Source organism: Tinamus guttatus, unplaced genomic scaffold, assembly GCF_059628265.1.
Source record: "Tinamus guttatus ecotype Peru unplaced genomic scaffold, ASM5962826v1 Tinamus_guttatus_pri_ptg000473l, whole genome shotgun sequence".
In the NCBI taxonomy this organism is placed as follows: domain Eukaryota; kingdom Metazoa; phylum Chordata; class Aves; order Tinamiformes; family Tinamidae; genus Tinamus; species Tinamus guttatus.
This window is the reverse complement of record NW_028289007.1, coordinates 2,295,151-2,543,461: the sequence shown is the minus strand read 5'-3', so window position 1 is coordinate 2,543,461 and position 248,311 is coordinate 2,295,151. Positions and strand designations below refer to the sequence as shown.

At 40.9% G+C, this 248,311-nt stretch overlaps 7 protein-coding genes and 1 pseudogene across 8 annotated transcripts; 4 read left to right on the top strand and 4 right to left on the bottom strand.

Annotated features, from left to right (window-relative positions):
- The first annotated feature begins 3,621 nt into the window (after window positions 1-3,621).
- MAS1 (MAS1 proto-oncogene, G protein-coupled receptor) lies at window positions 3,622-4,687 on the top strand. Its single transcript, XM_010225738.2, is given in 8 exon segments — window positions 3,622-3,712; window positions 3,715-3,884; window positions 3,886-3,976; window positions 3,979-4,115; window positions 4,117-4,156; window positions 4,159-4,425; window positions 4,428-4,582; window positions 4,584-4,687. Coding segments are annotated over 8 exon segments (978 nt in total). The 3' UTR covers window positions 4,611-4,687.
- Window positions 4,688-18,967: 14,280 nt separating this feature from the next.
- IGF2R (insulin like growth factor 2 receptor) lies at window positions 18,968-70,831 on the top strand. The gene is made up of 48 exons (XM_088533001.1): window positions 18,968-19,107; window positions 25,153-25,286; window positions 28,806-28,930; window positions 30,634-30,732; window positions 31,154-31,283; window positions 32,332-32,452; window positions 33,761-33,875; window positions 35,426-35,588; window positions 36,122-36,302; window positions 37,157-37,260; window positions 37,662-37,823; window positions 38,138-38,278; window positions 38,613-38,759; window positions 39,603-39,734; window positions 40,150-40,297; window positions 41,495-41,672; window positions 42,239-42,354; window positions 42,798-42,960; window positions 44,416-44,595; window positions 45,528-45,629; window positions 46,322-46,423; window positions 47,187-47,361; window positions 48,418-48,585; window positions 49,188-49,331; window positions 49,918-50,096; window positions 50,435-50,522; window positions 51,916-52,122; window positions 52,340-52,470; window positions 53,155-53,252; window positions 54,002-54,138; window positions 54,315-54,505; window positions 55,092-55,218; window positions 55,596-55,718; window positions 56,899-57,158; window positions 57,802-58,014; window positions 58,975-59,124; window positions 59,297-59,458; window positions 59,952-60,165; window positions 60,592-60,738; window positions 61,159-61,393; window positions 62,322-62,458; window positions 63,205-63,319; window positions 64,914-65,060; window positions 66,336-66,520; window positions 67,063-67,249; window positions 68,330-68,494; window positions 69,293-69,362; window positions 69,790-70,831. The coding sequence occupies exons 1-48, from the start codon at window positions 18,968-18,970 to the stop codon at window positions 70,168-70,170; spliced, it is 7,419 nt and encodes a 2,472-aa protein (XP_088389127.1). The 3' UTR covers window positions 70,171-70,831.
- Window positions 70,832-72,797: 1,966 nt separating this feature from the next.
- Window positions 72,798-85,502, top strand: LOC104572307 (solute carrier family 22 member 2). The gene is made up of 12 exons (XM_088532997.1): window positions 72,798-72,969; window positions 73,956-74,456; window positions 76,367-76,470; window positions 77,449-77,603; window positions 79,850-80,018; window positions 80,639-80,753; window positions 81,057-81,160; window positions 81,930-82,144; window positions 82,445-82,553; window positions 83,374-83,486; window positions 84,570-84,669; window positions 85,351-85,502. Exons 2-12 carry the CDS (start codon window positions 74,037-74,039, stop codon window positions 85,415-85,417), a joined length of 1,671 nt encoding a protein of 556 aa, XP_088389123.1. The 5' UTR covers window positions 72,798-72,969; window positions 73,956-74,036; the 3' UTR covers window positions 85,418-85,502.
- Window positions 85,503-123,687: 38,185 nt separating this feature from the next.
- Window positions 123,688-148,830, top strand: SLC22A3 (solute carrier family 22 member 3). Its single transcript, XM_010220589.2, has 11 exons — window positions 123,688-124,109; window positions 134,264-134,367; window positions 135,349-135,503; window positions 138,358-138,523; window positions 139,048-139,165; window positions 142,637-142,734; window positions 142,872-143,086; window positions 146,379-146,487; window positions 146,744-146,856; window positions 147,795-147,894; window positions 148,596-148,830. Exons 1-11 carry the CDS (start codon window positions 123,696-123,698, stop codon window positions 148,651-148,653), a joined length of 1,650 nt encoding a protein of 549 aa, XP_010218891.2. The 5' UTR covers window positions 123,688-123,695; the 3' UTR covers window positions 148,654-148,830.
- A 4,155-nt stretch (window positions 148,831-152,985) lies between these two features.
- LOC104573400 (plasminogen) lies at window positions 152,986-175,547 on the bottom strand. The gene is made up of 19 exons (XM_088532995.1): window positions 175,484-175,547; window positions 172,198-172,333; window positions 170,491-170,597; window positions 166,274-166,388; window positions 165,344-165,483; window positions 164,636-164,756; window positions 164,395-164,513; window positions 163,504-163,666; window positions 162,773-162,903; window positions 161,812-161,977; window positions 160,908-161,074; window positions 159,919-160,067; window positions 158,037-158,130; window positions 156,924-157,044; window positions 156,446-156,520; window positions 155,938-156,078; window positions 155,248-155,354; window positions 154,436-154,581; window positions 152,986-153,295 (listed from the first exon to the last, which is right to left on the bottom strand). The coding sequence occupies exons 1-19, from the start codon at window positions 175,530-175,532 to the stop codon at window positions 153,134-153,136; spliced, it is 2,409 nt and encodes an 802-aa protein (XP_088389121.1). The 5' UTR covers window positions 175,533-175,547; the 3' UTR covers window positions 152,986-153,133.
- A 9,402-nt stretch (window positions 175,548-184,949) lies between these two features.
- Window positions 184,950-206,853, bottom strand: LOC104573397 (plasminogen). The gene is made up of 19 exons (XM_088532996.1): window positions 206,799-206,853; window positions 204,446-204,575; window positions 203,334-203,440; window positions 202,404-202,518; window positions 201,431-201,594; window positions 200,815-200,935; window positions 200,574-200,692; window positions 199,217-199,379; window positions 198,178-198,324; window positions 197,388-197,531; window positions 195,649-195,839; window positions 194,561-194,709; window positions 193,745-193,838; window positions 191,759-191,876; window positions 190,618-190,692; window positions 189,987-190,127; window positions 187,583-187,689; window positions 185,912-186,057; window positions 184,950-185,149 (listed from the first exon to the last, which is right to left on the bottom strand). The coding sequence occupies exons 1-19, from the start codon at window positions 206,851-206,853 to the stop codon at window positions 184,988-184,990; spliced, it is 2,448 nt and encodes an 815-aa protein (XP_088389122.1). The 3' UTR covers window positions 184,950-184,987.
- Window positions 206,854-213,604: 6,751 nt separating this feature from the next.
- LOC148592978 (plasminogen-like) lies at window positions 213,605-215,999 on the bottom strand. The gene is made up of 4 exons (XM_088533000.1): window positions 215,929-215,999; window positions 214,914-215,054; window positions 214,369-214,475; window positions 213,605-213,786 (listed from the first exon to the last, which is right to left on the bottom strand). The coding sequence occupies exons 1-4, from the start codon at window positions 215,994-215,996 to the stop codon at window positions 213,605-213,607; spliced, it is 498 nt and encodes a 165-aa protein (XP_088389126.1). The 5' UTR covers window positions 215,997-215,999.
- A 3,451-nt stretch (window positions 216,000-219,450) lies between these two features.
- Window positions 219,451-224,390, bottom strand: LOC148592977 (plasminogen-like; annotated as a pseudogene). Its single transcript, XR_015913842.1, has 5 exons — window positions 224,300-224,390; window positions 223,872-224,034; window positions 222,167-222,297; window positions 221,225-221,390; window positions 219,451-219,725 (listed from the first exon to the last, which is right to left on the bottom strand). The product of XR_015913842.1 is annotated as a plasminogen-like (transcript).
- Window positions 224,391-248,311: the final 23,921 nt, after the last annotated feature.

Here is a 248,311-nt window from a genome sequence, read left to right as displayed (position 1 = left end):
AGTAGCTTTCCCGTTTGGGGATTTGGTAGTTTTAGTGAACATCTAAAGATTGGAGAAGACCAAGAAAACTCTCCTTTTTTGGCTAAGAATGTTTGTTCTGCTTATATCTGAGTATAAAAACAACTTAATACTTGGGCAAGAGCAGGGGGACATACTCAGGGGACTTTTCAAGGAGTTTATCTGCTTCTGGACCTGCTTGAACTTTACTGGGAAAACTGGTTAAATTTCAAGAATGACTTTTCTTTTGAATTTGTGATTTTTCTGTGGTAGAATTATTTCAATATACATTTTTACCATGAGAAATATATATATGAGGCTATAACTCAAAGGATGTGTCAATTTTTAAATTGCGGGCATTTACTTGTTTCCTTCCTTTCTTTCCTTTCTCTTTCTTTCCTTCTTTCCTTCTTTCTTCCTCTTCTTTCTTTCTTTCTTTCTTTCTTTCTTTCTTTCTTTCTTTCTTTCTTTCTTTCTTTCTTTCTTTCTTTCTTTCTTTCTTTCTTTCTTTCTTTCTTTCTTTCTTTCCTTTCTTTCTCTCTTTCTCTCTTTCTCTCTTTCTCTCTTCTCCTCTTTCTCTCTTTCTCTCTTTCTCTCTCTCTCTTTCTCTCTCTCTTTCTCTCTTTCTCTCTTTCTCTCTCTCTCTCTTTCTCTCTTTCTCTCTCTCTTTCTCTCTTTCTCTCTTTTCTCTCTTTCTCTCTCTCTTTCTCTCTTTCTCTCTCTCTTTCTCTCTTTCTCTCTCTCTTTCTCTCTCTCTTCTCTCTCTCTCTCTTTCTTTCTCTCTTTCTTTCTCTCTTTCTCTCTGTCTCTCTCTTTCTCTCTCTCTCTCTTTCTCTCTCTCTTTCTCTCTTTCTCTCTTTCTTCTCTCTCTTTCTTTCTCTCTTTCTCTCTTTCTCTCTGTCTCTCTCTTTCTCTCTCTCTTTCTCTCTCTCTCTCTTCTCTCTCTCTTCTCTCTTTCTCTTTCTCTCTCTCTCTCTTTCTCTCTCTCTTTCTCTCTTTCTCTCTTTCTCTTCTTTCTCTCTCTCTTTCTCTCTCTCTTTCTTTCTTTCTTTCTTTCTTTCTTTCTTCTTTCTCTCTCTCTCTCTCCTCTTTCTTTCTTTCTTTCTCTTCTCTTTCTTCTTTCTTTCTTTCTTCTTTCTTTCTTTCTTTCTTTCTTTCTTTCTTTCTTTCTTTCTCTTCTTCTTTCTTTCTTTCTTTCTTTCTTTCTTTCTTTCTTTCTCTTTCTTTCTTTCTTCCTTCCCTTCTTCCTTCCCTTCCTTCCTTCCTTCCTTCCTTCCTTCCTTCCTTCCTCCTTCCTTCCTTCCTTCCTTCCTTCCTTCCCTTCCTTCCTTCCTTCCTTCCTTCCTTCCCTTCCTTCCTTCCTCCTTCCTTCCTTCCTTCCTTCCTTCCTTCTCTCTCTCTCTCTCTCTCTCTTTCTCTCTTTCATAGGCGTATTGAATAGCGTAAAACAGACAAACCAACTTGTGTAATTATAGATGGCATTTGGTGGCATAGTTCTAAACTGAGATTTCTTCTTCAGATTTTTCATCCTCAAATAGATTTCCTACTCACACTGTGTTTGTTTTTTTAAACCATGTCTCTTGGTATTGTAGTGGCTTGGACAACTTTCCATTCAGTTCACACAATAGTTAACTCCAGGCTTTGAGCTACATGACTTGCCAGTTACTGAGCGATGCCATTGAAAGCACAGCCTCAGATGATGCACCCAGGGCTATTGCTTGGCAAGCCTCAGACATTCTGAGCAATGGGAGAACTGCACACTCATTTTGAGGGAGTCATTGTCAGTCATTATTTGCTCCCCACTATTATCAAAGGCTAATGGTTGGAGAGATAACCCTCAGCTTCTTCAAGGAAATACTTCAACAGCTTCGGGAAAATCTGAAACAGATCATGGACATATATGGAAGGAGAGGATCCTTTTCACACTCATCTCTGAATGCTCTCACTTGCGAATGACCTTAGTAAGTCCAACTTATTCCTCTTCATTTTACTGTCCAGAGAAAAATACTCCATTTATGCAGAGATATGAACCAAGCACTAACTGCAATCTTTGTAGTCTTCTTTTTTTTTCTTTTCCTGTTTGTTTTAACTCATGAAGGAAATAGATTGTCCTTTTCTCCTGTCAAGTTTTACTGTGCTTCCAGCAACATTGTGTCCGAGCACCCATCCTGCGTAGTTATTTCAGACCACTGCTTTTGGAGACCTGCTACTTCAGTTACTACTTCTTGCTGCATTAACACTAACCTCTCTGCTACATTTCCAGCTATTCTGTTTGTTCCTTATGATTGAGTCTCAGATGGTCAAGATTCTGGTGCGATCACCATTAACATTTTTCTGCAGGTTTAAATGCCAGCAAGACTGGAAGCTTCCCAGGTTGTTTACTGAGTGACCTTTGTTAGACTGTGATATCTGTCTTAGAAGTTGTTTTGAACCCCGGGAAACCAGGGCTCATGACAGAAAATTTATGATTGGGGTGAGTGGCTCTGTTTAACTAATCATTACACAAGTTAGCCGCAGTAAAACTTCTTCCTCTTGGATTGATGTTCTTGACTGCTTGCCTGTATAAATTCACATTACAGCATGTTAATGGACAGCCTGGTTTTAAGGATGAACCAAGTCACTTGGGCAAGCTTATTGACAACAGCCAGTCTGCATTAACAGGAACAGTGAGCAGTTAGGAAGTTAACAGGAAAGGGGTGTAAAATACTCTTACATGCTCACAAAAACCAGCTGCAATCAATGCTGCTAATTCTCTTTATGAGATAGAAGAAGATAAACAGTGGGGAGAACTTGTTCCAGAGCTGTTATAACTGTTGTAATGATGGCACAGAATATGAGCAATTACTTTTCCTAGTGATGTGTTGCCTTTGTAGTCTTAGCAGGTTGCCAGTTTTGCTAAGTAACCACTTAGCACTTAGTGTTGAACGGTACTTACACATGATTAAACTATGTTTAACTCTGATAAATGACACTCAGAGATGGTCAAAAATTGCTATCTCAAAATAATGCTGTTTTGCCTGCTTTCCACCTTTGTGTCTGAAGGGAATATAGTGCTGAGCAACTACCTATTGTACTACATATTATTTTTATTTAACTTTAATTAGAGTACTTTCTGGAAAAGGGACTTAGATATCTTATATATATACAAAAACGTAAAAGTCAAATTCACTCAAAATATATATAACTTAAAATATCTTCATTAGCTTCAAGGGAACTGAATAGACCTGAGAACAATCTAGATCTCTAACAAGAACCACCAATTGTATCATGGAACATTGCAATATGACAGGAAGTTTGTTCTTCCATAGTATCCTCCAAGGCATCTCCTTAGCTGCCATTTAGCACCCATCTATTGAACCGTATAGAGAAGAAAGCTCAGATTTCTGCTAGTCCCATAGGCTTAGCAATCTTGAACACTTGTCAAGGGTAATTCCAGCTGGGTTTCACCTAGCATTAATATATCAAATTTGTTTTTCCTTTGGCTATGACTTTCAGATATGACAAAAATATGGGGTCCATAAAATAGAAAGAAAAAGGGGAGGGGAGGAGCACACCATGTTCACAGTGTATTTTTATACATATTTACAGAGGAAGAGCTGTGTTATCCAAACTTGAGCTTTCCCCATGGATGAGTCAAACATAACGTTTCATCCCAGCGAAGGCCCAGAGAACATCTCAATGCACAGAAACATTTCTGCACAGGAAATGGTCTGGGAGTATTGACCCCACTTTGGGTAATTGTGATCATCTCCTTCCTGGGTTTTTGTGAAAATGGAATTGTCCTCTGGTGCCTCTGCTTCCAGGTCAAAAGAAATCCCTTCACTGTGTACATCACACACCTGTCCATTGCTGATATATCCTTACTGCTTTGTACATTTATTCTGTCCCGTTGAGTACATTGCTGGTTTTGAATCCTCATATGGTGTTTACTATTATATAACCACCACACTATCTATTGTCTTCCTTCTTGGATATAATACTGTCTCTATCTCCTGACAGCCATCAGTATTGAGAGGTGTCTGTCTATTGTTTACCCCATCTGGTACCGTTGCCACCGGTCACAGCACCAATCAGCAATTGTATGTGCAGTTCTGTGGACTCTGTCTTTTCTGATGACAGGTAGCTGAACACTTAACATGCAAAGATGATTTAACAAATGAACATTTGACAATGCCAACCATTGCCAAGCAGTGCTCGTCTTCACATGGATCTTGACTTTCATGATCTTCATTCCCCTAATGATTCTATCCAGCCTGATCTTGATTATTAGGATTCATCGTAACTCCCTGAGACCTCATTCGTCAAAGCTCTACATCATCATTGTGGCCACAATCATTGTCTTCCTCATTTTTGCCATGCCTATGAGGCTGTTGTATCTTCTGAATTATCACCACCGGTCGTCTTTGCTCAGCCAGCAGAACCATGTCACCGTGTTCTCTCCACTGTTAACAGCAGCATCAACCCCCTTGTTTACTTCTTTGTAGGAAGCAGCAAGAACAAGCGGTTCAAGGAGAGTCTCAAAGTGGTTCTTAGTAGAGCACTTGCTGATGGGTTGCGGCCAAGAAGCCAGGAAGCTGGCACCAGCCTTGGATATAGCTGAAACAATTTTTTAAAGCTTAAGGACAAAACTCTAGGGGCAAATAATTGGACCTGCAAGATTTAATAAACTGCTGCAAAACTGAAAAAAAAACCCCAAAAAACAAAAAACTTCCATATAATGTAAAAGGCAGTGGTGAAATGGTACTGTTACCTTTGGTGGTTCAGCAATGGAAAAATATGGACTAGAATAAAGATAACTTTTATTTGCATTTTCTTAATTATTCAAACACATGCTACATTGTGATGTGGTTCTGTCAGCCAAGGACACCGCAGTGGAAAAGAGACAGGCCAACAGAGAATATAAAAAAAAAGGACACAGAAATATGTTATAAATAGCATGACCTTTATATGGGCTCTGAGCACCCATAAATGCTATTGAAGTCATCAGGGCCTGTGTGTATTCACATTTTTAAACGTCAAACCCACTAAACACAAGATTCACGTTAGATATGGGGATTTAGTTTCCGTTATTTCCAACTTGTTTAAGTGCACGAAAGAGCTGCTCCCCAGAGGGAAGAGAAGGAGAAATTCACATGTGAGATTAAGTCCACATACTTACCCACAAGCATTCAGTGTAGCTTTGGTCTAAAAAGATATTTAAATATACGCTAAACAATCAAGTTCCTCTGTGGCTTGGGAGCCACTTTAAAGTCAATTTTCCAAATATATGTTGCATAATTTCCAGCGAAATCAACATTTCTTTGATTCCTCCTTCAAGGTTCCCTGGATAATTTGGCACCTGACACACAGGAGTAGCAACATAGGAGTGTTGGCGGCTCACAGCAGGATTTTTGCCCTAATTGTGAAGGGTGGGGCTGGCGTATCTCCAAATGTGAGTGTTCTTGTAGGTTTAGTCACTCAGGAAGTCTATGAGAAACTTGGTCCTAATGTTTGCTATCCTGGCCATGTATTCAGAATTTAGTTGCCCTCTGGAGAATATATACTGCCTTTGTGCTCTGTTTTAAAATAGTTTTATAACAATAGGGAAAAAGGTACCTCTGGTGATACACGACAGGCACTACACCTCAGGGACATCATTCCAGCTGACTGCCTCATTCTGTATACCAGGGTACTGGGGCTGGTATTTTGTGGAGTTTAATACCTACAGCCACTTGCCCAACTATAGATAAGTTGCAAAGAAGAAGACAGCAAGTAAGAAATGAGTCTAGATCAAGTTTATCATACAGACACAGAGCACCAGGTTCTGACTGCCACCTCTAGCAGTCAGAGGGCTGTCACTTTTTAAAACAGACATGTCCGAGATGATACACGCCTTCTAGTCCCCACTGAGCTCCATATTCAGCGGGAACTGAGAGCTCCTGCCATAGGCAGAGGCAACATCTTCAGCTTCCCGCCAAGTTTCCATTGGCACACTCAACAGCTAATTGGGGAAAGAAAAATACAACCTAACCCTCCTTTGCTGAAAGACTGCCAGCCCTGGAATAAGGAAGATGCTAGGTTAAGACTTAGGATTGGATGGGAATTCATGCAGAAAAGAGGTGGCAGGGGGACAAGTACTCCTTCTACACATGCACTCTTCTCTCGTTACATGTAAGTAAGTGTTGCAGTGCTTCATTTTAGAGAAGACTGAGGAAGAGATTAGTTCAGTATCTTCCCACTTCCCCTACTCAGCGAAAACCCACCCCTATGATAACCCCTCGTCTGTCCTAGTTTTTCACTTTGAAACTTCCCAGGCTACCCACCTCCACTGATCTATGTGGTAGCTGAGTACAGTAATCTTCTGCCTCTCCCTTTGGGTATTAATCTACTATATTACTGGAATGACATATCAGTAGAGCAGCTTCGCTCTACAGACGGACCATGCAGGATAAGGCTGGCAGCTTTGTCAGCTCACCCTAGGGGAGACAACGGGAATGAGTGTGTGGGGTGTGCATGGATGTGCTGGAGGCTGGGGAGGCAGTTAGGGCATTTATCAAAACTGAAAAGAAAGCTATCAGCTAGAACATTAGATCTAGCCCAGAAACGAAACAAAACAAAACAAAACAAAACAAACAAACAAAAAATATTATTCTCTAAAGCCATGCAGTGCGCAATATTGTCCAATTCCTGACATTTACCTCAAGACTCTTTGCAATAACTATATGGAAAATCAGAATAAGGAGCAAAGGTAGAGATGGGGGTGTTGGTTGACAGCCGTCTGAATGTGAGCCAGCAGTGTGCTCAGGGGGGCAAGAAGGACAAGGGCCTTCTGGCTTCTATCAGGAACAGTGTAGCCAGCAGGACCTGGGAAGTGATCGTCCCCCTGTACTCAGTGCCGGTGAGGCCGCACCTCTAATACCCTGTTCAGTTTTGGGCCCTTTGCTGCAAGAAAGACACTGAGGTGTCCACACTGGAGTGTGTCCAAAGGGCAACGAAGCTGATGAAGGGGCTGCAGCACAGACTTAATGAGGAGTGGCTGAGGGAGCTGGGGTTAGTCTGGAGGAGACTCAAGGGAGACCTTACTGCTCTCTACAACTACCTGACAGGAGGTTGTAGTGAGGCGGGCGTCGATCTCTTCAGAATAACTACAGATAGGACAAGAGGAAACGGCCTCAACTGGCGCCAGAGGCGGTTCAGGTTAGACATGAGGAAGACTTTCTGCATGGAAAGAGTGATGAAGCACTGGAACAGGCTGCCCAGGGAAGTGGTGGAGCCACTGTCCCTGGCAGTGTTCAAGAAACATGTAGATGAGGAGGCACTTAGGGACACGGTTTAACAGGCATGATGTTAAGGGCTTTAGGTTGGATTCAATTAAAGGTATTTTCCAACCATAATGATTCTGTGATTCTATTTTATGAAATTTGCAGGAAGCATATTCAGAACTTACTTCCATTGTAATCACACAGGTAACCAGCTCACCTGGATGATTCAGGTGAGATAAGGAGATAGTGCTTAAATGGACCCCAATTATTAAAACAGGATCACTATGCACTCAGCTGGGGCAATATTTCCAAAGAGGCAATAACATACAACAGAGTGGTTTGCATATCTGCGAGTTGCACAAAGTGCTCTAAAACTTAATGTCTTACCCCACTTCATCTGTGGCTGTGCATATCCTCAAAGTTAGCTGAGTTTGTATCCACTGTCTACAAGTGAGTATACAGAGCAAAGATTAACATTCATTAGGAAAGAAACATCTAGAGGCATAAATGGACAACAAGCGGATGGAAAATGATTAATGTTTCCCAGCAGATAAAAAGAGTATCTTAGGGAAGTGCTTTCTTTTCTTGTGCAGTGCATGGATGAGTCTTCTCTTTGCAGACTGGCTGTAATGCAAGGGGAACAGATAAGTACTTTATTCCACTGTTAAAATATCCAGGGAAAACATGACATTTCATTTATTGCACAACAAGAATGTGATCCTCCACAAGTTTGCACTTTTAAATGATTTAAATCGGTTGGAGAAGGTAAAATAACCCTGGGCTGATCAGGTGATGTTAATACGTACTTTGCAGTAGTGTAGAACAGGAAGGATGGCCTTGTAGGGAAAGTACAGGCTATGGAGTCGAGAGATGTTGGTTCTGGTTTTATGCACTTTTGGCATTTAATCTTTTCCATACCTCACTCTCCTGTTGTAAAATTAGGATTATATTGTTTTCTCTCCTGTGTTGTGTCTCCAGTGTTCACACTGTAAACAGTTTGGAACAGAAGGCATCTTTTGATTTGTAAATTTGTAGTGCCCAGAGTAATATGGTGTGTACTCAATGCAAGGATTTGTTCAGGGACAAAATGTCTGCTACAGAATTTTATTAATAGCTCCTTCAGCATACACCTATCATATTTGCTACTAATGAGTGCTGTGTGATATAGAAGTATGGTCAGAAATGCAGGGATGGTAGTGAACTCCCTTGGCACCACAGAGAGCTTTTTTTCTGTAATAGGTACAACCCTCAGGACAGAATGACATGGGGCAGACCACAGCACAAGAAAGACAAAATGGATTTATGCAACAGCTTTCCTCTGTAAGTCATTGATTCTGTGAGTGATCCTTGAGGCATCAAGGGCAGAGGGGTGAGGGAGAACATACTGCTCATTTTACGTCTGGCCCGGAAATCCTCTAGGGGAAGCTGTAATGCTTCAGTTCCACTGGTTGCTGTAACATAAATCTCACCTTGCACCTTTCCCTAGCATTGAAGTAATCAACATGTTGACGGCTCTTCTTAGTATAATGCCCCAGATAACTTTCTGGGGAGAGGATATGAGGGACAGCTCATTTACAGGGCCATACAAAATGTCCTAGATAGATCTTCAGTAAGGTCCTGGCCAATTTTGTCCTCCAGATGCCAGTGGTGCTTGGCCCTGTAGTCACGCAGGAGACGTTCCCTCCTGTCTGTTCAGCCTCTGCATGAGGGTGATCCCATAAACACAACGCTGTGAGCAGAGATGTTTAGCACAGGGCATCCTGTATCCTGGAATTCCCTGTATGAAAGATACATGATCAGACTATGCCCAGTGAGATTGTTCAAATCATTAGCTGACGTTATTATTCATTTTGCATTTTTTCCTTGCGCTACTTTCTTGACCTACAAATATTCAAAGCCTTAGTCAGTTATGCTACACCTAGACTGTGTGCGCTGATCCTTGAGATGGGATATGCAGCCCTTTGGTATCCCCACTGTGATGACTGTGGACGAGTCAGGATGAAGCCCAGCCACCTACCCTGGGTCTCATCCTGACCCTTCTGCACCAGTGCTGCTGGTTTCTGACAGAAAGGATTTTTCAGTCACTCCTTTAGTTCAAGCACTGGCATCCATGGCTGGTTGATCTTTGTGGTGAGGAAACTGGTCGACAGAGGGTATTCTCAGAGAGTAATTAGGTCAAGGGAAAACAACAGTTTGCTTGGTATGGACTGGCATGTGTGTGCAGCTGCCATAACGAGCTGCCTGTCATGACGAGTGTGCTTTGCTGCTTTCCTCTCTTTCTGAAGGTAGAAATCATTTCTTAAAATCTACTCTCCAGAGCTTTTAGCTACATAAATGAGATAGGTCTAAGCAGGTTTTCATTTGGTTGCTAGTCCACCTGAGCGCTTATGTGATAACGATGTGGAATTATTTTTGCTTTCCAATTGACTCTTATAAACCTTACAACCTTTCTAATCCACATTAAAAGAAAAGAATTGCAAAATCCTATGATTCAGAGCTGAAATACTGAGATGTGGTAGCCTGGGCAATTCTAATGGTTTCTCTTTGCATAGAATGATGCAATTGTTTATTATATATATATATATTTAAATTATTTTTCAAACTGGAGTCTTGCCTTATTAAGCACACAGACCAAACCTGCTCTTGGTATAGGAAATGTTTTCAGAATCCTTGCTTCGTTTGATTCAGGAATACAGAGGGTAGCAAAAGAGCAGGAATGGATACAGCAATGGGCATCTTGTCCCAAAACCTGTCTCCAGCAGTGGTCAGAAGCAGATGTGTACAGGGCAGAAAGAACCAGGCAAGTATATAACACATCTCCTCTCACCCTTTCTAAGTCTCTAGCAATTTTCAGCTCAGAAACTTCCAGGTCTGGAAGTCTTTCTCTTCAGTAACTGCCAATGAATTTTTCTCCCTCACATACATCCAATCTCCATTAGAGACCGTATAAACTTTTGGTATTTGACATTGTGTTTTATAACTTAATTAAATGTTTTGTGAAAAATGTCTTCTTCTTGGACCTTTCTAGCTCTTTTTATTACCGCTAATTCTTGTATTGGAAAAATAAATAAGTAAATAATATGAAAGAACAATCTATCCCACTCAGCTTCTTCGATTTTACGTATCTCTGTTGATGTAGTTTCATCAGCCATCTCCCCTTCAACTTCCCTAAAAAAAAAAATCCCTATTTTTATGGATTCCTGTTTTTGACATTGACTGCAGTTATCCAGAATGTTGTTACTCCTGCAAGAATATTAAGTTCATTATAGTAGCTAGTACATAGCAAGATTTAGACAGTAGCATATTGAACTAGGTCCTATATGCTGAATCATGAAAATATATATTTTCTTATTACAACTGCAAATTTAGTTGTACATTTAAATCATACATTAAAAATCTATATTAATACATTTGTTAATGTGATTATATCCTTAGCTTTCTTCAAATTACTACAATATTTCACCACTAACTTTCTGTTTCTCTTTCCTTTGTAGTTTGTACCTTACTATTACAGGGTCACACTGCAGGATTGTCCTCAGGGACAGGAAAACTAATTTCTGTTTGAATTCTATCATTCTATTGCTACTAAGTTAAAAGTAATGCTAAACAAATGATTTAGATTTTTTTTTAGAGCTTGTCGCAATCTGTAAATCTTCTTAGCTGAACTCCCAATTGAAGCCCTTAGTTTGGGTGCACATGGCTGCAACAAATATCACTAAGAGTTGTGTTGAATGTATAAATTGCTGCATACTGTTAAATACTCCAATGAAGAGGTCCCTTGTATCTGAAATTCTGAACTTAATTGCTCTGACTCCACTTTCTGTAGATCTGAAGTAATAGTACCTCCCCCTAAGGCAGGACAGAGCAGTTTTTCTTGTTTTGCAGACTGTAGAGTGCTTGAGCTTCACTGCAAAGCTTCACAGAAAGGACTGATTTTGTCTTCATAACTAAGCGTGAACAGTGTCCAATAAGTAAGTCTTGAAGCCACCCCTTGAGCAACAGTAGAAAACAAACAAATGTGCTGACCGTGCTCTTTCATATGCACTGAAGGAAATAGGGTCCTTAGGGAAGACAGGAAGGAAAGGGAGATTGTATCTTGAAAAAACATTATTATGTATTAAGTCTAGGATGTTCTAACTTTTGAAGGTAATACCTTGTGACTTTAATAATGTTCTCCTAATCCAGTACTTGTGTGCAAGAGTAAAAGCACATGCAAAACATTTTTCAATACTAAGCAAATGCTGGTGAGACTGCTGCCTGCATGGTGTGAGTATGAGGTACGAGGGGGAAGGCAGTGAAACGGGAGAGGTTCACAGACTCCAAGAACTCCTAGGGCTGTTGAGCACCATGAAACAAGCTGATAGCACATAGCCTCCTTGTTGCTTTAATGTCTACCACAAGGAGCTGAAAGGAACGTACCAAGAAAAACTTGGAAATACAATGGTGATAAGGGAAACTGGCTTCTGTAAGGGTGGTTGGTTGACCTGCTGCACTAGGGCTCAGAGAACCTGATTCTTGTTCCGCTTGTGTCAGTGATTTTCTGTGTGTCTTTAAGTCTTCTAAAAATCATACTGCCTCAGCTTGCCAATTTGCAATAGGTAAACGGTAGCACAAATCCTTTAATAGAGAATGCTTAGGAACTGGTAAAAAGTTTTTCATATCCTCTTTTTTAAATTATTTTCCTTTATTTTCCCATTTATTTATTTCTTAGAATCAATGGGCTATTGCTGTTATCACAGTCCCAATACAAATCTGGTGCATTTATCTGAGAAATATATATCTTTACTGGCCTCAAAAAGTGTTGTGGAAGGAGAGATGAGAGTGTTAGGTTTTTTTTGTTTTTTTTTTGTTTGTTTGTTTTGTTTTGTGGAATAGGGCTTATTTTAAATCAAATTTACTTTATCCCAACAATGGATCCTGACAATTGAACATTACAGCAATTAAATGTTAATTGTAATGATAAAAGGTAATAGATTGAAAAATAGATGACATGGAAACAAAGAAAAATATAATCAAAATATTTATAGAAGCAAGAATTTCTAGAAACAAGGATAAAGTGTCTAGTAAAGATATGTAAAACTTCAACAGCTATGTGCAGAAGATGGCATGAATACCCTACAGTACACTACTCTCACTCCAGGAGAGGAAAATATTTGCTTAAGTGGATCAAAGAAAGATGTTATTTTCCATTCTGTCTCTGCTCTCTTTACTTTGTGGATGAAAGAGTGATATATGTATTTCAGATAAAACTTAACTTGTTATATATAAGAAAAGAGATCTATTATAAGTGAAACTTTTTAGATAAATATATATGCTAAGCTTGGTGAAGTCATCCTGAGTTGCTCAGCAAAAGGCAATGCTATCAGTGAAAATAAATATGAACAACTGACAATTTTTATTTTGGCTAATTCTGATCATTTCTTCTATAAAACATATGGAGAAATGCACTGCTATTAAAGACATGCATTGTTATTGATCTTCTAAAGGAGTTTTTCTGTTACTTTATTTTTGTTCTTCTGCTTCAGATACCTTAAAATATTTTAAAGACAGATGTAATGGAAATAAAATACTAATCTGTAAGACATTTAATATTGGCATGGGCATATTTATGAATGTAGCTATGAAAATAAATGCATGTATATAGACAGAATATATGAAAATATCTTAGCAAGATAGGCTTATAGAAGAATCACCTGAATAAATTGTACCACATATTCTACTCCTCCACAAATAGTACACTATGAAAGAAATGTTTGCATAGCTTCTTTCTCCTTAGAAGGAGATGAGAAAAGAAAATGTAGGTTGAGCCCCAAGGCTTTAGATAAAAATGATTTGGTTATTTCTTTGCCTTGTATGAAGCCTGTTAGTTCTTGAATGTTATGCTGGAAACGGCCTTTTCATTTTAGTGTCCTCCAGTTACAAGGGAAACAAGTCACATTACACTGAGCCAGGAAAAATGAAACAGCTGATGGAAATTCATTAGCTGCCTCGTGACAATCAGGACGGAACAGATGACAGTGTCACACTGCCTGCCACATTCGGGACTCCCCTGCAGGACATACGCAGTGCTAAGGAATCAGGTGAAACAACTCTTGAATTAGGAAAAGTTGATTATTATCCATTCCATTGCCTCAGGCTCAAGGAAGTACCACATCATAAGCTACTCTGTCCTCCAGATGCAAGAAGTTTCATTTATTCACTTCAGGTCCACAACAGACAGCTGCAGGTTGTCAGCACAGCAAGTGGTCTCTACAAATCTCGTACTATTTTGCACTTGTCACAGCACAGGGACTGTTTCCAGGTTTTTCGGAAGTAATTCCTAGCAACCATAGGGGAGGAACAGTAGGTCACCTTTCCCCATTATCACATCCTTCTATGCTGAGCTGTGGTATACCCTGAGATAATCAGATAGGAGAGGAGGTCCCACATGCAGAAAGGAGCACTTCTTTCCCAGAAATTAAAAAATGATTGGACAAATCAAGTTTATTGTGGAGCAAAAAAAGATCGATTATCGTACTCGAAAAGAGATGGTGGTACTCTTAGAGTTAATGACAACAGAAAAGAGGAGGGATACCCCAAGAAATTGCTGAGAAGTGTAATAAGTAGAGGGATAGAGGGAAGTGTCAGAAGCTAATTCTGAAATAACAAAAGATACCTTCGGGAATATTTTCCCTCAACATCTGCCTGCAAGAGAGGGATTTCCAACATCACACACCTGCTCATCTGACGAAATGCTCTCTGTGAACATAGCTAGATCACCTAGCAGGTTAGCATTGGATGCCTCTCTGATGCTGGCACAGGTTACAGAAACCAAATGTGGTGGCTACCTCAGAAACAACTGTCAACAGGAGAGCTCATAGACAGAAGCTAACGGGAGAAGAGTAGTCCGAGCTGAGCCCACTGAAGCCAAAGCTACATGAGATTAAATCATGGGACTGGGAAACAGTGTTTAAAACGCTGAGCAATCTTTTAACTCCTACCTCTATTGCCTCTGTAAAGTGCTTTGGGGTTAAATAATTTGTATTAAATTCTGTAGGCACTTTAAACAAAACAGGATTAGCTGAGAAATCAAATCATATTTATCTGATATCAAAGACTTGTGTTAGGGAAATTCCACAGAGTACCAATGAAAGTAGCATTGGTTTACTCTGCTGAAGTGATTTGCATTGTACCACTGAGTAACCCAGACCCAACTGGTGTATCACACTCTTCATCATTACAAAACATCAAGTTCTGATCCAAGCATAAAAATATTCATTGAAAGTTAAGCCACAGATTTGAAAAGAGATGGAAGAAGAGTAAGAAAAACTGCTACAGACCTGCTTAGGGCAATGGCTCAAGAATGGCCTAGACTATGGCTGTCTTGTCAGCCACAGTATGAAATGGTGCCCTTGTCAGGGCATGCATTGAGCAAACTATGCTCAGAGTATAGTTTGTAAAAACCATCCCAGAAAAATGGAGACTTCAAATAAAGTCAATGTGTTTACAATACAACTGATGTTCTTAAACAGTTTCATTGCATGAGATCAGCTAGATTAGAAAATGTAATTATTTACCACTGTAACTGCACTAGAAAGTCTAAACCTAAGTCTGCACAACAAGGTCATCAAACACACTTACTTAAAAATTACTATAAAGCAGATAGACAAAAATAAGGATAGGGCTCATCAAAAAGAACTCAGCATAAACAAGTAGGGATACAGCTCTTATCAAGTATTTGCCTTGAAAAATGCTAACATCAGGATGAGAAGAAAAAACAGGGAACACTCTCAGTGGAACAGAAATGGAAAGAAAAGGAGTGTAAAGAATTAGAGAGACAGTGAAAAACTGCAGGAAAAAAATTGTCGAGAAATAATGACGATGGACATAAAATCACAAGTCTAAGATTTAGATATTGAGAGAGAGGGAAAGAAGGGAGAACAAGCCAGTGAGCCGTGTCTCTGTGCCTTCTCAAGAACAGCATCGCTCCAAGGAAGAACCTTACGAAGAGTTTTGTTTTTCACAAGGTATACAGATAAACATTTTATTGTAGTGGATTTCACAGACCACTGGAAATCAGTTGTCCAAATCTCCCCGGAGAAGGAACTTCCTGGGATCAAATGTAAGAACAGTTCTAGAATCTGATTTTTTTGTTCTTGTTGAAAGCCAGAGATCAGATATGAGTGTTACAAGGCACTGAGACATTGACAGAAGATACAAGCTGTCTCTGAGACAGCCTATACCTCCCAGCTTGATACTAGCCCTATGAAACACGAGTATGAATCAGAAGATGAAATCATTGTAACATTTGAGACCAGCCAAGATGCAAGGAAGGACCTCAGAGGACCTGTTTGTTCATCATCTATTGATGACACCCTGTCTACTGAAAACCATTTAAAACTAGGAAGCTTCATCATGAGTTCAGATCGTTGGACCATATTACCACAAAATGTAAGCAGCTGTGTCATCATGTTGTGCCTCTTCTGAGGAAAAGGAAAAGGTAAGATAATGAGACGATATTCCAGAATATTTTAACACTGCCCACATTACGTGGTTAGCTGAGATGCTGATATCATTAAACATGGGACATAAATATTTAAATTATTATTTATAAAAATATTTAGAATGAAACATTCCTGCCTGTGTTTACAAAACATAGTTTGGGATAGACAAGTGACTTGCACATACCTCCCACAACTTTTTAGGCATGTACTTATGTAGAGGGATCAGAAGAGAACCACCACATGCCTCAGGAGATAAAAATTAAGGAGAATATACAGGAAATGGAAATATTTACAGGACTAGAATGTAGATACTAGATTTTTCTTCCTTGAACTAACTTTTATTTTTTATAGTGATTCTAAAGATATTTGTATCTGCAATGCCCATTTCATATTTATGCAGTTATAAATACGGTATATATAAACATCTATAGCTATCCCTGCTGTGTTGCAACTCTGATTCATTGGTACACTGATGAGCGCTTACGTATTAGTACTGCAGATTAGTTCATTATTTTCTTTTCTAACTAGGATTTTTTTTCTGTCTCTTCCCTTTCTTTTCTCCTTGACAGCCAGCTCTTCACATACTCTTCTGTGTGCAGGAGCTGCTCTTAACACCTCTGAGCTTTGTACAAATGCAGGGGCCTACAGATGCAAAGCAGTATGCAGAACAAAGAAACTAGCTAGTATAAACTTCTTCAATCTTTTATCATTACGCAACTTTGAGTTAGCTCTTATCAGATTAACTGAAATTAACTGTTTATGCATTGCCAGGCCCTGACACTGCAGATCTTTATACGCACTCCTAATGCCAGCAAGGTGAGTAGTGATGTTATCTTCACTGGAGCTACTCACGCTCACACATCCACACTGTTACTGTGGGAAGGAAGCTCTAGCTGGCAGTAAGTTATTGAGCTCACCAGCAGCTACAGTGTCCCTGCCTGCCCTCATGGCTGCAGCCAATCTCCTGGATAATACATTTTTAATTCAGTTTGGTTAACTGAGATAGAATCTGCTGGCAAGTCTAATCTATTTGCACTGCTTTGTCTAGAGGGAGAGATGCTGGAATAGCCAGCAGAACAACAAGGTGTAAGACACACAATCATAAAAATAATAGGGTTTGCCTTTTTTTTTCCCCTTCTCCTATTTGAGCCTATGTGAGTTCATGTCATCAAGCCCTTCTTAAAAGTATGTGGGCTGCAGTCCCTATTAAGAACAGACAATTGGGATTCTCCAGGTTCAGATTTGAAGCTTTAAGGAAAATGCTGAAAGCTTAAACAAAACAGCAAGAGTTAGTAACACCCCATTCTACAGTAACAGAAAGCTCCAAGGAAGATGACAGCATTTATTATGTCCTTTTAATTAGATTTCCCATAGATCCTGACCAAAGACAGATTGATTCATGTCACAACTATCTTTCTAGCAGAAAGTTTGAAAGGTGTCTTCATCAGTTGAGGGTGCTGCTATTTGGTCAGGCTGTGAACATTTTAAAGGCAGAGTAGTCACTACAGCTGGACAGTACCTCCTCCTGCTTAGCTCTTCCCTCGCTCATACTCATACCATCATTCAACTCACACCAGCATTCAACACACTGCTGAGCCTGCTGCAAATTGCTGAGCCAAGAGAAAATAATTCTCTTTTTCCAGCAGGTTATTTTTCTGTTGGACCAGTAAGTGGAACGGAGCTGAACACCTTCGTGTCAGTGTTGGCATATCTTGTGTCAGCAACAGGAGGAAGGGACATGGGGCTGAGGCCATGCTGGGATGTGTCTTCTGGCACCTCTCCGCTTGGCAGTGGGTGAACCATTTAGCCAGACTCCAGCTGCAACTTCCACTTGCTCCAGAAGAAAGATGCTTCTCAGTTGTTAAAGCTGATCTAACTTCCTCACTGCCAGTGCCAGCTGTGCCTTCCTGGCCCCTTTCCTACCAGGAAAAAAACAAACAAACAAACAAACACCACCAGCACCAAAATCAATGGGCACTTTTGCTGTTGGGCAGACCAGCAACCAGCATCCTCAGTTTCCCTGATGCAAAAGAACTAATGTCAGTGCAAAGGAAACAGAGAGAATATGGGAAAATAAAGGAGGAAGAGATTCGCTCCTGGCACCTTGGAATCAGATTAAATAGCCGTGGAGAGAGAAGTTTAATGTTGTCCTATTCCTTTGGAAATCAAGGAACCAGATGGGGAAAAATATCAACAATTTCAGTAACAGGTTTTTGTCATTTCTGGGAGGGGAAAAAAATGGAAAACACTCATAAACTGAAAAAGATTTATCTGCACAAGTAAGACAACTGTCTCTAAAGAGTATTTTTCTTCCCTCCCCACCTTCTTGCCTCTTGCTACCCTCAAAGGTGCTCTTCATCTTAAGCGTTTGTCCATAAAAGTTTAAAGAAGCCCCTCTTTTGAACATTTAACACTCCAGCTAAAATTTCCTAATACCTGGAAATAAGGCATTTGTATAAGCTCTGGGCTGGCAGGTCTCCTGACGCAGGTGGCAGTATTGGTGGGACAGGGTCTCCTCCATTTCCCCGGAAGATGCTGCCACCTTGTGCAAGCCTCCCCTCGCACCCACCATCAGAAGCAGCAGGCAATTTCCACACTCACTCACTTTCCTGCTGTACCAATGATTCTTGCGACTTCATAACCAAACACACTGCTAGCAAGCATCTCCTGCTCAGTATGATCTTAATTTTCCCATCTCTCACAAAACTAGAAGACTTTGCAGCGTATATTGAGTAACGTATTAAAAATCCTGTTTAACGGTCTCAAATAACGCCCCTATAACTTTCTCAAATAATGTCCCTACGGTTAGTCACCGTGGCGTTCCCGGGAGCCTTCACAGTCAGCACGCGCGGCAGCCGCAGGGCTCCTCTCTGCCCCGGGGCTCAGACGCAGGGCGAGGCTGGCGGCCAGGACCTGAGTGAGGCCCCGCACCGCGGCGCTCAGCGCGCATGGCCGCGCGCATGGCCGCGCGCATGGCCCCGCGCATGGCCGCCTCTCCCGGCTCTGCAGCGCGGGGAGGCGGTTGCGGCCGTTACCCGTCCTGCCCGAAGGGCGCGTAACGGCCGCCCTGTAACGGCCGCTTGCTGGAGAGGAGGGGGGGGAAGAGGACGACGCTCCGTCACGTGAGCGCCGCGCCCCCACATGGCGGCGGTCACGTGAGCGGCGGTGGGCGGGCGGAGGTCACATGACCCGCGGCCGCCGCCGCCGCCGCCTCCCGCTGCGCGGCCCCGCTCCGCGCCCCGCGCCATGGCGGCCGCCGCCGCCGCCCCCCGGCGCGCCCCGCTGCTGCTGCTCGCGCTCCTCGCGCTGTCCCCGCCGCCGCGGGCGGGCGGCAGCGGGGCCCGCGCCGCCCCGGCCCCGAGCGACGCCTACCGGGAGCTGTGCAGGTGCGGGGGGTGCGGGGCTGTCCGCGCTGGGGAGCGGGGCGGTGCGCGGGTCTCCGCAGCCTCCTCCTCGCGCGGGCGGTCACCGGGGGCCGCCCGGTGCCGCCAGGTGAGGGGAGCCGGAGCCGCCGCGGGGCCCGGCCGCAGCTCTTCGCGTCTCGCCCGGTTCCTGCGCGGAGTCCCTCGGCGCTCGCGGGACGGACGGGCCCTCCCGAGCTGCGAGGCGCCGGGCCGGCAGCCTGGCCCTCGGCGTGGGGGCGGCGGGGGCTGCGGCGGGGCCCCCTGCGAAAGAGCGGGGGAGAGGCCTGATTGCAAGGCGAGGGTGGGGGGGAAAAAAAAAAACTGCTTTTAAGGTGACCTTGTTAATTGTGAAATCGAGACATAAACGAGAACCTTCCTCTTCTAGAGGGAATTCAACTCCTTCCACTGTTTTTTTTTTTTAAGCTACCCAAAGTGACTTAATCCTCAGGCAGTTTTTATTTTGAAAATAGTGTTTAGTACTGTCAATGTATTTTCCAGATTTCTTTGCATGATTCTTTGTTAGAGAAATATTTGGAAATGCCTCTCAGATACACAGTTTTGCTTTGAGTGTGAAGTACTTAAACTTTTTTTCCCTCTATTACTGACAAATGGAAAGTAAGTTGTGGAGTAGATGGGGTGATCTGTGGTTTTCCTTGCAAGCTGGGCCTACGTCAAAAAGCTGCACTTGCTGTTGTGCCTTGGTGGAAAAACTGCTCTGCGGAGCTGTTGCCTGGTAATCTATAATGCAGAAAGAGAAAGATCAAGAACTTGTGGTTGGGCAGGTTTTGAAGACTCGTGGAGATCTGCGGTGCAGAAAAGCTACCGAGTGGGGAATGACACCGCTGGGTAACATGGATGTTTGCACCACTGACTGATGACTTATCCAGAAACTACAATGTGGGTCCTCGGGACAAATACCTGCCCAGTTTGTATTTGGATTATTTTACCACAAGACTTTTGCCTTGTCTGACTGGACAAAGCCATGGCTCTTGTGTGGTGTAATGGGGAGCTGCCTCTTCATGCCTCGTGCAAGTGTCGTAGGCTGGAAGAGGAGAGAAAAGGCTGGTGGTTAGAAGAGGTGCTGGCTGCCTTTAAAGAGGAGTGGGGTCATCCCAGAGGTTTCGTTTCCTGTTGCTGCCAAAACTTGCAATGACTGGTTTTGTTTTGTCATGCTTTTCACTTGGCCACTTTTAACGCTGGCTGTGCTGTCAGGTAGCTCATAATTATTTTATCTCCTATGCAAAGTTTCTAATTTCTAGGATTGCTGCAATATGAATGCCAGGGAAATAATGCAGGGGATTTATTTGGGTATATGAAGTTACTAGTCAGTTCAGTCTTTCCCCATTCTTTGTCTTCCTCTGTCATCTTTCACATGACAACACAGGTGAACCAAGCTCATACTTATCTTTATGAAGAATAAATTGGGCCCAAAATTAGTCTGCGAATTCTTCTTTAAATCAAGTATTTAAAAAAAAAAAGGACAAAACAAAACACTGACTGTGTTAAACTTGAATGTGTAGTAGGGAAGCACCTATAAAACTCTTCCTGTATTTTTTTAGAGAGGAAAAATGTTTCAAGTGTTACAGCAGAGCAGCAAATACAAAACACTGCCTTGCCCTAGATGAAATGTTACTTGATTTCAGGTAATGCTTTTTTGCCTCCTGTCCGAGAGTAGGGATCAGTGCATATAACTGTAGTTTTCTATAATTTTGATTTTCTGAATGAAAGGCGAAGTCATTAGAACTGCTATACATTACAGGATTGCTGCTGTGCTGAATTTCTGTCAAATCATTTGACTAGTCTAATGTGTCATTTTTAACAGATTCAGTCCTTAGTTGACTGTACATATGGTTCTTTCTAACACTTTTTTTTTTTTTTTTTTTTAATGAGTTTGCCATGGAACTAATTTCTTGCCTCTTGTCTATCTTGGTTTGCCAGAGCCTTGGGGTTAGTGCCCAGCTCAGCCTGGGTGCAGGGAAGTGACCTTTAGCTGAACTTACTTAGCCCAGTAAAGTGATTTGACATCTTTTAAATGGGAGTGTCGTATGTAACACGTTATTGGGTTTATTTGCATGTGCACGTGGTTGCTTCACATGCCTTTGAAACAGCCAGTATGAGAGTTTAGAAATTCCTCCTCTGTGCATGAGCTTCCTGTAGCTCTTACATACACGAGCTTCAAATTGCAATCCCTTTTCTTAAGCGTTAGTTGCGTGCTGTGGTGGATGCAGGTTACAGCGTTTATTGTGGAAGACAAAGTGCCTCCAAGGAGGAAGTTAAGCAGCTCGGGGCAGAGTTGCAGGGCTATCGCACATGATACATCGGCAAGAAAACTCGCCCGAAGGCAAGCTGCCACGGGCAGAAAAAGTGACAAGGAAACTGGAGCAGAGCAAAGCACGAGTAGGGCTGTGTTAACAAGGCTGTTTCCTTCAGCTCTTCGAGCACGGCTATGGCTTTGTATTTTCTGTTGTTCAGTCTCGTTTCCTCTGAGAGCTTGCTTTGTTACGGAAGCAAATTTATTTGTTATGTGTGTTTGTGGTAGGTTCATCTAATAGCTTTAGGAAAAAGTGGCTTCTAGTTTCATATTTGAAATGGTCATTGTGGAAACTGTTCCCAGGCTCATCCCTGATCATGCTGCTTGCAGCTGCTTATGAAGAGCTTCAGATATTAGTCTTATCTCTCCAATACAGCTGCAAAACAGCTGAGTTGTTGCTGAGCACGAAGTTGAGCGCAAGGACTCTGTATGGATGCATAAATCAGCTTTCCCATCCCCTGGTTTTGCGTTGCCCTTGTCCTGTGCTGAGCAGTCAGCATAAAAGCCGTCCCCTTTGAACAAAACCATTCTGTCCCATGCGTTCCCTGGAGAGCAAGCGCACGTTGGTGTGCGAGCATTCCCTCAGCTTGGGAATGGCGTCAGGCTTTGCTCCTCTTCCCGGCAGTCACCTGCAGGGCGCGAGGCCGGGAGCTGCGCGGGGCCCTCGAGGCGTCGCTGCCGTCATCGCGCGGGTGCCTCGGAGTGGCTCGTGGCCCTCGCGAGAGGGGCCGTGTGCTTGACAGCCTCTGCCCTTCCACACGTCGTCTGAGCTCAGGGCCCGAGCTGAAAACTACCTTGCTTCAGAAGGTAATTTTGGCTCTTTATCTCTTTTTCACCTTACTACATGTTTTTTAGTGCTGTAGTTTGTGCTGGAAGACCTGACCCACAAGTCAGCTTATTCCGAAACTTGCTTGTTTGGATCTTGCTTTTTGTGGCCGCTTTCAGCCGTGGCCTGGGTTGCTGCTGCCTTAAACAGGGAATCGTTTAAACAGGAGCATTGTGGCCGCTCACTGTGAGCTAACCAGGGAATTGCCCCCACTCAGGCCCCCTCTACATGTGCGCACAGACATCTGTTTGCTGAGTTGTTTTTGAGCCATTGCAGTTCTGGGATCCAGCTTGTTTCACAAGCAGGGCAGGGGAGAGCATGTGTCCCGAAGCAGTGTCTCAGATTTGGACCTCTGTCTGTGGGTTTGGTTTTAGCTATGCTTAGCCATGATAGTCATGTTACCAATTACATTATGGTTCAGCCGTTTTAGCTATAGTTACTTTTAGCTAGAAACAGGGGTCACTGTTACTTCAACAAAACCAGTTGTTTGCCTCTGAAAAATCAAGACAGGGTGCTCCTAGAGCTAGGATCAAGCATGGCTTAGAACTGTACCAAAAGTAGCTATTTGAATGGTGCAAGCCATGAGGAGGTATTTTATTGCCTCCTTTGGGCAGAGGGTGCATTAGCACCTCCTGAGTGCAGCTCGCACCTGGGGTGGCCTGGGAATAGACCTGCTCTGGCACCTGAGCCCCTGCAGACTTAGGAGAGTGTCTGGCTTATGCAGCCACTTCCAGTGGTGGCCTGGTCTTGTGTGGCCTGGGGGAGCTGGGCACTTCGTGGGGTAGTTTTGAGCTTTTCCTCTCCTCCGTGGAGTACAAGCCTAGCCCATGTCCTGTTAGCAGGCTGCATTTTGGATGTGGCTGCTGGGAGTGCTGTTCTCGGGTTGCACTTGCCTGTTTTGTTCTCGCTGCAGTCCAGAGCAGGCAGGGGAGTTCATTGTTCCCCAGGCCGCCTGAGCTATCGCTCTTTGAATCTGGTTGTACAACAGCTCCCCAAACTAACGTGATTGGAACGAATGCGGGTTAGCTTAAGCACTTTAAATACAGGTGTTTGCTGCCTGGGTGACTTTGGCTGGCCTAGGTAAAAGCATGATTTTGTGAAGAACGACCCGTGGTACCAGGCGGTGCTGAGCAGGTGGAGGAGGCTGGTTGAAGTGGCTGAGCTGTGCCTGGGAGATGTGATTGCAAACAGGCTGTTCCGATTACTGGAGACTGTGGAGAGATGGGTTCCTGCTCTATTGGAAAGTAGAGCACATGCCACAGGGCTGCAACTGGAAGCTATTCCCGGGTACTGATTTATTGCTGGCAGCCTTGTTTGTGAAAGAAATAAATCTTGCTTTCACTGAGAAAGTGCGTTTTGCATCTCTTGGCTTAGAGCAACTGCTCAGGCTGCATCCAGGCTACTGTCATGCTCCGGTGTGTTTTGTCAGTGCTATGAATAAATCCTTTCCCTGCACTTCCCTGCCCATTAAAATTAATTATTTCATTGAACTACTTCTTTGAAAGTAGTGTTACTCTGAAAGCACTAGTGATGTGAGATTTTTCATTGTGGAGGTCTAATCTCCTTTTTTCATTGAAGGTGAAATTTGGCATGTGAGTAGATACTGGAGGTTCTTACTTCCTGCCCCTGGGTTGTGTTGGGAAAAATTCCTTGCACTGTTACATGTGGAAGGGGGCAAAGGGAAAGACTTGTTGTAGGGACTGTTATGTTTCTTTACACTTGTGTTCTCGTCTTGCTTCTCTGTTGCTTCTGGCATGTGGATAAACTGACTTAAGAATGCTAGATTTCCTCTTGTTTCCCGATAACATTGAATGGGGAAAGCAAGACGTAATTCTGTTGTACTTAAATTCTCATTCCATTCACAGACAAACGTTACTTTTCAAATTCTCTGAAAGAATTCTCTGAAGCGCTCTAGCTCCAGCAGAAGGTTTAGTGCCTCTGAGCCAAGCTGGCTGAGCGCGTGTAGCGAGGTGCACCTTTAGCAGAGCTGGATCCAGGGCATGGCTCCCGTGAGCCGAAGGGGTTGACCTGAGGTTGCCGGCTGGTGCCCTGTCACGTTACCAGGTTCATCTGTGCGCTGCACAGCCTGCCCTTGCTGTGAGGGGAAGCTGCTTCAGAGGTTGCATAAGGACTGCACTTTTGATCTTGTTTTTTAGTTTTTTGTTCTGTTACTGTGATTTCCTCCTCCATTGTACTTAAGCAGAGCTTTGTTTCTTTATCGAGGTTTGCCAGTTGACTTAGGTGGTGCTGTAGTTAACCAGTAATACCTTTTTTTATTGAGTCTCTCCTTAATCTCTCTACTTGCTTATTTTCCAGCTTCCAACGTAACTCTTCAGAACTTGTTCTTTCAGTATCAATGTTAGTAAGTGCTTAAAGGTGTAGCTGTGGCCTAATGAGCATTGCTTTCATATTTCTGTCTAAATGCTTCAAGAACCTCAAATTTGATGCTTTTTTTTAATGTGAAATTAATGGGTCTACTACACTTAGGCATATGATTTTTTTAGGCTATTACTAGCTGTTGCAAAAATGCATTACTGTGCAGCTTACAAAAGATCTTTGAAAAGTGTACTAGGTTCTCAAAGGCTCAGGCCCTGTAATGTATCAATTCAGAGTGCCTTCCCAAGAGATTTGAGAGGGATGGACTGATGAGCCTTTAAAATAAAGGGGAAAATGGACCAATATGTGCTTTTGCTTAAGTGATTAAGTTTTTGTTCTTGGCCTGCACTCAATACCAGCTCGTTGTGGTGTTTACTGATTTAGAGCACACTTAGGAAGCTCAACTTAGTGGCTGTTTGCTTTAACTCAGTTATTTTGGGGATGGGTCTTTAGGAGATTGTAGTACAACCAGTGTAAATATTATTTGACAGGCTTTTTTTTTTTTTCTTTTCAGTTACACATGGGAAGCAATTGATGCAGACAACAATGTATTTTATAAAATAAACCTCTGTTATGGCATACAAGAGTGTGGAGAATCAAGTGCAGTCTGTGCATATGACATCAATAAGAAGACTTATATGTCAGTAGGTAAGTAAATAATTGACTTTCCTGTTTAGAACTGCAGAGTCGTTTGAATGGGTAGTGTCTCTTAGCAAAGAAATTCAGAAAGGAGTTGTATTAGCAAAGCATTTTTTTTCTGCCCAAAACAGCTTAAAACTATTCTGTTCTACATTTGGGAAAGAGTGATGTGAATTCACATCACTTAATAGGACAGAGAAATCCTTCTTCAGAACTAGTTGATAGTAATCTATTGTGAAACTAGACAGGACATCCCAAATAAAAGCAGAGGTGGCAGGATGCACACTCTGTGTAGGGTTGTTTGAAAACTTATACTAAACATAGGATAAAGGTTAGATTATGCCTCTAAAATATACCCCAGTCTAGCCCACCATTGCATTGATCTTTCCTCATGTTACTTGCTCTGAAGTGATCTTGGAGCATTGCTATGCTTCTGGGATGTTTTTGTTAGCTGTTACAGAAAGGGTGCTTATATGCAGTCCTGTGTTTAGTTATATTCTTCAAATCTGGTGACAACTTCAGTAGTTCTAAGATGTTACTGGTGTCTTGAAAGTAGTATCCCATCTCCCTACATCACTCCCTTAATTATAAAGACATTTTGGTTTCAGGTTCTCCTCAGTTGGTACTTTCCAAAACAAACTATTAAAAATGCTGCAATACAGACTTAAAGTAACTGGGTGCATGGAAAAAGTGCATCTTGGTTCATGGCTGTTTGTCTTTATAATGCAGTATGTATTTTGCATGCAGATCTGATTATTGTATTGGCATATTTCTAGGCACATATTCACATTTGGTTTCATCAGTCAGCAGCAGCTCTCTGCTGCTTGTTTCTCAGCCCTACTTGTGTACTTAATTGCATGATTTATTGCTCCTTTCAAGGTTACCTCATACATCAGCTGGTGAAACAATAGTATGTAAGTACTGATATCGGTCAAATATCAGAAAAATCTTTTTAGCTGCAACTTCTGACAGAATAAATGGAGAGTTTTCTGAAGGTTGGTATTTTTTTGGACTGTCTCTCAGTGCCTGCAGATCTGAAGTCTGAATTTGACTGTCTTTGCCAATCCACTTTCCATTGGCAGACAGCTCTTATGAGAGTTTATGTCTTCAAAAAAAGCTTTTGAGCTTGAGGTACTGGAAGATGGTGAGGAGGAAAAGATGAGATTCTCAGCTGTATGCAGATAAATAGCAGTTAGCCCCCCTTCTCCCCACCTTTCTCTTTTAGATACAGATACTTGGTTTTGGACTGTGGACTACTACTCAAAATGCTGTAACATAGACTTAAAATCACTGGATGCACACGGGAAAAAGGTGCATATTTGCGGCTGCCTGTGTAATGCAGTATATCTAAAGTCTAGAGTTTTCTTGAATGATAGATTAAATGTATCTAAATTCAAATTGCAGTGGCAAACAGCAGCATCTTCTGTTGTGAGCAGCATGACGTCTTACTAGGCCACTTGACACTTAATGAAATTAATTCCTAAAACATCAATAGTTCTGTTTCCCACTAGTGTGAATCTTAATTCCTGTGAAGTTGAAGCTTTGGTTGTATGCAGATCACAAAACAAAGCAGCATCTGAATAGCTGTTTTACTGTGCTTTGTGTGGTGGAACTGAACTGTGGCCAATTGAATACTTGAGAAAGCCTGTCCTCTCCAGGGAAGCCTGAAACCTGGAGGCTTGTGTGGGTTGAGTTCCTCATTTCTTGTGGAAAGAAGAATGGAGATCAAAGCCAGGTTGTGATCATACTATCAAATATTCTGCTATGTGCAAACCTTAGCATGCCTTGCTGCCTAGCCACTGTTGGGTAGAACAGGACTAGGCAACAATCAAACTGCTTGGTCTTGTAGAGGGTCTTCTTATATGGACTTAATCAGATATCTTTAGCCTTTCAGAAGAGTTTTCAGTGCAAATCATAGGTTTGAGTATTAACTATGCAAGAGATAACAGCTATAGTATTGGTTCTATTTATTGTTCCCAGCTTTGGGAAGAAGAGCATGTGTTCGGTGACTATAATCAGACTGTATCTGAGGAAAGCCAAAGGGTTAATGTATGTCAGTGTGACTTACCAATGCTTAATGTTGGTGTTGACATAGAGTCAAAAAGACATTTCCTGGAGAAAGCTCTTCTGCTTTGTTGCTTGACCTTAGAAACTTGCAAAATGTAGGCAGAACGCTTAGTTTAAGAACTTCAGAGAGCTGGGTAAAGGCCTCATACTTAGTTTATTGTGACACTTAGTTACTAGTGTGTTTTTTTTTTTTTTTTTTTTTTCCCTCTCCCCTGCTTGGACTGATGCTAAGATTAAAAGCTGAAATATTGCTATAAACTATTACCTGGAGTGGTAAAACATATGTTTTGTCCAGCCACAACAGAAGGACTGGGTGTGAAGAGGGACCATTGCCATCTAAACACTCCCTTATTTTGGAAACTGATGGGATGTGTTATGTGATTGCCTCTCCTCTTCCAAACAGTTGAAAAGATGAAAGTCCAAATGCGTAGATAGGTGTTGTAGACAGTGCCTTTCAATAGTACCTTAGTACAACTGCTTCAAACAAAGTATCTGAAGCTAACTTGTCTGAGCTATACTATTGAATTTGCAGTGTCTTCCTACATGGAAGAAATGCATCTCTCTAAAGTCATGAAGAAACTTGACTGCCCTTTGGAGAGGGAGTCGGATGTTCTGAATCTTGTTGCAGAACTAGCCTGACAAAATAGTTTGTGGCACTTCTTACTGTGGGCAACGATGGGAAGAGCAATGTGCTGCTAAAATAACCTTGCTAAAATTTCTTAGCAAGCACCTATATCAGTTTTAAGGATACAGGGAGGAGGCGAGTGTGCACATTAGCCTGGAATAACCCAAATTTACTAGCTCTTATTTTTCTTGAATGTCACTTCTAGTATATTGGAGTTGGCTCACAAAGCTTTTAGAAGTGTTTTTTTTTTTTCCTTTAAAGAAAGGAGTTGAGAGGAAACCAGTATCGGGTCTTCTGACTTAAGTCCTCAGATGGTGCTGTCACAAGCTCCCTGCTAAGCTGAGGCTTAAAATTTTATGCCCTTAAAAACGGAGAGGGTTTTTTAATCATGCGTGCATATTGTTATATCCTGGTGTGGTGGCTGTGTTGCTGTCTCGTCTTGAAGGGGGGTTAAGAACTGCTGGCCTGTGTGCTGTCTGTGCACTGAGCAGCTCATCGGAGCTGCGGGGAGGCGGGAGTGACTCGTGGTGCTTGTTCCTAGGGCAGTGACTTGCTCATGGATGTGCCTAATGTCCGACTTCCTGAGTGTTTCCTTAAAAGCTTTGAGAAAGTAGGAACAGAAGTTTGATTAGAGATATCAAACTGTATTGTAACTTGGATCTGAGCTTCCAGATTCAAACTGCAAGGACAATTTTCAGTCTTGTTCTGTTCACAAACTATTTCGTACTAGACTGGAATGTCTTGTGCTGTTCATACTTGAATTTCATGTCTCCAAATGTTTAGCATCTCTGAAAGTCCTGTATTATGACATCTTTTTATTTTTTATTAAACTCTAGGTGACTTAAGCTTGCAAAAAGCTTCTAAAAATCTTCTGGAATTCAACACTCAACATAACTGCTTGCAGCAAGGGAGTCAGCACCAAATTCAAAGCAACATTAACTTCCTGTGTGGGAAGACACTGGTAAGACTAAATCACTTGTTCTTATCATCAGTGAAAACAGCATACACTTTTTAGAGCGGCTTTCTGTCCTAAAGGATGTACTAATTGCAAAGCTTTATAACTGAAGGAAGAGGCAGTTGTGCTTTAGTACCAAGTTTGGTACCAAAAATCACTCAATATTGGCTTTCAAAATACAGCCAAGCTAGGAGAAAGTTACAAACCTGCAATTTACAGGTTACAAACCTGCAACCTGGAGTTCTGGTCAGACATTCTTGTGGTGGTGTGTGTGTGTGTTTTTTTTTTTTTTTTTTAAACAGAAGTAGTACTGATATTTTAAGTATAATACAGAACCAAGTCATTTCTCTGTACTAGGAGTATTTTAACAATGAAAACTCGTGTTAGATGCTGGCTGGTACCAAACTGTGGACCTACAATGTTTGCTTAATAAAAGTGTTGAACATGACTACCTCTGTTAGTAAGCTTTAGATTTTTGTTGTTGAATAGTCAAACCAGAATAATCACTTGTGGGTATCTTCCTAAAATATGAACTGAAGCTCCTGTAAAGTTCCTAGGGTGTATGTAGTTTATTTGTGCCTCCATAGGCTTTGGAAATTGTACCTCCCAAACATTTAACAGATGCACAAAATTAGTAAACTGTTTCCTGTCTGTACAGAATATTGAACTGTTGTATCAAAGTGGTAAATATTCAATTAGTGCTGCTGTTGGCACTGATAACATTATTATATGCCCTCTCCTGAAAATCCAATTTAAACACACAGTAATGGTTCAGGAGAGATGCAAATGCTTCAGATGCTGTTTCAACAGATCACTTGCTAGAATTAAATTAATACTTCTTGCTCAATTGTGGCTGTAACACAAGGTCATAACAACTTTTAAAACTTTTTTTAGTTAGCATAGTTTCTAAACGCCTATCCGTGTGACTTAGGAAAGGGATTTTGTAATAGTGTCTGGATTTTGTAATAGTGTCTGGAACAGGTTGCTTACAACCCTTGCTTTTGGGGCAGGGCTGAATGGGGAGGGAGTAGGTTTGAGTAGGCTAATGTACTTCTAGCTAAGGTGGTGGTGGGGAAAAAAATCTGGTTGCTTTTCTATAAGCAGAGACATTTAGCTGAGCACCCAGCCCTAAGCCATGGTAGAACACCTGTCTTGAAGTAGATGCATGCTAGTTTAATGTTAGTGTTTCTTGCCTGTAAAAATAAGTATATTAGAGAGGGCCTTTCTGCATAACAGAAGTGATTGCTAGCTAGAAAATAAGTAATGCCTCCCTTGTAGGATAAAAGATAAGGAATTGGAAATCATGCATTGGCTTGTTCATCTGTTTATATGCTTTTGTATTGGTGCTTTCCGTCCCAGTGACTAGATGTGACTGTACTCCTGCCACTATCAGTTGGAACAGTGAGTGCTTCTAAAGGATGTAGTAAAATTACTGCATATTAAGATTGGAGCTTGTTAATTTGAGAGCTTGCATAGGCAGAATCAGAAGGATTTGACAGCCTCCATATTCATGAGTTTATCAACAGAGTTGTTAGAATATAACAAACTGACTGTTAATAACAGGGACTGTTAAGAAGCTGTCTGCCCTTTCTCTGTGACGTTCCGAATGGTCTGTCTTAGTCTTGTAAGTGAACTTCTTGCTGTCTATAAATGCAAAGTAAAACTGAGTGTGTTCTTCAAATACTGATTTGTTTCCCCCCTTTAAATAGGGTACTCCTGAATTTGTGACATCAACAGAGTGTGTGCACTATTTTGAATGGAGGACCTTTGTAGCTTGTAAGAGAGACTTGTTTAAGCCTGTGAAAGAGGTAATCTATATACTATATATATAAAGTTACATTTTGCACATGTAGCAATTTTACTCTAAACCCCTTCAACCCCAAACAAATCTCAACAACTGATCTAGGCCTGTCTGCTTGATAATCGTGTATGAACTTGCTGAGAATTTTAAGTAACTCTTTAAAGCCCTTTCATGGTCTGTATGGTTATTTATTGTAAGAGTCCTGTAAAAAAAAAAAAAAAAAAAAAAAAAACTAAAGCAGAACATGTTAACTTTGAGTGGCTCACTCTGGCCAGCATATTTAGCTTTTTTCCTTTAAGTTTGTTGCAAGTACTTTAGCTTGCAGAAGTGAAAACCTTTTACAATATTAGTCTGTTTTTATATATGCCTCCTTGTATCTTCTCTCTACTTGCATAGCATGGATTGTGTGTAACTCTTCTATCTTTTAGGTGCCTTGCTATGTGTTTGATGAAGATATGAAGAAACATGACTTGAATCCTCTGATCAAAATTTCAGGAAGTTATTTGGTGGATGATTCTGATGATGATTCCTTGTTTATAAACCTCTGCAGGGACTTAGGTGTGAACACCTGCTTGTATTGTCTGATAGAGTGTAAATTTGTAGTAGAATGGCTGTGTCCTTGTGCCTTACTTGAGGTTGTCAGAGCTAAACTTGTGTTTTAGGACTTGTGCTGTTTAAAGCCACATCTGTTTTAAAACCTGCTTTCTGTGGAGCCAAGGCCTTCTCCAACTACTGAGCTGTTTAGATATACTCCTCTTCTAGATGGATAAGGTCTGTAAGGGAAGTTGTTTTAAACAGAAACGAGAGGAAGAGCTTTGCTTGTCTTGCTGCTGCTTGTTGGCTTGCAGCCTAAGACAGCGTTCTTAGCGTGTCTTGTGCTTTGAGGTTCTTGCTTAAGGTTCTAGTCCAGGTTGTTTTAGTTGCATGTCTTGAGACGTATCTAAAAGTATTTAGGTACTTGGGTGAGTAACAGTGCATAACTAGCACTTTCCAGTCATTTGAGAGTTGTCTAAGGAACTGTCACTTAGTGAAATCGCTAAAGTAAAACCTACTGGAAAGGCTAATTTCACTGTATACTTGCACTGTTTTTTTCTACTGGGCAGTTAAATGTGTATTTTTCATTCTGCTTAGCAGTTGAACAGTCCTGGTTTTAGTAGCAGGTCTACTAAGTAGGATTCTTAAATTTCATTAGTATGAAAATTGTCACTGACGTCTTTAAACTTTATACGAACTTTTGAATTTTATAAACCATTATGAGGAACCATTTCAGTGTTGTGAGCGGGGGGGGAGGGAAAAACCTTAGAACACTTCCAGAAGGTACTGGAGCCTTACACATCCAAATATTATTCTACCAAATGGAAACTAGTGTCAGTTACGAAAGGATGAACTTGCAACCTAAAGCAGGACAAAAGTAACAAGTACTTCCTCTTTTAGATAACAAATACTTCAGTAGTTTTCTTGTCAGCTTCACACTGTAGTGTAACTTGGTTTAAAGATATTTTTAGGAAAGGGTAAATCAATGGATGGAAAGTGAGTCTACAGTTAAAACAGCAAATTACTTCATGCAGGGCTTAGAAACTCAGCATTGTTTTCTATTCTGTAACAGGACGTTCAAGTGAAGAGACAAGCAGCTGTCCTGCTGGCAGTGCTGCTTGCTTGTTACATGAAGGTCGTGCTTATGATGTTGGTCGTCCTCAGGAACAACTGAAACTTCATAACAAAGACAGGTACTTACTATCTGATGATGCTTCTATGCGCACTTCTCAATTGTCTGGGCCAGATAAAGTATTTAACTTGTAGATGACTCGTCGTTACCATCAATGTATTTTCAATATTGTAGAGTTGGCCAGAAAGTTTCATCGAACACTAGCAGAGAGGAAGATTTGGGTGGTCTTCCATAACAGATCAAGCTTTCTTCATTGTGGGAGATTCCTGTTTCTAGAATTGCAGAAAATCTCAAAAGCTGGGGCTGATTGCTGTTCTCTGCCTTTGAGCAGAAATAAGTTCTGACTCCATCTGCCTACCACCTGAGGGCCTGAAGGAAAAATTCCCTTGTCTGTCTGGGTTTACTCACTGCCTTTGGCTCAGTCTGCCACACAGACTTAAGGCAACCTTAAGTTGAGAATAGGTCCAGATGTTGCCCTTCTCTGTAGTCTTCGCATTGATGACTCCTTAATTTAACAAGTATAAGTAATGCAAGGTTGGCTGTTCTTGGGGGTGTGGAACTGGAACTAGCATAAACTTTTTTGATGCTGCTTCTTGTGCTGAAAGTGTACCATGAAAGTAAGGCATCCCATATGTAATCTGGGGGACTTGTATGTAATGAACCGCTTAGAGCTGTCTGGGGAGCGAGTGAAATGTTTGTGTTGGCATTCTGCAGTATGGAGAGGCCAGCAGGTGAGGTGTGACTGACCTGAGGCAAGGCTGACACCCTTCTGCAAGTTGCAGTCTTGTTTGTTAGATTCTGGTTTGTTAGAACAGTAATACTTGGAAATTGCACTATGATCGTCTTGTTTTGTCATCCAAGTCAACTTGCCACATCATCCTGGTGTGCAGTTGTCTTGTTTCATGCATCCCGTTTTGGTTAATGATGTCAGTCATTTGCTTGCAGTCATTTCTGCGAGCCGGATGGAAAGATGATAAATGTGCAGGGGTAAACCTTAGGAATGTGGTAAAACATCAGTGCTTTCAGAAAGTGGCAAGGCTATCATATCTGCTCTCTAGCAGTCTGAGAGTAAAGCTAGAATGTTTTCATAACGATCAGGCAGGCTCCCACTGTCTGAGTTAAAGCATTGAGTATTGTCTTAGATGGGAAGCAAGAGCCTACTGTAGTAAGTCATTTTGCTGGGATTTTTGTAACCTTTTAGTTAATTGTAGGAATAAGGACATCCTTAAAAGTAACTTTCAGGATGGAGGTTACTTTAGCATATTCTGCCTGGGTATCTAATAAAAGGCAGATGTTGCTCTAAAACATCTCCTTCTCTACCATGTGTTGTGTCTTAATATGTTTCTGGTTTGTTACTTTCTGTTGCTAGACTGGTGCTCAGTTATGAGAAAATATACAGTGATGAAGAGAGACCAGACTTCTGCCTTGGCCATAACCCAGCAGTGACCATCACTTTTGTTTGCCCATCAAAGAGGGGAGAAGAGGTAACTTTGCTGTTTTAATTTGTGTTAAATGGTTGGTCTCTAACTTCTCTGTACATTTTGTTTGTTTGTTTTGTTTTCAGAGGTGAAGGGAACAGGCAAATTCTGTTTTGCAGATTGTGAAGAATGTGGGATTCTGAATATAAAGTACTCTTCAGAAACAAATTTAGAAATTAAAATTTTAGAAGAAGCTTAGGAATTAAGAACTTGACTAAAATGTTCTTCTGAGATATTATTCTCTTGTTTTGGTAAATTTGGTTATCCTTTTGCAGACTGAAGGTTTTTCTCTGAGAGCAGGACAGGATTTAGGACAGAGTTCATCTTCAGAATTGGTCTTAGCTTGCTGCTAAGCACTTTTCTAACACCAGTAAGACTGGGCATGCTTAAGATGTTGCCTGCAAGTTGCTTTTTATAAATCTAGTCTTCCTTGGGGAAAAGGCTAGTAAAGTGTAATTGCTTGGCTAATATCTGTTGCTTATAAGCAGGCTAATGAACTTCTTTTACCTTAAAGTGATATCTGTCATGTTAAGCCACAGATCAGCCTCTGCCTGCCATTGATATAGCTGAGCCTCCATGCTGCTCAGTGTCTGCTTTGAGTGACATGATGCCAGGTAGTCTGGGGTATGTGGCACTCCACATGCATCTGGAGTGAGTAGGCCTAATGCTGTGCCATTTGATGTTCTGATGGTTTTGCTTGCAGGCTCGTGAAGGAGGAGCTCGTCTGCTAGTTTTGGTCTAATGTTTGTCCCTCACCTGACCCACATAACTATCCATGCTTTCTTTCTGCAGAAATAGGCCATAGGCCTTTGCCTACTGTTACTTTTTAATACTTCATTATAGCCACACATGTATGATGTGTGCTATGAGCAGTAATGTTAATGTTACTTGTGTCTAAACTCAATATCTCCCTGTCCGTCTGCCTGCTGTTTTAGTTGATGGTGGAAATACAGGCTTATGAAACAGAATGAGTGCCTAATTTTTTTTTTTTTTTTTTTTGCTTGGAAGTCAGGAAAAAATAGCCAGTTTTTCTTTTTTAAGGAGATTCAAAAATATTGCACTACAGAAGACATCTGGCAAGTGTTGACTAAGGAAATTTGAAGCATGTGCCTCAGTCCTGATTTAGACTGAGGGAATCCAAGCTGCTGAAACGGGCAGTGTGTGAGCAGCTTGCTTGCCTTTAGAGAATACTTGGTCTCTGTTCCTTTGTTTGGACTCATCTGAAAGGCAATGCTATGCTCAGCAATTTGGGCTTCACTGTTTCTGCCTTAGCTCACACATTAAGGAAAAGCACTTAGTTCTGGTAGTCTTCTGGTAATGCTTGTTGTTCTACCTCTGTGTAACTTGCTGGTTGTTTGCCCCATTGCACCTCTTGGTGCTTATTCTCTTCTCAACCTAGTTCTGAGAAGCCAGAGACCATATTTGCAGCTCCTAAGCAATTTACAGGCAATCATTATTGACCCTAACTGAATGTGACTGTATTGCTCTAAAGACTATTTTAAATAGAAACTGCCATACTTATCTGTGATTTTTAATTCTGTTCGCTTCCATATCAGAGTGCAGGTCCCAAACTCACAGCAAAAACAAACTGCCGGTATGAAATAGAGTGGGTTACTGAGTATGCCTGTCACAGGGATTATCTGGAGAGTAAGAACTGTCTTCTCACTAATGAGCAGCACGATATCTCCATAGACTTGAGACCACTTACTCTACCTTCAGGTAAACTCCCAATTTTTTTCTTTGAATGGGGTGTTGTTACTAGCAAGATTCTCTCCTCCATGTTTGAAGACTGGAGAAATACACACAAGAGTCACAGTCCTCTCCTGTCTATGCTAATGTAAATTCAAAGCAATTCAAATGCTGACTTTATTAGAATTTATCATGATCAGCATTGGTATGAGAGAGGAATTAGTTCTGCCTGTCTTCTGTTAAACTGAAGGAGCTTTAGCTGTGAACAGAAGAGGCAATTTAATCTCCATGTGAGGAAGAACTTCTTTCCTGTGAGAGTTGCTCATAGAGCTTGTGGAGTCTCCTTCTTTGGAGATCTTCAAAACCCGCCTGAATGTGACCCTGTGCCACATGCTCTAGGTGTCCCTGCTGGAGCGGGGTGGGGTTGGACTAGGTGATCTCTAGAGGTCCCTTCCAAGCTTAACCATTCTGGGATTCTGGGGGATTCTGAGAAATAGTCTGCGCAGTAGCTTTTTAAATATGTTTTGTTGTGTTTTAGAACACTTATTTGTTTCCTTCTTCAGGATATGTAACACCATATTCAGCCAAAGATGATGACAAGGAGTATTATTATTACTTGAATGTATGTGGGAAAACTGCCGCGGGTAACTGCAAGGACAGCACAGGTTTTATTTCTTCTTGCCAAGTAAAATCTTCAACTAACCAGCATAAAGTAGCAGGAAGATTTGAGAATCAAACCCTAAGGTATGTGAAGAATTCTTTCCAGTCTCTTTGACCATACTTAGTTATTTGAATGGCTGTCTCTATTTCTTAGCTAGGTGCCCTTATCTAAACAACATATGATACAAAATAGAAGTTTTTGCTCTGTATTTATTTGCAAAAAATTAACAGTGTGTCAGGGTAGCACTAGCAAATGAAGGAGCAAAGTGGGGTTGGTGGTAGCCGCTTAGGGCAAAAATTTTCAGTCATTTCACTGTCAGAGTTGCAGACTGGGTAGTGCTGTCGCTTGGGTGCGTTGAGATAAGGCAACGGGGCACCAGGTTGGATATTTCAGAGGTTCTGCCCTCAGCAAGAGGAGGACACTTGCACTGCCTTTGCAAGAGCATGTAGTAATTATATCCAAGATTTAAGAGATCCAGGACTTTTTGGTTTTAAGAACTGGAAGATTCTAAGTGGTATTTTGGGGCCACTAGTTTGTGTGAGATTTCAAAGCAGAGATTCACACAAACATGATCTTTTATTCTGTCTGCAAGCGTGATATAGACCTGTGGGAACTATCTTCCAGGGAGTATGAGTTTTTCCAGCTCCCAAAATAGCAATGTGATAAGCTCTAAGGAAGAGGTGCTCCACCACCACGACTGAGAGCGCTATGGAACACTGAAAGTGTATACAAATTCATGAAAAATAGCCAGAAAAAAATCAGTGGATTTCTTTTGCAGGAAAAATGTCAGTATTAATGCTGAAAAATGAGTTTCTTTTTTTCCTTGAGAGTGAATAAAATATTTAGTAGTCAAGGATGTGGCTTCTTTTAAATGGAGAACGTTGCATGATTGTGTTTAATCCCATTTTTTTCTATCTAAAACTGGCTTTTTACTCAGATATTCTGATGGGGATCTCACTTTAATTTATCCAAATGGGGATGCATGTAGTTCTGGCTTTCAGAGGATGACTGTCATAAACTTTGAGTGCAATGAAACAGCAGGTGAGTGTAATAAGCTGCTGATTGTGCTCAGAGTTTGATTTATGTGCTTACTGCTATTAAACTAATAGACCTTATGTTCAAAGGAATGCATGCTCTGAGCCACAGTTATAGAATGCATGCTTTGAGCCACAAGAAATACTTTTTTTAGAGTAAGCACTAATTTTGATAGCTGCTAGGGCTGTTTGCTTCTGTGTAGTAATGCTGCTATTCTGAAAACTAATTCTGAACTCTGAAAGAACCTGCTTTCTTAGACTACAGTAAAGATAAAGGATTTGGTTTGCTGTCTTCCTCACTTATCGTGTATTATTTTTATTATATTCTCTCTTCTTTCCCCCTCCCTGCCCCAGTAGAACTTCCTGCACTGGAAACTTAATACCTAAGTGTCTATTTTTCATGTTAAGGTAATGATGGTAAAGGGTCTCCAGTATTTGCTGGTGAAGTGGACTGCACCTATTTTTTCACTTGGGATACAAAATATGCATGTAAAGAGAAAGAAGAACTCCTCTGCAGAGTTGCTGATAGGAGAAAACATTATGACTTATCACCTCTGATACGCAGTTCAGGTATGGCAGTATGAACTCAATTTGTTACTTCTGCCCTGAATTTGCATGCATCTGCATTGCCCATTACAGTGCCCTTAATTGATCACTAGTCTGCTTTGCTTCTCCTTGGTTTCCCATTCAGTTCCCTTTTCTCAGAAGTGACTGCCCCTTGAAAGCAGCAGTGTCCATGACTATCTTGGTTCCTGTCATCTTTAGCTATTTTAGATTGGAGGGTAATGTTGTAGTTTTTCATGTGATAAAAGGTGTTTTGGAGTGGAGAGGCTGGGCTGATTAAGCAAGAGACACCTTGTTCTTAATGACTGCGTCTGTTTCAGAGTTGGCCCAGAACTGGGAAGCTGTGGACAGTAGCCTTTCGGAGGTGGGAAGGAATCGTTATTACATCAATGTCTGCCATAAACTGCTGAAGAAAGGAGGAGCTTCCAGCTGCCCAGATGATGCTGCTGTTTGTGTTGTAGGTGAGTCTCATACTTGATTTTTTTGCTCTGCCTCTGGCACTGCCCCTGTAAATGAAATGTTACTGCACTTGAATAACTGAAGGCACTTAGGGAACAGTAGTTAATGAGTATGCTTCCCTCATGCTCACAGAGCCCAGAAGAAATGATTTAAGTGGCCCTTTCTAACTAAAGAATGTTAGCGTGCTCTGCTTCTGACTCTGTAGCAGTTTGAGGGGTTCAAAACCAACTTGGAAGGATGTGCTATTTTTCTGTCTTTCAGTTGACTAGATAATCTTTCTCTGGAAAAAAGTAAAATTTATAATAACAAAAGTGGTATGTTTTAAACTTTTTGCAGATAAACAAAACAGGAGCAGGAATCTTGGAACATATGTTTCTTCTCCTAAAAAGGTTGGAGAAAATATTCAACTTACCTATTCAAATGGTGACTCCTGTGGCGAGAACAAAAAAATCAAAACTGTCATCACGCTTGTGTGCAGACCGGGTGAGAATTTCCACATCTTGCTCTCTGAGTCAGTTAAAGCTGGATAGGTAGCATGCCCAGGCATGATACTAGGTGCCTTCATCTTTTATTTCTTCGTACTGCTTACTAGGGTAATAGTAATGTCATTGCAGGTATTTACCTCTGTTTTACCTTTTTATATGACAATCGTGAGTATCTCAAACTCTGATTCTCCTAAACAAGGTAAAGATACGTCTAACTGTTTAAAGCTCCATAAATACTTGGAAGTTATAAGGGTTTTGCAAATCATAAAAATAGCCTTTACAGAGCAGATTAGTTCTGAACTGAGATCAAATACTTTGACCTTCTTATCCGATAAGTATATCTTGCCTCTAAAACACAGTTAAAAAAACTATAAAAATTGTTTATGTTACTCTTCTATATAATAGCCCACAAGTTTATCTCCAAGAGAAATAGTTCTCTCTGAGTTCTTCTACCTGCCCCTGAGGGAGCACAGTCCTGACCATACTAGCTGGTAGGATCAGGTTGTCCACGACTTACTGATAAAGCTGTTCCTTTGTAGCAAAACACCAGGTTTCAGTAACAAAGCTAACACTTGTTTGAGTGTTATAGTACTTGCTCTTTGAGTGCTGGGGAGGGACTGAGCAATTAATCCCTGAATAAACTTCTCTTATCCTGGGGAGATGAGGTGTGCTTTTAAGTGTCAAGAAATTTTTTAATATTTGTGAAGATGCTTTTTAATGGTTAATTTTGACACCTGATGCTGGGGGCAGGTAGGGTTCAGTGCTCTGGGCTTATTTTGTCATTCTTGCTGGTGGGTTGGCTATGCTGTTTATAATTCAACACATTGCTCTTATTTACCAGGTGATCTAGAAAGTGCTCCTATCTTAATTTCTGAGGGTGAATGTTCCTATGCCTTTGACTGGTATACTGCTGCTGCGTGTGTCCTGTCCAAAACCGAAGGAGAAAATTGTCAAGTCTCTGATTCTCAGGCAGGTGTGTATTTGCGTTGGTTAAGCTGAAAGATATTTTGAGGGGCAGAGCTTGTGCCATAGCACTGAGCCATTCTGAGGTACTAGAATAAAGCAAGTTTGTTATAAGTCTGAATCTGCTGTGTCTATACGTAGGTGCTTATCCACACACGTATATGAAAGATCAGAATACCATGAGCTTAATGTACCCTGCGTGTAGGGGGAATGGATCTAGCTCATTCCGGACTGTAGTAAATCTTTCTGTAAGAACGTGTGTGTTCTCGTTATCTCCAAAGTTTAGTATTTCTGGAAAATATATTTGCATAAAGGGGATCTTGCTCAAAATCTGTGTGACTGGTAAACAAAGAACTGTGAGATGGTGAGGAGAAGGTGAATCTGATGAACTTGTGCTGAATAAAACTTTGTTCCTTACTGATTAGGCTTCTCCTTTGACTTATCACCTCTGTCCAAGAATAGTGGATACTATGTGGTTAATACTGAAGAATACTTGTTCTATATAAACATCTGTGGCAGTGTGCCAGAAGATCTGTGTCACACAAAATCAGCAGCATGCCAAGTAACGCGGAGGTGAGTAAGAGCTCTGTTGTCTGTGACAGAACTCTTGTTGCACAAAGTGTTGTCTGTGTACAACCAAGCAATCTGGGTATAAAACACTATGCTACCTCCAATAGAATCAGGTAATTTGCATGTAAAGTAATTATGTGGTGGTATAGTAATTGTGTTGTCAGCTGTTTCAAGCTAAGTATACACTTGTGTGATTTAGCTTACAACTAGCTCTTGGGCTTTAACAAAAGTGTCCATTGCTACCCCTTGTGTTAGCCACAGATGCCTTAAGCTATGAATTAACTTCTGCAGCTATATCAAGCCAACCTGCAGCTCTAATTCAAGGTCAATTGGATTTCCCAGGCAATATATTGGCTTAGAGAAGCACTACTGCCCAGGCTAGCCTAGAAAAGGTAGAAGAAACAATCCTAGGTCTTAGAGCTTGTGTGTTGAACCATGTTTCTGTTTTTAGAAATGTTGTGCGGGCACAGTCTTGCTTTGCAGTGCTACGTCAGCTGGTAGGAGATTCAGCAGTGCTACTGTTTGTGATGGTATTTGTAGAACATGACAGGCTGACCTGAAAACCTGTTGCCAGAGGTGTGGCACAATGCAAACATGTGCAGTTGCTGCTTCAGTTTGCTCAGAATTAACCTTTTCTAGCTAGGAAAAGGTCACTGCAGACCTTAAAAATGCTGCTGGTTCAGTGGTTAGATTGGATGTGACAGAACCAGCCCTAAATCAGAGTGAAGAACCTCTTCCAGACTGCGCCTGGATATGTGTAGAACTAATAGCATGTGAAAACAGTTTTCTTGAATGAGAAGGCTTATATAGAGCTTCCATCTTTTCCTGTGTTTGGATCACAATAGTTTGAGCTCAGCAATGAGATGCCTGTGGTTTGAATTCTGCTGTAGAGAACTGCAATGTGGTGTTTCTGTCCTTGCTTTGGAGTATGGAGTTAATGTTTTGAATATCCGAGCAAGAAACACCTTCCTTTCCTTTATCCTTTCCTTCAAAGGACACCTGAATGTCTTAAGCTTTCTTCTGGCAGCACTTTATTGTAGTTGCTTATGTCTGAGTAACTCTACTTAATCCTCTTGTGTAATTACAGTATTTCTGTGTAGCTATATATGCATCTATTAGCAGGTAAGGTGTATGAAGAGAACTTAATTTGAGTTCTGTTCAGTCTGAGCCCACTCTTTTTTTTCTCTCTTCTCCCTCTAGTAACGATCAGTCTTGGAGTCTGGGGCTGCCTAGTTCCAAACTGTCCTATTATGATGGGCTGATTCAGCTGACCTATAGAAATGGTACAGCATACAACGATGAGAATAAAACACAGCGAGCTACCCTTATAACTTTCCTGTGTGACCATGAGGCTGGAAAAGGTCAACCTGAGTATCAGGTAAGCGGTTCCATGAAGTAGGAGAGGCTCTCTGTGCAGGAGAGAGGTTCTCTGCGCCTAATTCGGTGCAGCAGAGATTCATGGATGAAGAAAACCCAGTATCTGTAGAGCAAACTGCTAATAAAAATGCATCCACTTGTCGTGATTGTAATTGCTTCTTGTTGCAGCTATAAAGCTTATCTTGCTCACTGATCAGTAAGCTGTTGACCTGGATCCAAGCTCCCACTTCACTATTTTTAACCTCAGGGTTGCAAAACTACTATTACTTTTGAGCCTCTGTATTTCTGGCTGTTTGGGGGGGTGAAATGCTTTCTGGCTGCAAGGGTACAAGCAGTAGCGCTCTCCTGTAATGTGGCAGACAGCACTTACATTGCTCTGCTCCTGCTTTCAGGAGACTTGGTCACACAGCAGGGAAATATCTATTAGTAATAAGACAGAGCTACACAAATTAGTCTGAGAAAGTGTACCCCAAAACAAAGGGAAAACAATAAGCTTAATACAAAGAGTAGTCTTGGTTTGCAACATAATTTTTACAAGCCACACTGAACTCTTGTGGTGTTTTTTAGGTAGAAGATAACTATACTTACAACTTCAGATGGTACACTGAATATGCCTGTCCTGAAATACCTCTGGAATGTGTTGTGACTGATCCCAACACCATGGACCAATATGATCTGTCAAGGTATCAAAGCACTATATGACTCTGGTTTTTAAGGTGAATTGGCTCTTCTAGCTATGGTCTCAGTGATGACTGGGTGGCCAGCTGCTTAGTACTTACTGAGGTCTCCTAACAATGCTAGAAACATCATATTTGGTAACATCTAAACTGCTACTGTACTGCAATTGAAAGAATATTTCTCTAACAAACTGAATTGTTTTGTAAAATATTGGCTGACATGTTTGGGTTGGCTTTCTTATTATAATGTTTTTTACATATATGTTTTTTTAAACTCCCCTCTTTACTTCTTGGCGGGGGCTGTTAACTGCAACACTTAAATGGGGAGGGGGAAAAGTTATATCTTTCTGAAGTGTCTAGTAGTTGCTGCCTTTTAAGCCTTAATGAAGAAAACCAGAGCGAGTGCATGGAGTATGTGTATTCTTAGTATAGAACTTCCTCCCACTCAGCTTAGCCAAATCGGAAAAGAGAGGTGAGAACTGGTATGCTGTGGATAACTCGAGACCCGGCGAGCGCAAGAAGTACTACATAAACGTGTGCCGGCCGCTGGTCCCTGTGCCCGGCTGCGACCGGCGGGCGTCCGTCTGCCAGGTGGAATATCAGCACGATCACGTGAGTAGCCTTCGCATCCCAGCTCCGAGCTCGTTAGCTGCCTGCGTCGGATTAAGGCTGTGTAAGGAATTCTGTTCCCTTGGTACAAGAGAGTAATATCCTAACGATTGACATAGTCACTGCAGAATGATAGGTATCCTAGTACTGTCCTTCTCAAAAACCCAAAGTTTAATTTTTACAAGTGCACAAATGTGGTGTCTTATATATTTGCTTCTCTTGCCTTAGTTTGTGAGGCAGACAAACTGTGTCTGTGTATCTTACAGCTACAGAAACACTTTACAAATTTGTTATTAGTTACTAAATGCAGTACTGCAGACACCTGCGTCAGTGGTTGGCTCGCACTTGTGCAAGCAGAGAAGGCTGCAATGTCCAGGACTGTCACCATTACTTTAGGAACATGCTGCTTTTGGATGCTGTGTCTTACTTCAGGCCAGGGTTACATTAAGCTGTAGAAAGTGCTTAAAGATTACTTGCTATCCAATTTTGAGCTCTTATCTGCTTTGAGGGGTTGATTAGGCAGAAGTTGTGCAGGCGGGTATGTGACCGTTTGCTTCCACTTTCATATCTCTCTGCAGCGTAACAAATCTTTATGCAGCCCTATTCAAGTTTGATGGGCAAGTTTTACCAAAGCATCATCAATAACTTTTTTTTAATGGAAAAAATACTTTTTATAGTGTTGGAGAGAACATCAGAGTGACTAATGTGGTGCATCACCATTCCGATGCTTGAGCTCAATATTAGTTCCCCTAGTTCCTTGTCTGGGCTTGCCTTAGTCCTCATTCTGCGAAGCCACTTATTTTACACATAGATGGACTCTAGTAGAATTTCATTGCTGAAGACATCGGAGTAAATAAGCATTGTGGGACAAGTTAAATGCAGAGCTCTAACCAAAGCTGAAGACTTTGGTGTGATCAGAACTCTTCTGGATGTGTATTCTTTCTTAAATAGGAAACACCTGCTATCCTCCAGAAGTGAAGATTTATTTGTACCTATGTAGTTTCAGCTACTGCTGTCGGTGCTAGTGTTTACAGCTGTTTTTGCTAAGGGATTTCAGACCTTAAGCATGTTGCATCCCTAAGGTCAGTTCCAAGCCTTTCATCTGCTGTGTTTTAAGAGCTATATGAATTACGTAGTACCTACTGAACATGAGGTTTATGCTTTACCAACTTTCCACTTTTATGCTGCATTGCTATGAGTCGAAGCTGCTCTGAGACACTACAGGCACTTCGTTATGAAACAAGATTATCTATGGTGCTTGCCCATTAAACTTGAAAAATTGAGTGAGAGAAATGGATGGAGACCTCTTGAGCTCCTGCTTGCTTTCAGATTGCTTAAGCTTCTGTATGCTTCTTCTGTAAGCAGTGTTATTGTGGTACATAGCTTCTGCTTTGGTTATATCCATAACTACTGGTACATGAATTTAAGAATTGCTGACATACTTTTCTTTATTTCTAGGATTCTTTCTCTGAAGTCACCTCTATTAGTAACCTTGGTGTTGCCAGCAAAGAACTAGTAGTTGAAAGACCTGGTCACATTTCTCTAACTTATACAAGTGGCTCTGTATGCATCGATGCTAATAGAAATAAGACTACTTATAATACCACCATCCACTTCACCTGTTCCAGGGGCACTCTTGTAAGGATAAAAAAACTTTAAATTTTTGCTTTGTTTTTGAAGATTTTTGTCATATAACGTGAAGTTTCTTGAAAGCTTTTTGAGTAGATGCTTTTTCATGGGAGATACTAAAAATGAAGATGAAATGCAAAACTGACTTGGATGCTATATCTGGGCATCTTTCATGATAAATTTAACGTAGTGACTGCAGTCATTAAACTTGTTAGTTTTTAACTAATTGGCAGTGATACTTCAGGCTGGTCTAAGTAGCATGAAAAACAGACCACCTTAAGAGGAAGAATACTGTAAAGTGTATCTGCAGGCTTTGATTCTGCATCTCTGTAGTCTGCAGATTCTGGGTGAGTTCTTAGGTGAAGCAGAATCAGCTAAAGCATTGCGCACTGAAGTTGAGCTTGAGGGGGACTATTAGATTGAAGCTTGCCAAACCTACTGTTTTGTTGATTTATGGAGTTGGAAGTAATCTTCTTAGTAAAGAACGATGACTTGCAGCAGTTACAAACTGTGCAGCATTGCTTTTGTCTGGAAATGCTGAAAGATGTGTATAATTTTCCTGTTAAGGGAGCTAAGATGCTGTTGTCACTTCCTTGACTTTTTCCCCCCAACTCCTCTTTCTGCAATGGAAACTCTCCAGTCCTGAAACTGTCTCCAAGTCTTAGACTGAATCAGGGTCTGGTTATACATGTCTAAAGTCAGTATATTTCTTAAAACTTAATGACATGCTAAGTGTTTAGCTAGACAAAGTGTTCAGTTGTGACTTGCCAGAGAAGGGTGAGGGGGATTGAGATTAAAAATGTGCGTCTAAATCAAATATACGTTTGCAGTGAAGTTTTTTAGAAAAAAGATGTGACTCCTTATAAAGGAGAATCTCAAAGATGAGAATGTGTTTGTTCTTGGTTCTCATTAATTTTGATTCTAGTTTATTCTGTTTCTAGAGTAGCAGCCCACGCTTTATAGCTATTCAGGAATGTGTGGCCACCTTCTTATGGGAAACTGAAGCTGCTTGTCCAATCAAGAAGACGAAAGATGATTCTCAGGTGAGAAAAGAGGAGACAACTGTGAGTCTCTACATGCAGTTTTCTTTAGCGCTCCTGCTTACATCATTTAAATAACTCTTGGGAAAAACAGACTACAGCAAAGTGAAGCAGATCATGATGCTTGGCTTTGTAGTTCCTTCATGCTTTCGTTATGAAGCATCCTTGAAATACATAACGCCTGACCAAAGCATTTCTCAAATGCCCTCTCAAGAGAAAGCAAGTTCCATGACATGGAATACCTCATTCCGTTATAAGGCCACTAGTACAACTGAGAGGTTATGTAAGAACTGTTTGTGTGCCAGTCTGCAGAATGAACCCGACACATTTTTATGCAGAGCTACTCACTTGCTTCTACTTAACAGCTCTCATAAACATTAGTGTGGAAATAGTCCTCCTTTGAAGTTTCCTTGTTCTTTGCTAGCCTGGTAAATGAAGCCTGTTAAATAGCACTTTCATATACTTTGGTATCTTGACATGCTATGAACAACAGCGCTAAAGGATTGAATAAGGAGTTTCTACTGCTGGAACTATAGTCTGAATGGCATAATCAAGTTGTTGCTTTGCATGCAGGATAGCAATATGCATAAATCAATTCTCTGGTTCTTTCTATAAGTGAGATCATGTAGAACTTAACAAAAAAGAGAAGGGGGAAAAATAATATATATATATATATTTTTTTTTTTTTCTTGCAGTCTTGTTCTGTGCGAGATCCAAACAGTGGCTTTTTGTTCAATCTGCAGCCATTAGCTACTGAAAAAGGATATATGGCTAGTGGCATTGGGAAGAACTTCATGGTAAGGATTCTATGCCTATATAGCTGTGCTTTATAGAGGCTGTGGCATTTTTTTCCAGTCTTAGCTAATGAAATGAAGCTTTGATTAAATACTCTTAAGAAATTTTGAATAGGCAAAGTTCTGTGCTTGTGGGCTAGAATTGAAGCGTGATGTGTGTCTGTCCCTCCCACACCACATTTCCGCCCCCCCTCCTCAAAATTAAAAACAATCAAACAAAAAAAAAAACAAAAAAAACCTCTTCAAACCCTCTACCTTCTGGCTCTTGGGAAAGATAAAGTAGCCACACTTTATCTCTAGGCTACAAACAGCTTTCCAATTATAGACTGTTGCATCATGCCAGTCTATCTGCTGAAGCTAAATGAAATGGTGTAAGCCTAGAAAGGGAGTTAGTTTATCTTTATCAGTCATCTTAATCTGACCTGCATGTCTGATTATTCCTAGGCTGTCCACAGTTGCTGTCATAGGGCTTTTTAGTCTAAAAATAAACTTGGTAAACTATATCTGAACATATGGGGGACAGCATGTGGACCCTGTAAGTTGAAGGCTGAGAATATTGCTATTTTTTTATAGCTGGTTGTCTTGCAGTCTAGAATGAGAGGTGAGAGGTGTTTCATACTATTTGGAGTTGTTCTTGAGTGAGTTGTTGATATAGAAATGATTATTCAGGTCTAATCTGTTTAAAAGAATTAATATTAATCTCTTTAAAACAATTAATATAAACACAAATAATTGTTTATGCCCGTGTATCTGTCAAAACTTCTAGCTTAACATTTGTGGGCCCATGCCAGACTGTGGCAAAATCAATGAAGAAACAGTTGCTGGATGTGAAGCTGAAAACATGACATCAGTGAGGATGGTGGAATTGGACAAAACCCTGTATCTGTCTGCTGAAGGGTTTCTAACTCTTACCTACCGAGGGCCTCTGAACGTGCAATCAGGTGAGCTCAGGAAGTATGCACTGGAGTCTCACACTGGCACTGTGCTAGCTTTCTGTAAACTGCCGTTGTAATTCATGTGATAAAATTTACCATGTTTGCCACTAAACTGGTCAGATTTCTCTAATACATCTGCATTTCAAAACTTTTGGAGACATACCAAATGCAACATAAGATACTTTTCATCTACTTAATGAAAAAAAAGTCCTCTTTGCATGGAGAAATTGATAGTTGGATTGGGAAAACAAGCAAAATGACCTGTCTCTTTTCAAAGTGAAGTTGCTGCTTTGAGTTTGTTTCATGAATAACTCTCTAAACTCGTCTAATTGAAAAATCATTTTTCAAATGCAGAACAGTTTAGTATCTCATGTACATTTCTCGAATTCAAGTCTTTAAGTCTGATTTGTCAAAAAAATGTGCATTTAGCTTTTAGATTCTTAGGCTGTCCAATTATACTGAAACTGAGCAGCCATATGTCTGCATATTAAAGCTTAAAGAAGGGTTTTAGGAAAAATAGATTTAAGATGCAGGAGCTTTAGGTGCTTCTGGATGTTGGTCTTCTATACAGATTGCTTTGATGTTTGTTGCTGTTTGTTCAGGTGTGATATTTTAGCACCAATTTTACAGCATAAAACAGGTGATGGTGTTGTCATGTACCTTGTTTTGAAAGTTTCTACAGCTTTGACTACTATGGGATATGTCAGGAACAATGCCAAATTTCCATATGTTGTTTGAATAGCATCTTTTTGTGAGTATTCTTGGTGGTCACTTATATTGGATCAAAGGCAGTTTAGAGATTATAATTATGACGCTGAAATGTGTCAACACATTCTTCTGTCCCATAGAAACTTAGTTGGGGCAGCTAGAAAGAAATCTAATTCATACAATTTAAAAACAAACAAAAACCAAAACAAAACAAAAAAAGGACTTTCAAACAGTGAGATAGAGTTTTCCATGAAGCATTTTTTCACAAAAGCTGCTACAAAACTTTAAAGTTAACAAATTTCTATTCAAATATCTCTGAATGAACCAGTGCTAGATAAGTGTTTTGTTTTACAGGAACATCAGACACATTCACCATTACTTTCATTTGTAATGATTCATATCCTGGGGAACTTAAGTTTGTGCGTGAAGAGATAAACAGTGCACTGAACATCCATGATACTTTCTTTGAGTTTCACACAGCTCTGGCCTGTGCTCCTGCTCCTGTAGATTGCCAGGTTACAGGTAAGTACCTGGAATTCAGATGGGTTCCAAGTAACAAATCTTGGAGGGATAAACTGAATGATAGAGATTGAGCATCTCTTCTGGAGACACTTGGACATCTTCATAGAAATTGTGGAGAGGGAGATGAGCTAATAGTTTGGGAGCAGATTTAACTTGAGAAAATAAGTGGGTGGGGTGTTTTCTTTTTTTTTTTTTCTTTTTTTTTTTTTTTTTTAAAGCTACTGTTGAACATATAGATGTGCATGAGAGGGAGAATACTTACTTTTAAGAAACCCTAATGCTTATTGTGATGCAGTGCTTCTTTAGTCCAATCTTGATGAACAAAATGTGTTAAACTAGTACTTGATGCATACGAAAATGTACTTGTAAACTGTGGATTACCTTGTATCTGTATAAATTGCTTGTTATGGAGGGAATGCTACTGTTCTCTTCTGTAGTGTGACATGTTCTCTAGAAACAGTACTTTCCACTGGATGTCTAATGATACTGTGTAAAATAGACTTTGTGTATTCATCAATGAAACTTTACCATTTCAAACCCACTGTTGCTACAATTATCTAATGATGGTATTTCAACTTGCTGCATGCACTGCTTGTCTTTAGATGCTGCTGGCAATGAGTATGACTTAAGTGACTTGAGCAAAGAAGGGGAGCCATGGATTGCTATAGACACTTCAAAGGATGCAAGGAAGCGAACTTTCTTCTTGAATGTTTGCAAGCCTTTGCCTTATGTGCCTGGATGCCCTGGTAAGCCAAGTGGGAAGTGTTTGGGACTCTTGGTGCAATGCCTTCTAGGTATTGAATGGCATTTCTTGTATCTTGCTGGCTCAGTTGCTGAGCTTGCCATTCATTATACAGTCTATGTAAGGCTCAAATAAAGCACTACAAAATCATATGGAGAGCAGTCCTAATATTAATTGGGACTCCTATGTATTGAGAATGTAGGGACACGTTTGGGGAAAATACAGTGAAGGCAGTACTTGCAAGTATCCTAACCTGTCTGGAAAGAGGGGTGGGGGAGAGAGAGCAAATTAAATGCTGAAGCTTCCTAGCTCAGAAATGGAGCTTCAGTGAAAAATTTGCATGTTCTAATGCAGCTCTGGCTTTAGTTTGTCTGCTGTTCTCTAACTTGCATACTACCTGCATATAACCTGCATAGTGTGTGGGAGCTGGTAAATTAAAGTATAGTTCTAATAAGCACAGTGATTTGGGGGTGGTGACTTATTTTTCCTCAAAGGCTTTAGGCCCGTAATGACTCAAGCTATGCTTCAAGCTCTTCTGTGTTTGCTTGAAGTGTTTGAGCCAGTCTGGTTTTGTTCTCTTGTTCCTGTAGGTGGTGCTATAGGATCCTGTGTGAAATACGCTGATACAAGCAAGAACCTCGGTGTCATTCAGATAAATCCCCAGGCTGCCACTGATGGGTCATTAAGCATTATTTACTTGAATGGAGACACGTGCAAAGATAATCAGCGTTATTCTACACGTATAATCTTCCAATGTGATCAAACGATGGTAACTTTCAGTGCCAATAGCTATTCTTAAGGACTTAAGAGTGTGGACTTACTGTATCATAGTTTTATTTTTCCCTGGAATTGAGGGTTGTTTTAGCAACCAGTATCTTATTCGTAGGCTTTCTTTCGTCTTTTCTTGCAACCACTTTCCTGAGCACTTCAAACACACCGTTAACTTTATATAGTGGGATTCTACTATCCACCAAAAGCAGTGCTATATTCAAAATGAGTACTGAAACTTGCTGATAAGATTTTAAATTGCACAAATACTTAAAAAGACTCATCTCTCTTTAAACTTGCTGTGTAATTGCTAGTAAGCTTTATGTTGCCTCTCTGTAGGGATCCCCAGTGTTTGAGCAAGAAGACGACTGTGAGTATGTATTTGTCTGGAGAACCTTAGCAGCTTGTCCTGTTCACAAAGCAGAAGGTGAGTGTATTTTGCTTTAAAATATAAAGCAAATCTGTACAATAAATACTTAATGAAACTAGGTTTTCTTGCTCTGCAAATCCTTCTGAAAAGATGCTGGCTTCTGAAGGATTTTCTTTTCTGGATCTTTGTAAATTGGAACTGCACATCTAACTTTCAAATACATTTAGGAGGCTAAGGCAAATAAATTTTCCTGTCTGTGAAAGACGAAAGCATTAGTGCTGTCTCACCAAAACACAGTGCTGCTTTGGGAAACGACAGGCAAACTTTAGTGGCTTGTAAATCTTGCCAAGCATTAAGTTTTATGAAGATGAGCTTAAACCTATACCTCTTGGTCACCTCCCTATTTGCTTCTGGAGGGGTTGTAGTGTCAACTTAATCCTTATTAGATGATAGAGATAAAAGGGGAAAGTGTCAACTGGAATTTATCGCTGACCCTAGGACATGCAAGAGGGAATCAGTTGGCTCTTACCTGCACATTTAACATCCCATCTGTCTTCTGCCTTTGCAAGCTTTGTTTTGGTTTGCAATTCTTAGTTTATACCGTATTTCAAACTATCAAGACTTCCTGTGAGGTATCTGTGTCAGAAGTCCCGTCAGTGTTCTTAAGTGGCATAGGAGAAATACTTGCAAACTACTGCTCTGCAGCATGTGCTTACTGTGCAGGTTGAATGTAGAGTTGAGATTTTGAGGAAACGGAGTCCGGACTCTTACTTGCTACTCTCTTATTAGGTAATCTGAGCGAAGCGTAGTAACTCTGTGATACAGTCTGGTGGTTTTAAGAGCTTCAAAATACTGAACCAAGGGTCACTTTAAAACTGAAGGCTAGATAGGTAGCAAATTACTGCCGTATATCAGACTGACCCTTGAAATTAGAACTTCCCCAAAGCTTTTTCTGTACACATCTTATGCTCTTAAGTTGTAGCTGACAATTCATATGATCAATTATTTGTTAACTCAGCAGACTTTGTAACAGTTAAAGGAGGATACAAGACTTGCATCAAGCACAAATTTTGCTTCTGTCCTGTGACCTCACTGTTCTTTCCAGATGATTAAGTAAGTGCTGATCTTGGCCTCTCTGAAGGAAGAACCTATGAGGCCAGCTTGAGACAATTTTTGAACTACAGTGTAACTTTTTGCCTCTTATTTTAGTGGCAATTATAAAAGAAATGCTTCATTTGTAGCTTAAGTCTCATTATTCTAGATCTTAATTACTTCCTCAATCTACTTAGCTGGACTAAATGAGTTCTCCAGTGTCATGCCTCTGAAGTGCTGACTAATGTTTCCTTTTTTTGTGGTCTTAGTCATGTTAGGAAGCCTTTGTTTTCCAAGCATACACAGCATGGCTTGTTAGATACTAAATTATTATCCTTAAATTCCTTTTCTTTTAAAGGAGATAATTGCCAGGTGAAAGATCCAAGGTATGGCCATGTTTATAATCTGAAGCCACTTTCCAATAAGGACATAAAAGTGAGTACAGGCGAGTATGACTACTACTTCAGAGTCTGTGGGGAGATAACAGAACCGTGCAGCCCAGGCATTCCTGCGGTATCATCGTGCCAAGTAAAGAAGATGGACAGTACGTTCAGAAAAGTCGCAGGTACGGCACGTGAATTTGAGAAGGAATTTGAAGACAGGGAGGATGGGCCTCATATAATACAGTACCTTCAGCTACACCCTTGTTCATCTCGCATATATTGCGTGTAATAAGTGTTATGGCAGTCCTTGTAACCCTGCTGCCAGATGCGTTGTTATGTGCATAGACTGGATTAGCGATTTACCTTGTGGTGTGTGTATGTTTTCCTTTTTACTTTTAGGATTGCATACAGATAAGCTGACTTTCAAAAATGGTTTAATAATGATAAATTATACTAGTGGAGAGAAATGTCATAAGATATACGAACGCTCAACGGCCATATTATTCTACTGTGACAAGACTACATCGGAGGTTAGTTTCAGACATGCTTATCTGTATGTACTGTCTTAGTGTTGCCCTTTCTTTAACGTGTGGGAGCGTGAGGTGAAGAACTTGAATTTGCTTCCTCCAGGGACTGCCTAATCATTTATTAATTTGGCTGTAGATGGAAAGTTCATGTGAGATAATGGAATCATCAGCAAATGGTAGTTTGAATTGCCTGTTTGAATTACTTTCCTCATTCCCTGGGAATGCTGTGGCATGCCCTTCCTTTAAGGGATGACTAGAATTAGCAAAACTCTCTTTAAATGTTATGAAAGGGATGTTCTCACAGGAATAAGAGCAGTCCCTTTGCAAAAACTACAAGGTAGGGGGATGAATCTGCAAGAAAATAGGTATTGCATGGCCAGAACAAAATCAGACAGTTACTCATCTCTTTTAATAGCTTTTTCTGTTCATGTGCTTTCCTTCCTGTTTTTAATGATGTGGAGGGTTACCCTTGCTCTTGCATACACTCCCCTGGGTTACCCTGCCTGAACCACGGAGGAGGCAGTGACTCCTAATGGTTGCTCTGTTACTTGAAGCATGCATAGGACTCAACCCAGGTTTGGAAGAAGCTGCATGCTTGGTTGGTCAGGCATAGTACATCTCTAAGTAAATACAAATTCTTGATAGCTTCTATATGTCTGAGAAATTTCTTTCTAATTTTTATTTCAGCCAGTCTTCTTGAAGGAAACTCCAGACTGCACGTACATGTTTGAATGGCACACACAATATGCCTGCCCACCTGTCAAATCTACTGAATGTTCTTACAAGTAAGTCCAGCTTCTGCCAATAAAATGGGGACTATATGGTGACAAAAATGTCTTACTGCAATTCAGTGCAAAGCTGTCACTTTGGCTTTTGTTTTAATGTAACTGATTGCCAACTCACCTAGTATTTCAATGCTAATATATTTTAAATGTCTTTTTATAATGCAAATCTAACTTCACCAAACACATGCTCTGGTCTCTAGAAGATAATCAAAGATGAAGTGAGCATGGGTTTATTTGTGGTTGAACTTTGAATGTTTGTTGCAGATGTCTAGTTACTATTTAACTATTTCAAACAAGAATACTATTGGTGTTTGCCTGGAACTTTCATCCAACAAAGTTATGCTGGAGAGAAGGCTATTTGCTGTTGTCAAGACCAAGTATTAGCTCATTAAGGTTTAAGTAGGCAGGGTCAAATGCAACTAACAACTGTCTAGATATGGTGAATAAGCTTCTACCCTGTAGTAAAACAATTTACTATAACTGTATTTGTGCTTGGTGTGCACTAAAAGACTGCATGCCTCAGTGACAAGTTGAAATTCCTCTCACATTGCACATGGACATGTCACTAGCATGGCTGATGTGCAGTGATTTATCTTTACACTGAGTTTGAGGTTTGTGGCCGCTTCTCCATGGTACTTTGCTTGTAGGGTTACTGTGTTTAGCTATTGGGAGTTACAATGCTTAAGCTACTAGATTTTAGAGACTTTTAAATGCTTTCTTGTTTAAATTGTTTACTGTCCTCCTTACAGGGACGATGAAGGAAACTTCTATGATCTTTCATCTCTGACACGGCATAGAGAGAATTGGGAAGCTACCACTCTAGCTTCTTCTACGCATAAATACTACATTAATGTCTGCACACCCTTAGTGCCATATGATGCTACACGTAAGAGCAAACTAAAAATATATTCTAGCTGTGGTTAGAGGAGTGAGTAGTAGTACACAAGCACTGAAGGTATGGTTTAGAGGGTTGCTTGAAGATAGTCATGATAACCGAAATAATTTCATTCTTGGCAAGAAAGCTGTAACACCTGGAGTTGATTTATTTGTTTATCTGCATAGGTTCCTGTCCTTCTGATGCTGCTGCCTCTATTATGGATGGTGCAAAATGTATAAGTCTTGGGGAAGTGGCTGATGGTCCCCAGTGGGAAAATGGCATTTCTGTTCTGAAATACATTAACGGAGAGCAGTGCCCGGATAAAATTCGCAAGAAAACAACAATATTGCGCCTCAAGTGTGATGAAGACAGAATTGTAAGTGAGGTCCTGCTGGCAGGATTTTTGTCTTTTCATGAGTTGTGTATATGGGCAGAATGCTGGACAGAAATTGTATGCATTTCCAAACCACATTTCCTGTAAGTGGAAGGGAGAGAGACTTATGAGTGGGGTTTGGGGTAGAGGTTATGAACTTTAGCAGCTGAGCAGTTTTTAAGAGATCATGTGGATAAGATCTGTAACAGCTGACTGCATACTTGAAAAAGCTTCCAATCTGTCAATCTGTTTCAAAAGTGAATGTATTGCAGGCTAGGGAGTGTTTAGAAAAAATAAATAATGCTTTTGCCCATGTAGTTTTTAAACTCTTGGCTACACATCTGTGTCTTGACATTATATAACCTGTTCGGCAGCATGTCTTGCCCTCGCCTGTGGGGGTCTTCTGTTGTCCAAGTATACTGTCTTTAACTCTTTCATAGTTCCTGATGATAGTTCTGTGCTGCCCTGTATGTATGAAACTGCCTGCTGTTTGAACTGAAGTAAGCTAAAAGCTCAGATAACCCCCTGTGACATGAAGTCTTACAGTATTACTGTATGGAGATGTAACTCTCCATTGTTTCATATTTAGGAATCAAAACCAGAGCTCATAACGGCCATTGAGGATTGTGAATATACCTTCCTATGGTTCACGGCTGCTGCGTGTCCTCTTAAAAGCAACGTGCAGAATGACTGCCGGGTAACCAATCCTGCAACAGGTAAGGGGAAGGCACAGGAATCTTATGCGCAGAGGAAGCTGCGGAGAGCAGCGCGGCTGCCTTTTGCTCTCTTGAGGGGCCTAGAGAAAGGCAATGTGGCAGTCTTCTGTGGACAGTGACTAACAAGCTGGTGGGCAGAAACATCCTGTAAGGTACTGCTGTGGTGCCCTTAAATGAATGGTCTGCACAAAGTTTGCTATAGAGCTGTTCTGAATCTAGTCTTTGCCCCAGTAGAAGGCTAAACAGTTAAGAACTCTTACATTAGCAGACAAGAAAGGTTGGTTGACTTTCCTACTAAGTGAAGTTTTTTTTAAAAACAAAGAAATCTTGACTTTGAATATGCAAGAAGATTGAGTTATTGCCTAATCTGCCTACAGGCCACCTCTTTGATTTGATGTCACTGAAGCGAGAGTCTGGCTACACAATTTATGATTCACACAACAGAAGAATCGAGCTGAATGTGTGCGCTGAAACTAATAGTTTGTGTGCTAATGGAGCTGGTAAGCATCTCGCCCTCTCTGGTTCTGTAGTCACAGGCTATCTGGGGAGCTATTTACGCTGAAGTAAAATGTAAGGGAGGCAAGTTTTACTGAAAACACGGAAAGTGAAGAAAACAGTTGTGTGGCTGAATCAACTGAGAAATCTTAAACTGTATAAGGAGTGGAGTAATTAATACTTTATTACATGCTTAAGTGGGCCCTCTTCCTGGCCAGTTTCTGTGATCTGGAGGAGTGTTCATATGGACCACGGAGACAAGAATGCAAACCCTTCTGTTATATCTTTCTGGCTGCTATCACAAGGGGAGTAGGCTTGAGGGGGCTGAGGGCAAAAACATTAATGCATGGCAATCTATTGCTGTAATGCATCTATGTTCTGGCTTGTCTTCATGGTTTAACCCCCCTGCAAACTCTTACAGGTTAATATTTTGTTTTGGTCATTTTCTGAAACTTCACTAGAGCTAACTTGTATTTTATTTTTTTTTGCGGGTCATGGCAGATTAGAGGGTCCTTAAGCATCTTTAAGTGCCAAGATAAGACTATGCCATGAATTTGCAAGATTATATTCTGCATATTAACAAGAAAATACTGTATTCTTGGAAGGCAACTTAATAAAACTATAAAACTAATAATCTTGATTGAAGATTAGCATTAATCCCCTAGCTTTCAGAGATGTGGTAACATGAAGTTATGCTTTGTTGTTGCCTCAATGTGTATAGCTTATAGAATGTATAGCATGTACTTCCCTGGTTAAGAATGTGTTGAAGATGGTGTTTGGACTGTGTTTTAATGCAGCTCACCTTGATAGTTATACCGGACTGTGTGAACCATCATTTAGGAAAGTGAATGGAGATCAAATCTTAACTTTGCTTCCTTTTGGAAGTGGAGGGGTTTCTTAGGAGGAAGATAGGGAAGACATTCCTACAATTCACACAGGTCACTTTATCTGTACTATGTAAAGAAATATTATAGAAAAAATTGGTCACTTGTCATAGAGCTATTTACAGTTTATTACTGTGCTAAGTTAGAGGAGAAAATGCAAAGAAGTATTCTATTTGGAAAAACTTGGTTTTGTCCTTCAGACATCTTGTTTCATGCAAAGATCATGCTGGAGAGTAGCTGTTTAGTGTAATCTGGAAGGGTAGGTTGATCTGCTTTGTCTCTTGTTTTGTTTGCACTTCAGGTGTCTGCATCACTGCTGGTTCTAAAGCAATTAATGCAGGAAAACTAAGTAAAACTTTAGCTTATGAAGATCAAGTGTTAAAGCTTGTTTATGAAGATGGAGATCCTTGCCCTGCAGACCCTCAATTGAAGTATAAAAGCTATTTCAGCTTTGTTTGCAAGTCTGATGCAGAAGATAGCTCACCTGTTTTTCTCTCCTTTGACGAGCAGACATGCACTAATTTCTTCTCGTGGCATACTTCCTTGGCTTGTGAAGAAGAGGTAAGAATTACCTCTAGGAGACGTTGATTGTGGGATTGTTTCCAGTGGTTTAAGCATAGTTGCAGTGTGTGTTTTAAAGTCATTGAGAGACAAGCCACTTTCTGTAGCAGCGGAGCCAAATGAATAGAAAGTTCTCCATTCTTTTCTTTACTGGGACTTCTACAGCAGAGATGAACAATATTTATCAAACTTCTTGCGAACATGGTGAGCAAATCAAAGCATTAACCCTTGAATCAACACTTCTGCGCAATAGCTTCTCAGAAACTGCAGTACTCAAGCCAGCAGCTTGCAATGCAGTAACTTTACAGTGTTATAACCACAAGCTTGGTTATTGGAGATGGTCCCCTGATGTGCTGGCGGGTAGAAGAGAAATGGAAAGCAACTGTCAACTGTATGCTGGAGGCTGCCTGCTAAAGCTTTTACTCTTGGTGTTGTTTTGATATGAACTCTATTCCATAAGTATGTTTTTAAGAGCTAGACTCTCATATGCAGCTTGTGGGTGCTTGGTATCTGTAGCCAAAGCAAAATTGCAAATGCTACTTTGCTTGAGTCAAATTTGAGACTTAAATGCAACCACACTTTTCCCTCCATGAAGGAGAACATGTTTGTCTCTAAAGTGCAATGAAACCTGCATTTTTTGTAGGTGAAGTGCTCAGTGTTGAATGGGAGTTCTGTTATTGACCTGTCTCCTCTGATCCATCGCACTGGATATTATGAGGCATTTGTGGATGAAGCTGCAATGGATGCTTCTCCAGACTTCTACATCAATATTTGTGAGCCTCTCAATCCTATCAAAGATGTTGATTGCCCACCTGGAGCAGCCGTTTGTATGGTTCCTGTTAGTGGACCACCAATAGTAAGTATTATGCCTGGAAACGTTCAAACATAAACTTATCTGCTAGTTTAAAACAATTTCCTTGCCCAGCAACCTCATCTGATCTGGAGGCTTAGCAACAGGAGAAATAAATGAGGAGAAATAAATTAAAACTTACTTTGTAGAATTCCCTTTCATCATTTTTTCTCTAATAAGAAGTATTTATGTACCCTGAAACTCTGTGATTTTTTTGGGGGGGAGATGGAAGATTTAATGGTATTGCAGATATGTGTTTAATGCATACAATGACAAATATTAAAAAAAAAAAAAGCCTCTAAAAAAAACTATAGAAAATTTTCACTTAAGGATTTATGCCAAGGAAGCAAAAAGCCTCTTAATTTGCCATTCTTAGGTGCAGAAGTTATATGGTCAATTCCATGATAGCTTGTCAGACCTATGAAGGAGGGAAAGCCCTAGCATGCTCTGAAGTGCATTTAGTACTTTCACGTAAAGTCTCAGCTGCATGAATAACAAACCTCTGATAGAGTATTGGGCTGTGTGTTTGTTTTACCTTGGGAGATGCTATAGACTTGTACCTTTTGAAGTCTTTGGAGGTGTTAGATGTGCACAAAAAATGGATTGGGTTTTCTATGTACTTCTACATTGAGCTATAGAACTTTCTCTGTTACTTAATACCACATTATATTCAAGTAGTAGTTAGCTGTTTTGATCCATTGTTTTTAAAAAATACCATCAGTAAGAGACAGAATGTCCCTGGCTTATGTCAAGCTTAAGGGTTGTTTTGACCTGTTCAGTATCTGGTTTGATAGAACTGAAATATAGCTCTTCTTTGGATATAGAGGATGTAGCTTCCAAAGGTGCATTGTATCCATGCTCCTGTGCATGCTGAACAGGCACATCTCTGGATTGATCGGAAGCTTTGGGTTGCCTTGGAATCTAGTAGTTCATCTGTTTTTAATGCATATTTTTGCTTGTGTGTAGGATATTGGTCGTGTAACTGAAGCTCCCAAGATAAAGGAGGCAGTGAATGAAGTTTATATCACTTACAACAGTACCACTCCTTGCCAGTTAAATGACAAATTGAACTATACTTCTCTCATTGTGTTTCACTGCCGCCAAGGAACTAATCTGGTAAGATAGATACCTATGAAAAGTACTTGTTGTACTAGTTGTGATACTGAGTTGGCAAATTAACTGTCTCATTAGTGAAATCTAATCTCAGCAATAAATGAGGTTAATTTTTTAAAATAAAGATATCCACACAATAAAACCTAATGACTCTTGCTATGATACTTGGTAACAGGGCAAGCCAAAGATGATAAGGAAACTTGACTGCAATTTTGTGTTTGAATGGGAAACTCCAGTTGTGTGTCCTGACCAAGTGAAAACTTCTGGCTGCTCTGTGACTGATGAGCAATTACACTACACTTTCAACTTAACCAGCCTTTCTGGGAGATCGTATAAGGTAATGCATTCTGGTGGAATGAGTGTACTGTTCATCACTATTGACATTGTGAAGCTGAAGCAGAGGGCTCGACATCTTCTCTGGGGCGTGGAAGGAGGCTCAGGAAGATAACTGCAGCTGCAGTTGGTATTCATATTTGTTTGCCCTCTAGTGGAGGAAAAGCTGTGGAGGAGGCTAGCTTTTTTTAGTTTTGAGGTGATTTGATCTCTTGATGGGGGAGGAGAGTGGAATTCTTTGTGAGGCAGAATCTTGGCCTTAAGTGTGGCAAAGTTCTGCTGTGAGCAGGTTATACCCTTGGCCCTACAGGTATACTTAGTCTGTAGCTTTATCGTATTAATGAAAGTAAACCTTGCAAAATTACTCCTGATTTTTCTGCCTGCAATTCTCAAATATTGTATGAGGTTTAGTTCATTAAGCTCTTAGGTAATACTTTATGGAGCCCTGTAAAAGGCTGTCTTGTTCATAAAGGCTGTCTTGTTCATGATGCTTCTAGGTGCCTGCACAGGTGCTTCCCGGATTCAGCAGCTACCACATTGGTGTGTGCAGCAAGGCTGCGGACACGGGGAAGTGCAAAGATGGGGCTGTCTGCCTGGTCTCGGGAAATGGCGTGTCATCCTTTGGAAGTGTGAAAGAAATGAAAATGGACTACAACCATCAGGATGAAACAGTCATCTTGCAGTATGTAGGCGGTGACACGTGCCCTCCAGGTGAGATCCAGCAGATCCACTACTTACAGTAAAGACTTGTTAGCTTTCTTATCCTTGAATCTGCTTCTCTCCTATTGTTGCAAATCTCTATTGGTTTTGCACACCTAAATAAAAATGTGTAGTCCTGCTAAATCAGATGCATTGTTTTAATCTGCATCTCAACAAGTCTATGCTAAAAGGAAATACAGCTTTTCTGTGGGGTGATCATAACTGTGTTACTACATCCTAACATAAAATTCCATGTTTTGGTGTTTCTGTTACTACATCCTAACATAAAATTCCATGTTTTGGTGTTTCTGTTCTCTGCCTGTGCCTCATGACTCTTCTTAAATAGTATAAAAGTGAATGCTTCAGATGCGGTCATGATTCTGGACATGTCTGGTTTTCCACTACATACTACTAAGTGATGTACCCCTTTTTCCTCAGTGACTGAAAAAGGAGAGCTTTGTGTCTTCCCCTTCAAGTACAAAGGGAAGAATTATGAGGAATGTATTACAGAAGAGAAGACTAGACCGTGGTGCTCTACAACTGAGAACTACCTGGGAGATGAAAAGTGGGGATTTTGTGGCAGTGGTAAGAGCTAATGATCCAAGTTAATACTGCATTAGCTGTTAGCTGTTGGGGCAAAAGACCCCCAGTATAATGTGACAGCAGGAAGGGTGAGGGTGGGCAAGGCAAGGGGATGTTTGGGGCAAATTTGTCTTTACCCAGGTAGATGAACAATGTAAAAGGAAGCCTTTAGAAATTGATGTTTTAAATAAGTGGCAAATACTCTGCGTCAATGGAGGTATTCATCTTGGAAGGAAAAGTTGCACAACTTTCTAAAAGGTTATAAATTTAACCTATGGGAGACAACTGCTGTGTCTACCCATTTAGGTCTCACCTATATAAAACAATACCCAATTAAAACTTAGGCTTATATCTTAGTTTTACAACACTAAAATCTGTGTATGCCTGAAAACCTCTTATTTTTTTTTTCCACCTCTCCTGTAGCTACTGGAAAAAGGGAATCTACCATTATCTTCAGGTGTGATGAGAGTGCTGGCATTGGGAGTCCTCGCCTTATGAGCGAGACACTTGGCTGTGCTGTGACATTTGAATGGAGGACACAGGCTGTCTGTCCTCCTAAGAAGATGGAGTGCAAGTTTGTCCATAAACACAGAACTTATGACTTGAGAATGCTCTCTTCCCTGACAGGATCTTGGATCTTTTTCCACAATGGAAACTCGTGAGTAACTCCCAGTTTGCTAATCAATATAACTGATGGCACAGTGCTTCTGTTGGGTCCCTATTCAGGGCCTTAAACCTTTCAGTTGAAGTTGCTGTCAGAGTGTGGAAATTGTCAATGTTTAATATTGTAAGTAGCTATACAGAAAATAAAGGAACTGCTTTATTTGAAGAGTGGACGTTTATGGTCTTGATCAAGCTTTACAAGCTTCTTGAAGGCTTTCTGTTTAAACTGCTCTCTTACTGAAGTAATTTCACAGTATAAATGCATTTTTTTTTTTTATTTGTAACCAGGCTGAACATAAATCTGGACTCCCTTTTGAGGTTGACTCATACTTTAAATAAAAATCTTACACCTTTAATTAGGTCTTGTTTCTTCTGCTGTGAAAGACTAAAAAACCACATTTTTGGCAGGAAAAAAAGCATGCCAGTATCAAATTGGAGAAAAACATAAAGGGCAGGCAGTCACCTTCTCCCCCACTAAAGGAGCAGAAACAAACTGGCAAGGATGATATGGTAGCTAATATCATAATCTTGGTAAACTGTGGGATGACAAGGCTTGTTCACAGCCTCACTTGCAGTTTTACCTCTTGTAAAAACTAAGCGAAGGACACGCATGCAAGTGCTGCAGGCTTTATAGCTGAACAAAACTTTTGGGTGTCTTTAAACTCAGTTCCAACTTCCAGCTGCCCTAGATCAGAACTAACTAGTGAATTAATCCAGTGTATTATCTTTTTTATTTTAAAATGATAATGAAAATATTTTTTCTGAACCTTAGCATGTGTGTTGTTTGTTCAGCAACTTGATTTAATTTTCTTTAAATCTAACAAGCTTCCAGTTAGGAAGGTATATAGTTTATATTTCATCTTGTCAGTTTAGCCTAAACTGATTAAAAAGATGTTTTCTCCATCATGTTTCCCTTTCTATAGGTACTACATAAATCTTTGTCAGAGGGTGCATGAAGGACCCCCAGGCTGCCCTGAAAGAGCCAGTATTTGTAGGAAAAGCAGCAGTGGAGATGTTAAAGTGCTTGGGCTTGTTCATACACAGAAACTGAATGTGACAGGTATAGTTACTTATGCCTATATAAAGATGTGAAATGGCCAAATATGATAGCCTAGTTATAGTGATTATCATTATATAAAAACTTTACAGAAATTCTGAAATATTTCTTCAAGTAAAACTATTACACATAATGAAAAGAAAAAAAACACTGTTATTTATAAATCAGGTGAACACATTAAGCAAGAATTATGGTTAAGCAGGTGAATAGTGGGAGTGAGAATTATTTTTGTTCAACCTATTTTGAAAGACCTGTTGTGTCTCCTGAGCTTTTCTACTAAAAAGCAATATGTGGGGGAGGTGATTAATCAACTTCATCCTTCAGAAAAGGAGCAAACCCCTTCAAGTTTTTTAAGACTCTTTTAACAATTGCTATTAAAATTGCAAAAATAAGTAGTTTTGTTCTTAGAAAACAATGGAATGTAGTGAATGTGTTTATTACCTAACTTTTTTATAAATATAACTTATTCATTCTTAATATTTCAAAATAACTTCATAAATTTAATTTTGGCTATGCCCATACTGGTGACATGAACATGGTGCTATGTGAATGCAAAGGATCTGGTTGAGGAGAAGTTTTCACATGGTCATCAGTAAAAACCTCAAACTTATCAAAGTGCTCTAACTGATGCATGGTTTATGAAAAAGTATCAGAAGTTAATATTAAGTAATGAGATCTGAAGAATGAACAAATGGGTTTTGTGACAGCTGTTTACAAAATCCTTGAGTGTCACCATATGTCTTTTCTAGATGATGCGGTGTATATCAGTTATTCTAGTGGGCAGGAATGCTGGAAAAATAAGAAAGTAATGACAGTCATAAAACTGAAGTGTGCAAAAACAGTTGGTATGCCAACGCTACAGAGGTGAGTATCTAATTAGTTTACCTGATCTTTGTAATTTATTTAATTGTACCTCTTTATTAAACTGTAAGTTTCCGTGATGGTGACTGTCTGTTCTGTTGGGCAGCCCCAGAACTGTGAGGTTCTGATTGGTGACTTAAATGCTGCAGTAATGCAGAGGGTCAGGGAGGGTGTGTGGGTTTTTGGGGTTGTGTGTGTGTGTGTGTGTTTTTTTTTTTTTTTCTCTCCCTGTACCCCTTCTGTAAAGAATATGGAAAGGTTGTCAAGATTATCCTGAATAAGCAGATAAATGGATTAGCTTGAAGTGCTTTGAGTTAACGTCTGTAATGAGAAGGAAATGTGCGACTCCTCACTTTCTCCCTACCATAAAATCCTGACTTTATTGAATGACAGTGAACAAGGTGCCTGAAAAGGTCCTGTGTGCCAAGGTTCAAAAGCCGAGTGGAAAAATGGATATACCCTTTCGATCGTTTTGAAACTGGGATGCAGCACATGTACCCAAGGAGTCTGCTGGATAGCACTGTGTCCTCCTCTGCTGTGCTGTTTGTGTTTCTGCTTTAATGCTGGTGTAATGTGTTGTACCAGAGCAAAGGCAACAATGGTGTGGCCCCTATAGGTATCCCATGAAAGTAGTAATATTAGCTTGTCTCTGAAGTGGTGTACAAAGGGCCAAATATTCAGTTGCAGTTTAGACTTAAATTCAGATAGGTCTCTGCCTGAGTTGCGTCTCTTGCCATATTGGAAGTTTTTAGTAAACAATCTGGATGCTGCTTTCTAGTTTATTCTCCATTGCTTCCCATATTCTTCCCAACAAGCAATGTTTCTGAAAGCAGCCTTAGACATGTAGGCATCTGAGCATTGCTTTTCAGAACTTGTCTTTGGTCTATATTTGTAAAACATGCAATATTTAGTTTTTTCACCTGACACTCTCATAAACAGTTTTATTCCATATCTTTTTAGATGGCCTGGAGGGAGGAGGATGGGAAAAGGTTCCACTTCCAAGTTAAAATTGGTAGTGGCTTGGATCTTGTTTTTTTGATATCAGTTACAGTAAACCACTCGTAACACCTTTGTGTAAACTTGCTATCCATAAGCAGTTCAACTAATGCAGCAAAACCCTGCTTCCTTCCTAAACCATTCCAAGCTGTTGGCTTTTCTTTAGTTTTGCTTTGGTGAACTGCATATTGCTTGCAGAATTGGTGAAACTGCACGCAAGGCTCTGCAAATGTCAAAGAACAGTGCTGCAGACTTTAACTAGGTCATGTTTCTCATCCTGGCTATGTAAAAGTACAAAGCATTAATCTGTCAAGAACAGCCTGCTAGGTTGTTAGCTAAAACATTTAGATATTTAAATATTTAGATAAAATCCTCTGGACTGACTTCTGGAAGTCTAAGTGAGGAGCTTGTTCCTGGCTTGTGTTCAAGATTGTTGGGCCAAGTTGGTTTAAGGTGTTAGACTTGTAGAAAAGATCAGTGCAGCTCTTCTGTCAGCAGCCTCTTTTAGTGTGTTAACTACTCAGCTTGCTCACTGAAAATGCTTAAACAGGAGACTGTTACCATTTCCCAGACCAATGTGCTATGTCTGTTTGCTTGGCAGGATTGATGAAGAAAACTGCGTTTACTACATCACTTGGGACACACGTGCTGCTTGTGCTGTTACGCCGCAGGAGGTGGAGGTAGTGAATGGAACAGTTATTCATCCTGTAACCGGGAAGAACTTTTCTTTGGGGGATGTTTATTACAAGTAAGTAAAATAAATGAAAACCTTAGAATAGAATTCTACTGTGGGAAAAGAATCCTTGGTGTGACTGCTTTAAGTTGCCTTAACCACCCCTTGTTGTCCTGTGGAAATCCCACTGAATTTCCTGTCAGACTTGTACCTATGTTGGGCTTAAGGGCTTGGTGAAGGTTGTACAGCTTGCTGCTGGAATTGAAAGCCCTGGGCCTGTCAGGGGTACGTGAGTCAGTCCAAACCTGCGAGCACGCTGTCTTGATGGCAGAACTCTCAGTGGTGGAGGCTGAGTGGGTCACTGCTCTCTTCAGAGTGCATAGAGATCAGTTCAGTACCAAAGACCCTCATTTGCACCTACACTGCTCATTGGCCTTTTGTGTAGCTTCTTCCTTCCTGCCCAGCAGATCCATGTGGAGGCTCCAAAAAAGCCTCAAAAGAGAGGAAGGATAGCTCGGAAGAAATGTTTAAGTGTGCATGACTGCAGGGGCGCGGAAGGACCAACAGTTAACACTCTGCATAACATGTTGCACACAATTCTGTTGCAGAGAATTTTGCTCTATTTAAAACTAATATTTTACGGAGGGAAAATCTCCCGCGCCCCATTGCTATGGGAGGAATGAATGTGGGATCGGTTAAGTAAGCAGAAATGTTGTGAGTAGACTTGCTGTGGAAACATGTTTTGCCTTTAATGCTATAAACATGGAGAGGAACCAAGCAGGTTTGGATGGCGGAGATGAGATCAGGACAAAATGAGAAACTGGGTGTAATGTTTGATGGAAAAACAAACTATATTTGAGCGAGCTCAGCCTTTGAGTAGGAGGTTAGAACAAATAGCTCCTAATCTCTAGGAAACCCTTGTGGTAGACCTTGTCCTATTAGAGAAACTGCTTGTTAGCAGTCAGCAAAAACTATGCTGTGATATTTATCACAGCTCGGCAGTGATTTTTATGGTCCATATGTGAGGTATGTGAAAGCTGCTGAACTGTGCTTGTGTTCCTAGTTGTTTTAATCCTCTGCATGTGGTTAAGCATGCACCTACCGAGGGCAGTATAGCTAGAAATGCTTGCTTTCTGTGCAGTTTAGGAAAATTTAATGCTAGATAATTCTCACCTGTAAGTATTCAGAGTGGAAGTCTCTGTCTTGCTGCTCTTTCGGATCTTGAATCATTTGCTGACTTGTCTGGAATCAGCTAGCAGTAACTGTTACCTTTGTTGCCAGCTTTACCTCTTGGGAATAACCTAACTCTGAGTTAAAACTTCAGGATGGGCCTGCCCCTTGTCCCCACAGGTTGTACACGGCTTCTGGTGACATAAGAACAAATGGTGACAAATATGTATATGAAATTCAACTTTCTGGTATAAGCAATTCAAGCTTCCTGGAGTGCGCTGGAGCAAACATCTGCCAAGTTAAAACTAACGAACGTCGCTTTCGGAAAATTGGTTCTTCCAGGAAAGCTAAATATTATGTTGAAGGTAAGTACTGACTGGTTTTGTTCGATTCTCCAGATGCATGGTGTCATGATTTTTATTATTATTTTTTTTAATACCTACAGTAATCAATTTCTGCAAAAGTACGTAGAATCTGTGTTTCAGGATTTAGGTTTTCTTGTTATACAAGTTCAGTTGCAGAAGTGTCTCTAGAAGCAGATTTGGGTTAATACTTATTAATTCTCTGATAGGAATAAAGAGGAGACCAAGTTGCCTTGCTCTCCAGTTTTTCCTCTGTGCTTGTGCTCGTGTTCCATAAGCAGCACTCTTTTACCTCTTTAGTTTTTCTGCTAAAGAGCATAGTCTATTGTTCTATAGTAACTAATGGGGACCAGTCACATACCTCTATGTAGCATGGTACCATACAGGTAGGGTCATCTACAGAAACTTTAGACATTACTAAGTTGCTATTGCACAACAAATACATGCAAGAATGCAGAGAATAGTAGTTAATTTTCTTTCCACTCTAATGTTGATGAACTGTCCTCAAGGAAGTACTTAACTGCAACATCTTCTTCTCTTTGTAGATGATGATTTGGATGTCATATTTTCTTCAGACTCTAGATGTGGTAAAGATAAGTCAAAGTTTGTTTCTTCAACTATTTTCTTCCACTGCACTCCACGAGCAAAAGAAGGCATCCCTGAATTCCTTCATGAGACAGCAGATTGTCAGTATTTATTTACCTGGTACACATCTGCTGTGTGTCCATTAATGTGAGTAATTAACCTTTTTCTGATAGTGACTTTTGTCAGTATTTGTCAACTAAAGGGCAGCTTTTATTCTTTCACAACCATTGTGATAAATAGAGGAAAAGGCAAACAGAATTTAGCAAAAGGAGCAGATGAATGGGTAGATTAAACATTATGTGCATGGACACCAATTTAATACTTGGCATTCATTTATTAGCAGTCAAACTGATCTGGGCCTGAAATTTTGTTTGCACTGGAAATTATGGAGAGAGATGATAGAGTTTAATATTTGTCTGTCTAATCAGTAAAACCTACTGTGACTGAGAAAACAGCCAATATTCAGGCAAATATTTTTGTTCTCTCTGCCTATATTGTTGTTCACTCTGTTGTTTACTTTTTTGAGTGAACAACAATATAGATTTTTACAGAAATACTCATCATTTCTGCAATTAATTGATTATTCTATTCCACAGGTCAGAAAAGGTGTAGAGACTGTGGTTTAAAAATCCCCCCAAAAACACTGTACCTGGGTCCTTAACTGGAGTCTTTAACTGCATTCGGGACATGGGCAGCCTCTCTGCAAAGAGTTGCCCGTGTGTAGGAATGGTTAATCCTAGGGCTGTTCACTGTCTTGTTGCTAGCCAACCTCAAAACCCAGGAAGGATATGTTCATTTTTGGTTAAACAGGGGATTAGATATTGAAGGAGTTTGATCTGTGTGCTGCTTGCAGTCTGTTGAAAGGTAAGTAATTACTGTAGCTTCCACAACTTGTTCTGGTGCAGATTTTGTTCTAAAACAGCTTTGTATGGAAAGCTGCTGCTATGCAAGTTGTAGTGTCTGATCATAACTCTAGTCTTGGCTGGAATCTGTGTGTGCTGTTTGAGAGCACGCCAGAATGCAGCACAAAACATATCTAATTTCTCTTTGAGCCATCTTACTGAGAACAAAAAAATCCTACTGAATTCTATTCTTTACAGCTACTGAATAGGACTGACAGGATGGTCTGGCATGTTAGTTCCTTTGAAGCCACTGTTTCCAGTCATATCTAATGCAATTGGTCCACAGATCTTATTTTTCCTCTTTTTTCATAATTTGTGTCATTAGATCAACAAATATTCCAGGAAGCCATGAGGGCCAATCTGATCAGGAAGCCCAAATACATAAAGGCCTTTCAAGGAGAAGTCAAGCTGTTGGTGCTGTGCTTAGTGTCCTTCTGGTTGTTCTCACTGCCTGCTTAATAATCTTGCTGTTCTACAAAAAGGAGAGGAGGTAAGTAGTAATTGGGAGGCTTTTATTAAAGATTTTTGTAGGACTTGTTTTCCTTATCAAAAGAGAATTAGTGAACTTTAGAGACAGAAGTTTTTGTTTTACAGCTGACAGCATTAAGGGTCAAATAGCTACTGCTTTGTTCTCAAACTTTTCCTTTGCTATCTGAAGGGTCATGCAAAGTCCAGTTGACTTGGACTGATCTCTGCTGTAGACTACTAGCTAAAGGGTGGTAATTATAATGTGGTGATTAATATTTAATGCCTAGAGGAGAACTTTGCTGTGAGGGTGACAGAGCCCTGGAACAGGCTGCCCAGAGAGGCTGTGGAGTCTCCTTCTCTGGAGATCTTCAAAACCCGCCTGGATGCCGCCCTGTGCCACGTGCTCCAGGTGTCCCTGCTGGAGCAGGGAGGTTGGACTAGATGATCTCTAGAGGTCCCTTCCAACCTCAACCACTCTGTAAGTTTGGGTCAAGCTGCAATCATACAACAGCGACACAGAACACATGCAAACAACACTTCTCTGCTTTCCAGACAAGGTTGCTTTTTTCCAAAGGCTTTAAGTATCAGAAGAGTCAGGCTGAAGCTGTAGTAAGCAAGATGATATGCACTATTATGGACCATCTTTTGCTTATTAGTGTGGTTCTGAATCAAACATGATAGCATGCAGCTTGCTTGGTAAAATGCTTTGATGACAAAACTCCAGTGATAAAAGATAAGGGCTACAAAGCTGGATACAATCTTTCTAATGCTGTGTTTCTCCCCTGCCCCCCCCCCCCCCTTTTTTTTTTCCTGTTTTCAGGGAAACTGTAATAAACAAGATAACCAATTGTTGCAGAAGAACTTCAGGTGTTTCCTACAAATACACAAAGGTAATATAGTGATGAAATTGAAGGCTTGTGCTTCATGAGAGGTTGCCAAACCTTAAAAACTTCCCAGTTCCTTCAGTACCTGGATATTAAACTGTGTGGCTTCAGGAGAGCTGCATGGCTGGTTGAGATGTCTAAAACTACATAATGAAAAGGCAGAAGAAGATATAAGAAGAAATGCTGGAAATTGGCCCATGAGTTGCCTAATAAGGTGTATAAAGGTTTTCAGGAGAAGGCAGATGATGTTCAGACGGCACAGAATAGCTGTAATAGTAATAATAATATACCGCAAGAGTATGCTGTTACTGTCCCATGATCGAATACATCCATACAGACCTTGTGTGAGATGGGTTTGCTAACTGGAAAGATCCATAATAGGCAGCCTACAGCACTGTATGCAGTCTACTCTTGCATTTTTTTTTTCTTTCAGATAAACAGTGAAGAAGAAGCTAATGAGCATGAAACAGAGTGGCTTATGGAGGAAATCACAGCGCCGAATCAAAGAACAGCAAAAGGAGGGCAGGAAAATGGTCACATTACTACTAAGTCTGTTACGTCCGAAGCCTTTACATCTCTCCGTGTTGATGACCTGGACAGTGAGGATGAAGTGTTAACAATTCCAGATGTAAAGATTCAGCCAGGAAGAGGACTGGACAGGAGCAAGCATCCACGAAAGAAGATGCCAAGCCTTGACTTACTGAATGGGGGAAAGGATAGGAAAGCAAATGCCAAGCCAGGCCAACAGGCACAGAACTCTACAAACACAGTATCATTTCACGATGATAGTGATGAGGACTTGTTGAATGTTTAATACCCCCGTCTTGTGCCTAAACAAATATAGAGAGATTATATAATGGGACAACACTTCCAACCAAATACAAGGACTTCAGCCTGAATTTTTTTTTTTTTTTTTTTTTTTTTGAATTTTTGCCTTTAACAAGAAACCATTGAAAAGGGATGAAGAAAGATGTCTTGGTGGTTTACAATGATCTGTTCAATAATGACTGGATTTTTAACATCCAGTTGGCTGAGTTATGTTGACTCTGTAGCCAGGACAGGGTTTTTTTTTTTTTTTTTTTTTTAAGCCTTAGCATAGACATTGAATGCTCGTTTAAAAGAAGAACCTTTCAAAGAACAGGATTAAATCCAAATGAAGCCCATGGCTCCTGAGATTCAAATTATCTGACTACTAGCATTTTAACTCCTTGTATTTATTGATCCTCACTACTCAGGTTTATTCTTCCTGCCGGCAGGGTATTATTCTATGGGTTCACCCATTGTGTGACAAGAAAAAATATAACTTTTGTGAGTTGGGATGATTTGATGTAAATTTTAGAACTGGTCTAACTTATCCTGTAAATTTGAATATCCATTCTAATTTAAACAGATCATTGTTTCAAAGGTATTGACTGAAAGGTACAACTCTGTATAGCTTTAGCCTGAAATGATTGCTGTTCTTTGCATGATATTTTTGGTACTGGTTATATGACTGACTTCTCAGTATTTGCCTAAGCAGCTGATAAGCACCCAAAGATTTTTTTCACTAAATTATGGCTGGACTAGACTTTATGCACAGAGACCTAGAGTTTCAAGACCAGAGAGGCAGAATTCCTGGCAAGCAGCCTACACTGCCCAGTTTGTCATCACCAAGAAAAGCCCAACAACTAGAGGAGCCTTAATTTACACAACATCTATCCAGTACAAATTGCGAGAAAAAATTTTGGTCCCATGTTTTTTGATAACATAACTTATATTGCATATGCTGAAGCCCTGGCCACAGTCATTGGCTGGAAAAGTTACTGGTGATGAATGGAGGTTAGTTTTCCTCTGGCAGTCTTGCTTCTCTCCAGGTCTTTCTGGAATCACCTTACAGACAATGATATGGTTTCAAAGAATTGTACAAGTACATATGCTGGTCAGAATTTTTTGAAACTCTTCATTGTTCCTTTTGGTTGGCTTATTCAATTTCAACAATGGTTTCTTTTTATAAAAACTCCATTTTGAATCAAAATAGTGTAATATAAAGTATTCAGCAATTTCAATAAAAGACGAAGTGGGTATTCCAAACCCCACATCTCAAGTCTGGAATCTTTCTTTTACTAGTATTTAGAACTGTTCATCAACTTGGTAATTTCCTCTGCTGCCACCATAGCCAATATCCTCATTGCAGTGCTCAAAATGAGAACTGTTTGATCACAGAGATCCAGTAGTGCCTTTGCACTGTTAAAAGTGAAACCTTAAAACTGTTTGGCCAAAGCTGCATCTTAAAATCGCATTTAAATTGACTGCCTTTTCACAGTTTGCATTAGGTTAATTTGGGGGAATGAAAGGCCTGACAGTAGGTTTTTAATTACCATCAATTTTGTTTAAACATCTTTCAAAATGGGTACTGAAGAACATTGCTTATGCTCCAGGTCTTGCAAGACTTGCATCTTGAAGTGGTTTATGGATCAGGCATGAAATGACATGCTGTATACCAAGATTTAATACCAAATGATAAGTTCATTGTGACTGTGTAGTGAGGCTTAGATAAACATTCCAGGTAGCATAGACTTGTTCTATCTGAGGAATATCAAGGACATGTTTCTAATAGGCAGGTGACAACAGTAACGTAAATGTCTAGTTTTGGAACTGCTGTCCACTTTTCATCGAAGCAGGTGTAGATATGTTGACTAAAGCATGTCTTGTGCAGAGCTGAGTGCCTAAATTGCTTCAGGAAACTTTTTTCCAGTGCAATACTTGTAACATTTTCTCCTCCCTGTATTTAACCAAGGATAATGGGGACTGGGGACCAATACATACAAATTAAAGGAACCCATGACAGCAAGGGAAGACTTCAGTGGCTTCTTGATGGATTCTGGGCTGGGTGCCAAGACTGCCAGCTGGCCAGTCAGCTCCTTAAGAGGTGGAAGGCTGCAAGACACTAGCATGGGGCAGTGCTCAGCACTGGTCCTGGGGAAATGAAGTGTTATCTTTCTCCTGTCTGGTAGAGAGTAGTGGGAACTTGGGGAAAATACCAGTCTAACCTTTTAATTTGAACTTGTGCACACAATTGAAAACAGATTAAGCAAAACTGCTTAGAGGGGGGAAAAAAAGTTGGTGCAAAACTTTTTTTTTTCTTTCTTTTTTGTTCCTTTAAACAGTCTAATGGCTTTAAATATTTGCTTTCCATGCAGGCTCTGACTTATTTTTCATCTTTCCTGGCTTTAGCTGCTTGCAAACATGCCTCCTGCCTGGGGCAGAAGCAGGGGTGGGCAATGCATGTGGCTGGTGCTGTGCTGGCCCTGCTGCTCTGCGTGGACCTCCTGTGGCCCAGGAGGGCAAGAGTCCAGGGCATCACAGTGGTGGTTCCAGGGAGGTTATGAGCTTAGTGCAGGGTAATGCAACTTTAAATAGTTGCATAAGCAACTGTTGTTCTTGCTACTCTGCTTTACTAGTGTTTTGGAGAGGGGTGGTTTGTTTGAGGAGGTGGTAGGTCTGTCCAATGCGAAGAATGCTCATGGAGTGCTGGTCTCGAAGCAGTTTTTACAGCTGGCTGGTAGGTCATAATTACACTGCAGTTGAACAGAGTTTTCGGTGACATATTAAACTGGGTGAAGAACTGGCTCTGGTTTGTATTTTTGCTTCAAAACTGTTTTGTAAACTTGTTTGGTTTTTAGAGTGCATGGGAGTAGTACTTTAATCTGTGTGTAGTTGCTTAATCTGGGCACATTACTTTCTAAACCGTTTTTTGTTCTCTTCTATCTCTAAAAGGTTATCTTCATTCATGCCTTTCCTTCTTAGGAAAGCTGCTGTTGTCAGCAAAGGTGTTGGAATAGCTGATATCCATCCATAGACAGTATGAGACACTAATGAAACCTGATGCAATTCTTGATTCTTAATTTTTGAGCACCGGGAGAAAAAAGTTTGCCTGAAGTCTTCCAGGTCTGCAGTAAGCAATAGTTGTCTCTGTCTTAATTATTGTATATCTTGGCTTCCTAAAGCTATTTCCAGTGCGTAATCTTACTATTTTTAATGTTTTTTATCACTTTTTTTTAACAAAAGTATGGTCAGATAAAATATGCTCCCTGCTGTAGTTGGAGGAGGAGAGTTTCTTTGGAAATGGGGATGTGTGGAGAGTGAAGGGGTAAGAGGGTCAGCACATGAGTTTGCAGGACAGATGTTTCTCCCCTGTACTAAGGTTCAGTGTAGGAAAACCTCTACTTTCCAGTGTATTTGAGAATCCTTTTTTTTTTTTTTTTTAAAAAAAAAAAAAAAAAAGTTAATATGTTATATCCATGTATGGACAAGATTTGCCCAGAAATTGCTATGCTAAACTTTTCACTCATTGACAGAATTTTCTGTCTACACTTGTCCAAATGCTTCTTGTGCCCAAAGAGTGTATTTCGCTAATAAGAAACAGTATTTTGGCTGTTAGCTGCTCTTTTGGAGAAAAGAAAGAGAGGCTTCCGGATGAGGGGTTAAATGCAAATTCTCCTTGGGTCAATTAAGGTTTGCTTTCAAATGAAACCTAAAAAATAAAGCTTGCAACATGTAGCTTAATAATTTATGGAGCTAGTCTTGACTTTTGGTCAAATGTCTTTGTTACTTAAATAGCTTTGCTGCCAACTAAATATACCAGTGCTTGGAGAGGACCTAGGTAAGTTTTTATTTTTTTGGAAAGGGTGCGATGCAAAAATGCCGACCCTGGATGATATCCTGGAAAGCGTTGGCGAGTTCGACAGGTTCCAAAAGCAGACCTTCCTCGTGCTGTGCTTGCTCTCGGCCGCCTTCACGCCGGTGTACGTGGGCATCGTGTTCCTGGGCTTCATCCCCGAGCACCGCTGCTTCAGCCCCGGCGTGGCCGAGCTGAGCCGCAGCTGCGGCTGGAGCCGCGACGAGGAGCTGCGCTACACGGTGCCCGAGTGGGGCCAGCGCGGCGGCGCCTCCTTCGCCAGCCGCTGCCGCCGCTACGACGTCGACTGGAACGCCACGGGCCTGGCCTGCACCGACCCGCTGGGCGCCCTCGCGGCGCCCCACAACGCCAGCGCGCTGCCCCTCGCCGGCTGCCGCCACGGCTGGGTCTACGACACGCAGGGCTCCTCGCTCGTCACTGAGGTAAGCGCCCTCCTCCTGCCGCCCTCGCGGCGTGAGGAGCTCGCGGGTCGGGAGGCACCTGGAAGAGCACGCGTCTGCTCGGGTACTCTTACATGCAATACATAAAGATATATTACTGCCATATGTATCCAAAATATACAATAGACACCTGCATGCTCACCTGGAGGTGGGGGATTGCCTCTTGCTGCCACATCCACCTAAAACATCTCCACTGGCGTCCTGCCTTGTTCAGCACGCACGCAGCTCCCACCTTCAGCTATGGAGCCAAAAGCATTTCAGCAAATAAATTGCTACGTAGATAAAGCCCAGGTCTGAATAAAGCTCTAGTCCCTATTGGTGGAGGTGTGTAAACATTCCCCCCGTGCTAGACATCAACTCACCAAACAAACCCGGCCAACTTGGGGGCAGGCTGGCTCCTAAAGATAACCTTCCTGCAGTTAAGCAGCTTGTACTGGGAATAAATTGCAGAAAAGCCAAGGACTGTTGTTTGCTTGTTTTACTTTTTTTTCTTTATTTGGATGTGTTTTTAGAGTAACTAAAATAGTTCATAATTTGAAATGTCTCAGGATTTTAAGTACTTTTAGATTATGAATGATTTCATCATGAACTTAGTGAGAAGAAAAACTGATTTCTGGCACCTCTGGAAATTTAATAGAACTTGATAAAACAAATGTAAGAGCTGTTGAATTCAAGAGTCTGGTGATTGCAGGACCTCATTTTTTAAGTTTGAGACTTAATAAAAAGTTATAAAAGGACATGAGGAAAAAAAGTCAATGGAAGCAGGTGGGTACTGTATGTGCATTTCTTCCCATAAAATATGGACTATGTGACATTGAGGTGAAGAAATAAACAACCCAGTTTTCAGGCAATCTTTAATGAATGCCTTCCCTGTACTGGCCACCTTTCCCTGCACAAACTTGAGCAAATGCCGTGGTCCAGGAGGCTTGACTGGGGCTCTCTTGAGGTGTCTGCAATAGCCACAACTGTGCACACAAGCTTTTCCCAGGGTCTTGTGAAGGGCTGTGGCTGTTTTTGCAGGGGCCGTCACACTCCTGTGTGTTGTCCCTTGCTCTGACAAGGGAGCAGGGCAAAGGAGAGCACAGAGCAAACTTTGCTCAAAGGAAAAATTTACACATGAAATAGTATCCTTACAGGATGGATGTTGTTTTTACATGGATCAAAGATGCATAGTTTTGAATAAACCCAGCTTACCAGTGGGACAGAAAGGGATTCTTGCCCCCTTGAGGATGTTTTTTCAAACTTTCACTTATTTTCTCAAGCAAGACATGAGGACTAAGGGCAGATGGCAAATATCTTTGGTAAAGTTTGGCCACGGCTGCGAGATGCCTCATCTCTGGACAAGTCAGACTATAGGATACTTTTCCCTGCTTCCAAAACCCTCTCCGTGACTCATTCTCTACTCCCTCAGTGAGGCACTACTGGTGCTTCACGGAGAGCACGGCAAATGGGGCATAGCTGGAACGCCTCCAGGAATACGGCACACTCAATCCAGAGCACTCTTCAGGTGCTGCCACGGCATACGAGGAGACGGGGCAGCTAGAACTATTTACAAACATTAACTACCAGTAAAAGCACACACGCAAAAAGAGGAAAGTTTAGAAAGCCCAATCTGATTAACAGAAATTGAACAACGAATAAAGTGCAGTGCAAATCTTGGCAAGCGCTGACTTTGTTATGTTGTTTCCAGTAGTAAAGATGGGATATGAGAGAACTGCTCAAAGGCTTGATCTTATTTTTAATGTTGGACAATTCTATCAATGGCATTCCTAGATATTAATAAAATGGGTGTCAACGCAGGAACATGTTTAAACTGAAGCTAGGGAGACTTTGCAAGTGTGAACTAGTTCCCAATTTCACTGTTTTGCTTTTATCTGTGGTTGCTCCTTCAGTTTAACCTGGTGTGTGAGGATTCCTGGAAGTTGGATATCTTTCAGTCGTGTGTGAACGCTGGGTTTTTTATCGGCTCTGTAAACATTGGCTACATAGCAGACAGGTACGTGTAGCATGATGGTAAAACCACCTGACCTCCTTTATCAGTGTTCAGCAGCTAAAGCTTCAGTAAAGGCAGAGAAAAGTTGTGCAACTGCTATCTCTGCTCTCTGCAAAATAAGGAAAATCACCTAGGTATTAACTCATGGTATTAGAAATGACTGCTCTACCTCTCGTTCTTGAGTGAACAAGTCATACCCGATAGTTTATGTAAACTGCCAATCTTTCCTGCTCTGCAAGTCGCATTTTCTGCAAGGTGTGTTAGGACTGTATGTGCAGCAGATGAAGTCTTCCCTTGGAGGATTCGCGAGCTATTCTGCTGGCTTGCCACACAGCAAGCACGTGGTCTGTGAGAAAACACTCAAACTTGGCCAGGCAGTTTATTTCAAAAATAAATAAATGCTAATATTAGAAGACCCCTTTTTTCTCTTGTTTCTCTCCTATCTAAAGACTGTTAGTATTATAGGTCCCGTTCTTTAGTTGTGAAGTCCAGCCCACTCAAGGCTGGATCCATGCATAAAATATTTTTCAGGATCAAGTTTCTTGTATATAAATCTGTCATCCCTGGTCCACACAGGTATATCACCACCATAATATTAATCTCTACTCTTTTTTTTTTTTTTTTTTTTTTGCTGCCGTGTACTAAATAACAAAAGAATAACATGCCTACTCTGGCATTTGGAGATAAAGCTACAAATATGTGTAAATATTGGCCTATTCAATTGCCAAGGAAATTTTTGCTTCCTTCAAACAACCTTGAAAGCCCTTCTGGAACTGCAGGCTGTTGCCATAGTAATTTTTCAAGGATCTCAAGTGAGTGTGAAATGGGCTAGCAATAAGAGTTGGCATATGTCTATGCCTTGCATTGCAAAGTGGGTTGTTTCCCCCACCCCCACAAGAGAGCACAGCTGTCTTGATCACTTAACACATCTGTATCTTCCTTATTGGCACTTTGGCTTCTGTGTGTTATCTCCCGATCCAGGTTTGGCCGTAAATTTTGCATCTTAACTACCGTATTCGCAAATACTATTTGTGGCCTTCTCCTGGTCTTTGTGCCCACCTACCTGTGGATATTGATCTTCCGTTTCCTGCAAGGACTGGTCAGCAAGGGCTGCTGGACTGCGGGCTACATCGTGGGTGAGTTCAGGCCTTTTCCCTGTATTGCCTAGAGAAGACAAGGAACAAAAAACTGAATAAAAACAGCGAAATGAATAACCCTTACAGTTTTTTAAAATCATATAGACAAGCTGATCTTGAGGAATAGTTTTCTTTGACTCACCTTTTTTTTTTAAACACTCGTTTTTCCCAAAGTACAGTGGCCTTCAAAGTTGAGACAAGCAATGGGAAATTGAGGCTGCTGCCTGAGGGCTGGCTGTTCCCCATGCTCTGCCCTTGCCAGAGCTGAGCCCCTCTCCCAGCTGTTGGGTGATAGCTGGGAAGGAGGCAGCCCCTGGTGAAGCCTGCAGCTGCCCAGTGCTGACTTGCCAAACGAGTCACAGCTGAGAAGATGGCAAAGGAGGCCCTTAGAGAAACAGGTGGAGAATGGGGGAAAACGAAGGCATTTTGGTGCTTTAAAGAGCAATAAAAAGCAAACCGAGGCTTTACAGGCTAAAAATAACTGCAGAATAGTATGTTCTTGTTGAGGCAAAGACGAACTGTTTGAGCATACTGGTGTTGTGCGCTCCGTTGAAAGCCCCGGCTTGGCCTTCACTCAAAGCAGCGGGTAGAGCCTGGCTGTCACGGTGCTTCTCCCTGCACTGTGCTGCTCACAGCTGGCCTCAGAGCTCAGCTATGAGCCAGGCACAGGCAGAAATGCCCACGCTGGTCACCACCACTGCCAGCTGAGCTGTCCTGCCACTGCCATGCACCCGTCCCAAGGGACCATCGCACCAGTACAGCCGCATGCTAGGATTTGTTTTGTAGCTGATGAGCAGTGCTCTGCTGTGCCAGGGCAGAGTTGGGGGCCAGCTTAGTGCTTGTTCCCAAGTTCCAGGGTTTGGCAGAGCCACCAGGGACTTCTGTCTTGCAAAACTCAAGCTTTTAGCAATAAATGAACAAGTCATCAACAGAGCAGCAAATAAAGAATTTCAAATAATGCATTTCAAATTCAGGGTTAGCTGGGTTAAAGGGTAGGTGGCCCTACCAAATAGCACTGAGCAAGTGGCCTACAACATCCCATTCAGTTAATTGTGGTAGTGGTAGAAACCTGAATAGGAGCACTTTAAACTATTGTTAATTCCATTAGCACCAACATCTTGCTAATGCAATGATCCAGATGTTTGTGATAAAACCTAATAAAAACATCAAGCCCACAACTAGGCCATTCTCTGCTAAGATGGGGTGGTTCCTTCCTGTGACTGCTCCAGGTACTTATTTAGCTTCTTAAATCTCTTTCTGGCACTGATGAAACTTTCATCACCACTTCTGGAGAACTTCACACCATTTTTATAGCATAAAACTCATTTCAGGATAATGATTTGTCCTACCATTTCTTCTTCAAATGCACTTTGTTACTTCGGGATTCTCCTTGAAATCAGCTCATGAGAGGTCACATTGAATTGGACCCAAAGCCAATTTAAAATTGTATCCAATTGTAGCTGGATCCTCCAGCTAGTCAATACTAAATGCCTGGGAAAGGATATAAGGACTGAGCCAACTCTAACCATGTTCTCTTAGACACTTACCTGTCTCTCAGCTGTTTTTAGCTCAGAATCTTTCTGAGCCAAAGATGTCAATTGTTTCTACTCAATATTTACCCAAACAACATGAACTAATCTGTGATTCTAAAACAAAGCAGCTCCCTGAATTGCTAAATAATTGCATTTTGTTCTTTTCTACTGTTGCCCTTCTTGAAGTGAGACACAGCCAAATACAGAATTTCACATGTGGCTATGCTTGCATGACAAAATAATTACTATTTCTTAGTTCTGCACCAATAACACTTAATCTTCAAGGCCTAGCCTATGATGTGATGTTTGCAAACAGCCAATTTGTCATGAAATCATCCTGCTTGGGAAGCTCTAAGTCCCATTTTTCAATACAAATATTTTCTGTATACTGGGAGTGAGATGAAGGATGAAAGGGCGCACCTAAAAATCTGCTTTGTTTTCAGGTTGGATGTGTTATGTACGGTAGCACGTTAGATCTGTGTCTTGAGGGAGTATTTAACTTATTCAATGGCAGATGAATTTAATGCCTTAGATCCACCTACAACCAAAATGCTCTTTTTGCTTCCTTCTCTTCTGAGATTTTATGCCAAGCCTGGAATTTATAAGAAGCTTTTTTTCAGGGCATTAATGTAACATTCATTTTCCATAGGCCCTGCAGAGAAACTCCTGCACAGAGCTGTCATCACTGAAGTATCTGTTTCTATACATTTTTAGTCACAGAAGTTGTTGGGCCGAGATACAGGAGAACAGTGGGGATTCTCTATCAGGCGGCCTTCTCGGTTGGACTCCTTGTGTTTGATGTTGTTGCTTATGCAATTCCTCACTGGAGATGGCTGCAGCTCACGGTTACTCTGCCATGCTTCTTCTTCCTGCTCTACTACTGGTAAACATGTTTTCATTGTGTCTTCATGCAAGACCAAAAAAAACCTTTTTGGTCCCTGGAGTTTGAGAAATTTTGCACTACCTTTTAGATGCTTATGCCAGTTAATGCAAAGAGTAATGCTAGAGTGGTGTCTATGTGGAAAAGACGGCTACTGAAACACTGTTGAAAAGTGGCATAGCTGTGAGTTATTTACACATTCTTTCAAGAAAAGCCTTCAGGTCTCTGATCCAACAAAAAGGAGGTGCATGAATTTACCTTTATTTTAGGTTCTTGCTTATCTTTATCATCAATATTTTTCAGCTTTTGAATGCTTTGGATACAAGATTTTTTAGCTGGATCAAGAGGATAGAAATAACTGAAATCAGTTTCTGTGAATAGTTTTTCTTGGTCTGTGATATTGTATCTAAAACTGGTTCCCTAAGAGGAGTTAGTTTTTCTGATGAGCTGCCTGAACAAATTATGACATTGTTGTCACTCAAAGACCTTTCAGATATATCTTTAATGAGCTCATCTTCTCATGAGCTCAAAACTGTCTATGCTGTCCTTAGAGCTTCCGTACATAGGAATACTCCATGAGCATTAACTTTTGGTATAACAGCATCCCCCTGTTTGCATTGTAGGTGCCTCCCGGAGTCTCCCAGGTGGCTGATATCTCAAGGGAAAAATGACAAAGCTATGAAAATTATTAGTGACATGGCCAAAAAAAATCGGAAGAAGATGCCTTCCTATCTTGAGGTGAGCTTGGAATTTGCTTACAGATGTAAGCAAGCCTCAGAGTTACTCCTCCTTTCAATTTGCTCCAACAGAAACTTACTGTTTCTTCCCTTTAGTCAGCAAGGTAGTAATCCCTGTCATAGTGACAAGGATGTTAAGAAAGAACAATTGTGTTAAAACTGGCTAAGCAAAAATAAATAAATAAAAATAATTAAAAAATTCCCCTACATAAGTTAGGAAATCCTTCTTTTTTTTTTTTTTTTTTTAAATATGGAACAGTACAAGTCTTACACCCCAATGAATGTTGTTCTGGCTTTTCTGCAGGATATTAAATTTGAGGAAGATGGTGGAAAACAGACCCCTTCCCTCTTTGACCTTGTTAGGACACCACAGATGAGGAAAAATACTTTCATTTTGATGTACAACTGGTAAAAATATAACCTTCAGTATTTTTTTTTTTAGTTTAAATTTCTAGCCTTGTTTTCAATTTTGTTTTGGGTTCTGAATAAACAGAAGGCCTCTGGTAGAAGAGGGATTTGATCTTGTCTCAAGGAACTGCTGACCCATTACCCTGGGGTGTGCATCCTTCTGGTTGGCATTATTTCTATAGCTTTTTCTATTCTATAAAAGCTATATTCTATAGTTTTTATTGAAATGTGTGAAACTGAGACATCTGTTCTGCATGCCCTCTTCCTCAACCCCCCCCCCCCCCCCGGAAAAAAAAGTTTAATTGGGGATAAAAAAAAAAAAATTATAATTTCTTTTTTTCTTCCTTGGAGGCTTTCCATATTTCGGATAAATCAGAGTTGGGCACTGCAGGAACACTGATCAATGAACTTTTTTTTTTTTTTTTTTTTTTTTAAGTGCTGTCTCTCAACAAGCTAGCAGGGGGCACTCCAGAAGCACAGAAATCTTTTGGTGCTGTAAGACATGCCAGTCTCTACTCCAGGCATAAACGCTGTGGGCTCTAGCCTAGCTCGCGCTAGTGCAGGCTCAGTTATACCAGTCTTCACCTGCAGCAGTGTGATTCTAAGTGCAGGTCTTGACACCACAGGCTCATGGGTTTCCATGCAAATGTTATGGCTGAAGTTGGTTCCTCTGGTGCCTTTTGTTTGCTCTCGTTATGAACTCTCCAGCAGGAAGCAGAGCTCAGCCCTCTAACTGCATAACGAAGCGGTAACGCTCTCCTCTGCCTAGGTTCACCAGCTCAATCCTCTACCAGGGCCTCATCATGCACATGGGACTAGCTGGTGGGAACATGTATCTGGATTTTCTCTATTCCGCTCTTGTTGAGTTCCCAGCTGCGTTCATGATTATCGCCACCATTGACCGCATCGGGCGACGCTACCCATGGGCTGCATCAAATCTGGTGGCTGGAGCCGCCTGCCTTGCTACTGCCCTGATCCCAGAGGGTGAGTCACCGGAGGCCGATGTAGTTTCCCCACCTAATGTTGCCTCTCAGCAGCAAGGCTAGTCTATCTTCCCATATAGCCAAAGTGAAATGAGGTCAATTTGTAGTTTAAAAAAAAAAAAATCCAAAAGCATCTGGGTCCTTCATGCTGCTTTGAGAACTTCCCGAAACTGCAACTCACATGATGCCAACTCTTTGCATTTCCTGCAGAAGAGTCAAGAATTATGGCATTAGTTCATTAGCTGATTCCCTTTAAATCACTGAGAAATATGTAGATGTTTTGTATGTGCCTTGCTTGCAGACCTGCACTGGCTAAAAGTGATCACCGCTTGCATTGGGCGAATGGGAATCACGATGGCTTTTGAAATGGTTTGCTTTGTGAACACCGAGCTGTATCCAACATATATCAGGTAGGTACACCTTCTCCCAGCCAGCCCCTTGGCCTGGAAATGAATTCAAGGGAAAAATGGAGGCAACCCAAGCGGATAAGGAATCTTAGTTCCTGTATATTTGCATTTGGGCCTCTTTTGTACCAAAAAAACCTTTAGTTGGATCTATCCAGAGTCAGTGCTGTTGTGGTGAATCTGCAGTATTGACACCCAAGTCTGTGATCTTAGGTTGGGTTTTCTCCACTCCCTGTATGTTGACTGCAGAGCAACCTGCTCAGGAGTAGGTGTGAGAGATGTAGATATCTAAAGCTTTAGAGATGGCAACTCTTCAAAATTTCCTACTTTTTACCAGTGATCACAGTGAGAGATAACTATGTCATATGCTGTTGTCTGAAGGGTAGGTGTTTGTGTTCATGAGATCAGTCTCACACCTCCTTTCTTCTCTAGAAAGGAACTGATTATATATGAAGTTGCACTACATATGAAGTTACAAAGCTCTTCCTTTCATTTCCTTATCCAAGATGAATACAGGACAAGACAGTTTGGATATTCTACTTAGTATCTCTGGGGTGGAATCTTTCTTTAATCTTGGGAATTTTCTCATACTTTTTCATGTGAAAATACAGGTAAACTCTATTGTTCTTCTTTGCTAAGACTTTTATTCTTGTGCTACATAGGTCTGAATTTCTGAATTAGCCCACCAGCTAGGAAAATTAGGGCTTTTCTAACTACTTTGATGTTTTATGCGTTCTGCAGAGCAACTCCGTATGAGGTCAGAGCTGGTTCCTCTCCACCTGCAGTAGGCATTCCCACTAACACAATCCCTTTGTTGTTGAACCAGGAACCTTGGCGTAATGGTCTGCTCTGCCTTGTGTGACATTGGCGGGGTTGTCGCCCCCTTCATCGTCTACAGACTGGTGGAGGTGTGGCAGGAGCTGCCGCTGATCGTCTTCAGTAAGTGCCACCTTGCCTCCTCGCAGGCTGCTACTCGAGGGCAGCAATGGGGCCCAAATTGTGAAGGCAGGAAATGTGCTGAGAAGTCATAACTTCCAGTTGATAGTAACTTGGAACTTATTTATGCATTTGTGTCTTTTTTGCTGTTAATATTGCTCCTTGAGTTTTTAAAGAGAGCTAGAGATGAACATGGATTTGACAAACACCAAAGATCTGAGAAACATTCCTACGTTTTGGTCAGACTAATATTTGTGACTGATTTAAGTCTGAATTACTGCTCTTCTGTGAGTTAGATTGTCTCAGTCCTGGAACAACAACAAAAAAAAACCAAGCAAACAAAAAACCTAGTTTGACATAATTCTTATTTAATGATACACTAAACCACAAGTGTGGCTGCAATACTTCAGCTTTTCCCACAGTCCATGTATTAATGGGCTATTCTCTGTGTGTTTGGAAGGAGCCTGGTAAATAAATGCAAGATGAGTGTTTCTCTTGCTGCCTGAACTTTTAGAACATCAAGGTCTGCAAAACTTCTCTAAATCTTCAAATAAGAACACAGTACAATACTTACAGAAAAATGTCTTGAATGACAATATGCAATTTTTAACTGAGGGCACGTTTATGAAGGTACATACTAGAATTAAGATTTATAGAAACCAGAAAAGTATGTGCTAAATGGGTATCAGAAATTGTCCGTGGAGAGTTAGTTACATTGATAGGAGTTAACATACTGTGAATATATCTTCTAGATCTTGTCACATAACAGAAAATTCAAATCAATTTTCTGGCATACATTCTGGTAAAAATGGATTCTTTTTACTCCTATCTTGCTAGTCTGAGGGACCCTTGTTCTGTGTGTAACCAACAAATTGTACTTTGCTATCTCTACGTGACTGCCAGACCTTTTCCAGAAGGTGACAGTCTTGCATATAAAGTCTTGATTTGCAGAAGACTTTTTCTTGTTGTCTGAAGAACAAGATAAAACTCCACTTATGGGTCCATTTTGCAAGTCATCAGAAAGAAGTTGTATATGCTGCAGAGTAGTGTATGCTAACAAAGTCTTTGCATCTGTTTGATTTGAAGCTGTTCTTGGTTTAATTGCGGGTGGATTGGTTTTGCTTCTGCCCGAAACTAAAGGAAGAGTTCTGCCTGAGACGGTTGAAGATGTTGAAAACTTGCACAGGTGAGTCAGAGTGATGAGTTTTCACTCATCGCTTATATTATGCCATACAGAAAAGATGAAAAAGGAGGATAACCCAACCAAGCAACTGCTCCAAGTGATTACTTTTAAATTTCCCCTGCACTTTTTGATGGTTCTGTCAGTCTACTTTTCAGGCATTCAAAGTGAAATGACTTGTGACTAAGCCATGCTATAAGTGGTAGGATAAAATGATGGCCTTTTGCCTTTGCATATCAGTTCTAACAAATATTCAGGCTATAGCTAAGTCAAATAATTGATAATTTAAGTGCATCTATTTCTTATTTCAGCTGCTTTTCCTTCATAATACTTAAAGGGGATCAGAGGTGGTCATTTATCTCCGTATTCTGAGATGCCTTGTCACCCCTCACCTCTGGCTGCCTGCTCCTTCCCCACACTAACTGCACTAGCATCTCAAACCTGCTGCAACCCTCTTACAATTCGTGCTTTTAAACGAACAGAAAAAGAGCAGTCTTGATACTGGTTACTCTTAAAATGATGTAAATCACCAGTAACTACTGAAGAGCCAGAGCAAGCCTCAGGGCATTAAGGATCAACTGCTCATTTTCTTTGGAGAAGAGACCAAGACAAGTCATGGATTTGCAATTAGGTGCTCATAGGTGCATCCATTCCTGATTTACTGCTCATGTCATATTGTTCTTGCAGGCAAGGAGCTCCAAAGGAGAAGCAAATCTATCTCCATGTCCGAACATCAGAAGCAGCACATGACTGAAGAATGCAGACCTCTTGCTGGGTAGTATGCTTTAGAGCAGTAGTACTGAAAAACAAATTTAAATAAATATTCTCTCTTCTTCCTTTTTTGCCAACTATCCTTTATTTACAATGCTTGGAGTTTTCTGATGAGGTTGTCCCTGTTACTACTTATTTTAGTTTTTGTCTGCACGTTATAATATAAATATAGTCTAGAACTGGAAAACTCTTTTATACCAGCCATATGAGCCTGAACACACAGGGGCTTCTCTTTACTTTGGGATAGTGGGATCTGTCCCACCAGAACTTTTTAAGCCTCCATGAAGTCCTTTTTTGTTCAATTTTATGCAAGAGTAGCATAACATTTACCTCTCTTGTGGAATGGAGGTCACTACAACCCACCCACATGTTTGTTACAGCATGCAACACCTTCTCACAGACTTTTTACTTGCACTCAAGTGTCATGGAGTTCACATATCTTCTTATGCCTCTGGAAGAGCTCACACGGGGCATTCAGCTGGCTCACAGGGATGAGCATGTGGAAACCAAGGGCATGAAAAGGAATGTGTTGGAGAAAGATGCACGGTTCTTCATAAGACCATAATAACCATAAATGACCATTCATTTGCTAGAGTGTAGCCACTTGCTATTCTTGTTTTCTTTGAGCTACCTTCATGGTAGAGCACCTACACTCTCACTGTGCATGCTGCTGTTTGCTTAAATTTCCCTAGTTTTATAGCCTTGTGCATATACAGAAGCACACAGAATTTGATAGGAATCTAAAACTATTCTAGCAACTAAAATATATGGGAGGTGTCAGGGTTTATAGGTGGGTAGGGAGCTGACCAGATCTTGTTTTGCTAGAGGGCTAGGATAAGGCTGGTGCAGGGCAGAGCACTATTTCAGTGTGTGTTTGTGGCTTGGGCACAGGGCAGGAGGAGGGAAACTGTGGTCTCTGCTCATCTGGGCTGCACATTGAGCTGCCTAACATCCTGCCTTAGATGAAAATTGTGTTTTCCCAGCTGCCCTTCTCAGCAGCAGCCCAAGTTCATCTCCTGGGACTGAAACGGTAACACTGGGGCATGACCAGCCCAGTGCTGTGGCAGCCCCTGCTGCTGGCAGCCCCAGTGCTGTGGGGCAGGGACAGCTCTGGGCAAGCCGGGGAACACCTGAGCAGCGCTATGTCCAGCTTAATGAATAGCAGACTGTCTTTCTATGAAGACTCATCCTTTTAATAAGACCTTGCCTCTAGTCCAGCCATTATAATCTCAGCATACGGATTGTGTTTTAAAGGAATATGAAGCTCTCTCTATGATTCCAGGGTACCTTCTAGCTTCTAGTAACTGGGTTGTGGAAAACATGGCTCTTTGCTTTGTAATTGTGAGATGCAAAGGTCCATGTTTTCTGCCCAGTTGCAGATGTGGTCCAGCTGTGGCAACAATTTCTAAGTGCTGTTTCTGTCCATGGTGGTTGTTGTCAGCACCAACATCCAGGCACAACTGCCAGCATAGTTATTGTTTGTGGCTCTGCTACTAATTTTATTCCATTAAACACAACCATAGGCTTTACAAAATATCAGAGACTCATTGAAGTTGAGTGTCTGCAAAGTATGTCAATGTGTTTTTGTGTGTATGCGCCCATGGCAGGACATTGGCAGAAAATAGCATCTTACAAAGCTTCTGTGGCTTCCAACTCCCCTTTTGCTCTGTGATCAAAATGTTTAAGATTCTACATGCAGCTTGGTCCAGTCCTATTTGTACTGCATGGCACTGCATCACCCTACATTCGGTATATATATTTTTTTATATAAATAAATCAAATCTTTTCCCAGAACTGGGCCTGGTCAAGAGACCTACTCAAAGCCCCAGATAGTATTGTGTATGCAAAGCTGCCAGGGGTTATGGAGAGGACCCTTCAAGCAGCCGAAGCCCTACAGCAGTGATTTTCCAGCATGCCATTGATGGAAAACTGCTTAGAAAGCCAGATCCTTCGTGGCTAATCTTCCCCTTCAGTCCTTACCCTTTACAGCTATTTTGGAGTTTCGCTGTACAAAAGGCCAAAAACACAGCATTAGGAAAACAATTGAGCACAAACACAAGCATGAATTTTCTTTGGTGAAAAGGGTAGTGTCCTGTTATTGTTCATGCTTCCTTCCATCTGGGATGTGTGATGGCACGTTCCCTTCCCAGTACTGATCCCTACCTCTCTTCTAGCAGCATGCAGCCCCCTGAGGGTTTGGGGTTCCGCTGCCTTCAACTCTTCTTTGCCTTCCTTTCCATTTTGCCGCTCTTCTAATATTCACATGTTTACTTACAGTGAAATTACAGGATGTCAAAGCTGAAGAGCCAGCCTAGTCTTGGAAGTTTTTTTTTTTTTTTTTTTTTTTTTTTGTGCTTAGTTCTCTACAAGAGAAATAAATAAATTAGGAGAAATAGAGGGGCTTCAGCGGTGCTTGCTGCTTGAAGACACCTGCTCTGTGCAACCCCAGGGGTCCACAGACCAACTGGCAATGCAGGGGTGGGGGCAAAGATTTTAAAGGGAGTAAAGTCAATGGTGACAGAAAACTGGTGCCACCTACATGCTTGCTTATATACAAAATCATGTGTAATGTGGAGGGAGTGCCTTGGGAATCCGTGTGCCCTCCTGCTCACTACAGAAAAGTGAGCGAGCAGCTCACAGAGATTTTCAGTCTCATAACAAGATGAAGAAAGTGTTTCTCTGTGAAATTAGTGCTCTTGGGGCACCAGAAGTATGAATGTGCTCAAAAGAAAATAGAAAGATTCACGGAAGCACAGCAAAAGAAGTAAACTGGATAATATTTTGGCTTTCTTGCAGTTGTATCCCCATCTGAAAATCATACCATGCTTTCCTAATGCAAAAACCTGTCATGATAGGTGACTTCTGAATCAACACCTGGGCATGTATTCGCATGTATGGGCTCCTGAACTTTTCCTAGACATGAACTATGTTCAGGCCTGCATGACGTTAGCTTGCCTTCTGACCAGACCCAGTCCTGCAGAGCCTCAGACTGTACAGGAGCAGAGGAATGATGGGGCTCGGGGCTCTGTGGACCCCTGCTACCCCTGGAGGGGATTTAGTGTCCCCACTGCCCCTTTGGACTTACAGGGACTTCTTTTAACTGGTCCATTTCCAGTTTGTTCTCCTCCCATTCCTGCTCCATCTTTTTCTCCTAATCCTGTCATCTCCATCTTGTTCTGCTCCCCTCCCTGCTTTTAGTCTTTTAATCTAATAGCTTTTTTTTCTCCTACTTTTGAATTACCGACTGCCACCTTCTTAGTTGGGTGGCTCTCCCACCTGACTTCCAGTTTCTTTTTCAGGGGCCTTCAAGCATCTCCTGCCCCTGTGCCTTTGGTTCCCCCCCAGCAGCAGGAGCAAAATGCCCTGCAGGGTCAGCACCAGGGACCTCCTGGCTGTGACGGGCTGCCTGTCTGCCTGTGGAGGCAGTGCTGGGACCAATCACTCGCCCTGCTCTCCTGGGGAGACTTGGTTACGCACTTCTCTCCATTCTCCTTCCCCCGACATGCTCCTTGCTCTCACATTCCCAGGGTGCCTTCCACATTTTTTCCTCCAAATACCATTCCTTGATCTTAGCACAACCTTCCTTCTTGCTATCTTCTGGTGGCCTTCAGTTCTATGTTCACTGCCTCAAGATGTTTCTCCTACTCAAAATCAGCTATTGATATCTCTTAATGGATCATCTTTCCCCAATATCAGCCCACGTTTTCAGGGTATTGATTTTTTTTTTTTAATGGGAGCAGTCACATCACTAGTACAACTGTTACAGAAAGTCGTAGCCCTGTCCAAAGCATGGGAGAGCAGAGTGCCAGCAAGAAGCAGCTGGTATCACCCCCAGAGCAAAGGTAGGGCTAGACTGTGCTACCAGCTACCTGTGCAGTGTTTCAGGGATGAGGTGGAAAATGAGCTAGTCACGGGGGTAGCTTCAGAGGGATCAAATTGGCTGCCTGTTTTCTTATTTTTTTTCTCCTCCTTCTCTTTTGCCCAACTCTTTTTTTCCCTGCACTCAAGTTTTTACTAGGCCAAACGTCTTTTGACTATGTATCAGCTCCTATAAATGGGAGCAGATCCCTTGGTGCCCATGAAGTTATACCCTTACTGTGGGAACTGCTTCAGAGAATGTAAATTGCGTCAAAAAGAGGAAGTGCTGAAACCACAGGCCACTTTTCTACAATGTTCTTTTCCAAAATTTAAAAATGTACCTTAGCCAACTTTGTCCCTGTTGGATATAAGTGTCTCTGAATGTATCAGTGGTCCTTCTGCTTGCACAGATGAGTAAGGGGCAGGAGGATCAGCCTGTAAACGCCGCAAAGGTGCGTAACTCCCTTCCAACCTTAACCGTTTTGTGACTCTGTAACTCAGCTGGCAACTGTTCACAGCTAGGCTGGGCCAGGGAAGTTTTAGGTAGGAAGGCATGACTGACTAGTCTGGTCCTCAGCTTTACTTTGCAGTTGTGATAGCCAGCTCAGGAGGGGCAGAAGGGCAGCAGCGGTGCCTGTGCCCAACTATACGCCTTGCAGATCTGGACCCTGCTCTTGGCTTGCTGAAATGATGAAATGCCTTAAGCTCAACAACTCTCAAGCAGTTGAGTTCAAAGCCTGGTAAAGCTACCCAAGAATGATTCAATAACCAGAAATTTTCTATATTTATAAAAAAACCCAACAGGTTCTAACAGATATATGTCTTTTCTTAATAGATTTTGCTGATGTAAAAAGGGAAGGTCTAATCAGTGAGAAGATACTTAATGCCATACCTGTGCGTATTTTCAGCATCTTCAGTGGTCTCAGCAGTTTTTTCCTTAGTCTCAGGTGGGAACAAAACCAGGCACCATCAGTTAAACCAGTCACAGTTTTGATCAAGGAAACAACAGAGATCGTAAAGAAAATATAATGGTCATGCCAGAGTTTAATTTTAATCTGCCAACTGTACCTGACATCCAGGTGTCTCAGGATATGAATGAATGAGGATACCTCAAATTCATGTGGTTCTTTTTTATTTTTCCTTTTTTATTTTTTTTTTAATAATTATAATCATTTTAAGGTGCATTTCATTCCTGAAAATACTTCCCATAGGTGGTGTGACTGCCTTTCACTATACCCACCATACTAAGGAAACAGATTCTGGTTCTAGCTGTCCAGCAGGTTTATCACCATCCCTCATGGGGTGATCCTGGCTAGGTACTATCTCTATTTTTGGTTTGGTTGGGAGATGCAAGGAAGGTTGCTACCAGCTCACTGAGCCAATTTTGCCTTCGAGTCATTAGCTGCTGTGATCAGTCCCAGGGCAGATGATTGCAAGTGACTGAGTCTGAAAGGGACATGCGAGCACATTAGCCCGAATGCATGCAGCAGTGCAGTAGTCTCAAGCCATTTTTTTAGGCTGAAAACTCTAACATGAGGGCTGACATGTTGTTCCTGCTATGCTAAACTGCCACGGGCTCCTGGAAGGATTAAGCCTCTGAGGTGCATGTGAGAACAGCCTTTGCTATTCTGTTCAGCACACTGCAGATTAAGCCCCTCCAAGCCCCGTGAAAGAAAATTAAAAGCTACTTGGGGCACTTTTATGTCACACTAGTTGTTAAAACTGCAATTTCAACACAATATTCTGTATTTTATCCTATGCTGTTCTGTCTCCCAAGAAATGACAATATTTTCTCAAGAAAATCATCACGCATGAGTGATGACAGGGTAATGTCAATCCAGCTGCATGTGCCCATGGACTTTTTTTGCTGACTCCTCATGTGCAAGTGTGGGGGCAGAGGTATGAGGCTCATGTGAATGCACACTGCCTCCTGCAGCAGGCAGCTTTTTGGCATTCTGTGCATTCTGTGGCCCACTTGCTCCATTCAAACTGCCTGTAACTGCTCTTGGAGGAGCTGATTCTTCTCTTGTTCCTCCTTTAGCTGTCCCGCGAGAATCTTACATGCGCACAGCAGAGCACCTCCCATCCAAGCAGCATGTTCCAGTCGGATCGAGTCCTTAGTACGGTCAGTCTCCCCAAACTGGCTCCAATACTGTAACACCGCCATGGGGTCCTTCTGGGTGCAGGTTCTGGAAATACCCGGGTGCAGGATGTAAGGATCGAGTCCTTAGTACGGTCAGTCTCCCCAAAAAGGCATAATGGCATCTGTGGTGTACTGGCTGAAGAAGCAAGAAAAGTGGGATGGGAGATATATATTGAGCCCCATCTCAGAGACAGTACCACCGAGCTCTTCAAGCCAGATTTGATTTTAGTTAAAGGATCCTGTGCCAAGGAGGTCGTGGATGTTACGTTCCGCTATGAACGTGGGATAACAACCTTGAGTGATGCCGCGGCAGAAAAGGCCAGAAAATATCAGCATCTGGTGGGGGAGGTGCGAGCGTTGACATCTGTTGTGGAAATTGAGTTCCTGGGATTCCCGCTTGGTGCTAGAGGGAAGTGGTATGTCGGTAATGATTGACTCCTTTCCGACATTGGGCTCTCTACCAGCCGTTGTAAGCGGATAGCAAGAGTCCCCTCACAGAGGGCTCTCCTGTCCTCTGTGGACATTATACATATATTCGTGTCGCATGGTAGGCAGATTCAATCGTCTGATACATAGAGGGTTTGGCATTGCCTGCTCCCAACGGACATGGGTCATCTATTGTCTGCCTACCTGCACCTCTCTAGAGACTCATAACATCTAGTCTGACCTCAAGAGCAAAATTCTTCGCACAGACGACCAAGCGTGCTCAGTCTTCTAGTACCTGTTGAATTTTGCCCTTGCTCACCTTTGGTTGTTTGTCTGGGTGTGGGATTGTTCCATCTCGTCCCAAATGTCGCGTCCAATTTCCGCCGATTATGACATAGCGGACAGCCTGCTTACAAGCTGGAAAAGGTGCCTTGTGAAATCGCAAGGTTCATTAAATAGCACATATTTACAAGTTGTTCTAGAACACACGCATCCTTTCCCTACACAAACTAATGTGATTTTACTACTACTCTGTGCATTGATCCCATAATGGCATCCGCCCTCTTTGGTATCAAAAGGAAACATTGCTCACCTTAAGGGATTCATCTTCGGGGGCGCGGAGGTGGGTAGAGCACAGATAGACATCCTCGACGGTGACATCCGCCAGGGTCAGTGCATAGGTGATAACTGCACTGAGGACCTGGTCGTGGGCAAAGTTCGCAGGCCTCCATCACGCTCAAAGCTGTCGCTCTTTCTGTGTGGGTGCGTCCCACACGATTTTTTCAGATCTCGGTGGGGAGGACTCCATTGTCTCCATGTGCAGGGGGGACTAGATGACCTCTAGAGGTCCCTTCCAAGCTTAAGCATTCTATGATTCTATGATCTCTCAATATACCTGCAACGATACTCTGCACCCACGTCTGAGTCTGGGTGCAACTAAGAACAAAGGACACATTATTTTGTTCAATTCCCAGTGCTTGCAGCACACCTAATGATCTCTACATGGGGTCACTGGCCCTTCCGTGCCCCTCATACTGGCCCTTCCGTGCTTTTTTGGGTTCCCGTGCACTACGGTGACTTCTGCTCCTGTGTCTACCAAAGCACGAACCGTTTGTCTATTTTGTTCTGACCGATGAATAGTACATGTGACAAACGGTTGTTTGTCTCGGCGAGCGATGTCACATTGGAACCCTCCAGACACTGGAGCTTGGCAACCCCCCTATTCTTGTTTTGTACATTCTGGCTCCTCCTAGGGGGGAGAAACTGTCTCCAGCTTCTTCTTCGGTCTGAATCTTAACACTGTCTGCTCTAAATCCTCCCACGGGTGCAACGCCTGTGATCTATCAGCCTTGGACATTATTCCTGAGCATTGCTTGGCAGCCTGGACTGCACAGACATTATATCGGTGTGCTAGTTGGCGTAATACTTCTGTTGGTTTCCCATCAATTTCCTGTCTATCAACGCCCTTCTGTAAAAGCAGACAGAAGATCCGAGCTCGCTCCCCAGATCCCGACCCCGCTTTCCCACTCAGCCCTCTTTTCTCACTGCCGCCTTTTCCATCCACCTCTAACGCCAATCCCGGAAGGTCCCCTATCTGTTGCAACTTTTCAATTACGTTCTCAATAGGGTTTCCTTGTTCTGACATCAGAACTGGAATTAGATAGGGGCTCCACACTCCTGGGCAACCCTCCAACAGCTTATTTCGCATCCCGGGTAACAACGGCCATTGTAGATAGAGCTCTGGACTTTCCAATTCTATAGCAATCTTCATGGCCTCTGCCTTAAGCATCTGGCATGCTTGTCTTATAGTTACCCAGGAGGAGCTGGATGGGGGCCAATCGCCATCATTAGTGTGGTGATAAGCGAGACCCTCGGCTACCACAGCAATAAGACTCTTGCTGCTTCCGTCCACTCTTTGCAGGGCGGACTGTACATACATATCATTAGTTAACCCCCAAAACCTCGAGGCATTGACATTGTCAATTATCACCCAATCTGCCCCTTCCTCCATTAATCTTACCATCCAGAACTGTGGTTTTTCCCCCGGTTGTTGTTTACATTTCACTAGCAGATTCTTAATATCTTTGGGGATAAAATCGGTTAGTTCATCCTGTCGCTCCATCTGTCCCTGCCCTGTCAGCACAGCCTTCCTTCGTATAACCAGCATGGTTCGCCTTTTTGGTTCATCCTCCGATGGACCCTTCTCCTCTGGTAGGGGGACTTCCTCATCTGATTCCCCAATATCCCCATCCCAAGTTTTGGGGTCTCCATCAGAGTTGATGACAATGGTCCGCGCCTGGCTCCCCTTCTGCCCTGGTTTTCTCCCTCACCTGTTCTTTACCACTCGTAATGTGTACTCTGTCGCCAGTTTAGCACATTTCTCCTCCAGGAGTTCCCTCTGATCATTCATCTCCAGCAGAGCCTGCCTCTGCACCACCTGGGTGGCCCAAACTGCCTGTAACTGCTCTTGGAGGAGCTGATTCTTCTCCTGTTCCTCCTTTAGCTGCCCCGCTAGAATCTTACATGCACACAGCAGAGCACCTCCCATCCAAGCAGCATGTTCCAGTCGGATCGAGTCCTTAGTACGGTCAGTCTCCCCAAACTGACTCCAATACTGTAACACCGCCATGGGGTCCTTCTGGGTCCATGGTTCTAGAAATACCCGGGTGCAGGTCTCCCATCGGTTCCATAGAGCATTCCATGGTTCCGGCCCCCATTCAGGGCATTCCCTTGGAGGCGCAACCTCCCTACAGTCGCCAGTGCTGCCTGCAGCTCTCCCGAAAAAGAACCACTGCATGTCGCACACACAATAAAGACCACAAGCACAAACACAATTACTATCAAGTGGCATGACCCCACCTAGCTGTGCACTCCACTAGTGAGTTCCACTGTTTAATTGCCGAATCCCATCCTCGTCACCAATTGTGTTCCGGATGGACTCGGGATTCGGCAATAAATGAAGGTGACTACTTTGAACATTTATTCAGGTGAAAGCACATAAAAGCAGCAAAGTATGGATAACTACTCACGAGGTGATACCTGCCGATCTGGACCCGAAGATCCTCTCGAGCTGGCAGATCAGAGAGAGTTGCTGGCCGGCTCCTGCGGAGACAGCGTAGGCCTCAGAGTCAGGAGTTTCTCCTTCCCGCCCCCGCTCTCTCCACACTCTCCTCTCTATATCCGGTGCATCCTGGCACATAGGGTCAGTCCGACCCAGGAGGCAGGCCGGGGGGGAGACAAACTCCACCTCTAGTTGCACAACTCTCCCCCCTGGATGCACAGGCGCGCACACCAGTCGGGGGTCCCAGCCCTCAATTCGAGGCTCCTGCCTTCCTCCTCTTCTTCCTCATTTCCGGGTGTTTGACCTCCAAAGCTAGTTCGGAGAACGTCTGCGGTTAAGCTGGCTACAAGCCCGGCCGAGCGGCCGGCTTCAACAGGTTTCCAGGGGGGCTGCCTGTGAACTGGGCTGAGCAGCTGCATCCCTGCTCCTTATCGCTAGTTGTTAGAAAAAGAGATGCTGCCACTAATTGTTTTTTTTTTTTGAGAAAGGCAAAGCAGCAACGTTCCTGAACGGCATGACAAGAGTCCAGAAAGAAGTGTGCAGTCAGAGTTGAAGTTTCAAGGATTATTCTCTCTCTCCAAAGTTTATCAAAAAAATGGTTTGAATATAATTATAAAATAATTCAACATCTGTTCATTCACTCATCTCCATTCATTTGAAAGGAAAGTGGAAGGGGGCAGAAATTTCATTTAGGGGTACTGAGGAGCTGATTATGAACATCTGCCAACATTCCATGACTTTGTCAGCTAACTGTATTCCTGGAAAGAATACGTGTTTTAGCCTAACTATCCATACACCTCGGCCAGGCCTGGAGAAGGTTCTGTCAGCGTTTGCTCGAATGAAAATGGCAAGAGTGGGGTCTTGCACTGTTCACAGTGAAACAAGAGCATTCAGATTTTCTTTTTTCTCATGTTTACAAGATTGTCATTAATAAAACAGTTGTCAGATTTTGTGAAACCTCAGCTTTTCATGGGCTCATTGCTTGATCTTTTTAATGTCTATCTGACAATTCTCTCCCCACTAGCTCAAGGACTGCTTTGAAGTATTATGAGAGCTCTTGAGCACACTGGTCTGTGTTTTGGTCTGAGTTCATTAGGGATGAAAGAAATCCACAGAACAGGAGAAAAGCAGATGGTAGCTTCCACCACCCTGCTTTCTGGCTCTTGGGAATCAAGCAGAGAATGTGAACTGTAATCCAGTTAACTACCCCCTTGAGGCAAAAACTAGGGAAGAAGAAGCAACTACAAGTAGGGCCCAGCAGGATAGGGAACCAAAAAAAAAGAATTTCAATTGGCACAGCACCATACAAAACAGCAGAAGGCAAAACCACCACCATTTGTTAACTCTGCTTAGTCTACGCTCACCTTGGGGAAGAGCACACACATACACACAAGAAGTAAAAAAGGAGTAACGAAGGAATTAGGACTTACCTTTTGTCTGTAACCTCCAATGAAGAACCTGTCTGCAAAAGTTCAGCTAGTGCAGCATGTGCAATAGTAGGTGAATGTTTATACCCTTGTGCGAGTCGATTGAATGGGTATTGTATACCATCCCCCATGAAAGCAAATTTCTCCCTGTCCTTCTCTTGTAAAGGGAACCATGAAAAACATGTCCTTTACATCTAGTGTTGCCATCCAAGGGTGTGAAGCTGCTTGCAAGGTAGCCGTTAAGTTTGCAATATTTGGAACAGCAGCTGTTAAAGGGGCAGTATTAGCATTCAGGCGCCTATAGTCAATTGTCAATCGCCACCTCCCATCTGGTTTCTGAACCGGCCAGACAGGTGAGTTATACGGGGAATGGGTTCTAGAGATAATCTGTCGCTTCTCCAAGTCAGCTATGGCTTCAGAGATGCCATTCCATGCCGCAGCAGAGATTGGGTATTGCGGTACGTTAGTAATTTTTGAATCAGGGAGTGCAGGGGCTGTGCGAAGTACACGCACTGTAGCCTCCCAATTTCTACCCAGGTTGGGGTAGATGTTTGATCCAAATGACCATACACTGCCATCTGGCAAATGCCAGGTTCGTCCACTTAAAACATCAAAGCCTAAAATATTTTCATAATGATCTTTAACTGCAAAGCGAGTAGCCAACACATGCCTCTCACCTGGGAGCCAGAGATTAACCTTGGCAGTTTGACACACAACACTTGCTCCCAAAATACTGCATACATATGAAACTCCTCTTCTGGGGCAGTGCATGAGCCACGGGATCCTACCTCTCATCCATTGCCTTGAGTCGCCCTCTCATGGTCTCTGTCTTTTGCTCTCTTGCCATACCAGTGCTGATGCCTTTCCAGGGCCTCCATCCTCAGATTGCCCTGTTTCTGCTTGTGTGACTGTGCCCTGCTCTGCCCCCATCTAGAAACCACCCAGAGCAAGGCTGGTTGTGCTCACCTTGTGTGAGAGCTGTCTCTCTACCTGCTAATCAGTCTCAACCTATGTTTCTGCTGTTTGACAAGTGATCTTCTTCTATTGTAGGCATTTCTGAGATGCAAACGGAGGCTCTGCTGTGTATGATAGCCTCAAATGAATAGAAACACCCAGAACTTTTGGCTAAAAGCTTTATTAGGAGAAGATGGTGCACTTACATTAATAATGTTGGATATAGCTCATGTTTTAGAGGGCAAACACATGGTAATTCCCATCCTGTCCAAGTCAGCTGCAATTATTTTTAGCTGCAATAAGGAGCTGGAAAGACATTGTGCCCATTAGGGCTGGAATACAAATCTTTTTGACACAATGCTCTTGACTTTTAACAATAAGCTCTGACATAAAACAGCATTAAAGATTAAATTAAAGAATAATTTTGCTGTCGGGTGCAATTGTGGGGACAGCACATCAGTGTGCTCTTGTTTCACCGGATAAAGGATTTATAATTGTTTCGTGATTCAAGCAAGTAATAAAGACTTGAGACTTTGCTAGGTTCCTGTCATTGAAAGGAGAAGATGAGTTAAAGTAATTATTGCTTGGGACAGTTCAAGGCATTAACCAAAAGCTTATGCAGAATATCATTCCTGCTTGCAATAAAAGTAAACAGGAGGCAGCTGTTTTGTTTGGTAATTGAAAGACGGCTTTTTTTTTTTTTTTTTTTTGCAAGATACTCTGTACTTTTGCACAGAAACCACGCCTACAGCATGGAAGAAGTTTCCCTTCTTTCTCACACTTGCAGACTCAGGTGACTTTGCAAATAAATGAGCATCTCAGTATGGAGCTTACAGTCAGTCTCCCCGAAAACTTTGGGGATGTTAATCCCAAATCCACAGTGACTTCAGCTATTTCAGCTACTAGTGTACACAGAGCCCTGGGTTTCTCCCACATTTAGCTAACACGGGGTGCGTCAGGCCCTGATGGTGCCTTGCTGACTGATGGCTGATGTTCACCGCTGGGCAGGCATCTGTGGTGCCAGATACTCACTCTATTGCTGTCCTTCCTGTGCCCCCATGCATGTGGCACCATGGCTGGGTGCAGGACCCCAGAGCTCTGGATTCCTACCTGAGTGCTTCCCTCCAAAGCACAACAGGCCTTTCTATAACCTCTGCCATGCCCGTGAACTCTATTCCTTTCTTTGCCTGTGGCATTTGTCCTTATATTTTGTGGCTCTGTCCTTGTCCCCTCCACAAACTGCTAGCTGTTTGACTTTGTTATTTCTGTGGTTTCAGTTTAATTGTATTCCATAAAGGAAAAGGTTGGGAAACATGTTTTATCCATTGGTCCTAAGGAGCACATTTCTTGGAGACCATGGCCATGGAGAACATACTCAGCTTAATAAAAACCGACTGTCTGCTGCTGTAGTTGCCAAATTACTCATATTAAGGCATCAGCACTAATGATGTGTGCGTGCAGAAAGCACTTACTACACCCAAATGGTGTTTAAGTGTGTCTCCATATTTCTTTTTTATTTTTATAATTAGAAAACATTTTTTTGGATGCACAACACGTGTATTCAAATCCAAATTCTAGGCCAAATCCAAATTATATTGCAGACTTATCATGGCCTGCCTTGTGATGTAGCACCCACTGCTTGCCGTCTGATATGATGCCAACCCACCTTTCTCAGACACCTCTTATTAGGTGATATAAATGATAGTGATGGTGGGTCAGTTCATTCTCCAGGAGATCTGACTGGCCTGGGGATAATGTTGTAGCAAAGCAAACACCTCCTTCCCTTTCATCCACCACAGCCACAGGCAGTGACAGCCAGTGTGACCTGCTTTAATATGAGGATGAAGGCAGATGGGAACTCAACAAGAGCAGAATATAAGAGATCTGGATAAATGTTCCCAACAGCATTTCCTATACGTCTGATGAGCTGCTGGTGCAAGACAGAGCTGTCGACCTAGGCAAAGAACAGAGTGCAAACTAAGCCAAACTTTTTTGGGGAGAGAGTTTCTGCAAAGAACAGAAGTTTGCAGCTTGTCAGGAGCAAACTAGGCTTAAATCAATGATGACAATTTAGGGCACTGAATGAAAAACCTTTTGTTTGGGTTGCAGTAACCTTCCCTTACTAAGTATACATCAAAATGAACATGTATTTTCTTACCTGAGATGTCCCTAAAAATGAAGGTCTGAGCTTTCCTCTTCTTTTCCTTTCAAAGTTCAGACTATAAGAACAAAAGCAATGGAGCGACAGGGGATTACAGTGGGTAAGGGACAGAGTGGTGAGCTCTGCAGTGAATACTTTCCTATTAGTTAATGGAGGAATCAGTTTTTCATTTGCTAGTTAAGAAACTGATGAGAAAATAACTTTTCCAAAGTGTTTTCAGAAGAAGAAACATAAGCACATATTTAGATAGTCGTTATATCTGTGCAAACATGTGTACGAGGCTGTTCTATGACATGAAGCAACATCTTAACATACAATAAATAAAGATGCTGTGGAATTTCAGTGATGAGATTTGATGGGTTTACTGATACTCCTTAAAGGAAGAATCTATCCTATCATCTGCTGGATAGTTCTGCAAGCTTTTTCTCCCCAGCATAGTCTGTTAGGGTCCCAAGCAGCTGAAGAGAAAAAAAAAATGCCTTTGCTATATAGGATTGCAATGTTTTTGGTCACCAGGCTGCCCCATACTCAGCTTGCTCACCAAAAGCTCTGCAATCCTATAAAGTATGTGCTGTTGCATATAGTAGTCTCTTGTTCTTAGGCCATTCAGTCTAAAACCCTGGGCAGTGGGAATGGAACAACAGAAAAAAAAAAGATTTGCTCAGATATCATCTTTGAAATCCTAAACATAGCACTAAGAAGTCCAATCTTTGTAAAGTAGCTTCCACATTTAATTACAGTCTCCTGACTTTATCTGTTGGGCTTTGCTCTGCTGGGATCTGTAACCCAGGCATGCCTACCAGAAGGAGCAGGAAGAAGAAATTGGGCAGAGTGACAGCAAATTAAAGCCACCTGCAGTGCGGCACAAGCCCCGGCAATGAGGATGAGGAATAACTGGTAAACTAAAGGAGAGCCACTAAGTGATTCCTTTGGTCCTCTGATAACTCTAGCCAATGAACTGAAACAAGGTCGAGGCTTGTGCCAGGGGCTTAGCCTGGCTCTTGCTGCCTGGAGTACACGAGGGAATTTGTGCTGTGAAGCAGGACATGGCTGAAGCATGGACTGTCCACTTGCTGTGGGATCACTTGATGTTGGTGTAATGTGCCTGCCTGCACTGCATTTCTAGGAAATGCAGTTTGCTCTGCTTGGATCAGAATCAAGGGCAATGCAATCATGGTCATCTGGCAGGGCTGACCTGAGGGGCTGTTGATGTAACTTGTTGTGTTGCAAATAACGGGAAAATCCTGACTCTTCGTCCTCCAGATGTCCGCTGAGGACTTTGTCCGGGAATCACTCATCAACACAGGGCAAATATTGCTTTCTTCCTCTCACGCCTGCTAGCGAAGAACTGAATAGGAAAATAGACATGGGCACTTTACCTCCATCACCCTCCTCCTGTAAGGTTTGAGAATAGAACTTGCCTCCTCCCATGACATTAAATAAAACAGCAAAAATCACTTTGACACAAAGACTCTGAAACACAAGTGTTATCTTTTACAGTTACCTTTCCTGGAAAAGTTTTATGTACTTTTGCAGCGTTTTCAGTTAATTCTTGTCTCTGGACTTTCTCCTTCACATTAACATGTGACCCTTCAGTAATGAAGGCTCCCTAGTTTTCAGAGCTGCCTCTTAGTTGTTCCTGTTATGTGTCTGAGGTGATAAGAGCACTCAGAGAACAAGATTTTAGACTTTGTGCCAAAGTCTGTAGGCCTGTACCACCTCAGACATACAGTGCAGAAAAGAAAACACAGTCTGGGACCCAAACATCAGCTCTAACCATAAAGGTGCAGCCTGGCAATCACAGCCTGCTCTTGCTGCACACAGTTTCTTAAAGATCGGCTGGGACCAGCTGGGCTCAGCCCACTTCTGTCCAGAAAATTGCAAGCCACCTTGTAATTGCCACTCCCTGCAATTTCCAGCTCAATGCAGGCCCAGGAGACTCTCTTGCTGTGTGTTTTCAGATCATCATTCACTTTTGGTCATTAAGTTAGCTAATGAGTTGAAGAAACATTGTAGTGTTGCTCTTCAACCCATGTTTCAAAGCCACGATAGCTTTTTATTTGGATTGTGTTCAGTAACTGTCATTTTACCTATTTACTCAGCAACATTTTCTGATTATGGAGCTCTCCTCAAAGTGGGTCTTGTGCATCCCTGTTATTTGCCATTCCCTGCATTACTATGACTTACCGATGAAAATAAAATGTTTCCAAAAGAAATATGCTTACTGGAATGCTGGAAAGACATTAGTTTTTTAGCTGACAGAAATATGAATTCATTTAGTAGTATGATTGTTAATAACCATTAAATGAGTCAATATTCACTAACAAAGACAGCGTGTTAACAAACACTACATGGAAAGAGTAGTCAAGCATTGGAACCAGCTGCCCAGGGAAATGGTGGAGCGACCGTGTTCAAGAAACATGTAGATGACACATGGTTTAGCAGGCATGGTGTTGAAAGGTTTGCAGTTGGCCTCAATGATCTTAAAGGTCTTTTCCAACCACAATGATTCTATGATTCTTTGAAATTCCACTGCTAGGTCAGATTATTGTTTAATCCTGCTAAAAGATAATATGAAGAGTGGCTACTCTGATGCCTATGGGGTCTGCTTGCTGCTGTTTCATATCCTATCCTGTCTTGGAAAGCAGCTGCTGCATATGCCCTCCTTTCCTCTCACAAGCTGGATATCATTATCCCAGTTCTGGGAAAAGGGATGGAACACATTCAAATTCACTGGAAGACTGGACAGAGGACAAGAATTCTCTTTTAAAAGAAAGTGTAGATGGGTGGTTGATGTATGTTTCTAACACCAAAAGAAATCAAGGTATTTCAAATGTATATGAAGAAAAGCTAAACATTGCTAGACTGTGTTAATCGTTTTCCTTCAAATTAGTGCCGAGGCTGGAGATTGGGTGTTGGACATCTACAGCTTTGGCTATTGCCATTCGGACTCATCTTGTCATGCTCATCTTTTACTTGTCAGAGTTTTCTGCCAAAAGCTTAGCTGAATCCAGTAAGTGAACAGAAAGCCTTTTTTTGAGAAATCAGTATCTTCTGATAAAAAATACATTTAAGTAAGAAGTGTCCAACATGTTTTGACTCACTGCCAGTGAATCAATTATCCCAGTTCTGGGAAAGGAGGATAGGAAAGTGATCCATCCGATCTATGTATAGATGAATTTCTCCATGAAGCAGAGATGTCCATGTCAACAGACTGGACAAATCTAGCCAAGACTGTGGTAGTCACTTTCTCCACAAAGGTGTCATGCACGACCTAACCGACTATGTGTTTGCACTAAACAAAATGTGGAAACAGGGAAGAGTAGGACAATTTCCTATCCTTAATTGTGTGATGCTTCGCAGACACAAAATGGGAAGGGGCTGTCCTCCTCCCCTTAAGAGTTTCCTCCTTTGCTTGGAGGGGAAAAGGAAACAAAGAGAACCCATAGCATTAGTGCTCTCATGGATATAAGTGAAAAAAAAATCATTTTATTCAATGAAATTTGGTAAACATGCTTGGCAAGGTCATTTGCAAAGCATAGAATTTGTGTAGAGTGTAAGTAAAAATGTGGGGGCAAATATACAGCACAGTGACATATGTTATTGGAAAAAAAATGCCCAAGGACAATAAAATCTAGTCCTGACTATATGTAGAGCCAGCTGAGAAAAAAAAAAAAAGGAGACCAGAGACAATTTAGGAAAAAACAACTTCTTCTATTTCTGTATGTAAGAAAAACACTCCTACTTGGAAAGAGATTTATGGCTATCTGAATAGCATTAAAATTAATATGCACAAAAATTTATCCCAAAGGCAATTTCCTCTTTCAATCATGAATGTTATTCAATTATGACAAATTATCACCAATAACCAGAGGAAATAGCTCAACTCTCAGGTATCTGCATGCTACATAACTGTCTGTTATGTAGCCAGTGCTCATGAAGCCAAAGAAAACTCCAGCATTTTCATACAACTGAGAGAGATCCATCTTTGAGGACTCCTTGCATACCAGGTTAAACTACAATGGCAACTACAGTTAGAAGAACAAAAGCATTCAACACAAACTATGGCATTTCAAGGAATGAAACCAATGAAAAAGCAATTAGATAACCGAGTCTGAAAAATAAAACAGATGATCCCTTAAAACCAGCATCTGCAATACCTCTTACCTGTATTTTCTCAAGCTTTGCAGACGGAAAATGACTGAACAATGACACACCAAGGAGAGTGAGAAAAAAAATCTATGAATGCGTAAACAGAAACACTCAGAAAAATCTCACCCTCTCCTCCCACATCTGTTGGAAATTTGGAGAATGCTTGGGATGTTCCTTCATTGCCAGCACCAAGACTCACTTCCTATCACCTGTTATTGATCTGTGTGCCAAAGAGCAGGGCTGTCTGAGGTGGGGTAGCCAGGAACCTGACGGATGGTGGCCTCTGGGTGCGTTGTCTGTGAGCAGAGCAGGTTTCCATCCACACTGCGTGAGCATGCAGAACCATGACTTTGCCCTAGCAACTGTCCTGTGCTCCTGGTCACGGACCTGCTGCTTACACCTCTTTTGGTTGATGTGTTGGTTGATGTATGTGGTGGCAGTGGCTGTTGGCAGCCAGGCAGTTCGTCAGATACAGTTATAGCCAGCAGCAGGAGTCCTCAATAAATCAATTTAGGCTAGACGGTGTTAACCTCATTTTGATGACTGATACATTGATCAAGGGATTAACTGTTGTCTGATGACAAACTTGCAGTATGCTCCTGTCAGGAAAAAAGAAAATCATTTTGCTGTTTTTATCCATATAAATCTTTGTTGCAACTCCTTAGTTGGTGGTAGGTTTGACTGTATTAGAAGTCAGGCTCAGGTTGCAAACTGAAAGGAAATCTTTACCAACCCGGCAGCTTTCAGCTTCAAGAGGAGAAGGCAATAGTGATTTTGTACTAGTTTAGCACTTCTGAGGGGAGTCACAGAGTCCATTTGTCTCTGAGGAGCACTTAGTGACCTCTGAGTTTTATGAAGCATGAAACTAAATGATGAGCTTTGGAGAAAAGCAGAGGTGATAGTCAATGTGATATTTCAAAGGGCTATTGATCACAAGTCTTGCTGTGTTACGACTCTCATACCAAGGCGCTGTCATGAATCAGAAATGGGTCTGCTATTTTGCAATAAACATTTTTTTACAACAAGGAAGAGATCAGACCTTTATGCATTTAAAATTAAACTGTCTACCTATTTATCTTCAAGTCTGTTTTATATCAGAAGCAGAATGGAAAGATTCACTGCACTAGCAGCCCTTACACCCTTACACCTACCCCGCACACATATTACCACAGTGCTCATACTCGGTGCACTTGTTCTCAGCTAAAGCATGTGTCAGCCAAACCAAATTACAGGGAACAATAAGCACATAAACCTTGCAGGTAGTGCACTTCTTTTTCTATTTCTGCCTCAGAGAGGTCTCAAGAAGAATGATATACGTATGTTCATATGCCAGCTATGCTGGCAGAAGGTTGTATCTCAGTTTCTAAAGGCAGATAGATGTTCCTTTTCTTGGCAACCCTCCAGGATCACTTGGATATGCTTTTGTATGGAAAATACTTTAGTCCAGAGGTGTGAGGGAGTGAACACCGAATAGCTTCACACATTGAATGATATTCAGATATTTCGCTGACAGCTGTCCTAAAACACTATGACAAAAATACTTCTTGCGCACAACAACACTCATCTTAGGAAAATTAGGAATTTTCCAGAAGTGGACTTTGTGTTAATTCTCTCATATTCCTGTTCCTCAACAACTTTCCCAAGAAGTTTCTGGAAGAGTGGTCCTTCGTACTGTCTCTGTTTCCTGATATAGGGCATGGCTCAGCCTGGTAGTCTCCAGTAAAGGGTCTTCTGATAGAAGAACCATATTGTCCTGTGGCAGCAAGCTAATGAAAAAATGTGTCAGTTATGGCCTATCTACTGTGCATAATCAGTAAAGTATTCAGTTTATAGTAATAAAGGATTGTCTTGTGTACTTTAAAACATGTCAGTGTTTCAAGAGTTGTTACATGCTCCTATACTCTGGACCCTCCTGAGCTTAAATACACGCTTGCAAGGTTGGGTGAACTGTGATTGAAATGACAACTACAGTGCTGCTCTAAAAATTACAGATAAAGATGCAGTATAGATCTAATCCTTTAATAAGAATAGTATGTACCACTGGAAACCTCAAAAAAAGTGAGTTATGCTCCCGCTGGGATTATCTGCCTGTGCATTTAGGGTACACGTTGTGAAACAGTCAGCCAGTCCAACTTTTTGGTGCAAAGGTCCCATTATCCATTCCCTTTGCTGAGGACATTTCTGGCACTTGTTGGTCCCATGCTTTGTGTATAGACTCAACTCACTAAGCAGGCATAAGTTGAATGTAGCAAATTCCTGAATATCCTGCAGGATTGCACAGGGTCGGGCAGGGCCACAGGAACTGCAGAGTCAGCACAAGGGAAGGACCACATGCTGGAAGCTGCTGGGAAATGGAAGCTGGAGAGCATGGCATAGCAGTGGGATATCTTCCCTGCGCTGGTGGGGAGCCTGGCTGCCCTGTGCGACTGCAGCTTTTAGCAGTGCTTCATCTTTGCTTACTTTAGGCGTGTAATAGCTGAGCATCTAGTAAGAGTTATTTGTCCAGCTTTGCTCAGCAGTCAATAGTAAAGGATAGGTGTCTCCAAATAACACACAGGTACAGAGTATGATCCTATAATTGTGGCTGAAAGCAGATATATGTGTCTCAGGGGTGGGATAGGGTATTAACTCTGGGTTTATTGCAAGCAAATTTATCGAAGATGGCTATACAGTATAATCATAGCAAAGGAATCTTACTGTATGCCTTGGTTTCTTACCTCTCCAATGGTTTCTTATTAGAGTTTCTCTTGACTCCCAAAGAGTAGCCTGGAGAGGCATTCCCAGCTCAAGGGGAGATTATCTGCTCTGCATCCTGCTGCTGTGCAGGAGAGCTCAATCGGCTTTAGTCTGTAGCGCTATTTATGACTCATGGTCACAAAATATTTGGTGTGGAGATATACCTTTTTTTCTGTGTGTTTTTGCTGTGTGTTGTGCTCCACCACAGCATGCGCAGATCTGTTAGTGGGAGCACCCAGTAGCACACATTCCATGTGGATCAGGTGTTGACGCAGGAGGCCTTTTCTGATAAATTAGCTAGGGTATAAGGCGTTGAGCTCATGGTGAGACGATGAGGTGATCTGGTGCAGATTCTGGTGAAAGGAAAGTGCGTGTCCAAAAGTGTATAAGTAAATCTAAACTAACAAAACGAGTCTGCTTGGTGCTTTGCATCATGGGATCAGAGCTTTACAAGTCTATCACTGAGATTGGGGTAGCTCAAAGCTAGGAGCTGACTATAGAGAGAGCCTAAACACCTTGTTTTTAGCTTGCTTAACTCAGTTGAAAGAACACATGCTTGAACTTGGTATTTATTTACACCACAGGAATGTATTTTATAGCAGGGAAACAAAGTTTATCTTGTTGGCTCACGCATTTCTAACAAATTTTTCTTAGTCGATAATCACACTGTATGTGGCAAAAAGGCTCTAGTTTGGGGTCATTTGCTTCTAGATCCAGAAGCTGCTGCTTAAGCTGCTGCACTTTCTCATTAAACATTAATTACCACTTAGTATTGTGCAACTTAGGAGCAGCTCCCTCGGTGTCAGACGGCTCAGTGCGCAGTCCTCACTCTCTGGTTTTTGCCTTGGCACAGACTGCGATGTGTCCCTGGAATTCGCCCCCAAGTGTGTGTGTCCTGCAGTCGCACAGCTTTTGCAAGGGACTGGAGCTGCAGAGGGGCAATGATCCCACTGCCATGGGGAAAGTAAAGAGGCTGCGTGGAGAGCAAGGAGTCCTGGAATGGTGCTGTGGCCACTTGGCTCGCTGCTAGCCTTTGTCATGGTCCCCTGTGCCCTCCTCCTTTGTGCTGGCTCACCAAGGAGACACCAAGGTCGCCTGGTAGCACACCTGGGGTTTGCACAGCCGCTCTTATCATGGGGCGGGGGGGTGGTGACAGCAAATTGCCAAGGGGAGCAAAGGTGCTCACATGGCGCTGTTACTGCTGCCGCGTACCCTGTGGCGGGGTGAGCTTGGCACTTCAGGGAAAACACGCCGGGGGGTGAATTTTTTTCTCCAGCCCAGGTCTGCCCACGCATCCATGCGGTTCAAAAACACCTTGTAGAGCTGTCTGGAGGTGAGTATGCCCAGCCCTTGAGCTGAGGCTGGACCTAGACACATAGGGCCTTCCCAGCCCCAGGGTGGTACAGCATGGAACATGCACTGATATTCTTGTATTTCAGTCTATCCAGCAGTCCCGTTCTGCAATGTGACCAGGGAGCACATGGGTTGCAGTGCTTCAGCTTGAGTGTGAATACTGATTTATGGCTAACAAGACAAGTGCCACCCCAAAGGACTTGCAGTCTAAATCTGAGGTTTGATGTTTCTTTTGTGTAGGTGAACTGCTGATACCTGCTTGCAGGACAGGAGGACCTGACATGAGACAAGCAGTTCAAAAAGAACAAGTAGTTACAAAACTAGATCCTGCATGGGGGATTTGATATACAAGGGAGGATGGAGTGAGCCTGGGGATGGAGGCTGTGGTATATGTTTTTAGTGGCGGTGAAGGTAGTTTGTGTCAGCTGTGCCATCAAAGACAACCTAATGAAGAGCTTAGTTACACAACAAGGGATGAGATTGTGTGTATTTCAGAGCTTTTAGTCTGGGCATTGTTACTCCGGGGCAATTTAAACATTTTGATTCTCTCTCTCCTGTGGTCTTGTACTCCTTTTGACCGGGAAGCCCTGCAAGACAGGTAGACGTGGAGGAGGGCAGGTAGAGAGTCTGCTGTTGTTCTTCAGGACTCACTGATGCTTCTCAGGGATCCCCAAGCTGATGTCTCTGCTTCAACCTCCACTGAGACCCCACCTGCACTTCTTGTCCTTGGTGTGATACTGCTGAAATCCTATTAGAGCCATCAGCAAAATACACTGTTGCCTAGAGTGCTGGGTTGGCTCAAGCCAGTCTTAGTCAGATAAAATGTGATGTAACTTTCTGAGACCTGATTTTTTGTATTTATGAAATCCTGCTTCTTGAGTATCACAATGCAATTGTTAATATTGTTACTATGAATGCAGGCTAACGAGAGAAAGAATCCTCCACCTGCATCATACCAGAAGACTTGAACTTAAATGTCATTATGTGAATTATTCTTACATTTTCTGTAAGATCTTCAATTAAAGCATCATTTATCATTTTAGCAAAAAGAGAACACACACTCATCTAATCTGACATTGTTATAAATCATAAATCAGCAGAATGCAATTAGCTTAGAATCAGATGCACCGTCCTTACTACAAAAAGAACAATGAAGCAGTTAAAATTGGCCTAGATAAATGATATCTGGAGATCAATCAGTGTAACAGACTTAGTGAAACACATTTTGTCTCTGAGTTTCAGTAGAGCTTTTCTGGATGCAATGTAAGTTCAAGCATATTCTCCTATCTTGAATCCTTGGGGAAGTAAGTATCACAGTTTTTCAATGTTTGTTTACAAACACAATTGTTACTAGCACAAATATAATTATATTTGTTCTTCTAAAAGGTTTTTCTGCTCTACCTGTTGTGGTAGGTGCTCTTAATTCTTTCTGGAGAAACTGAGAACCTCCTGGTCTTTCATTTCATTTCCATATCAGCCTGTCATATAAAGTTTTGGCTTTTGAGATCTTGTAATTTGGTTTCATGGATATTTGAACATCTGCCTGCACTTCTGGAAATAATAAACTGCACAACTGCAAACAGAATGAGGTAATGGGGATGCAAAGGCCTACATGGCTAAAGAAAGATGCCATGGAGTAGTAGTAAGAAGGAATAAGTAACTTAACTCTGAATAGGTCATATAAGCTTCGCATTTGTGGATGAGCTGGTGGGCTTTGGCAGAGAATCTCCCTTTATCTTTTAAGCATTGATAAATTGGGGCTGGATGCTACACATTCGTGGTGAACGGAGGCAGTCCTGCTTCAGTTTCTCCCTGAGACTTCTGTGGTTTCAGTAGGACTAACTAGACCAAAGTCAGAGACTAATGTCCAGATCCAAGGGCAAGGAAACATGCTATCAAGCAGCACTGAAACCAAACATGTCTTGTATGGAATAAGACTCAGGAAACAGGGACCCATGTTTTCTTACTGAACATTCCCACACAGTGAGCAACTGTTCTGCCACACTGCCCAGCAGGCTTAGGTGCTCACTTGCCTGCTCTAATAGGTGCCTTTATGACTGCCTTTAGCATAAGAGGCTGATGGTGGATAATGTCAGTGGGACAAGCAATGAAACATCAACAGTCATACTGTAAGGAGCAATTCAGGATGAGAAGTTGCATGAGCATTTGAGTAGGAACATACTGTCACTGTTGAACATCTGTAGGGCTGGTCACCCCTTTGAACTAGCAGCTTTTGAAGTACATGAACTTTTGAAGTGAAATACTCGTAGGAAAGCCTGGGCGTTTTATATCTAGAAAAAAAAAAGGCAGAATGAAACCATCTGGACTTTGTACTTTGTGCTGATGAGACATAAATCAAGAGCAGGGGCGCTGTAGGTCTTCTTGAGTGAAGAGGAACCGGATATCTGAAGCCTGTGGAAGAACAGTTCACAGTGGACTGAAACTAAGCCACTGAGTTAATTAAATGACTGTGAAAGTTACCTTCTAAATCAAATAAAGATAAAAAGAAAGACAAAGTACAGAAACCATTCACAAAAGAAGCCACAAATTCAAGTATGGAAAAAGTTGTGGGTCCCTCTGAGAGTGTGTGGGAGCAGTGTGTGTGTAGGTTGGATCTTGTGTTTCTGATGAACTTGATGAACAAACATTTGCCCTGTAACCTGCTTGACCAGCTGTCATAGTGGTGCCAACACCATGTTCCTTTGAACCCGCTATGGTTACCTGCGACTGGAGCTGCAGAGTCGGCAGCAGAGATAACATTATAGCGCAGAGTGTTCTGTAGTGAAGTATTTTGGACTGAGTGACCCTATAAAATGTGTGCTTTGATTCTTCTGTTGAGCAAGCCATTCACTCAGTACAAGAGGATCCCAATGACTTCTGAATTATTGGTCTGCTACCATGGAGATTAAATACCAGAATACATGGACTATGACTATACCAGAAAATCCTAGGCCTAAATCATCATTAAATATATCTCCATGAGTATCTGGGAGGAGGAAATGATTGGCATGGCAGTGAGTTATACAACGGAGACCATTAAGGCAACTGATTACTCATTGCCATATGTGTGATAAAACATGCATTACTACATGATTTGTCAGGCCAGGATGAGAAATGTAGATACCTCACAGCTATGTTAATATTTAACTGCATATCCTGTGTTTAACTGTATACCTTACAGCATGAAATGCAGTAATATATACATACATATTTCACATGGTTTCAGGATATGTCTCTGCTGAGATCTACAGCAGAGTTGAGCTTAACCGTCCCACATCCATTAACAGCAGTGCTGGTACCCAGGTCACATAGCACACAGGGCTGACCTGGATCATGTGGGGTAAACACATTTCTGTTGAATTAGTGCACATGACATAGCGTGTATGCCAACTTTATGTTTTTACATTGGTTTCAAGGCCAGCCACAGGATGACAACTGATACCCAAGCCAGTAGACAGCGAGGGACCTCAGACTGCATAGATACTGCCAGACAGTCTCTTCAATACTTTCTGGAAAACAAAAGCAAGTACATCCGAACAAATTTATGCCAGCTTAGCATTCTGCATAATTTTTGTCTAGTACTATGAGCCTCTCTGTCAATCATTGCTACTAGTAAGTCATAGATATTCCCATGCATCAGAAATAGCTGGTGTCTGAGCTGTGTCTCACCACAATAAACCACTGTTTTTTGAACCTGTAGTTTTTCTTCTTTCAACCTCTTCAACTGGCTCACCACCTTTGTTTTATTTTAGTGTATTTTTACATTTTGAACATACAAGCTTTGTTATAACTGACTTTTTAAAAAAGTTTCTTTAATTTTTCCATAAAGGCTTCATTTTAAGCTTACTTTCAAGAATCATTGTTTTCTTGAACTCCACAGGCACAAGGGAAATAGCAGATAGCAAAACATCTGGGAAGCATGATATCAAGTGGAAAAAACACAACTGCTGTGATGATTTTTGATGATTTTAGATGCAGCTGGATATGTGAATTTCACCAGAGACCCCTTTCCATGCTTTTGTCTGAGTGAACATACTCCACAGTGGTTCATCCTCAGCTGTTCTGTCCAGCTAAGCAATAGTTGGGACAAACCAATTTGTGCACAATTTGAAACAAATCTGGCTATTACAAAGCAGAGGAAAAATACACTGCAGAACCTCAAACTCCGATCTTTTCAAGGACGTCATGTAACATTGGTGTCTGTTCCCAGCTAAATACAGGTGGTAGCTGTTAGGAGAAAAACTGAGTCAGATGACAGCACACAAGAACTTTGTTTGAACTTCTATCCCTGCTCTGATATCTTGTGGTTTCCAGACACAGTGAACTCTTGGATCTTAAAGGTAGTTTAATCTTAAAGGCTCAAAATAGCAACCTCTAGATCTGCCATATAAAGCTGCCAGGTAGTAAGTGGAAGGTTGAAAAATATCTGAGAAGTCTGTACATGACCGTAGATTTCAGACATGTCAACACAATGAGCCAAAGTTTCATAAGCTGGCACCAGGAGCGATCGGTGTCCTAAATGACAGCAGCAAGCACAGAACCACAGAGCCCAAGCGCATGTCCTCTCCTTGGATGGTACTGGCCAGCTGCTAAGATCGAGGTGGGCAGCACGCTTTACCTCAGCTCCTGGAAATGGCCCAAGTAGCATGGACTGAATGAGAGAGTTTGGGAAAACCTCATCCCTGAGAACATCTGAGGAGGTGACAGTATGAGTTCTGCATGGGGAGATGATGATGCTGACTCACAGCATGTTACATGATGTGCTCTCCCTCATGTATCCTTTCCCCCTTCTTTTTCCCCTCCCAAGTTCTTTCCCTGTCCATTCCTCATCCCCTCTCAGACAGACCGTCCCATTTACTTTTAACCAACTGCCTCCAGTTTTGCTGGTTTTGCACTGTTGTTTGGTATCTGTGCTATGTCCCAGTAATTTCTGCCTTGGTCAGCAATACCTTAGAGCTACTAGCCCTGTTTCATCATGCACGTGTGCTTCTCTGTGCTGCCATTTCTCTTGCTGTACAGGTCGGGGTTGGCCTTTCCTCCACATACTTCAGCACAGCAGCCAAGCTGAAAGCGTGGGGGTGAGCCTGGGTTTGTCTATCCCAGTATTAACACATCCAGTGTGTGAGGGAGACCAGATGTCTGGTGAACAAAACTAGCTTGGGACCACTTAGCTGGACCCCAACAACACAGAGCTAGCAGGAATAATTTTGTTTCTCACAATTGTACTTTTTTTGCCTCATGCTTGCCATAATGATGAGCATCTTTCTCCCTGTTTTGAAACTAGAAGCAAAAGAATTCAAATATTATGTTCTGAAGGCAAATAATGCATCTGGAAGGCTGTCCTGTTTCATTTTTTCCTTAATGACCAAATAGCCATGTGACTGGGGAAGAGTTGGGATGGGTAATCCCAGTTATCAGCTACTATGGGGCAGCACAGAGGCAGCTGACAGATTGGCCTTGGGAAATGAAGTGGGGCCCTTGTGGGAAACCTGGTGCAGCTCACACACACAAACACAAACACATATAATTCACCGTACACATGCTCTTCCTTATTTCTCTAAAACCTTCTCTCTGAATCTTGGTTCAACAACGTTTTGTTACCTGTTCTTTTCACTACTAAGGACAAGGCTCTTTGATGGTCAGTGACGGCTAAATTCTATCACTTCCTTTGTGTTATGAATGGAAAGACCACAACAGTTTTTCAGTTGAACAGACAGACAAAAATAGCATTACTTGCATGTGTGAAGAAGGTTTATCAAAGCATCTTCCAGTTTTTAAATAACTCTGCCAGCTGGCCCTTGCAAAAGTCATTGGACCAAGAGAGCTCAGGTTCAAAATCTGCCTGGATCTCTGTAGAAGAAGTAAGAGTGCCACAGAAACACTGGCTTTCCCACTTCCCTGATCCACACATTAGTGGCTCTTGAGAGCAATAGGTACTTGCTTACCAATAGATAGACTGAGATTTACCAAGATGTTTTCAGATGTTGAAGGCTGCTTGTTAGCTGCAGTCTGTAGGCAAAAGATGACAAGGCTTTAGCTGCACAATGTAACCTCTTTAAGATTAATCTTAAGAGTGACCTTGCCTTTTGTAAAATCTTAGAGATAACTTGGGTGAATAATTTGGCTCACCTGAGAGCACTTAAACCCTGTGAATAGAAAAACAGCATTACTGTGGTCTTAACTGAATTTCAGGAAATGGGCATAACATACTTTGACTAGATTTAAAAATTGGTTCCCTGGCTGCTCTTGGATGATAACCCTTGCTAGGGGGTAACATGGAGTATGGCTGTCAAGAGCAATAAAATAGACAGGGTTTGTGGGGGGAAAAAAAGGTGGAGGAAAGGTGCAGAGGCTTTAAAATGTGTGGGTGGGTGTGCAGGAGTACCTGGGGAAGAGAGATATGCTGCTAATGCAGGCTTTACAGGACATTACAACCACTGTAGCTAATTTCCACCCCAGAACCGCATTTCTCATAGTCTTGTAGTAGCCAGAGGAGTAAAGAGATCTCTAGGTGCATAGAAGGAGAAATAAGAAATAAATAAATAAATAAAAGGAAGTGACTGTTCTTTGGCATTCTCACCTGGTATTGCTGACACTGCTTCCAGGGCACAGTGACCTGTTGGGCAGTCCAGCTGTGGCAATGATGGAGGCAGCAAAAAGTATCAGTACGATCTAGGAGCTCAAAAACAGCTTTATGCAATGAGAGTGAAGAAGTCCAGTTTATGTGACTTGTTAACTTGACTCAATCACTACACAGTTGTACAGGAAAAATACCAGAGAGTGGAAGCATTGCAAGCTCTCTAGTAAAGGTCTGAAAAAGCAGAGCTGAAGTCAGACAGATTCAGGCTTTGTTTTCAAGCAGTGAGAGAAGTGTCTTAGCACAGATATGGTGAGCTGCTGTTACTTGCAGTTTATAGAGAAAAGGAAACATACTTCTTAATAATACGCTTTAATCCCCTCCTGGGAGAAATTCTACAGTCTGTCTATGAAAGAAGGTTGGACGGAGACTCAATGCATCTGTAAATAATCTTGGCACAGTATAAGGTAACGGGAGTCACATCTGTGTCTGTGGTTGCAATGTCCTAGACCTTATGTAGGCTGCAAGGCCAACATTTCCCCTTGGACTGATAGCCTTATGGAACTGGATAGTAACAGGAAGAGGAATTTCTCATGCTGTACACAGTGTTTTTCAAGTTTAGTGCTTTGTTCAGAAGAAGACTGGACTTGCGTGAAGTGGCCATCTTTAGTGGAGGGACAATTATAATGGAGCAGGGTAAAATGAGAATACAGCAAAATGTGGTAGGAAAATCGTCACAGACATCTGTAAATATATTTTAAAAAATCAAAGGATTAGCGGGGAAGATTATAGACTTTCAGAAGATTAACAAGTGGCTTCCATGTTGACAGCTGACATATTGTTTAATGAGTGCCACTCTCTGTGCAAAAGCCTGTTACTGAGAAAAAGGGTGATGAAGAATTCCAGATGCTTTAGAATAAATTGCCAATTGCCTAAAGGAAGGAAGAGAGAGAGGTTCTTTTTCCCATGCTAGTTGTGCTGGGGGTACTTCTACCCTTGCCTTTCTGGGTCAAATTTTGGAAAACTGTTGTGAAGAAAACCTAGGCTGGTGAGGAAGACTTTAATCTCTAAACCAGCTGGGACGATGGTTGATATGGGTGACAGTCAGGGACACAGGAGTGTGTGACAAAAAGGCTTCCCTTGGGATTGGTGCTGAAGATGGGTAGGACACAAGGCCGGCACTCGTGCCTGCTCCCCATGTGGTAACACAAATAACATAGATAGAGCCTCGGCTCTCTGGCCCTGCCGCAGTTGAGTGTCGTGCACACTGCTGGAGTAGGGATTTATCTGAGGGGTCAGGATGCTGCCAGCAGCAGTGCTGATGCTTATAAGGAAATGATATTGTAAAGCTGCTGTTTTAATTTATTAAACAGCCTGAAGTAAATGCCTTTTGATTTTCTTCAGCTCTCATTTTGCTAAAAATAATGTGAACTAATCCATCCTTTTAATAACAATCATCTCTGGTTTACTCTCCTAAATTGGAGTTTCAAGGAGCTGGCAGTTATTCCAGTAAGTGTATGTTCACAGAAACAGCCTCATTCCCCATCTCTCCATCTCTGTGCAGAGCAGCAGATAGGTGGAACCTGAACTACCAGTATTCCCCTATGACTGGCCACTGTGGGGTTGGAGCAGACCTGTGGTCCCATCGCTTGTCGTCCCCTTTAACATAACATTGGCCCAAGCTCTTGGCTAACACACGGCTGTATGAAGGCAGTCAAGGCTCGTACAGCTCTTGCCAAGACTGGCTTCCCAGGGGAGCAACATCGTGGTAGGGACAACGATGCTCTCCAGGTCCCAGTGTGCCACCAGCATGTTTTCCACCAGATGCTCACTTTGCACTGCAATGAAAGCACCACGGAGTCGCCAGGTTCACCTCCCCAAGCTTCCTGTCACTGTGCTCCCCTTGCACTGGGTCCTTTCTCAGGGTAGAAATTTGACGTGTAAAGCCTGAATACTGAAAGCTCTGCCTAGACATAGAGCATTCACCTAGTTCACTACCTCTGCCAACTATTTTGTTTGGTCCAGTTGCCCAAGATGCAGGTGTTAGACTTTCCATACAGTCACTGCAGGATTGCTTCACAGAATAATGGATATAAATTTTCCGAAATGCTCTGCTTGAGTTGGCCTTTGCTCCAGCTCATCTACTTGCCCATGTTTCATAATCTCAGAACAATGTAAGCAATTGCTTTTCTGCCTTGATTTTCTAATGTTTGCCAAATCATTAGCGCTTTGTGTCTCCACACTGGATATTTATGTCTTAGTTTTTTTTTTTTTTTAATATCCTCATGCACATTTTTCAGGAGGCAAAAGGTGTAACAAATTCTGTATAATGAATAGCATTAAAACAACCAAAAGTGCTGAGCTTTCTGAAAAATAACCTGTGATAGGTCCAGCCTGCTCATTTTGAGAGATATCATATGCTAGATCATGAAAAGCTAGAATGTATGTCTATGGCCTGATGGAAGTTACCACACCCATTGTCATATCAATAAAGCATGCTAATCAAGCAAGGGATGAAAGTTGAGCTGTAAAGAATTCCTTTGGTTTGGTATTGTGCAGTTAGGACAGAGGACACAATGTTATAGCAAAGAAAGACTAGAAAAACAGAGTCAACTATAAATAGATTGTTACCACTAAGAGCATCCAAAAAAAACTACATGATGATTAGAGAAAGGCATTGAAGAATAACTAGTTCCCATCCATCCTTCCAAGATGATTTAACTTTTGCTGATGTGTTTAGAGTGCCCTGGGTTTTTGCTGCTGATCTTAAGTTACCCTGCTCCATCAATTTTTTGTATTTTCTGCAGAGATGTATCTTTGCTCATTATCAGTGCTGTTTTATTATTATTTTATATTAGCTTGGAAAGTCAGAAACACAAATTTACTGAAACTAAGTTATCACATAGATATGACATGTATATTAGTATTCTCATATAAAATTAGATTAGCTAGATGATCAGGTTCATGGACTTTTTGAACCTGAATTTTCTTCTGTATTCAGTCATGCTTCTTCTACTTGAAGTTGTCCATAGAATGTGCAATGATGATCTAAGAGACTTGCCCTATTACTTTGATATGATGTGTGTGAAAAACCTATTTTTTTTTTGTTGCACTGACCAGCTTAGTGATCTTCAAACATCTCAGAGATCTCAGAAATAGACATTATGCAATAGAAAGCTTGTGGAGAAGACCTGTTGGGAATATTGCATAAAACAATGAGCTGAGAAATGGTATGGAATAAAAAGGCATAATTTTAGAAACTGCAAAATTTTCCTCTCCTCTCCTCTCCTCTCCTCTCCTCTCCTCTCCTCTCCTCTCCTCTCCTCTCCTCTCCTCTCCTCTCCTCTCCTCTCCTCTCCTCTCCTCTCCTCTCCTCTCCTCTCCTCTCCTCTCCTCTCCTCTCCTCTCCTCTCCTCTCCTCTCCTCTCCTCTCCTCTCCTCTCCTCTCCCCTCCCCTCCCCTCCCCTCCCCTCCCCTCCCCTCCCTCCCTCCCTCCCTCCCTCCCTCTCTTCCTCCCTTCCTTCCTCCCTTCCTCCCTTCCTCCCTTCCTCCCTTCCTTTTCTTTCCTTCTTTCCTTCTCTCTTTCTTTCCTTCTTTCTTTCTCTCTCTCTTTCTCTCATTCATTCATCCATCTTCCATCTCAGAAATAGCTGGGGATTCAAGTAGCTAGTGAGCAGCACTCTCAGAACCCATCAGTACACCACCAGTATCCTTGGTATGGTTTAAATGATTCATGTTTACTCTCACAAAATTGAGCTGGAACTTTCAGACATAGCCTTTTCACAGTATTTTGAAATGTTTGCTTCCAGCTTGATATAAAGTGAGTCATAAGAGAGGGATATGCATCAGCGAAGAATTACAAATAAATGCTATTTTCATTTTACCCATCTTCCAGGCAGAATGTGGGCAGGTGCAGGTGGAAGAAAATAAATTTGTGATTCACAGTTGTCTGATAATAATGTGCTGGAATGTTTTTGTTTAAATCAGACCTTTACAACCATCTCTGGAAATATTCTTGTTCATTCCATTGTGTAAAATAGCTTTTGGTGAATTTGGGCTGTCTTATGAGCAAAATACCAGATACTCCGAGTCATTAGCAATGGTCCTCATAAAATAACTCTGGGTTTATGGTGTTATGTGAACATGAAGGCAGAGTCCTGTACAGTCTCTCCACTGGTCTCCAAAGTGACCAGGTGAAGAGGAAAAACATAATGGAAGCTACATACTGACTCTGAAAATGTGGGTGAGGAACACATTTTCTTCTGATTGCCCTTCATGCAGATGTGCATAGAGAAGACAATGAGCTCTTTTGGTTCCCCTTCCTGTCTCAGTTACTGACCTGACAAACAGGTGGTTCCCAGAGATGCTTGAATAGCCATAAGTTTACACTGTTTTCCATGAATGGTATTAAAATCAGTGGGGAGAAGACACACATTACCCACTGGCACCCAAATGTGCAATGTCTGATCTTCTCTAGAAGGCATAGAACACAAAGAGCATGCAGCCACCAACTTACTGTGTCAGAATGAGCTTGGGTAAGAGACCACTGCCAAAAGGGTCCCATTTGCCTTGTGGCAGGAGACACTTCCCATTCAGAATGAGTCCATGCAAGGGGACCTGCAAGCTGTGCAACAGTGTGTGCTGTGGTAGGATACCTCAGTGGTCATCTAAATGTCATGGTCCTCTCACCCTGCATGCAGAGTGACCTAGGGGTAGAGATACAGGAGTGAGAATGAGCACTGGCTGTGGAGCAGAAGATGGCTTCTCCTCTGCTTTTAGCTTTTCACCCGCACATTCTCTGTTTTGTCTCTACCATGCTCTAATATGGGCTCTTATATGGGTTGTGTCAAGTATGGTTTCTCCTGGTCTGCTTTTTTCTTTTCTTGTCTGACTCTCTGCTCCTCTTTTGCTTTTTCCTTCACTCTCTGTTTTCTTTCTGTTTTCCTTGTCCTGACTTTCCCTTTTCTCCCCATGTCCACGTATTCCTCTGCTGTTTCAGTTGCTGTCCTAGTGATGAGTACACACCCCCATGATGGCTGTACTCTACGCTTCCTAGAACTCACATTTATTTATATTTGTTCTTGGAACCAAGATGGCCTAAAGATAGCCCAAAGGACATGCAAGTAATGAAGGAGGGGAGCATAATGCATTGTGCATTGCTTTCATGGGTTGCCAAAAGCTGGAAACCCCGTTGATTGGAATTGACATTTCCCATGTCTCAAAGTTAGCCTCACTAAGCTGACTTGGAGGCCTGGGAAAAGATCTCCATTGAGCAGAGATGACACCTTTTGGAAAGAAAAAGAGGAAATCTGGAGTTAAAGAAGGAGGAAGAGATAGAAAAAGATGAAAGTGGGGGCTGAGAGGAAGAAGAAGATTAATAAATCGAAAACAAAGCCATAAATTCAAAAACTGTCAGAGAAAAAGCTGCATCTAATTTAGTGTCCTGACTTGGAATGTGATTGTACCATGTGTTTACGAGAGTATAAACATGTCTAATAACCAGCAGCGGGGAAAACATGTGCCACAAAGAGGTCTCACTGATCTCAGATAATCCACTGTTTGCTTAATACCTGAAGCTGATGTTCCTATATCCTTTCCAATCTTTTCTTAAAGGGGTTTATTGTAACAAGGTGCTTCCATGAGCTATATAAATACACATATTTCTAGGACATGAAAGACTAATGATTTTTGTGTGGAAGACTCAAACCTGCAAGATTAGCTTCTAGAGAGGGTCCAGCATAGAACCACAAAGATGATTAAGGGACTGGAGCATCTATCTTATGAGGACAGACTAAATGAGCTGGGCCTGTTCAGTCTGGAGAAGAGAAGGCTGAGAGGAGATTTGATCAACATGTTCAAGTACCTGAGGGGTGATTATAGGGAGGAAGGGGGCAGGCTCTTCTCCATGGTGGCCGGTGACAGGATGAGAGGTAATGGGTGTAAGTTGAAGCATAGGAAGTTTAATCTCCATATGAGGAAGAACTTCTTTCCTGTGAGGGTGTCAGAGCACTGGAACAGGCTACCCAGAGAGGTTGTGGAGTCTCCTTCTTTGGAGATCTTCAAAACCTGCCTGAATGCGAACCCATGCCATGTGCTCTAGGTGTCCAGGCATATGCAGGGGGGTTGGACTACATGATCTCTAGAGGTCCCTTCCAACCTCAACCATTCTGTGATTCTGTGTGATTCTGTGAAGATGTAGCTGGTATTTACAGAGAGGGGTAAAGAAAGAAAAAGGACTGAGTTGTCTTCAACTTTGAACTAAGCTTTGGCATGAAGATCTATGCAAAGTACTGTGGTACAGCCTAGTTTTTGCAGCAGTCCCCATTCTGGGGCCACTGTTTGGCAGAGGTAAGCATAACTCCCAAATGCAGGGCCGCAGACGTCCCTTTCCCCTCTTCTGCCCAGATCTAAAGAGTAGTGTGGGCTGGTTCCTGGCCCTAGAATGATATAACACCGGTTGGTTTGCATCCTTGTTGCTCTTGTCTAGAGCAGAGTTGTCTGGAAGATAAATGTTTGGTATAAAGTGAAGAGGTAAGCAGTGAGATAGCAAGGCAGGGTGGATGATCCCTGCCCACACTGCTTCCAAAGTGCTCTTTTAAAACAGAGATGTGTCTGTTGGGGAGTAAAATCTAGATCGTGCTTTTCTGCAAAACCTTATCAGGTATCTGGAAATTGATTGGTGTCTCTGCCCCACTGCCTGTTTTTCCCCAGAGAAGTCTGTGGTTTTACTGGCAAAGGTTGTCCAGGGTGTTGTAGTAAGGTTTGAACTGTTTAGGATTCCAAATAACTCATGGTCTCACCCAGCCATGTATAAGGACTGGTCTAGTGACCAAACAGTGCATTTGCCATTTCCCTCAGACTGCATAGATTTCATTCTGTTTCCTAAATAGCTATGACATTTGGGCTTCTAAATAGAGCTCCAAAAGAAGATGTTCATGTTTTTAATGTAGTTGTACTTCTATATCTCTTTCTTCTCTGCTTCCCTTTCATCACTGTTTCTGCCTCTGCTCTTTCCCTGGCTTACTGCCTTCCCATTCCCCCTCCTCCCTCCTTCTCTTCTCTTGTGTGTATATATTTTACTGCTTCACTCTTTTTCATCAGCAACAGTTTCCATGGCTCTTTTTTCTGTTGCTTCTGTCCCAGTATCAAAGAGCATAATTTTTTACTGTATGCATGATTAGATGCTTAAAAGACTGGTTTGACCTACAATTCTGTCCTCAGAGAAGATTTAAAGCCATTCTTTCAAGGGGTTACAAATGCAGGCTGTGTATTCAAGCCCATGAACTCCGACTTCATAGATGTATTCAGCTCTCGCAGCATGCAGGGCTGAAGTTCCAGGAACAACTGGGAATTGCTCACTGCAGAATAATACTAATGCACACTTTCGTGTATCCGTCACTAGGATGTTTCAGATTTCTCTGACACAGAGGATTCTTACAACATACTGATATGGTGGTGAATATTGATAAGCCATTTTTCTTAGGACAAATTAGAACATAGTTTGATGTTAAGGATCTATGGTCGTTTTGACATCATCTGCACTACACAATGGAACTGACTTTATTAAATGAGTCCTTGAGCGTGTCACCAGCAAGTATCGCTGGGGGTGTTAAGAGCACTCCCAGTTTCTGCTGCAATGACACAAGCACTGATCTCTCTCAAACACTAGGTTTCCCGGCCTCCTGTCTGGCCGAGAGCAATGCACACGTGCTACATGACATGAGCATAATGGATGAGATGCATGAAATTTTGATAACCCACTACTACAGCATGCTTTCTTTTAAGAATTTTGCTATGTAGTTCCAGAAACGACATTGAAATAACAAACTGAATTCTCACACAACCAAATTTGGCCTAGCTCCACTGATAACTAAGAGGTGGCAATTGAAATATTTAAGTGGTAAACAAATTTTTATCTGGTATGGAAAAGGACTATGGAAATTGCAGTAACAGGATATCACAGAACTCAAGGCTTCAGCAAGACTCCTGAAGATACTGACAAAATACCTGGAAGAACCATAATGAATGGGAGACACAATGTATACCCCTTACCCAACCATTCTATTAAAAATGATCCACATGGTAGCCACATTTACTAAATTTCTAACACAGAGACTCATAATTGCTCTAATGGGTTTCTGAAATAGATAAACATTGAACACCAATAGATTCTGTTACACAGCTTACAGGGGAATGAACCTCATGATTCAGAATTAAACTAATAATAAGGGATGAAAACAACACATCTTACTGGCGCAAGGCTTGTGAAGAGTGAAGATCTCAATGAGGTTTTTCAGTACCCACAGGCAAAGTTGTAACAGAGTCAGCACAGACTGACCTCTGTGCTGTGCCCGCTCCTGTGTATCAACCCTCGTGGCGTTCTCTGCCCTTCTCTTCCTCAGTTGCCATGAGCAGTCGGGACAAGATGTCTCTCCTCTGACATCTCAGTGTGATGGGCCTTCCAAATACTTCCTCAATTCTGAATGAGGTGCAAAATACACATCATTGCTTCAAATTTGTTTCAGGCTCACCCTTCATTGCTTCCCTTCTTCGCCTAACTCAGACAAATGGCAGAAAAGTGAAGTGATTTATTTTCATTCATTTTGGAGAAAGAGACAGAGAAGCTAGTCATATGTCTTTTAAATATTTAGAAAGCGTTGTGAAATTGGAATGATCAAGGTCACCCTAATCATTTTTGAACAGGTAAATCCAGTAGTATTTTTTTTTTTTTAAATCCTGGATTTTGGTCTGTCACATTTATGACTCCCACTTTAACTACACTCTCGAAAGGAAAGACTCTTTCCAATCAGATCTGTACAGAAGGTGAAGCTGCACTTTTGGAAAGTGAATAAACCTTTATTCATTTCACCTCTGCAGCATTCACTTCTGCTTGCTGAAGGAGATGCTCTATAGCTCTGTTTGAAACAACTTTCTGTTCCAGCCATCCCACAGGGTGACTGCATTGCTCACTTCTGCCTTTGGCAACAGCTTCCACGCTGCTTCTTACTTAACTTTCCGCTTTATCCTGGCACCCTGGCACGATGCAGCTCCGCCTCTGTGGCCGCCCTTAAGGAGTTAACCGGTTTTATTGCATAATCTGTTTAACATTCTGGATGGATAGCAAACTACGCCGCCCCCCCCCAGCCTCGTGCAATATGTTCATGCACTTTAAATCGCCGTCCTGCGCTGCCCCGAGGACCCCCCCGCTGCTCGTCACGCCGTGACTCGCCGTGGGCGCGCACTCCTGCAACCTGCCCCGCTGCCGCGGCCGCCTGCGCGCGCATGGGGGAAGAGAGGCGAGCGGGACAGCCCGCGCGCTTACAGCTATACGAAGCACTGGCAGCAGCTGCCAAGCGTGAAAGCAAACTCTGCCGCCTCTGGGAGTGCTCCGTGCACACAGAGCACCTCACATAATGCCCTCATTCGATGAGGTTTTAAAAGAAGCTGGGGAATTTGGAAGATTCCAAAAGAGGGTCTTTTTCCTCCTTAGCCAGACAGGTGTAACTTTTTCCTTCCTATTTACCAGCGTGGTTTTCCTTGGGCAGGCACCGCAGAGTTACTGGTGCAGGATCCCCGGGGCAGCAGAACTGAGCGCAAGATGCGGCTGGACGCTGGAGGAGGAACGCAACCTTACGCTGCTGCCCCTGCGGCTCGCGAACGAGTCGTCGAGCCAGGAGTGCGAGCGGCTGGACACGGTGTGGGACACCTCGGAGAGCTGTGCCAACCCGCTCGCCCGCCACGGCGCCCGCGGCGCCGGCAGCCTGCCGCACACTGCCTGCCGCGGCGACTGGGTCTACGAGCAGCCCCACGCGTCCATCGTCAGCGAGGTAAGGAACGTGCCCACCGCCACCCGGGGCGCGGCGGCGACGGTGGACACGAGGAAGGGGCTCTGCTTTTGTAACTCTTTGCCATATTCATTGCTTCGTCCTGGCAAAGTGTGAAAATGAATGTGAGTGTCAGTGTCAAACTTGCAGGAAAGGTGAGCCAGTCTGAGGCATCCGTTTACAACACCTCTTCCCCGCCAAACATGCGAAGCAGAGATAGCTCTTTTGCTAGAGGAATGTCAGAATAAAATAGAGAATTGTGTCCTTGTGATTGTTGCTTCTGATGAGCAGTCAGGATGAGCAGCTTTGGGGGCGTAGATCGGCTGACTGCCCCATCTGCTACTGGCCGGCACCACTTGATGATCTAGGTCGCCGTATATACATTAGATATTCTTACTATTTCCAGTAGAAACCATTTAGACCTGCATCCTGATTTGACTTGACTGCTATCCTGACTTTTAAGAGGAAACAGTAGGGATGACAGTGATATCGTATTTAGCAGTAGAGAAAAAAACCCACACATTTTTGCCCAAAGCTGCCATTCATCTGTCCCTGAAATGTCATAGTTAGAGAACTAATTGCAGGCTGGCTGTTAATGCTAGTGACAAGTACTGGTAAATGTAGTGGCTTTTTATTAGACTTCTAAAGGCCATTTAAGATGCTTTCCTAGGAGATCCTCTGTGTAATCTGTAATCATGCAGTGGATGTGCTGTGGTCTAGCTCCAACACACAGTCTGCACTCTACAAGAATGTATTTTAAGGTCATCCTGACAATAACTGTCATCAAGGCGGTGCTGAAAAATATGCAGTGCATTTAGAGAGAAGAGGTAGCAAATAATCAAGGTGCACTGCAGAGTGAGCTTCCCTCTGTGAAGGGGAAGATTTGACTTGAGGTGCTTGAGGTGCTTGCTTGAGCTGGAGCAGTGCCCTCCCTTTGAATCGCAGACCAAGGCATAGCATGCAAAGTCCTGGGCAAATGCCGGACAGAAAGCAGCGCCTGTCCTGACCTTTCGGATCTCTCTCCTGCCCCATCCAGCCTGGATCTGCTCGCAGGCTTCAGGAGCTTTGGAGCAGAAGCTTTGTGTCCTGAGCAGTGCACCCATTCTGAGCAGCTTTCACCATTTACTTATCACCACTTATTTATCTTGCAAAAACTGACTGGTCCTAGAGCAGAGCTTTGGAAGTGGCTTTTGTGCAAAATCACTGCAACAGAGGCTGATCTGATGGCTGTGAGCAATACACAGGGAGACAGTGTCAAACTTTGGTCCCTGGGAGTGACATGTCTCTATCTTGGCTGTCTGTTGCAGCAGGGGCTGGATGGGCTGGGAAGATGAATGCTGCTCAGGAGCCGCAGCTGGGAGCCACAGGAACAGACAGTGGCAGGAAGATTACACTGCTGTTCTGGTGCAGAGAGTTCAGAAGATTTCGCTCACAGAGTTTTCCATCCCTGGTATATCTGTGCCAGCCATTCTCCTCACAGATTAAAAAGGAAAAAAAAAAAGGAAATTCCATTCCTTTTCTTGTTCCATTTGTTGTTTTTAGCAACAAGCTATTTCATGAAATTGTGCTTACAGTCCATTTATGGCAGCAGCTTGGGTATCTAGAGAAGCCACCATGATTTCCTGGAAGCACAGAGCCACACAGTACAGTTCACAGAAATTGAAACCAATGTTTGCTTTATGGCAATAAAAGGAGATGAAAGGTTGAATGTTTCTGGGAAACACCTTGTCAAGCTGCAGCTCCTTCCCCACATGCCCTGAGAAAAGCCTCCAGGGCCATGAAGGAGAGGAAGGACCAAGAAATGCTTGGGGAATCATCTGTGGTCCCAAAGGAGCACTTTGCCAAAGCCCAAAAGTAATGGCCTTTGAGGAGCAGCATCTTTCCTCTGCGCTAAGCAGCAGGTCCCATCCTTAGAGTCGCCACTGTATCTAGCAGGGCCTTTGCTGGTGGGGGCAAGAGTTGCCCCCCTGCCAGGGTGCTGGGCTGTGACCGGTGGCCTTCTATCCTCCCATTTTGCACCCTGCTTGCCAGATAGCCCACATCATCCCTGAAGGGAAGGGTCCCCATGAGAAAAGGAATCACTGGGCATGCCCATCTTTGCTCAGTTTCTTTAAGATCAACTATTAAAAGGAGCTCCGTATGCATTAACACATTGCAAACCCTGTAAAGACAATTTAAATCCCAGATTTAAATCGCAGATTTAATCTAATCTCTTCTAATTCACCTGAGGTTCTAACAAATCCTGACTCAGTTAAAACAGGTCACCACACTTGTCTCATGTGTCTACTTGTAAATGCTTCATTTTGTATGTGTATGTGAAGAAATGTGCTTTGTTTAACTTCTGACACTTTTTTGTGTCTGTCTGAATCGATATTGGTGTCCCATGAGCTCTGAGAGTAGGACTCCAGTTCTGCACCTACACATCTAATGGTCTCTGTGCTCTGCTGCTTTGGACCAGGCTTATCCCTGAGGCACTCCACAGAGAAGAAGTTGTCCCCTGAAACTGTATGAGCAGTCAAACCCTGTGGTGCTTGGATTAACCTTGAACAAAAAGGAGCTGGGATGACTTAAAGATTTCAAGATATCAGCAAAGGCCTCTGCTATGTGTAAGACTTGGCAGTCACTTCACTGATGCAATGGTATCATAGGTGGTGAATTTGAGCAAAGGGCACAAGTCCAATGCAAATAGTCAGTTTAATTTAATGTCTTGTGTAGCTCCCTCTGAAACTGGAAGAGGGAGCTACATACGTCATCAGTGGGATGGGAGTCAAGTGGCTTCTCAGATTTTTCTTGGAGAAAGAGGCTGGGGAGATAGTTACTGAGCTAAGTTCATTCCTTATTCGTGCCAGCTGACATCATCTGAAGCGATGCTGGATATAGCAGGTGGCTTCTCTAGAAGGAAGGCTGGCCAAGAGTAGAGTAGCACCTCTCACAGCATGCACAGGGCAGGAAAGGGTGACGTTTCTGGTCTGCAGATGAAGCAGGTGGAAAATCAGGGGTGCCCAGCGCTCTGGCATGGCTGCTTTGTGCCTGCCAATCTAGAAAGTGAACCCAAGTACCATGACCTCGAAAACCTGCTTCCTGCCGTCTCCTCCTGGGTGATCTTTGGCGCAACATTAGTAAGGTTCACAATACTTGTAGAAACTAAGCTTTTTGTGAATATACTGCACCTTTTGTTAATCATTTTAAGGATTATAGTAGAGACACACATATATCCACCACACGTGAAAGCCAATAAACCTATTTTCCTCATGAACCTGTGATGAAGACTGGGTCTTTAACCTTTAATACTGCTGGGCTTTGGCACTGCATGCTTCAGTCCCAGTGGAGAAAATCTAGCACTCTGCAAAGGGGCAGTTGCTAATAGCTCTCAAAGTGATTTTATTCAAACATTTTTGGCAATGATGACTGCTAGAGGAATGTGAATGAATTACAATCACATTGTCAGATTGAATAGTGTGTCATGGATGAAAGGGATAGATAAAAGTCTATGGATTCATCAGCTGTCACAGCACAGCTGGCATATTTTGAGCTTATTAGCAGCTTTTATTGGCAGGAGTTTAGCAGAAGGGTCCGATTCCAGTATGTCCTGTCAGCAACGTGTCTTTACGGTATAGATGGTGTCATTTTAAGACTTGGAAACAATTTATTACCAAAATGTGAGGTCTGAGGTGGTCAAAGTCATCTGAACACATTATCCTATTGCATCTGCTACCAATAAGTCTTGTTCCTCTTCTTGACAGCTGTCTCAGAAAATAACAGCGAGTCAACATTTGCAGAGGGCCCCGGAACTGAGGCAATGATGTTTCTCTTGCAGTTTTTACAGTGATGTAGAGCAGACAAGAATTCAGCAGTCAAGCTTGGACTGGAAAAAAAAAAAAAAAAAAAAAAAAAAACAGCTGCTCCTTTTCCTCTCCTTCTCCAAGACAGAAAGCAGTGCAGTTCTCCCTCACAATACTGAGGTGTCTGATGTTGGCCATCGGCTTTGGAGCACCCTGCCTTATTCCCACCATCATGATCATGTAAGCAGTGCAGGGAACGGCAAAGAAAAGGGTGGACAGAAGGGCAGAATGCAGCAATCACTAAGTTTCTTATGAAATGCCAAGTTTTCCCTGTATGAGACAATCTGGAGCATCTCCCTGCCTGAGTTTTATCACTGGGAGTATGTTTCTCTCACTGGAGTTTTGCTAACTGGTCTTGATGGGGCTTTAGGACTGTGATTTTTACTACTGCTCTTTCAACTGCTGCTCTTTTCTCCCCTTTAGGAGATGGTGAGTTTCTGCACCCCCCTGTATACTCTGGCCATGGGTAGAGGTGAGAAAAGAGAAGGATAGAAAAGGTTTCCTTCCCTAGAACGCTTGATGAGTCTGTGTGTTTCAGGTGGCACCAAGGGTGCCAGTGGGGCCTTGGAGCTGGTGCAGGACATGACAGAAACACGATGACAATTTCTAAACCAAAGCTATTACCGAGGTCCATATGTCAAAGTGCCCTGGGGACAAAGTAAAGACCTGCTAAGGTATCTTGGGGCATGCTCTGTGCAGAGCTACTGTAATTCTGAACATTTTAGTGCTCAAGTTTCTAGCAGATGGGAAGACAATCATCACAAAGAAGTCCTTCTAAGCAGGCGTTTCTGGCTGCCTGCACTGCTTGGGTAAAAGGGACTGATTTTCCCTGTTCTTGCTTTTCTCAGGGTATCATGGAGGGGGGTATCTTGAAAGAGCTGGTTTCTGCTGTCTTTGTCCTCAGTTTGAAGCACCTGTTTTTTGCCTAAGATGGCAGGTGATTGCCAAAGCTGAGAAATGAATGCAGATGTGAAATGTTTATCGGTTTGAGCTACACAACTATTTTTAGTCATCGCCCTAAATGGAAGGAGAAAATAGTTCGGGCACATGGTGCTTTTCGTCTTGCTTTGGGCAGAAGCTGTGCAGGCGAACACAGCAGTGAACGCCCAGAGAAGCTGCAGTGGTGTGTGGTGTGCACTTACTTGGGTAGAGAGGGTCTGACTGAGAGTACGGCAAAGTGGAGAAAGGGAACATGGCTTTAGTTAGAGCTGGCAAGTCTGGATTTCCTCACCACACTCTGATTGCAATGAGGAGCCAGTTAGCTGGGCTTTAACTATCACTAGATATAGACAGGACTATAAAGTTCAATGAATGGGTGGGAATGGAGGTGTAAAAAACTTAAGGCTTACCCTTCCTTTTCCCCACAATGACAAATGTTTCAGTAATTAAGTTTCAACTCTACGAAGGAACACAGACTGAATATGGTGATGTTCCCTTTCTGCCCTGTTGCCCTGACTGAACTTGCATCAAACCAGGCAATGCAAGTGAAATTGGAAGGGTTTTGTTCCCAGTGCAGCCATGCACAGTGAGGATGCTGTGGACAACCACAGCCACAAATGCACAGGGAGGACTGAAAGATAAATCCTGTTGGCTCCAGTGTCTCCCATATGTTTCTCCAAAATGTGTCCCAGATTTTGCGAGCAGTGTATGTATGCTGAGGCAGTAACAGAGGTGAGATAGACCCTGGCTTGCCTGGGATTACATAATGATGAGAAATGACATATCAGTCCCACATTTCTAGTGCAGTTTATTTTTAGTGGAGGTGGCTATAGCTCTTCTCCCATGGACCTACCAAAATGAGCAGTTTAGAAAGAAAAAAAAAAAAAAAGAAAAACAAAAAGAGGTAGGTGGTCTAAGCAGAGAGGACCCTAGATTTTTTGATTCTCAATGTTGCTGATTTTGGAAACGGAGCAGGATGACAAGAGGGTGGTCTGACATTTAAAGACCACATGTTGTGAATTTTTTTGGTGCATTATGAGAAGAACATGCACTTTCAGGGAATGGGATTTCCTATTACTTGCTGGGGGAAATTGCTGCTGACAGGGATAACTCTCCTTCTGTTTGATGTTACTGGAAACATCAGTGGCAGTGCTCCTGATCAGCAAGTCCCTCACAGTTTGGACCTCCTCTGCCGGTGTATGGATAGTCTATGTGTCAGCAGGACAAACCTCAGCTGAGGCCCAGATGCGGAGGTCTTTTCAGAAGCTGAGATGAGGTGACATCCTTTCCCTTTTTGTGGAGGCTGCTAACAGAGCTTGGGAGGTGCTTTGGTGGAGTATCATAGAGGAGGACTAATTACTAACTTGGAACAGATTGAAATCCTACAGAAAACAAGTGCAAATGCTTTTCCTCCAAGTTAAAGAGATGGGGAAAACTATCCTCAGGCACAACCAAACCAGGTCATATTTGAATGAGTGATGTGGATCTGATAGGTCACTAAGATCCGCACTACCCTCCTCCCCCCGCAAAAAAAAAAAAAAAAAAAAAAAATCTGTGCTGTCAGCAATTCTGCAAATGTTGCATTCTTTTTTAAAGGTTATACTTGTAAATGAAAAGCAAGATGCTAACAGGGTAGTCATTTAAATGCTAGATGCTACTTAAAGCAAACCGAAAAGGTTCAAAAGCGCTTATCTGTATCAGAAGTCATTTAAATACATAGAAAGGATCAAAGTGCAAGGCTAATATCAGAGTGAAAAGGTTAGCATAACTAAGCTCTTCAGAACAAGCTCTTGGTTTCTTAGAAGTTATCTGTGTTTTCCTATTTCCCAGAACATTTGAGATATTTGACTATATCATTAATGACAATGTAGTTTCAGCTGTTGCTTAGATCTTCTGCAGTGGATGTTAAGATGACAGAATGTTTTCCAGAAAACATATTTTTTCCTCTTTGTTTTTGGCACACATTCTCTTGCCCTCCTTCATGACAGCATATTCACTGCCTGTTTATAGTGAAGAGGAACCAAATTATGTAAAAAATAAATATATACTTTGAAAAAGGATCAGAAGTTTTAAATTTCCAGCAGCTGCTGCTCTGTGCTGGCTGGCTGCTTTCCAGGGCACAGCTCAGCTGAGGCCTGGTGCAGACCCCAAAGGCCCCAGGGACCCCTGAGCTTGCAGGGCTGGGACATGGCTTCTGCTCTTCCACAAACACAGTGGGGCTCCACTGCTTGTCTGAGTTACAGTATTGATAACTGGGGAGTCAGTGACTTTCCTACAAGGGTGTGTTGGGAGTAGATTATTCTGGTGCAAAGGTTCATATGAAGTAGTGCTCAGCACAGGAACACACAGGCAGGTTGAAGGCGGCCTCTGCCAGACTCCATAGCTGTGAATGGTTTTTGTAAAAGAGGTGATACCTGGAGCAGGGAAAATACCCTCGGCCTGGTGAGAGAAGAGGGCAGCGAAAAGCCTTGTCAGAGACCCTGGCTACTCAGCAATGCCCAGGGGTGTTGTGGAGCACCCACCTGGTGACAGAGTCAAAGCCAGGTGGTCCACAGAGAGTGGGCCAGGCCCAGGGCAAACAGTCCCGCTGTGAATTTGGACCTCAGCTAGTCCTTCTCTGGGAGGGGCTTTAAACTAGAGGTCTCCAGAGATCCCTTTCCACCTAAATTAATGTATTATAGGGGAGGTAGGGGCAGCAGCAGAAGGAGGCTCTCAGGCTGTGTTTGCCCCCATCCTGGGTCTCCCGTAGGAAAATGCAGTGGTATTTTTGTAGTGCAGAACGGCAGGTAGTCAGCAGGGTCCTCCTAGGAGACCCGGGAAAGGGAGTGAGAAAAGCCGGCTTGCTGTTTGAGCGCAGCCCTGCTAGCTCTGAAGCGATGAGTGGGAGACAGTGTGAAATAGCGGAGCATTTTGTGGAAGAGCCCAGAGCTGTCACACACTGGGTAGTGTGTGGGGTCTCCCCCTCGCCCTGAGCTAACCCAAAGCCCCCAAAGATATATGTGAGAGGATGGATAGGGGCGAAGGGAGAGCTGTGCTTTGTTTCGGGCTCGGGCAAAGCGGTTGTGCAAAGCTCGCTTGGGCAGCTCGTGTGTTCAGTGTGGGCCCTGGCTGGGGCCGTGCGGCCTGCGACATCTCTGACTCAGCGCAGCACCGGCCAAGGCAGAGAGATCTCCTGGGGCTGGTGTTAAACTCCACTTACTATTTGTCCTCACTGCCTCTGTGCCTCTGTCTTCATGTAACTATTTCCTTTTCTGCTGCATTTCAGCAGCGCACCTATGAAGCCAATATTTTCTCAAAGCTAGCTTTTCACCCTCTGGCAAGCTGTATTTCCCTGTGCAGTTGGCTTCAGATGCTCCTCTGAGGGCCCTGAGATCCAGTGTCCCACATAACCTCATTGACTTCAAAACTTTTCTTTTAGTAGTCATGTTCATGAAAAAAACTCTGCTTTCGAAAGCTGCAAGTTTTGATACTATTTCACAGGGCTGTCATAGTTTCAGAGAGCAAGAGGTATAAGCAGTTTTGCAAGACTAAAAGTACTGTTCCTTGTTCAGGCTGGTCTGAGAGAGCATTGCAGTTGCCACTGTGTATGTCAATGGGAACAGGCTTTGTTCCTGGCAGAAGAAGATGGAGTTTCTGCAGATGCCAGACAAGATTTTCAGAAGCAAAGACTAGATGTAATGGCCTCACCTGCTCCAAGGTGGCCAGACTCCATTGAATAGTGGGGATGACACCAAAACTTGGACATTTTTAAAGAAAGTGAGGGACCATCATGCTGAACATCCATCATGCTGGGGACTTACGGGATTGCTAGGCAAGATTTTCTTCAGGATTGTGAGAGCTGTTCTCAGTCACAAAATTCCCAGACCAGTGGCTTCAGGAAAAAAAGAGAAAATAAATCCAAACCCAAATACCAGCCTTCCAATAAAACCAGCACAAGTAACAACAGTGATTCCTGCTGTAGTTGCTGCAAGTGATTCTGATAGTTCCAATACTGTATTTGACATCAGAAAAAGAAGAGAGTTCATTTTTAAACAGAAAGAATAGCTCAAAGAAATGGATATGAATGGCAGCTATGTGGAATTTCAAACATTAAACTATCAAGTTTCACATTCAGGTATGTAAATATAAATTTAAGAATGTAACTTTAGATTCTTGGGTCCAGATTTAGGCTCAGTTAAATCTTAAGTCTGGATGCCTGGTGCAACTGTTCCGTCAACACCTCTGTTCACTGGGCATTAAAGCAGACAAATGGATGAAGACAAAATTTAGGCTCACAGTACTATTTTTTAAAATCTGGAGAAATATGAATGGCAGAAGCATTTTTAATCTCTCTAAATAGCCATGAAACCACCCCTTCCAAGTGCAGGACAGCTTTACTGATAAGTACCCTGGTGACAAATACATGTGTGCCTCAGGAACCAGCACCCTGACAAAGTAATTTCTTACAGTTCACAGAGGAAAGTAAAAAGGTGTTTTTAGATTAAATGATAGAAACTGTTGTTAACTGTAATTTCCCTTTCTCCAATCAAGATTACTCCTAAAATTTTTCTAGGTACGTATTAAAACATGATAGCTTTGGAAGGCCTGCAGCAGTTGGTATTAATCTGTTCTCAAAGAACCTCTAAAGTAGTTTCCAACAACATACTGCCTGGATAACAAATTTATTTTTAGTTTCATTCTGGTTTTTTTTTGTTCTGTTTTGGTTTGGTTTTTTTTTAGTCTCTCTCTCTTCCTCCCTCTTCCTCACTATCTCTATCCCTCCAATCCTGCCTGTTCCAGTCTCTAGCCCTGTTAATGAAATCTTCTGGCATGCGCTGATGTATTATTTTGTTAGGCAATTATAGCTACAGCAGTGTAAGGAATAGAAAAGTCTGGGAAAGCTGTTGCAAGAAAATATGTATTTAGTGTGCTGGAATTTGATCTGAGATGTCTTTTTTTTTTTTTTTCCTCAAAGGGGATATGTTTTTGCTTTTATCCAGGAGACAAACAAACAAATCAAAATAACCCTCCACATTTCTACATATCTATAAGCTGAAGTTTTAATTGGCTATAGCTGTGTGCCTTTATTCTGCACTAAACAAAGCCATGGCTTTGCCTTGGTAACAGATTGGACACTGTTGTGTCTCGTTCACAAAACAGCAATTCGTTGTCCACATCTGGACAACCGATGTACAAAACACAGCTTCCCTTCAGTAAAGAGAAGCTCTTCTGCAATCTTAGCTATAGCTTGAAGAGCACTGGAACTCTCTAGGGCTGTGTTTCCCCAGTCCTTCCCTTTTCCCTTTTTCCCCCTTCCATATCCCCATCCTTTGCAGTTTTGAGAACAGTTTGCTTTAAGGGTCTGGGGGTGTTTATACCTCTTTGTTGTTCCCACAGTATGACCTTGTGTGCGGCAATGCCTGGATGCTAGATCTAACGCAGGCTATCCTCAATCTGGGGTTCCTGGCTGGTGCATTCACTCTAGGATACGCTGCGGACAGGTAAAGTATAAGCACTACTGTCCTTCAACTCTTGTGGAGACTTAATCATTTGTTGTGTGACTTGCAATGAGCACACATGAGCACTTTGAAGGTTTAACTCACTCAGGATATACATCCCTTGTTGGTGAAACCCAGCTAATGTAATCTTTACTTCCTTTTGGGCTGGAAACTACATGTAATGATACTTCCTGATTCTGTTTGGACTTTAAAAAGTTGTGAAAAGAGCCTTTCTTGTGCTGTCCAGTATTTTCTGTGAACATCTAGACCTAGGAAAGGCAGACGGACAAAGAATTAAAAGGAGGCATTCAGAGGAGTTTTATGGATTGGTGTTTACCGGAGGATCTTTAATAGGGGCCATTGATGAAGAAAGCAGCCACTTGGGGAAAGAAGGAAGGAGCTCAGTATGGTCACCCTCTCTGCTCACACACTGGGCTCGGGTGCTGACCACCAAGGTCATAGCACCAGTCAGTCTTTTATTTTGGTAGAGTAGGATGAATACCAGTCATAAAAGTGTGAGTGATACTCAGCCGTGAGCTGAGGACAAGCCCCAGGGCAGGGAACGCCCGTGAGGTCCACCTTGCCCTTAGAATAACAGAGAGAGCCAGGTTTGCTCTTTGTGTTGATCATTAACGGCAGGGAACCTGTGCGCTGCCAGAGAGCAGGCAACGTGCGCACGGACAGCTTCAGTGCGTAGAGCATATTACTTCAGTCTATAAAATGTGTTCCTTTTGCCTGTTCTGTTTTTCTCGGGTATATGTAATGGTGATAATAACATCTTAAAGCATGATTTCTTTGGCAAAAGAAAGTTTCAGGCTCACAAAGTTTCAGGCAGCCTCCCTTTGGAGTAAGGCAGATCTCAAAAAGGCACTTTTGAATCTAGCATTGAAATGAGATGCCACGAAAAAGTCTTTTTTTTTTGGTGTGTGTGTGGGTGGCCTTTAGTAATTTTCACTTTCTTCACTTTCTTTCCCTTTTCAACAGATACGGCAGAATCCTCATTTATCTTCTTTCCTGCCTTGGTGTTGGGATATGTGGTGTTATAGTTGCATTCGCACCAAACTTTGCTGTATTTTCAATCTTCCGCTTTCTCCAAGGTGTGTTTGCCAAGGGAAGCTGGATGACATGCTATGTGATCGGTGAGAGATGTTGTTTTCTTTCTTTTCTAGTTAGAAAAAGTAAGATATGATGAACAAAATATCTAGTTATGTCCATTATTGAAAATATTTTTAAATAATTCTTTTCTTGTAAGACTCTGAGATTGGCAGGCAGAGGATAACCCAAGCCTGTCCTATTTAATGCCTTTATTCTTCAAGACAATGTGGGTGCATGAAAATTGCCACTTGACATGATCCCTGGGCAGGACTAATGCTGGAGCCAAATGTTTGGAGAAACACTTTTTGGCTTGGCGTTTTTTACTAATTTACTAGTGATGAAGTGGTCTTTCAGCATGGCAGCAAATGCAAACTTTCCACTACTGCTACAAAATGGAAGTGGCCAGCAGTGTATAGGCCTGCCTGCTTTTTTGTATCCCATGGAGAAGAGTGAGGACTGAGGAAGGATTAAAAAGAATGAACTGTCTTTCAGAGCTAATTTAAATTCTCCCCTGATTCCTCCCTTTGCGGTGCGTAGCTGGCCATAGGCAGAAGAACAACTTTCCTGTGAGGGTGACAGAGCCCTGGAACAGGCTGCCCAGAGAGGCTGTGGAGTCTCCTTCTCTGGAGATCCTCAAACCCGCCTGGATGCCACCCTGTGCCCCATGCTCTAGGTGTCCCTGCTGGAGCAGGGGGGTTGGACTAGATGATCTCTAGAGGCCCCTTCCAACCTCAGCCATTCTGGGAGTCTGTGTGATTCTGTGAGTGCAGTAAAAATGCGACATTTTCTGTTGATGCTGAATTAAGTCTATTATGGCTGTCTAATCTATAGACTTGGATGGGGAGGGAGGGGCACTGACATAAAAAAATTACAAGTAATTCACTAGGTGAAGGAGCAGCATGTGTGTATATAAAGATTTCCTTATTATATAGAGATTACCACATAGGCCAAAATCTACTGAGCAAGCCAAGAATCAAACAGGATATCCTAAAAGGGACATTGTTTATTTTGGCAGAATCTGAACAACTTCCACAGGTCCTCACAGGAGTAAACTGCATTTCTGCATGAGAACAGATGCTTGGATGATTGTGCTTCAATCTTTAGCAGGGAGGCTTTGCTTAATGGCAGACTGGACATATTGCACACCAGGATCCATACTGGGATTACTGTTTTCTGAAAAGAGAAAGGGTGTTTTTTTATATAGTGTCAAATCAGCAGAGTTCCAGACTCTTTGGTAGGTGATTTAGTCACAGCCCAGTGATAGCAAACCCTTTCTAACAAGCTGACTTTTCAGGAGAAAAGTATTTTGCTATGATATCTTGAATGACTGCCAGGTTCAGAAAGGGAAACTTTCCAATTGGTTTCTGGAACATGAAGTGGCATGATGTTAAGGAGGACATCTTCCTAAAGAAGACCTATTAGATTTACTTAAAAAGAAGATCAGTCCTTCAATAATCTGTAACAATCCAAAATACAATGATAACATTATTTAGTGAAGAAACCTGGCTCATCCCTGTAGTCTGTGAGAGCTGTAATGCTTTTAGATTGCTGGATAAAGTAGGTGAGTGAGAGCGCTACTGAAAACAGACACAAGCAGTTACAATGAAATTTAGGAATACTGTAATGACCAGATCTTATCCTAACACCATTATGGCAAGTGCCATAATTACCAGACTATTTTATGACAGACCAATTGCTTCCTTAAAATAGCTGAATTTTGAAAGAAAGGAAGACTTCTTCCTTCATTTTTGTAGTATGCAGATTACCTAACTTTAGGAAAAGATTGAGATAAGGCCCGAGGAAAAGCGTGATTCTGCAGCCCTAAGCAAGATATCTAAAATCTTGGAGAGGGCAAGGCCACACAGCTCTGCACACAGTCCTGCTTTGTGGTCACAATCTTCTAAGTCTTGTGTCTGAATTATTTCAAAGACCTACTCCTGTGTCCTTGAACACTGGGTATCCAAACATCTTTTAAGAGGAACATACTGATCACTGCTTTGGCTGCACAGAAGGATGTCTACTAATACACCTCCCCAGCTATCAGTATGGACTTCAACACGATCTGTCACCCCCAGAAACCCTCTGGCATTTACGTTCAGCCCAGATCTTCCCAGGCCAACATTGAGGCAGCTGCCGTTAGGCAATAAGGTCACCAGGTGCAGTGCAGACGTGATGAGCAATCAATGAAAACAGTAGCACTGTCAACTGAGGCAAACCGCTGTTGCTGGTGAAACTGTGTTTCCTCTATTAAAAAAAAAATTAAAATGGTTTCTGTGTATCAGAAGCCAAGGTTAAACCATTTACTTGACAGTGATTTGACATTGCTAGGTTAGGTAGCAGTGATAGCAGTGACAGGTTTGAGACAAACCAAAGGAGGCACTTCTTCATGTACTTCAACTATGGATCTCGTGGCCATGGGATATTGCTTGGAATATGGATTTACATGAGTTCCAGAAGAAATTAGACGCATTCACAAATTTAAAAAACACAACAAGGGATTAAAAATGGCTGTGTTTTCACTAGTAAACAAAACAGGTTGGGAACCATTCCTTGGCCCTCAAGGAAACCAGCATGGTTATGGTTAAACACTCTTTCCTACAGAAGCCTTGTCCAAATTCCCTGTTGGGAGCAGCCCTGCCCTGGGTGATTCTCTGGTCTGAAGCATAGTCCCAAACTGTGCAAGGGAGAGTGATAACAATTTAGCAACACTCTAGTTCAGGAAGTATCTGTGTAAAGAGGTGAGTAAATGGGGAAGTACCACCCTTGCTTGCCCTGATGAAATGCTCCTGCTGCTGCAAGCGGGACAATGGGCTAGACGGACTTGTGACTATAGCTAGTATTTCTCATTTCAGTAAGTTTTATTTCTGTATTGTTTATTCTGGCTTTCTGTCTCTTCAGTGACAGAGATTGTTGGGTCTGACCAGCGGATCATTGGGATCGTGATACAGATATTCTTCACACTGGGAGTTATGCTTCTCCCTGGAATTGCATACTGGATTCCCAACTGGCAGGGTATCCAGCTGGCCATTTCTCTGCCCAACTTCCTTTTCATGCTCTACTACTGGTAACATTGCAGTCATTGCTCTTATTATTATTTACTGACAGGGCTATTGTAGTGCTTTGAGACCCCAGCTGTGGACCCAAGTATCTCCTGTTGAAAATAATGAAGATTAGCAAGAAGATGTTCTTATCTTAGCAGCAAGACCTTATGATCTTGTTGATTTTGCCATTTGTGACTGTTTTAAGTGAATCACAGACACACGTTACTTCTATTTTTCCACTGAGCACCTGCCCTTCACAACATCCAGGGTTCACATTTTACCAGCCCTACTGTGCTCCTGGTCAGTCTAGAGCAGAGTGTTGATCTTTGTGATTTTTTCCAAAGTTTTTCTACATCAGGGTTTTTCTGTGCGGGGTTGCCCCACAAGTCCTAATAGAGAGTGACTAGAAAAGGCAGTCCACAAAAGAGTTTCTATATCTCCTCCAAATGGTGCCCTGGGTATAAAAACAGGCAAAATGCAAGGGACTGTGATGAACTGATTATATTAAAGGACCAATCCCCTATTAATGTGTTCTGTGCTCTTCCAGGGCAGTTCCTGAATCTCCACGCTGGCTCCTGACACGCAAAAAGGGAGAGAAGGCGTTAAAAATCATGCGTGACATTGCAAAACACAATGGGAAATATCTCTCACCACATTACTCAGAGGTACTGTCATTGGTCTAAGCTATTTTTTTCTTTTGAACTCTCTTAAACTTTTGAACATTCAGTTCTGTGCATTCTCTTTGCCTGGCAGGTAACGCTATTGAAGGGCGAATTGTTTGCTCCTTAGCAACTTTGTAATTGCAAATGACTACAAGTGAATGGACTGACTGGAAAGGTGTGGGCTGAAAAACAGATTTAAAAAAAAGCTGAAAAGCAGATTTAAAAAATCAAGTTTTTCTTGCAGTGCATTCTTTAAAGACACAGGAATCTGACTAGTGTGAGGGTCAGCAGCTGCAGTTAGAATGGACAGGGCATGTGGAGGCAGGAGGACCCGCTTCCTGCAGCTCTTATTAGAACTTCTTCTACATCCCAAAACAAAGACCTAGTGGAAAATCTGAATTTAAATATAAATTTTCTGCCACCCTAATATGGGGATAATTATGCCCCAAAATTCAAAGCAGGTGTCTCACTGTCTGAGATCACCATTTACAAAATAGAAGAATGTATGTTAGAACTGCAGCCTTTTGCCAAGTGGTCTTGGCAGCACTGAAAGGACAGAGCATTTCAAACAACACTGTCATGTAATTATAGTATTTAACGTGGTCTTACTCTGTGTCTGGTAGCACTGCCTGCCTTTACACTCTGTTTGGTCACTGGTCAAATGATAAGAGCAGATGTGAGTGGGAAAACATTGAGAGAGAAACTCGATGAAAAGACAGACTGAAGAGGAGGACAGGATAAACCTGTTCATGCTTCTTGCCTGGGACATGTTCACTAGTGGGAGTCCTCTGCACTGTGCAGCTTTAGCTGGTGCTCCATGTGGCTTGGGACATGTAAGGGAATCACTATGTTGCTGCAGTTCTCCCTTCGCATTTTGATTTCTTCACTAAACATCTGCATTTGTAAAGCCTCATGTTCGAGGGGACACTTGTGTTTTTCCCTAATTCTTTTCTTTTAGGTCACATTTATTTTTTTCAGAAATGTCCCTGCTCTTAACCGTAAGCCATTCACAGCTGCAGCTGATTAACCTCCATGCATCCAGATCCATGCTGGAGCTATTCCTGGGATGTTTTCAGTATACAAAGCCTGTCATCTTTGGTGCTCTGCCCAGAGCAGAGAGAACATCTCCAAGAAATGTTAGTAGGGGATCAAGTGCATTTCTCACATTAACTGACGTCAGAATTCGTTTTTACATAACTATCTCCAGAATTACAAACAAATTGGTGCACGTGTAGAGAGGGAGGGAAAGCAAGAGACCGTACATCAGTGCAATTGGCTAGGGCTTTCAAACGTACCTGTCAAGTCCCTTATGTAGCTCTGTACGTAACAGTTTTACATTTTTATTGGCACACAGTTACCACAGATGACTTTTTATGAAAGCAGATAAGCTTTTGCTTCTTTTGCTTTATGACATGGGGTACAGTCCAGCTCTGTCCAGACCCATTAAATGCATTGTAAATTGTAATACTCTCTATTTTTTTTCCCAGTTACTCGTAATTATTCTGGCATGTATTTCTCAAGCATTTTTTTCATTCTTAGGTTCTGTCCAAAAGGGGAATGGACTGTGGCCAGCAGAGTAAGAACTACTAGAAAGGATCATGAAGCAAAATAAAACCTCTCTTCATACATATATACTCATAGTATATATATGAACTTATATACATGTATATTACATTCATGGATATACTTCCCTGGGAAATTAGGCATGTGCAAAATTCTCTGTGCTATGAGAAATCTTTAAAAAATATTGCAGAAAAAAAGTGAGGCATAGTTTGGTGGGGATAAAAAAAAATCAGGGAAGTTAGTAAAAAAGGATTTATCCAGAGTAAGTAAATTTTGCAGTTAATATATCTTTGGTAACATAGATTCTTGATTGAATTTCTGACTCTATTGATAGTGATACTGAATAACAAAGCTCTCTTTAACTTCAAGTAACAAAAAGAGGATATTTTTTCCCACAAAGAGTTGACTTTCCACAGTAATTTTGTTTCTTCATACATTATTATGACTTTATTTAAACATAAAAGTATAATATTAGGAAGAATGCTGAATTTATCTTTGCTTTATGAGAACTTAAACTAAAGCACAAGCTTACAACTGGTGGCTGGCAGCCTGCTTTTATAAACAAAATAATGGCAGCTTTATAACCGTATAATGAATGAATTCAAGAGCAGTGTAAAAATCCAGCAACCTCAGCCAGCCCCACAAATTGCTCTAGCACACAACAGATGGGGCAGCATTTTGAGGAAAACTTCTGTCTCTGGTTACAGAAGAAAAGCAACAGGGAGTAGAAAGGAAGTTCAAACAAATGTGGAGTTTCTCTGCTGACTTACAAAGTCTTGTGACACTCAGTTATGGAAACTGTCATGCTTAAATACATCCAGCCCAATATTACTACGAAACATCTGTGCTATCTTATGATGTGAAAAACAAGTACAGAATGAACGTGGTGGACATATCCTGAAGCTGAGGAGACCCTATGGCAGTGCCTTTGGCTCTATCCCTTGTCTCACTGCTGATCTGCACGTTTCCACATGCTTCTCTCCTTTCACCCTTGTGAAATCTTCACCTCCTCTCAGTCCAGGAGCATTTTTTGGGCTCCTCACGTAGGTGTAGGAGGTCCCTTCCATGGGCAGCAGATATTGCGGTCACAGAGGAGGATTTCCTCCTCTCAGGAGTCCTCCTTCCTCTGAGGACTCTCAGCTCTGTGGGAGTCAAAAGAATCTGCATGAAATCCTCCTCAAAACAGCATAGAGGATTTAACTGCATCTTTTCTACAATGTCTTTGAGAAAGATGGAAATCTCATCCATCACTGTTGCTTCAGGGTAAAAGCCATTTTCAGCATAATGCTTCTGTTTTAAGTCCATCTTACTTTCACTAGTAAAGAGTTCTATGAAGCCCAGTCCCATTCCCATTCATAGATATGTTTTTCCTAGCACTTTTTTTCTCCCTGCTGCCCAGCTGTCTCAGCAGTAAACACTCCCAAGCCCGTTGCTTTTTGCTCATCCCCTCTCACATTGCCTCCCACATCCCCATTGCTTTGCCTTTCCTGTGAAAGTCTCCTTCTGTTTGCCAGGCTTTGGTCAAAGGCAGCTCTGCTCTGACTGACTGTACCAGGACAAAGTGCATTTGTCATCTTTCAAGAAATTCCTGGTCAACTTCTCTTCATTCGCAATGAAGAAATAATTTTTCTATTTGCAAAAGGACACAGAAGTGAAGCTTTAGGATTTAGGATCATTAGTATTTCCATTCTATCATTAGTCATTTATCATTATCATTTTATCATTAGTATAAAATTCCATCAGCTGTATTTAATTATTATTTCCCATAATTGCATACCATTAAGCCAAGCAGCAAACTGGGTCATAAACTCCTTTTCTCACTTGACTGCAATATAGCTGAGCACTGTGTTTGCTTAGAAACAGTGTTCCAGTGCCTATCTAGCTGATTCTGTTGCTTTCTTTTCTCCTCAGATAACTGTTAGTAATGAAGAGGTCAGCAATCCCTCATTTCTTGATCTGGTTAGAACTCCCCAGATGAGAAGAAACACACTGATCCTGATGTATGCCTGGTGAGTACACACATCAGTGTGATTTATTGGAATGGTGCAGTGTTTTGAAGAGTAATTCCCGTATGACTTTTGGGTTCTTTCCAGCTGCTTACAGTCATTTGTTTGCCTCTCAATGTGTTTTTCCCTTTGATGTTTAGGTTCACAACTGCCATTATCTACCAAGGGCTTGTCATGCGCCTAGGAATCGTTGGAGGAAATCTCTACCTAGACTTCTTCATCTCAGGAGCCGTAGAACTTCCTGCAGCTCTCCTAATTTTAGTGACAATTGATCGCATTGGTCGGCGCCCTCCCTTCGCAATAAGCAATATTGTGGCAGGAATCGCATGCCTCATTACTGCCTTCTTGCCAGAAGGTAATTCCCTTTCTGTTCACTTCCCAACACTAGGCTCTTTAGGTCAATGACTTCTGTGAAGCACTCCTTGAGTAAGAGGCCACACAGAGATGTAGATAAAGTAAAATGTGTCTTGTCATGCAAGTAACACCACAGTTATGGGACAATATATCTTATTTGCTCATGGACTGCCCTGGAACATATAATGGCTATATTTCTGATGGATGTAGTTTTGAGGGAGATATTCTCCCCTGTTTTTGAAAGCAGAAGCAGGGGAAGGAGGGAAGGGGACACAAATATAAGAGAAAAACATATCCCCTACTTGGAAGATATTAATGATATAAGAAATCCATGATTTAGGTGTGACAGAATGGTGGTCTTCTCATCTCCAGGTAAATCAGTGTGTGGAAAAATACACAGCCTAACCTCTAAAGACCTTCATCCAGATTCATGGCTCTCCTGGCATTATCAGGCTCTTTCAGCAGCAGTAACGTGCTCTGCCCACTTTTCAGTTTGACTCCCCATTTCCTCCAAGTCCACAACCACAGTATGGTGTGCCTTCACACTCCCAGGAATTTGGGAGATAAAACGAAAGTGTAGCTTTAAATTAAATCATTGTTATCTGGCTTCAGAAAGCTCCTTTGCTTCAACAGAAGCAGAAACGATGTGGCAGAGAAATGAGATGGGGAGGTCCAAGGTCTGGTCCTGGTGCTGGTGACTTTGTCCTGGTATGTCGTAGTCATGTGTTTGACAGCTGAACATCACAGAGATTTGTCCTGCTGTCCTGAAATATTCTCCTTGTGACCTCCTAGGCCTCTGGTCTTTGGGCATCACCAAAGAGCCGCAGTGCACCGTGAGGAGGTATCAGCAGCACAGTGCTGCTGGTGGTACCTCCCCACTTGGTGAGGCCCTAGGGTCGTTTCTCTCTAGAAATAGAGCATTTCTGGCACAGATGGTCCAGTTAGGCACCCAAGATTTCTCCCTTGCCATCTGTTGACTTTGCCAGCATCATTTTCAAACAGTGAAAGCAATACAAAGGATGCACTGGGACAAAGAGGACTGAGGACTGTTGACTGTGAGCACAAAGAATGACCCTGGGGAATTAGTCCTTCAGGCTGTTTGCCTGAAGAAGCTACATTTTAGAGCAGGAGCATCCTGCGGTGCTGGTATGGCATGAGGGAGAGACCAAAGGGGTCACCTATGGCCAGCTGGGTGCTACTATCCGTGTGCCCCCAGTAGTGACAGCGCAGTGCTGATGGGAGCCTGGTCCTAGTAATATTAATCAGGCTGAAAAGAGGACAGCCTGGGGCTTAGGATACTTGCATATGGGACACCTGGGCCCAGATTCTTTCCTGTCAAGAAATGCTTGTTTATACAGATGGGAAGAACAGCAGCTTGCCAGAGCTCAATAACATTGCAGTGCTCACACTGCTCTGGTCCTCCTGGCAGAGGTAGGAGTACGTCACCCTCACCTCAGGACCTTATTGACTGAAGGGGTACCATGGTGACAAGCTGGATGTATTTTGTTCTTTCTAGTCTTTGAGTTTTTTTATAAGTGTTTGAAAAACACCTTTTCAGGGTAAGGGCAATGTCTCACAACACGGGATAATATTTGCTGAGTTATTTGTTTGATTGTTTTGGAAGGGAAAACTACCCCAAGCATCCCCTATTCTTGTTTCAGAGCAAACTGAAATGCTTTTTTGTTCTTCCTGTTTAAGTAAAAACACAATCACTGCCAGAGACCTCTGCTTGCTGATGGCAAACCATGCCCTCCCTTCACACCGTGTTCAGCCTTGCGGTTTTGCTAAACTCCCAGTCTGCCTTGCTAGACAACTCTTGACCACCTTGAAAAATCTTCCTTGTTAGACTTCATGGGAGACCATCTTCTCCCAAGAGCACCGAAGTACTTCCTATTTTCCTTGCGCCTCTTCTGCAGAGGCCACGAGCTCTCCAGAGAGGTCTATAGACTGCTGAAGGGTTGACCTCAGAGACACGGAATAGTTCTGCCTCACAGGGCAGATATGACCTTGCACCTTATTTACCACTGTCGAGAGAGACACAGCCCTCAGACACGCTGTGTCAGGTATGACGTCAGGATCGGAGAGGGAAGGGGAGGACAGCCAAAAGCAACATCATTAGGAACATGTCTAATGCACAGTGGCTAAAAAATTACACAGTGCAGGTGGCCTGGTCTAAGGAGTTTCCTGTAGCTGCGGATATATCTTTAAAAGTGGCTTCTTTGTAGTCAGATGCTTTGGACATAACTCAACTGCATTTCTTGGAGTGTGCAATATCCCTGTATAAATAGATCCTCCTTTCTGGGGAACAATTTGGACATGGCCAGGGAAACATATGGCATTCATTCTCCCACTCATGGCATTATGCCCTGACACTGTTTTGAATCAATGAGTTGGACATCATTTTTGCTTCTCCAAAACAATAGATTCTAGTATAGACAATTATCTAGAGCAGTAGCTCTTCAATCTGAATTGACCAATGCAGAATTTCTGTGATAGAGCTTTTGCTGACCTGGAACATACTCTCATAGAAGCAGATAAATAGAAATTGTGTGGCTGAGTGAAACCTGAAGTCCATCTAGTCCATCTAGCTCTGTAACCACTGTCAAAAGACAAGGAGGCTATATAATCATTCACATAGGCTGGTGGAGACACTGGGCGCTCATTCCTTCTCCCACCTTTTCCCCTAAACACATTGAGGGATTGCTGCTAAAAAGCTACAGACCAGTTTAAGCGAAGGGCTTGGAGAGACCTTTTGTTAGTCATTAGCCGTGTGCTTAGCTCTCCAGTCTCTTCTGAGTTAGTGAGCTCCTGCTGTCAGTGATTTCTTGTGGCAGTAATTCTTCTGCTTGTGAAGAAGAATGAAAAGCAGTTCTGCTCCCTAGTTTTAAATTTAATGAACCTAGAATCAACCATTATAGCCAGAGATTGCTCCATAAATCCTAGGAGATCAAACACCTCTGGAAAATCTCTGGAGTCCACTGGTGCTGAAGCAACAGTTTAGCTGAGCCAAAGCAATGGGCGTCTGGTGCTCACACTGTTACTTTAGTATCTCTTTCCTTTTCAAATATAGCAGCATCTTTTTCTAATTTTCTTATCATCATTTATGTTTTACTGTGTTCTGGCACTTCATGAATAACCAGGAAGAGTTATTTCCTTGTGCCTATGTATTAGAAAAACTCTGCTGCAGCCTGTGGAGCTATCAGTATGAAGTCCATGTAAGTGAGAACCAGGTCTGAAGCGTGTGGCTAGTACAGGAAATCACACTTCACCAGGGTTTCTTTTTGAATGAACAGATCTCCCATGGTTCAAAACCACAGTAGCCACACTGGGAAGACTGGCCATCACCATGGCTTTTGAAATCGTGTATCTTGTGAACATTGAATTGTACCCTACGACGCTGAGGTAAGTCAAGTTGGGTCTCAGGGGAAATCTATCGGCTGAAGCTCCTGGGAATCCTTTTAACTTTTTCCTTTGTTTTCCTGCCTATTCCACTGCTTTTCAGTAAAACTATTTTCCCCAGTGTTTCCTAACCAAACAGCCACAGTTCATTATGAATGGCACATACTGATGAGATAACTTTGGAGCTGATGTGGAGCTGGAGCTGTTTTGTCTGTTAGTCAGTGTTTCTGAAATAAATGGCACTATTTGTCTTTTGCAGGAACTTTGGTGTTTCCCTGTGCTCAAGTCTGTGCGACCTAGGGGGAATCATAGCCCCGTTCCTGCTCTTCCGATTAGCAACCATTTGGTTGGAGCTACCTCTAATTATTTTTAGTAAGAAATGATTTAAGTTGTATTGTTTGTTAACAGAACCTTCTCCTAACAGAGATTTTCTTTTATGGAGGAAGTTTAGTATGTGGCTTCATCTCCCCCTCACAACCCTCCCCATCCTTTCCCAATCTTCATACCTGGTGTAAGACATTGAAGTGGCATATGGGTCATGTATGCCACATCTGTCCAAGTCTGCCTGCAATTAAACCAGGCTTTCAGGAATATATATGACAGGAAAAAAAGCCAAAGTGATAAGATACTATAAGAGGGGACACTTGTGGATAAAGGCCACCAATACTTGAAAAGTTTGAAGCTTGAAAACACAAATGAAAAGAGAAGACATTTTTAAAAAATCATAATTACACCATGAATAGACGTGTATAGAAGTACTGTGTTCATATTATCTAATTCCAAAATTCTGCTGCTGCTAAAGGACATCCAGCCATCTTGAGTAAATAGACACTAAGTTAGGGAGGATCCCTGTGGAATGATTTTATTGCTAAGTAAACAAACAAAACTCCAGGCACAAACAAACAAAACCCCAGGTGCAACACAATCAGAGGACATTTTACTTTTTGCTCAAGTCCTACTACTCCTTACTTCCCAAAGATGAAGTTTTATTTTGAACATGTAATAAGTTAATACAATATTTCAGGAAAATCTCAATGCAGCCCCTTGAATGGAGGCACATCTGTCCTAGGTGAAACTGTCATTCCAGTTCCAGTGCAGTTTGTGTGCACTTACCCATATACACCTGAGTGAGGTTTTTGACCTCTAAGATCTAAGGGCAATTCAGACTTCAGGACAAAAATGTTCTATAAAAGTAGGAGTACTCATTTTAGCCTTAATCCAAACAAGATTTTTTTTCAGTGGATAAATCCTGAAATAAGGAACATAGTGAATTTCTTACTGCTTTTTCTTTTCTTTAACATCTACTGTAGGCTTTCTTGCAGTTGTCTGTGGGCTCCTAGTACTGCTTTTACCAGAGACAAAGGGAATCTCCTTACCAGAGACAGTGGATGATGTTGAACAGCTTTCAAGGTATGATATGTACTTCCTTACGCAGAGTGTTCTCAATGAACCTTGGCAGCTTTTATAAATTATAAATCAAAAAGAGACTGATGGTCTTAGAGTGTGAAAGTAAATTCCCTAGCCAGCCTAATGTTGTGCACAGGTGACATTTTCCTTGATAGGAATGTGGATTTTTCAATACCACAAAGACTGTCATTTTTGCATGGAAATAGAATTTGTATTTTTTTCATAAAGAGCTTGTGCACGTCTGGGAGCAGAAAGTGATACTGTAGAAGAGACTGCAAATATGGTCTGCAGCTCTCTGATCAAGACAGCTATCCACTGCCTCGGTGAAAAACTCTCTGAGGAAATGCTCTTGATAGTGGGAGCATCTCCACACATTGCAAAGTCACTCACAAGATGAATTTATCAGCTACAAGCACTTCCCATTCCTAGAGCATGACAAGACAGGCTCTTCATTGTGGTGCAGGCAGGAATGGGACGCTTTGGCCTGCATGGCAGTAATTTCCCTGAGGATTAATGCCCTCCGTTACTGTTTCAAACAGTGGTTTTGGTTCTTATGCCAGAAACTTTTGCCCATTTCAGCGCACAAACAAGCGAAAGAGGAAATTATCTATAGAGAAAGTAAAAAAGCTCAGTACTGTAGCTTGAATTACAACTCTCTTTTCTCTTTTCTTCCTTCTTTCCCCTCTCCCCTCATTTTTCTTCAGTCATTACAGTAAATGCAGCAAGAAAAGGAAACATCGGGACACCAACTCTTATATTTGATCTTTGAAGGACAGCACTGAGCAATGAACCTTGTTCCCATACTGGGATTTTTTTTTTTTACCACAGACTACGACTTTAAAGTTCACTGCAGAGTGCAGATCCATGTTCTTCTGAGCAAAAGAGCATTCAAAATAAATGGTGTATTTTTCTATAAATATGAAATAAATACATTTTTTTTCTGAGTATGATGTTTGCAGGAAGGGAATGCTCTGTGGTTCTTGGTAGGAGCTTTAAGAAGATGCACTTTCCAACTCAGTGATCAATTATTTATTATATTTTCAACTTCTTTGTTTATTAGTATATAATTTTAGAATCTACCTCTGGTCAGGAGAGTTAGAAAGGGTGTTGATTGTTTAAGATTTTAATGATTTGGAAGGGAGTGGATAAGTATTTGAGCCCTTTTCTTTTGCCCTTAAAAAACCTGGACAAACAGAAGAACTGATGGATCAGGAAGAAGGATGCTGATCACAGAGATACTGAGGTGGTATTTCTCTGGTTGGGAAGGATGGGAATTCTCAGTGCCCTGAGATACGCTCCCATCAGAATTCTCCATTCGCATTAATCCCTCCCCTCCTTTCTGGGATTTGCGTATGTTCCCAAACTGCTCTCCTCAAACTGGGGTCCATGGGTCTTTCAAAGGGGAGGAGCTTTTCTCTGCTCTTCCCTGTTGGATGCCCTTTTCTAACCATCAAGAGAGACATGCTAATTTTTCCCCTCTAAAATATTCTCTCTGTTCATCCTTATAAACTAGTTCCTCTACCAGAGTCACTCCCCAGATTATCTCTTCTCCCTGATCTTATTTCTGTTCTTATGACTGGTTAAGTTTTCTTGGAAGGAAGAGCAGAGCTGAGAGCTTTACTTATGCATGGACCCAGTTGTTTGACGGCTGAATGGCAGCAGAAGTGTTTGGATCTGTGCCTCTGCGATCGGAGAGCAGCACCACACAGGCTTCCCTTTCAGCTATACTAATTTCTTCACCAAGAGCTGGATCCTAGCCACAGAAAGAAAATCCACTCTGTGAAATGAGGGGACCAAGAAGATGTGGTATTCAGATGCTGTCCTGTGCCATTGGATAATCAAAAGAAAAAAAAGAAAAGAAAAAAAGAGAAAGAAAAGAAAAAAGGTCATTGACAGGTCATTGAGTTGTTGTAAAGGGATTTGTAAGTGCAGAAAATAACAAATCTGCTATAGGACTGAGTTTTGAAATTCATACCACAAATGAATCATACTACATTGTGATCTGTGCAGCTGAATGACCACCATCCAGTCGAACCACCTGAAAAGTGCAGTTTCCTGCACAAGGGGATTTCCTACAGTGTCCAGCGTAGCGTGGTGAGGAGTGTGCTATGCCCCGCAACAGCTCCCAGCCCTCCCTGCTTTCTCGCATACCATCAGCCCACTTAGAGGAAAATAGGACCTTTGCTTGCCATGTAATGCTTTCATACTTTGAACAGCTGGAAATACAGAGCTGTCTTTCAAGACTGTTTTTAATTTACTCAGAGGATAGGATGCTTAAAATAGGGTAGTTAGGATGGGGGAGGATATTAGCAAAAGTCACTGAATACTGCAGGAAAGGAAACTAAATGAGCATCTCAAAATATGTCTGGCTAATTGGCGATATCTAGAATATGATCTGAATATGGAGCTACCACTGGATGAAGAAAACAACTTGGTCTTCTGCAGCCCACTGCAGTGAGTGCCTTCTGGGCAAGCTTGTGGAAAGCCAGCTCTGAAGCGGGAGTCGTGGTGTTGCATGAGCCTTGCACTGGCCTGAGCAAACCCAGCCAGACGGGTGGGAGCTTGACCTTGTGGGGCAGGTACAGCCTTCAGAGAGGCTCTCAGTTCCTTTTCACGCTTCTCCTTGTGAGCTTTCATTTTGAAAATGAAGCAATCTTAGAAGGGCTATGAAAATCATTGAAGGCTCTGGCCTGACAAAGCAATGTCAATACTGTTTGCCAGCTGTTTGTGTTTGCTGGTGACTGAATTGTGCTTGAGAAGCCAGAAATGTGAGGCTTGCTTTTGACCTTCTGACTGTGATTTCTTTGGAATAGTATTGTGTGCTGTACAGAGAATAAGTATTTTACATAAGCAATGTATTTTAGTATGTAAAATGACTAGGAAAATTGTCAGAAATTTAAATGTATTTTTATTTTGAAAATGTGTTATGTAAAGGATATCAGGAGAAAGCATTTGGATATGTTCTGACTTTTAACATCACAGTGCTTTAATTAGGTGTAACTTCAGGTGAATTTGTATGTGCAGCTGTGCTAACTCTTACCTCACGAATAGATGGATTTTGGTTGCCTCGCTGGCAGTGAATTGGGTAGTAACCAGTTAGCATGACCCAGGGTTTGGTGAGGAGGGAGTTACCCTGTTGTGGGGAAGAGGACAAATGAGGAGGTGGAAGCAGATGCATAACATACATGAGGGAGCAAGAGTTTACACATGAACAGCTTTCAAAGTCAAAAGACAAAGCTGCAACATAGAGTTTCTGTTGTCAGGGTACCATTTTGATTTCTCAACTGACTTAGTGATCAAAATAATAGATAAATATATATATAGATATATATATAGGAGGGTGTTTGTGCTCACTGAATCCCTTGTGGTTGCAGAAGTAAGTTGGGGAATGCTTTACTGGAACTGGAACTTTACCTTGACATCACTACTTATCCCCAAATCAGACTCCAGGCATAGCAGCTGTAGAAATCATTCTGTTACCTATTTCTTCTTTATGACTCTCAGATTGCCATTACAGTCTATAGGAGGAAAAAAAAATCAGATGCAACCCATCTATGTATGTACATTAAAAAAGGAAAAGAAAAAGAAATGAAAAGAACCTGGGAGTTTGGCATGTGTAGGAGTGGACCTATGCACTGCAAAACTGGACAGAATGATCCCATCTTCACTGAGGAAGGTTTTACCATCACAAAGTAGATGATGAGACGCTAAGAAGAATCCTAAGGAGACGGGGGAGGGGCAGGCAGGTCATTCTTTGGCTGTATTGACTTTCTGAAGACATAAATGCAGTATTTTTTTCTTAAATGGGAAGCAAATTTCCCTCATTTGACTCCATCTTTGCACAATGAGAGAGTATTGCATAAAACTCCCCATCAAGAACTAGAAGGGACCCTGCATGAAGGTTAGCAGTGAAGAATGGTTTTCTGAATCTAGCTCAGCTGATAACTGTGAAGACCACATGGCAATTATTCATGGGGATAGTGGCAAAAATGTGTGAGTACATTTTTAGGTGACTAATAGGATTGTCATGTTAACAGCAGTGCCTTATTGGATAATCAAAAATCAATCCCATTTACAGCATGCTTTGGGAGGTAAATGTGCTGGACAACAAGAAATAACGGATGGAATAAAGAATGAATAGCAAAAGTAAAATGAAATAGAATCCCCATGAAGGAAGTAGAAGTAACATTAGGAAATGTTAGATGGTTCAGAAATTCAACATCGTTTGACGTGGAGAACAAGAGGTTTTTTGTTGTGTTTATTGCTTTTTTTTCTCCTTAAAGTAAATAATGGACCACACATATATATTCAGGAGCAAAGCCCTGAGTTTTGGGGGTGACAGACTTTTTTGGTCTTTTCCTTCAAACGGCATGAAATCTGCCAATATAAAATTCTTCTTCTATGTTGTTCTAAGTGTTGCTCTATGAGCATAATATAACCACAGATATGTGAAAATCTTTTTTCTTTTAGAGGAGAAAAAATATAAAAGTAGAGGTTATAGGGAGATAAGACTGGTGCTGTTGATGATAATTTTATAATATAATATATGCATTGTCAACACCTCATGCAGTGACTGACCAGTTATTTCTCTGCTTTCACTGTGGACTAATGTTAGGGTAATACTATTTTCTATTCACTGTTTTATAATGCTGGAACAAAGCTTGCACTTTTGCTGAGGCACAGATTTAATGTCAATAAAAATATGTAAATACAAATGAAAGGCATTTGCTTCCTTTTTTCAATCTCATGTATTTGATATCATAGCAGATGCATTTAATAAAACTTGGCATCAACAATGCGATTCTTCTAAGTTAAGTTGGTAAGGAGGTCGGACAACTCGCAGGAAGTGAGCCTACCCCTTATTCATTTGTTGGAAGCCCATCATGTTGGCAAATTCAGCCTCAGAAGAAGAAGTCATTCTAGAGTCTAATATAAGATTGAAATACAAATGGCCTGTTACAAATGGTATCGGGATTTTTGACAAGTGTTTTAGATGTTGGTAGGTTTATTGCCAAATACAGAAAAACTTAAAACATACCGGGAGAGGAAAAAATAAAAAGGGGAGGGGAGAGGGGTAACAAACCACAAGCCGAGTTTCTTGGCAATGACTATTAAATGGTTGATCACATTTATTTTACTTTGTTAGGAATGATTGCAACTTTAATATTGCACTTGGAATCTTCTATTTCTATATGTGCACACTGCTTTCCAGGAGAGGGCAGTCCATATCCAAGACCTAGGATCAGTTTCTTTCCATTATATCATTCATCCAAGAAATATAATTAGAAACTCGGACATAAACACCAGGTTTCATGGGTTGGGCACATCCAAGACCCCAAGAAGTGACTCCATGTTGGACAAATCTATCTTGGTCAAGACAGACTAGAGGTCCTCCGCTGTCCCCCTAAACAGAGTAAGAAAAAACAGAATAACTCTCAGTGACAGTTCAACATGCAAAGAGTGGAATTGTCACAGGAGGCACAGAAATAGAAATACCTCTTACACGTGAGGCCTACACATGTCATAAAAACACGCCTGACCTTTAGCCAGAGAAGACTGTGGTGAACACTTTGCGACTTCATCTCTTCTTCTTACTCAAGAATAACATTTATTTTGGAAGTAAGGGGATTTGGTCAGAGGGAATCTGACTGCCCTTAGCAATTCTTAAACTTCCTCCTTCAGTCTTTTCTCTGGTGTTTATGGCTTCCTGTTTTTACTAGGTGATCCAAGACAAACCGCGTGCACATGTTCAAACCATATTCCTAAGACATGAATGCGCATCGCTCCATGGCCTGCTTGCCCATCACAGATCTTGCATACAGGGAATCTGTGCTGCTGAGGCAGGTCAGCACTTGTTTTCAGACTTCTTTACAGAGTCATTTCTAGCTTTTCAGTGAGGAAAGTTTCCAGCTTGATTAATTTAAGAGCGTTTCTAAGACCTTTTATATACTTAAAGAAACTGAAGAATCTGTATTTCTGAAGAAAGCCTTCATACCCTGCTTGCTGGACATTATGGACAATTACCAACATTATCCTTACTTTTCAAAAACAGGAAAGCCTAGCATACAGTTTCCCTCACATGGAGTGATTTTAAGAGGCACTGACACCTATAAACAAGCAGTTCCTCTGGCCTCTGGTATGTCTGCATGCAGACAATGCATTGTTACTTGATCCTTAGCTGGGATGACTCAGATTGTTGATTAAGATAGCTTAGATATTTGAGATAGTCTAGCTGAGACAAGCAAAATGGTCTGGGAAAAACAAACCATTAGTCATTCTAAGCTACTTTTTGTACACTTAGCCCAGGTAGCCATGTACTACAGGCTCTAGGTTGTTCGCTTACCTGAAAAATTATTTTCACCACTTTGTAACAACAAGTAGGAGAGCAAGTGAAGAGCAGATTCTGTGTGCATTTTTTAGCTCTTATGCCACGTGGTGTGGCACCACATAGATGCTAATTCTGAGCTTCTAAAGCCCAGAAAGCAGAGCACTGTCTGATTTCAGTGGTCTTGCAGTTGCCTTTGATGCACACAAACTTTCTTACCTGGCAGCTATCTGTGCCTCCATGAATATTCCCAGCACAGAGCTCATGATTGTTGACTCTTCCATTCAGAAATTCAGGGCGGTTGCATATTTTATTCTCAATGACAGGGAAACCAGTTTCTTTTAAGTAGCCATCTCCACCAGTTCCTTTGCAAATAAAAAAATAAACAAAACAAGGTAAATTAGAAGGATAAATGAGCATCATTATAGAACAAACCATGATAGGGATAAGTAGTAATGTAGTGGCACAGTCTTTGTGCACTGTGCGTAAGTTTGCTGCACATAACATGAAGTGATACAAAAGTTAGTAGGCTTTAGTTAGTAGGAGTTAGTAAGAAGTCAGAGAAGGTACTGATGCTCTGCTCAAGGCTCTGTGAGAAGTTTTAAAAATGAAATTGCAGTTTGAGTGAGATCTGTGGCAATCTGGGAGAAAAAAAATCACGCAACAAGATAAGCATACTCACCTTCATGGGATCAGGAAAGAACTTTCCTTTTGTTTACTTAAATGCTTACTTTGAGGAAAAGCGGAGTGGACTGAGATATAAGAAATTGTAGATTCTTAGGTTTGATTTTCCTCTTTTTGTACGGGTTTAAGGAGTTTCAATTTACATAGCTCTCAGTGACAGGAAACCAGAGAGAGGCAATGAAAAAAACGAAGAAGCTGGTGAAATTTGGTAAAATATGTATCCATGCAAGTGCGAGCTTGTTTGTTTTTGTTGTTGTTGTTGTTGTTTTCTGATTCATCCTGGATACAAGTATATACTATTTTCTTCTAGGCACATGGAGGTTTCAGAGCTGTTAAGGCTGTCTCACCTTTTGTATCCCCCCAGCCTGTCACATAGCACTCCTCTCTCCCTCCTAACACGGTGTTTTCTTTAGGCAAACAAACAGGGATTACATGGTCGTTGATGACAGCTGGGCTGGGAAAAAAAAAAAAAAAAGACTTATACAGGAAAAGTCGTTCGTGCATTTATCCTTGATACCAGCTTTGGCTTTCTTAGGAGATTTCATACACAATATTTTATTCTCTGAAATTTCTCTGAAATCCTGAGCTTTAGGCAAGGGTGGGGGAAGTGGCCATGAAAAAAAGGATGGGGTCACACTATCCTAACATGGCAGCTTTCACCTCTCATTATTTTATAAAGGTAAAAGCATGTTAGATGAAAGCTGTGATGGGCACAACCCGGCTCCTACTCTGTCACTTCTACCTTTCCACAGAGCAGCTGCCAGACCAGGTCCCTGTTCCTAGCTCTCCCCCTCTCCCAAATCAGTCCTTTTCCTTTCTGAAGCTCTGCAACTGAAACACCTTGGCTTCCCCTGGAGCTTCCACCTAAAGAGAAGAAAGAGAAGCGAGCGGAGGGCCCGTTCTTAGATAGCAGATTGAACCCATTGGGCATAGGAACATACATTCACCCCCACATGCCAGTACACACTGTTTGGTCAAAACACAGGCAAAATCCCTTGTCACATATGAGCAGAGGAGTATCTTAGATGAAATGGTACCTGCTCAATTTCAGCAGAGCAATGTCCACTCCACGTGGCCCCTTGAACAATTTTTCGACTTCTCGTTTTTGCACTGATGACTCTAAAGCTCTTTCTTTGTGTAATCCAAGGAATACTCTGTACGCAGATGGCCGTGATGACCTGTTGGAAATGTTTTCACATAGTGAGCTGATAAACGTACACCCAGGGCATGGGCCACTTATGATGTTGTTGTCCACCTTGTTATGTCAAAATCAGAAAAACAATAACAGCTTTGGCATAAACTTTCTCTCTCATTACTTGCACATGAAACCAAGGCTTGCTATGCCTATTAGTTGGCAAAAGTTACCCGTCACACATTTTTTTTGGTCACAGATTTTAATAAATGTTGAATACACTTGGTTCAACCCAAAACTTTCCAAGAGTCTACAGACGGTTAAAGTCAGTTATTGGGCCCATTTTATTTCTCCTCTGATTTTTCTATATCATGCAAAAAAAAATGTTGTTGCAGGTTATGACAGATACTTACTTCTCTAAACAGTGAGCAGCAGTAAGAACCCACTGTGGGTCTATGAGAGTACCCCCACAAAAATGTAGGCCATAACTGCAATACAGCACAAAGACAGGAAAAGCATGAGTTTAAGAAGATAAGTTTGAGAAGTTAATTCTATTGCACTGTAATTCATGAGGTAAACTGCCATCCTTCTGAAATGTAGGTCTTTACAATCCTATAAATCTATCCTATAGGTATTTATCACAGAACTGGAGCATTCCTTATATGTGAGTGACATTCTTTAAGATTATCACAGCATAATCATTAAATGTATGTCATGTTATTTTCAAGCTTTACTTTAAATATATTTAAGTCTTACGTTATTTTCAAACTAAAAGCAAGATTCCCAGTAGAATGTTGCAACTCCATAGCGTAACATACTATAAGACTTGCAGTTGATATTGTTTCCTGGTTCCTTGACTGCAAAGTCTATTGTAATGCAGAATAGCTATACCTTGTTCGAAGGCTGATTTGCCAGGGCCAGGAGTGTGGATTTGAAATACACCCAGCAACAATCCTTTGAGCACACAGCTTTGGTCTGAACTTGGCTTTTCCACACTCATACTGAGAAGGAGCTGCAGAATAAGAAAGAAATTACTATGGACAGATTCAAAGCATTTGCTTTGAACTCTGAAAAAAACTCTGAAGTGAACCCATTACATTTATCTCTTCACCTTTTGATCCCCTTTACAGGCAATTATACCATAAATCATGTAAATGTTGTTAGATTACCTTCATCTGGAACTCTTAAAATTGTCAGGATCTACTATATTACTTTCAGTATAATGCCTGCAAAATTTTCCCAAGAACATTTTTCACTTGTGTATCAGTTGACAGGTGAGCAGCTGACAAAGAAAAGTGTTAAATTTGAAGAGAATTTGGAACTACAACGAAAAAAATGTGAAAATGTCTTTTTTTGCCCCTATGAAATCCAGCCCAATACTTTCAAGGCAGCAATAATTTTAAAAATACAGTATAGGTATGGAACATAAGTCTTTTTCTTGCTTGCTGCATTTGGGCCTTTTGATTAGAGATATTGAGATGTATGCTGTGGCTCACAGGAACAACTAAGAGGACACAGTGGCAATATTCAGGGCCAGATGCACTTCCTACCCAACGCATGTGGCATACCAGAGAAGGGGAAATCTGTTTTTACATCCAGGTCAGAATCAGAGCCTCGTCACCACTTTTTTCCCTGAAATTTTGTTTGAATAAGAGCATCTCCTGTTCAGGCTAGTCACAAATATCATAGCACTTGGTTATGCCAGGTGACCAAACAGGAGTTTGTTATTCTGTAGTAATAGCCTCTTCTAGAAACACATGGCAAAATCCCCATGAACTTCTGTGGGCTCCATGCTAATCTTGAGCTGCTTTGGGGGATTCCAAGGAATATCACCATTCTTAAGACTTTGAACAATGATTTTGAGCATCACTTTGCTGAAACTTAATTTCCAGTCTAAAGTTATTGCACGCTCTTAGATCAGTCTCAGATTAATCAGTGAATGTCTTCCAGTGTCCAGATAAGTTTATAAGAAAAGGAGACACTAGTCTTTAAAGGAATAATTACGGCACTTGGGAATGTCACAGTAGTCCCAGGCTTTTCTTGGGTCTGTTGTATAACACCAAGGTCCATTCACATCTCCATCAGGATTCCTGCAATACTGTAACAAAGAATGAAGACACCAGCTATTAATGGAGAGACAAAAAAGTCTATCAATGCATATTTCAAAATAGTACTGCATTACACGAGGATTTATTTTTCCACTTTCTTACTCATGAGTGATTCCTTATGCCTTTTAGCAAATGACCGTTGTGTTTTTTTTTTCTGTTTCCTCTGTGAATTTAGAAAGAGGACATAAAAATGGAACTGGTACAACTGTTTTTAGCCAGCAAAATCCACTGGGGCAAGCTAGGACCACTAAGTTCTCAGGAAGTAGAAGAGACCTAGAACAGGGTTTTCTAAAGCTCTAATTTGTCTCTTCATTCTTCTACTGAAGTTAGAAGAACAGTAGGGTCTTTTCACACCTTCTCTGCTTGTGTGACTGTGCAGCAAGCGGGTGCTCTGTAAACTGCTCTTGCACAACTGGGTGATGTCTATCCAACCCCCCTGGGGCACAGAGGAACTCTTCATTTCATCCTGACATAGGATATCCAGCTACCTGAATTACTCTGCTTCATTGGCCATGCTGACCAATCTCCATTCAGCATAGACACCTCACACAACTGCAGACACTCAGAGGTAGACATGTGAATTTAGGTGTGTTCACCTCAAATTGAATCTCACTATCTGTATGTGCCTATCAGACACTCTCAAATACAGCAAGCAAGAGCATTTGAACCCTGTAACAGATCTTCTAACACAATTCTGCTCTTCTAGACCATCTTTACTATCTCTCTCCTGCCCAGACCTAGTGTTCAGTAATGCAGAGAGGAGAAAGGCAAAAAGGAGGAGCATGGGCCACTGTCTGCCACATTGTCTGAAGTTGTCAGGGAAAGTACAAAACAGTTTGAACTCCTGGACTCTGATTTCGCCTTCTCAGTCTCTTTTTGATTTTAGAAATGCCATTAGATATTTTTATCTATCTCCCTTCCTTATTCTAAAACATATGTAATCTTTCAGCAAAAAGGAGATCTTTGCTTCCTTTCACAAAAGTCATTATTTGCTCTATGCAAGAACCAAAAAATTATGTCAAGCAGCTTTTTCAGTTTCCCCACTCTGATCTGGAATTCAGTACAGCCTATGTGATGCCATCAGGTGCTTGGTTAGAGCAAACTCCAAAATCATGCACCCGGAGAAGAAATAGTTCAAACCAGCAACATTCAACAAGCTTTTTGTGTCATATACACAGCTTGCTAAAACCAGGCAAGTATTGTGCAGGAGACATTACAAGTTTTAGCAGCTATTGTCTGGGAAAAGGAGACCTATAAGCAGAGGAGGTATATTAGGACTAGGGACAAGATGGAGGATGAACTGCAGAAAGAGTTAGAGGCATGTATATCCTTGTGAGGTGGCTTATGACAGAAGCTGGAGTGGTAGGTGGGAAGATGTTATCTGTAGAGAATAAGGGTTTCAACTCAAGGAACTCGCACTGAATACTGGATCCCCCACTATCTCACCAAAACACTCAATGCCACTGAAACCTGTGATCTCCAGTTCCTCTTTCAAGCAGAAATCTCTCCAGAGGCAGAGATACTGCCCACACCAATTCCAGATAGCTCTCACCCGTAAGAAGTAACTTGCAATCTGAAGCCATTTGACAGATCTGCTGGGTAGCTGTGTCTCACAAAAGTGGAGACTGCTTACATCAACAAGATCTGCCATGGTCTTACGTTCTTGGACTGAACTGGGAAGAAATTAACCTACAAAGACCCAATATGAAGTATTTGTGGAGGATTAATGAAGAACGGAAAAAATGCTTAGTGACAGTATTACATCAACAGCTGTTTACATTACTATCTAGGCCGGCATCCGGATGAGTTTGGGGAGTGAAATAATCATGGCTATGAGGTGTCTGAGAACTCCATGCTTGGCAAGTCCTGCCCCTTCCAGTTTTTGCTACTGTGCCACGATAATCTCTACCATTACCATTTATACAGTCTGCAAAGAAAGAGAAAAAGGAAACAATTATTAGCCATGAGTCACTAGGTCACATACTTGATATTGGTGAAGCAGAAAGAAAATGTAGTAATTACTCCTAGGTCCAACGTATCCTATATTGTATTATACACAAAGAAAGAAGGCTAGGGCAGTGATAGTGATAGCTAACAATTACATTTTAATTTTATTTTCAAAGCTTTCTTCACAATCATGAAGGTCAGAAATGAAAGGCAGCTTAGATTCATTTGCCCTATCATGACTTTTATAAAGCCTTTTTTTTTTTTTAAAGGGCACTCTCACCTGTCTACCACCATCTTTCATAGCCCGAATTACTGTTTTTTAACTAGCAGAACATAATGGAATAAAAACATGAAAACCACAGAAAACTAATCATCTACTGTATAACAAAACCAGCTGAATTTGGAAAGCCAGCTCTTTTTTAGTGGGAAACAGAGCCCTGGAAATGTAAAGGCATGGCACAGGAAAAGGCATCCCTGGAATAGTTGCCAGCAAAATACAATTGCTTCTGTATTAGTTGTAATTGCTATTAGCACTCCAACAGTAGTGTGGAGTCTACCAACCATCCGTTCCTTGAATTTCCAATGTTTTTGTTGTAATAGATAAAATATATATCCATCCGAAATTGAATACAGAAATCCAGTTATAAAATTCTACAAGATAGTTCAGAAGATAAAGAGGAGGAATATAGTCTTATATTAAATTGCATAATTACTTAGAGTTCCCTGTTTTTCATCTTCATTAAATTCTACATGTATTTTCCATTAAAAATACGTTTTGCTGGTTGCCAGCATTCTTGGGGGAAGAGAGGTGTATTCATACCAGGGTTTGGTTGCAGTGTTGTCTGAGGAGGTTTGGGTAAATTCACTTGCGTAGGATCATCACACCTCTTCAGGTTGCAGTACTCCCACCTCACACTGGGGTCAGTGGTGTAACACCATGGGCGGCTATCGGCATCTGGGTTTCTGCAATAATTCTGCCTCAGGTCCCTACAAATGTAAGCACATTGTATTCCTATCCATGTCAAAGCTCTGAGGGTGACTTGAAAAACATTTTAGAAAATAGGTGAGGTATAGAAGTGGCATATATATTCATTTTTTTTAGGTATCCCAGAAATCCTTTTTCTACTCAGCAAAAAAAAGTAGCATTTGCAGAATACTTAATTGTGCAAATATATATTCACGGATTAATGCTTTTAATAGCAGTTTCCAAATATATATAAGCAAATGTTCATAAACGAAAACACTGCATTCTTTTTACATATTCAATTTTTTTTACATATTCTTTTTTTTGGTGTTTGGAATAAATAAATACTAAATATAAATACTAATAAATACTAAATATTACGCTTAAGCAAATAACCCTTTCCTCTACAAAACTGCAAACCAGCAAGCAAAGACTTATACTCATGAATAAACTTGAGAGTAGAAATAGTTCAACTCAATGTATGAGAAAGTTTATGATAACTATTAACCCTTTTCAAAGTAAAATAAAATTATTAAATAATAATCTAAAACATAATAGTGACACCTGTGGTCTGATTTAAAGCTGGAATGAATAGAAAATCTTAACATATTTTTTTTAGATAATGAAAAGAATCATTTTTGTGGAATAGACTGCCCCCTTCCCCACTATAAAATCATTATTAAACAAAGATCCTGCAAATAAAAATGAGTCCATTAAGAGTCATTGTGCAGTAAAATGCAGAAAGGTGAAGTGAACATACGCGTTTGGGAAGTGTTCTGCCGTTTTATTGTGGCGATGTGGTGACATTGAGTTCCAGGCTTGACATTTCTTTCCCGTGACAGTAAAAGAACTTGTGCCGCGATAACTCACACCATTGCCTCGATAGCACTCCTCACTAATTTGAGCCTGCTCAGGCACATCAACAGCTGTAGTGAATAACAGAAACCAGTCCCTTGCATCTTAATGCTTTGATATTTATGCATGAGCATAGAAAAAAAAAAACATAAAATAAAATTCCAGAATTCTGACTTTCACAGGATGCTCTCTCTCTATGAAATCTTACTCAGACTATATACCCAAAAGGAAGATTTCAAAAACATTTGTGGGAATGTCAAGGATTGCTTACATATGCAAGATTCAATAAAGGCACATCATTTCTATTCTATTCAATAAAAGCACATCACATGGTTTATTTCACTCAGAGCTCCAGAAATGTTCAAATTTGGATCTAAATTTCACAAGAATAGGGAATGCCTGTGGTTTTGATACCAATCTGTGTGTGGAGTAAGCTTTTCTTTTATAAGGAGAATTTTCCTTTAATTATTTTTTATGGAGTCTGTGTTTATTGCCCTTAAATTATCTTAGGTTTTACTTTGAATTGAGTATTTCAGTAAGGGGCAAACGACACTAATTATCTTCTACAAGTTGCATTTAAAAATTTAGGGGTGCACAGAAACACCACTTGGTAAATGGAAAGAACTGCATTACTGTATTTTTTCATAAGCTGGGTGGTCCGTTGGTGACTTAGATTTTCTTTGTACTTTTCCACCAAACTAAAAACACCATCTGGGCTCCACACCAGGCCCAGGAGTTCCACTGATATAGAACAATAATGAGAATGAAAGCAATAATACAACTGATCAAAAATTCACCTGATATTTTCGAAACAAAAACTCAGGATTCCTAACTTCCATATTGTGGATGTCTTTAGTTATGCTTACCAGGGGTCTGTGACTCTGGTCCATCACAGGAAGGTATGGTGCAATATTCCCACCGAGCGGTTCTGTTGGTAGTATAACACCATGGCCTCTGCTCATTATCGGGATTTCTACAATAGTTTTCCTCTAAATTCCTGAAATAGAAATTCGAATTAAAAAAAGCGTCTCATAGAAACATGACAAAAGAGGGGAATGCACATTGCTGCCCAGTTGGCTGTTGTATTTGCAAGCAAATAACTGCTACTGTCACTTACTGATGATTTGGTTTATGGATCAATAACTGCAATGCAGTGGTGTTTTGGAAATGGACAGTCAGATACTTGCTAGGCTGACAGATATACTGAGAGACTGTACTTCACCTAGTACTTTGAGCCCGAAAGAAGTGTATCAGAAACATAGGATGGAAGAATCTAACCACAAGGGAAGATCACTATTATCACTTTCTTAGTCCATATTGCTTCACCTGAACAAGAATAGAATAAAAGGATAAACTGAAGACAGGCAAAGACATTTAAGAAGAGCCTGAAAGCCAAAAGAGGGGACACTAATGCTCAAGAATAAAGAATCAAATTAAAAGTGAAAAAAAAGAAAACTGAGAAGGAGGAGTGAAAGAGGAAATATGTTGTAATGTAAGAACAGTAGAACTGTTATTTCAACAGAGTCGGAGAAAGATGAAGCAACTCTGTGCCTTGGCACTGCTCATGGACGCTGAATAATAAAGAGGTTTCACTTACTTGCAGGGGTAGTTTTCAGGAGTGCGAGCGTGTTTGTGAGGAGATTGAGCACTCCAATGCTGACAGGTATTTCCCGACTCTGTAACAGACACCGTGCCTTGGTAGTCTTCTCCTCTTCCTGACAGACACTGATGCCCTGGTTTAGGGATCGGTGGGGGTGTAGCTGTGCCAAAAAAAAGGAACTGACATTAAGCAGTGTCTTCTAGACATGTAAAAAAAAAATCACTTAGACTTTTATAGTTAAATTGGAATTTTTTACAGGGAGGGAAAATTTTTTACAGGTAGGAAAAAATATTTGGAAGCGTGAAATGTAGAGAAAATACTTGAAACATTTTCACAAACTCAGTCAAATCAGATTGCCAGAAGGTCATTTCCATCCACTTTTTAACAGCATCCCACCAGAACAGAGCTGCAAAATAAGCAAATGGCAATATTGTGAAGAGATCTGGGATGAAAGTGATGGGTACATCAGAAATAGATACAGGCTATAGGTACCAATATAAAGAAAGATGTACTCTAGCTGGTGAGAGCTAGAGACAGTGAGGATGAGGTCTGGAGAAAAGTACGGCAGCAAGGACAAGCCTTCAGCGGAAAGGAAAATCTAAAAACGGAGAACTGAACCAGAAGACCAGAACAAAGATCAGAAGATTTTCAGGAGACAGCTGGTCATGGAGCAACACAGACACACACACACGTTCCAGGCAAAATGACTAGAAATGCTTGTGACAGAAACCTCTACCTAGGAGCTACCAAAGCTCCTTTTTTTTTTTTTTTTTGTTCAAATTGAGCACAGTCTTTTAGTCTGTATTTTATGCTTGAGGTCTCTCTTATTTGTTTTAGATCATTGCAAAATAGCCTCTCTGTGCCCAGATCTCTGTAAGTCAGACTCACTGCAACGAGGAATGTCACAATATTCCCAGCGTTTAGTGGGGCTGGTAGTGAAGCACCAGGGCCGAGGTTCACCATCAGGATTACGGCAATAATTCATTTTCAGATCCTTCTCTGGAAAACTGAACAGAAGAAAATAAAAGTAGAAGTCACTAAGGACTGACTGTAATGACTAGTGTGTCTGTGGCAGAGCGGTCTTCCAGCGACCCTGAAAACAAATCGTTCAACACCGAGTCCCACTCACTTTTCAGGGAGGTATCCATGAGAGTGAGGTTTCTGGGAATCCCAACGCTGACATTCAATCCCAGAGACTGTTGTTGAAATTACTCCATGATAGTTTTCCCCACTGCAATGCATGCACTCCACTGTACAAACAAGCCAAAATGAAGCAAAAAAAGACAGAAAATCACAATGGAATAAGGCTGTAAACATTCACATTGATCTCACCTGAATATCAAGAGCCTAGCCAAAGTGCACAGCTGAAGGACAAGGCCTCTTTGGCAAAATAAAATCTTTTTTTTCTTTTTCCCACAGGAAGATGTCTCTAACTAGTTAATCATATCTATGGTATTCTAATTAGCAAAAAGAAAAAAAAAAGGATTGTATTTTTAAAAGGAGCTAAATTAAAATTATTTAATTTTAAAATCTGTGACTTGCTGCTATCATGTTTTTGACTTTTGCAGTAACAACTGTAATTTGGCCCAATTTTAGAAAAGTAAGAAAATAAAGTAATATACCATCCTTTAACCAGGGAAAAATAACTTGTATAAGTTTTTGGAATTTTGGGGGGGATTATCTTCCTTGTTCGTACTGAAAACCCCTTAAAAATTCAGTGTTGAACTAAATACAGTTTTGGAATAAATGTTAACTTAAAACTAAAACTAAAAATAAATCCACCTTCTTAAACACGTCTTCAAAAAAAAGAGGGAAAAAGAAAGATATATATCCTGACCTTCACACTCTGGAATGTTACAATAATCAAATCTGGTAGCAGGATTTGTTGTGTAACACCAAGGTCCCTTTGCATCATTATCGGGATTTCTGCAGTAGTTTTCCTCCAACCCTGCATCGGGATATTTTTCAGGTGTGTAACTGTAATAGAATTCAAATGGGATTAGACAATCAGGAAAATGTCTTGGTTATTCAGGTGGTTTTGATCTGTAGAAATGAAATCTCTATCTGAGGACCATTTTCTACACGACCTTCATTAGAAATCTCCCTATTACTACTGAGTGCCACAGGTGACAAGTTAGAAGCATCATAGCTAAAGATTTCAAGAAATATGTTGTCTCAAAGGCTAGTAATGTTTTTAATATTTACATTTACACCAGATATTCAGCTTCCTGTACCTTTTGTTCAACTGAGGTACTTTTTAACACACAGAGGAAGATCTCTGTTAGCACATGTTATCACATGCAGGGTGCCCTCTGTAACCTGAACTCTGCGTTACGTCAGTAGGAGGTACTAATAGTCCACAATAGTCCATGCAATTAATCCACGAATTCACTGATAAAATAATATGCCTCCATCTTATCTGTCACATTTTATGCCTTAAGACAAGAGATGAAAGTCTTGTCCTGCCTGGTGAAATTAAAAAAGACTTATTTCCCTTCAACAAAATCAGGTGCTTCCCTGTCCAGTGTTTTGTTTGTTTAAGGACTAGAAAATTTAAACCCAGCATAGCAAAACTGACAGTGTACCGTTCGATCATGTAACCTCAACTACAGTTCTCCGAGTTATGAGTTAGAGACATATAAGCATGGACAGTTATTTCCTAAGAAGAACTTGAACACAAAACAGTCTGTCTATAAACTTACTTACTACATGCGAACCACTTAGAGAAAATCAGAAAAATATATAGGCAAAGATGAAAAAGGCATACTTTGGCTTATGGGGTGCATTATCAGCCCACTTCTGGCATTGCACACCCGTCTGTGTTTTGGCTTCTGTTCCTCTGTAATCCACCCCGTTTCCCTTCTTGCACTCTAAAAGATAAACTGAAATGGCACACACGTGATTAACTGGTATCATTGTGTTTCTGTCAGAACTAAGCATACACAAGATTCCTTTTTCATGCTAACACGTTAGATATATTTAACTATACTCCAAGTCTCTTATATCTTTAGAAACAGAGAGATGGTCAGTGTTGAATTAATTAGTATTGAAAAATTTATGTGAAAGCCCAAAGCTCTTAAATGAGAAGTCCTGGAGAAAAAGATGTAACAAAGTAAGGCTATTTTGATTTAAATCAAGATAGATTTGATTTAAATCAGTAGATTAAAATTATACAATATGTTTTATAGGCACCATAAAAATATGAAAATAATCTCTTTTTATTGCCTCAATGATGTTATTATAGTTATGCTTAGTAATTAAAATTAAGCCTTAAACAGAGCTGTTCAGCCAAAGAAGAGAACAGTACAAAGTCATGGATGCATACACACAGCATTTTACCAGTTTAAAAGTTTAGTGTTTTTAACTTGATCTCACTTGTTACCTTCATACAAGTACACATGAAAATGTTTAATTAAAGTTCACCTTGTCATGAATTAAATTTCATTAATGCACAATATTATGCCGAAACAATGACTCTCCATTTGTAGCATAAGACTGACAACTGGTTGAAGATACACATTACATATGCATTGAGAGTTCTTAGCTTTTGGAAGTCAATAGTGCTTCACATAAAAGAGAGAGAGAGAGAGATAGAGAGAGGGAGAAAGAGAGAATAAATAACATTATGTCTTCATAGAAGTTAAGGGGAGCTCTTATTCCTGACCTCAGTTGGTATTGGTAAACTTGAAAACATAAAACAATAATGAGAGCTGAGGCTCACATGGTCATTTCTTCCAGGCTAAAAGAAGAGGCAATCATAACCACATGACAGCCCTCCAGCCACTCCTGGGAAGACTGAACTGTCACCTTTCCCAACAAAGCATTCACAGCTAAGACCGAGACCAGCTATGTAACGGTCAGCTCCACCAGGGCACAGCTGAAGGAAATGAGATTTCTGCAGATCACTTCAGAGCTTAACTATCTCTGGTTTAGGAAGAGTCACTGCCTGGTAGTGTGGCCTCTGGAGGCTCATCTAATAGCTCCTTTGTCTAAAGTTGCGTGTTGATATCATAGTGCTCAGAAGTAATACTGGCTTTGAATATTCCCAGCTCACCACAGCTATTTTCCCAGGGCTTCATTTCATTGCTTTCACAGACATAACTGGGTAACTGTTGACAGAGCCATGCTGTTGACAAGATATAGCTTGAAGGAAAAGTTGGAAAAAGTCTCACGCTGTACTCCAAAACTGCAGCCAAGATACAGAGAACAAGATGTAAAATAATAGTGAGGAATGTCCATCACCCAAATCTAAAGCTGATGAAAAACCAGCAGACCTTCTGATCCTTACTCATTTGCCCTAACATAGATCACTTGCAGAAATGCCACTCGGTGCAGGACTCATCAGTACAAAACATATATAAGGAATGAACATATCACAAAAAGTATCTATTGCAAGCCTGCTCCACAGTGCTGGTTTGTACAGCTACAAATTCATCGTCTCTGAGTCAAGAGTTCTGTCATCTTTGTTTACTTTTCGAACAGCTAGTAAAAGTTGTTGCTATAAGTCCACAATCCAAACAAACTGGCCATAAGATTGACAAAACTTTCTTAATGTCATTAGCCATTAGTTTAGTAGCAATATAACAAATTGGTTTTGTCAGGCCCTTCTTTTTTGTTCACTGAAGACAGACTTCACCATGTATTTAATTCTATAAAACATAGACTGAATTGAAGGAAGATCCTGATTTTATTTTTTTCGGAAACATTCAGCAACCCTTACTGCCCTCCACTCAAAATTTCCCTCTGCACCGTTCGTATTTCATCAGCCAGTTTCTCCCTTCCGGTTGCAATGAAGAAATCTCACTTCTGGTTGTGACAAACAGATCTATCTTGACAAAAGTGGAAAGAATTAATGCACAAATTTGAAATCACCCAGATCTTCTGTAGGTCGATAGGTAATTTAGATCTGAGTATCTGGGCCTATCTTTAGGACTGCCTTCATTTCAGTAAATTCAGGCAAATTCACATTTCAGGCAAATGTGTAGTTTACTGCCGAAATATTAATTGGAAGCCATTAGGATTCCTCAAGAGTTTTGCAATAAATTAACATTAAAAACCCTGAATCAGTCAAGTGCTGACTCTTTCTGTTTGCACAAACTTGTGACCGTTTATATAACCTTTAGATTTCTTTCTGTCTGATGACAAATAACCAGCTTCGATTCCGAACTCAACCCATGTCTGCTTGGTTAACGATTTACAAACGGGTATAGGGATAACAACTTAAAAATGCAAACTTTATTATTTCTTATTACTTTTTTCCTAACACAGAAAAGGTTAACCTTCTGTTTTACACACAATAGGATAAATAATTTTAAAAAAACCCCCCCCCCAAAAAAAAAACTGATTTTTGCACCAAATGGCATCCACTTCTTTGAAAGCAAAAATAAAAATAAATAACTCTCAAATACTACTTGCTTCTGGTCAGAAAAAATAATGTTCATTTCAGCAACAGTACTGCAAAAACATCTGGACACCTGATTGATAGGAATTTCCTTGAAATATCAGGGTAGTAGCAGCTGCTTGGAGCTCTACCTAAGTAAATGCTACATTTTGTCTTGTGTTCTGTAACACAAGAAAATCAAATTGATGTTATCCTTAGAATGGATAAATGAGTATCTTTTGTTAAGAAGGAAGGAAGGAAGGAAGGAAGGAAGGAAGGAAGGAAGGAAGGGAGGGAGGGAGGGAGGGAGAGAGGAAGGGAAGAGAAGGGAAGGGAAGGGAAGGGAAGGGAAGGGAAGGGAAGGGAAGGGAAGGGAAGAAGGGAGGGAGGAAGGCAGGAAGGCAGGAAGGAAGGAAGGAAGGAAGGAAGGAAGGAAGGAAGGAAGGAAGGAAGGAAGTCACAACTCTGTCCTGCTTTGCACTGGAATCTTGGATATGACACCTAGCTGTAATGAAAAAGTGCATAACCAGAAGAGAAAACAGAACAATTGAAATGAACTTCATTTTTGATGCTTTTAATATATAGATTAATCTTTGATTTCTGTGGGTATATTTTGGTTAATCTTTTAATTTCTGTAGATGAATGTGAAATAATGAAACTGACTTTACATTCCTGCTTTCTCATGGATAGCAGGAGTGCTCAATTATGCAGTTCAAAAATTGTTTTAGAACCCGATCATATGGCTGCTTTTGGAATATGGCAATAGATGTTTTTCAAAGATGCTCAAGAACTTGCATGTTGGACATTTCTTAAAGACTTATTATCTTCAGACAGAATATCAGATCGAATACACTTCAGCCAAATCAACTCCATTTATGACAAAACTGAGTGCCCAAAAAAATAAAAACACATACTAATGGAGAATCCAAAATATCATGACATTCATTAATTACATTAATTAAAAAGTAGATTAGGATAAGAATTTCACCAAATCTCATTAATTAAAGAGTAAAAACATCCTATAGTAATATACAAATACTATAAAAATAGATGATTTTTAATAGAAGCATAGTTAATACCCATAATCCTTCCAACAGTGTATGAAAATAAAACAATATTGATTTGAGTCCTCCCCAGTAAACTGTGATTTTTTTTAGATATATATGTGAATTTTTCTGGTAGTTCTCATCAGGCTTTCAGTGGACAAAGGTCCATCACAAAAACCATCACCAGCACAAGTTCCTAGAAACCTCTGCAGAGGCAGGAAGATGCAGATGCAGCTACAGCTTATCAGGATTGTTTTAAAGAAGCATCTTAAGCATCTGAATTATTCTGAGCACCATTCCTATTCCCAAAGCAACAGTGCCTTGTGGATCCTCCTATCCACATTTACGTACTAGAAAAAATGCTGGACTTCTGATTTGGAAGGAGGCTGGTACCACTTCATTACCAGCCATTGTGGCAAGAAACAGTGGTAAAAGGAAGGCTGACCTGTCCTTTCCACACGACCGAGGGAGGACTCAGCTCCTTGTTTTTACAACAGGATTATGCGAGTCCAACTGGAAAGCAAAGCTCAGTGAAATAATACCGATATAAAGACATACTTCTTTTTTCATAGAGAACTGCATTTGTCCTTCTGAATATTACTGCTCTTTTGGTGTTCTCAGCCAACGTTAAACACTGTTGGTCTTTACTGGTGAATAAGAAGGCCCTGTTGAAATTAAAAGAAGAGACCAATGTAAAAAACAATAATTGAATATATACATTGTACTCTTCTAGTGTTCAGTTATGAATTCAGAATTCTGAAACACATCAGCAAGTATAGAATTCAGTAATGTTTCTCAAATCATTGAGCATCCTAGCTCCCATTTTCAAAGGCGACTTTGAATTCTAAGTCTTTATACCAAATCTAGGTTGAAAGGGAGCTACAAGAGCAAACTACAGCAAGGGAAATAACAGAAGACTTAAAATGTACCAGAGACTGGGGAAGACAGCAACTGCACAAAGGACCTTGACCTTCTTTCAAAAAAAATTAGCTGTCATCCAAGAAGCAAAATATTCTGCAGTAAGTTGAAGCACGTCAGCAGTTACCAAGGAGTAGGAAAAACACAACAAGCCAGCACCTTAATTTACCTCATGATAACTGCTCTGTCTCTTCATACTCAAAGCAATATAAGCACTTTGGAAAATACTGCTATTTGTTTACTCAGTGAATACTTAGTTTATAAGACATCCTGTAAAACTAGAGTGGATGGTGTAACCTGTACATTATTATTTAGGGAAACCTGACAGGCTAAGCAATTTCTGTGTCTGCAGTTTATGAACCAATAATGAACAACAGCAATACAGTAGTCAGTCATTTCTTTAAAATAAGTGCAATTTCCCCTTTTGATGCTGTGTATCCATCTTTTTAGATTTAGAATAGAAAGTTATAGAACATGTCAAAAACTCAGCAGCAGGGTATCCCTGCCTTGAATAAAAACCCTGATAGGGGATCAAATGATGGAAACAACTCTGCAGACAACTTTGGTCAGAGTTCTAAAAGTGTCCACAAAACTGGTAGATCTAGAACTCATGAAGATTATAGAAGAAAACCACTCCATTCTCACACGGGAGAACAATCGCCCACTGCATTTAAGATTATTCCCATTCATTACTACTAATGCCTACTTTACTGCTGAAGTTCACTGGGCTCCACTGGGAATTAAGATTACAAAAGGTTTCACTAAGATAGGAGCCTGAGCAAAGGACGGTGGTATGGACTGGCCAACGCCTTCTGTGCTCCCAACCCTCTGGGCCTGGTAAAATGTAGTTGCAGAGAGAGGGCTTGAGTGGAAATAGGATTTGCAACAGTCAGATGATTAAGGTTTAGATGGCTGTCTATTTCTCAAATTGAACAGAAGTTGCATAACTCTAGTAAAACTCAGAATAATAGTTAAGCTGCAGAGTAACTGGCAATGCAATGAACCTAAGCAATGTCATTACGGCTCTACTAATTCCAGTGAATTATTTATGACTGTTTATGGCAAAAGGAGCATAAAAGCATTTATCAAACCACATCCAATGTGCCTAACTGTGCATTAAGATATCCTAATGTTTTGCAATAAAAATCCAACATAATTTTTGAAATTTCCTTATCAGTTTCTCTTCACTCAAATCTTCCAGGCGTTCAATCTTTACACATCTTTTGTCTTTCTCACAAACTTTGGAAACATATGCTTCTAAAAAAATACCTTCAAAAGTTTGATCAATAAATAAGGTCAAATACTTCATTATCTGTGATGAAACCTATGGAAATCAGCAGAAATTACCTGCAAATAAATTTGTTTTCAGTTTCACATTGCTTCGCACATTCTTCTTCACTACTTGTCTTATAAATTTGCTTCTTTGTGCTAAGCAGCCAAGCCCCCTCTGTTCTTACATAGCCATCTAATGTGTCTCCTAGTGCTAAAAAAAAAGAGAGAAAGAGTTAAAAATGACAATACTGATACTAATACGGTTTATTTCAAATTTTCTTGTCAAATTCTACGTTATCTCAGTAGCATCACTTAATTACAGTAATACAGGGTTAATGGTGACAAAATATGGGTAAATTTTGTGTCCCCTAATATGTTGAAGGGTTGTGTCACTGAAGCAGATGTCAGAAAACACAGTGGAAGGCAGGACAGAGATGTGGCTTGAACAGTGTTTTATATCCTTTTGAAAGTCGTAAAAAGCAGCACAAACCTAATGGATTGGTGGGAATAGAGAAGAGGACCCAAGGAGTGAAAAAAAAACCCCACAGTTTCAATGACTGAAATAACCAGTAGTCCATATTTTGGATAAAGTGGAGAAATGGGGCTCAGAGAGGATGTGAAACAATTACTGTCCAATTCTGATAAGTACTGATAAGAAATATCAATCATTTCATTTTTATCAGACACATCATAGTTGCTTCTCTTCAGAGGGTTATGCAAGGAACAAGCCACCCCGTCATTGGTGTTCATATTTGCTGTTCTTGTAATAACTCCATACTTGAGTTCATATAATAATCAAAGTAGCAGATGTTATTCTCCACTGGAATGAATTAACACAAGACAATAAATTAGTAAGTAAATTAATCAGACAGCCTGTGAGCTACAGCTGCACATGAAATATATTAGATGCTAAAAAGTACAGCTATATAAATCAAATAACTCCCCAAACACTAAACTAACACCCTTCTTGTGAAAAATCTTTTTCTATTTCATCTATTCAAATTCGGATATCAAGCTATTATTACCATCACTTCAATGATTCTAGAAACAAGCTTGTGGAGTTGCCCAAGATGTGTTTTTTCACAGTTTCTCTATCAGATGAAGATATGACTGTACTGACATTTGGCTCTGAGAGTTCCCCAGTCTGAATGGTTTCAACCCCAAACACATACTTTGCCCATGGTCTTTGCAACACATCACAGCCCTGCTCTGCACACTCTTCTTGTGCTTTGCTTTATGCAACTGCTGGACAAAAGTCATGGGGAGGATAAGGCTCTGGCTATCCTTATGGGTGACAGCTTATCCAGCAAAGCAGCAGAGGCAGACTTCTTCCTCCTTTCTCTTCTTCTGATGCTTTGCTTTTCAGCAGTAGCCCAATACCAGCGGAAGAGATAGAAAGCAGGCTCATCCCAGCTTGACCTCTAGCTTGTGATTAGGGGACTCCCCAGGGCCATACGGTTAAATATCCATTAGGTTGAGGAAGGCTTAGCAACTAGTACACCTTCTTCTGGTTTGACACATAGGCACAAATGTTCCCTGATCCAATTAAATTCCTTCACCCTCATCCTGCAAATTAGTGCAGTTCCCAATCATTTTACACGACCAAGACAAAACTAATGAAGTAGACCAAGGGCCAAATTATGCTTCCTCTCATACTGTTGCAAACACAGAGAAGTTCCTGGAGAGTTTCTGCTGGAAGTATGCTGTTGCAGAGTAGGGCAGAGTTTGGCCCTGGGTCCCTAGTCTTTTGGGTTGATAGTTTAACAGTATGCAGGAAAGAAAACAATAGCTAAGAAAAACAAAATACACTGGAAAATGATAGAATGAAATTTTAATATGAGAGGCACAGGACTCACTGACTCCAGTAGTTATTTCAAGCCAAAAAAATGAAACAGAATTAAATTAGAATGAAATCATTTTTTAATGTAGAAGAATGCTGCAATTCTTTCCCCAAAGGACAAGGAACTAAAGAATACCTAATACATTAAAGGGTGGCTTCCAAGCAATCTTAATTTTGTTCTGATCTGACACTTTGACTTGAATCATTATATTTAGAGCACTTAATTTCAGAAATATTGGTTTTATTTGGGTCATAAAAATATATTTTTCCCTTTTATCTTATGATTACATGGTAGAGGACAATACTTTGAGAAAAATAAATATATAAATACATGTAAAAACAACTCAGTAATTTTTCTTCCTCCCAATTTTTCTAAGCTTTTGCAGTTCTTCAGTGTTAAAAAGATGTATTATTGCCTTATTCAAAAAGGCAAATATTTACAGAAATTTGATGAAGAATTTGCAGGAAAAGCAGGCAACTGCAGACCAAAAAGCCCAAATCCCGTAAATTCCTGTCCACACACATAAATATTCAAGAAGTATCTTTTGACTTGAATGAGCCTGTTCACCTGAGAAAACACTGCTTAGAAACTACAATTTGAATTCAAGTTATCTGTTACATTAAATAATCTATCACACGTTATTTTGAGGCATGTCTAATATTGCTATTTCTAAAGCTAACCCTACATCTAGATGCTATAAGTCTATCCATTCATTTTAGTAACGTCTCCAACCTCTTTTATATTTTGCAACCACACAAGACAAATTTGTATTTTATTATTGTTTCTGCATATGGTGCTGGCTTACTTATAACTATATATTTAACTGTATTTGCAATTGTCCATTCATTATAAAAAACACCTAAATGAAGACATGCCATCTGAATTCCCTAGTAAGTTCACTGTTTTCAGTACAAAGATTATTTACTTGAACTTTCTGTAAGAAATACAGTCTATTAAAACACAAAATACATATTTAAAGAGTTTTACTTAGCTTTACAGAGGATTTTATACCACCTTACACAAATGTGTTTTTAAAGCATCTAGCTTACTGCAGGTATTAATACTGACCAGATTTTGCCCCCGTCCCGTACCAAAATGAAATGATTATTTTCCCTGTAAGATTTTGGCTATGAAAAGCGCTGAAACTTTAATATAACTAAAGGCACCCATTTCAGGGACTGTGGTGGGCTCTGCAGCAGATGTTTGGGCTACTCTCCGAGGGTGTCCCCAGTCCTGGCTGTTTGGCAAGACTGAAAGAAGACATTTGTTCTCCACGCAGATGCTGAGGACTGCACTGCTGCTCTTCCTCTGCCTCTACAAACACAGCCTCACTGAGCCCCCTCCTTTCAACCTCTCCTTGGTTTACTCCACAGCCACCCTTGCAGGCCAGGCACCCCGACATCCAGTGGCATACGGGTACGTGGAGACACATGGATTTTGGGACCTACCTTTGCAACATGTAGCTTACGAGTGTTGGGTCCCCATCTCCCCTACTCAAGAGGAAGGCAAAGGACTCTTACCTGAACCGAGTAGAAGAAGAAAGAGGAAGGCAGCTTTGCTAATCCCCATTCTGGTGCAGCCGGGGTGCTGGAAGCTGTGTGTGTCAGTGCACAAAGTTTTATTGACTCACACAGGAGTGAAGCAGCATCAAACAAACAAGGCACTTGGGTTAAGTTAATCATTCTCCTACTTTGTGACCCCCGCTTTTGCCATAATATGGGTGTTCAAACAGCCTTGAATTGGATATATTACCAAAAAAGACTCAATCAATCATTTGTACTGGATGCTGTGAAATATTACAGTTCTCTCTCCTTTTTTTTTTTTTTTTTTCCAGGAGCCAAAATCTGGTCAGTAGGTGCTTTAAGACCAATTTTGTGAAAATTGATATGAAATCATTCATAAAATGCTAAGAAAAAAGCAAGACATAAGTTCAATCCTTTGTTGTCAAAATTCATGTTTCTAGGCAGTGATTAAATTTCTCTTGACATTGTGCTCACTTCTGAGGTCTCAGTGGTAATTTCAGTGATGTGCATTTGCACTGATTTAGATGGACCGATTTCGTGTTTTCCCGTTTAATCTCAGGGTAAGCACTATTATCAGATCCAATTAATGTTAAGCCTGTGAGATAGATTAATTTTACTTTGTGATCAATTAATTATTTCTCTCTCATATTTCCTAAATCTAGGCATTTTCTTTTATTCATTTTGAAAGCAAGACTTAAAGTTATTTTGGTTCAATATTTAGCATGCCATAACTTTAAGTCTATTAGTCATAGATAGCTGTTTAGTGCTTTCCTTCCCAGATAATTAAGCTAATGCTTCATGCTTAAACTCATGTGGTGAGGGTGTCAGACTTTGCTCGTCTATCTCTTACCCTGATTTCAACATCAGCTCATTCTGCATTTCCCAAGTGGCATTTGTCTGGAAAAGCTGCACCGCAGGACCCTTGTGTGGCTTCTCTAGCATGTTAGGTCATTGATAGAGCTTCAAAACAAGTTATTGAATCACATTTACATGTGACTCACCAGTCATATGGGGACTGCATTCTGGATAAAGAATCACAGAATCACAGAATGGTTGAGGTTGGAAGGGACCTCTTGAGATGATCTAGTCCAATCCCCATGCTCAAGCAGGGACACCTACAGCACGTGGCACAGGGTGGTGTCCAGGTGGATTTTGAAGATCTCTATTAGAAGGAGACTACACAGCTTCTCTGGGCAGCCAGTTCCAGGGCTCTGACACCCGCATAGGAAAGTTCTTCCTCATATGGAGGTGGAACTTCCTGTGTTTCAACTTGCACCCATTACCCCTTGTCCTCACTGGCCACTACCAAGAAAAACTTGGTCCCATTCTCCTTACATTCTCCCCTCAGGTATTCGTACATATTGATCAGATCCCCTCTTAATCTTCTCTAGGCTAAAGGCCCAGCTTGCTTAGTCTTTCCTCATACGATAGATGTTCCAGGCCCTTAATCATCTTTGTTGCTCTACACTGGACCCTCTCTAGAAACTTCACGTCCCTCTTGTACCGGGGAGCCCAGAACTGCACACAACACTCCAGGTGCGGTCACACCAGAGCTGAGCAGAGGCACAGGATCTCCTCCCTCGACCTGCTGGCAATGCTCTTCCTGATGCAGGCCAGATCCCATTGGCCTTCTTGGCCACAAAGGCACATTGCTGCCTCGTGGTTAACTTGTTGTCAACTAGGACTCCCAAATTTCTCTCCGCGGAGCTGCTTTCCAGCAGGTCAACCCCTAATCTGTACTGGTGTCTGGGGTTATTCCTCCCCAGATGCAGGGCCCTGCACTTGCACTTTTTGAATCTCATGAGGTTCCTCTCCGGCCAGCTCTCCAACCTAACTTGGTCCCTCTGAAAAAGACTCTCATGAGTCATGAAGTTTAGTTTCATGCAGTTGAAGGTGAAAGTTCATAGAATCATGAGCTCCATCTTAAAACTAATGATATTATCCATGTTATCCATGCATAATGATGATATCGTTTATCTCCTCAGCCGGCATTGCTCCCTGCTGTCCCTGGACAAGTATGTGACCTCTTGAGGGCATAGTGCTTAAAATGTGCCGTTGATTTTTCTGTCTCATTTTGCCTCTTTCCTCTTTCTCCTTCTTCTGTCATAAGATCCATACACTGTCTAAATTTTTCTCCAGTTTTGATCTGGTAGTGTTTGTTTTCTTTTATTTAGCAACTGTGAGGCCTACCTTAGGTGGAAGTTTATCAGATCTTATTTCAGAGTCAGGGTACTTTAGTTAGCACAGTGGTTAAAATATAAACAACAGCAGAAGGCTTTTTAAATAGACGTTGACCCTTGAAATTAGGTTTACTGTAAACTGAGAAAAATCCCCTGCAAAATAGATTGTCAACAGCATCAGAACACAGGTCACAGTTTAGGTAATAAATTTACATAAACATAATTTTCTTAAATGTTGAATTCAGAAAAAAGACAGAAAACATTTTATCAGTTATTTGCTAAAAGTAAAAGGAACGAAAGGCAAGACTCAGCTGTTTGTAGGGAGTGAGCTCACATTCCCTACACAGTTGCTAAAGCTGTGGCGAGTGTGAACTAAAGGAGCTCTTCTAGAGTGTCATATTGTGGCATAGATCCATGGACAGCTGGGAAATAAGGAGGATTTTTTTTTACATTCATTTCAAAGACAGTGAGAATATGTTACAAAAGAAAGATTTACATAGCCCTCATTCCTGGACCCTAAGTGTACTGGGACAGAGAAGCCAGAGAGATAATATGGATGGCTTCTAAAGACACAAACATATAAGTAAGGTGGGAAATGGTTAAGGAATGAAGTTAGCGAAGTTAAAAATAAGATCTGTCCTTGCTTTAGACATAAAGGAATACAGAGGTCAGAACAACTGTTGAATAATTTCATCTCCACAGCTTGTGGCCATAGAATTTAATGTATCTGTGAAAGGAGAAAGTGACAGTCACAATGAGGTGAGATAGAGAGGATGTTCTTTTCAAAATAAAAGGATTTAGTCTTTGAGTCATTCACTTTTTCTGGCTGTTGCTGGATGCCAAAAACCGGTAGAATAAATTCAGATAGACATGAGAAGCAAAGGGGTTAGGAAGGGAACAAAGTGTGATCTTTATAGCCAGAAGAGCGAAAGAACTAATAACTGTATCTTCTGTATTGCAGAAAAAAAATATTTTGAAAATCAAGGACCCAGAACTGTCTTTACTAGAGCTGCAAAGAGGAAGAATGACATAGAGAATCTGTCAGCAGTCTTCACCGGAGAGAAAATACAATCTTCTTCCCTGCCTTAAAAGCCAGCAGCTGAAGAATACACTCAACTCCAAATATTTACTTGGAAATACTGCCCAATCCAGTAGCAATTGTATTTTGGCACTCAGTGTTGCAGGAACTCTTTGTAAAAGGGGAGCAATTTCATTATATCCCTGCTAAGCAGGAGGGCAAAAGCAGGTTGCCCTCTCTTTGGTTTCTAGAGAGGTGCTTTGGAGAAGCTGTGTCTAGGCTCAAAAATGGCATACAGTAGAGTGGCCGAAGAGGCAGCCTTGAGTCCTGTCCAAGTGTCCTAGCACATAATGCCCAACAGCAGTACTGTTTGGGGAAAAATGGTTCAGTAAGACCACTGCAGTGATCTCACTGCCTTCAGTCTTATTGTCTGTTGCTTTTGTTCTGCTCTTAATACACAGCAATCACCTTGTCACCTGATGATGTCAGTCCCTGTTTATATGTAGGGAGGTACAACAGACGTGGAAAAGACATTTCTAATAGGGCCTGAAATTCAATCTGTATGTCTCAATTTGTTTTGTTCTGTTTTCTTCATGGAGATGTAAGAAAGTGAGGCTGTTTTTGCATTCAGACTCCTCAAAGACTGGTGCCCAGAGGCTCATGGCATGCATTTCTAGGGTTTAGCTATTTGCAGTGATCCCTGCAGTACTATGTTGTTTACTGATGGCTCCAGCATCTAAGAAGAACTGGCATTGCTGTCAACCATTTACAGATTCACTGAAATGGGACTAATGTTTATAGCTCCTTGCCTCTACAGCAGTCTCACAAATGTGGGACCAACCATGTCTACTTTCTGTATAATGTGTACATTGAAATTTTACAGCGCAGTTTCTACTTGTTATTTATACAGAGGTTTATTTCCATGCTTATTCTTGACTTAATAACTTGCATAAAGGAAGTAAGATCTAACCAGTTTAATCACGTCAAGAAGAATGGGCAAGGAAGTAAATGATGATATATCCCACTCAAGACTGTGCTGAATGGGGTCAATTCAAGCCACTTAAGTCAACAAGGCTTTTACCCATATTTGAGTGGGTAAGAATATCACCTTCATCAGATTTAATTTAATACTTCAATTAGAAAAAATGAACAAATGTTATATGTGTGGTTTTGTGCGTGCATGTGCATATATGGTTATGTGCAAAATAAAAGGTGATTTATGTCTAGAATACTTTCTCTGATGTCTGCTAGCCTCTCAGGCCATGGGTGGTTTCCCTAGAATCACTCAGGCTGGTGGGGAACCCACGTGCTCTCTAGTCAATCCAGAGAAGAGCAGCCATAATCATATTTTATACCAATATCTAATCATTTAATGCTTGTTATTTAGCAAAATGAACAAAACCTTGATTGTACCATAATTTTAGAGTAAGACAGTTATTTGCATTTCAGACTCTTTGCATCTGTGGAAGTCAAATGTCATTTTACTTAAATCTCCTAAACAAACTGTCAACCGCTTGCTACTTTAAATTGACATGGTGTTTTGCTAAGTAGATATTGCATGGGTATCTTTGAGTACAAACTTTGGTGATTTTTGTGAGTTATATGAAAAATATTCAAAAATAGTACTGAAAACTACACAGGAGTCAATATATAGGAGGTAATATTTATAATAAGATTTCAGATTATTTGCAAAATTTCAGAATTTTCCCCACATTTCAGAAATGGCTATAAGTTATAATAGGATAGTAGAAACAGGACTGAATATTCCAGATGCACTATAATGCTAGTTCACCACTGATGCTTTTTTGACCCAAAGTGAACATTTCCATATGTGCTGAGCAAGGCCAGCTAGTAGATCTGTAGCTTAACTTCAGCCTCCATCGTAGCAACACTGAGTGCTGTTACCTAGGACCTTCCTGCTGAAATACAGCTCTGTCTTGAATACTTGTCCAAAGCCTCTGAATCCAATGTCACTTTCACCAAAATCATGAAGGATTTGGTCACATATCTCGCAGCTCACCTGTGGTTTCAGGTTGAAAGTCTCTGCAGATCACTTAAAGGCAATTTCACAAGCATTTTATTTTATTTTATTTTATTTTATTTTATTTTATTTTATTTTATTTTATTTTATTTCAATTCAACTCCCTCACAGATTTTTTTGCTCGAGTTCAGGGAAAGCAACAGAGGGGAAGAACATATATATTTTTTTCCAAAGTTAGCTCTAACACCTTCTATGTTTGCCAGCAGTTTGTAAAACTATTTAAGATGGTCCATTAAACTTATTATGCAATGTTCCCTTTATGTTCCTAGTAAGGAAAGCAACAGCAACAAAACCTTGCTGTTTAATTCAACAGCTTGTGTTTGCCAAAGATAGCATCGGTAAAGGTAAATTTTTTGTCTGCGTCTCATGTAAATTCCTAAACTAAGATTTACATGGAAAGGAAGTACATGGAAACTTTTGCTGATCAGTTCTATGATTTGCTCCAGCTCTGTTTAGGAGCAAAGTAATTTTCTGAAGGATATGCAATTTATATATGCCACGTGTACAAAAGACTGCAGCATATCAAATTCTAATTATACCAAATAAAGTGTAGAAATATAAGATGCAGTACAAAGATTTGTAACAATGAGGAAAGCAGGGTGAAAAGTCAACCAGCATATGCTATGAACAACTGGATATATTTTCATAACTTCTTTTCAGACGTTGTTTTCAAAGTCTGCAATGTCTTCCTGAGTTACGAACTGTCCTGCAATCTTACAACATCTTGTATAGGGTAATTTCCCAAAGCAAACACACTGTTACCAGTCAAAGAGATTAGAAGTGCTGCAGTTGTCTGCAAGCTTAAGGTAAACAAAAAAAGTCCAGCAGTACATTTGCAGCCGTGAGAGAGATTAAGAAGATAGTGTGCCCTGAAGGAGCCTCCAGGAAGGCTGGATGAAACAAAAAGGATGACATGACTGATGTGTCAAGAATGGAGGATGCCAGCTGATGAAAAACTTCTGGTTTGTTATCAACATAATTCATAATTTGTTATCAACAAATTCAGGGTACAAAACCTACTTTATGTGACAGTATATTAAACAATCATCCTAGCAAGTGATGGTACTAATGAGCTGCACTGTAAATATCAAAAACAGATTTACTACTTAGGCCAGAAGAATGGAAAATGCAAGACACTGTCTTAAAAATGGTATACCAACTATGTGACAAAACAAGAGTGAATGACAGGTAAAAAGTCAAGAATCCTCATGCCAATGAAACAGCTATTTTTCTGAGATGGAGAATATAATCATAGAATCATTACGGTTGGAAAAGACCTCCAAGAATATTGAGCCCAACTGTAAGCCCTTCAACACCATGCCTTGCTAAACCATGTCCCTAAGTGCCTCATCTACATGTTTCTTGAACACTGCGAGGGACAGTGACTCCATCACTTCCTTGGACAGGCTGTTCCAGTGCTTCACCACTCTTTCTATGCAGAAATTTTTCTTAATACCCAACCTGGACCTCCCCTGTGCAACTATCTGTAGATATTTTGGAGAAGAGACTGATCCCCACCTCACTACAACCTCCTTTCAGGTAGTTGTAGAGAGAGAAAAAGTCTCTCCTGAGCCTCTTCTTCTCCACACTAAGTAACCCCAGCTCCCTCAGCTGCTCCTCACAAGGTCTGTGCTCCAGGCCCTTCACCAGCTTTGTTGTCCTTCTTTGGACACGCTCCAGCACCTCAATGTCTTTCTTGCAGTGAGGGGCCCAAAACTGAACACACTATTCGAGGTACGGCCTCACCAGTGCTGAGCACAGGGGGACGACCACTTCCCTGGTCCTGCTGACTGCACTGTTCCTGATACCACCTTCTTGCCCCCCTGGGCACGCTGCTGGCTCATGTTCAGCCAGCTGTCAACCAACACCCCCAGATCCTTTTCTGCCACGTAGCTCTCCAGACACTCTACCCCAGTGGTTACTGCATCCTAATGCAGGATTTCCAGGCTGTATTCACATAAAAGTCCCAAAATAAAAAATAAAACCCCAAAGTGCTCTCTCAGACACCTACAGTAATGTTATCCAAAAAGGCAGCCACCAAGAAAGAATTTAAATACCTGCAGAATCAAGTCACAAACTTGGAACAGGTGGGTTTCTGTTGATTTCTGATGCCACTGGAACATGTTCTGCTGGTGTTTGAATAACCTTTCTCTAGCCCCAGCTGTTCTTGACAGTGTCAGCAGCAGTCCTTATCCATAGCTGAAGAACTGCAGGATTTTAGTACAAGTGTGTCATAAATATGTTGCCTATACCAGAGCTATCAGGTTCATTTTTTGCCCATTGGAGCCCATAACTGTTTTTCTCATGCAAAACTAATGTCTTTTTCCTTCCCCTGCACCTCAGCACAAAGCTCACCTGGGGAATTAACCCCAAAGAGGGGCAATTCCACTGTGTTTTCATCCAGCTCCTGTCAGCAAAAGTCACAGCCTTGCCTGGCCCCTCCTGTCCCTGGGCAGAAGCTTGTTCTGGTTGTTACTTCCCTTCTCCAGGGGCAGTGGCAGAAAGAGGGTAGATGCCAATGAAGGGGACAGGAACAGATCTTGCACAGTTTTGTAGAAAGACCTTATATATACAGAAGGGCCAGTTGCTTGAGAGAATTGAAGTAAGAACCTTAAGAAAGCCAATGTGAGGCCAGTCTTCAAAAAAGGCAAGAAGGAGGACCCAGGCAACTACAGGCCAGTGAGCCTCACCTCCCTCCCTGGAAAAGTGATGGAACGACTCATACTGGCCATTGTCTCCAGGCATGTGGAGAACAAGAAGGTGCTCAAGAGTAGTCACCATGGATTCACCAAGGGGAAATCTTGCTTGACTAACCTGATAGGCTTCTATGATGGAAAGACCAGCTGGGTAGATGAGGGGAAAGCGGTGGATGTCGTCTATCTCGACTTCACCAAGGCTTTTGACACCGTCCCTCACAACATCCTCCTGGGCAAGCTCCGGAAATATGGGATAGACAAGTGGACAGTGAGGTGGATTAGGAATTGGCTGGATGGCAGAGCTCAGAGGGTGGTGATCAGCGGTGCTGAGTCCAGTTGGAGGCCTGTAGCTAGCGGGGTCCCCCAGGGGTCAGTCCTTGGTCCAGTCCTGTTCAATTTACTCATCAATGACCTGGATGAAGGCACAGAGTGCTCCCTCAGCAAGTTTGCTGATGACACGAAACTGGGAGGAGTAGCTGATACCCCAGAGGGCTGCGCTGCCATCCAGAGGGACCTGGCCAGACTGGACAACTGGGCAGTGAAAAACCTCATGAAATTCAACAAGGCCAAGTGCAAGGTCCTGCACCTGGGGAGGAATAACCCCAGACACCAGTACAGAATGGGGACTGACCTTCTGGAGAGCAGCTCTGCGGAGAGGGACCTGGGTGTCATGGTGGATGACAAGTTGACCATGAGGCAGCAGTGTGCCCTCGTGGCCAAGAAGGCCAATGGGATCCTGCGGTGTGTTAAGAAGAGCGTCTCCAGCAGGTCGAGGGAGGTGATCCTGCCCCTCTGCTCAGCCCTGTGAGGCCGCATCTGGAGTATTGTGTCCAGTTCTGGGCTCCACAGTACAAGAGGGATGTGGAGCTGCTGGAGAGAGTCCAGCGCAGGACCACAAGGATGATCGGGGCCTGGAACATCTGCCCTACGAGGAGAGGCTGAGGGAGCTGGGCCTGTTCAGCCTGGAGAAGAGAAGGCTGAGAGGGGATCTAATCAGTGTCTATAAGTACCTCAAGGGAGGCAGTGAGGAGGATGGTGCTGGGCTCTTTTCAGTGGTGGCCACCAACAGAACTAGAGGTAATGGCCACAAACTGAAGCCCCAAAAGTTCCACAGGAACTTAAGGAAAAATGTTTTGACAGTGAGGGTGACAGAGCACTGGAACAAGCTGCAAAGAGAGGTTGTGGAGTCTCCTTCTCTGGAGATCTTCAAAACCCGCTTGGACGCAGTCCTGTACCGCGTGCTCTAGGTGACCCTGTGTGTGCAGGGGGTTTGGACTAGATGACCTCTAGAGGTCCCTTCCAACCTTAAGCATTCTGTGATTCTATGAACCTGATCTCTGCCACTGCTGCAGCAGCAGGGATGATTTACTCACACACAGCACAGACACATTTAACAACAGTAATAATTGTTCAGTTTGACATGCTTCCCAGTAACTACTCATTCTTTGCCAGTAATGATATTTATTTAAGGTTCTTATTAATTATCTCAATTTTAAAACTATATTTGGAACTCTGTTTCTTCAGCACAGAGAATGCTTTTTCAGTAAAGCCAGCTTGCATAAAGATTCAGTGGGCAACCATTACATTCTTGATCCAAGAAACAAAACTAGGAATATGGACAAAAACAGCAGGCTTTGATGGCTGGGCACAGTCTAGTACCCAAGAGGTGACTCCATATTGAACAAATCTGTCTTCATCTTGGCAAACCAGAGGTCCTCCAACATCAGCCTAGGGAACAGAAGAAAGAATCATCTGGTGATGGCACTAGACATGAAAACAGCAAAACTCTAGCAGGAATAATGTTGTGGTGGCTCTGAAGGCCTCAAAAATAGATGAGGCAAGAGCTTTAGAGAGGGGAGGAAGTTTTTATTAGACCAGATAATAGAGCTGGGGGAAAAAAAAAAAAAAAAGGCTGTCTCGAAGCATACAGGTCATTCTTCTGGTCTGAAGAAAAGAGACTCAAGTACAAGTCACTGATCAGCATTTTCTTTCTGTCTCTGTCACCAGGTAGTCACCACCTTTTTATTGAGAAGCTCCCAACATGATCCTCTCCATTAAGAAAACAAAATAACATTTTAAAATATTTTCACATATTTGTGAAAACTAGAAAAGAAGAAACACCTGAAGCAGTAGCTTCAAATTAAGTATAAAATAAGGTGTTACAACTATATAGCTATGGACATGGTAACCATTCACTAGTTTCCCTGCTATCTCTAGGAACTAGGGAAAGTCTAGGTTTTCACAGGCTTTTTTTCAAGTAGGATGTGATATGCACAACATCTGGCTACTGAGTAGAACATGTCAGCGTGCAGTTACAACTGCCATTATATCTGCTGTTCTAATTGACTGTGTGAGAGAAGAAAAGGTTCTGTGTATGACTCAGTTCTTACACTTTATGTAGAAGCCTTAATTTGCTGAAGCTATTTCAGAGCCTTGGAAGTGCAGATTGTCTTTTGATTTGCTTGTGCTCAAGACTTAGATTGTTCTTACCTCACAGAGATCTATGCTGCCAAAAGTATGACCACCACAAAATTCATGATTTTTGACCCTTCCATTCAGAACTTCGGGGCGATTGCATGCTTTATTTTCAAGCACGGGTAATTCGATGTACTTTAATCTACCGTCTCCATCGGTACCTTTGTGAGTAACCAGGAAAGCATAACAGTTATAACTGGTAGCCTATCCACTGCAACCCAGTGAAATCTGACAAATGAAAGGATTGAGATCTGTCCCCAACTCTACTGTAGACTCTGAGGTCCTGAAGAACTTGGTTAGATGTTTTAACTTCTCTATATTTGGATTGTTTCCACTCTAGAATGGAGATAGCAATGATTATTCTCCTTTGCAAAGTGTTACAGCATAAATTAAAAGCAGATGCTTAGTTTCAGGGCCACTCTTTTTCCACCACTTAAACCCAGAAATGGTCTGTTGACTTTCCCCCCTAGTATACTTCCAGAAGAAATCTAGTCTGTGCTGTTTTCTGAGAGTGGTTGACTAGAAGACAACAAGTCTCTGCCACCTTGTGGCAGCCTAAGTGAAAAAAAAGCACTGTAAGACAAGGAAAAGGTGAGTGGAAAGCCAGTAAACACTGTCCACTGTGGAGAAAAGTGTTTCTTCATAATGCTCATGCGTTGCGCTAATGGTATAATATATTTGAGTAGCATCAATTTTGTAGCTAAATGCAGGGGAAATTACTGTGAGACAGATTTTTTTGTTGTTTAGTTATGAGATACACACACAAAGAAGGGTCTATTGGCTTACTTTTAAAACCAGAGTCTTAACAAGGTGCTGTGCTGTTTGCAAATGGAATTGGAATGACATCCCTTGTGTTTGGTTCAGTGGTAGCAAATGTGTTTTTGTGGGAGCAGAAACCAAATGACAGCGGGCACCACCATCCCTGCTGGAGTCTGCAGGGGTGAGAAAGGCTCTGGCAAGGACAGGTCAGAAAGGGCTGGGGATTGTTTTGGCTCCAACCCAAGTATGCAGAGAGAGAATAAGGCAGCAGGAAACCACCTAGATCAGTTTTTAAGGGTAAACTGTGGAAAAGAGGGCTAAGGGCTTTACTGACATTAAAAGCCTTCAGCTTGTGCTCACACTGCCTGTGCCACAAAGGGAGCTAGCTAGAAAGGCTAACTAAAAGGCACTGTGTTTTTGAAGATGTTGTCTTGTCTCAAATGCAAGGTCTTGGGGATGGGGCTTCCCCATGTACCCTATTTCTCTGGCATGAACATAGATCCCTACAGGAGTCTCTGAAGACAGTGTTGTTTTGACTTAAGCTGGCCAGGTGCAAACTTTGCTCATATGTTTAGAAATTGTCTATCTGAAGTCAACGGGGTTTATTTAAGTAATTACCATATTTATATGTATAGAATGTGTACAGTGTTTCTCTTAGCTGATGAAAGACTAAAGTAGAAATAAAAGATGATAAAAGTCCTGAGTTTCATTCCCTTCTTTCTTTTCACTTGTTTAATGAATTCACGTGACTTCTGAAGAAGAAAAATCAAACTCTAAGAGAAAAAAATAGAATAATGTTGCCTCATGATACTGGATATAGATAAATTTTTGTAAAAAAAAATGTTTTTAAAGTTCCCTGAGTATTTATATTTTGGGACAGGATTTGAAAACTCTCTCAAGCTTCCAATCGCACTGAATGTGTTTTACCTCTTGGTTTTTCCCAGGCAGTTAGAAAACATACTCTATTTCTTTCTGCCACCAGACTTGTTTCGGGCAAACAAACAGGTTTCACATGGTCAGTAAGCATTACAGGACTGGAAAACAAACAGAGAAAAATAAAAAGATACTTAGAAAATAATCATCAACTCATTTATTCCTCATACTCAGTTGATGTTTTAAACAAAGGAGAGGGCTGGGGAGAGAGAAGAAAATGGTGCCTTAGAACCATATAGATGTTTCTAAGCTGTTTTTGGCCACTTAGTGAAAAAGGTTACTTTAAAGTGTCTGAGATGTGTGGGTGGGCACAGTCACAGTGTGAGTGTATTTGCAGTACAGTGCTAGAGATCTGATCTCTTGTTACCCAAGCAGTGCTTGTAGGAATGTGCACAAGCCCAAGGCTAGTACTAGCACTCTTTGCAGATGGTGAGAGCCTGAATTCTCCCTGGCCCTCCAAGCCCCAGAGGTTGTGGACCCTTGCAGGGACTTCACAGGAGGAGAGAAAGATGGATGAATGACTAAATAAGCAAACACAGCTAAAGCTTTTTCCTTTCTCCCTTGAAATCACCTCTATACAATTACATTGGGGATGATTTCATGCAATATCTAAGTCATAATTAAGTCAAGCATTCTGGTATCCTCAATAAAATAAAGGCAAAAGTACATCTGTTCCTTACTGCAGCACCATGCCTAGAAGCATCAACAGTGGCATAAGAATTGATGGGAACCAGTTCTGCAGAGGATGAACATGATACATAAGAAGGCCAATGGCATTTCTTATGCTCAAGTGACGTATTCCCTCAGAGCAGGATCTCCACCTTAGAAATTCCATGGCTGGATTTCATACAGTGAATCATCTAGTGAAATAATCTTTGCTTTGGTCTATCTGATCCCTTATTGACTTTCAGTTGTATGTGTGAAAAGATTATATATCTTATGTATCTTTTAAGATACATTATGCTGAATATTTTTTAAGATATATTATGCTAAAAGTCAGAGGAGTGCAAATGGCACCAGTTCAGTGAGCATGTGTCTGAACAAAATGTCAAATGAGATATGCCAGGAACCAACCCCGTGAAGGAGAGTACTGACTGTGAAATACAGCAAAAGGACTGAACTCCACATGTGAGGCAGGGTACATTTCTTTTCAGGGCCAGAAAGGAAAGAGAACTAGCAGATTCCCCTTTTCTTAATTAGGACATGCCAGGGTTAGGAGTTCTATGAAGATTCAGGAGCATGAGAGACCAAATGAAACTGCTCCTGACTGATGAAATGAAGGCCTCTGCAATGCAAAGATCTGAATTAAACATGAACACAAAAGCCCAGGAGGTTAGAAATGCTAAACAGATCCTATGTGGAAGGTACGGTAGCCCCAGTGCCATCATCATTATTTGGAACTCCATTTTCCATCTCTCTAAAGTCCAGGATGGGGATATATAATGTTGACTTTCACATGGTTCCAGGAAATTAACTGTGGAAATCAGTTGGATGGAAATCAGTTCTGTAGCTTCCAAAACTGGTTCATTCGTCTCTTAATAAAGCATGTTTCTTATGGAAAGAACTCCTGAAAATAGATGGGCAAGAGGAGGCTTTGCTTTCAAGGTTGTATTTAGCACCTCAACTTTAATTCCACTGTTAGATTGGTCCTCACAGCATCTCTGGTGTCTGTCCTGCTGTGGTGACAGTAGCCAAAAAAAAAAAAAAAAAGCCATTTTTGAACTGGAGGAACTGGTCTTTGCAGCTTCTGCTTTGGCAACTTCAAGAAGATAACTTTATTTCTACCTGTTTTGCACTAAGGAAATTCTAGGTCTATCTTAAGATGAGACCTCACCTCAGAAAGCTCACATACAAGAAATGTGGCTTTGAGGAGCTCAAATTTAACATAGAGTGGTAACTGGCAACTCCTCAGAGGCCTCTAATGTTTGTGTGATCTGTTATAAAAAAATGGACCTTTCCACTTGTTTCATGCAGAGGGTGCAGTCCAGGAGGCCAGACTTGTGGTCATGGATGTTTAGGGCTGAGCAGTAAGAGCCTTTGAGCAGAAGATCTTTCAGCCGCAACCCACTTTGATTTGCCTCCTCTCTCCCTGTTTCAGTGGAGTTGCTCCTTAGTGGTGGGAAGTAGTGTATGGGTGGGAATCCTCCACAACAATCCCTCGCATCCTAACTGGTACTTGCCTTTCCTAAGCTGTGTAAGTAGCTCACATGGGTACTGCCAGAGTGAGGTCACTCAGGAGCGGAGCTCAGAGTTTGCCCTAAAATATATTCCCAATCTAATACTCAGAGGGACTCTCACACTTTTTCACACCTCCTAAAACCAACTCTCAGAGTCATATCCAGACAAGGTGACTTCACAGTAAAAGCATTAAGTGGGAAAACCTGGGCTGAAATTGTACCTGCTCATCTTCAGCAAGGCAATGTCTGCTCCTCTGGGTTCCTTGAATAATTTCTGAATGCTACGAATTTGCAAAGATGGTTCTGCCACCTTCAGGTTCTGTAGCCCCAGAAAGACCCTGTAGGAAGAGGCCTCTGATGACCTGTAAGAAATGACAGTGGCAAGATTATACTTATATACATGTAAATGGGAATTTCACTCTTACAGAATTTTTTGATATCCCTGGAGAACTGAATTTAACGAGATGGCCAAGATGCTGATTTTGATAATAAAAACACAAATTAATCTTGGACAGTTTTTTAACAGTTTGGTTTTAATTATTATGGAATATCCCATGGGTTGTAAATAATGAGGCACCTCCTTATAGCGTTCACAGTTCCTCAAGCCCAGTGGGTCAGCTGCTACTTTTTCAAACATAGTTAGTACCAGCTTAGCTGCTTTTCTAAGCTAAGAAGAGGACAGTCTCTATGGGAAGACAGAAAACAAGAAGTAGGTTGGAAGCATATAATAAGCAGGTGGAAATTCCTTGACACAATTGACTTAATTTTTACTGTAGTCAGGTTCAAAGCTGAAAGCTCATTTTTCCTTGGAATACCTCCTTCCACTCCCCTACCCCCAGAAAGGATACTCACTGTTGCAAGCACTGAGCTGCAGTAAGAACCCACTGTGGATGTATCAGAGTACCCGCACAGTGGTGCTCATTGGTACTGGAATAGAGATTAGATTAATCAGATTAATTTAAAACTACATAGTTGACTCTCCTATCATTTCTGCTATGCACAATAAGAAATACAGGCAGACTATCACTATGCCCCTAATTCAGAACTTTATCATTCATAAATTGTATATTATCGATGGTATAAGAAATCAAATACAGATTTTTAAGGCATAAACTTTATTTCTCCAGAACGTGAGGCACATGGAAAGAAGCTTGATACCCAGACAGAAATTTTACAACAATGTTCCAGTGTGACAGAGCACTATTGCTTCCAGGAGTGTAACAAAAACAGTGACATTTCCTAACAATTTTAGTTGTGATGTAATAGATTTGTCCTGAGCAATTAAAAAAAGGCTGCATCTGGCTGATTTTGAAGGTGTTGGCTCTTACTGGTTTTCTAAATAAGCATGTCATTTATGCCTTGTTATGGACTTTCAACTTTTCTCGGGATATTTATTTAGGTGACTGTCAAAAACTCTACAGAAAAATTCATAAGCCTTTCTGTTAGCACTTCTACATCCTCTCTCTAGCCATTTTCACCTATGGCTGTGGAAACACTAGGCATAATGGGGTTTTATATTGAGAGATAATGGTTTTCACATGACTTCTAACACAATTAGGGCAGCCTAAGAATCAAATTACATATAAAAGAGATTGGATACCATGTGAGAAGGAATAAGCAAAATCCAATTGCACACATTGCAGGTTGGTGGCTCCATGCCTGGGTCTAACTTCCACACTGCAGGCCGCAGTTAACTCTCATTAACCTCAGCAGGACTTATTCTCTTCCCATGTCAGTAAATCAAAGCATATCCAAGGCCTGCAGTTCAAGTCTACCCTCTAGAGATTCGGCAGAATGGGAAAGTTTGGGGATAACCATTTAATAGTCCTTATCTGTGGAAATTATTTATAAAATTACATTTTATGGTATTTTATATAGAGACCAAGGCCAGTCTCCAGAAGCACATGCTCTGTTTTGTCACACACTTTCTAAAGGCTGTTCCTTATGAAACCCTGCTGCTCACAGAAGGCCATACAGTTTGGAATATCAATACCTCATCCTGAGGCTGACGTGCCAAGGCCAAGACCCCGGAGAAGCATAGCACATGCTGTATGGCTTACAGGTCCGCTCTCTTCTCCATGGGAATTTTCCACAGCCAGGCTGAGAAGAAGCTACAGAATAAAAGAAAGCCACAGTGAATCTGAAAGTAGTTCTGTAATGCCTTTCACAGGGCAAACAGATGAGAAGAAAAAGGAATAAGGCCTCTATGTCCTCCTTAGGATTTCATTCTTTATGCAGGTTAGAAACTAAGGGTTAAGAAACAAGCAGTACCCTTTGACTCCATTATATCATTATTACTATCAACACTTTAAGCTGAGGTTAACATGTCACTTTTGACATGACAGGACATTGACAAAAAAATAGCAAAAAATTGTCAGCTGTATCAAGTATGCCTGTGATCAGTCAATACAACTAAAACTATGATCAGCCAGAAAAGAAAGAATATCTAGGTGGAGAGCTGAAGGGAAAAGAGAGTGAAAGGAAGTACAGGAGTTTAATGTCCAGACCAATTAAAACTAATAACTCTCTAAATTCCTCAAAACTCTACAGGCTCCACTTAGATTCAATTTAAATCAATCTGTAGTTATAAATAAAATTGAGTCACTTTCTCCTTGTCACAAAATATTACAGTTCTGTCTTCACTTTGCTCATTTTGCTTTCTTGGTAGCCCAAATCTCTCTAATTTTTTTCAAATAGATGGATTTTCAGTGCTGAGTAAGTACCCAAGTAACTCTTTCCAGAGCTGTGTATGTGAACATGAAATTTCTTGGTTCCAGTAAGAGACAATTAAAAAGCAATTAAAGACAAAAGGCATGAGACTTTAAAGCTCACATACATTTGAAATTAAAAATCTAATATTCAAAGGCTGCTTTGAAAAGAGATCAGATCTCAGAAGTAGACATTCATCATAGTAATTCCAGGGAGAAGAGCTTTTTACAGCTGTGGTTTTTGTTTTTGTATACTGTTCCTTATTCATTTTCCCTGTAACGATCTTAGGCTTGGCTGGCTGACTTAATATATACAGTCATAAAACACTGCTGTTTAGAGAAACACATTAGGTTGCCAGCACAAAGAGCATTTTTTAATATTGGGAGAGACCTTTCTATGCAGTTTTATATTGCTACACTGCTAAACAGAGCAGGAAACTGGCTTCCACATGTTATTTGCAGTTAAAAGAAATAGAAGAAATAGACTTTTCATCTCACTGCCAAATATATGAAAAAAATGTTTGTCAACATTCAGACAAAGCAGGGAAAAACAAAGCAAATGACTGACAAATATGCCAAGCATCACTCCCAATACATTACACTTCTTATTGACTCCCATTGCCAGGGTACCTTTAGGAGCTAAAAATTCTTTTGATGTTGACTTTTTACATGAGGACTACCCCTGCACAGTATGCCGAGTAGAATCCCAAAATAGAAGAAAGTAGTTAAGGAAACCTGTATAACATATCCAGGACCAAATGTACTCCCCAACATAGAGGAAAGGCAAAATGCCCAGGGACAGATTAACATGCATAACACAAGATCGGAATAAAAATTCAGCTAGGATGATAAAGATATTCATGATATCTCTGGTGCTCTCCACTAACTCATACACAAGCTGTATGAACAGGTTCTAGAATTGCTAGTCCTGTCAAGAAAAACTTCTCCTGTGTTTGAGGACTCCAGAGAATGAACAGCTCTGCGCAGCTTTACCAGATATATTGCCTTCAACTCTGAGTTCTTGTCTTCGCTGACGATAAAGAGGACATGAACTGTTGTCTACAAATTGTACAGATGATTCCTAGCACCAGGTTGACTAAACTTTGGCTAACTGTAACAGGCTTTTGGCCATGTCAAACATCCATGCAAACCAAAATTCAAATCTAAAGTTACTACCTACTGCAGTTTTTTGCTGGTTGGATTGAATACATCTTGTAACTATCATAGCAGACTGTAGGAAGTGAGGACAGGTAAGTTTTAAGGATAATTACAGCAGCGTGGGATTTCACAGTACTCCCATTTTTTTTCTGGGTCTGTTGTGAAGCACCAAAGACCATTTACATCTCCATCAGGATTCCTGCAATACTGTAATAATTACAAAAACAGAGAATAAAGACTCCAAGTATTAGGCACAGAATAAAAATTCTACTAGTATATGTTTTAAAGGAATGTTAATCCAAAGCTTTGAAATATTTTCTCCAACTACTTTTTCACTGCCCTTCTGTTAGGTACTTTCTATTTCTGCTAACCACAATTTTTTGTTGTTTTCTCCATCTCAAAAGATTATGTGAAATTAGGGAAATGTGATAAATTTCTATCATCTTCAGCAACCAATAGTCAGCCTTCCTCCAGTGCTTTTCAAGGCCTCACAAAAAGTAAAGTTTGACATAGGATGGGATTTGCTTTAGTAAGAAGTTGGTGTTGGCCTAATTGTTCTTCCACTAAAGTGAAAGCAACCTAGGTCAGCTCTGAGAATTTGCCAGAACTCTACCCATTTTGTGACAAACAGCAAAAGGCATTAATTCCTCTGATGTTTGCAGAAACTAAGCAAACCCTCAATGATCTCTTTTACACTGCCTGCTTGTAAGGAGCAATGCCATGGTATACCTCAGTGCTTGAAATACCAACATCCCAGGTAACGTGTAAGGCATCTTTCCCTTTCCATTACCATTATATTCTGGGCTAACAATGCAACGACCTCCAGGTATGCTTAAAGCTGGTCTATGAAACCAATGATGTGAAATGTTTGCTGAGAGGTCATGGAGAAAACAAAACATTCAATGACAACGGCATGAACAGTTGTTTACATTTTTATCCAGGCCTGCTCTTGGATGAGTCACAGGAGTGAAATAGTTGTGGCTATGAGGTGTCTGAGAGCTCCATGCTTGGCAAGTCCTGCCCTTTCCAGTTTTTGCTATTGTGCCACGGTAATCTTTACCATTACCGTTAATACATTCTGTGAAAAAAGAGGAAAAGGAAGTGATGTTAGCTGCTAAATTCATATGTTGTGATAAGTAGAAATAAGTTGGAATGAGTAATCCTAGTCTGCAGTTACTATGGCAGAAATTAATAGGAAAAGGTACCTGGGATGTGATTTCTGTCAAAACAGATGTGTTACTGGATATACAGAGCAACTGAACTGGAAGATAATTCATTGAACTTCAGGCAAAATACCCTCTGTAGCATGTCACAGATCTCTGAAAAGATCCTTGCTGAATTAGTGTCAGCAAGAACCTTTCATGAGAGAAGCATATTTTAGATTTAGCAGCCCATTAAAATGAGAGGACAGTTGTCTTCGAGAGCATGGCCTCAGCTGCTTTCTTCTGCAACATGTAAGAGTAAACAGCAGCAGACAGGAATTAATCTTTTAACCAACCTTTGCACTTTCTCTTGCAAAGTAAACATCCAGTAGGATCCTATACTATATATTCAGAACAGTCACAGTGCTTGAACTAACATGGGCCTTTCAATTAAAGCGGCAATTATGCAGGATAGAGCAAAAACCAGTGCCTCCTGGTGCACGTCTTTTGCAAAACACATTTGCATATGAACAAACTCCACTGAAGCTAAGGGCAACATCCTAAGGACAAAGTACGGCATCAGCAAAATTTTCACAAAACTGACATTTGCTCTCATCATATTTCAATGGCACATGGCTACAAAAACTTTGTGTTCCTCCTGTTTCCCTAAGTGCAAAATATATCCTCCAGAAGGTGCTGCAAAATGATACCGGACAAGGATATAAAATGACTGCAGAACATCTCCTGGAAAACTCAAAGGTACTGTTCTGAAGCCTGGAGAAGGATTATTTATGTTATAGCACTCAAGGAATTTTGATAGAATATTTGTTTTACCAACAGGTACATCAGGAAGTGCCACATATAGCCAGCTTTACCAGGTGTGGCGGGGATAGTTGGGTCAACGCTTTGTGCTGTCATTGTAGGAAGGGGGTTTGGTGCCCGCTCTTGTCTCTGATCATCACACCTCTTCAGACTGCAGTACTCCCATAACACTCCGGGGTCAGTGGTGAAACACCATGGGTGTTCATCGGCATCTGGATTTCTACAATAGTTCTTCCTCAAATCCCTGCAAAAAGAAGCACAATAATAACAGGAAGGTAATCATAGTCATCTTGCCAAAAAAATGTGGGTATATATGATGTAAAAATAAATACATTTGTATGTCTTTTTACATATTGCCAGTTGTCTTATTACCACTATGCAAATTTGTGGCTGTGATAGGAGTGAAAAGTTTGGTCTATGTGCATATCAGAGAGGTGAATATATTGAAATTAAAGGAAAGATAATCTGACTATTGGCATAAATTCTGGCTGCAATATATCAGTGCATTGAGTGCTAAATAGGTGACTAATATGACAGAATAACTGGGGCTGGACCTCTAAAGATCATCTAGTCTGACTCCTCTACTTAAGCAGGGTCAGGTCGAGCAGGTAGTAACACAATAATTTTATTTCTAAACACATATGAATAAGCATGAATAAGTATGTGAATGTGCAAATTACTTAGCAATAAATATACAGCAATATCCATACTGTTAGTGGGCAATTATACTTTTTAAAAGTTAAAGGGTTCTTTCTCTTATTCTTAAGAGTGGGAAAATAAATAGGGATGCACACAAACCATTTTTCTGCAAATACACTTCCACTGTATTCAGTGGAAGCACTGGCATGCCTGTGTTTGTTGGGGCAGGGGGAAGTAGAATTCCTTTCTCTAGTAATTTGTGAAGTTGCAGTGTTTCCTTGTCCTGCATCACTGCAGAGTTACAGAAGGAAAAAAGTGAAATGCTTTTATCTAACTATGCCAGAACATGCTGCTTGCATGTTTTCACAATTTGCTTCCAATTTTTAAACTAATTTCTAAAACTAAAACCTTGTCTTAGTATGTTTGAGCTACAATACATCAATATTTTTAATGCAAAAATGTGAGTGAAAATTTCCAATGAAATTTATTTAGGGTGAAATCAGAAAGAAACAAGAAAAAAGAGAAAGGTATTAACTTTCCTGCCTGCACTTGTAACTCTGCAGGTAATGATGGATTTCCTAGCAATTTTCGTTTTGTTGCTTTCCTACCCTTATTAACAACTGGCACATTAGTAACTGTGACTAGCTCTAGAAGTCATCAGTGGTCCAATTTTAAACCCAAAAAAGAAAGTAAAAAAAAAAAAAAAAGAAGAAAACTTTGTAATTTTGTGTGTACAATTCAAACTGCAAAGAACATTTAATGTGGTAATAATAATCATGATACAACTGACTATGTTTTGCAATATAAATGTTGTGTTCACCCCAGATAAAGTAAATTTGCTTAAACAAAGTAGATGCCCAGAATCAGTACACACGTCCTGCCTCCTGTTGTTGGTTACCAGCAGTTCTGGCTCCTAGATGTAGAAGGGCACACTTACATTTTGTTCAAAATTTAAATAAATGGAAGACGCCTTTTTTTCTTTTTTCTTAATGAGACTGACAGAAAATAGTTACACATCTTGAAAAAAAAGAAAAGATGGTGAAAAATTCACTTTTATTGCCATTATTTTAAAACATGGAAGCATAAGAACAATCAGTATCATTTTCAGCAATGGCCATTGTCAGATAAACAGAGAAAGGTAAAATGAACATACGCGTTTGGGAATTTGTCTGGGGTTTTTTCATGTCTGTGAGGGAACATGGAGCTCCAGGCTTGGCATTGCTTTCCGGACACAGTGAAGGAAGCTGTGCCACGATAACTCAGGCCTTTGCCTCGATAGCACTCCTCTGAGACAGGACTGTGTTCGAGCACATCAGTGCCTGCAGAGAACAACAGAAACCAGTGCCTTGCATCTTAATTTCATGTTCATGTTCAGGAGGCACAAGAAAGCACCAAACACACCAAAAGATAAAAAGGATTCATTTCTACAGTTGGCTTGGCTTCCAGTAGCCACATCTCGATCAGCATGAAAAATGGAAGGATGCTTCAAAAGTTATTTAAATAACTTCCACAGATTATCCTCGTATGTCAGAAGCTGTTCACTACAGGGTCATCCTTCAGTTTCACTTCAGTGTATGTAAAAGTGTCTGGGTTACACATCCAGAAAGTTCACATGCAAAATTCCTCAAAGATTAGAGGCATTTGTGATTTTGTGTATGATGCTTTGAAAATGTTCTGCCTTTGGGGAAAAAAAAAAAAAAAAAAAAAGAATATAAAGAAATAAACCTCCTGTATTTTTTAATATTGTGTCAGTTGGTGACATATTCTTCACTGTAGTTCCTCCCCATTAGAAGTCCAACTTTTCAAAAATGTTATTATTTGGCAGATTTTGCAATGTAACAACAAGAACAACTGCAAAACAATAGCGACAAAGTGGCTGAACAAAGATTTGACATATTTGAGAAATAAGAATCTCACTGCTTTAATGTCTTTGTCTCAAGTACACCTCATTACTCATACCAGCCGACTGTTGTTCTATCCCATCACAGTGAGGAATTGCACAATATTCCCACCGAACAGCTCTGTTGATAGTGTAGCACCAAGGCCTTTTCTCTCCATCTGGGTTTCTACAATAGTTTTCTTCTAAGCCCCTGAAACAGAAACACTGACTTAATGTTACTCATAAAATCAAGAATGGGTTGTGTGCAGAACTAGTAATTATTGCATGCAGAATTTAACTCAGGATTTGCATTTATTCATATTACAGCTGAATTGGCTTGTGTACCATGATTTTGAGACAAGTCAAAAGCTTTTGTAACTACGGTCTAATGTTGATAACTTATAAAGTGCTTTTCCATTGTTGCTTGTCTACTTTCTACCCTTCTTTGGAGGCCCAGATGGGGCTGTAAAAGCTCACTGGAAAACATAAGACGCTGATGTACTGGGCCCTTATTGTCAGACCAAAGGGGAGGATGGATATCACACACACTGCTTTTTGGAGGTGCACAGGCCAGCACTGGTGCACACTGTTCTCTGCCCTCCTGCAGAGGTGCTGGACAGGATTCCACACGCACAGGACTACTTACTGGATCCATTTAGCCCACGGGGTCCCATTACAGAGCTAAAACCCTTGTCAGTTCCAAGTAATCAGGCTCTTTGATAGTGCTCCACAGGCCAAGCTTCTGTGGCCTTGGAGCATCAGAGGAGGGAGAAGGAGCATGAGGAGTAATGCACTGAAAGCGAGCAAAAGCCACGGGGCCATTTGGGCCACAGAAATGTTTAATACAGAAGCAGTAAATGCTTACAACTGTTCAGCAAGATGAGCAGGAATGCAAGCACAGGTGAGACAAGTTCATGAGAATAAAGCAGCAGGTTAAAAAAAAAGAACCCAGGGAAAAAAATGAACAGCCATAGTTATAGTTGGCAAAGGTGGAGAAAAATCACAATACAGTCATAAGACATCTGTGCTTCTCTTGCATATTTATCTGGATCAGTTCTTCGATATTTGTTAAAGTCACTGAAAATTGAAGAGGTTCAACATACTTGCAGGGATAACTGTCAGGAATCCAGCCATGCCTGTGAGGAAACTGTGTGTTCCAGTGTTGGCAGGTGCTTCCCGATTCAGTGACAGCTATTCTACCCCGATAGTCTTCTCCATTACCTGAAAGACACTGGGAACTGGATCCAGAAACTGGAGGGCGTGTAGCTGTACCTGGAGTTTAAAAAAAAAAAAAGCAGTGCTTTTAAATATATGTATTTTTAAAATTACCTTTTTCTTTCTGCAGAGGTGACATTAGTGAAAGCCAGGGCAAAGCCAATGTGCACATTTTCATATCTGGTGTCTGCCCTTTTACAGCAGTTCGTAAACAACATTAATAATAATAATAAGAAGAAGAAGAAGAAATAAGATAAGGCCCAAGAAAAAGCTGTGAGAGAAAACACAGCAGTCTTTGGAGCAAAGGTTCCAGAGAAGGTGAACTAACAGAGGGACAGAATGAAAGCAAGCCAATTGATATGGTTGCACAAAGTAACAGCCATGATCAGAATCACAGAATCTGGAGAGATCAAAGGGAAAATGAACGTACTTTACATATGTATTAAACATACATCATATCTGTACTTTCTTGAGGACAGAAATATGAGTCTAAATGGTCATTTTGTTCCATAAACTTTCTGCAAGCTTTAATCTCTTGCACAATTTTCCTTATCATCGCAAAGTCTATGAACAGTCATTCTTCCATCTGTAAATGAGCATGCTGAATTGAACTAAATTTAGCAAAAACTTCTTATTTTTAGAGAACTGGACAGAGCAGATGCATGAGAAAGCAAACTGTAGAGATACAAGCACAAGATTTTTTTCTCAGTTTGGCACAGTTCTGCATATGGCGATGCTAAACTCATTATTGAGGCCTTGGAAATGTCCAGATCTAGTGTATTCGGTTTAGTGGATTAAGGATTTCTCCTGACACTTGAATTTGTTTTGTAAGGTTCACCCCCCTCTAAGAAAAGTGAGAGCATTTGTCCTGTGTTAGCCAACACCAAGTAAAAATACACAATGTGCTGATAATATTTGAGTTTCCCACTGGTCAGGTGAAAACTATAGCCTGAGGCTAAAGCTGAATGACATGCTTCTAGGGTTAATTGAAAAATAAAGTTGTTGAAGACAAAATACTGCTTCATAACTTCTGTGGCAATGTGGTGTGTTATGGCCCCTGTATCCTCTCTGAACCTACATGATTTAATGTAACAGAAAATTAGTGGATGATGCTGCTTATTGATATACACCTTCCCTGGTTCACAAGGATTTCCTCGGGATACTTGGAGCTGTGATTTTTGTCTTTCTCTTCCCTGTATCATTTTGATGATATCCTATGGTGTGATTGCTAAAAGTCAGACTCACTGCAGCGAGGAATGTCACAGTGTTCCCAGCGTTTAGTGGGGCTGGTAGTGAAGCACCAGGGACGAAGGTCACCATCAGGATTACGACAAAAATTCATCTTCAGATCCTTCTCTGGAAAACTGAATATTAAAATGCAGGTGAAGCTTGTGAGTCAGTTATGGTTGCCTGTAGCAGTCGAGCTACAGAGTCTCCCAAGCACTGTGAGGTTGAGAGGGACAATTCAGCACTGACTGTGACTCACTTTTCAGGAAGAAATCCATGCATATGTGGCTCTTGGGTATCCCAGTGCTGGCAATGAAACCCAGACTCTGTTCTGGACACTTTTCCATGGTAGTCTTCACCATTACACTGCATGCACTCCCCTGTAGGGCCAAGGCAGAAGGAAGAAAAACATTGAGTTGGGATCAGCCTTTGAAATTGATCCTGATCCATCAATAACAGAGAACATTAGAAGGCAAACAAAATTACGAAAGGAATCCAGAAGTCAATGTCAATAACAATATCCAATAACCTGAACACTTGAATGAATCTGTAGGAATACAAATCATTTGCAGGGAGGACTTTGTCACACATCTGTATGAACTGCTGGCAGTAAGGATTCTGAATTTAACTCAGCATTGGGTTAATCTTTATTCTTGCCAAAATTAAAACATTTGTTAGAGTGCAGAGGAGGACATTTCTGCAAAAGATTAAGACTCTTAATTTCCTCTGGGTTTACAAAATCACTTTTTAGGAAAACAACCTTTGTGTTGGCAATTTCTTAATTTCCAACTTGACCTAAATTCACATTTCAATTAAGAAGAAAACATGAATAATAACGTCTACTTGAATACACCTTCCCTGAAATATAAATATACCTTCTCCGCTGTGCTTGTCCTGACTTTCACACTCTGGGATATTGCAGTAATCAAATCTGATAGTGGGGTCTGTTGTATAACACCAAGGTCCATTTTCATCCATATCAGGATTTCTACAGTAGTTTTCCTCCAATCCTGCATGGGGGTGTTTTCGAGGTGTAAAACTGTAAGAGAATTAAAATGGCAAGAAATTGTGAGGGAAATGTCCAATTTCCTCAGCTAACTTTGGCCTTTTAGTGTGAAGTCATTCACAGTAAAAATGAGAGAAACATATTCCCTTTTGTAACCCATAAATGAAAACTAAACGCCATTCTGTAAGTTAGTTCTAAGTGCCTTTCGTAGCAGGCTCTATACAGCAAAATAAAATAACTTTTCAAACAGTTAAAACCCACACAGATCGGATAAAACAGAAACAGAAAGGGGTCATTGTCCAGTTTTCCTCTTTTCCCCAGAGCCCTTGCAGACTAGCCCCCTGCTTCCACACTTGTTTCTGCCAGCTCAGTAGCAGCCAACCCCGAAAATCCCCATGCCAAGGTCCCTCATAGCCATTAATGCTTTGGGTGGATGTTTCTTCTTGACTCTTTCTGGAAGGCAGCAAGGGGTCATAGAGCTGGACAAGTACCATTACTCTTTCACTTGCCCTGTTTTATGCTCATATAGAAGAAATGAATTCTTGTCCTACAATCAGCAGTGGCAAAATTTGCAACTCATTTTGATGAAATAAGCATTTCACATTCTTAGGAGGCCCAGCATTAAGCACAACTTCTGTATTTGAACATACACCCTTCTTTTTTATCCAGTGCATTGCAGTTCTCTGCCAGCAGAGTCAAGGGTAACAACAGGAGAGCTTAAAAGCCACCTGAACACGATAACTTGCTTTGATAACAGACACTACAATGTTTTTATGCACTGAATAGGGACAGCTTGGAAAAGATTCAGAACAACATAAGCACAAATATAAATAAGGCCATACTTTGGTCTGTGAGGTACTTTGTCAGCCCACTTCTGGCATGGAATACCCCTCTGAGTTTTGGCTTCTGTTCCTCTGTAGTCTTTCCCATTTCCTCTTTTACATTGTAGGAGATAAACTGCAAGGGAATTGTTTCTGTTGCTTCAACAGTGTTACAACATTGGAGCAGAACATTTACAGATTCAACCACAAAGCTTGTCAGTTTAGACACATTAGCCCATGTTTTGATTTTGTGGTATATGCAAATGCAGAGATATGAGTCTATAAATTATTTAAAACCAAATTCATTAGCAACTACTAAGGAACTCCAGAGGAAAGTTTCTGAAGTATTTTTATAAAGGTAATAAAACTAAGATCAAGTTAAGGAAATATATATAATAAGTTATAGTTTTTTTGACTATGCATGTTTATGATATGCATGTTTATATTATCATATTAATGGAAAAAAAGGAAGGTCTTTCACCAACGGTTGGAGATGCCTTGAAGTGTGTTGTTCATAAGCACATCTGTAGCATGGATATTTTGCAACTATCTTTTCAAGCCACAGACTTTGTACACAGACTATGTTTTGTGCATATCTTTTTCATCCTTCAGACTGTGGCAGTACCTGTTGAAGGTCAGCCTGTCTGGCTACTGCACTGCTAACTTAGCAGCTTTCTCAATGGTGTTGAGAGCTGCTAAATATTAAGGAGACTTGACTTCCGCTCACTCTGCAGTCAGAGCTGAAGGGAGCCAGCCCCTGCTCTTAAAATGTCAGGAAAGGTCTTCCAGTCATTTAAAGTGACCACTAATTCTGCAGTAGGGTTGCAGACAAAGATGCCTGCTCAGAGAGTTTTTGATAAAAATCACTAGTAGTCATTTTGCTTTTTAAACCAGGAAGATTCCAAGAAAGCTTAACGCATGTAACTGTGTAGCATCATACTACATACATACTTTTCTTCTCATAAAGAACTGCATCTGTGCTGTTGAACATCAATGTTGTTTTGCTGTTTTCAGCCAATGTTAAACACTGTTGCTTTATTCTCGTGAATAGGAAGGCTCTGTTGAAATTGAGAAGACATGAAGCAATGTTATTAAATCAGCTCGTATTATTCAATTTGTAATTAATTTTCTGTAAACTATATATTTTTTTCTAGCACTTCTCTGTATCCACTTAGATCTGAGAATACTACTCTTCAGAGATATTCAATAACATTTTCTATTGGTCTGAAGCGGCTGGCTTTGTCAGGAGGAATGACTACATGATCAGGGTACTGAGTGGGAAGCTAGGTATCGAATTTATCCACAGCTGTCTAGTATAGAGATAGCACCTTTCTCTACAGCAAATTAAAAACACAGCCACACCCAGCTAAAGACATGCGAGCAACTTTCCATATAGCGTTATATGAGAACAGAAGCTTGGACATTACTATAGAGTGATTAATACACCTGTAAGTCCATCCTCTAGTTGACGTAGTGACAGTTTACAGGAAGAAATAGTAAGATAGACAGAAATAAGCATAGACAAAGCTGTTGCAGGCAGGGCTACCCCGGCTCACTGGCCGTCTCTCCTCTGAAGAAGAAGGAGCTTTCTCAGCTAGCACCTGGGGGATAGTGCCCTGTGTCCCCCAGGTGTATGGACTTGCTTTACCCAAATGTGTTCATGTAAAAACTGTGTGAACCTCTCATCCTCGTTTCTGAGCAGCATGTTCCTTAGTGAGATGTATAGAGCAGAAGGGCTAAGAAACTTCAATACTAGCATGTTACACTGTTTCCTGAGGGGAATGAAGGAAAAAAAAAAAAAAAAAAAAAAAAAGAAAAGTGTGCCACTTCCCAACAGGTGCTGAAATTAAAAAGAGTTTACTGGATTACTTCTTCCATATCTTCTCTTCTATATCTTCTCTTTTTTGTATTTTATCTTCTCGTATATTCCAGCAATTCACCTTCTTTTTTTTCTCCTTCCAAAATTTAAGGTGTGTTTACTTCTGAGCAATAGTAGGAAAATGTCATTGATCAGATATTTAGTCACCCACAATGACATGGCCTGTGATTTTAAAAGAAATTACCTGCAATTAAAACTTCTTTCATCTTCACATTTCTCTGCACATTCTCTTTCACTATTTGTTGTATAAGACTGCTTATTTCGAGTAAGTATCCAAACACCATCTGTTCTTAAATAGTCATCTAGTATACCTCCTTTCACTACAAAGGAAGAAAAGAAAGCAAACATTAAAAATGAAAGTGTTGCAGTTAAATTGATCTGTGACTTTAAATTCCGTTTTCCATGTAGCATTGACAAGTGAAGCCACCATTTATTTTATGCACTTCTGGGTAAATGGTGATAAAATCTGAGAAAATTTCAGTTTCCTGGCACAGTCGCAGCTACATCACTGCACCACCTGATAGCAAGAAAAAAATGAGAGAGAGATGCAGAGAAGTAGCTCTGACTGGAGTTATGTATGGGTTTGAAGCAGAGAAAAAGAAATGTGAACTACAGCAACCTCCCAAAGCTCTTGGAGGTAGTGTGCTTTCATACAGTAAGCAACAGTGGATAGAGGGACTTTGTATCAAAGAAAACAGCAGAGAGTGAAGCATGAGAAGTGATATCAATGTTAAAGATTTGGAGAGATGTGAGCTGTGAGAATGTGAGATTGTGACCTCCCATATGGAATGTATAGTCTCTACAGTTTTACTGGTCATGGGATGGTTTGATTGTCCTCAGTTGTCCTGCACTGGAGCAGGAAATGTCATCACAAGATGACCGCATAATCTTTTACAATGACCACTGTTACATTTGCTACACACACTTAACAATAAATCTATCCAGTTGTATCACAGTTGCAACTCATGCAACATCATTTCAGTGAGATGCCCATGAAACAGAAGCTTCCTTGCAGTTCCTATATCCACACAACACCTAAAAGGCCACCAGAGAAGGCAAGATCATTAATAACTTGAGGGGAATCTTCTGTGACTCTTAGCAGATATTGCTCAGTGCTATAAGAATACATACCTAAAGAAATGCTTGACACAAGGCCCTCCATTATCTAATTTTACCTATGGGCCATATGGAGCACCAGCAGCCCATCTCCTGATTGACTCAGCAGACAAGTGTTTCCTCTCCTAGCCTTTTTCCCAAGTTACCTGGGGCCATTACTACAGGGGACCAGACTAGGAAAATATTACTTTCTAAGTTTTTCTTCGGTCATCATAAATGCTGTCCAAAGACTTCCCTTTGGAATACCATTCCATTTCAGTGACCACAAGGAATATTTATTTAGTTGGTTTATGAACACATGAGACTTTGGACGACATGCGTAAGACAAACTGCATCACAGACTGGCAGGAGCTTAGAGAACAGAAAAGAAAATGTGATATAAATTATCTTAAAATAACTACAAAAATATAAATGAAAAAGAATAAAAAGAATTTCAAAATGCAAAAGAGAATGAATTATTTTAGTCAAATATATATAGATGTATATTCTTCTCCATTTAAACATACATAAATAAATACAAGTCTTTATAAAGCCACACATGATGCATAAAAGTTAAACAGAATATCCATATATATGAATGAAAGCCAATTTGTTCTTTTACATATGTATCTCTTTGGAATTGATCAGTACTAAACAAGAAGATAAAAAATATGTTTTTAATACAGTTTAGTGGTCCATTACTTCGGAGAAAGTTAGTTAGAGCTGGTATCAATGAATAAATACAAATAACTATACTGGCTGTGTTTTATAACCCAATGATCATACAATGATACACCCTTCTTGTTCTATGTCATATTATATCACTAAACTATTATGAAATTATACCAATTGTGTTCATATGTCTGCAATAGTATTTTCAAAAGGCATTTAAGCACTGTATAATCATATGCAGTGTTAAAGTACCAGCAGAATACGATATCAGATTGAAATCTAATATGCACTACACAAGAAATATTTATTTATAGAGTTTGTAGATGTTCTTGAAAACAATATGTTTTCTTTAGAGGGCCTCTTATCTTCTCAGGGAATTGTAAAATGTAGTCTCAACTTTCCCATGGAAAAGCTGATCTAGGTTACTGAAGACTAAATTTTCACCTACTGCCCCCAAGAAAACAGGAGGAAAAGGTTTGGCAATGGAAAATGTGAAATTTATGAAATTGATGGAATATAAAGGGATTTTTTTTAAAAAAGAAAAAATCATTTTAAAGACCACATTTAAAAATTTGCAAATCTCTACCATAATGTATAATGCACCAAAACCAGGTTCACAGGGCTTAACAGCCACTCTTGCTGGCAGCCACCTTGACATCCAGTGGCATGCGGTTACGTGCGGACACATGGATTTTGGGACCTACCTTTATAATGTGGAGCTTACGAGTGTTGGGTTGCCATCTCCTCTACTCAAGTGAAAGGCAAAGGACTCTTACCTGAGCCAAGCAGGAGAAGAAAAAAGAAGGCAGTTCTGCTAATCCCCATTCTGGCGTAGCTGGGGGGTGCTGGAAGACGCGTGTGCCAATGCACAAAGTTTTATTGACTTGTGCTGGAGTGAGGCAGCATCAAACAAACAAGGCACTTGGGTTAAGTTAATCATTCTCCCACTCTGTGACCGCCTTTGCCTTCATATGGGTGTTCAAACAACCTTGAATTGGATATATTATCAAATAAGAGTCAGTCTTTTGTACTGGATGCCTGGAAATGAGGAAGGACGCTCTCGTGTTGCTGGCCGTGGTTTCCAAGATGACCAGCAGTTTTCATGTGTGAGGCCTGCACATGCCACCGCCCTGACACCGTTAGGTGGCCTGGGAGCTCAGCTCACGCGTCCACACTGCGCTGTGCCCTCCAGAGACAGCAGCTCGCTCCTCAACGACCCACTAACTCAGGAAATTACACACGAGTGCTATTTGCTAGGGCTGGTGCGCCTCCAGCAACACCTTTCGTTGCAAAGAGCAAAGCGACTCTCTGAGCATGCGCTCAGATGGTTTCTTGAGCAAAGCAGGACATGGACAGCACTCGCTGCCTTGTGCTTTTGGTGGCACTAATGTGTTATGAATATACTTCCTTGACACATTTCCTATATTCTTTATCCTGATTCTCATCCAATTTGCAAAAGTATCTCTGAAGGAAAGGCTGAGTAAGAAATAAAATTGATCTGAAAAGAAAGAAATACCTACATTAGTGTCCAATATACATGACATCTTCAGTCTTTTTTTTGCTGTGCATCTCTGACCAAAAGGAACTATGGTAGTCAAAATTCCATATGCTATCTATTAAAGGAGCAGTAAAAGCTGGGGGGGGGGAAGGGAAATAAGTTTTCTATCAGAGAAAATATGTGCACAAAATATAGCTGGATTAGGATATTAGGAAGATTTTTTCCTGACTACAGATACACAAAAGTTACACCAAAACTTCTAAGCATAATGTATCACAACACCTTCAATTTGATACCTCTTTTGAAAAAAGTCCATCTTGATATCCCGTGAAGATGTGCAGGGCCTATGTTGGGAAGAAGAAAGATTAGGATTGGGACCTTTTTGCAGGTGAGGAGGACCTGAGAGATCTGGATTTTTCCCTGCATGGGGGTGGCAGGGAATACAGGAGAGATGTGAGATCAGCAGAGTTGCAGGTGAAAGGGATATAAATCCATGCAGAGTAAAGCCTGGCTTATTCTGCCACCAACAGCACTGCTTGCTTTGCTGTCAGACAGCAATGTGCCATAAAGTGTAGATGCAGGAGTGCTGCCTGAAACCACTCTAAATCTGCTGATAGCGTGGAAAAATCCTCTCTTTTGTCTCTTGGACAATCAAAGGTAGAGAGATCACATGCATGTTTTCTAATATAAACCGTGGAGATTACATCTTTGTATCCTCCAATCTTACCTGAATTTCTTTGGCAATTTCTGGAAAATATGCCATTCTGGTAATGTCCAGAAGGGTGCAGCAGATCGTACTTTTCAGCCAAAGTAGGTGACACTACACCCAGCATAAGCGAAGGTGTCACTAACCACTTCTGATCTGTAGGCAGATGTTTGTTCAGGAGCGTGGATGATTCCCAAGTGCTTTATTATTTCCTTGCCCAGCTCGCAGTACAAGTTTATAAGGAAATTTATCTTAAGCAAATGTGTTCTTCTTTTCTTTCTCCCTTGCCTTGCCTTCCTTTTCCTTATGGCCACTACCGCAGTCCACACTAACCACTCAGTTATTTCACCTCAGTTGTATTACTCTCTCTGTTGGTGAGCTGCAGTCCAGTGCTGTAGGTTCAGCTGTTTTTCTTTAAAGAAAGAAAAAAAAATCATTCTTTTCCAAACTGTCCTGGGAACACTCAGAAATCTCCTTTCTGAGGATTTCTTCAGTACAAGCCTACAAGTAACGTCATTATACTCAACTGACAGTTCCTCCTCCCTGGGCACACTGGGAACAGTTGGTTTGCCCCTGCTTTTCACAACATAATTGCAACTTGTAAAGTTTCCTTACTTTGACAGTTCAGTTGTTTTTAACAGAAATGCCCCCCAGCTATGACAAGAAATCTTCCAAATCAGACTTGTTTAGGCCTGCCAGTTCTCCAGCAGCTGGTGAGGGAGAATTTCTGCCCCCTAGGCCCTACCAAACTGGGTCTCTGGCTCCACTGCAGCTGCTGTTCTCCTGCTTCAGGCTCTAATCCAGCTAGCCTCTCACTATGATTATCACAGGGCTTAGCAGCAGGTTTCCACACGGTTCTTACTGAAAGCTCTTTATTCAGCCGCTGAATTATCAGATTGTTAAAAGCTTTCAAAAAATATCTTGATCTAAATGAATTTGCCAAAGAAGAGACTGATAGTCCTTTTAAAACATAATCTACCCTGTATGATGTTCCCCCATAATGGCACACTGTTAAAGCCCATCTAAAGGACAGAGAGCTCTAATGAAGCATGTTCAGGGGAATGACTCCTCCAGAAGCTGTCAGAAATAGCTCCTTGTCCATGGCTAACTGCTCACAGGTTGGAAGGTCTCTACAGGTTGCTCTCTGTGGGGAAGTTTTGAGACAGGGGCCTCGAATCCCTTTCTTTCTGCCATTGTTTGCCCCCATGTCTTTTTCCTCCCATAGATGGCTGTATCAGTTCAACTGTCTAATTTGAAATGCACTGCATACCCTCAAAGTGTGAATTTGTGCCCTTTATTATGTAGGAGAGCTGCCAAAAGATCCACAGAAAGCAGCTAGTCCATCTCCATTCCTTCAAACAGAATCAACTCTACCATGTCCCTCCTGACTGCTGCTTGAGCAAACAGCCATAAAACCTTCTGTGATGGAGCCCCCAGACCATCCTCAGGAAAGTAGATAACTTGCACTAAAGTATCCTTACACTAAAGGTTTTCCTGATGTCTAACATACTTTTTTTTTTTTTTAACTGTAATTTATTTCCCTTGTTAGAGTTTGACAAACTACTAAGTAGAATAACAGAATTGTAAAAATAACCCAAGATAGTAAAAATCTCGTGGAATATACTCTCCATGAATAGATTATGTTTACATAACTAATATAATGACAGGGTTTTTAGAAATGCATTCAGACAACACTTAACATGAGGTTTGAACTGCATGAAGAATACCTCAAGCAAAACACATATAACTAATACATACAGGATATTCCTGATAAATTTCAATATTGCTAAAGCAAGTATGTATAAGACAGCAATGTTTCAAGCTACTCTACATATTTGCAAGTGAATGTCTAGAGTTGACATTACTGAGAAGACTAAGATCTCTTATTGCGCTCTACAGAGTCATAGTTTTACAACCACTTCCATGTTATGAGGTTCCACTTTTCCAGCAGTGTGTTTGCTAGACAAGGCTATTTCTTATCAGAACAGCATTAAGACACAGGCAAGGCCAGACGGGCTGCACCTCTGCTGTTTCCGATGTCACACATATGTTTTTAGGTGGTCCTAGAGTACCTTCGTTGTAGCTGTGCCAAAGTTAGACCTCCTGGTAGACTGTATCTGCTCTGAAATATCTCAGACGATAATTACTCTCTTGGTAGACTAAACCTTGGGCTAAAAGCACTATTTCATGTCTTTCTCTCCAGAAAATCTGCCTCAGGAGCAGAATGGAAAATTTACATAAAAAGAACAGATCAGTAATTACAATTTGATTAGTTATCTATTGAATTGTGTCAACTGATGCTATAAACTGCCTGCACTACTGAAGAATGAATGTACTAGTGCAAAATGAAACACTAACATACCCATATTGAGGATTCATATGGCATGAGAAGAAGTGGTTTGTTTCTTTTACTCTGTTGCATCTCAAATTATCATCAAGCTGTAAGAGGGATAAAGCTTTCATTATCTGCATTATGGAATAAATCCTTTCCAATTAGGGGAAAAAATATATTTAGGCTGGAACTTACCTGAACAAAGCATCTAATGCCATTAGACTTCCTAAGGAACACTGCCTGCCAATCCAGCTGCCACATCCCTCGAATCCTGCAATATTTATGCCAGGCTTATTCACAAGTCTAAAAAAAACAAAGAAGACCTCTAAAATGACATTAGCCGTCCATTTGTAGGCAGCAAAATTCCACCTATAACATTTATACATTGAAGCAAGGCAGGTACTAAGGATCTGGTATAATTTTTTATTTGCACTTTATTGGATTTTCAGCAACAACACTTAAGAGATCAGAAGACTTGCATCAGTCTGCCCTATGAAAAAGTTTTAACTTGACTCTTTTGTATTTTACCTCAGCATGTGTATTCCTGTGTTGAGAGGGTTGTGAATTTGCCATGCACAAAGAAGAAAAAATAAATTCTCTTTCCACCATTTGTATTCAAAACCCTGGGGAAACCCCGTCTAAAGGTGATTGGTAAGTATGAGTTTCTTTGCTCTTTCCCTCTGCCTGCCATCTAGAGAAGGATATAAACCCAAGGCCTAGGAATGCCTAGGAATTCTTACGTGAGCTCCAGATCATGGAGACTGCTACATAACACATACTGTTGTCTGAAAGAGGCATCCACAGACCATAGCTCAGCTGTGGAGGGTCTCTGTCTCCATAGTTCAGCTGTGTGTCGACCTATGAGAGGTCCTCAGAGAAACCTTTATGTACAGCTATTAACAGGCGCTCAGTAAAAAATGTTGAGAGCACAAAATAACTAGAACAGTAAAATTTCAAGAGAAATTTGCTTTCTAAAGGTTTATATGGGGGCTAGAAGTATGTTTGAAGTCCAGATACACACAGTAATGGGATTTCTGAATAGGTGCTTCACAGGTGTTTATTGTAAAATACTTTGAAATGCAAGGGATATTGAAAAAAAGAAAACAAACTATCAGGTTGGTTATTTATGAGAGAGTATAGTTTACAGAATTTGTAATGGGTTACATTTATGTTATTCTTATTTTATATTTATTTTGCATTCTTAAAATTTAATATAATTGTAATCTTTTATTTCTAATGTTAATAGCACTTTCCAGAAGATGGCAGTCCATTCCCAGGATCAGTTGGTTCTCATTATATTCTTAATCCAAGAAATATAACTAGAAGCTTGGACAAAGACATGTTTCTTAGGCAGGGCACAACCAAAGCCCCAAGAGATGTTCCGTATTGGACAAACCTGTCTTGGCCTAGACAAACCAAAGGTCCTCCATTATCTATCTGAACAAGAAAGGAGGTCATTACGTTAATAATAGCACATCAGTAATCAATAATATAGAAGTAGGAGGCAAAGAAGCGAGTGAATATATCTCCACAGCTGTAGGAGAACAATAAATGCCATGCGTCTGAATTTTGGCTAGGAAAGTTTTGCCTGTCTGTTAGATAATTCTTGTAAATCTACATGTTCTAAAGAGTTCGGGAGACAGCCAGGAACTAAGACTGACCATTTAATTTCATTTCATTTTGTTATGTATTTCATTTTTATGTTTCATATTTTTATGGAACAATTTGAAGAAATTGAAATTTCTTTAAGAAATGCAATGAGTGATTGTTTTTCTTCACTTACAATCCTCGCTGCCTTCTATCTACCTGTCTCTGCTGTATATGTGACTTATTCAAGGGAGTCTTGAACTCTGTTCTGGAATTAAAAACAGGGCCAGCACATGAACAAGATAGAGCAGCTGAAGTAATTAGCCTCAATAGCATCTGGCATAGTTACTCTTGAGCTGGTCTGAGATAGTAGTTCATGCATTACATTTCAAGTTTGGAGAAGAAACTGGCTCCTCTCCTGTGTAGCAGCATTAGTACAGTGCTGAGCAAGAGTTAGTGAGCCCACTCGTGCAGCAGCTCAGGTGCTTACGCTGGCTTATTCACACTGCTGTTACAGTGCATTGCAATCTGCACTGCAGGACAGTGATGTAACAAAATTCATTGTGAGAATTTATGGAAGGCGTTCATCTTTACAAAATCTCTGCATGAGTTAGTTTTACCCATTTACATTCATTCTTCTGTAGATTTCATTTGCGCACACCCATAAGCACCAACATGAACACATCCAAGTAGTCAGGGTTACTAATGTGCAACATAAAGGACAAGGGGCAGCGGCTACTGAGTTCTCAGCACATCTTGTATTACTTCTGATAGTCAATTGCTAACTAGTTTTTGGACGGATATTTTATTCCATTTAGGAGACAACATTTCTTACAGTGTGGTCCTTTCCTATAGTCTGTCTTCCTGGGTTAAGAGAAGAAAAGAATGGCACAATGATATGTGCTAAACTTTATTTTCTTTTTGCTGCTGTCAGATGGGTCTTCCACTGACAGGCTGTCTGTGCTGTGGTCTTTACTACAGCATAGGTGTTCTAGGTTTGACAGGAGCAGCAAATTCTTTGGTTTTGCTCCTGGTAATGATATCCTTCATTATCCTTTTAACCTTTATTCTGCTCTTTCTGCTGGCACCTACACACACACATTTCCATTCATATTTTATTGATGCCAATCTTTATATTTCTATTCCAAGTGTCTACAACATCACAGACACTCACAGTGTCTGGGGAACATCTAATTCTATTGGTGAGAACGGGAGAATGAGGCACGGCGCTGTGTGTGCCTTTCAACTCTTATATTTTAAAAGGAGGATACAGCATATGCTTCCAGAGAATAGTCCAAGAACTAAACCACAGATATTAAGGTATAATTTGATTTTTCTTAGAGCATTAAGCAGAAACTTGAAGTGCAGTGATTAATAATGATATAGGAGATCAGTGAATGTACTAAGATCATTAAAGAACTAGAAAAGTAAACTTCAAAGATCATTGTATTTTCTACTGGCCTGCAATGAGGAGAAGGGCTTCTCTTACCTGAAGGGTATCTGTGCAACCATTAATGGGCTTGGCACAGAATTCAAACTTTTTGACTCTTCCATTCAGAAATTCAGAGCTATTGTAGGCTTTGTTTTTGATCACGGCCAAGTTGGTCTGTTTTAGGACATAATCTCCACCAGCACCTTCTGGAAATAAACAACAACAACAAATATAAATTACAAAAATAAAGACTGTTATCAAAATCTCAATACTGATGAGTTTAATATTAGCAGATAATTTATCTGTCCCCCAACCTGTCTTCCCATCATATTTTTGTATCAGTGGGAGCTGTGTGGATTCCATGCCTTAGCACATAAAGGCTTTGAGACAATATACTCTTTTTGAGACAATATACTCTTTGTGACAGAATCTTATCTTCATTTTCACCCCATCTTTGCCAGTTAGTGCCACTCACTGTTGTTTTGATGAATGCTGCAGGTATACAGCAAACTGTATGATGGGGTTTCTTATTTGTGGCCAGATAGTGTATAAAAGTGATACGGAATCTATGGAATAGTAAGCTAAAAGGAGAAGACTACTCTGGAAAGAGGACTGTTCTGCTTGGGAGAATGGAATGACTAACATTGACCAATAATATTTGATTTATGTAAAAGTTTAAGTGCACACATTTTTTTCCCCATAAAATGTGTGTAAAAAAACCGGAGACCAACTGTATAAATCCTGCCAAGACTATTAAACTCCCAGACGCATTGACTATGACTCACATTTTGCTTGTCCCCAGCCAGTAGCAAAGCATTCTGTTCTACTTCCCATCATCAGATTTTCTGCAGGTAAACACACAGGTATTACCTGGTCAGCAATCATCGCAGGACTGAAAAGGAAGATTCGCAAAGATATAAGCCATAAGTTTGTTTATCTTTGAGCCACTTTCACTCTATGCCCTACAGCAAGATTGGTGGGAGAAAAACAAAACGTTTGTTTTCACATTCAGTATTTTCATGGATGAATCATGTGAAATGGTTTCAGGCAGTAGTAGGAAGTAAATTAAGATCCAAGCTGAACTCTTACCACGTATTTATATCAGTGGCAACTGTCTGTGCTCCATATCTTGCTAAATCAAAACTCACGGGCTCTGAGATGAAATATTCTTTTCATGTACCAGCATCAGCAGTCACTTTTCAAATCTATATCCATATAAGTTTATTTGTGAGAAGTTTATTTGTATAGTTTATTTGTGTTTATTTGTATACATAGAAGTGTATAGTCAGAAGAAAGGACTTAAGAAGGAATGCTGGAATTGAAATGGTACCTGCTCAACTTCAGCAAGGCAATGTCTGCCCCAGGTGGTCCCTGGAACATACCCTTAACCTCTCGGATTTGCACAGACGGTTCTACAGCCTTTGCTGTATGTAGCCCAAGGAAGACCCAATAGGGATAAGGTATTGGTGACCTGTAAGAAATAGTTTTACACTATGAGATGATTATCATTATGCACATAATTATGCACAATCCTATCCCAGGACTCCATCCCTCATAAATGTGAACATTTCCTTGCAAAAGTATGCTGACAAGACAGAAGAGCCTGTTCCTCTCAACAAAATAAATGCCTGCATTTTTTAATGTTCACCCCATGTGTTTGTAAACTACATGGTGCTTTCTTGCTTAGTGGGTAGAATCTAAACTACAAAAGCTTTTGTCTATCTATCTGCAGTGTTCCCAAGCCCAGTTAAAGGGAACAACCATGATCAGTTCTACATCTGCTCCTCACAGTTCAAGAGAACAAAGGGTAAAAGCACTAACAGCATTAACTTATGCCTTGCTCTTGTAAGATTAACACTGAAGAAAACAGAAAAACAGGCTACACCAGCACAGATTGTATGCTTGGCCTGGATCTCAGCACAGGGCACTGGTCCAGCAGACTTCATTGCTTGCTTCATTGTTCCATGGATCAAACAGGCAGTGGCAGGCACCAGACTGAGTTGCTTCTCAGAGACTGATGCCTGATGCTATGAAAATTCCTCCATTCTGTCCAAAATGTCCAGTTAAATGAGTGAGGCTGGCCCTAGAGCAGAGGGGACAGAGCCTGCCTAGAGATATAAAGGATGACTGCTTTAGTCGGGCATTGTCAACATGACACAGATGAAGTCTAACGTTTGGTTTGTAAGACACTGTCCTGGTAGAGATTTCATCTTGTCTTCTCCCTACAACTAAAACTGCTTGTGGTAAACTTTGATCTGCATCTTGGTGGGATCTTAGTGTTATGTCCTTGGAATTCATAAAATTCTTCTCAAATAAACATAAAGCTTGCCGTGGAAGACACCCACCTTTCCAAACAGTGAGCTGCTGTAAGAATCCATTGTGGATTTATCAGAGTACCACCACAAAGGTGCATGTTGGTCCTGGAATAAAAAGATTTGAAACCACCATCATTCAATTACCCATCACTCTTTCAACACACATGTGTTTCTTGATAAACTCTCAAAATGCTTCTCCCCATCCTCTAAGATACTCTTAATGCCAGGTCAAAGGTGCTCTCCAGAAGGATATTCATCATAACATAACACCTTCTCTAATTTTTGCTGTTTTGTCCCACTAGGAAAGTTGGTGGCTAAGATGTCACTCTCCACATAGCAATATCCCACAACATACTTTGAATTAAATAGGTACTATCTGGACAGCAATGATCATGAAGTAACAGCATCCGTAACAATTCAGTAGCTCCTTCAAATAGCAGCAGCAAAGGTAACATTTGCAATCCCATTTCACACTTCATCTTGTTGAGTTTGTGGGTTTGGTTAGGGCTATTATAATTACATGGCAATGCACACTTACTATGAGAACAAAGCAGATGGATAGAGAAAGAATATTGTATTGATTCTTACAGACTGATAACAACTCTTTACTGGGTCCTTGACATTAGCATAATCAGCTAGACATTTATTATGGACAGATATATTTTTTCACTCGCATGTGGGCATAATTCAAATCTATAGCTGCCATGATTAGATTGCTTTTGAGTTTGGGTTGAAAAATGAAGCTACCTTTCACAATTTTCATAAAAGACTGTGAAAAGGAAGAGTAAAGGTTGAGTCTGAGAAGTAGTGTGCTGGATAAGCAGACTATAGGGTTCAAAGCACAGCAATCAGTGGTTCATTTTCTGCCTGACCAGTAATGAGCAGAGTCCCCCAAGGGATCAAAGCTGGAACCACTTTGTCACTATCTTACTTACTGGCCTGAACAATGGCATCATCAAACTGAAGAGTGATTTAAAGCAGGGCAAGTGGCTGATACAGATCCCTAGTTTTGCACTGGGGTGGAAGAAGCCTGAAGCCCATTTACTGGGAAGCCACTGATTGAGGAGGATCTGAAAATTGGCTGTGGGTTACAGAAAGTGCAGAATGGATAGGAGGCAAGAGAGTGTTTTTGGCTGCATCTGAAATATTGTGTTTGCTTTTGAGTCACCAGTTCAGGAGGGAACCTAAGGAGAATCCAGCCAAGCCTACCAAGAAGGTCAGGGACTAGAGCATATGGTCCATGAGAAGAGGTTGAGAGAGCTCCGTTTGGTCTGGCAAAGAGGAGGGTAAGGTGAGGTCTTACAGCAGACTACAGCTACTGAGGAGGAGCTACACAAACACAGGGACAAAGTCTTCTTGGTAGTGCCACACAACATAACAAAGGGCAATGGTCACATACTGGCTTGGAAAGTTCAATTTGGATAGTTGGAAAAAATATAGTGACAGTGTTGCAGCAACCAGTGTTACAGGAACGATGTGGAATCTCCATGCTTGGATGTTTTCAGGGTCCGATGAAGCAAAGCCACAGATGGCCTCGTGTTAATGCCAATTCAGAGCCCACTTTCTTATCAATATTTATATGAATCTATTATTCTGAAATAATAATTACCACACTTGGGAACTTCACAATATTCCCAGATTTTCTGAGGGTCTGTTGTGTAGCACCACGGTCCGTTAATATCTTCATCAGGATTCCTGCAATACTGTAATAATTAAAAAAAAAAAAAAAAAAGAACACAAAGACTCAATTTCAGGATAGAAATACTTTGTTTGAAAGCCCTTTGTTTCTATTTTAGTTCTCAAAAGGATGGTTTGTTAACAAACAACACTGCCCTTTTTCAGAGAATTCTACCTTCCTCCTTTCTTTTATTTTCTCTTTTAATGAGGGTTTTGCTCCTGTGAACTTCATAATTTCAAGAAGGAAGGAAGAAAGGTATGCCTAATCAGCACCTTTACTTCAGGATACAGTAACTCCGGAGAAATTCCTCAAAGAAAAAATGGAATTTGATGAAGCTCATGGCTTCGCTTCACAAGGACAAAGGCTTCAGCAAGGTCCAAAGACGTGTGGCTATAGAAGAAATGGTTTATAGCACAGTACCAGTCAGACAGCAGGTAGAATATGAAACACCAGAGCATATGAAGTCACTGCTTGCAATGGAGGCATGTTAAAAAGGGACGATTGCTGAAGAACTAGAATGGAGTTTTAAATTCAATGTTTGTGGTACTGAGTATCATAATAAAAAGGTACCTAAAGAAGGCTGGTGTAAATTTTAAGCCTCTGTGACTTCTGTCTCTGCCTCTGTCACTACTGAAAAACAGTTCTCCAACTTGCTTCTCCTAATAGGCATGTTATGGGCACTGCCTGGAGGACAGGCCTGGTGGTTCTCAGGAGCACAGAATAACCTGTCATTTGATAGGTAATATCCAAAGATGATGTTCATCATTTTTAGTGAGTCAGAGAGAAAAATACACTACTGCAGCAGAGGAGAGGACTCACCTTGTCACAGAAGTGGTGACTATTCACACCAACAAGAATTGATGAAACAAAACTCTTTGTTTGTTCCAAGGACCTGGAACTTGTTTCTCTGACAATCAGTGTCCATGTCAGAGTGAATGAGGCACTATTAGATGCAAATATTGCATTAACAACCTCTGCTCTTGCAAGTGAGTCATATTTTCATGCTTTTCTCTTCAGTCTCAAGAATTAGAAATCATTTTTAAAAGCAAAATTTAGATTGAGATGATTCTCACTACTTCAAGATGAGGTCAAGGTATGTGCCCATTAGCAGCTGTGTTATAAGTCTAATGATTGCTGCTATAAGGTGTTACACAGAGTACTCACAAGCACTTCGCAAGAGTAAATATTTAGTCTTGTTCTATCTCTTTTCGTCAAAACACAACTGCCCATTACAATGTTTTACTATATGTAAAGCATAACAGCAAGGTTTTTAATTAGAAAAACAAGCAAAATATAAGGCAAACTAAATCCTCAGTAGAGATACTAATAATTTGCTACAGCCAAGTGGAAAAGGTTGGCTGCACTTGAGCAGAGAATTGAACCTATATAAGACAATGTAAAGATATGGTGCAACCCAGGCTTCTAGTCCAAAAGTAAGTTTCTGAGATACATTTCCTGGTGCCCAACCTACACCTCACATCACCTGTATTCTGCACATATGAACAGACCTGAGAGATCTGGGAGAAGGTCCATTGCATTCACTTCGTATACAGACACAAAGTCTTCTGCACACCAGGTATCTCCAAATACTAAGGCAGCCTCTTTATTTAAGTGGACTGAAAACAAGATCTTCAAGGTAAGTATGAGCATTTCACCTATATGCGCTGTCATGATTAATAGTTCTCTCAATACTCTATTGATACAGTCTCGGAAACCTCCCATTTGATTTCTTCTGTGTCTCTTAGGATGAAAATAATATACAATATGATAGATACAATGGGGAATTCTGCTGACACAAATATCACTATAGAATCCTGGCCACTTAATTCTAAGAAATTGTTTGTAAACTAGAGGAAAGGTACTATACTCTACTGTCATTTAGATTCATTTCAGTAGGTACCTCTTAGTTCTACCTTTTACTAATTTTCGAGGAGTCAAAGTTGTAGTTAAGCAACTACCTGTTATGTTCAAAACAGTCATCTCAGTGTCTGGTTCTAATGATGAAAAAGGTGGTTCAAGTGAAACAAGCGGTTCTCCATAGTGACACTTTTGCAGACTACAGTATTCCCATCTCACAGTAGGAACAGTAGTGTGACACAAGGGGGCTATATCATTACCTTGTTTTCGGCAATAATTCTCTCTCAGATCCCTGGAAATACAAATACAATGCACTCTGTTTCATGTATGGGCTTCCAAAAATGCATGAGAACATTTGACAAAATGGGTGAGGTGTGCAAAATACAAAAATGATAAAAATTTGTTCCTTTGTCACAGAGCTCAGATCACAAACAAGGAAAAAGAAACATGTAATTATTGATATGGTATAAATTGAAAGGTGTATGTTATACAACAGCATAGCTGTCTACTTCCTTTTTGATAAAACCTAATAATGTCTAAGGAGTGTAAACTGCAGGTTATAGAAATATTCTGGCTACCTGCATAATGCCTGATGATGCAGTATTCATCTTTATTAACAATCATTAGAACATATATGCAAATTCAGAATATATACCATAATTTTAATATGCAGTTAAATCAATCTAAATCTTTTAGGAGTGGAAGCTTACTACAAAAATCAAAAAGAATACTTTTCCCAGTGTCAGAAATTGAGGAAACAACATAAATGTCCCTTCTAACTTTAAGAAGCAGTGAACAAATATGCATGTGAATTTGAGCAGTTTTCCCATTTTGCACAGGAATCTTTCTACTGAATTCATTGCGCATTTCCTCACACGAGCATTGGGAAGTGAATGTTGGAAGAGATAATAAGGGAAATGGTCTTGCTCTCCCAAAGAATTTTAGAGTTCAGATAATTGCTCCATCTTGAGCCAGAAAAGTGACAACATATCCAAGAATTTCACAAACAAAAATATTTCACAAAAAATAATAATTGAGTTGATCAGAACAGTGTGATTTGGTATTGGATAGAAAGAAGAGATGAGCTGTAGACAGTGTGAATAGAGATCTATGTGAGAAGCAGTAAAGATACCCTGAAAGGATTTGTGAAGCAAATGACAGATGAGAGGACTCCAACAGGATGATTATTGTAACTGATATATTGTGGATAAACAGAAAAGGACAGGAATTAGCATTACAGAGCTTGGAAAGGAGATATTTTTATTAGTCTCACCATTTCCATTCCAGCATACAACCAAGAGTGGGCATGTTAGCCAATGTGATGGTTTTCCCATTTAAAAATGGTCCAGGACATTGGTAAATATCTAGGCTGTTGAATTCTTCCATTTGTTACTCACTGAAGCAGCTTTAAGGGCTATCACACCTCTCACAAATATTAAGGAGATAGCTTTGGAAAGCAGGCAGATATTTTGCCATATGACTATTTTGCATATGTTCTTAAAGAGCAATGGCAACTCTTAAGTTCTTTAAGGGTGGTTTAAAAGGATGATTTTTATTTATAATTAGTCCACATTTTTAATGTTGCAGGAAATTAAAAAAAAAAAAAAGACCAAAAGGTCATTTTTAAAGCTTGGGCAAATAAGAAAGTTTCTGGCTCAGAAAAATAATAATGAGAAGTGTCATTTTTTTTAACAAGGGTATTCCTTTCTACTTTTAACTACTGTCGGGCACCTGTGTGTAAAGTGAGAAAAAAAATGGCTAACACAACACAGAAATTTAAAATAAACATACACTTTTGGGAAATTGCTTGTTGTTCTATTGTAACGATGTGGCAGCATTGAACTCCAAGTCTGGCATTTCTTTCCTGTGATAGTAAAAGAAGCTGTTCCATGGTAATCTAGGCCTCTCTCACAATAGCACTCTTCTGGACTTGCGGACTGCCTTGATATATCTTCATCTACAAGGAACAGCAGAAATCAGTCCCTTAATTTTGTATACGTGCTTACATTTAAATTAATAAAAACAAAAACTTCAGGAGAAATGTAAAAATGAGTTAGTAAAATCAGACACAATAGTAAGCAGTTTCGCGAATGTTTGAGAATAAAAAATAAAATAAAATAAAATAAAATAAAATAAAATAAAATAAAATAAAATAAAATAAAATAAAATAAATACACCAGATGGTACTTGACAGGAGCACTTGCATTTTAATTTTGCTTTTGCACACCAAATTTGTTTGGGTTATGGAATCAAAAGGTACAGAGATAGAATCTAAAATTTCTTCAAATTTCCTTTTTCATAGTCACATGTAGGAGATTAATGTTCAGGATCTTAAAAAAATGGATTTTTTTGCTGTTTTTTCCTCCTTTCATTTTCATTTTCATCCTCTTTTCCCTCCAATGCATTGAAACAGACATTTTTTCACCAGAAATTTTAGGTTGTGTTTTTTTTAAATATTTTCTTGCATTTGCTTACATGTAAAAGGAAAACTAGGATTCTGTAATTGATCAATCAGTCGATTTAATACCTTTAATGTCATTTTCCCTGTGACAAAAAGGTCCTATTTTCTACTCATGACTGAGTAAGCTTTGTAGGATGCCCACAAGTTCAACAAACAAACAAGACCATGGAGCAGATTTTTAGTAGAGATTTTTAAGCACAAATGAACACCTCCCACTGTATTTTGGGGCTTTTTTTCTCTTTCTGCAGCACAGGTTATTCCACCCCTCTCACCAGTGCTTTGTGATGCAGTCTGTGGGCACTGAGGAATGCTACAATACTGCCATCATGTTGTGTTGTTGGTGGTGTAGCACCAGGGCCTCTTCTCACCATCTGGATTCCTACAATAATTTTCATCTAAACCCCTGAAATGGAAACATTGACTGAAAACAACAACATCCTGTTAAACTAGCTACATACAGAGAAGTAAACTCTTTATCTGACCTGTTTAATACAGGTAACACATTGTTTCATGTTGCATGTCCCATTAATTCAATATACTCCTGTTTCAGAAATGGTCAACAAACCCAATAATAAATGTTCTGTGGCTGAAGGTTATATGATGAGTTTTTCATGTTTGAACTCTTCTCTTTTGTAGTCTCAGACCAGGAGCAGCACCAGACAGAAATGCACTAAAATATTCTTACTGACCAATACAGTTAGATTGACATATTAAAAACTTGACCAGTCTCAGATGACATTTGTACTGGACCAGTTGTGTGGGAACTCCACATTCCCACATTGGGAATACTCCATTTTGGAGAGTGTTTAAGCCCTTAACAGACAGAAAAAGAAGCCACGAAACAACCCATTCTAGATGTTAAGAGAACTTCCTCCTCTCCTCCCCTCTCTTATGTCTCAAAGCATATTGCCTTTTAGTCAAGTACTGTCTGAAGTGAGACAGTACCACAAGAAGAGAGAAATGGAAATACCAGAGACAATGAAATACCATTTAATTACAGAAGGCTAGGAAAGTACTCAGGATACACTCTGTTCTTCTATCTAAATAAGATATTCTTATAGATGACCCTTTGCTGTGAGCTGGTGTGGGGTTCTTCTGTTTTATTTTCTCAGCCTGTGCTTCTTCACACAAGTCTAGACCATTGGGTGCAGCTCAGAGCTTTGAATGCAGATGCTGCCTGTCTTTCCTGATTTCTAACACCTTTAGTCTCTCAGAGGCTTTATGTCACGCAGATGTGTGTGACAGCTCCAGTGTCACAATCTATCCCTAACAGTTTGAATAGATTATTCCAGGCACACACTGTCCTTTTCCTTCTCTCTGCTTCTGGAGCAACAATGCAAAAAAATTTCCACTGCTTCTCTGAAGATTTGCTCAGTCAGATCCCTTGTCCACAGAATTAAGGTAACTATCTGCCAGCAGGTCAATTCTTGGCCTGTGTTCCTATTCAGAGACCACCTTACCCAGTGGCTTGTTGCCCAGTGCTACTGCTATCAAAAAATCCTAACCGAACTCAATTTAGAGAATTTTAAAATAGTCTTGCTTCTTTGAAAACTGCATAGCAAGTATATTTACATGATCCCCCCATAAAGGGAGTCATCAGCTGATCTGCATGGGACATCACTGTTCCTGAAGCACCCAGACCACCGTAGAACCACCTTGAACATTAGTGAGCCAGGATGGATAAAGAATAGGTTGTAATGGAGAAAGAAAGAGTAGAAAAGCTATAAATGTCACTATAAAGGGCCTAAAGTACCTGATAATAAGCTGAGTGGAAAAAATGAATAACCTTTTAAGATTAAAAAAGAATGAAAAGAAGAAAGAAGAAAGAGCAATATCAAAGGAAAGAGCCAAACAGTAGTCAGTAGATTAGGGAGGTAGAGACTTAGCCTCATATTCACAGACTTTGTTATAAGGATCATTTTAGGATAAGTCTTTCTTGGTAATGGTAAGGCCTAACTAATAAGCTGCTTCATTTACTTGCAGGGATAATTCTCAGGAGAGTGCCTATGTCTGTGAGGCAACTGAGAGCTCCAGTGCTGGCAGGCAATTCCTGATTCAGTGAGGGCTATCTTGCCACGAAAGTCCTTTCCATTCCCTGAAAGACACTGGTAGCCCAGTCCACAAGTTGGTGGGGCTGTAGCTGTACCAAGAAAAAAGAACAAGACAGAAAGAGTGGCTCAGGTAGATACAGACATATGGTTAAGCTTTGCACCATGCAGAATATACTTCTTTCTTTCTACAGAAGTGAAAAACTTCTGACTAAATATATATGTCTTCTTCAGGTTGACTCACATCCTAGGAATTGTCATTTCTATCATTGATTACAAAAGGAATTTATTGTAATGAACTTAGCAGTAGACATCTACACTGTAGATCTCTGCATTTGATCAGATAAATCCACTTACAGTGTACACATAGTGCCATTGAGAAAGAGCTTGCTTCACTTGCATCTGTTCTCAAGAATGTGCTGCACTGGTACTCTTTCCATGCAGACATGCTCACCATTAGTAGGAAAATAGGAAAAACAAAGAACATTTGGGCCTTTTCATTTACTGTTGCTTGATGCTGAAAGACTACAAGAAATAACTGATTTGTCAAGAAGTTCTACATATGGTTGTAGATAGGGTATAGTGACCAAAAATGCTCTCTTGGGACACAACAGTCAAGCTGTCTCTTCTGTCACAACACAAGCTTTCATATCTGAGCACAGTAGGCTTCTCCTTTTATTGGCCTTTCTTTTCTGTCACTGTTAAGCAGCCTAGCACTTCAGCCACACCACTAAAACATAAGGGGATTAATACTGGCAACTTGGTGGCAGAATTTGATTGAGAAGACAAAAAGTGAAATGCCTTCCCTTGTCTGGAAAAGGAAGAGATTCTGGGTCTGAGTTTTCTACAGAGATACAGAAGGATTTTGCATTCCAGGCAGGAGTCACCCAAATTCCTAGGAACCTATGTGTCTCCTAAAGCTTCACCATTTTCATATTTCATTTAAACAGGGCTCTATATGACTGTTATGCTCTTTTTTGTGATGAACTTTGTGGAATTATTGTCATTTTATCATTACCTAGTTGGGATTTCTTTCCTCTGCACAAATAAAAAACGCTAAAAGGGCAGACAAATTAATGACTACTGCATTTCACTCAGTATGTACACCAGCGAGCTCATCAAGGCCCTGCTCTAGTCAAGGGGAGCTGTCTTAGACTTCCATGAAATTAGAATTTCATCCTCAGCAAAAGGGTGCTGGCTGCTGAGTAGATTTTAAAATGTACATGTGCCAAGGAAAGAAACTGAGTAAGAATTGCTTTACTTGCAATAAAATCTCAAAATTCTCAATTCACAATTATGTAGCTTTTTACTCTTTTACTAAACCATTATTACATGCTTCTTAACAAAATGATTGTACTTTTTAAAGAAAATATCTTCTATTTAAGGTATGGCTCTTAAGTTTGAACTCATGCATGTTTATAAATCTTAAGGTACTTCACTGAGATCTCTCAGCCATTATCATCCATCATGTATTTTCTTAAACAGAAGTATAGTGCATGCTGTCATTATGAATATATATGGTGTCTCTAAAACTGCTAGTGCATTACCGATAAAGAATTTCTTTTTTTTTTATCTTAAGTAGCAAAGTTGGAATTTAAACAGTTGATTTGCGTAAATAACTGAAAACTGATCGATATAAATGTAGTCATCATTTTAAAACTACTCATATTACTTCAGATTTTATGAAGCAGTGTGACTGTGTGTAAGTCTTATAATCTGATTTTTCCAATGATATCCTTGCAGAAGGACGCTAATTGATGGCTCAACTTTATGTTTTCTTTAAAAGTTTCTCACTTTTACTTACCTTTATTCTATGCAGCTGGAAGACCCAGGTCTCCTTCACCCTTTCTCCCCAGTGTTCCTCTTGCAAACATTTCCTCTAGGTGCCTTCATCAGGCCTCAGCAGCTTATTCTAGCACTGGTGTCTCTCATACTGTTGAGATTTTATCATGAGCTGTGACTCCATAACCAACCTCAACTAAATTTTTAATAGGCAAAACCCAAGAGCTCAATGACCCATCTAATTATTCTTCATTATTGGTTAAATGCTGCATTTGCCTCCTCTCCTTATGCTTCCATGATACATTTCTCCAGCAGACATCCTAGAAGTAAGAGCAGAATAGCTTTATGAATTCCAGTGCCTGAAGCATTGCTGTACAGCTTGCTTTAAAAAACAAACAAAGCTTTACTTAAGTAATATGTCTTGGTTAGCCTTTGTGAGCTGCAGTCATTTGAGTGCTGAGAGAAGTGCAAGAATACAGAGAGGTGCTTGTTTCCCGTTCCCCAGAACTGAGATACACAGATTTGGTTTTGGCTATGAGAGGCAGATGGTTCTGTACTACCTATATTTTGTCAGCTAGCAGTTTCACTTGCTGTTCTCAGACAACAAATCTTTATTTCCAAATTTTCACAGAATCACAGGATAGTTGAGGCTGGAAGGGACCTCTAGAGATCGTCTAATCCAACCCCCCTGCTCCAGCAGGGACACACAGAGCACATGGCACAGGGTGGCATCCAGGCGGGTTTGGAAGATCTCCAGAGAAGGAGACTCCACAGCCTCTCTGGGGAGCCTTTTGGCAGTGTTTATCATCAAAAATTCCAGTGTTAACTCTTTATCCCTTGAATCCACAGCGATGACTCATAAACTCCAAAACTTTCCAAATGCTGGGACTCTCGCTTGGGTTTTCAGCAAGTGAGCTTGTTAATAACCTTTTGCTATATAAGGTCACTAAACAATCAGTTTTAGGCGCAGAGTGGGCAACTGCTTTGGATAGCAGGTATAACAAAGTCCTAGCCTTGAACAAGGTGAAGAAGAGAAACTCATTCAGCCATGACTAGTCCGGGAACAGTCATCCCAAGACAGCATGTTCGCCCGGGTGCTCTGCGCCCCAAGACTGCCTATAAGCAAGTGAGCCATGGCCATGATCTTGGCCTCTCTCCCTCCTCCTTTTTTCCCTGGATTACCAGATGCTCCAGAGTGGCCAGGCACATGTACTCAGCTGTGGCAAGAGGAAGGACACAGCTAACAAACCATTGCTGCCAGGAACTAGAGATATTGTTTGAGTGCCATGGTATTTTGAAGGATCATTGCTATTGCAAAACTAAATTTACCTATACACAGCAATTCATTTTATCGTTATCTCTGAGGTATAAATTCAGTTTATCTATGTTTCAAGATGTCTTGAGCCTGACTTTTTCTCTCCAATGGACACACTCTTGTATTTTCCATAGCAGGCAGCATATGAAATCTAGAAGATGGAAGATCATCTCATTTCAAAGAAACAGGAGATGTATCTATTTAAGGCTGCACAGGGAGTGCATTAGCATAGATATAGCTAACTTCTATTAATACTCTTTAATTTCATTATACTTTTTTCTTTACTTACGGATGTCGACATCATGCTCAGTGTATCTGTTGCTGATCACTGAACTACAGTCCAAAAATGTGTAACAGCAAAGCAAACCTCTTTAATAAAGCACATGTACTTTATATGCATCTTCTAACTGTTCTGCCTAAAGTTTATAAAATATTATACAGTGATCAAAATAATTTGGGCGTTATATAATAAACATGTGAACCATTTTGTTTTTGTTCTCAGCAAAAAAAAAAAAAAAGCGTAAGTACAGATGTGATCTGAAATCACATTTCAATTTTGGCAGAAGACAGTATGGAAATATTTTTTGCCACTGAATCTCATTTCATCTTCAGATCAGTTAGAAAAATGAAGTAGGCATGGAAATCATGGAAACAGATTTTTTTTTTCTGATATAAACCATGCTTTGATCTTACCACATTTCTGTACACATTTTCTAAGCACCATTGTGAGCATGATTAGAAAATGTCATTTTACTTGGAATGAAGGTATAACTGCAAGATTCAGAACAACAAAAATGCCAGTAGAGACACTGTTGCACATAGACAGGATGTATTTTCTTATTAACTGAGTTTATTTACAACTACTTGCTGTTTCCTTGCCCATTCCACTGAACTAATGTTTATGGAAACATGATTCTAGCTCTGCTCTTTTTCCTCTGTTTCTCTTTCCCTTTTAGAAATAATGAGAAGATTGAGAGAGGAAAAGGAAAAGTGATTCGAGATTGAAATGTCAGTGTTGTTGGAAAGAGGAGAGAGAGGTTTTTAAACATGAAGTCCTAAGAGAGACTTTCAAATGCAGCTGTTTTCATTTACAAAGTCCCAGAAGTGCTTCAGAGAACTGCAGCCATCATTTCCAGAGCCAGACACTCCCATATAACTAATGGTCTCTTGCTAATCAAAACCAGCTTTCAACAATAAAGTGAATGATAATATCAAGAAAGGTAAAATCAAGAAAAATCAAGGACTTACTTAGTTGTATCTCACAGTTTGGGAGCCATATAACTAAGTAAATTTAACTGATCACTGACAATGTTTCTCTCCTTAGGAGAGTAATAGATTACTAAAATGTTCAGAGAAATGTTCAGAACGTTTGTCTTAAATTCATCCTCACTGAGATGTGCAAATGTCTGACCCTAACACAAGTACTGCCCAATTCCTGCTCCAGTAAGTCAGCGGAGAAAGAGAAACAAAAATTAAATACAAAGTGAAAACATATGTATATAATTAGGATGGAAAAAAGAGAAAATAATTAGGAAAAAAAAAACAAGCCCAAAGCAAACCTTATACATACAGGTATTCCTAACAAAAGAGTAATGAGAGACAATGCTATGAAAATGCTATGAAGTACTATGAAAAAATCAAGCTAAAAATCAAACCAGAAGATGCCATTACCTAGGTCACTAAACAGAAAAGGTACATTAGAATTTTATTTAATATTCAAACGCATTTTAGGGAAAAGAGTGTTTTAATTAAATGACATACATTGGAGGGTTTAAACAGATTTCATTAATTCTTAGAACTGTCTGCAAAAATCTGACTCTATAAAGAATCCAATAAAAATATTAAATTAATGAAGAATGTGATTAGGTATACACCAAAGAGTCAAAAAAGATTATTCAGTTTTGTTTTACTGACTTTTACTGACACACTCTTGACTGGCATATTGGGATCCCCCACCTGCCATTGGGTCAGTGCTCCTTTGTGCTGCTGGGGAAGAGCCTTTTGCCACACGACCTAACTCTTCCAAGCAAGCCTAAGGAGACCAAAAGAGACTAAACAGAATAGTCTGACTATAATTTCTGCCCTCTGTTTATCCAAAGACCTGGAGCCAGGAGCAAGGAAGGCCTACTTCCAAAGGCCTCAGCAGACTTCCGGTTTTTATTATTTTGTGTGTTTGTCTTAGAATTGAGTTACAGAATCTTGGAGGAAATTGAGTGTAGGTAACACAACAGAAAATTATACTATTTTTAGACAAGTAAATTACACACAAAACTTCCATTTTAAATTTGGTTTATTAGAGGAGGAAAAAATATTCCAATACACAACTCCAGAGGTTCTTGGCTGACTTTTTAGGTAGCCACTAGCAGGTCATGTTATCCAAGAAATATGAGTAACTGCACATCACTATGCCATCATATACACATATACAAATTTTGCTACTTTGCTACTTTGCAGTCTTTTTCCTCTGATACCTGATGTTTCACAGTACTGAGAAAAACACTGCAATGGCTGTGAAACAGGAGTGGATAGCAGTCATGGGGAATGATGTATCAGTAGGCACACTTGCTCACAGTATCTCAGTGTGCAGTTGTTTTCCAAGGTGAATAAATTTGGTTACATTTGATTCTGCTTCTGATATTTCTCCAGACCCCAGTATTCAATCAGAACAGCTCAATCCCAGAAGAAGCCATTATATTTATAGAAAGCAGAGAAGTTTTCTTTAAACTTTTGCATTTTGCTTTCTTTAGATCTCAGTCTTTCCTGGGTTTTTCAATTACTTATTCTGGTAGCTGTTTTCTGTATTGTTATACAAGATGCCATATTTATACCAGTTCTCTCTCGGTAATCGTTACCTTCATCACGATTAGCATTACTATCAGATCTTCCAGCTACGATTGAGACCTGGGGCCTAGTGCCATACTCCAGAGCAGGTCAGGAGCCTCTGTGTCACCTCCCTTCCAACTTGAAGGAGAAGAGGGGATGCCCCTGCAGAGAGGAGGATGAAGAAAAGAGCTGCTGCCCTCTGCAGGTACCCCAGCACCGGGAGGCTGTGTGAGACAGCAGCCCTGGGCTGAGGAGCGGCATCCTGGATCCCTAACACTTGACCCAAGTGTGTGACCCGCTTAGGGTAAAGCAGTGCTCAGGTAAAGCAGGGCTGGGAGTGAAGTGAGAGTGATAAAACACGCCTATCTGCTTCCTCATTTTGCTGGTACATAGTGTTTTGTTAACAGCTTTCAGAATGAAAAGCATTACTTATATGCTAAATGCTACGGTTACGTAAGTTTAGCAGAGAGCCTCAAAACATATTCCTACTGGAAGCTATTAGAGGGTGTTTTAAGCTGAAATAAGCTAGGACTTGTCTCGGGGGAAGTCAGATCATTTATGTTTCTCTCTTTTTTTGTACCCTGACATTTGGGCACTATATTTGTTATTCTACAGGTGAGAATTAGACTGGATTATTGGGAAAAATCTGTGTATTCTCTGCATCCTAGAAAAATTGTTTTAAGTGCCTAAAATATGAATTCCTACCTATTAGACAAGCACTAACATAAAATTAGCAGACCATTAAGCATATTGCAATGCAATAAGAATTTCATAATGTCTGTATTGTAGGAGGAGTGTGCTTGCAAGAAGAAAAACAAATAAATTCAATAGGATTGCAGCTTTTCTGAGTTTTGCATCTAATGCAAGCAAATTTTAAAATTTCAGAGACATGTAATGGAAATATACAAAATTATTCTATGTTCACAAAAACTTTTAAAATACATTTGCCTCTGAAAAACTACTTTGGTTAAATACTAAAACAATATCTTTATAAGTACATGGACAAGTTCAGATCATCTAGAATATAAAGTGGCAAAGTGGATGACTAGATGTTCACGATACAAACAGATTTGATGGTTTAAGATATTATTGCCTGTATTTTTCTCCTAAAAGAGCAGGTCATATGAGCACTACACACCAGACTTTGCGAAGTTCCTTGGCCCAGTTTGAAAGCCCTCAATTGCTGTGGCTGAGTCTAACCTCAGAGCCTTGCATTCAGGCAATTTGCCAACGAAGCTCAGTGAGATGGTAGAAGTCTGTATAGATAGACACTATACAGGATATGTGCTAGGAAATGGTAACATTTTAAATTGCCACTGCTGTTTCCAAAGAAAACAGGTGTCTATGATCTGATTTAGATCACATTTGGATAAACAATTTTAGCTGTTCCTGAGCCCACATAAGCACCCTAATCTTTTTATACTGTTTCCTCATTCCTTCACATTCTACCATTACCAAGCTGGCTTGTTTTCTTGTCCAAAACACTCTATGGTAGAGGCCAGATGAATAGCAGAAGCACTATGGCTGTGCTGCAGTAGCAAACAGTGGGAATGGTCTTTTAATCCAGCTCATCATAATAATTCACCTTTTACAAAGAAGATTGAAATGGCTACATCAACAAAAGAGACTAAATGATGTGGTTTGCTGCAGTAACAGACATGATCAAAGTTACAGTCAGTGCCTGGCGATCCCTGGCTATGTGACTAACGAGGTGATAGGGATGCTGATGGCTGGAGATCTCTGCCCTTCCTGTGTGAAGGTTCCCACAGCTCTGGCCACAGAGCAGCAGCACCAAAGCTGCTCCTTGTTTCCTCAAATATAAAATTGGAGGGCTTGAGTCAGACTGCATGTACAATTTAACCAGGATGACTTGGTGCCAGAAGTGCCCTTGAGAAGACAGCAGGATAGCTTGTGCCGCCAAACTCCTGGGGCAACGAGCACCCCCCTCCACACCACTACAGGGCGAGGGAGGTGAAGTCTCTGCAAACCCAAACCAAACACCGTAGTTCTGCTCCCATTAGTACTGTGTCTTGGCTCACAGTGGTTGTTCAACTCTGTTGGTCATCTGTAACAACTTTGGTCAGAAGAGCCTCTGGAGGAGTCACCTCTGAGTCACCTCAGTTAGTCACGTCACCTCTGCTCTCAGTCTTGCCTCTGCCTGCAGACCTGTGTGGGAAGGAGCAGTCTCCATTCTGCAAATCCTCTCTGCTTGGTTCCCCTGATGCTGCCAGTCCCTGAGTTTTGCCCCACTGTCTGCTGCGAGCGCCAGGCCACACCACCCACGAGGGTGCCAACCTGCCTGGGGTGCCCTGGCTGGCATCCTCTGCCCAAAAGGACTGCTGGGTTTGCAAAGGAGTCAGAGCATGCAGACAGCCTGGCTTTTATTTGGCTCATGTTACAGGCTGAGGAAATGGGTTGGCCTTGCCATGGAACGGGCTCGGGCAGAAAGGGGAAAAGGTGCAAGTTCTCTTGGCCTGAGTCTAGAGCTTCAGCTCCCAGAGCCTGCCAGACGGCTCTGACCAGCCTGAGGAAGCGCACTGGAATTACTGACCCACTAAGTCCATCTCTTCCATGCATAGGCAAGGACACCTGTGTTTTGTTTGTGCTGCTTGTACCCATTCTGCCTCGGGCCATTCCTCCACAGGCCTAAACAGTAAAGGACATTGAGGCAGGGAATCAAGAGGTTTAACAGACAGTTAATAAAAATAAATACTGCAAATACTTGCCTAATACCAAGAAGTAAAAAAAAATCTTCTACATTTTCAGATGGCCTCTGCATGTCATAAGGCTTTAGTGCCACATGATAGATTCTATGGGCACTTTCTCTTGCCATTCTATAACCTATTTAATTTTGCAGGTAGGAGTCACTTGAGACACGAGAAGGGCATTACAAGTGAAGGAAAATATTTTTAAAAATGTATTTACGTATCTTGTGTGCATACTGTAATAAAGTAAGAAACTCTGCCTCTCTACATAATGCAAACTTTCTTTTGTTGTAAATGCTCATCTGTCCAGCAGAAGCCCTTCATGTCCTTTTAAATCCCTTCCTGTTCTTTCCAGAACAAGTTGGCATTCAGCACCATAGGAAAGAATCCAAGCTAAGAGGCGTCTTTATAAAGAAAAAAAACTGTGAACGCACTTTCTCTCAATGGAGAAATTGAGTGTTCGGGGCATTTGACTAACTGTCATCCTTGTCCTTGTGTATGCACAAATGTAATACTAGCAAAGAGCTTTTACATATTTTTTTCCATGCTTACGTCTATTGTGACTTTTCCTGCTTGGTACAGGGTTGGAAGCTGGACTGGCAAACAGACCGTGTGTTATTATAAACACATTTTTTAAATCCTCTGGAAGAGCTCGTGGGTTTTGCATTTCACTCTAAAGCACTTCATGCAGCAAGTGAGTAGCATTATTACTGTTACCATTGATAAATGTTGTTTTTTTTTTCTTTCCTTTTTTTTATAAAGTGAGAAAAGGTACAGAGAATACAAATATCAAAGAAAAGACAGATAGGTATAGGCATTTTGTAAGAAAAGAAGAGTTCTACTTCTACAGTGCTCTGGATCTGTCTTGAGTCTCTCATTTATATGCTATCAACTAGCGCTCTGACACACATTTGCTGGCCATTTTGGAAAACCCTGCTAAGCCCTGCTATGAAAAATTAGCCTTTCTCTCACAGCTGATCTTGATCATGGCTGGAGAAAATAACTTGGGACAGTATCAGATGAGGCTAAGAAAGCACTGAACAATTTTTGCAAAGGCATAAAGATATCAACTGAAAAGTTATTTCTATCAGTTATGTGGGTAGTCTTGAAAGGGAGTTCCCAGGTAGGTTGACAAAAGTTAGGATTTACACTTACAGTCTGCAAAAGGATTTCGCCTCAGTCTGCAAAAGGATTTCGCCTCAGTAAAGCTATAATCCACAGAAGGGCAATATAGCCCTTTTCTTCCTTGAAGGGCTTAGGCCTGTTTGCTTTTTCAGTGTGTTGCTGAGACAGATTGCTATCCCACAGGGAAAGCATACAAGGTGCATGGAAAGTGCTGCTTCTCAGCTGACAGGCAACCTTTGGAGGAGCTGATGCAGAGGAAGTAGCGTTGTAGCAGATCATACTGTGTTGTGACATGCATCATCTACCCTGTATGCTTTTGATAATGTCTTACACAGGATTTGGGATTTCCGACTGGATAAATTATTCATCATTGTTTCCTAACTTGTCTCATACTGATATGCACATGGTGAAAAATGGAGTAACTATAGGAGCAAATCTTCCATGCACTCCAGAACAACAGCAGCTGACTCCTGAAGGACATTAGACAGACAAAAGTCAGATGATTTTCCAAGTCCCTCACATATGTACTTAGTGTAAAGTTTAGTTAACCTCTATTGAACAATGTGAGGGAATCTGGCATGCAGATGCTATCAACATATCTTATCACACAGCTGGCACATTTGGCAAAGTGTATAGTCATCCAAAACGCTTTTGGCATAGTTTTAAATCCTGAAATCTTTAGATTCATTCATTGCATATGCCAATATATTTGACAAACATGTCCCATCAAAGGGTAGGCAGCTTAAGATATAATTTCTTAACTTCTTTTAACTTAGGGTAAAATTATCTTAAGAAATGCACAGATAGCAATAAATAGCTCAAACAGTAAAACATGTGATTTTGCATCACAATGACAGGATGATACAAGTTTTTGAAAGAAAGAACAAAAAATAATTGTAGGCAGAATAATTTACTTGAAAATCAATAGGAGATGTGGAAAAAATTCTATCATGATATCCTCAAGGCAATGGTTCAAGTACAGGCTTGCATATAGGTTAGTACATTGCAATATTGCTCTGTTTTACTTAGAAATACACACTCTCACAAGAGCTCCCTGTTTTGGTTAGCACAGTATACATTCTATTTTTGTGTTCTTTTTTTTCTGTGCCGGCCAATACAAAGAAAGGGTTTACCTGTGCTATATCCCCCTCTTGGGTAGCACAGAGGAAGTAGCTGGTGCTCCAGGGAGCTGCGGCTGTGACCAGCGCCTGTGCAGCCAAATTAGAGTGTGAGAAGGCTGCTTCTTTTGCTGAGTAAGGCTCAGCTAGGCTCTGATTCTGGACAGCTAATTTAAGTACCTATATCTCGGATCTGGACTAGAAGAGTTTTAAGAGTCCAGCGAGGCAGAATAAGGACACATTTTTAACCTGATAGTCTTTATTTTCTTTGTAGAAGTATCTAACACATTTAGATGTCAGAAGGCAGAGATGGTAGAAAAGGAAACCTATTTGCATCACTCCAGTGATGCCTCATGCCAGTTTTCAAACCCTGCATTCTGGAATGAGGAACTCTCCCAGACAGAGGTCAGAAAGGATTGATTTTTACCACTTTTTTAAGTGGTAAAGCTTTGTTATACCTTTGGATATAACATTGTGACTAAGAATTGACCAAAATTATTATTTATTTAGCACTGAAAATATCAGCAAGTCAAAATGGCCAGCCAGGTTATTCACTGACATACTTAAAAAAAATACAGAAAGTGAGGGTTTCTGTCCCGCAGAACCAACTGTCTAAAAGATAAGACACATATGGGTGGATAAGATCAACAAATAAATCAGAGCTGGGGTAAATGAGTAGGAAATGCAGATAATTAGATAAAGCTTGTCCGCATGTTTCCGGGAACACTTTGCACACTTTTCCGCTAATATAATTTATCAGATCGCATTTTTTTGCTCTAAAGCAAATAAATTTTATGCCTAGTGAACCTCCTTTTGGAAGCTCAATCAATTTGTCTGCTGTTGTTTTGTGCATCGGATGGAAAGGAAGACTGATAGAACATGTAAAGTTCTTTAGAGCAGCTCCTGTCAGTCTCTCACTGTGGAGAGGCAATAGTAGAAAACTTCAAAATTCTGGAGGCGATGGTGTGTATTGATCTTTGTGGACATGCTCAGCTGACTGCCAAATTTGGGTTTCTTTTTTTGACAGCTTAGCATGTCTTTTACCAAACATAAATATAACTACTCAAATAGTGAGAAGCTATTTTTGGACATTTTGGTCACTGCTAAAAACAGAATTGCTAACCCAAGCATTCAGAAGTCATGATTCAGGCCCTCACAATGAGGAGGCTGGCCTAAGTATGTGGATCCTTTCTGTTTGCTATTTTTCCTGCTTACTGAAACTTTAGAATACTTCTAGCTGCCGTCTTCAAACCTCTTACTTAAAAATTGAAGCTAGAAATTTAATCTGTATTTATATTTGTTTCTAATTCATGTCTCCAGGAACTAGGATTTAGATAATTTTTCCTAATCCTTTGGAATTGGTAGAAATCTTAAAAACATTGTAAAACAAAATTCTGGCATTGTATTTGTACATCCTGCTAGCTCTGCAAGAACAGTCTTTCCTTGGCAGAGAATTTGGCCTATCTATCTGCCACAAGTGTACATGAGGTACATCAATTGGCAATTGAAACCTCCTTCTATCAAAAAAGCAAGTGTTACCAGTAAATAGAGAGGGCAGCACGGGCTGGAGGCAGCACTCACCTCCCATCTTCTCATGTTTTCAGAGCTTTGATGTAGTAGGAGCACAGGGCAACACTATACAGGGGTGAGATTAGTCATCTCACTGCAGCAACAACTCCGTGAGCTGCTTGCTCATGCAGCATAAATATATCACAAAAGTCACACTGAACCTAAGTATCATAGCACATCTGTCAAATACTCCAGGGAAAGCTTGCAATAGGTATTAACTTAAACTTGTTTGAGGAATGTTTTGCATATATTCATGATGCATTTGGGAAAATTTTTTGGTTTGCAATTTTAAAATCTGTTAATGAGCAGCTCATAAACAGGAGGAAGAGTTAACTTTGTCCAGTGAAACGAAAATAATTTATTGCTTGTCCAGTTGTAATGTCCAGCCTAATATGATCTTGTCCGTCCTCAGCTCCTGCTCGCTAGGAAATTTTAAACTTGGCCAATGTTGCCAGCAACTGAGACTTCCTGCAAGAATGGCTTACTGTCCTCCTTCCCTCAGAAGGGTTCATTTTAAAGCAACTCATTTCATACAAGAGCTGGTGACTGTTTCACTTCTAAGAACACTTAAGAATATACCTTTGTGGGTGAAGTCTATTTTATTCACTATTATATTTTTTCTGGAAACACCTTAAAAACATATTCAGTGCATGGGGAATATGTTGCCCTTTTCAATATTACAGATTAGCAAGCCTCCTCTGCTATAAAATATTTTTTAGTGTTTATGGCAAAACTCTCAACAGTGCATTATTTAAAGTTAACAAAGTTAATTAGCACCATCATATTTGAGCATCAGTTCAGTAGTCATTCACTGAATACCTGCTGTATCTTCTGCTTGCTCTCTTGAATTTCCTGTGCTGCCTTATACAGGTATCCTCTTGCCTGCACAAGTTAACTAAATACATTTTTGTAAAAATATTGCAGTGATGCAAGGTTATCTTTGAAGTTCACAGAGAAAATTGTGTGCCTCTTCTATTCCACCCCGCCACTCCAAATGCTGCGCAGTTTGCTTGGTACTCATGAGGGAACAAATTGTCTCGCAGGGAAGGGCACGGGCAGGGCTTGCATCACCCTGACCCGTTCCTGCTTGTTGAGCCAGCTAGGCAGCCCAAGTCAGAGGTTACACCTTCCCTAAACAGGTGGAACTTGAAAACTCCTTCGACTACTGCAGAGCTGGGGGGGAAGAGCCAGAGTCCCTGAAGAATTTATTCTAGGGGACAATTATCTTCCTGTGGCTGAATGTTGGAGTCCAATCCAGAGGCAAAGCACCTCCCTGGCCACACTGTCCATGCCCTTCCCCTTGCAGACAACAACGGCGTGTACTATGGCTATGCCTCGCTTCATGTTAATTTTAAAATCAAAGTGTATGTGCCATGCACTGTGCTACCACACACACATGTAATAGGACAGAGCACCCAGGCAAGAGAAAAGCAGAAGCTCTGCCCTGCAATTCCCTTTCAGGCACACGGCAGGTCAGGACTCTGCAGATGGGGAGCTGGGAGGCCTGCAGCAAGAGCGAGCTGGCTGAGGAGAGGGCTGGCCATCTGCAATGACCTCAGCCTCCCGCAAAGCCACAGGGATTTCTTGCCAGGTCACTTCTAAACTTGCAGCTCTTTGATTTTTGCCAATGTTTTTCTTTAATGTTTAGCTCTACCAAATGCAGATTTAATGCATACCCTTGCAAAGATGTTTAGAGTTAGCGAGCACCACAAATCCCTCTGTGCCTTTGCATTTTACATGAATAATTCAAAACAGACCAGCTTGGTTTAGAGATCTTGAACTAGAGTTAAAAATCTTAGTATTAAATATCTTTCTCAACTAGACAAAGGTCAGGAGTTTGGAAAGACCTTTTTCCTTATCTAGCACTTCGAAGAAATATGAATCTTGAATAGTTAGGGCTGTTGTGGTGGGGAGAACATTCAGGTTTGTGTTTATATCCGAGGAATCTCTGATAAAATACTTGGCAGATGAAGCATGCAGCTGGATGAACATTCAATAGTTAAACTGTGCAGTCTGTTCAACAGAAAACGCCTTGAACTTGGCAGTAAATTCAAGTTACCAGGCCCAAAACTGGGTCTTCTTGTACACCCTATTACAGTTTTATGCTGCACTGCTAGAGCAGTATTTATCCTTCTGCCAGTTTACATCCAATATAAATACACCAAGAAAACTTTTTGTTTTTAGGCTAGGCAGATTCTAAAGAGATGAAGTTCACCATGAGTGAGAGTGCTTTGGAACAAAGTACCACGTACCATGTACCCATCCAAGAATGCAGAAGCAGAAAAATCAAATTTATGCACATGTGTGGATAAGTTTTGTCCAACTGACCATTGTTAAATCGATCAGGTTAGGTTAGAATAATGTTCAAGTTAAACTATAACAGCAGCACCTATAACACTCTCTAGTTTAGGCTATTCCATCCCTTTTAACTCTTCTGTATGTGACTGTGTTTACTAACACGATCCAGCATCTAATATCAAACCCAGATGTGCCCTATTGTTGCTGTTCTTGTATTTATTTATTTAAGAATAAAATTCTTTTCTCCCAACAGTAGTCTTATATTTCTAAATCAAAATAAAGACTTTAGGTATCAAATATGTTTAAAAGGCAGGTTAAGAAACCTCATTGACCTGCTATATGTTTATATTTATATTTATATTTGGCCAAATAGGTAACCCAGCTGATTCTTCATGTGACTCTGAATACAGACACTATACACTTAAACAGTGCACTTATCATTATGGAGCTGTAGATCAAAAAGGCCAAAAATCGAATAGGACTCAATGGCATATTTAACAGGCTTGGTGCTTCCTATTGCTTTCTCAGTCTCTTCTATTCACACGAAGCCCACTGGTCTTTATAGATCAGAAAAACAAGAGCTTGACACGGTGACTCTACTAGCTGGGCTTGTGGCATCCACAGCTTCCTGCTTTCTAGGAGACTCACGCTCGCTGGGTTGCATCAGAGAGTAATTCTGATAACTCTGCCCTTGCCGTCTGTAGACTAAAGTGAAGAGGAAGGCAAAACTTCCCTTTCTGAACTCCATGCCAGCTAATTACTCCGAGAAGAGAGATCCTTATAGAATAAAAGCCTCTTTTTCAACCACTCTGCCAGACTACAACAAGTAGATTTAGAATAGCTCTAATGTAGTTCAAGTGCAGCGTGAAATCTAACATTTAAAAGCACTGATAATATAAATAGATTTTAGGTAATCTCTACACAATGTACTTATGGATTAATTTCAAATGAAGGCATTGGGTTACTAAAAATATATCAGAAAACTCAGCTAAGGTGCAGTGCCTTGAAAAGGGAATAGCACATTGCCAATATATTGGGCAAGAACTTACACAGGGAAAAGACCTGATGAAATCAGAGAAATCTAAGATTTTCAGAATCTAACACTGTACAAATGAATAAGGGTGCCACATCCACTTCATGCCTAGAATTAAGGAAGACCACAACCATTTCACAAGCTTGATTTATTTGACATGTAAAATGCAATGATTTATAATTTATAGAATTTGAATATCAGTATTTTGAATCAATTGAAGTACAAAGGCAAAATACAAGATTAATATTATTTTTTTAAGGTTTCTTAAAACACTTAACCTACAGCCCCAAAACAAAATGCATAGGAAAATATCGCTGTGGTTAGCTTGGCTGTAAAACTTTATCAGTAAGAAATAATATGACTTTGAGAAGAGGGAAAAACGATTTTCACACAAAGCTTTCCTTTTCCTGTTTTGGTACAGCTTCTTCTCCTAGGAAATTATCAACTGAATATGGAGAAGAAGTGGCTACTGAACAGCAGCATGAATGACTTACTTTAGAATAATTTCTTACCTGCATTTATTCTCTATTCAGAAATTCACTAAAAAAATAATTTCTGGGAAAATGGTAAATAATCATATGACTTTTGTGTTGTTGTGTGCTTTGAAACAGTTGTATTTCCCAGTAATGCTTCTGTATTAGAGTTTGCTTGTAATTCAAATATGTGCTTTAAAACCAGTCACAGTATCGCTGTAGTTGGAAGGGACTCTGGAAATCATCTCATACCACCCTGTACACAAAGCAGGGGCAACCAGAGCAGGTTGCTCAGGGCAATATCCAGTTGGGTTTGAGTATCTCCAAGGCTGGTGGGTTCACAGCCTCCCTGAGCAATCTGTTCTAGTGTGGAATCACCGTCAGAGTAGAAAAGCTTTTCCGTGTTTTTCAAACAGAATTTCCTGTGTTTCATGCCCCTTGCCTCCTTGACCCCTTTCACTGAGAAGACTCTGGCTCTGTATTCTCTGCTCCCCAAACATCATATATTTATACACCGATATATTGATCAGATCCCTCTGAACCAGTGTGAACAGTCCCAGCTCTCTTAGTCTTTCCTGTTATGACCCAGGCTCCCAGCCCTTAATTATTCTTGAAGCCACTCACTTTTGTATTTTCCACATCTGCCTTGTACTGTGGAACCCAGACCCGGACAGTTATTTGGAGGTGTTTTATCAATATGTTATATTCTTAATGAAAAAATATTAATTCAAGTATTAATCTTGAAACTTTAGAGATAAAAAGATTAACATTCCTAATCTTACACTAACCATAATTGCTTCTTTAGATATAAAATACATATTAAAGTCGTCTTCCACAGCGTACAGAAATCATATCTTCTCATACTGAGAGTTCACATATACCCAAGGAAAAGCACGAGTGACAGCCTCTGGCAGACGGGCTCATATGTCTGTCTAAAGAGCTAGCATCCACCTAAAGACTTGGAAGATAAATAACTACATGATCTCATGCAGGCAGGTTACGGTTCTGTAACGCGCGTAATAAAGTTGTGTAAGTGACCGTATCGAACGCCTCGGAGAGGTCAATGTGCAAGCCTGAGTCAGCAGTCCCTCTCCAGCAGGACCAAAAGGGTAACGTGTGCTCTTCCTGGGCACTACAACAGCCAGGCAACATTAAAAAGCTGGAATCTTTTAACATACTTCATTATGTTTTATGTTAGTGTCTCACAGTAGGAGGGCTGACTGATGAGTGTTTCTGCTAGGGTTCAGAGTGAAGAAATTTCCCCCCCATCTACTGATATGCAGCAAAAATAGGGGTCAAATATGCCCCAACAGTCAGCTTGTGGGAGAGGAGGACATGGGCAATGACGGATCTTCACCTTCAATAAGGTCATCTCACTGTCCCACAACACAGTATTTCATAGTATTTCCCCTGGCTAGAAACAAGAGCAAAGTTTTGATGACTCTGTTTGCATTTTTGATTGTTGATCTTATCGCTAGAGCCAAGAGAAATGCTTCACTATAGCTGTGGAACAGAATGACTTCAGGGTGCAGTTTATATTTTATATAGCTACTTTTTAGTTAAAAAAAAAAAAAACCCAAAGCTCATTGTATTCTCACAGTGATAGCAAAATCCAGACCCCAAAAGTGCCGATATCATCCACCTGCAGAAAAGAAAAGCATTGTTTTTCAAAAACATTCCCAGTGCTAAGAAAAGCAATAAAGTTATAAAAAGTATGTTTGGGTTACATAGTATTTTAACATAAAAGTTGGTTAAAATTCAGTGACACCACTTTAAAAACATTTCTTTTTTTATCTCAAGTAAAATAGTCAATCAGTGATACAACAGTTATATAGATGAGACTAACCAGAGAACCATCAAGATAATAGTAAACTTACCAAAACTGTACAAACATTGAATGTTTGTTAGCTGACACCGCTCTCAGATTATGCTACTGACCTTTCCTTTTGCAGATGCACAAGAAATAATTATTTCCCTGATATCCTGCTCTTCACTGAGGATTAGTGTGCCAACTGTACACAGCTACCAAGCAGCACTTGCAATGGCCTCCTGCTGAGCTTAATTTTCACATGAACTACATACGAATATCTGCAAGATTTTTTTTTCAAGATTTTATTATAAAAATCTCTTTACCTGAAATATTTCAACGTCATGTCACTGGGGTTTTTCATATCTTTCTTCATAGGAAAAAAAAAAGAGAAAAACGATCTGCCATTTTTTTTTTCCATTAGGAATTAAAGGACATGCATGGAATTCCAAACTGTTAAATGCATTTTGTCCAAATTTTGACAAAACCTTTTTTCGGATGGAAGTTGACCTGGAACATGTTATTGCATTGTGAAGTGTTTTGGAAACACAGAGGGAAAAAGCAAAATGATGAAACCTGTCGTAATTGTAACCAGAACACTTTCTCTAATGCTGTTGCTGTAGTAATAAAAGACGGTTACATTGCAGTAAGACACCAAGGCAATTTTCAAATGTTCCCCAAATTTCTCTTCCTTTTGCCTCTGTAACAATGACACTTTTGAAAAATCTCATTTGCGTGTTTGTCAACATAGCCAAAGTAGACCATATTTAATTTACTTATATTTTTTCAGTCAAAAGTCTAGAAAGAAAGAACTGATATGCCATAGGTAGGATAACAGGATGATGAGGAAGATATAAAACTCTCCACTTTTGGAAGGCCAAACTTTCTTCGGTCACACAGAGGCAGTTCTGCTGCTTCTGTGCAGCGCCTGCCGCTGCTGTGGTTGTGCGTGGCGGGACGCAGGCAGGTGGGGAGGACGGGAGGAGGATGGCAGGTGAGGGAGTGCCTGGGATAAGACCTGTGCTCCTCGCAACTGCAAGCTTCTCCAAAGCTCCACGAGAAGATTCTGCATCCCCCGAAGAGAAGCCGATATAACAAAAACCATTTGCCATTTGTTCAGGAATATTTTTATCCCTTGAATTTTATTGCATATATTAATACTTCATCATCATACAGTAATTGCTTAAAAAGATTTTTTTTTTTGACTAACCTGAAGTTAAATTTAAAGTACCAAAATGAAATATATACAGGACAATGCTGAAATATTAATGCTGAAAAGATGTTAAATCTGAAGTCAAAATTCACAACATCTTTCAGTAATTTTGGTCATGTTTTATGTATCCATCTTGTATTGCTCCCCATTGTGACCCATGGTATTTCAAGCCATATCTATCCTTACGAAAGGTCAAAATGTAGACTAACTGAAGGTGGGTTTCAGACAGGCTATGGGCATGAATACAGTTGATGCAGCATCACTTTTTACTTACAGGTGTATAAAGGCCATGTTAAATAAATTCCAATAAATTTTGAAACTGCCATGAGAGTCCATATTTGCTGTGGATCTTGCAAATAACAGTCTTTATTTTCTTCTTTGTTTTAATTCAACACTATATGCTTCTGGGATCATAAGAATGGTTATATCATCCACTTAACCTACTACTTAGTGGTTTCCTTAGTCCCAGGTAGACACTAACCTTCTTAAACAATCCGAGAGAGTCTCATGGCTAAGATTCTTGAAGCCCAGATGAGCAGGGAGCTGGCAGGGAAGAAAAGGCCTTAGATACCTATGCCTTTCCTCTAGTAGAGAAAGTACTTATCTTGTTCTGACAAAACAAGCCTTACAGTTTTGTTGTTTCAATTCTAAGAGAAATGAAATGAGAAAAGAGGGTTAAGAGTCGGGACTATATATCAAATTGATATTTAAACAGTTTGTCCATTAAATAAGTTAGCACCTGAGATAAGAATGATGAAAAGATGGGATATTTCTTATACATGAGTGCCACAAGTGAGATATTCAGGGAATTTCATGTCATGAAATAATTGTTGAATGTCCCACTGGAATTCTGAGAATCCTCCCCATCAGATTGGATAAATTTCCTGGTTTTAGCTCTGCAGAGTCACTAGACAGTGACCTTTGTTTTTTGCTGGAAAGGAGTTTATGCTGCCTATCTCAAGCCCTGAGTCAATGACTTGGCTGGAGTAGGAAGAAATTCTGCTTTCAAGGAAAGAAGGACAACTTCCCAAAACTTCACAAAGTTTTGTTTTGTTTAAAATAAGAAGGAGCTTCTTAAAGTTGTTTTGAGCTTCAAGATGCAGAAATCTGTCCCGGAGAAGATAGAACAGAGTAGGTATCAGTCAAGCAAATAAGCTTAACACATCATGTCCCAGTTGATCACCTGGTCAGCAGCCAGTATTTATAACATACACAGAGGTCTTGAGAATCTCTAATCTCACTGGAAAAGTACTGAACAGTAGGCCAACCAAATGCTATTTGACACCTGCATATCTGTAGCGCTCTTGATTCTTTACAGAAGGAGGTATGGACTACATCATACAAAATGGATAGGGAAAAAGAGACTCTCTCAAATCCTATAGGATACAAGGATTTTGTTTGGTTGAAGATCTCTGGAGAGGGACAAGAAAAAAAGGATGAAGAAGTGAAGAAATGGGTGAAGAAGCTGTTAAGCCCAGTTGTCCAGCTTTTCATAGCTCTCACAGCGCACTGACCCTTATGGTTCTCTATTATTTTTTTCTAGAAAGGTTTCAGAAGTGGTTTCCTTCATAACTACCATCCATGACACCAGTTGAATGGGCTTATGGAAGTGCCGAATGCGTGGAGGCCACGTCTGCTCCAGTTGCTCAAGAGAGCACATCACAGAGCTCAGCTCCTAATGCTAATACTAAGGCCATAAACCAGATTCCTCAGCTGGCTGCAGCTGACGAGTACCGCCGCCAGGAAAGCAGATTAGCTCACAGCACTCAAGTGTTATTTTAAGTGCTATGTGCTATGTTTCCTAGCATGGAAACACCTTAAAATAAGCATCAGTACCTGTGAGGAAGAGTACAACAGGAGATACAAAACAGTCACGGAAACAATGACAGGAGCCAAAGAGACTTGAATGAAGGGAATCAAAAACTCTCAATACACTTAAACAAGGTATGATGACAGGTAATTCATCTCTTTAGAATGTTTTACATTGTATGAATGCTGTAAGCATTTAGAAGGATGAAAATAGCTCTGCTTGCAATGAGGTAAGAGCTTTTCTTTGAAAATGAAGTGGGTAGAGGTGAAAGTGTAAGATAACACCTGAAACACAGCAGAATTTGAGACAACTGACAGTTGCAGAATGAGTTACTAATATGTCATCCCCTAGTTACTGGGAAGGAGAGACAAATGGGGATTATCTTAGTTCCTACTGCTGTTCACCAGAATGGAGCCATCAACAGGATTCAATCAAGAAAGATGAACTCACCTTGTGAAGTGCTGGGTGATAAATTATTCCAGGTGATTCAGAGCAGAAGCAAAAAATGGATCCTATAAATATTTATACATATGAGTAACTGTTTTCCCATGGTTGCCACATTTATTTCAGGATATCTATCATAAAAATGAAGTGATGTGTATATGAAAGTTTGCAAGGATAACGATTAACATTAAAATGAAGATTGAAATTTTCTCCTGGCTGCTTACAGCCCCATAGGTCTCTTGCAACAGCCAGAAACTGCTGGGGTACAGGAAGATACCAGCTCAGCTGCAGGAACAGCAAGATCTGTTGGAAAAAGGAGAGATGGATAGGAGTCATGGAAAATGACACTAAGCAGGGATTCTGATACAAGTTTTACAGCTGTTTTGAACTGGCACAATACAGAAAAAAAGCTCAAACACCTTACCAGATATTTTAAAAGAACCAATCTGGAACATTTTTTGTTTTAGCTGAAGAAAATAAATAGCATTTGTTTAAAACTTCAGCTACAAACGTGTTCAAACTTGCAAGGTGAGTGAAAGCATGAAGAGCTGTTTGCAGAGATGCACTATATAACACTGTCAAGCACGGCCAGAAAAACAGCTGGATGTGCATCAGGTATAAAAAAAGCTACGGTTTCATGGGATGGTCCCCAACTTTCTGATGGAGCTTCTTTGAAAATGGGCTATTACTATATTGAACACATAGCTCCTAGCACATAGACAAGCACTGCAATGAACTTGGTCCTGTTCATAGACGTCCCACATCTGGTCACTGAGTACGGCTGTGGCACAATCCAGGAAGGAACTATGGTGTGATCTTTCAGGAGTCGGCTTTAAACAACGAGCTGCAGTGCTGTTAACCAAGGTCAGCTAGTGCTAAATTCAATCCAGGCTAATTTTCCCAGTTGCAAAGTAAGTTCCCAGGGAGACAGGAGCTGGACTGTTGCAGTATAGTATGTGTACTGACTCAGAAACAGTTTCTCTAAGGTCAGTCACCGAGTGCAGTGTCTAAGTGCTGGCAGTGATTTTAGCTACATGCAGCTGAACAAGTTTTACACCTAAGACCAGGCTTTAACACAGTAAAATCATACTGCTTTAAGCACAACCAAACTTCACTGTTCGCTTCTGTGGGATATGTCATTTTAATAATAGCAGAGACAGTACTATGCACAGTTTGCTTTTTAGGACAGGAAGTGCAAAAAAAAATAAACAGTTGAAAAGACAACAACTTTAGGAATGTTTCTGACCACATATTCCTACTGCTTACAAATACTCCTATAATAGAGATGAGTTAATGGCACCGAGCCTTGTGTGATCTGACAAGCAGCCTGTGAGCTGACAGCGTTCAGACAGAAATACTCTATCCCTGTCAAACTAACTGGCTCCTATTATAGCATGGATGTTCAGCCGTCCTGCTGAACAAGCTTTGGCAGCTATCACACGAACTTCTGAAGTGAATGAATCACAGTCGTGACAGATGACAGAACAGGGGTATATACAATGTGATTCCTTAATTTCTTTCAGAGGCTCACACTTCAAACCAGTTGCAGCAAAACTCATATTACAGCAAACTGAGTTCCATTTCTTTCCAGAAATCAACCTTGATCTTCTGTGAAAAGATAACTACAGATGGAAGGATCTGCATATTTCCAGGTAGAAATATGTTTTTGGTATTTCATTTTGACTCTGGAATAGTTTCAAGATCTAAGAAAGACAGGTTGTCAGATTAAGTCTTCTAGATGTTAAAATTAGGTATTGTTCATGTTTTGCTGTTTGTGGCATTACAGAAGATCGTTGATATGACCAAGAAAAAATGAAAATTCTGTTGTCAGTGCTCTTAAATAGATCTAGATCAAGTACACTTAACTAGTGCATCTGCCGCTGAGGATAGGACTGTATCTAATTTACTGTTTTTATACTACTATTAGATTTATAACAAATGATGCACTGGAAGGAAGGGCTAAATCTACAAAACAGTTCTTGTCCTGAATAACACTTCTGATGTGGGACACAGCACAGAACCATGTGATTACTAGGTTTCATTAACTGTGTTCGATACCTTTATTGAAGTTAAGTTAAACCTTACTTTCGATGACACATTCATAAAGGGAAGCAAAAATTTGACCTTATGACGGGTACAGAAAAGAATTGAAAGATATTTTTATAATTTATAGCCCACATATACAGATTTTTTCCTTCATTAGTATTTTTGTCTGTATAGAAAAGAGCTACAGATTTCACAAGTGACAAAAACGAAGTTGCATGTCTGACATTGCCATGATGAAATGACTAGATAAGAGCAACAAAACCTATTCCCCATGAATAGAGAGAAATTTAAAACAGTTTCAATAGAATTTTGAAAGCTTTTTGGAATAATTTAGTTATTAAGATGCTATTTCCATCTCTCATATTTTATTGCAAATTCTAGAGCTGTTGTTTTAATAAAAGATGCTCCTGGAATAAAAAGCAACATAAGTAAGCAGAAAGAAGTCTGTCTGTTTTGAAAGCTTTTTTCAACCTAGAATTTTGGAGTCAAGATTAATTGCCACCTCAGATATCGAAATTTCAATAATATTATTTAACATCATAACTGAACTTTAAGATAAATCAAGACAGCAGTTATTGGGCTGTTTCCATTTTTTGCTTTCTAGCAGTTTAGCACTGAAGCCAGAGTGGACAATTTAATTGAGCAATTCCCATGCACCAGTGCTCTGTTGATATGTTCAGACTCACAAAGTGGCAGGGATTCTTTGAATTAAAAAGACATTCTCTAAATGAAGACAAAAAGCATTAGAGGACATATCAAATTTTGTAAGATGCCTGTCCTCCTTTAAATGATGTCTTTGCTAAATATT

What these genes read in the sequence shown, in the direction of transcription:
- IGF2R (XM_088533001.1), top strand. Translation starts at nt 18,968, where the DNA reads ATGGCGGCCGCCGCCGCCGCCCCCCGGCGCGCCCCGCTGCTGCTGCTC. An exon ending in GACCAATATGATCTGTCAAG is followed by an intron (nt 42,355 to 42,797) that starts GTATCAAAGCAC and finishes CCTCCCACTCAG; the next exon opens with CTTAGCCAAATCGGAAAAGA. An exon ending in TTTCCTACAAATACACAAAG is followed by an intron (nt 69,363 to 69,789) that starts GTAATATAGTGA and finishes TTTTTCTTTCAG; the next exon opens with ATAAACAGTGAAGAAGAAGC.
- LOC104572307 (XM_088532997.1), top strand. Translation starts at nt 74,037, where the DNA reads ATGCCGACCCTGGATGATATCCTGGAAAGCGTTGGCGAGTTCGACAGG. An exon ending in AGATGCCTTCCTATCTTGAG is followed by an intron (nt 80,754 to 81,056) that starts GTGAGCTTGGAA and finishes GCTTTTCTGCAG; the next exon opens with GATATTAAATTTGAGGAAGA. An exon ending in TACTGCCCTGATCCCAGAGG is followed by an intron (nt 82,145 to 82,444) that starts GTGAGTCACCGG and finishes CCTTGCTTGCAG; the next exon opens with ACCTGCACTGGCTAAAAGTG.
- SLC22A3 (XM_010220589.2), top strand. Translation starts at nt 123,696, where the DNA reads ATGCCCTCATTCGATGAGGTTTTAAAAGAAGCTGGGGAATTTGGAAGA. An exon ending in CTAGGATACGCTGCGGACAG is followed by an intron (nt 134,368 to 135,348) that starts GTAAAGTATAAG and finishes CCTTTTCAACAG; the next exon opens with ATACGGCAGAATCCTCATTT. An exon ending in CTGATCCTGATGTATGCCTG is followed by an intron (nt 142,735 to 142,871) that starts GTGAGTACACAC and finishes TTTGATGTTTAG; the next exon opens with GTTCACAACTGCCATTATCT.
- LOC104573400 (XM_088532995.1), bottom strand. Translation starts at nt 175,532, where the DNA reads ATGGGGATTAGCAAAGCTGCCTTCCTCTTTCTTCTTCTACTCGGTTCA. An exon ending in AACACTGCAACCAAACCCTG is followed by an intron (nt 160,068 to 160,907) that starts GTATGAATACAC and finishes CTTTCTTTGCAG; the next exon opens with ACTGTATAAATGGTAATGGT. An exon ending in GCTGCTCACTGTTTAGAGAA is followed by an intron (nt 156,079 to 156,445) that starts GTAAGTATCTGT and finishes CATTTCCAACAG; the next exon opens with GTCATCACGGCCATCTGCGT.
- LOC104573397 (XM_088532996.1), bottom strand. Translation starts at nt 206,853, where the DNA reads ATGGGGATTAGCAGAACTGCCTTCTTTTTTCTTCTCCTGCTTGGCTCA. An exon ending in GAAAGAAGTTTTAATTGCAG is followed by an intron (nt 203,441 to 204,445) that starts GTAATTTCTTTT and finishes CAATTTCAACAG; the next exon opens with AGCCTTCCTATTCACGAGAA. An exon ending in GAGCAGGCCTGGATAAAAAT is followed by an intron (nt 193,839 to 194,560) that starts GTAAACAACTGT and finishes TAATTATTACAG; the next exon opens with TATTGCAGGAATCCTGATGG.
- LOC148592978 (XM_088533000.1), bottom strand. Translation starts at nt 215,996, where the DNA reads ATGCACCTTTGTGGTGGTACTCTGATAAATCCACAATGGATTCTTACA. An exon ending in GCCTTGCTGAAGTTGAGCAG is followed by an intron (nt 214,476 to 214,913) that starts GTACCATTTCAA and finishes CTTCCTTTTCAG; the next exon opens with TCCTGCGATGATTGCTGACC. An exon ending in TGGCTGGGGACAAGCAAAAT is followed by an intron (nt 213,787 to 214,368) that starts GTGAGTCATAGT and finishes TATTTCCAGAAG; the next exon opens with GTGCTGGTGGAGATTATGTC.